Source organism: Amblyraja radiata, chromosome 2, assembly GCF_010909765.2.
Source record: "Amblyraja radiata isolate CabotCenter1 chromosome 2, sAmbRad1.1.pri, whole genome shotgun sequence".
NCBI lineage: Eukaryota > Metazoa > Chordata > Chondrichthyes > Rajiformes > Rajidae > Amblyraja > Amblyraja radiata.
Genome location: NC_045957.1, coordinates 11431610 through 11713637, shown reverse-complemented (window position 1 = coordinate 11713637; position 282028 = coordinate 11431610). Strand labels below are relative to the sequence as shown.

The 282028-nt window shown below is 42.6% G+C and overlaps 2 protein-coding genes and 1 non-coding gene across 10 annotated transcripts; 1 reads left to right on the top strand and 2 right to left on the bottom strand.

Annotated features, from left to right (window-relative positions):
- Nucleotides 1-90132: 90132 nt before the first annotated feature.
- Nucleotides 90133-159123, bottom strand: crem (cAMP responsive element modulator). 7 transcript variants are annotated; one of them, XM_033042119.1, is made up of 11 exons: nucleotides 158984-159108; nucleotides 134122-134262; nucleotides 132464-132538; nucleotides 132172-132298; nucleotides 127802-127892; nucleotides 126744-126890; nucleotides 119395-119495; nucleotides 115136-115278; nucleotides 114569-114757; nucleotides 95971-96127; nucleotides 90133-92565 (listed from the first exon to the last, which is right to left on the bottom strand). In XM_033042119.1, the coding sequence occupies exons 5-11, from the start codon at nucleotides 127841-127843 to the stop codon at nucleotides 92421-92423; spliced, it is 924 nt and encodes a 307-aa protein (XP_032898010.1). In that variant the 5' UTR covers nucleotides 127844-127892; nucleotides 132172-132298; nucleotides 132464-132538; nucleotides 134122-134262; nucleotides 158984-159108; the 3' UTR covers nucleotides 90133-92420. The 7 variants fall into 7 exon arrangements, with proteins under 7 accessions (XP_032898010.1, XP_032897980.1, XP_032898000.1 ...); XM_033042089.1 differs by lacking the exon at nucleotides 127802-127892 and having other exon boundaries at nucleotides 158984-159123; XM_033042072.1 differs by lacking the exon at nucleotides 127802-127892 and having other exon boundaries at nucleotides 92423-92973.
- Nucleotides 159124-171236: 12113 nt separating this feature from the next.
- Nucleotides 171237-171310, bottom strand: trnai-aau. The gene has a single exon. It is a non-coding gene; the product is annotated as a tRNA-Ile (tRNA).
- Nucleotides 171311-182931: 11621 nt separating this feature from the next.
- On the top strand, nucleotides 182932-271727 carry cul2 (cullin 2). 2 transcript variants are annotated; one of them, XM_033042049.1, is made up of 21 exons: nucleotides 182932-183062; nucleotides 186574-186702; nucleotides 188514-188616; nucleotides 190448-190542; nucleotides 194179-194284; nucleotides 217583-217665; nucleotides 222033-222129; nucleotides 224869-224979; nucleotides 225079-225241; nucleotides 228556-228680; nucleotides 237999-238106; nucleotides 247155-247214; nucleotides 249056-249184; nucleotides 249439-249525; nucleotides 252645-252800; nucleotides 253151-253228; nucleotides 258088-258154; nucleotides 260615-260817; nucleotides 262424-262525; nucleotides 265965-266081; nucleotides 270060-271727. In XM_033042049.1, exons 2-21 carry the CDS (start codon nucleotides 186584-186586, stop codon nucleotides 270189-270191), a joined length of 2241 nt encoding a protein of 746 aa, XP_032897940.1. In that variant the 5' UTR covers nucleotides 182932-183062; nucleotides 186574-186583; the 3' UTR covers nucleotides 270192-271727. The 2 variants fall into 2 exon arrangements, with proteins under 2 accessions (XP_032897940.1, XP_032897951.1); XM_033042060.1 differs by lacking the exon at nucleotides 262424-262525.
- The last annotated feature ends 10301 nt before the right edge of the window (nucleotides 271728-282028 follow it).

The following is a 282028-nucleotide window of genomic DNA, read 5'->3' as shown; positions in this document are numbered from 1 at the left end:
AGCATTTTGTGTCTGTGACCACCTATCTACCTGTTCCCAGTTCTTCTCAAATCTGATTCAGTTTGAATTCTGTTTGATTTAAGAGGATCAGCTAAAGTTTATTTGCCTCAGTAATAAATATGTATACAGTAATCCTTTAGAATTACAGAAGTAACATAATCTGTGCCTCGTTTTTGATTATTTTTAATTACATACCAAGTAGAATTGACAAATGTTTCACATAGAATGTTAACATTGTGAACTAGTTCTTCCTTCCACTAGTTCGTCTTTCCATTGCATAAAGTTTACCAGTTTAACATTGTTTAACATTGCATAAAGTTTAATTCCATGTGCAGCTCCTTTGAACACTAAGCAGTGACGACATTCAAGACTGCAATAGCAATTAACAAACAACATCCATGCAACATGGATCTCAAGGAATGAAGTTCTCCAACTAAAGATTTAACAACGAGCCATCACTGAAACCCTGAGACTATGAACCAAAGACTTTGTTGAGAAAAGAAAAGGCCCATATTTTAGAAATGGGTGCTTACGTGAATCTTTTATAATGAAATCAGAATTAATGCCAATTTTTGTCTACCATGTTTAGTTTAGTATTGTTTAGTTTAGACATACAACATGGAAACAACCACTTCGGCACGCCGAGTCCATGCCAAACATCAATCACCCGCACATTAACACTATCCTACACACTAGGGGCAATTTACAATTTTGAACAGAAGCCAAAACCTGCAAACCTGCACTTCTTTGGAGTGTGGAAGTAAATTGGAACACCCGGAGAAAACCCACGAGGTCATAGGGAGAACGTAGAAACTCCATACAGAGAGCATTCATAGTTGGGATCGGGGTGGGAGATTGCAACCTTCACGTGGTCCGCCCTGTTTCGACTAATGCAATCAACTCGACGTGCACAAACGGAAGATCAAATAGAACAAGTTGTCCAACAACTTTAGGCTGTGCACGCCACACGAAAGAAGAAGAAGATAGTCGGGATCGAGCCCGGTTCTCTGGCGATGTAAGGCAGCGATTCTAACACTGCGCCACTGTGCCTCCCCATACTGTTGCTCCAGAGGTAGCATCCATGTAGCAGTTGTCTTTTCAGTTGATTTTTAGATCTTTCGAACCTGATGCTTGACTTCCTCATTTTGTGATAACCAAGATTCTGTTTCCATCAGGCTATTTTGCCACTCCCTTCCAGTTCTGGTCTTCAGATTCCATCTGACTTATTTATTTTCAACAGCAGAGTTGTCTCTTGCGTAACATCTATTACATGGGTGATGAAACAACTTAAGTTGCCTCATAGAGAGTTAAACAAAACATAAATTCAATGTCACTGAAAGAAGACCAAAGAGCTTAAGTAATGGAAATAAGAACTGGCTAAAGTAAATGGTTCCCAATTTCTGCTCTGTTGACCTCAGCCTTGAATATATTCAGTGACTTTGGACAGGTACATGGATAGGATAGGTTTACAGGGTTATGGGCCATGCACGAGCAGGTGGGACTAGTGTGGGTGTGGCATGTTGGTCGGCGTGGGCAAGTTGGGTTGAAGGGCCTGTTTTCATGCTGTATGACTTTATAACGGTATGACTGAGTAATCATAGGTATCTAAGATTTTTAAAAATCTTGTAAAGGAGAACTTTCTACAGCAAGAAAACTCTCCTTATCTCATTCCTAAATGGCTGACTTCCTTTTGTGAGACTGTGCCACTTATTTCTAGATTCCAACATTGGAAGCATCAGAGGGAAAGATAGGATCCAAGGCAATTTGTCAAATTGGATCAAAAATGACTTTGAGATAGAAGGAAGAAACTGATGGTTGAGGGTTGTTTGCATAATTGGAAGTTTCTAACGAGTGATGTTCCACTAGGATCTGTACTGGAAGCTTTGCTGCATCTTATACACATTAATGGCCTGGATATGAATGTAGGAGGTGTGATTAAGAAGCTCACAGATGACATGAAGATTGGTGATGTTGATAGTGAGGAAGATACTCTTTGGCAACAAAATAAAATTGATGAGATGGTGAGATGGGCAGGAGAAAGGCAGGTTGGAAATGTGGGATGATACACATAGCGAGGACTGATAAAGGGGTGACGTTTCGAGTCGAGACCCTTAGGAGCTGGATCGCCAAACATGCGCAACCTTCATCAGAATACCCCATAGCTCAGTGGATGATGCTGGGTGACTTTTGTCTGGTGTGGAAGCAACAAAGGCTGAACAATTTCCCATCCGCCTTGTATGGTACAATTTTGTGGACAAGAAGGACTGAGAAGAGAACTGGCCCAATGACACTGCTTTTGCATAACCCCCATTTTCGCTGGCATTAGGTTTGCAATAGATCTGACTTCTATTAAGGCCATGATTTAACAGAGATAGAATACAGTCACAAAAAGCTGGAGTAAAGCCCCTGTCCCACTTTCACGACCTAATTGGCGACCTCAGCCGAGTTTGCCCTTGACTCATACTCGCAGCATGGTCACCACGAGGTCGTAGGAGGTCTTCGTAAATCTTCCTCATGCTCGTGAGTGGTATCCGCAAACTCGTGGACTCAAGTAGGTCGCGGCGTTTTTTCCAGCCTGATAAAAAATGTCCACGAGTAAAAAAAAGGTCGGCATGGAAAAAATTGATACTTTTTACTCACTAGGTAGGTCGTAGTAGGTTGTGATGGTAGTCGTAGATAGTCGTAGGTCGGTAACTGGCCCGAGAACAAAATTCCAAACATGACGTAATTTTATCATGTTATCATTTTCCACTCGTAGCTAGTCGCAGTTGGTCTTAGGTGTGGAAGACTGAGGTCGTAGACATAGTCGTAGGAGGTCGTAGACATAGTCGTAGGAGGTCGTAGACATAGTCGTAGGAGGTCGCAGGAGGTCTTTTACTTCGGCGAGTCAACACGACCTTGACATTTTTTTCAACTCCTCTAGGATCTTCTAAACTTGTGGATTAGGTCATCCGAGTGGGACAGGCCCTTAACTCAGCGGGACAGGCAGCATCCCTGGAGAGAAGGAATGGGAGACGTTTCGGGTCGAGACCCTTCTTCAGACCCGAAACGTCACCCATCCCTTCTCTCCAGAGATGCTGCCTGTCCCGCTGAGTTACTCCAGCTTTTTGTGTCTATCTTCGGTTTAAACCAGCATCTGCAGTTCCTTCTTACACATGGAATAGAGTCAAACTGTTGGGAGCAGCCAAGTTTACGAAGGGTTCTGCTCAGTCCCTCTGAGTTGGCAGAGTTGAAGGCTTTTGGAAAGTCAATAAAGACTGTGTATTAGATGATACAGCTCCCTGCATTTTTCTTGCAAATGAATATCATGTCTATTTATTGCAATAAAATTGCTGACAGGCGTAAATAAGCATTAGAGTTTTAAATAGAATTTAATCAATGATGACACAGATCTGCTTCAATATTCAGGTTGTCTGTGCCAGATTGTGAGCACTCCTTCACACAGTCTGTTTAGTAACCATGTCCAAATAATGGTAGAACTAGCTATCATAGAGATCTGCTTAATTACTATCAGCTTAATTTAAATGCATATTCGCCAATCCTTGAGTTTGACAGTTTTGGATACAGCTACAGAATGAACATGGAGACTCGGAGTGCAATATGGAATGGGTCCGAAGTACTATCTTTCAGAGATAATGACTAGGGAGTGAGTCAGGAGGACTATCGTTTAGACATAATGCTACACAGGGATCCTGTTTCCATTCTCAAGTGTGCATCAATGTTTGAAGAAGAGCAGGAGTTCAGCCAACAATTTCTTCACCACTGACAATGTCAAGCTTAGATTAGTCAATGGTTTACTCATTCATGCCATCTATTGACCTAGCCAAGTCAAGTCAAGTCAAGTCAAGTCAAGAGAGTTTATTGTCATATGTCCCAGATAGGACAATTAAATTCTTGCTTTGCTTCAGCACAACAGAATATTGTAGGCATGACTACAGAACATATCAGTGAGTCCATACACCATTATATAAATATATACACACATCAATAAATAAGCAGATAAAGTGCAAATAAACAGATAATGGTGTTCAGAGATTTGTTTCAGTTGAGTATAATAGCTTGATGGCTGTGGGGAAGTAGCTATTCCTGAACCTGGACGTTGCAGTCTTCAGGCTCCTGTGCCTTCTACCTGAAGGTAGCAGGGAGATGAGTGTGTGGCCAGGATGGTGTGGGGCCTTGATGATGCTGCCAGCCTTTTTGAGGCAGCGACTGCGATAGATCCCTCGATTCAGATTCAGATTCAACTTTAATTGTCATTGTCAGTGTACAGTACAGAGACAATGAAATGCAGGGATGGTAGGGAGGTCAGAGCCGATGATGGACTGGGCATTGTTTACTATTTTTTGTAGTCTTTTCCGCTCCAGGGCGCTCAAGTTGCCGAACCAAGCCACGATGCAACCGGTCAGCATGCTCTCTACTGAGCATCAGTAGAAGTGAGAGAGAGTCCTCCTTGACATACCGACTCTCCGTAATCTTCTCAGGAAGTAGTTTCATTTATTTATGTTTTCTTAGGTGGGTAATATGTGTTGGTTGAAGAAAATGTTTGAGAAATACGAAAACTTCAACAACAAAAAAAGAAATGCCAGCTCTTTTACCAGAATAGGCGATTGGAATCTTGAGAATATAACATGTAGCACATAATGTGTGTAAGCATCTGAGAAGAAAAAAATAAACACTGCACTCCTTGAAATGTTATTCCCAAACATTTTGGTCTGTTTGTTACATGGTTCTGATACATTCTGCAGAGCTATAATAAACATACAGCTTTACTCCTGCTTAAGAATAAAGCTGCATGTTTAAGCGGCCTTTTCACGGGGCGACTTGACGCAAGAGTTAACCGGAGTTTAACATCGTGGGAACCTCGTGCGATAACAGTACGGCATTCGTGGACCACCGTGGACCACCGTAGCGCTAACGGCAGGTCATCGTGTAACTTGGTCACTCGGGAGAAAATTCAAGAAAGTTTGAATTTCTCCAAGATTGACTTGTACACTTGTGGTTGAGTATTGCAACATTATATGAACGTAGTGGCCAGTGCGATATCCGTAATAACTCTTGCGGGTACCGTGGGAACTCCTGCGAACGGTGAACCCGGAAGCTGGACAGAGGGGACAGAAGGTGAGTAAAATTTATCTTCTGTGGGATTGAATTTAAAAAATAAATAAAAATAAAGATTTGCATCCGCATATGGACATCAACTTATTCATGAGTTATGTTAATGAGATTCAAGAAAATAACTATAATCTTTAAAAGGGACTTTAAAAGGGACTTTACTGAAAGGTTACGCATTTTTATGGTCCGTGAGAAATTTTTCACATGTACTTCTTTGAGAGATACAGGTCGGAGTCCTCGGGTCCAGGGGTCCGGAACGTTACCAATCAATGTTGTACAGAGACCCGTGTAAGGAATGAACTGCACATGCTGGTTTAAACCGAAGACAGACACAAAAAGCTGGAGTAACTCAGCGAGTCAAGCAGCATCTCTGGAGAAAAAAAGCTGATGTTTCGGGACGAGACACATCTTCAGACTCAATTCCGATTAGGCTGTCTGAAGAAGGGCTCCGATTCCAATCGTCACCTATTCTTTTTCTCCAGAGATGCTGCCTGACCCGCTGACTTACTCCAGCTTTTTATGTTTTTCTTCCCAGATCTGACTTACCTGCTGAGTTACACCAACATTTTGTGTCCTTCTGTGCGTATTAACCAGCATTAACCAGCGTCTGCAGTTCCTTTAGACATTACCTAACTTCAGATTTTAGAGATATAGCGCGTGGGAACTCCTGCGAACGGTAAACCCGGAAGCTGGACAGAGGGGACAGAAGGTGAGTAAAAATATCGACAAGGGAACATGTGTCCTTCGAGGACGTCCCACCTAATTGTCATTGTTGGATAATCTTTTTAACAGGAACACTTGCAGAGATGGCTCCCAGAAAATCTCAAAGAAAGGGGGTAAAGCGTGTCAGAGATGTTTTTGCCATGTTGCGCTATTCAGTTTCTATATTGTTTCAGTTTCTATATCTATATTGTTGCTCTATTCAGTTTCCCAGGGGGTCGGGACGGGACTGGAGTTGGGAGGGAAAGGTGGGGGAGTCGAGGGAGAGGAGGGGGAGACAGATGGGGGTGTCTTCATTTACTGGCGGCGGGTGTCTGTCACTGAAACAGGCAGGTGAGATTTCACATCCACCTTGTGTGTGCCTCTCTCTCTCTCTCCCTCCCTCTTACACAGGCTGAGAGACTCTGCCTCTGTGAGTGTACGTCTCTTTCTCCCCCTCTCCCACACACAGTAAGACCGAGGTACTGTGCTCAGTCCATCTGTGTCTCCCACATACACAGTAAAATATGTCTCCAAATGAGCCAATTCAACCAAGGGAGGATATATATAGTGTGTGAAAAAAAAAGTTACATCATTTGTGTCACGTGTAGTTCACGATGTTCTTTCAAGATTTAACGCGAAAGCTCGGGAAACGGACAAGTCACTCGCACAAATAACAGAAATGCCGAGTACCGTGGGAACTCTTTATCTACCCCCGTTATATCGTGCGAGACTCGTGCTGGACCACGACCTCTTCACTCTGGTGACATCTTGCGTCAACTCGCCCCGTGAAAAAGCCCCATTAGGAACTGTAACTGCTCAGACAGGAAGGCTCTGCAGAGGGTAGTGAGGGGAGCAGAGAGGATCATTGGCATCTCCCTACCCTCGGTACAAGAACTGTTCCAGAGCTGCTGTCTGAAAAAAGCTCTGAGAATAGCTAAGGACAAACTGCACCCCCTCCACACACATCTGGATCTCCTGCCATCAGGCAAGAGATACCGTAGCATCAAAGCCCGGACTACCAGACTGCTGAACAGCTTCCTGCCACAGGCTGTGAGGCTGCTAAACAGTCACTCCACCTGATTCTGCTGCTTTGCACTGACAATTTAATAACTCTGGCACTGGCCACTCAAATCAGCTGCCCTGGACATTTTAATGACTGTTTTTACTGTATTTTAATTGTTGCTGTTTTACCTGCTTTTAACTATTTATACTGTCTCATCAGGGACTGGATTGTTTTTACTGTTATTATGTGTGAAATGTATAAGTTATATGTGTGATGCTCCGGTATTCCCTGGGAAACGTCTTCTCATTTTGCACTGTACAACTGTTGCTTTGCAAGATGACAATAAAGGTTGATTGATTGATTGATCCAGCTCTATCGCTCCTTTTGAGTATTTAAAATTTGGGCACGAGGTAATTCACCACACTTCAACCTACCACGCGTGCACTGTAGAGTGCTGGCTTCATGATGCCAATCCCACTACATGGTTTTGAAGATAATTATATTTTCTGTTCCAACATCCACCAGCAGCTCAGCATTATGCTGAGTAAGTGTGTGAAACTTTCCCAGACTAAATGAAACTTGTGTGACAAGTCCTCATCAAAACTTTGCAAAAGTCTCTTTATTCTTTAACACAAATCAGATGTGAGTGAATGTGTGAGTATCTTGCATGATGGAAGCCACAAGAGGAGAGCAGATGGGTTTCTATTTCTGTGGTGCTGAGTGATAATTTGATCCATTTTTAGCACGCATGTTGCATGCCATTTGATCGGTAACAAATACATCACCTTTGCCTCACCTCAGCAACACCAAAGCCAGCTCACTGCCCAAAGTCACCCGCCCAGCATGTTACTTGTGAATCTTGTGTAGGAAGGAACTGTAGATGCTGGTTTACCCCGAAGAGAGGCACAAATTGCTGGAGGAACTCAGCGGGAGAGGCCGCATCTGTGGAGAGAAGGAATGGGTGACGTTTTGGGTCGAGATCCTTCTTGTCTGAAGACGGGTCTCGACCTGAAACGTTACCCATTCCTTCTCTCCAGAAATGCTGCCTGTCCCGCTGAGTACCACCAGCATTTTGAGTCTACCTACTGGTGAATCTTCATCTTTTAACAATCAATTGGACATTTTGTGTGCACTTTCATGGGTATCAACCCGTGATTTAAATAGGAAAGGAGAATCTTAAAATTTCCAAATCTATGGAGACCAATGCAATGGGCCAGGTATAGACTTGAAGAAAGGAGTAAGTGCAAACTCTCCCTTATACCCAAATCCGTCAACAGCTCAACACACCACCACAACTCTTGACCCTTATGCCCCTGTCCCACTTAGGAAACCTGAACGGAAACCTCTAGAGACTTTGCGCCCCACCCAAGATTTCCGTGCGGTTCCCGGAGGTTGCAGGTGGTTGCCGGAGGTTGCAGGTAGTGGAAGCAGGTAGGGAGACTGACAAAAACCTCCGGGAACTGCACGGAAACCTTGGGTGGGGCGCAAAGTCTCCAGAGGTTTCCATTCAGGTTTCCTAAGTGGGACGGGCATTAGACAAACATAAAATATGCACAGCAGATTTGAATTTCCAGGCCATTTTTCTGACACTGAGCGATATAAATAACTGTGCGGCAGAGCTGTACTTTAATGAATGATATCACCCACACCCACACTGGGAACACCCAGTCATTAAATCACATCTAAAATCTGCAGGAAAGATTAATATGAAATATCTAGGCAGATTCACTGAATAACAGTTTGACGACCTGGAAAAGATCATCCACACATTTATCTCCTCCTGCCTCGATTACTGCCACTCCCTTTACACTGGCATCAGCCAATCTTCCCTGTCCCGCCTGCAACTGGTCCAAAACGCAGCAGCAAGACTCCTGACGGGCACCCGAAAAAGGGACCACATCACCCCGATCCTGGCCTCTCTCCACTGGCTCCGTGCGGTTCCGAATAAATTTCAAGATCCTTCTTTATGTCTACAAAGCCCTTAACGGGCTTGCCCCCAACCAAAATCAAAAGTCTGCTTACCCACCACACCACCTCCAGGTCCCTCAGATCGGCCGACTTGGGGTTACTGAACATCCCGCGGTCTAGGCATAAGTTCAGGGGCGACCGCGCCTTTGCGGTTGCAGCCCCTAGACTGTGGAACAGCATCCCTCTTCCCATCAGAACTGCCCCCTCCATCGATTCCTTTAGTTCGACACATAAAACCCATCTTTACTCTCAAGCCTTTCTTGACGTCCTCTGAGGGAGGCCTATATATATGTATTTATGTATGTACTTAATCTATGAACCACTGTTGTATAACGTTAGTACCTCCACCAATGTAAAGCACTTTGGCCAACGAGAGTTATTTTTTAAATGTGCTATAGAAATAAAAGTGACTTGACTTGACTTGACACCATTGAAATATAATTAAAGTTCATTGACATCACTACTGTAAATTAAAAACCCATCAGTTACTATGGTCAAGGCATAATGTGTGCTTTTAAATGCTTCTGGCCATGATATTTCCAGCAAAGAGAAGATTCATTGTTTTAAACAATATAAATATCCTACCATGGACTATGTCTAGGAAGGAAATGCAGATGCTGCTTTAAACCAAATGTTAATCCTGGCTAAATTGGAGCAGCCAGAACATTAAAATTGAGTAAAGGCTTGTGTGCTGCTAGGCCATTTTGGTCAAGTTAAATGTGCCTTTTGCAGAACTGGGACAAGCTGCTGAATGGTGCCAGTTTGTCTGTGGCCTAGAGAAGAGCTGTAGGGAAAGAATGGGACATCTGCAGGTTCTTACAATAAGGTGTAAATTGCATGGAACTGATTGGGCCACTGCAAACCAGATATACATAGTGTAAATAATGTTGCGAGATGGTCATCCTGTTAATTGATGATTGGTCGACTGTTGAGCCTTGGAGGAACTGTCTGAATCTCAGGGCACATGTTGCTATGTTTGCTTCCTTCTGGCAGCTCCTTTTGAATACAATGTATTAGTTACTGTATTATTGGGTTAGGCAACTGTCTATCATGTACTGTGTTAATCGATATATGTTATTGGACTGTATAGAGACCACCCCCATGTGGTTCGGCCCCTCAAGGTTCAGGGACCTATAAAAGGTAGCTCCCACGAGGTCCGATGTTGATCTTCTGGAAGAACGCTTGGGACTACATGACCTTTTGGAGTGTCTCTGCTTGCACGGGGCTAGAAGGGCTTGGCCAAGCAGATATAAGGATCGAACCCGCGGTGGTTAGGTGTAGTAGGAGGGAACTGTTGTTGTGTTATTCAAAATAAACTTTAGTTGTGCAAGTGCTTGATTCAGTATTTTATTGACTGAAAATAGACTGGGGTTTAGAACGAGCTATTTTCACAAAGATAGACACAAAATGCTGGAGTAACTCAGTGGGACAGGTGGCATCTCTGAAGTGAAGGAATGGCCAATGTTTCGGGTCGAAAAGTTTCGGATCTGAGCTACTCCAGCATTTTGTGTCTGTCTTTTTACCATAGGCTATATTGCTCACTTTTTTTAATTAAAAGAGGCATACAGAATATCAAGGATGCAGAAGAGATTTACTGAAATGATTCTTGGAATGAGGGTTTTCAGATATATAGATAGTCTAGAGCTGGACCTATATTCCGTGAAACAAAGGAGATTTCAATGAGATCTAAATGACATATTTCAAATGGAGACTGAAGTCAATAGAACACTCAGTGAAAATAGGTCCCAATAGCAGATGGGTCAACACGAGAAGACATAGAATTGGGGCATTTGCAAAAACAGCAGAAAATAGGTTACATGTAGTGCATAGTTAATTCCGATTCATCTGGAATGCACTGCCATGGTAGTTGTGGAGGTAGATTGAGTATTTGAGAAGCCTAGTATCAAAACAAGATGAACTGCCACATAGTAAACATCAATTTGCACACATATTAATTAGCCATGCAGGCTCTCAAATCTTCTCTCTTTAAGCTGAATATTTTTTTCATTCATTCTTCTCCCTTTGTCCATTGGCTGGTCTTTTTTTAAGTTGACAGCTTACCTTTTGTTTTGGAAATCCCTCACCCTTTAGTCACCCCCTTAACCTGAAGCTGAGATTCTCATTCCCCTGTTGCAAAATCGCAAGAAATCTCACTCGTAACTTTCTACATTTCAGGAAATAATAGCTTAAGGTAAACTTTCATAATTTCACCTTTAGTGCCCAGTTAATATTTTGTTCGCCCTATTGTCTACCCCTTCTAGGCAAAGATATTATTTTTAAGTTCAAGTTTAAGTTTAGAGATAAAGCACGGAAACAGGCCCTTCGGCCCATCGGGTCTGCACCGACCAGTGATCCCTGCACGTTAATTCTATCCTACACACACTAGGGACAGTTTACACTTATACCAAGTCAATTAACCTACAAATCTGTACGTCTTTGGAATGTAGAAAGAAACCGAAGTTCTCAGAGAAAACGCACGCGGTCACTGGGGAAATGTACAAATTGTGTTCAGATAGCATCCGTAGTAAGGCAGCAATGGCCCCACCGTGCCGCCCAATGTTTGTTGCACAATATCCAGAAATTAACCAAAGTATTGCAGATGTGGTCAGTCCAGGCTTTTGTGTGGTTGAAATGAAGCATTCTACATTTCTTTATATGCTGACATTTCTATTTTCATTTCCGATTCAAAAGCAATGAAGAAGTGGGGAACCAAGCCAAATGTAGAAAATACAGAGATCAACAAATTGGAATAAAAGAGACAAATTATGAGAATAGATTGGTGGCTAATATAATAGAATATAATATAATCGAAGTTTGTAAATACAAAATACCACAGAGTTCTTCAAAAAAAGAATGTGGTAAACTAGAAGCCAAAATGAAGAATTTCACGGTGGCAGGGAACATAATTAAGATAAGAGATAAATATTTGACATCTGTCTTCTCATTAAGGATGTGGCCAAGTAACCAAAAGACAAACTGCTGGAGGAACTCAGCAGGTCAGGCAGCATCTGCGGAAGGAGAATTGTGACCAAAGATGTCCTCTGTCCATTTCTCTCCACAGACTGCTAAGTTCCTCCAGCATTTATTTTTTTGTTCAAGATTCCAGTATCTGCGGTCTCTTGTCTCTCTTGTAACACCAGGAGGATAAAACTAGAGAAAGAGGAGATACACAAAAATGGAAGTTAGATTTCACCCATTTTATTTGGTCTCCATTTGTCGACTTCTTAGAAGCATATGGTGCAACACAAACGTAGAAAAGATCCGTTTCAGGACTGGGTGGTCAAGAATAACAAATAGCTATCTCTCCTTTATTCTTCTGCTTTCTACCCTCTGCTTCTTTTCTCGTCATTTTCTTTCTTTTCTCATTTTCCTTTTCTCACTTTCTGATATCACACACTTCTCTATTTCTTTTCTATTCTTTTTCTGTCTCCTTTTTATTGCTAAAATAAAAATAAGAAGAAGCTGTACATGAATTGTAACATGCCAATATATACTAGGTGCCTATGGTACCATATTATTGTACTTACTTCTAATAAAAATTAAAAATTAAATAAAAAAAGGTTTCACCCATTTTTGGGTGACTAAATATGTGCCATTTTTTGTATGTAATAAAAATATTGATCAATTGAAGCAACTTCGGGATAAGATTTATTCACATTTGAAGAAGCACGGACTGAACTAGAAGATTATGGCACATGATATTTGTGGTGTGTTGGTAGATTCAAAACTAATTTGCCCATAGAAGACAAAGAGTCGTGGTGGAATGGTAGGAAGGAACTGCAGATGCTGGTTTACACCAAGGATTGACACAAAATGTTGGAGTAACTCAGCGGGACAGGCACCATCTCTGGTGAGAAGGAATGGGTGACATTTCAGGTCAAGATCCTTCTTCAGACTGACGAAATGTGAAGAAGGGTCTCAACCCAAAACGTCACCAATTTCTTCTCTCCATGGTGTCGTGGTGGAATGGTGTTATTCCGACTGGAGGTCTGTGACCAGTGGCGTTCCACAGTGTGTGATATAGAGAAATGATTTGGACAAATGCAGATGGGCTGATTAATAAATTGGCAGGCAAGGCAAAAATGAGAAGGATTGTGGATGATTATGAAGGTTGTCAAAGGACATAGCCAGATATAGATCAGTTGGAAATTTGAGTGGAGAAATCGCGGATGGCATTTAATCTGCACAAGTGTGAGGTGTTGCACTTTGGGAGATCAAAGGTGAGGGGCAAGAGTACAGTAAATGTTGGATCCTTCAGAGCATTGGTGTACAGGGGGTTTTGGGTGCAAGTCCTTGGCTCCATGAAAGTGGCAACACAAGTGGATGGAGTGATAAAGGAGGGGTTGCTTTCATTGAGTATGAAAGTAGGGAAGCCATGTTGAAGCTGTATACAATTTTGGTTAGGCCACGCTTGGAGTATTGGGTGCAGTTCAGACCATCCCATTACAGGTAGAATGCAGTGCCTTTGGAGGGGCTGTAGAAAATGTTCACCAGGATACTGTCTTGTGATTAAAGAGTTTTGGCTAATAGGAGACTATTTGGCTACACAAGAGATTAGTGATCAAAATTAGAGCACATGGTATTAGGGGTAGGGTATTGACATGGATAGAGAACTGGTTGGCAGACAGGAAGCAAAGAGTAGGAATTAACGGGTCCTTTTCAGAATGGCAGGCAGTGGCTGGTGAGGTGCCGCAAGGCTCGGTGCTGGGACCACAGTTATTTACAATATATATTAACGATGTAGACGAGGGAATTAAATGTAACATTTCCAAGTTTGCCAATTACACAAAGCTGGGTGGCAGAGTGAGCTGCGAGGAGGATGCTATGAGGCTGCAGGGTGACTTGGATAGGATGGGTGAGTGGGCAGATGCATGGCAGATGCAGTATAATGTGGATAAAAATGGAGGTTATCCACTTTGGTGGCAAGAACAGGAAGGCAGATTATTATCTGAATGGTGTCAGATTAGGAAAAGGGGAGGTGCAACGAGACCTGAATGTCCTTGCACATCAGTCGCTAAAAATAAGCATGCAGGTGCAACAGGCAGTGAAAAAGGCTAATGGCAAGGAGGTCCTATTGCAGTTGTTCAGGGCCCTGGTGAGACCGCACCTGGAGTATTGCGTGCAATTTTGGTCTCCTAATCTGAGGAAGGACATTATTGCTATTGAGGGAGCGCAGCGTAGTTTCACCAGGTTAATTCCCAGGATGGCGGGACTGATGAAAGAATGGGTCGACTGGGCTTGTATTCACTGGAATTTAGAAGGATGAGAGGGAAATCTTATAGAAACATATAAAATTATAAGGATTGGACAGGCTAGATGCAGGAAAAATGATCCCGGGATTGGGGGAGTCCCGAACCTGGGGTCACAGTTTAAGAATAAGGGGTAGGCCATTTAGGACTGCGATGAGGAGAAACTTTTTCACCCAGGGAGTTGTGAATCTGTGGAATTCTCTGCCACAGAAGGCAGTGGAGGCCAATTCACTGGATGTTTTCAAGAGAGCGTTAGATTTAGCTCAGGGCAAAAGGAATCAAGAGATATGTGGAAAAAGCAGGAACGGGGTACTGATTTTAGATGATTAGCCATGATCATATTGAGTGGCAGTGCTGGCTCAAAGGGCCGAATGGCCTACTCCTGCACCTATTTTTCTATGTTTCCTCGGAGAGATTGGGCAAACTTTGATTCTTTTCTGTGGAGCAGGGAGGCTGATGGGTGGACCAGATAAAGGTATATAAAATTACGAGAGGCATAGATAGGGTAGACAGTCAGAGTCATTTTCCCAGGTTGAAAATGTAAAATACCAGGTGGCATAACTTTCAGGTGAGAGGGGGAAGGTTTGCAGAAGATTTGCAAAGGAATTTTTTACAGAGAGAATGATATATGCCTGTAACATGCTGCCAGGGGGGATAGGGGGTAGTGGATATAATAGCAATTTTAAGAGGCACATGGAAAGGGAAGGAATGCAGGGATATAAACCATTGTGTAGGAAGGAACGGCAGATGCTGGTTTACACCGAAGATAGACACAAAATGCTGGAGTTATACAGCGGGACAGGTAGCATCTTTGGAGAGAAGGAATGGTGATGTCTCAGGTCAAGACCCTTCTTCAGACTGAGAGTCAGGGGAGAGGGAGTCTAGGGACAGTGGCGGACTGGGTCTAAAAATATTGGTTGCCAGGAGACAAAGGGGGCCCACTTCATCAGGGGCCCACTTGATATAGGGGGCCCACTTCATCAGGGCCCCACATGCCATCGGGCAAGCTGACACCCTGGCCAGTCCGCCACTGTCTAGGGATATGGAAGGGTTAGGTGTGAAAATGACAGATCAAAGCAGACAATGGTAAGGAAATGTAGAATGGTTCATTGTTAGCTGAAGGGAAGGTGACAAGGAGGCATGCAATCAGTAAAATTAATCGGAAGAACAATGAAACCGGTCGGAGAACGAGGGTGGGGGAGGGATGGAGAGAGGGGGGAAGCAAGGGTTACTTGAAATCAATATTCACACCGCTGGGTTGGAGGCTGCCAAAGTGAAACAGAACATTTACAGGCATCGTGGTCAGCACAAACATAATAGGCCTCAGAGCCTGTTCTTGAGTTGTACTTTTCTGTCCCCTTGCTTTTGTGGTTTTCTCCTATTGAGGTGCGTTAGAAGCCAATGTGCAAGTTCACAGAAGGCAGCTGCTTCCTGAGCTGGCAGCTGCTGTCTCATTTGCACATTGACTGCTGGGGAGTGACGTCAATGAGCTCCCACCCTGGGAACCACACGGGCTGCCATGTAGATGGAGTACACGGGAAAGTGAAGGGGGAGTGCGCGGATATGGATGGATGTAAGGAATCTGAGGCAACAGCTTAAATCAGGAGGAGGGGAAATGGAGGGGGGAGGGGCAGATTGGGGAAGATAAAAAGTTAACTGATGCAGTTTTGGATAAAGGGGTGGCTCAAACTATGGAACAAGCCCAGAGAGTCAAGAGTGTTTTATTGTCATATGTCCCAGATAAAACAATGACATTCTTACTTGCAGCATCACAACAGAATATGTAAACACAGTATACTGTAAACAATATAATAAATGCGAAAAACAGTTCAGCGTGTGTATATATACACATACCCACACGTACATACCTGGGACCAGACTGCTGTCCAGTGATTATTTGCAGCACGGAAAGTGCCATCTGGTTCACAGGTGCTGCATCCTTTGTCTGTGCAAATCTGAGGAAGGGCCTCGACCCAAAACGTCATCTATCCGTGTTCTCCGGGGATGCTGCTTGACCTGCTGAGTTACTCCAGCACTTTGTGTCCCTTTGGGACCATTTGGCTTGGTTTGGTTTATTATTATGATGTGTACTGAGAAACAGTGAAAAACTTTGCTTTGCGTACTGTCCCAGCAGATGAGATATCACCTTACATTCACACTTTGTACCCATCCATATCTCCAGTCTCCCTCTCCCCCGAGGAAGACTGAGGAAAGGTCTCAACTCGAAACGTCACCATTCCTTCTCTCCGGAGATGCTGCCTGTCCCGCTGAGTTACTCCAGCATTTTGTGTCTGCCTGAGATATTACAACACATGAATACAAGAGAAAATAAACTGAGTGCAGAAAAAAAGTGTTGTAGTTATGGAGAAAGTGCAGATTGAGAATAATGGCCCTACCCACCCCCTTCCCCTCCCGTTCCCCTCCCCCTCCCCTCCCCCTCCCCCTCCCCTCCAAGCACTTCACTATATGAGCTTTATATTTATATTTAGCCTTGCGGGCAATTTGTTCTCAATCAAACAGTGGAGGCATCAGTGAATGTTGTACCTGCAAACATGAAACTGGAGCATACTGTCCAGCATGCTGTGTCAGCTCTATCATCCAGGAAGATGGTGGCTGATCTTTTCCTTCAGGCCCACACACTTCTGCATCACCCCACATCTCTTTGCGATTAACTCACTATCTAACAATCAATCATATCGGCATCTTGAAACGACTTTGTTGACAGGGCCCCACGGGTGGGGAATTCCAAAAATGTACTCCTTCTGGGTAAAGACATTTCTGTCCCTGATTGCCGAACCAGTATTTAGAGTCTGTGACCACAGACGTTCCACAGCCCAGCCAAGGGGAATATCATCTAATTTGTCAAACCCCTTTAAAATATTGTGCAATTCAATGAGAATATGTCTTACTCTTCTTATAATCAAGAATTAAGGACTCTATGTGATTGAAACAAATCACCCCTATGCTTGTACTCAAACCATGTAAAATGTAAACCATTTTTCACCAGATATTTATTTTTTTCAGTTACATATATATCGAGACGTTATTAATAGTCTTGTTTCTGTTCGGGCTGTTACTAAGCAACTGCCAGGCACTGATGGTTCTACTGAAAATGCAGGGAATTGTATTTAGTACTTTAATGCATTTCACAGCATAATGTGCTTTAAGTCATTTTTAAAACTATTATCAGTCCTCGAAGGGCAAAAAGTTTGTATTTTTAGTCCAACCAGCATCTTACCAATCATTTTGAAATATTAGCTGTTTGTAAATTAGGTATTTCTTTGCACCATATTTATGATTTGTGATTTACACATACTGTACTTTCCATCATAAATTGGAAAATGAGCTGATGTTCTCCAGTGCCTGAATTTTTTTTAAATTGTGAATGAAAACATTACCTTTTGGCGAGCCGAGACAGTGAGTGAATTCAAAGGGTTTTATTTTGAACGGTAAAACAATGAATAAAGTCGAGTCGCTAAGACAGCCGACAAAACGATGTTGCATCCACTTGCGCTAGAATGAATTAACTCGGCAAAAGCGCGCGAATAACGCTCCCCGCGCCCACGTTACTGGAGCAGCCAATCTGAGGGTTTGACTACCCCAAGGCATCACCAGGTGCCGCTACAACCTCCATAATTTACATCTTACCCTCAGATCCCGTTTATGATTTGCTTGTACCTCAATAGTCTCCATGCCTATTCTCCATAATGCCCCTGTCCCACTTAGGAAACCTGAACGAAAACCTCTGGAGACTTTGCGCCTCACCCAAAGTTTCCGTGCGGTTCCTGGAGGATTTTGTCAGTCTCACTAATGGTCGAAAGTGGTTTCCGCTTCTTCTATGTTCCGGCAATTATTTCAAAAAATTCAAAACCGGTCGCGACTAAAAATAGGTTGCTGTTTTAAAAATCGGTAATGTTTTAGTTGAAGCCGGTTGCGATGCTAGTTGAAGGTGGTTGCCGGAGGTTGCAGGTAGTGGAAGGTAAGACCTCCCTGGTGGAATAAAACTGGGTGAAAAAAAGGTCTTATCTTCCACTACCTGCAACCTTCAGTGTACACCAGCATCTGCAGTTCCTTCCTACGCGCTTCCATTCTTTATATAACCATATATCCATATAACAATTACAGCACGGAAACAGGCCATCTCGACCCTTCTAGTCCGTGCTGAACACATAATCTCCCCTAGTCCCATATACCTGCGCTCAGACCATAACCCTCCATTCCTTTCCCATCCATATAACTATCCAATTTATTTTTAAATGATAAAAACGAACCTGCCTCCACCACCTTCACTGGAAGCTCATTCCACACAGCCACCACTCTCTGAGTAAAGAAGTTCCCCCTCATGTTACCCCTAAACTTCTGTCCCTTAATTCTCAAGTCATGTCCCCTTGTTTGAATCTTCCCTACTCTCAGTGGGAAAAGCTTATCCACGTCAACTCTCTCTATCCCTCTCATCATTTTAAAGACCTTTATCAAGTCCCCCCTTAACCTTCTGCGCTCCAAAGAATAAAGCCCTAACTTGTTCTACCTTTCTCTGTAACTTAGTTGCTGAAACCCAGGCAACATTCTAGTAAATCTCCTCTGTACTCTCTCTATTTTGTTGACATCCTTCCTATAATTAGGCGACCAAAATTGTACCCCATACTCCAGAATTGGCCTCACCAATGCCTTGTACAATTTTAACATTACATCCCAACTTCTATACTCAATGCTCTGATTTATAAAGGCCAGCACACCAAAAGCTTTCTTTACCACCCTATCTACATGAGATTCCACTTTCAGGGAACTGTGCACAGTTATTCCCAGATCCCTCTGTTCACCTGCATTCTTCAATTCCCTACCATTTACCATGTACGTCCTATTTTGATTTGTCCTGCCAAGATGTAGCACCTCACACTTATCAGCATTAAACTCCATCTGCCATCTTTCAGTCCACTCTTCCAACTGGCATAAATCTCTCTGTAGACTTTGAAAATCTACTTCATTATCCACAACCCCACCTATCTTAGTATCATCTGCATACTTACTAATCCAATTTACCACACCATCATCCAGATAATTGATGTACATGACAAACAACAGTGGACCCAACACATATCCGAGGTGATTCACGTGCATTTGTTATTCTGTCACTGAAAGCGTTGCACAATTGCAGAAACACCTACAGATAAACATTCTCTGTTGCATATGTCACAAATGGAAGCAAGATCCATTAGCCATCAGTAATAAAGACATTATAAAGAAAGCATGAAACACTCATCAGGTCACTTCTGTCAAAGGATGCCACAACGGAAGCCATTATTACAGGTGTCAGGGGCTATGGGGATAAGGCAGGACAATGAGGTTAGGAGGGACAGATAGATCAGCCATGATTTAATGGCGGAGTAGACTTGATGGGCCGAATGGCCTAATTCTTCTCCTATCACATGATAACACCTGCTTTTTCAACAGATGATGCTGAGTATTTCCATTTTTTTAATGTTTTTATTTCAGACTGTCAGCATCTGCAATTTTGTTTTAATTTATATTTTTCTTCAGTTCTTTGAACTTTGATGTTTGCCTGATGTCTTGATCGAGCAATTCTTTGGCGAGTAATTGCTTGTGAGGGTTTTTTAACTTGAAAAAGGCCAACAGTGGCTTGATTCTTCGACCCTTTGCCTTTCAATGATTCCTCTTGCTGCCCTGATCTGTCCTTTGCAGTTCTGAGTACAAGTTGGTATTATTATCGTAGCTGTGCCGCCAATGTTCCGTGGTAACCTTATTGCGAGTCAGATGAAAAGAAATGGATGCACAAGAGACCTGAGTCACTGGAATCTGGAGCAGACTGGTAGTGGAGAGGGGAGGTAGTCAGTATAAACATAAGTGGGGGAGAGGTGAGACAGGGGTCGGTAGGTGATAGTTGGACCGAGGAGGGGTGAAGATCGATGGCAAGAAGAAGCCATGTGCACAATGGCCAATCCCAATTTCCCCTTTGCAAGCCACTTCAACTCTCCTTCCCATTCCCATGCCGACCTGTCTGTTCTCGGTCCGCTCCATTGCCAGGATGAGGCCCAACACCAACGAGAAGAACAACATCTCATTTTCTGCATGGGTGAGCTCCAACTCAATGGAATGAACATTGAATGTTCCAATTTCCAGGTAACCTCTACACTCTCTCACCCTGTGTCTCCCTCTGCCTCTCTGTCTCTCTGTCTCTCTCTGTTTTTCCACCTCTCTCTGCCCCTCCCTGTGTCCCTCTCTGCCTCTCTGTCTCTCTCTCTGTTTCTCTGCCTCTCCCTGTGTCTCTCTCTGCCTCTCTGTCTCTCTCTCTCTGCCTCTCTCTGCCTCTCCCTGTCTCTCTGCCTCTCTCTGTCTCTCCCCCTCTTCCAACACCCCTCCAGTCTTTCCATTTTTGTTCCCTTCTCCATATGCCCGCTCCAGTCCCCTAAAAAAGAAATCAGCCCTCTCACTCTCCCACCCATATACATGACTTACTGTATCCTCTCCCCCATCCACCTTTAATGGTTTCCATTATCAACTTCACCGGTGATCAGATTCCAACATTTGTAGCCTTTGTGTCCCTGGGTATCACCTTTCTCCCCACCTTCACCCAACAGTCCCAACACAGTCTGACTCTATTTTTCCCTGGTCTACTTCCACCTATGATGCACCTGCCTCAGTCCCCCAACTCCATTCCCATCCCTACCTGCCCCTCATCCATTATCCTTCCTCAGTCCACCCGTCACGCATCAGCCCGTCTCACTGCTCTCCCTCGCTCTTCTTCATAACAGCACGTTGTGCGGCACGGTGGCGCAGTGGTAGAGTTGTTGCCTTATGCTGCTTACAGCGCCGGAGACCCGGGTTTGATCCTGACTACGGGTGCTGTCTGTACGGAGTTTGTACGTTCTCCCCGTGACCTGCGTAGGTTTACTCCGAGATCTTCGGTTTCCTCCCACACTCCAATATTGTAGTGAATTGTAAATTGTCCCCAGTGCCTGTAAGATAGTGTAAGTGTGCGAGGATCGCTGGTTGGTGCGGACACGGTGGGCTGAAGGGCCTGTTTCCGCGCTATATCTCTAAACTAAACTAAACTGGTCTGAAGACTGAACTAAACTGGTCTAAGCTAAACTAAACTGGTCTCGGCCCGAAACGTCACAGATTCCTTCTCTCAAGCGATGCCGCCTGTCTCGCTGAGTTACTCCAGCTTTTTGTGTCTATCTTCGGGTTAAATTAAACAGCTACCTTTTCACTCCAGTCTCAGTCCAGATGAAGAATCTCCAGCCTGAAATGTCAACAATTCTTCTCCCCCACAGAGACTGCGCCACCTACTGCCCACTGGTGTGTTTTGTTTTGCTGACCAGATTTCATTGCCCATCCCTAGTTACCTCTGGACTGAGGAGGCTGTTAAGTCAACTTTGATGGGCCACTCTTAGGATGACAGATTTTCTTCCATAAAAGGACAAGAGTGAACCCAATAGGTTAATTTCGTAATTTCATGGTTACTAATAATTTCCAGATTTACTTAATTAGTTGACCTTTAATTCTCTGGCTGCCATAGTAGGATTTGTACTTGTGTTTTGGGATCAATGGTCCAGAATGCTGGCCCTTAGCCTACAAGTAAGTTTATTTCTCTGGTGCTACTGTAAGTGGCACAATCTGCAACGACGAAGCATTCTTTTTGAGAAATGTAGCTGTTTCAGCACAGTTCTAATTGATGTGCCAGGAGCAGTTTTAACATTCCTCTCGCTACCTACAAACAGCTGGGCATATAGCTCGCAGGCTGTGGGATGAACACATGGGAACCCCTCTGCCTTTGCCGAGGGTCAGAGGAGAAGGAAACGTCACACGGGCCAGATGTGTAGCCTTGGGCCATAGTTTGTATACCACAGGTCGGTGTGATTTGTTTAATTATTTTTTAGTTTAGTTTAAAGATACAGCACGGAAACAGGCAATTCGGCCCACCGAGTTCGCGCCGACCAGCGATCCCCGCACATTAACACTATCCTACACACACTAAGGATAATTTTTACATTTACCAAGCCAATTAACCCACAAACCTGTTGGTCTTTGGAGTGTTGGAGGAAACCGAAGATCTCGGAGGAAACCCACGTGGTCACGGGGAGAACGTACAAACTCCGTACAGACAGCACCCGTGGTCGGGATCAAACCCGGGTCTCCGGTGCTGGTGTAAGGCAGTAACTCTACCGCTGCGCCAACGTGCCGCCCCAATTTGTGTGCTGTTAATCTTCAGAAGGCAATTGCAAACATTAGTTTTGAGTAACTGTTTTACTGGAACCATAAGAAACCATAAGAACAATGACTGAATCAAACCAAGGCTGAGCTGTTCCAGCCTAATATGCAGAACATCTGCCTGCTATTCCTCAGTACATTCACAAGGAAGCAATTACGTCACAAATCACATTTGTCGGCACTGGGCCTGTACTCGCTGGAGTTTAGAAGAATGAGGGGGGACCTCATTGAAACAGTGAAAGGCCTGGTTAGAGTGGATGTGGAGAGGATGTTTCCACTTGTGGGAGAGTCCAGGACTAGAGGTCATAGCCTCAGAATTAAAGGATGAGGAGGAATTTCTTTAGTCAGAGGATGGTGAATCAGTGGAATTCCTTGCCTAGAGGTCATAGCCTCGTCATGTAAAGGAAGAATTTCTTTAGTCAGAGGATGGTGAATCTGTGGAATTCTTTGCCACAGAAGGCAATGGATATTTTTAAGGCAGAGATAGATAGATTCTTGATTAGTACGGGTGTCAGGGGTTATGGGGAGAGGGCAGGAGAATGGGGTTAGGAGGGAGAGATAGATCAGCCATGATGGAATGGCAGAGTAGACCTGATGGGCTGAATGACCTAATTCTATTCATATCCCTTCTGACCTTATGAAAATGGAGATGATTGTGTATGCTGTTATGAGTGACTCCTCCTGGAGTGATAGAAACTGCAGTGTATTGGTATGTGTAGGAAGGAACTGCAGATGCTGTTTATACACCGAAGATTGACACAAAAAATGCTGGAGTAACTCAGTGGGACTGGCAGCATCTCTGGAGAGAGGGAATGCGTGACAGAGGTTTCGAGTCGAGCAAGTCTGAAGAAGGGTCTTGACCAAAAACGTCATGCATTCCCTCTCTCCAGGGATGCTGCCCGTCCCGCTGAGTTACTCCAGCATTTTGTGTGTCTCGGTGCAAAATTAGTTTTGCAGTTTTCTTGCAGAATTCCCTAGGAGAAGTGAAGTAGCAAACTCACTTCACCTCCACCCCTCCCCCCCTCCCCCCCCCAAAGCAGCACATTGCAATGCATTTGTAGCCAGGCAGGAGAGGTCAGAATGATTTGACTTAGTTGATAACCTCCCACGAAGCAGACTTTCTCCCTGGAAATATTCCAAGACCATTACCTTTTGCCATACTTGTCAAAACAGTATCGTATCTTGCAACATCAAAATATTAGAGTCATTGAGCCATACGGCATGGAAACAGGCCCCTCGGCCCAACTTTTCCATGCTGTCCCACGAAGTCCATCCACGCGAGTCATGTTTGCCTGGTTTTGACACATATCCCTCTAAACATTACCTATCCATTTACTTGTCTAAATGTCTTTTAAATGTTGTTATTGTGCCTTCCTCAATCACTTACTCCACATACGCACCACCCACTATGTAAAAACTTGTCCCTCAAGTTCTTATGGCCTCTAGTTCTTGACTCCCCTTCCCTGGGTAAAAAGACTATGCACATTCAGAGCAACCTGTTATCCCCTATGCCGAGGTGAATAATTGTTTTATTTTTACATCCAAAGAATAACATTTCATTTGCTCACTTATGGGAGGCTTGGGCATTATTGGCAAGGTTGTTATTCATTTCCCCATCTCTACATGCTTCTGGGGCGGATGTACCACTAGGCAAAATGACGATGAAGGAACAGCAATGTATTTCCGAGTCTTGAATGAAGGAGAATTTGCAGGTGGTGGCGTTTCAGTGAACCTGCCACATTTGTACTTGGTTGGAGAGTCACAATAAACTTAAAACCTTACCTGTTTGCTTTTCAACGTCTGATACCCAGTTTTTGCATCGTCTGAGATGTTCTACATACCAAACTCTCTGGACAAGCTTTCCATGCTGTTTTAAACTTTTGTACATTTATAAGAGGTGGCTCCATTGCAAGGTTTGATGCACATTCATTCTGAAATGTTGGTGAACAAATGATATTGATCTGCCTCATACTTGGTCCTCTCTGCAAACTCGGGACTCTGCAACCAGGTTGAAAGAAAGACCTGAAGTTCTAGACAGTGGTTAGGCATCTGCTAAGGGAAACGACGGATAACAAATTACTGCTTTGTTAGAGAGACAAAATGTGTTTTGCCATTTGCTGCTTTGTGGGAGAAATCAAATTGTGTTTCAATCTAACAAAATGGCAATGCAACAATGGTTGATGCTTTAAGTGGCTTTTGAGTGGCAGTAATAAAGTGTGCTCTACTGAAACATGAGCTGCACGTGAAGCCTGCTTTGAAGGGCTCCACATCAAACAAAAGCATCTCACATTCATGGACTGCCTTCAACACAGGAAAGCATCCCAAGGCTCTTCGCAGAAATATTACCAAACAAAATTTGACACTGACCTGCGTAAAAATAAATCCGGACAGCTGTCCAAATGTTGGGGCAGGGTAGGCCTTCTGCAGTATCCTTAAGCAAAAATGATTTGTTGTTGTTTCAAAGTATTTTAATAAGTTTTCCACCAATGTGGTGAAGAGCATTTTACGTGCAGATAGAGGATGAATATCATCTATCCCAAATTAATAAGCTTTGGATGAATCTACAATATAGGTAAAGGAGTCTTGTTTTATAACTACATTGATATGCTTTACAGCATCAGTACATGTGTGTACAAGCAATTATAACAGTTTGTGAAAGATAAATCTTCACAGTGGATTAAATTATGATAGATGACTTCGAGAAATTTATTGAAAAAGTACTATTTGGAGGACAGGAAATGACCAATCTTCATTTTTTTGAATGCCATTGATCCAATAGTGGGACCTACACAAGACGTTAAGGAAATAATAAAGAAAATGTAAGGCTACAAAGAGCGATAGATTGGAAATCATTGTGGAGATGAGCACACCAATGATAACTTCAGTCAGTTGTGATGATGTGTCAATAATAATTAACAGTTAAAATAAGATACAAATTAAATATCAAGAGACAACAAACACAGGAAAATAAGTACAAACTGGTTTTCATCACTGGACAATGGGCAAAGCTGAAGACAATCTGGATATGCAGCCATATCACAATGACAATTTAAAAAATCCTCATTTCTAGTTATAATTTCAACAGTTCATCATGGCTTTGAGCGTTAACATCCATGAAGGCACTGGAAAAGCAAGTGGACATCTTTGAAATGCTTCTGAAGATTGTTGACACATATCCTGCACTGTTTGCGTTACAAATGGATCCATGGAAGATCCGGCAGAGAAGAAAATGATAAGTACAAACCCTTGTTCAAAATACAAAGATGATGTGGGATACAATAGACATAAAATAAGTTGCCCACCTTGCTTGCTAACACCTTCCTGCAATGTGCAATGTACAGGCAAAGAAGACACAGTGGCGTAGCGGTAGAGCTACTGCCTTGCAGCGTCAGAGACCCAGGTTCAATCCTGACTACGGGTGCTGTCTGTACGGAGTTTGCACGTTCCCCCCGTGACCTGTGTGGGTTTTCTCCGAGAAAATAGCAGATGCTTAGTAGGAGGTGGTAGACAGAATAGATGTGAGGGTCACGACAAGTTTCTGGTGGGTGGGAGGCTTGTCTGCTGGCTGAGTACTGACTGTGTGCAAACAATGGTTGTATCCTGCAATTCCAAACACCAAGGGATAACCAGGGAAGAGTTAAACCACTGATTTAGCAGGCAGACTTATCCGGAGACATTAGTACGAATCCTATTATGGTGCTTGGGGAATTTATATTCAAGCGATTATTTAAATAAATAAATCTTGAATTAAAAATAAACTTGTCTTAATTGCAGTGACCGGATTGTCATTTTAAACTATAATGCCTACAAATGTCTTTCAAGATGGGATATTTGCCACCCCCACCAGGTCTGGCCAGGATGCGACTCTCACCACACGAATGTTGCTGACCCTTAACTAATTCATTAATCCAGGGTAATTTGGGGATGGGCAACATGTACCAGAAGTCTTCCCAGGTGAAATTATTTATTGGAAAATTCACGGTGAATTTCCTGTTCACACGACTTTTTGGATTGTCGCCCTGTCTTCAATTCTGGTCTTTGATGGCTACCAGTTCCCCACTGCTCTGCCATTGTTGGTTATGCCTTCATCACCTCAGCCTTAAACTCAGGAATTCCCTCCCTAAACTTCTCTGCCTCTCTATCTCTCTCCTCATTCATGCCAAATGAGAGTCGTGAAGCCACAGCAACAATGAACTGTTTTACAGAATCAATAGTGTGCATGAGAGTGTGCGTGTCTTTGTGTATTTGCATGTTCATGCATGCGTGTAGGAAACCACAATTCTCATTTCATCTGATTCTTTGCTATAATCACACATTCAGCTTTGATCCAGTCTCTTTTTGATCTGGATGTGCCGGCTTTTAATAGGCCTTTCTTTAGTTTAGTTTAGATATACAGCGCAGAAACAGGCCCTTCGGCCCACCGAGTCCACACTGACCAGCGATCCCCGCGCACTCTCCAGCGATGCTGCATGACCCACTGACTTACCCCAGCACTTTGTGTCTTTTTTTTCTGAAACCAACATCTGCAGTTGCTTGTGTCTACAATGATTGCCCTGCAGAGTCTGGCACGAGGATCAGAAAATATCCAATCAATGTAAGAAAGGATTAGAGGATTTACAGGATTATTTCCTGTAATGGCTCATCTGAAGCTACTTTCAGATTAATTTTAAGCTTATTTGTCAACCAAATGTTTTTTAATGCACAGTTGGACAGCTGCAGTTCTGGTCTTGGAAAATATAGGCTTGGAAAACAGGCAAGTTTGAAATTAGTTTTTCTACCAAGTGAAAATTTAAACAGCATGAAGGCACAACACATTGGCATTTAATTAACACATGGGACTATGATAATGTTGCTTCAGTGAGACGTGATTGAAATACGGGGAGGACTCAATATCCTGGGGTATGGAACATTATGTTTAGTTTATTTTAGCTGAGTTTAGTTTAGTTAATTATAGTCACATGTACCAAGGTACAGTGAAAAGCTTTAGTTTGCATGCTTGGCTGGACAAAGAAAAGGCTGCACATGATTAATACAATCAAGCTATCCATAGTGCACAGCTAAAGGATAATAGGTACAATATTTAATGCAAAGATATAATATTGAAGTCTGATAAAGTTTGATTAAAGCTGGTGCATAGGTCTCCAATGAGGTAGATAGATGTTCAGGACTGCAATCTAGCTGATGAGAGGACTGTTCAGGTACCTGATTACAGCAGGGAGGAAACTGTTCCTGAATCTGGAGGTGTGCGTTTTCAAACATCTGTACCTCTTGCCTGCTGGTTGAGGGGAGAAGAGGGAGTGACCGGGTGAGGCTGGTCCTCGATTATGCTGCAGGCCTTGCCGAGGCAGCTTGATGTAGACAGAGTCAATGGAAGGGAGGCCAGTATCTGTGATGGTCTGGGGTTTGTCCACAACTCTCTGAAATTTCTTACGGTCTTGGATGGAGCTGTTCCCAAACCCAGCTGTGATCCATCCCGATTAGATGTTATCTATGACTTCGGGAGCCGCGGACTCCGGTGGGAGGTGGCTGATTTGGAGGTCCGGGCCGCTGAAGATGTTCTCCGTCGGGGTTCGGCGTTGGGGTTCCATCGTTCCCGGCGAGAGGGCCTGAGCATCGGGCCGCACATTGGCGGCGACTGCGGGTGCTCGGGAGGCCCCGACCACGGGTGAACATCTGGGAAGATCAGCGGGGAGGCTGGCTGGACTATGGTACCTTCCTCAACTTTGGTGCCGCTGTGGGGTTATGTTGTGTCGTGGACTTCTGTGTTTGTGCTTTCAAAAAAAAAAATTTTTTAATTATTATTTATTTTTATCTTACTTGACTGTAAGGAAAATCCATTTCGTTGTCTCTTATGAGATAATGACAATAAATTGAATACAATACAATACAATACAATCTGCAGAAGCTGGTGAGGGTTGTTTGGGACATGTTGAACATCCTTCACCTTGTAAAGAAGTGAGGCATTGGTGTGGTTTCTTGGTCACAGCTTCGATGTGGCTGGTCCAGGACAAATTGCTGGTGATATTTATTCCAAGGAATGTGAATCTTTCGACCGTCTCTACTTTGGCACCATCAATGTAAACTGGGGTGTGTGTGTACTGCTTCGCTTCCTGAAGTCAATCAGTCTCCCTTGTCTTGCTTACATTCAGAGAGAGGTTATGGTGAGATAGGAGATCTAAAAGGAGAGAGGGCATTGCACTCTTAAGCAAAGAACGCATTACTTCAGTACTGAGAGATAATATCTTAGAAGCTTACTCAATTGAAGCTAGATAGGTAGAATTTAGGAACTGAAAGAGTGTTGTCACTTTGCCAGGGGTGTATAGCAGATCTCCCAATAGTCCAAAGGAGATATAATAACAGATAATGCAAATAGTGGAACGATGAGATATTAGCTGGGTTAAAGTAGATTTCTCTAAATTCTCAATCAATATTTTTCCTCTGATCTCACAGTGGCGAATGACATGAAGACTGGGGAACTTGGGCAAGTTAATGGAAATGCCTTAAGGACTGTCCAAACCACAGTAGGTGTGCTGGATATCTTAAGACATATTGCATAGTTAAAATCTTTCCCCTGCACGGGAGACCCGACCTATTCTTTGTCGGGTCTCCGTTGTCGTTGGGGCTGCAACGTGGAGCGGCCTCCAACAGGGACGACCTGGGGCTCCAGTTGTGGAGCTGCCGACTACTCACCGTCATGGGGCTGGCCGAGTCCGGAGCGGGTGGAGCGGTGGTGGAGCGCTGCTGCCACCCGACCCCCGGGGATTCGGAGGCTGCAACTGCGGGTCTGGCGGACGGCGGCACCGGGAGCCTGTGGGTCCCTGCTGGGAGACCGCTTTTCGGGGCTTCCGCAACGGCGACTTCTCCCGCCCGAGTTGCGGTTTTGAAGAGCACCTGGAGCGGGGCCTTATACCATCGCCCCGCGCGGCTTGGAATGGCCGCGGGACTTTGCGAGCGCCCGCCGGGGGCTCTAACAACTAGACCCGGTGCGCGACCTTGCATCACCCGGCGTGGCTTTAATGGCCGCGGGACAATCGCCATCGCCAGCCGGGGGCTTTGACTTTGACTCTGACTCTGACATCGGGGGGGGGGAGTGCAGTGGAGAGATAAGTTTTTTTTGCCTTCCATCACAACGATGTGATGGATGTTTGTGTAAACTGTGTTGTGTCTCGGGTCTTTTTTGTTTTGTAATGTATGGCTGCAGAAACGACATTTCGTTTGGACCTCAAGGGGTCCAAATGACAAATAAATTGAATTGAATTGAATTGAATTGAATTGAGGGTAGATAAATCTCTAGGGTCTTATCAAGTACTGTATGTCCAAGACCACAGTGATAAGCTAGAGGAGAAATTGCAGAAGCCCTGGCAAAGGTCGATGCATGGGCCTGGTGATGCAGCGGTAGAGTTGCTGCCTGACAGCACCAGATACCCGCGGTCGATCCTGACCACGGGTGCTGTCTGTTCGGAGTTTTATGTTCACCCCGTGACCTGCGTGCGTTTTCTCCGGGTGCTCCGGATTCTTTCCACACTCCAAAGACATACAGGTTAGTTGGTTCAGTGGCTTTGGTAAAATTGCAAATTGTCCCGAATGCGTGTAGAATAGTATTAATGTGTGGGGATCTCTGATCAGCGTGGGCTCGGTGGGCCAAAGGGCCTGTTTCCGTGCTGTATCTCTAAACAAAACTAAATTAGACTAAAATCATTGTTAGCCAGAGGTCAGGTGACTGGAGGACGGCTAATGTGATGTATTTATTTAAGAAGGGCTGCAAAGAGGAATCTGGGTACTACAGAGCAGTAAACCTCATATCTGTGGTAGATAACGTACTGGAGAAATAAGATATACATGTACTTAGAAAGACAGGCATTGATGAGGGGTAGTGTGCGCGGGCTCACATCTCACAAATTTGATTATATTTTGTGAAAAGTAACCAAAAATGTTGATGAGGGCAGGGCAGAGGACATTGTCAATGAGGACTACATCAAAGCCTTTGATAAGGTTCCGCAAGGTAGGGTGCTTTGGAAGGTTAGATCGCACTCGAATGCAGAGAGAGATCATCAGTTGGATACATATTTGGCTTGATGGTAGGAAGCAGAGGGTGAAAGTAGAAGATTGGGTTTTTTTTGGACTGGAGGCCTGTGACTAGTGGTGCACCTCACAGGCCAGTGCTGGGCCCATTGTTATTTGTCATCTATATCAATTACTTGGATGAGAAGGTACAAGACAGGGTTAGTAAGTTTGCAGATGACACTAAAATAGATTGGAGAGAGTGAATAAGGTTATCAAGAATTACAGCGGGATCTTGATAGCCTGGATAAGTTGCCCAAGTAATGGCAAATGGAGTTTAATTAAGGTAATGCATTTCGGAAAATCAAACTAGCGTAGGACTTTCACAGTAAGCAGTAAGCATTGGGAATGTGACAGAATAGTAAGATTAAACGAGAACTTACCAGTTCGAAGTTTGATCATTATTTTATGAGGAGTAACGTTGAGGGATTACGTGAAGAACCCGCCAGGGCGCATGCGTGTCATTCTTCAAAGCAGCGGTGTGAAATCACAGATAACAGTAATGACTGAACATAGTAAGATTAGAGAAGAGGATACCAGTTGAACTTTATGATCAAGGGTGGGAGCGGAGGGCACGTAATCCCTCAACGTTACTCCTCATAAAATAATGATCAAACTTCGAACTGGTAAGTTCTCGTTTAATCTTACTATTTTACTTCGGAGTCACGTGAGTGACTACGTGAAGATTTCAATGCTCTGTGATTTCATGCCGTGGAAACGAGTCCATGCATCACATCTGCCTTAATCGACTAAGGGAGGAATTGTGTTAACATGTTTAAACATGAATCCGACATTGAAATCCATGATAAAGTTATTAACAACAAATTATAGCCCCTATTTCATGGGATGAAATCATATTACAGAACTTAAAATTGATTCTGCAAAAGTTCCAGGTTTAACCACTGGTTTATGGTAGAATTGTTGGAACGTTTTTCCCTTGACCATCCTGCTGTACTCCAGGATTTGATCCATCGGTACGTCCAACTCCATAGCTGCCGATGTAGCTGCAGCCCTGGTGGAATGAGATTTGAATATGTTAGTATCCACTCCAGCTGTTGTTAAAACCTGTTTCAGCCATCTGGAAAAGTTTGAACCAACACTTTTTTGTGGGGTTGCTTGTGGCTGATTAGTAGTGCCATCTCATAGCCTCTGATGTTTTTGGTGTTCTCCATATATAATAATAAATGTCTTATTATACAGAGACGATCATCTATAGGGTAAGCACTAAATTCTATTTTGAGGCCTGATGGTCCCGGTCTGTTCTGTTTGACAAATTCGTGAATATGAAAAGGTGTATTTCTTGTTGAAGAAGTCATATTGTCCAGCCTTAACTTATGTAAAGACTGTACCCTTTGTATTGTGACCAAAGCCATCAGCATGACTGTTTTATGCATCAGTTTTTGCAGGGACAGAGCTGTTGCTGGAGACCAGTTCCTTAGCAACGTTAGGACAATACTCACATCCCATATTTGAGAGTACCTGGTTCTTGGGGGATTGATATTAAAATTTCCCTCATAAGTTTGGTTACCAGGGGGTGAGTCCCAACAGAATGACGCTCTGATCCTCGCCATAGATATGCTGAAAGGGCACTTCTGGCGCAGTTAATGGCACTGTAACTGAGCCCCTCATCATAATGGAGGCCTGCCAGGAATTCCAGAACAGACGTTATGTTCATTGAGCTGTAAGTGATGTTGTTTCTGTGACAATATATCTCCCATTTCCTGATGTATACCAGATATTGTTTTTTGGTGGACTGCCTGTGAGCCGCTGAGATAATGTTCAATGTTCGGTCCATCAGTCCCAGTTCCAGTAGAGGTTTCTTTAAACTCTACAAATTAATAAGTTTGTCGTATTATGACATGGATGGCTATCCCCAGTTACGGGATGAACCAACAAATCTGGTTGTTTCAGGATGGTGATACATGGTTCTAAGACCATGTCGAGTATCACAGGGAGCCATGCTTGATTAGGCCAATCGGGCACTACCAAAATACCAGACGCCGAGTCTTGTTGTATTTTGCGTAATACCCGACTGATGAGGCAGAAAGGAGGGAATGCATAGAAAAAACAATTTCCCCCAATGCAGCGAAAAAGCATCTATCGCTGATGCCCCAGGGTCTGGTTCCCAAGAAACATAGTTTGGTAACTGGTGATTGAGTCTAGATGCAAATAGATCGATATCTGGTGTTCCATACCGTGCTACAATATCAGCAAATACTTTTATATCCAACATCCATTCGATGTTTTCATTGAATTTACGTGACCTGGTGTCTGCCACTGAATTTAGGTTACCTGGTAGGTAAGTAGCTGATATCCAAATATTTCTCTGGATACACCATTGCCAAATTGCATTAGCCGGATTGTCACATGATGTCGATTTGATTCCACCCATATGGTTAATATATGCCACCACGGTGGTATTGTCAATCTGTAGTCTAACATGCTGGTGATATATTCCAGAACAGTATGACTTTAGGCCATAGAACGCACCCAACATTTCAAGGTAGTTTATGCCAAGTGTCTGTAGTAATGATGCCTCCTGTGCATTCCATCTACCTCCACAGCTGGAGATGGAATTGGTAGCACCCCAACCAAGTGCACTGGCATCAGTTTGTAGCACCACTGAGGGGTTGCTGATAATGATAGGGCTGGAACAATGCCGAATGTTATCCCTCCACCATTTTAATTCCATAATTGCTTTGATTGGTAGCTTCATTGGTCTGTCGAAATGACCAGCATTAATTTTGAGTGCTTGTATTTTTGCCCTTTGTAAATTTTGATAATACAAAGGTCCAAATTGTGTGGCTGGAAAAGCAGCCACTTTTTAGCCAATCACCCTTGCTACCAATCTGATAGATGGTTCACTGATACCAATGAGGTTGTTGCAGGCCTTAGTTAAGACTGTAGCCTTGTCCTTTGGTAAAGTCACCGACATGTGAACTGAGTCAATAGTGAACCCGAAATAATCCATTGTGGTGGAAGGCGTTAGTTTAGATTTAACTGGATGGATGATAAACCCCAGTTTCTCAAACAATTGTTTGGTGGCTGATACAGCTAGTTTGGCTAATTCCAAAGTTTAGACCACAATCAATATGTCATTTAGATAGGCCATGATCATATGTTTTTGTTTCCGAAGAAACGCTAGGGCTGGCTTCAAAATTTTTGTAAACAGCCTGGGTAGAGCTCTATACTGCCAGAGCTGCCCCATCCAGTTGAATTTTAAATAACGTCTGTGATCAGTCCGTATAGGCACTGAATAGTAAGCATCTTTTAGGTCGATGCTGGCCATGAAGTAGCCTGTGGAAATCAATTGTTTGGCAGTAACAAAGGTTTCCATTTTGAAATGAATATACTGCACAAATGTATTCAATTTGGTCAAATCTATGATGATGCGACAACCACCATCTTTTTTCAATAACCCCCTTAGCGTAGAGTCTCACCAGTTCAGCATGTGCTTCCAATTTTTATTTCCGTGAAAGTACGAACGTTCGGTTCGGTACATGCTGAACTGGGGCTATTTTTGTGCACAAATTCAATGGTATATCCCTGGATACTGTTTAGGATATAAGTGTCTGTTGTTAATGCACTCCATGCATCCCAAAAGAAGTGTAATCGCCACCGATATGTGTATTATCCACACTTCCTATAATTTGTAAGGGACCAGACCCACCTACCTCCATGGTTACCAGTGGAAAGTTTACACCTTCCTGTGTAGTCTTCGAGGAGGTTGAGGCGCCGGTGTCTGGGTTTGGGTTTGGGGTTTGCGCATTTTCCACGAAGACCGGTCTGGGCCATGGCCTAAAAAAGACCGCTGTCCTGTATGTCCGGCCTTTGAGCTTTCACCAGCTTCTGATTGTCTTGCTCTGCTGGTGGGTGCGCGAGGGTGCTGTTTTTGAGTGTAGGAGGTCCTCTCATCGAGCTCCTTCTTTCTCCTTCCTGCACCCCCAGCACACTTGTTGTTTGTTCAGCAAACCCCTCTTCAGGGTCAGCCCAGAATTGACCCCCAGTACTCCCCTCTGACGAGGGAGATGCACTGTGCAGCCCTATGTAAGGTGCTGCTGTGGGTGTTTTGTATAACCCATGGTGACTAGACTCCATCTCCCGGAGTCTGTCACATTGGAGCATCTGCTCCATATGGCCCCAGCAATGCTGGTCCCCGCGGCATTTCTTGCAGTCCGACTTGTCAGAGTCAACGGCTCTGTTCCGTATAGCCTTCCCGCCCGGCCGTGGTGTTGATCTGGCCGGCGCGGGTGCCAAGTCGGGCACAGCTGATCCCACTCACGGTGATCTGGTGCCGTCAGCCGCTGCTAACTGCCCGCAACTCCGCGGCTTTTCCCAGCCAGTGCAGCCCTTGTGGACTCTTGTCCATAGTTTCCCCCTGTAAGAAACAGACACGGGAAACAAAACACGACGGCAGTAATTCCCTTACCTGTCGGTCTTGTTTTTTTTTAAACTTGCCGCTGCAGGGGAATGCCCCCCCCCGCTTGCTGTTTTGACTTGTCAGAGTCGACGGCTCTGTTCTGTATAGGCTTCCCGCCCGGCCGTGGTGTTGATCTGGCCGGTGCGGGTGCCAAGTTGGGCACAGCTGATCCCACTCATGGTGATGCTGGTGCCTTCAGCTGCTGCTGGCTGCCTGCAACTCCACGGTCCTGCCCAGCCAGCTTTAGACGCAGCCCTTGTGGACTCTATTTTTGTCCAGTTTCCCCCTGTAAAAAACAGCGCGGGAAACAAAAAACGACCGCAGAGTAATTCACTTACCTGTCGGTCGCGGTTTCAAAATTACCGCTGCGGGGTAACGCTCCACCCCGCCTGTCGTTTCGCAATGCGTGAAGCAATATGTCACGCATGCGTCCTGGCGGGTTCTTCACGTAGTCACTCACGTGACTCCGAAGTAAAATAGAGGGATCTAGGAGTACAAATATATAGTTCCCTTAAAGTGGTATCATATGTAGACATGGTGGTGAAGGAGGCTTTTTAGAAACCTAGCCTTCGTCGGTCAGGGCATTGAGTGTGGAAGTTGGGAACTTATGTTGCAGGGTGGCACAGTGGCACAACAGTAGAGTTGCTGCCTTACAGCGCAAGAGACCTGGGTTCTATCCTGACCTTGGATGCTGTTTGTATGGACTTTGTACGTTCTCCCTGTGGGTTTTCACTAGGTGTTCCGGTTTCCTCCCACACTCCAATGACGTGCAGGTTTGTAGGTTTAATGGCCTCTGTAAATTGCCCGTGGTGTGTAGGAAGCAAAACTGGGAAAACAAAATAGTTGGTCGGCGTGGACTTGGTGGGTCACAGGGCCAGTTTCCATGCTGTATCTCTAAACTGAACTAAACTAAACTAAACTAAACTAAACATCAGGTGTATAAGAAGTTGGCGAGGCCACACTTTGAGTATTGTGTTCAGTTTTGGTCATCTTGCTATTGGAAAGATGCCATTAAGCTGAAAAGAATGCAGGAAAGATTTACAATGCTGTTGCCAGGACTTGAGGGAATGTGTTATGCTTTATTCCCTGGAGCATTAGAGACTCAAGAGTGACATTATAGAGGTGCGTGAAATCATGATAGGGATAGATAGGGTGAAGGCACATTGTCCTTTTCCCAGGGTAAGGATGCCTGGAACCAGAGGACATAAGTTCAAGGTGAGACGGGAAACATTTAATAGGAACTTGTTTCACACAGAGAGTAATAGATACAGCATATGGAGCAAGCTGAAGGAGGAAGGTAGTTTAGGCAGGCATGATAACAATATTTAAAAGACATTCGAATATTTACACGAATAGTGAAGATTTAGAGAGATATGGGTCAAATACCGGACAAACTTAGATGGGAATCTTGTACGGAATGGATAAGTTGGACCGAAGGGCCTGTTTCCGTGCTGTGTGATTCTATTTCACACCTTTTTAATGGAAATCTGCTGTTAAACATTGGTGAGAGGAAGATGATATCTGAGACCTGAGTGGACAAGGAAAGAAACTGTGCAGTTCCTTGATTCATCAGATTGAAGCAACAGGAAGACATTCTTGCAAAACTGGTAGTTCTTTGGACATGAATTCAACAGCACATCTGTCCTCACAATGGTGGCCATTTACCATCAATATAAATATACGACTGTTGTTTGACTGTCAAATCCAGGCAACTGTGAACCTGCCCAGGATACAAATCAAGTAATTGTACTATTTTGTAATATATGAAAAGAAGTGTAGGAAATACATCTCCGTGATTCCTCTCAATGATTATCGTTCTCCATAATGCAAAATAGTTTACCTGCAAAATATAAATGAGTTATTTTGTTATCAAACATAAAATACATTTTACAAAACACTGACAGAATCCTTTTGGAACAATTCAGTGTTTTAACCTTTAGCATTACTAAAAAAAAAATTCCAGGGTTATTAATTTTTTTTAATTTTAATGAGATACAATCTCATATCTTTAGACATCAGCAGTTGAGACATCTGGACACTTGTCCAGTAACTAGCATACCAGGCTACCAGACTCCGAGGAATGCATGCAGTTATGTTAAAAAGATGTACATGATTACAACAGTCTTGGGTAAAATAGTATAATCACGCTTCCGGTAAAATAATTTCCCGTTTAATTAATTGTAGATTTTTTATTCCAGCTGCTGGTTGTTTAACTAGGCAATGTCCTCTTAGAATGATCAGGTGGAGTAATTCTTCAGGGAGCATCTTCTTTCATTAAAACTGCAATCACCAGTGATTTCTCTTACATTGATTAATCATCCTAATTACAGATTTTTTTTTAAAGATGATGGGGCAAAGAGGAAACTTTTTTTTTTACAGTGGCAAGCTAGAGAAGAAATTGCGAAAGTCCTGGCTGAGATAAATGCATGGGCACGGTGGCGCAGCAGTAGAGTTGCTACCTTACTGTGCCAGAAACCCGGGTTCTATCCTGAGGTGAAGCTGTGCATTATCTCCTTCACCATTGTTCTCAGTTGAAAATTGAACACAGAAAATGGCTTGATTGTACAGCCAGAACTTTAGTGACACATATTTGGAGGTTTCATTTCAATGTTTCAGCAGAAAAAAAAACTTGTATCCTATGGCCCATCAGCCTAAAAAAATCATGATGTCATGCATTTCAGAGTGATGGCATTGACCTGGAATATTTGAAACTCCAGGTCAGACAGGATATAACGGATTAAATTTAAACTGACAATGCTTTTTGTAAAGCTCGCACTGAATTCATTTCAGCAAACTGATGCCTCAGCGTCTTGGGATATTCGGGATCAAAAGTTCAGCTAGTTATTATTCCGATAGCCGGGGGAAATTGCCAAATGCATGCGCAGTCATTTTTAATATTCAACTAATGTATACACATTTTTAAAGTCATTATTTCTACCTGCATGAATATGGATATCCACCATATGGAACATGTACAGGCAGATGAGATCATGTACAGGCAGATTAGGGCGTCCTGGTGGCGTAGTGGTAGAGCTACTGCCTTACAGCATCAGAGACCTGGGTTCAATCCCGATTACGAGTGCTGTTAGTACGTTCGCCCCATGACCTGCGTGGGTTTTCTCCGGGATCTCCGGTTTCCTCCCACATTCCAAAGACATACAGGTTTGTAGGTTAATTGGCTTAAATAGTACACTGTAAACAATATGATAAATGAGAGAAAAAAATGTTCAGTGTGTGTACATATATACCTACTCACAAACACACATATATATAGATCATGTGTATGTGTGTATGTGCGCCTGTAGTTCAGAGCTTATTTGAGGTTGTAGTGTTTAATGGCCGAATAGCTGTAGAGAAGAAGCTGTTCCTGAACCTGGACATTACAGTTTTCAGGCTCCTGTACCTTCTTCCCGATGGCAGGGGTGAAATGAATGTGTGGCCAGGGTGGTATGGGTCTCTGATTATGCTGGCAGCGACTCCGGTAAAATCCCTTTGATGGTGAGGAGGTCGGAATCGGTGATGGACTGGGCAGCGTTCGCAACTTTTTGCAGTCTTCTTCCCTCCTGGGCACTCAAGTTGCCGAACCAGGCCATGATGTAACCAGTCAATATGCTCTCCACTGTACACCTGTAGAAGTTCAAGAGAATCATCTCTGACATACCAAATCTCCGTAATCTTCTCAGGAAGTATAGGCATTGATGTGCTTTCTTTATAATTGCATCAGTGTGCTGAGTCCAGGAAAGATTTTTTTTCTACCTTTTCGTACCTCTAGTTATCCTCTGCCTGACCCGTTGAGTTAAGGGCCAGTCCCACTTGGGGCGTCATTTGCGCGTCATTTACGTGACATCATTTACGCGTCACGATGCACAACAAACACGTCGTGACACGCACGTGATGCAAGCATGGTGCGCATTACATGCACATGGTGCATGGTGACGTAGGCAGTGACGCGCAGTCGCGTGCGGCGCCCCAGTATTTTGGGATGTACAAAATCTTTGCGCGCCATCTGCGTAATGCGCAAATGATGCCCAAGTGGGACAAGCCATTTACTCAAGCATTTTGTGTCTATCTTAACTATAAGTGTTGCAAGAGGAAGATGTTTGAAGCAATTACGATTTCAATAAACTGGTCGTATCTTTACGCGAGTTTAACAACTTGGAAAATTAATCTGTGCAGGGAAATGGACAGTCAGTGTTTTGGGTCAAAACCCTCCCTCTGGACTGAAAGTGGAGAGGTGATAACCATTATAAAGTGGTGAAGTGAGTGGGACAAGAGATGGCAATGATAGGTCTATGCAGGTGAGAAAGGATGGACTGATGGAGGCAGTCAGGAGGGGTGGAAGTAACAACAGAGGCAGGGACATGATCGCTGATGCTGGAATCTGATCGGAATCGAAGGTGGAGTATGGGTCCAAATAAGTGAGGTGGAGTGGGTACACAGTGGGGGACGGGGACTAAATTGGGGAACGCATTGGCGATGGACAAATAGAGGGGAGGGGAAGAAGCAGGGTGAGTGGAGATGAGCTGTTTGGAAAAGAAGAATATGCAGTGGAGGATCTGGGTGGATAGATGGATGGGATGTGGGGGGAAGGTATAGCAGGTTACCTGCAGTTGGAGAATTCAATGCTCATGCCATCAGGTTGCAGACTACCGGGACAAAACAAGAGGTGGTGCAGCTCTATTTTACATGTCAAGGATCTTGCTTTGCCAACAATTATGGTGGAGCAGCGGTAGAGTTGCTGCCTTACAGCGCCAGAGACCCGGTTTCAATCCTGACTACGAATGCTGTCTATACGGAGTTTGTACGTTCTCCTCGTGATCTACAGTACGTGGGTTTTCTCCGAGATCTTCGGTTTCCTCCCACATTCCAGAGACGTACAGGTTTGTAGGTTAATTGGCTTGGTATAAATGTAAAAATTGTCCCTCGGGTGTGTTGGGTATTTTTAATGTGCGGGGATCGCTGGTCGTTGGGGACTCAGTAGGCTGCAGGACCTGTTTCAGCTCTGTATCTCTAAACTAAATTTAAAAAAATTATGTTGTGGGGGGGATAGAGTTCTTGATTAAGAATGGAGAACTAATTTTGGTCTTTATTTTCCTTGGCTTGAATGTTCTGAATAGGCAAGTCATGTTGGACCCGTACACTCGCATCGGAAGCCATTTCTGTACATGACATGTACCAGTTTTATTGCTAGAGTCGGCAAGGGCTTTATCTACAATCCACACACCTTGGAAAATACAACAATTTGATAAATCTTTATCACATTGCAGCTGGGCACTTATGTGTACTCAGTAAACTCTCCTAAGCACTCACAAGGACAAAGGATTAGAAGCAGGAGGAGGTCAACAAGGCTGCTCTAAGCTGCGCTGTTAATAAATATGATGAATGCTAACCTTCTGCCCTCAATCCACAGGTATAACACCACAATGCTTGATTCTCTAGGTAATATTACAAGGATCCCCTTTAGGTGTGTGCATGGGAGATCATTGTATCCATTTACTTTGACTGCCAAGAGCTGTTTGACTGGGTGCAGTGGTTCCACCAGACAGCTCACGACCATCCAGTACCACCACTGCCAAGAGCAATTAGGGGTGGCCAATTCAATGCTGGCTCAGCCGGCGAAGCGGACATTTCTTATTAATATTTTTTTTTTAAAATGATCTTTCAGAACACATCCTCCAGAAATCCTGCTTGCACCTCCCTCCCTCTACACTGCAGTCTTCCAATTGCTTTACTCATAGTATTACACACCATGTAACCCTTCGTGTATGACCTGCAAATACTTTCTCGGTGAAAGCCTTCAGGCCATCGGACGATCAGAAGCAAAGGCAGCACTTTCTAGGTGAAAAGCAAACAAAACCTGTTTGTCAGCTCTTTTACAATCAGCTATCGGTCCACAATCTGTTCAGGCTACAAGTTCCAAAGTTAAACATTTCCACCGCTGTGTAATACTGTGTCCTTTAACTCATTAATTACCCTTGGTGCACTGGATTTGGCCACTCTTAATTCCACTCACTCTTTGACCAATGTTCATGAGCGTAAACATAAACCCCAGTACCACTCCTATACATCAGTGAAATTATCAAGGCTAGAAATCCAGTGGCAACATAGATTGATCCAAAAGATACCTCAAAAAAATGTTCAACCTCACAAACAACATGCAAAATTAAAGCAGGAAAATATTTCAAAACATGAAATAAATGTATTCCCCAATTCATTTTTAATTACATCAAGCACTCTGTATGAAAAGATAAACTGAAAAAAAGCGGAGAAACTGGAAGAACGTACTGATATATTGTGAGGAACACCGTCAAAATTCTACACTATGTGAAAACAAGGGATTTAAATGGATTAAGTGAGTAGGCAAGTACTTGGCATGTGTAATATGACGCAGGAAAATGTTAGGTACGCATTTTGGAGAGAAAAATCGAACGACAGAACAAATTTTAAATAGTGCAAATTTATCAGAAGTTGGTGAACAAAGGGATCTGGGTCTGCTGGTGACAGAAACGTAAGAACATTAGGGATGGAAGCAGTTGATCATCCAACCTCTTGCATCTGCTCCATTATTCAATGAAATGACTCATAGAGGCATAGAATCATACAGCACGGAAACAGGCCCTTCGGCCCAACTCGTCCTTGCCGAACATGATGCCCCATCTAAGCTAGTCCCATTCATCCGCATTTGGCCCCTATCTCAAACCTTCCCTATTCGTGCAGCTGTCCAAATGTATTTTAATTGTTATTATTGTATCTGGCTCAACTACTCCAGTTTGCTCCATATAGTGAGTTTAGTTTATTGCCACGTGTACTGAAATACAGTGAAAAACGTCCTTTTATTAATTTTTATTAAATCCACTGTGTGAAAACATTGGCCTTAGAGTTCCAGTTAAATCTTCCCCTCTCACCTTAAACCCGCCTTAAATTCAGGTAAAAGGGCATCTGTTCTTTCCACACTATTTTCACATACTATTCTTTAATTCACATAACGTACAAAAATCCATTAGTCTTTTTGTCTTTCAGCAAATTAGCCTCCACAGCCTTTTGGCCTGAGAATTCTAAAGATTCACCGCCTACAAGCAAAAATGTTTTTTTCCTGATCTTAACATTGAATGGATACCGAAGGAATCAGAGGACGAGAGGATTAAGTAACCTTCAGGCACAGGATCAGCCATGTGTTCTTCTAAATGAGGATAAGGTTCAAGAGGACATCTATAGGTTTTTATTTTGTTCTTGTTTTATTTGATAGTAAGGCAATGGGATTTCAACAGGAATACCATCTATTTAGTTTAATCTATAGACGCAGCGCGGAAACAGGCCCTTCGGCCCACTGTGCCCGCACCAACCAGCGATCCCCGCACACATTAATACTATCCTACATACAGTACACGAGGGACAATCTTTACACATACACCAAGCCAATTAACCTACAAACCTGTACGTCTTTGGAATGTGGGAAGAAACCGAAGATCTCGGAGAAAACCCTCGCGGTCAAGGGGAGAATGTACAAATGCCGTAAAAGACAGCAGCCGTGGTCGGGATCGAACCCGGATCTCCGGCGCTGCAAACGTTGTAAGGCAGCAACTTTACCGCTGCTCCACCGTGCCGCATAATATTCCTGTCAGCTTTTTATTTTATAGTTGGGATATGACCTTATTAAATTAATGTTGAACAGGTGATCTTAGTTCTGGAGTGTCAAGTCTGGACCAAATGGGTTGCTGTTTGCTAGCTACCAGGGTGTTCACATCAAGGATAGAGTTGGAGTTAAACGATGGGAGAGGGGGTTCAATGCGTAGGGATAGGGGGTTCAGAAGAATGAGGAGGGGACTTCATTGATACTTACCAAATAGTGAAAGGCTCGGACAGAGTGGATGTAGAGAGAATTTTTCCACCAGTGAGAGTCTAGGACCAGAGGTCATAGCCTCAGAATAAAAGGATGTTCCTTTAGGAAGAAGTGAATGATTGAATAAGTTTATTGGCCAAGTATTCACATACAAGGAACTTGCCTTGGTGCTCTGCCCGCAAGTGACAACATGACATATAGTGACAGTTAGGAATGACAAATAAAACATTAAACATTAATAATAAAACATTATCGATTAAACATGCGAATTAAATAAAATACCAGAGCAAAAGGAGGCTACAGATTTTTGGTTATTGAGTAGAGCTACTACTTGTGGAAAAAAGTTGTTTTTATGTCTGGCTGTGGCAGCTTTGGCAGTCCGGAGTCGCCTTCCAGAGGGAAGTGATTCAAAGAGTTTGTGGCCAGGGTGAAAGGGGTCAGAGATGATCTTACCCACTCGCTTCCTGGCCCTTGCAGTGTACAGTTCATCAATGGAGGGAAGGTTGCAGCCAATTACCTTCTCAGCTGATCGGACGATTCGCTGCAGCCTCCGGATGTTGTGCTTGGTGGCTGAGCCAAACCAGACCATGATGGAGAAGGTGAGGACAGACTCTACGATGGCCGTATAGAATTGGACCATCATTGCCTGTGGCAGATTGTGCTTCCTCAGCTGCCGCAGGAAGTACATCCTCTGTTGTGCCTTTTTGACTGTGGAGTCGATGGTAGCCCCCATTTAAGGTCCTTGGAGATGATGGTTCCCAGGAACTTAAAAGACTCCACAGATGTGCGGGGATCGCTGGTCGTTGGGGACTCAGTGGGCCGCAGGGCCTGTTTCAGCGCTGTATCTCTATACTAAAATTTAAAAAATTATGTTGTGGGGGGATAGAGTTCTTGATTAAGAATGGAGAACTAATTTTGGTCTTTATTTTCCTTGGCTTGAATGTTCTGAATAGGCAAGTCATGTTAGACCCGTACACTCGCATCGGAGGCCATTTCTGTACATGACATGTACCAGTTTTATTGCTAGAGTCGGCAAGGGCTTTATCTACAATCCACACACCTTGGAAAATACAACAATTTGATAAATCTTTATCACATTGCAGCTGGGCACTTATGTGTACTCAGTAAACTCTCCTAAGCACTTACAAGGACAAAGAATTAGAAGCAGGAGGAGGTCAACAAGGCTGCTCTAAGCTGCGCTGTTAATAAATATGATGAATGCTGACCTTCTGCCCTCAATCCACAGGTATAACACCACAATGCTTGATTCTCTAGGTAATATTACAAGGATCCCCTTTAGGTGTGTGCATGGGAGATCATTGTATCCATTTACTTTGACTGCCAAGAGCTGTTTGACTGGGTGCAGTGGTTCCATCAGACAGCTCACGACCATCCTGTACCACCACTGCCAAGAGCAATTAGGGGTGGCCAATTCAATGCTGGCTCAGCCGGCAAAACGGACATTTCTTATTAATAATTTTTTTTTTAAATGATCTTTCAGAACACATCCTCCAGAAATCCTGCTTGCACCTCCCTCCCTCTACACTGCAGTCTTCCAATTGCTTTACTCATAGTATTACACACCATGTAACCCTTCGTGTATGACCTGCAAATACTTTCTCGGTGAAAGCCTTCGGGCCATCGGACGATCAGAAGCAAAGGCAGCACTTTCTAGGTGAAAAGCAAACAAAACCTGTTTGACAGCTCTTTTACAATCAGCTATCGGTCCACAATCTGTTCAGGCTACAAGTTCCAAAGTTAAACATTTCCACCGCTGTGTAATACTGTGTCCTTTAACTCATTAATTACCCTTGGTGCACTGGATTTGGCCACTCTTAATTCCACTCACTCTTTGACCAATGTTCATGAGCGTAAACATAAACCCCAGTACCACTCCTATACATCAGTGAAATTATCAAGGCTAGAAATCCAGTGGCAACATAGATCGATCCAAAAGATACCTCAAGAAAATGTTCAACCTCACAAACAACATGCAAAATTAAAGCAGGAAAATATTTCAAAACATGAAATAAATGTATGTGTACTTATGTGTACTCAGTAAACTCTCCTAAGCACTTACAAGGACAAAGAATTAGAAGCAGGAGGAGGTCAACAAGGCTGCTCTAAGCTGCGCTGTTAATAAATATGATGAATGCTGACCTTCTGCCCTCAATCCACAGTCCTATCATAACACCACAACGCTTGATTCTCTAGGTAATATTACAAGGATCCCCTTTAGGTGTGTGCATGGGAGATCATTGTATCCTTTTACTTTGACTGCCACTACCGAGAGCTGTTTGACTGGGTGCAGTGGTTCCACCAGACAGCTCACTACCATCCAGTGCTATCTAGTACCACCACGACCGAGAGCAAATTAGGGGTGGCCAATTCAATGCTGGCTCAGCCGGCGAAACTGACATTTCTATTTAATAATTTTTTTAATGTCTGGCTGTGGCAACTTTGACAGTCCGGAGTGGCCTTCCAGAGGGAAGTGATTCAAAGAGTTTGTGGCCAGGGTGAAAGGGGTCAGAGATGATTTTACCCGCTCACTTCCTGGCCCTTGCAGTGTACAGTTCATCAATGGAGGGAAGGTTGCAGCCAATTACCTTCTCAGCTGATCGGACGATTCGCTGCAGCCTCCAGGTGTCGTGCTTGGTGGCTGAGCCAAACCAGACCATGATGGAGAAGGTGAGGACAGACTCTACGATGGCCGTATAGAATTGGACCATCATTGCCTGTGGCAGATTGTGCTTCTTCAGCTGCCGTAGGAAGTACATCCTCTGTTGTGCCTTTTTGACTGTGGAGTCGATGGTAGCCCCCATTTAAGGTCCTTGGAGATGATGGTTCCCAGGAACTTAAAAGACTCCACAGATGTGACTGGGGTGTTGTTGATGGTGAGTGGGGTGAGGGGAGGGGCAGCTCTCCTAAAGTCTACAATCAATTCCACTGTCTTAAGAGCATTGAGCTCCAGGTTGTTGCGATGGCACCAGGCCGCCAGCTGTGTCACTTCCTGTCTGTAGGCAAATACCTCCCCATCCTGGAACAGTCCAATCAGGGTTGTGTCATCCGCAAACTTGAGATGCTTAACAGAGGAGTCTGTGGAGGTGCAGTCGTTGGTGTAGAGAGAGTAAAGGAGAGGGGGGAGTACGCAGCCTTGCGGTGCTCCTATGCTGAGGGTTTGCGGGTCTGAGATGTGTTTTCCCAGCCTCACATGCTGCTTCCTGTCTGTCAGGATGCTGGTGATCCACCGACAGAAGGGTTCAGGCACAGTCAACTCGGAAAGTTTGGAGTGTAGTAGCTCTGGCACAATGGTGTTGAATGCAGAGCTAAAATCAACAAACAAAATTCTTGCACAGGTCCCCTTGCAGTCTAGGTGCTGGAGGATGAAGTGCAGGCCCAGATTGACTGTGTCATCCACAGATCTATTGGCCCGGTATGCAAACTGCAGAGGGTCCAGCAGGGGGTTCGTGATATTTTTCAGCTTGGCCAGCACAAGCCTTTCAAGGGTCTTCATGACTACAGAGATCAGTGCGACAGGCTTGTAGTCATTGAGACCAGTTATCACTTAGGAAGAAGATGAGCTGGAATTGCTTCAGTCAGAAGTTGACGAATCTGTGGAATTCATTGCCATAGAAGGCTGTGTAGGTCAAGTCAATGGATATTTTTAAAGCAGAGATAGATAGATTCTTGATTAGTATGGGTATCAGGGTTTATGGGGAGAAGGCAGGAGAATGGGAGTGAGAGGGAGAGATAGATCGGCCATGATTGAATGGCGGAATAGACTTGAGGGGCCGAATTGCCTAATCCTGCTCCTATCACTTATGAACTTATGTTCCTTTCAGAAGGCATTGACTGACCTTATCATGTCGCTGATGAGTCCATCTTCATTCATACAGTAGCTCTCACTGGAGTGGAGTCTCAGGAGTTTGGCCTGAAAGTGTCTTTCATAGAGGTGAGCAAACCAGGCACATTACGGGCAGTCAGCAAGCAATTGTGTCTCCTGTACTAGCTCTATCATGACCTACTGTAACTCAGTAGGTCATGCAGCATTTCTGGATTTCTGCTGAACCTCAGCCTAGAGATGCCTGTAGAGCTATTTATTTTCCCTGGTGGAATGGTGGAGCTTTCAATGTGTGAATGCTGCATATTTGCAATTAATTACATCCTCAAACCACTGGTCATTTGAATCAAACCAATCCTGGTTCTTCTTGGTAATGAAGTCAAGAAGAACTAGGTGCCAATTATGTGTAGAAAATAACTGCAGATGCTGATTTAAATCGAAGGTAGACACAAATTGCTGGAGTAACTCAGCAGGACAGGCAGCATCACTGGAGAGAAGGAATGGGTGATGTTTTGGGTCGAGACCCTTCTTCAGACTTTAGCAGTCTGAAGCGTTGACAACGTAGGTTCACGAGGTTAATTCCTGGGATGTCATTTGTTGATAGAATGGAGCGACTCAGCTTGTATGGAATTTAGAAGGATGAGAGGAGATCTTATTTAAAGATATAAGATTATTTTTATTTTTTTTAAATTAGAAGTACAATAAGTTGCAGTAATACACACCACATATATCTCATTACATTTGTTGTACCCCTTCATTTTTTAAACTTTAAAAAAGATAGAAATAAAAGAAGTAAGGAAAGTGAGAAAGAGTCGTGAAGGTGCAGGAAAGTGTTGGGAAAAGAAAGCCCATTAGAAAAGGAGTTAGAGTAGTAAGTTAAGAAATAGACCCTAGAAAAGAAAGAAAGAATGAGTAACAATCGCTCTATAATATAAACTAAAAAAACTCTGCAAAAAGGGATATACCAACCGTATTTTTCACCCCCCATTACCAGATCCTGGGACCATTTATTTTTTAAATTACTATTGCACCTTATGCTTGTAATAAGTCCATAAATGCAGACCACGTCTTTTGGAAGTGGTCTGCTTTGCCTGCTAGGAGGAGTCTCATCTCTTCCAGATGTAATGTTTCGAACATGTTTTTTTTTTGTTTTTTTTTAATTTATTTATTAGAAGTAGACATATTATAAAATGTAGTTACATATTATAGTAAAAAAAAAAAAACTTTTCATATACATCAGTCATACATTATTAAAATTTTCCATTATCAATTACTTCTGCTTCTAGTATTTTTATTTTTTATAGAAAGCGAGAAAAAGAGAGGGTAGAAAGTTACAAATAAAAAAAAAAACAAAAAAAACACAACAGAAAAACAAGAGAGGTGGAATGGGTTACCTGTAATACATCAATGGAGATAGGTTCGTAGGTTATAAAGTATAGCTTTTCATCTGTTCCCGAGTTCAAGTTTCAGCTGGGTCCTCGTGCTGTGCCAATCTATCCCTTCAGGTAGTTAATGAATGGAGCCCAAATTTTATGGAAAAGATCTTGTTTGTCCATTAAGACAAGTCTAATTCTTTCTAAGTATAGGGTCTCCGACATTTCCGTAATCCACATTTTAATTGTGGGGGTTGTAGGGCCTTTCTAAAATTTTAATATTAATTTTTTTCCGGTTATTATACTGTAATTGAGGAAGTTTCTTTGGTTTGTTGTGAGTGTTAAGCTTTGTTCTGATATTCCAAGTATTATTAATTTTGTGTCTGGGTCCAGTTTTGTATTAATAACTTCTGAAGTTATTTCAAAAATATCTGTCCAGAAATGTTTAAGTTTTATACAGTTTGCAAACGTATGTGTTAAATTAGCCTCTAAATGTAGACATTTATCACAAATAGGAGAGATTTGTGGGAAGATTCTATTTAGTTTTATTTTAGAGAGGTGTAGTCTATGTAAGACCTTGAATTGTATTAAAGTATGTCTGGCATTTAATGAACATTGATGTATTTGTTGTAAACTTTCGTCCCACATATCTTTCGTGATAGGATGACCTATTTCATTTTCCCATTTGTATCTATATGGTTCGGTCGGTGGTACCTCGTTATTTAGTAGGGTGTTATAAATATAAGCTATTAGTTTTTCAGTATTAGGATGCTTGTTCAGACATTCATCAAGAATTTCTGATTCCCTATTCCTGTAAACTTGTGTATTAGATTTAACATAATCTCTAATTTGTAGATATCTGAAGAAATTATTTGAGTGCAGTCCATAATTCAGTTGTAACTCTTGAAATGAAAGAAAAGTACCTTTCCCATAAAGATGTCCTATATTTTTGATTCCGTGATTTTTCCATTGTGTGAAACCTTTGTCCATAAAGGATGATTTGAATAAAGGATTATTTACAATGGGAAGGCAGAGTGGTATATTATTCAATTTTAAATCTTTTTTTATTTGTTTCCAAATTCGTATTCCACTATGTATTATGGGGTTTTGTTTATAGGTTTTTTTGTGCAGTTTTGTGGGGGCAAATATGATCGGTCCAATTTCAAAAGGTAGACAGTCTTCCTTTTCCATCATTAGCCAATCTGGTTGTTGATCCATTTCTTCCAGCCAAAAATTCATGTTTTTAATATGGACTGCCCAAAAATAAAAATAAGAAATTTGGCAAAGCCAGACCTCCATTTATCTTTGATTTACATAAATGTTTTTTACTTATTCTATGATTCTTATAATCCCAGACAAAACTTGTAACAATGGAATCGACTTTTTTGAAAAATGTTTTTGGGATATATATCGGAATTAATTGAAGTAGGTACAGCAGTTGCGGTAAAAAAAACATTTTTATAGCATTAATTCTCCCAAGCATTGAAATGGGAAGTGTTTTCCAGTATTGAATATTCTTATGTAGTTTATTCAGTAAGGGTGGGAAATTTAGTTTAAATAAAGAGGTATATGTTTTAGTTACATAGATTCCTAAGTATTTAAATTTATCTTTAACTATTTTAAAAGGGGATTGTTGTATTGTATGTAAATTGAATTTTGTCATTGGCATGATTTCGCTTTTATTCCAATTGATTCTATATCCCGAAAACTGACCAAATTGAGTTATTAGATTTAATAGGTTTGGAATACTAGTTTCTAATTTTGTAATATATATTAGTATATCATCTGCATATAAGGAGATTTTATTCCTTGTGTCTCTAGTATTGTATCCAAATATTCCTGGATGGTTTCTAACGCTTTCTGCTAGGGTTTCGAACATGTTTGAAATCCACATTTGTATTGTTGGTATAGGAGCATTTTTCCAGAATTTGAGTATAAGCTTTTTTCCATTATTAGCCCGTAATTAAGTAAATTCTTTGGAAACACGTTTAGTTCAGGGCTACCTTCCGTTATTCCAAAAATAATCCATTCTGCTTTTGGTATGAGTTTTATTTTAAATAGTTTTGTGAAGATTTCAAATATTTCGTTCCAGAATTTTTGGATTTTTATACAAAATACAAAAGAGTGCGCTATGGTAGCTTCATGAGACTTACATTTATCACAAATGGGTGAGACGTTAGGGAAAAGTTTATTTATTTTTGTTTTTGAATAGTATAGTCTATGTAATGTTTTGAATTGAATTAGAGTATGTCGTACGTTGATCGAGCATTTATGCACATATAGTAAGTGTTTATCCCAGCTCTCTTTTGAAATTTTTATAGCTAGTTCTTGTTCCCAGTCTCTTCTAATACCATCAGTTGTAGGTATTTCTATATTTAAAATAGTATTGTATAAGTATGATATTAGGTTTGCTGATTCGGCCTTTGTCTTCATTGCTTCGTCCAGTAAGTCTGGAGGCATGTTATGATAGTCTTTTGTGTATTTTTTCAGATAGTCGCACAATTGAAGATATTTAAAATATTGATTATTTCTCAAATTATATTTCAGTTGTAATTGTTGAAATGATAATAATTTTCCGAATTCAAACAAGTCTCCGAGCGTTTTGATTCCTATTCTTTCCCATTGTGTAAATGATTTATCTATAGTAGAAGGTTTAAATAACGGATTATTGACTATTGGCATTAAAAGAGATAGATTTCTTAATTTTAGATTCTGTTTTATTTGTTTCCAAGTTCTAATTGCGCTATGTATAATTGGATTTCTATTGTAATTTTTGTTATTCAGATTCATTGGTGAAAGGAGAGTCGCTCCTATATTACACGGAGAGCAGTCCTCTCTCTCCATTACAATCCAGTCCACCTGCTGGGCAGAATTGTCCAGCAGGTGAATCATATTTTTAATATTTACTGCCCAATTATAGTACATAAAGTTAGGGAGCGCTAGACCACCCAGCTCTTTGGGTTTACTAAGGTGTGTTCTTTGTATTCTGTGGGATTTATAGTCCCATATAAAATTTGTAATGTCTGAGTCCAGTTTTTTGAAAAACTTTTTTGGAAGATATATAGGTATTGATTGAAATAGATATAGGATTTGTGGTAGAAAGATCATTTTTATAGCATTTATTCGACCTATAAAAGACATCGGGAGCGTTTTCCAGAATTTGATTAGACTATTTAGTTTCTTAAGTAAGGGACTATAATTGGCATTAAACATAGCATTATAGTTTCTAGTAATTTCAATTCCCAAATATTTAAATTTTTCTGTGGCTATTTTAAAGGGAATTTTAAGAGATGTGTTGAGTCTTTTGGTTTTATCGACATAATTTCACTTTTGTTCCGGTTTATTCTGTATCCTGAGAAAGATCCAAAGGCCTCAATTAGATTTAGTATATTTGGTATACTAATTTGGGGTTTTGTGATGTACAGTAGTACATCGTCTGCATATAAAGATATTATGTTATTTGAATATTTTGTATTATAACCATAAATACCCGGGTGTGTTCGGATTTTTTCAGCTAAAGGTTCAATTACCAGAGCAAATAACAGCGGTGATAATGAACATCCTTGTCTATTGCCCCTTGATAATTGGAATTTCGTAGATAGTATATTATTAGTTAATATTCTAGCCGTGGGTTTGTTATATAATAATTTTATCCATGCGATGAAGTTCTCTCGCATTTGAAATTTTTGCAATACTTTAATCATATAATCCCATTCTACTTGATCAAATGCTTTTTCTGCGTCCAATGAAATGATTGATAACTCTTGTTCTTGAGGTTTGTGTGAATGCATTATGTTAAACAGACGTCTCAGGTTATAAACATATAAGATTATTAAGGGATTGGACACGCTAGTGGCAGGAAACATGGTCCAAATGTTGGGGGAATCCAGAACCAGGGGCCACAGTTTAAGAAGAAGGGGTAGGCTATTTAGGTCGGAGATGAGGAAAAACTTTTTCACTCAGAGAGTTGTAATCTGTGGAATTCTCTGCCTCAGAAGGCAGTGGAGGCCAATTCTCTGGATGCTTTCATGAGAGAGTTAGATAGAGCTCTTAAAGATAGCAGAGTCAAGGGATATGGGGAGAAGGCAGGAACGGGGTACTGATTGTGGATGATCAGCCATGATCACAGTGAATGGCAGTGCTGGCTCGAAGGGCCGAATGGCCTCCTCCTGCACCTATTGTCTATTGTCTTTTGCATCTAGTTTATTATTGTCACAATGTGAGAGAAGGCAGAAATTACCTATCACAACTCCCACCATTAAGATTTCCTAAGGCCAACTTCAAGCCTAGCATTAACTTGATTCCTGAGCTGCATAAAATCTCAATGGAAGTGTATAACAAGCAAAGCTCAGTCTGAACATAGATTTACTCGTTGGCTCCCTCTGAAGGCTGTATCATTAAAATCAGCCTAACTGTCGCACGGAGAAACAAGGAACTGCAGATGCTGGTTTACAAAAAAAAAGACAGAAAGTGCTGGAGTAACTCAGTAGGTCATGCAGCATCTCTGGAGAACATGGATAGGTGATTCTTTGGGTTGGGACCTTTCTTCGGACTGATCCTTATCTCACAACTAAGATAGGCACAAAGTGCTGGAGTAACTCAGCGGGTCAAGCAGCATCTCTGGAGAAAAAAGGATGGGTGACATTTCGGATTGGGTCCCTTCTTCAGACTGTTATCACCTCTATCTCACACCTTTTGTCTTTTCATCTCAAGCCTTTGTCCAACCATCTGACAAACAAAAATTCTCCTCACCTGTATCCACCTATAACGTCGGGAGATAGACACAAAAACCTGGAGTAACTAGTGGGTCAGGCAGCATCTCTGGAGAGAAGGAATGGGTGACATCTCGGGTTGAGGCTTTGTCATGCCCTTCCAGTATTCTTCCTCAGAATTGTAGGTAATGCTGTGTCAATAGTATATCTCTGGAATGGGAGATAAAACACTTGCAATATCTTCCGTGTTTGCCTGCCCAGCAAAGCTAACTCCACCACCCTCTACCAATCTCCATGGTCTACCTCATCCCTGCGCCACCAACCTTTCCCCTCCATCACCAGCCATGTGCTCGATTCATGTCCGACTTCAGATTTGGTTGATGTCCCTAATGCGCAGCCAGAAGAGGTGATGGAATCAGAGACAAAACACTACATTTAAGAGACAGGCACTTGAGCAGGCAAGGCATCGAAGGGTCTCGACCCAAAACGTCACCTATTCCTTTTCTCCAGTGACCCGCTGAGTCCCTCCAGCATTTTGTGTCCATTCAAGCAAGAGCGGACACTCGCTATCAAAACATGGAGGGGACAGGGGACACCATTTTTTGGCGGCCACGCGCGCATGCGCACACTCACACACACGCGCGAGGCTTCGGAGGCCCAATCCAGCGCTAAAAGCGGAGATTTTAAAATCCGGATTACAAAAACGTGGGAGGGATGTCCCCCACCTCTCAAAACATGGGGGGGGCGTGTCCTCTCTGGCCCCCTCGAGTTTTCCGCTCCTGCATTCAAGGCATCGAAGCATATGGACAGTGCAGGATAATGGGATTAATATGGGATAAAAAGGTCTTCATGGGCATGGTGGGCTTAAGGGCCTGTTTCTGTGCCTGTACAACTCCATGTCTCTATAACTGTTGATATTTGGAAGGCCAGTATGTGCCTACAGGGAAAAGGATGTACTATTCTTCAGTACACGTCCTTTCCGACCTCACTAACGCTTTTGAATCAATCAATTGAGAAGAATCACACTACCCTATGAAATTCTCTCCAGTCTCCCATCCTGGTGACATGCAATAACTCTAAATTGAATGTCCAAAATATAGTAGAAAGCTGGAAAAATAAAATAAGGCAAAGGATTCTCAAGGCATTCAGCAGGTTAGGCAAAATCTGTAGAAACAGAAGCAGAGTCAGCTCCATTATAACAGTGCAGGAAGCCACGCACAGATAGAAGAATTAAAGCAGCAATGACCAGGAACCTCCAATATTCCACTGAGGCCTGAACACATGTTCCACAAAATGGTCATCCAATCTGTATTTGGCTGCTCCACTGGAGAAGGGTTCACATTGTAAACACTCAATACAGTACATTCGATGGGAAGAAGTGAAAGTGGATCAATGCTGTACCTGGAAGACCTGTTTGCCTTTCTGGAGGTGAGGGAGGTAGGGCTGAAAGGACAGATGTTGCATCTAGAGTATCTAAATGTTGCATCACTTCTATTGACTCCATCTACACTTCATGAGGCCTCGGCAAGGCCACCAGCATAACCAAGGACTCTCCTATCAGGCAAGAGGTACAGAAGTGTGAAAACACACACCTCCAGTTTCAAGGATAGTTTTTTCCCAGTTGTTATCAGGCAACTGAACCATTTCATCACCAACTAGAGAGCGGCCCTAACCTACCATCTACCTCATTGGAGACCCTTGGATTATCTTCAAACGGGCATTTTACTGAACTTTATCTTTCACCGAACGTTATTCCCTTTATCCTGTATCTGTACACTGTGGGCGGCTTGTTTGTAATCATGTCGTCTTTCTGCTGACAGGATAACAAGCAACAAACAAGATTTTCACTGTGCTCTGGTTTCCTCTCACACTCCAAAGACATACAGGTTTGTAGGTTACTTGGCTTTGGTAAAGTTGTATGTTTTCCCTAGTGTGCAGGATAGTGTTAGCGTATGGGGTGATCGCTGGTCGGATTGGACTTGGTGGGTCAAAGGGCCTGTTTCCATGCTGTATCTCTAAAGTCTAAAGTCCCTGACCTCAAGTGCTCTCTGCACATTCTGCCCTTAACCTCATAGGCTTCAGCTGGATACTGGGCATTCCTTCCACATCCAAAAGTTGTGCTGTTGGCTACTGTAGATTATCCCTCGTGTATGTAACTGGCAAAAAGAATTAAAGGGAAGCTGATGGGCATGTAAGGGGGTTATCTTACACCTACACCAGGGATAACTTGCGTAAGTTACAGAGGTACAGGGAAATATGGAGGGGAAATGGGATTACCTCACATGGAACCATCGTGGATCTTTTGAGTTGAATGGACTCTTTTTTGGGCCCAAATGAGTATGTTCCTTTTTACTGTGGAAAAATCTGCTCCAATCAACTGTACAACTCCACTCCCTAAACTGATGTTCACTTAGTTATAAAATAACAACAGCTCTCAACTAAATTCCATAGAAAAATGTTCCAATTCATTTCACAGAGTATTATCAAATTTGACACAGCCACTAAAGGATTCTCAAGAATAGCCAACTTCTTATGAGCCAAGGTGGCTCAGCGGTAGAGTTGCTGCCTTACAGCGATTACAGCACCAGAGACCCGGGTTAAATCCTGACTACGGGTGCTGTTTGTACGGGGTTTGTAAGTTCTCTCCATGACCGCGTGGGTTTTCTCCGAGATCTTCGGTTTCCTCCCACACTCCAAACACAGGTTTGTCGGTTAATTGGCTTGGTATAATTGTAAATTGCCCCTAGTGTGTGTAGAATGGTGTTAATGCGCGGGGATCGCTGTTGGGTGCGGACCAGGTGGGCCGAAGGGCCTGTTTCCACACTGAATCTCGAAACTAAACCAGCAGCTTAGACAGAAAGCGGGGTTTAAGCAACATCCAAGTGGAAGAACGAGAGGTGGGAAGCAAAATGCTTCATCCAGGAAACTCCAGAGACAGAGACCTGATGGGTGAAGGTATCACTACATGAGCACAGATATTTCAGAAGGTTAAGATTATAGAGGAAAAGAGTGGGGGGAACTTTAGGGACACAAAGTAACAATGGTTTCAATGGTGCTTTTTGTCACACATGTGAAGTGCAAACGCATAGTGAAACTATTTTCTTACAAACAGTCCAGCAGAGTATTGCCATACCATCCCAAATTAGCAATTGTACAGAAATAGTCTTCAGATCCCGCATGTAAGAGGCGCCATGGTTTGGTGCCATTTCCCAAGTCCAGTCCACACTCCAGTTGTTATGAGTGGTGTTCGATTCAGGCCTCCAGCCATCGTCTTCCGTGCAGCCGGGGATGGGGTGCGTGGGCGTGGTGGGAAGCTGGCTAGATGACAAGGGGAGGAGGGGAATCTGAAATTGGGGAATACCATGTTCACACCATTGGGTTGTGGAGGTGGCAGTGAAGTGAGGCCACACACAAAATGGAAGAACAATGCCTAATATTCTGTTTGGGTAGCTTTGGCCCAATGGCATCAACATTGAATCAACAACTGAAAGTAAAAATGCAGGTACAGCAGGCAGTGTAGAAAGCTAATGGCATGTTGGCCTCATAACAAAAGGATTTGAGTATAGAGGTCCTTCTGCAGTTGTACAGGGCCCTGGTTAGATCACATCTGGTGTATTGTGTGCAGTTTTGGTCTCCTAATTTGAGGAAGGATATCCTTGCTATTGAAGTAGTGCAGCGTAGGTTCACAAGGTTAATCTCCAGGATGGCGGGACTGTCATATGAGGATAATTGGAAAGAGTGGGCTTGTATTCACTGGAATTTAGAAGGATGAGAGGGTATCTTATAGAAACGTGTAAAATTATAAAAGGACTGGGCAAGCTAGATGCTGGAAAAATGTTCCCAATGATGGGGGAGTCCAGAACCGGGGACCACAGTCTAAGAATAAAGGGGAGGCCATTTAAAACTGACATGAGAAAAAACTTTTTTACCCAGAGAGTTGTGAATCTATGAAATTCTCTGCCACAGAACGCAGTAGAGGCCAATTCACTGCATGAATTTAAAAGAGAGTTAGATGGAGCTCTAGGGGCTAGCGGAATCAAGGGATATGGGGAGAGGGCAGGCACGGGTTACTGATTATGGATGATCATCCATGATCACAATGAATGACGGTGCAGGCTCGAAGGGTCAAATAGTCTCCTCGTGCATCTATTTTCTATGTTCTTTCCACTTCCCTCTCACCCTGGATAGGACCTCTTTTTTACCATTCCCCTGGCACTGTCACCCAGTTTCCTACCATTCCTCTGCTACTCCATTCACTTATCTCCTAGCCCTCCCCACCTTGTGCCCCCATCCCCCCCCCCTTTACTTACTACCCACCATCTCTCACTTTGGTTCTACATTTCACGTCCCGCCTTCCATCCTTATCATTTGCACTCTTTTATCTTCACCTCCAGGGTTAGCTTTAGTGTCATAGAGTCTTACATCATGGAAACAGGCCCTTCGGCCCAACTTGCCTACACCGGCCAACATATCCCATCTACACAAGTCCCACCTACCTGCTTTGGCCCATATCCCTCTAAACCTGTCCTATCCATGTCCCTGTCAAAATGTTTCTTAAACATGGCAATAGTACCTGCCTCAACTACCTCCCCTGGCAGCTTGTTCCATACACTGCCCTGGGAAAACGTTAGCCCTCAGATTCTATTTTAATCATTCCCCTCGCTGCTTAAACCTATGTCCTGGTTGGTTGCTGTCTGTGCCCACCACTCTCCCCTGCCTGATTTATCTGCCATTCAAACTCACCTATCATTTGCTAGCTCTTCCCCCACCTGTTCACCTCACCTCTCTCTACCAGCTATCTCCACTCGGCCCAATGAAGGGTCCTAACCCGAGAGGGAGTACAGAGAAGGTTCACCAGACTGATTCCTGGGATGGCAGGACTTTCATATGAAGAAAGACTGGATAGACTCGGATTGTACTCACTAGAATTTAGAAGATTGAGGGGGGATCTTATAGAAACTTGCAAAATTCTTAAGGGGCTAGATGCAGGAAGATTGTTCCCGATGTTGGGGAAGTCCAGGACAAGGGTCATAGCTTAAGGATAAGGGGGAAGTCTTTTAGGACCGAGATGAGAAGATCATTTTTCACACAGAGAGTGGTGAATCTGTGAATTCGCTGCCACAGAAGGTAGTTAAGGCCAGTTCATTGGCTATATTTAAGAGGGAGTTAGATGTGGCCCTTGTGGCTAAGGGGATCAGGCGGTATGGAGAGAAGGCAGGTACAGGATACTGAGTTGGATGATCAGCCATGATCGTATTGAATGGCGGTACAGGCTCGAAGGGCTGAATGGCCTACTCCTGCACCTATTTTCTATGTTTCTGTCCCTTTGCCTCCTCCGATGCTGCCTGACCTGCTGAGTTCCTCCATGATGTGAAATGTGCTCAAGATTCCAGCACCTGGAGTCTCTAAGTACTATAGAACCTGAACCAGTTAATGTAATTAAAAGATTATCATAGTTGGTAAAGTGAGATTATGTGACTTGTGAAGCAGTTGTCTGCCACCAGGTGTCAGTGTAATACCAATAGGTAGATAATTGTGTTTTCTGGAATCCTGCTGCAACAGGCTGCTAATTAAGCTTTCTTGAAGGCCCTGTTTATAAAATATAACAAATATTGAAGGCTGAGTGAATGGTGCAAGCAAATGGCAAATTCCATTCGACCTGAGAACTGTTCTGTCTCATATGGCAAATATGAGCAGCCAAGCAAAGCCCCACCAGAGGACACAATTCTTTAGTAAAAATGTGCTGCGGGGAGGGAGGGGGTTGGAGGGAGGAGACTGTTTGAATCAAAGATAGACACAAAATGCTGGAGTAACTCAGTGGGACAGGCAGCATCTCTGGAGAGAAGGAATGGGTGATGTTTCGGGCCGAGACCCTTCTTCAGTCTGAAGTCTGAAGAAGGGCCTCGACCCGAAACGTCACTCATTCCTTCTCTCCAGAGATGCTGCCTGTCCCCGCTGAGTTACTAAAGCATTTTATGTCTATCTTCGGTTTAAACCGGCATCTGGAGTTCCTTTCTGCACAGACTGTATGAATCAAATCTGCTCAGTGGTGAATTATACTGTGTGTCATTATTTTTATGTTGTTTTGCAATTTTGGGCTGCTATGTCACTGAAAAGCAGGAGAGGCAGTCTGCCAGCTCCTGCGTCATCTTATTCCACACCCTCATAACAGGATTCCTGACTAATGCCTTGGTCATCCTGAGTTATTGCGGTAAATGAGAAAAGGGACAAAGGGCTGCCAGATTGTGGTAGTTCTGTGAAGACTTTTCCACAAATTGTGAGTCAGTGGCTGAGCACCAGAGCTAAAGAACTGAGAACACTTTCTTCCACGATATGACGATCCAAGCCAGATTAATTTACTGTCTTATACACACCAGGGTGTAATGAAATTCCTTGTTCACATGAAGCCCACAGAGGAAGCGGGTATGTTTGATAATGAAACGTACAACATTGATGATTGCAAAACAGAAAAATAATGCAAAGATTGTAGTGCTATCTGAAGTAGGGCAAAAAAAAAAAAGTTTAAAAGGGAATAACCCAATGAATAAGGTACTTAGCAGCACCTCCTGGAAGGAGATGTGAAAATGTTGTCCGCGAGATCCATTTCATATCCTCTTTTTGCCCCCTGGGTTGCCATTTTAACTGCACTTTAAAGGGCCTGTTCCACGAGCATGCGACCTGCATGCGGCAAGCGCGACCTAAAGGGCCTGTCCCACGAGCATGCGACAAACACGACCAAACCAGAAGCGGGGGCCGCGCGGAGGTCGAGTGAGTGACATGAAGTTCGAGCGAAGTCCGCGGGAAGTTCGCGCGTGACGTATGGTGTCGAGGCGGTGCGTACAGCATCGACGCGGCTGCGGGCCATCAGGCCGTTGCCGCGCGGAATTTTTGAACACGGTCAGTTTTTCGGAGCCCCGCGCGATGTCGGGACCAGCTCCGCACAACTCCATACGGCTCCGGCGATCGAAGTGGGACCGGCCCTGTGAGGCCTTACGGCTCAAGCGACCACGTTAGGTCGCGCTTGCCGCATGGAGTCGCATGCTCGTGGGGCAGGCCCTTTAGGTCGCGCTTGCCGCATGGAGTCGCATGCTCGTGGGACAGGCCCGTTAGGCTTCTTAAACTGGCAGAGTGATTCACTTGATGCTGATTGCTGAAATCTGACATATGTCTCCTTCTATTTCCTGACCAGAACATCAACATCTCTCATCAACCTGTGTTCCTTAAGGGGCTGTCTCACTTGGGCGACCTAATTGGCGAGTGTAGAAGAGTTTAGGAGAGTTTGAAAAAATGTAATGTTGAAGACCTCCTTCGACTATGCAGAAGACCTCCTTCGACCTCCTTCAACTATGTTGAAGACTAGCTTCGACTCGCTACAACTAACTTCGGGAAAATTGGACACCGAATAGTGGAGTGAAGACGACCTCCTTCGATCTCCTTCGACCTCCCTTCGACTATGATGAAGACTATCTACGACTACCTTTGACTACCTTCGACTACCCTCGATTATCTACAACTAACATGCCGACCTTCTACGACCTACTTCGACTAAACCTACGAGTAAAAAAAGTATCGATTTTTTTCCATGGCGAACCTTTTTTTACTCGCGGGCATTTTTCCACATGTTGAAAAATACGCCGCGACCTAGCTGAGGCCTCGAGTACACGGGGACCACTCTCGAGCATGAAGGAGAGCTACAAAGACCATGCTGCGAGTATGAGTCGAAGGCAAACTCGCCAGAACTCGCAGATAGGTCAGCCAAGTGGGACAGCCCCTTAAAGCTTGCCAGCTTTGCCCTTCGCAGTGAGGACTCTTGTACTGTACTCTTGCTTTCTCACGTTTGGAAGCCTCCCGCATTTAAAAGCCTCCCACTTGACAACTCTCACCAACTTCTAGACACACCATAGAAAGCATTGTATCAGGAAGCATCACAGCTTGACTTGGGAACAGCTCCATCCTAGACCGTAAGAAATTGCAGTGAATTGTGGACGCAGCCCAGGCCATGATACAAACCAACCTCCATTTACACCATTTATACCTCACGCTGCCTCGGCAAGGCCAGCAGCATAATCAAAGACGAGTCTCACCCTGGCCACACCCTATTATCCCCTTTCCCATCAGGCAAAAGGTATAGAAGTGTGAAATTCACCTCTGGATTCAGGGACAGTTTCTTCTCAGCTGTTATCAGGCAACTGAATCATCTTACCACAACCAGAGAGCTGTGCTGAACTACTGTCTATCTCTTTGGTGACCCTCGTACTATCCTTGATCGGAATTTACCGGCTTTACCTTGCACTAAACATCATTTCTTTATCACGTATCTATACACTGTAAATGGCTCGCTCGTAATCATGTCTTGTCTTTCTGCTGACTGCATGCAACAAAAGCTTTTCACTGTACCTTGGTACATGTGACAATAAACTAAACTAAACTGAACTGAACTGACAGCTTTTCCCCTTACCTGTAAACAGACTCTCCCAATCAACCTCTGCAAGTCCCCACCTCAGGCCTCCAAAATTCGCCTTGCCCTAATTTAGGATTTTAACTTGTGGTCAAGTCCCATCCTTCTCCATAACTACTTTAGAACTAATAGAATTATGATCACTGGTCCCAAAGTGTTACCCTACTGACACTCCAGTCACTTGCCCTACCTCATTCCTTAAGAGGTGATCCAGTGTTGTGCCCTCTCTTGTGTACCTCAGTATATGTTGATTGCGGAAGCTTTTTTGAACATCTATATACTATTAAAAGTCTTGTCTTGTTTGTCTGTCTGTCTGTGAGATCAAGGAACGACACCAAAACGGTACAGAATAGCGTGAACCTTTTTGCAGAATCTTACTCAGCTTTTCCCAAGGTGGTTTGTATCAAGTTTCTTCACATTTGATGTTATATTTTACAAGTTATTGATTTTTAAAGTTAAAAAAAAAGCCAACTTTGAAAATAATAACTGCCTGTGAGTATGAGACTTTTTCCAGCAGCTTCCAGTGATGACATCACAATGGCATCTCATTTACACAAGCAGCCGTGAAGATTCCGAGAACGGAAAATGACATCACAATGTGATCTCTGCTGCCAATACACAAGCTATGAGAGTTGACGGAGTGGGGGAAGGGAGAAGAAATGTTATTTAAACATTGTCTTTGGTGGGGGAATGCGAAAGGGGAGAGGTGAGGGAGGGAGTGAGTGACTGAGGGTAGGGAAAAGGAGAGGGAGGGAGAGGTGACAGAGCGACAATGGGTTCAGCAACTTCAAGGGGAGTAAGGAGTGAGTGAGATTTTTGCCCCCCCCCCCCCACATGAGAAGGACTGATTGGCTCAAGGGAGCGCCAAAGCCGACCCAAAAGTCGAGTCCATTCATTGGCTCCGGGAAGTGCCGACCGCCCCGCCCCCCCCCCACCCCAACGTGGGAAGGATTGATTGCGTTGTGGGAACGGGTTGCGTTGGGGGAACGGGTGAGTGGTGGAAACGGGTGGTGTTGGGGAAACGGGTGAGTGGTGGAATATTGCGTTGAGGAAACGGGGCCCAACAGGTCAGGGGGGTAGGGAGAGGAGAGGGGTTATGGAGGGTGGGAGGGAGTGACTGGGGGTAGGGAGTGACTGGGGGTAGGGGAAAGGAGAGGGCGGGAGAGATGACGGAGGGAATGGATGAGGGGGGGAGGTGAGGGGAGAGAAGAGGGAGGGTGAAGAGGAGAGGGAGGGAGTGTTGGGGGAATGAGAGGAAATGAGCAGTGGGAGATGGGTGAGTGGTGGAATATTGCGTTGGGCAAAAGGGTTACGTTGGGGGAACGGGTGTGTGGGGGTGATTGGTTCCGGGGGGCACCTGTCTCCGGGGTGAGCACCGACGTCGCGTCCGGCGGCCAGCCCTCCCGCGTGACGCCGTGCCCCCCCCCTAGTTGGGGTATTGGGCTCAATGGGTCCCACTTGGTCTAGTAGTTAATAAAATTCTAGTCTGTCCAAGCCCTTTACTCTGTGGGAGACCCGGTCAATATTAAGAAAGTTGAAATCTCCAAATACTAGCCTAGTATTTTTATGGCTATCTGCAATCTCCCCATAGACCAGTTTCTCTTATTCCTGCTGACTATTGTGAGGCCTAAATACAGTCCTATCAAGGTAATCATTCCCTTCCTGATTAAAGTTCTATCCAGACAGCATTACTGGATAATCGCCAAAGAATATCCTCTCAAAGCACTGTAGTTATGTCCTTCCTAATCAAAAAGATAACCCCCACACCCTTCTTTGTTACATGCTTCTCGATCACATCTATGTCTATAACCTGGAACATTGAGATGCCACTCCTGCCCTTCTCTCAGCCATGGCTATATTATCCTTAGTTCCCTGAGTCAATTTGACACCCTGAGATCATATCTATCATATTGAAACAATGCAATTTAAACCATCGATCTTTCCTTTCGCTGTGCCGTGTACCTGCCTGTCCTATCTGCCGATCTTACCCTCATGGACCACAGTTTCGAAGGACGAAGAGGGATCTCATAGAAACTTACCGAATAAAGAAAGGCCTGAATAGAGCGGATGTGGAGAAGATTTCCACTAGTGGGAGAGTCTACAAGAGGGCACAGCCTCACAATGAAAGGACATGCCCTTAGTTAGAAAGGAGACGAGGAGAAGTTTATTTAGCCAGAAGGTGTTGAATCTGTGGAATTCTTTGGCACAGACAGCTTTGGAGGCCAAGTCTTTGGGTATGTTTTTAAATGGAGATTGATAGGTTCTTGATTAGTAAGGTGTCAAAAGTTACAGGGAGAAGGCAGGTGAATGGGATTGAGAGGGAAAGATAGATCAGCCATGATTAAATGGTGGAGTAGACTTGATGGGCCGAATACTTGATTCTGCTCCTATGACTTATGAAGTTATGAAGTATATTTTCCTTAACTTCTTATCTGCCTCTTTTTTGCCCTGTGACGCTCCTCCCTGCCAACCTGTCCTTGAGGGTTCTGACATTCCAGTTACCATGGGGTGGATGTGGCACACCAGCTATCACTCAGGCCTCATGGAGCAAGGTCTTGATCCGATGGCAAGGAGAATCCAAGAGGACTATTCAAGATAGAACATCTGGTTGAGCAGTGCTGCAACAGCAACCTCTCGCTCAACATCAACAAAACCAAGGAACTAATTGTTGACTTCAGGAAAGGGAGGTTGGGAGATCACGGTCCAGTTTTCATTAGTAGATTGGTGGTGGTGGGGGTTAGCAGTATCAAATTCCTGGCCATTAAAATCTTGGATGACCAATCCCCCGGGGCCAACACATGGATGTAATCATGAATACGGTGAGCCAGCACTGATATTTTCTTCAAAGTTTAAAGAGTTTCAATATGTCTTTAAATACTCCAACAAACATCAGCAGATGTGATGTGGGAAGTATCCTGACTAGTTGCATTATGGCCTGATATGGTCATTTCCAAAAGCACAGGAATGTGAGAGGCTGAAGAGAATGTTGGTCTCTGCTCAGTCCATCATGGGCACAGCCTGGACATCTCTGTGCCCATCTCTGATGAGAGGCGTGCACATCTCTGAAGGTCTCTCCTGGTCCGAGAACACTGATGCAATTATAAAGAAAGCACATCAGCGCCTCTACTTCCTGAGAAGATTACGGAGAGTCGGTATGTCAAGGAGGACTCTCTCTAACTTCTACAGGTGCGCAGTAGAGAGCATGCTGAATGGTTGCATCGTGGCTTGGTTCGGCAACTTGAGCACCCAGGAGGGGAAAAAACCACAAAAAGTAGTAAACACTGCCCAGTCCATCATCGGCTCTGACCTCCCTACCATCGAGGGGATCTATCGCAGTCGCTGCCTCAAAATGGCTGGAAGCATCATCAAGGACCCACACCATCCTGGCCACACACTCATCTCCCCGCAACCTTCAGGTAGAAGGTTCAGGAGCATGAAGACTGCAATGTCCAGGTTCAGGAATAGCTACTTCCCCACAGCCATCAGGCTATTAAACTCAACTCAAACAAAACTCTGAACATTAATAGCCTATTATCTGTTTATTTGCACTTTATCTGTTTTATTTATTCATGTGTGTATATATTTATATAATGGTATATGGACACACTGATCTGTTCTGTATTCATGCCTACTATACTCTGTTGTGCTGAAGCAAAGCAAGAATGTCATTGACCTATCTGGGACACATGACAATAAACTATCTTGAATCTTGAATCCCTCGCGTCCACCAAATGAATCCACGTGAGGCACTGCCTCAAGAAGGCAGCATCCGTCATCAGGGATCCCACAATCCAGGTAATGCCTTCCTCGTTTTTTGACATGCTGGCCTTCATCAGTCAGGGAGTTCAATGATTCAATGGTGCTTTATTGTCACTGTGAAATTCTTATTGCATAGATCACACTTGCACGAGCCGCCATATTTTGGCGTCATTTACAAAAAGTCCTAAGTCCGGTCCACACGTTGGATGTACTGGAACAGCTCCCAATCCAAGTAAGCCCCAGGCTGTTGCAGGGCATCCTCCATCACCTCTGAGTATAAAAGTTTGGACATTATGTTAAATTTGTACAAGATGTTGGTGAGACCATATTTGGAGTATTGTGTTCATTTTTGATCACCTTACTATCAGAAAGTTGCCATTAAGCTGGAAAGAGGGCAGAGAAGACTCAAGGACCTGAAGCAATATGTAGAGGTTGAACAGGCTAGAATTTTATTAATTGAAGCACAGGAGAATGAGGGGTGATTTTATAGAGGGTATAAAATCACGAGGGACATAGACAGGGTGAATGTACACAGTTTAGTTTAGTTTAGAGATCCAGCGCGGAAACAGGCTCTTTGGCCCACCGAATCAGCGCTGACCAGCGATCCCCGCACATTAACACTACCCTATACACTAGGGATAATTTACACTTATACCAAGCAAATTAACCTACAAACCGGTACGTCTTTGGAGTTTGTGAGGAAACCGAAGATCTCGGAGAAAACCCACGCGGTCATGGGGAGAACGTACAAACTCTGTACAGACAGCACCCGTAGTCGGGATCATACCCGGGTCCCCGGCGCCACACGCGCTGTTAGGCAGCAACTCTACCGCTGCGCCACCGTACAGCCATTCTTTTCCCAGCATTGGAGAATCAGGGACAAGAGGGTGCAGGTTTATGGTGAGAGGGGAAAGATTGGGACCTGAGGGACAAATTCTTCACACAGAGCGTGTTCATAAGTTAATAAATTCTAGGAGCAGAATAAGGCAATTTGGCCCTCTAAATCTACTCCACTATTCAATCATGGAAGATCTATCTTTCCCCCTCAACCCCATTCTCCTGCCTTAGCCCCATAACCCCTGTTTGGTATATGGAACAAGCTGCCAAAGAAAGTAATTGAGGCAAGTATTACAGGTGGTACAGTGGCACAGCTGGTAGAGCCACTGCCTCACAACACCAGAAATACAGATTTGATCCTGACCTGACCTCGGGTGCTGTCTGTCTGGAGTTTGCACGTTCTCCCTGTGACTGCATGGTTTCCTCCTGGTGCTCCGGTTTCCTCTCACATCCCAAAGACATGCAGGTTTGTTGGTGAATTGGTCTCTGTACATTGCCCGTGTGTAGGATGTGGATGAGAAAGTGTGACAACATAGAACTAGTGTGTAAAGGTGATCGATGGTTGGCATGGACTCAGTGGGCAAAAGGGCCGGTTTCCATGCTGTATCTCTAAACCAAACTAAACATTTAAAAGTCATTGGGGCTGGAACACGGATAACAAAAGCTATAAAAGGATGTGGGCGAAACACGAGCAAATGGGATTAACTTAGAAGGGACATCTTGGTCGGCATAGATGAGTTGGGCCAAAGAGCCGCGTTCAATGCAGTATATCACTATGACTGGAAAGAAGAAGACAGGTGCCACCTGTCAACAAATAAATTGCTGTTCAACCATATGCAAATAAAGCAGAATTTGTTCTTGGCTATTGGAACGGGGAAAAGTCATCAGATTTCTGCTCATATTCTTCCATTGTTATGCTGCCAAGATATGTGCTCATAGGCTTCTGAACGCACCATGGTTGCATATTTTCATATATTAAATTAGAAAATCATGACTTTGAACAATGTTTCTTAAGTCTTGGAATGCATTAATGTTTGTAGCCAAATCCCAAACAGTAATTGCAATCCCACATCAATGCACACTCATGTTGCTGTTTTTACTTCTTTGATGTTTGGTTATTTTGAGTTCTTTTTTGGCCAGAATCTATGGCGCTTCTTAGAAATAAGTTGAACCTTTCAAGAGAAGACATTAGAAATATATTAGGACAGCCAAATCCAAATCCATGAAATTCTAGACAGACACTAAATGCTGGAGTAACTCAATGGGATAGGCAGCATCTCCGGAGAGAAGGAGACATGAAATTCTACTCGGCAGGCTGATCGAGAAAATGTAAGTCCACACTATGCAAGGAAAAGTGGCAGAATGAATCCAAATATGATAGAAAAATGTAATTTTAAATGGAAGTTCAGTGTTTGGAAGGCTATTCGATATGAGATGTGTGTGCTCAGTGCGACATTTCCTATTTTTTGTAGTTTGAAGCCACAATTAGATTTTGCGGATGATATTAAATCTTGCAATGTGATAAAAAATGTTCTAGTCACTGAAAGGAACCAATGGGTGGGTCACCAGAAAAGTCACAGATGGAAATCAATCCAGAAAAAAAGTAAGGTATTGCATTGGGGGAAAGCCATCAATGAAATAGACAATAAATGGTACAATAGGAAACAGTCAAGGCAAGAGTCAAGAGTTTTTTATTGTCATATGTCCCGGATGGGACAATGAAATTCTTACTTGCTGCAGCACAACAGAATATGTGAATATGGAAACATAGTACATAACGGGGGAAGAGAAAAAAAAAGAAAAAGTTCAATAAATAACAAATGTAGTGCAATAATAATATTGAGTGGAAAAGCAGGGAGATGTTAGGTACTCTCGCTGATGGCTGAAGGCAGTAGGACAGACGTTGATTAAGAAGATATGGAGTATACAGTGGTTGTCCAAAATTGCCAACACCAAAAGAGCAATATAAGAGATGAGAGAACATTCTCCATCAGAGTTCTTTATACACTTCTGGGGATCACCACATGCACCACAGGATTCTTTTGATTTATTTTTCCATTTGTTCGAAATTGCATGCCTTTATTGACCATCACTGATTGTCCTTAAGAGGCTAGTGTGAACTATCTTTTGGAACCCCAGTTCCTCTTGCAAATGTGTTCCTGTGATAGTCAGATAAGGAATTCCAGGATTTAGATGAATTGACACAAAAGAACATAGATATATTCCCTAGTCAGAATAGTATCATGATGGAGAAAAACCTATAGCTGGTAATGCACTCATGCATTTTCCACCCTTGTTCTTTATTATAGAAGTTGTGGTTTTGTAAGGTTCTGTAGCATAGCCTTGGTGAGTAACTGCAGTTCATTTTGTATATGGTACACATAACAACCAATGATAGTCAAATGGGATTAGGTGAATATGCCAACTTGGTTGGCATGAACAAGGTGGGCCAAAGGGTCTGTTTCTGTGTTTATGATTCTATGTGTGGGTTGTAAAGGGAATTAATGTGGAGAGCTGTGAAGGGATGCCAGTCAATTGGGATGCTTTGCTCTGCTCAGTGATGAGCCTCTTCACTGTTGTTGGAACTGAATCCATCAGGCATGCCGTGACTCGTGTCTAGTTGAAGGTAGAAAAACATTGGGGTGTCAGGAAGGGAGATACTGGCTGAAGGATGATCAGCATTGGCAGCATTGGTTTTAAATGATGGTCGATTAGTTGTCTACGTTATTTTTTATTCTTCCCATTTTATCGTAGTGTGCAACTTTCCCAACAAGTGATGACCTTTTGGAGTGTAGAGTTCAGTAACAGTTCCTCTTGCTAAATTATAACTAATCTTTTTTTTAAACACACATACAGAAGTTGCTTTTTTTGCAGTAAATGCTTCCATTGATTAAAGATGCAATTTTTTCAAAATGTTCTTTGCACAAAAAGATATAAAAGCAGAGGGCTTTCATGTTTATTCTCTGTTATTCGGTGAAGCAGCATATGTTGTCTTTTTAAAGGAAATCCTGATAAATCCAATAAACACATTATCACTTTGAATGCGACTCACAGCTACGTAGGCAACTAATTATTTTTGACCTTTTATTGCATCGAAAAAATCTAGTCAGGAATCTGCTGCTGAAGAGCAGTGACGTACATCACTTTTAATGTCATTATTTCTTATTTTCATCCCATAAATGCAAGTTGATTAAGAACAGCCAAAGTATTCATATGGTTGGCCCTGTTGAGCTTTTGCACCTTTGCTGGGTAGCAGAGTAATTTAAATGCTTCTGTGCAGGTATGTATTGTTGATTTCAGGCCTAACAGCCCTTCACAAGTCACAGCAAGTAAAAGGGAGTCAGGCCTGAGCAGGGCAACTATTGTTATAGCGACTGCTTTTAGGTGGAAGTGCTGCTGATGGTATGGAATTTGGTGAATACCAGGGCTTCAGTGAAGTATGGGCTATGGTGAATTCCTGGGCTTCAGTGTGGGCTTCAAAGTATGGGTTTTGGAGAATACCCAGGCTTCAGTGAAGAGGGCTAGCAGCAAAAAAGGTAAGGATAAAATAAAATGCTTACAATTTACTTCTAAAATTTAAATCAGCTAGATTTATTTTTAAGTGTGTATTAAGGCAGTGGTCATCGGAGTGATATGTTCCGCCTATCAGATGTGGGAAATAAGGTAGTAGTCAAGTGTCATTGATGACCATGTCTGCAGGTGTGTCCAGCTGCAGCTTCTCTCAGACCACATGGATTAATTTGAGCATCAGTTTGACACACCAAGGAGCATACATGAGGCAGAGTGGGTTATAGACAGTAGTTTCGAGGAGGTGGCCACACCAAAGATCCTGATAGATGGGTAACCAGCAGAAAAGGCTGGTAGGCAGTGCAGTAGTTTCTGAAAGGGAAAATTGTCTATCTCCCTCTCAAACAAGTGTACCATTTTTGAAGATGGATACAAAATGCTGGAGTAACTCAGCAGGCCAGGCAGCATCTTTGGAAGGAAGGAATGGGTGGTGTTTCAGGTCGAGAACCCCATTCCATCTCTCCAGAGATGCTGCCTGTCCTGCTGAGTTACTCCAGCATTTTGTATCTATCTTCAATGTAAACCAGCATCTGCAGTTTCTTCCCACACATTTCATCTGTGCCATTTTTGATATTGTTAGGGAAGATGGCTTCTCAGGGGAAACAGCAGCAGCAGAAAAACAATGGCACTATGTCTGGCTCTGTTGAACAGCAGGGTAGGGGTGATTATAGGCAAGCAATGGTGAGGGGAGACTCCATAATCACAGAGAAAGACTGCCATGTCTGTGGCTGCAATTGGGACTCCAGGACAGAGTTGCCTCCCTGGTGCCAGGGTCAAGGATGCATTTGGACAGGCCCAGGACATTCTGTGAGGGGAGGATGAGCAGCCAGAAGTTGTGGTCAATTTTTATTATGAGAAAAGATTTAATAGGAATTTGAGGGGCAAATTTTCACACAGAGTGTAATGGGTATATGGAATGAGCTGCTGGAGGAGATAGTTGAGGCAGAAACTATAACATTTAAAAGACATTTGGACATGGGTAGGAAAGGTTTAGAAGGATATGGGCCAAACATGGGCAGCTGGGCCTAGTGTAGATGGGGCACCTTGGTTAGCATGGGTAAGCTAGACCAGTTTCCATACTGAATGACTCTATGACTGTATTTTAGTACCAACAACATAGGAAGATGGGGGCCTGCAAAGAGAATTCAGGGAGTTAGGCAGTCGGTCAAAAATATACTCCAAGGTTTTGCAATCTCAGAATTACTACCCATGTCATGAGCCAGTGAGACAAGCTGGTGTAGGAGGGAGGGCTTCAGATATATATGCATCATTGGGTTCTCTTCCAGGGCAGATGACATTTGTATGAAAGGTATGAGCTGCTGCTGAATTGAGGGGAACCAATATCCTCACAGGGAGGTTTACTATTGCTACTCAATAGAGTTTAAACCAGAGTGACAGAGTGACAGGTATGTGGACTCAGAGCAGCAGGTGAGCAAGTGGTGGGATTCATTTCAACAGAAGATAAACACCACAAGTTGGACTAACTCAGCGGGTCAGGCAACATCTCAGGAGAAATGGAATAGGTGATGTTTCGGGTCGCGACCCTTCTTCAGACTGAGAATCAGAGGGGAAGGAATCTAGAGATATGTAAAGGTTCATAGGAAAAAAAAATGAATAAATGGTATGCAATAGGACAAATCAAAACCAGCAAAGAAGGTCAAGGAAAGATGGAGCATACAATGGTCCATTGTTGGTTGTGGAGAAGGTGATAACGAATGATACAGTGAGACTAGTATAGTGACTCAGGTGGGGGAGGGATGGAGAGAGAAGGGATGCAAGGGTTACCTGAAGTGGGAGAAATAAATATTCATACCACTGGGTTGTAAGCTGCCCAAGTAAAATACGTGATGCTGTTCCTCCAATTTGCGTTTGGCATCAATCTGACAGTGGAGGAGGCCCAGGACAGAAAGGTCAGTATGGGAATGGGAAGGGGAATGAAAGTGTTTGGCAACCGGGAGAATGCGTCGGCTAAGGCAGACTGAGTAAAGGTGTTCAGTGAAACGATCGTTCAGTCTGTGCTTGATCTCATCGATGTATAGGAGTCAAAACCTCGAGCAGCAGATACAGTAGTTGAGGTTGAAAGAGGTGGAAGTGAATCTCTGCCTCACCTGAAAGGACTGTCGGGGTCCTTGGACATTGGAATGTAGAGGTTATGACCAATATGTCTGAAAGCAGGGACAGGCAGGGGAAGGTTAATGAACATAGTGAGACTGATGGTCTGAAGCATGTTCATTTCATTGCAAGGTATATCAAAGGTTCAAAGGTATTGCAGATAAAGCAAATGAATTTAGGTTCAGTGCGTGGAACAATGATGTTGCAGCCATTAAAGAGAAGTTGTTGCAAGAGGGACAGGACTGGACGCTCAACATTCCAGGGTTTCACTGTTTCAGATGTGATAGAGAGGGAGGTAATAGAGGTCGACGAGTTACATTACTGATCAGGGAGAATGTCACAGTTGCACTCCGAGAGGACATACTGGAGGGATTATTCACTGAAGCAACATAACTCAGCAAGTATCTCTGGAGGACATGGATAGGTCTCCAGACTGAAGAAGGGTCCTGACCCAAAATGTCACCTATGCATGTCCTTCAGCGATGCTGCCTGATCTGCTGAGTTAGATCCTGCTGAGCAAGATTCAAATCTAAAGTTCCTCGTGTCTACGTCCACTATATGGATAGAGCTCAAAAATAAGAAAGAAGGAATCAGTCCAATAGGATTATACTCTAGGCCTCCCAATAGCCAGTGGGGGGGTAGAGCTGCGATATGAAGAAAGATTATGGAAGGGTGTAAAAGCAGCAGATTGTCAGTGGGTGAATTTAACCTCAACAATTTTGACCAAGACAAGAGGATTAGGTGGGGTAGAATATGTTCGGTACATCCAAGAGGGTTTCTTGAAACAGTTTGTAGATAGTCCAACTAGATATACTTCACCTTATATTGAGAAACTAGCCTATCCATGTGAATGAATGAATAAGTTTATTGGCCAAGTATGTACACATACAAGGAATTTGCCTTGGTGCTCCGCTCGCAAGTAACAACACGACATAGAGAAAACCATTAAGAATAAAACATTATAGCTTGAACATGTGAATGAAATAAAATACCAGAGCAAAAGGAGGCTAGACTTTTGGTTATTGAGTAGAGCTACTGCTTGTGGAAAAAAAGCTGTTTTTATATCTGACCGTGGCGGCTTTGACGGTCCGGAGTTGCCTTCCAGAGGGAGGTGCTTCAAAGAGTTTGTGGCCAGGGTGAGAGAGTGTCAGAGATGATTTTACCCGCTTGCTTCCTGGCCCTTGCAGTGTACAGTTCGTCAATGGGGGGAAGGTTGCAGCCAACAATTTTCTCAGCTGATCGAACGATTCGCTGCAGCCTCCGGATGTCGTGCTTGGTGGCTGAGCCAAACCAGACCGTGATGGAGAAGGTGAGGACAGACTCTACGATGGCAGTATAGAATTGGACCATCATTGCCTGTGGCAGATTGTGTTTCCTTAGCTGCTGCAGGAAGTACATCCTCTGTTGTGCCTTTTTGACTGTGGAGTCGATGGTGGCCCCCCCATTTAAGGTCCTTGGAGATGATGGTTCCAGGGAACTTAAAAGACTCCACAGATGTGACTGTGGTGTTGTTGATGGTGAGTGGGGGGAGGGGAGGGGGAGCTCTCCTAAAGTCTACCATCAATTCCACCGTCTTAAGAGCAATGAGCTCCAGGTTGTTACGAAGGCACTAGGACGCCAGCTGTGTCACTTCCTGTCTGTAGGCAGATTCCTCCCCATCCTGGATTAGTCGTCCGCAAACTTGAGAAGCTTGACAGAGGTGTCTGTGGAGGTGCAGTCATTGGTGTAGAGCGAGTAAAGGAGAGGTGAGAGTACGCAGCCTTGCGGTGCTCCCATTCTGAGGGTCTGCGGGTCCGAGATGTGCTTTCCCAGCCTCACATGCTGCTTCCTGTCTGTCAGGAAGTTGGTGATCCACTGACAGAGGGGTTCAGGCACAGTCAACTGGGAGAGTTGAATGTAGTTGCTCTGGCACAATGGTGTTGAATGCAGAGCTAAATTCCACAAACAAAACCTTTGCATAGGTGCCCTGGCACTCTTGGTGCTGGAGGATGAAGTGCAGGCCCAGGTTGACTGCGTCGTCCACAGATTTATTGGCCTGGTATGCAAACTGCAGAGGGTCCAGCAGGGGGTTTGTGATATTTTTCTGCTTGGCCAGAACAACTCTTTCAAGGGTCTACAGAAGTAAATGGGACAGGCCTGTAGTCATTAAGACCAGTAATCCTTGTATTTTTGGGTACAGGGACAATAGTGGAGACTTTGAAGCAGGCAGGGACAGTACAGGTTAGCAGGGTCTGTGTAGACCGGTGCCAGTTGTTCAGCACAGAGCTTAAGGGTAGAGGGGGAAACATTGTCCGGTCCTGGAGATTTCCAGCTTTTCTGTGTCATGAATAGCCTCTCCACCTCCTTAATTTCTATTGTTGGTGATGGAGAAGTGGCCAGACTGATGTTGGGGGTGGGTAGTGGATGAGGGCCAGTTTTTGTAGACTGGAGTCAGGCAGTAAGTGGGTGTGAAGTGGTGATTGGGGAGGGGTGGGTGGGGAAGGGCCCAGTCTTTGCAGAATGGAGTCAGGCTGTGAGAAGGTGTGAAGTGGTGATTGGGTCGGGGGTGAGGGGGTACCAGGGTTAAGTTTCTGATTGTTGAACCTGCAGTTGAACTTGTTTAGGTCATTGATCAGCTGACGATTATCCAAGGGGGGGGGTTCCTCTTGTAGCTGGTGATTTCTTGCAAGCCCTTCCAAACTGAAGAAGAGTCATTAGCTGAGAACTTCTCAACTTCTCAGAGTACCTTTCCTTGGCATGTGACTGGTGTTTCAGTGGGAAAGCATTTTGAGAACAGAGATCACAATTCCTAAGTGTTAGCAGGGCCGGTGCTAGGAATTGCGGGGCCCAATTAGAAAACTGATGGCGGGGCCCCTACTCTAGAAAAGTAAAAATTTATGTATGTTTATATTTCGTGTAGTTTTGGGAATTTTAAGGCAAGCTGGTTGGTGATTGGATGCAACCCCCTTAGAGACAGCGTTTGATTGGCCGCCAAATAAATTTGTCAAATCTGTAACAAAAATCGCTGGTCGGTGCGAACTCAGTGGACTATCTGGTTGTATCTCCAAATTAATCTGGTTGTATCTCCAAACTAATCTGGTTGTATCTCCAAACTGATCTGGTTGTATCAACCAGACTATCTGGTGGTATCTCCAAACTAAACAGTATAACATGCAGGTACATACATTTAAAATTAAATTCAGTGATTATTTCACATGATTTCTCACTGTGTAAAGCTCAATATCTGACCAATTTCTGTTTAACCACATTTGGTCTGCCGTGAGCATTTTTCGTTGCATCTCGTTGCATCTCCCCTTTTCCTAATCGGCCACAATTCAGATAATAGTCTACGTTCCTGTTTTTGCCACCAAAGTGGATAACCTCACATTTATCCACATTATACTGCACTCCCATGCATTGCCCACTCACCCAGCCTATCCAAGTCACCTTGCAGCCTCCTAGTTTAGAGGGTTTAAAACGGTTTAGAGATGTTTAGAGGGCTTCAGATGGGTTCAGGTGTGTTTACAATTGTTTAGAGGGGAATAGAGGGAAATAGGGGGCTAGAGGGGGTTTTAGACGTGTTCAGAGGGTCCCAGAGGGGTTTAGAGACGTTATAATCCCCCCGTGAGAAATTGTAATTCTCTGAAATTGAAGATAGACATAAAGCTGGAGTAACTCAGCAGGACAGGCAGCGCAGCGACTCTGGAGAGAAGACCCTTCGTCAGACCGAACTGAACTCGCGTCGATGAGAGTACTTGTGATTGTCTGAAGAAGGGCCTCGACCAGAAACACAACCCTCTCCCCAGAGCCGCTGCCCGTCCCGCTGAGCCACCTTCAACTTCAGAGCCAAACAAAAAACACAGAGTGCTGGAGGAACTCAGCGGCCAGCGGCTGCCGCACCCGCAGTGGTTCTCCAGCATTTTTGTCTACTGTAAAACGTCAATGATTCCGGGAATGCTGAGGGACAGGGTGATAGAGAGGGAGTGGGAGAGCTAGAGGACAATATGGGGAGCGGGAGAGGAGGAGCGCGAGAGAAAGAGGGAGGGAGGGAGGAGTGATCAAAAGACAGAGAGACACAACCAAAGATCCGCTATAAGATCTTTGGACACAACGTGGGTCGGTAGGTGAATGACAAACCTGCACACCAGGAAGAAGCCCCTTCTCGCGGTCCGGGCCCCTCACTCATGATGGTGAGTTAAATGAAATTCTCAACGTGTCATCGATCTACATTCCTCAGTAAATGTAATTGTGTTTTAAACAAGTATTAATGACGCCGCGTGAATTTTATTCAAAGGAACACGGCGTCATTAATACTTGTTCAAAACACTATAACATTTACTGAGGAATACGGATAGATGCAGATTCATGACATTGCATAACAAGGTGTTAAGTACTTACCGTTAAGAAGTGCTAACAGCACTAGTTAACAAATCGTTTGTGTATGATGGCCGTGCAGCGGTTGTTATACATGTTCGTTTAAAAAAAATCCGGATGGCTAATTAAAAAAAATCTTTATTTAACAAAGAGAATTCGTATTTCCGTACGAAATACTGAACATTAGTGCGGGGCCCCGCTTAGGCGCGGGGCCCAATTGGGAGCAATCGGTCAAATCGGCTTAACGCCGGCCCTGAGTGTTAGGATAATTATGAATGAGGATACATCTGGGACTTTGGGAAAAAATACTAGTTTGTTGTCACGTGTACCGACATACAGTGAAATGCTTTTGTTCCATGCTAACCAGTCAGCGGAAAGACAATACATGATTACAATTCATAGTGTACAGCTACAGTACATGATACAGGGAATAATGTGAATAACTTTTAGTGCAAGATAAAGTCCAGTAGAGTCTAATCAAAGATAGCAGAAGGTATCCAATGAAATATATAGTAGCTCAGGATTACTTTCTGGTTCTTGGTATAATGGTTCAATTGCCATATAACAGCTGGGAAGAAACTGTCCCTGAATCTGGAGGTGAGCATTTTCACACTTGTATACCTCTTGCCTGATGGGAAAGGGGAGATCAGGGAATGGCCAGGTGTGATTCGTCCTTCATTTTGCTGGTTGTCTTGCCGAGGCAGTATGAGGTTTAAATGGAGTCAATGGAAGGGGGTCTGAAGAAGGGTCTCGACCTGAAACGCCACCCATTCTTTCTCTCCAGAGATGCTGCCTGTCCTGCTGACTTTCTCCAGCATTTTGTGTCCATCAATGGAATGGAGGTTGGTTTGTGTGGTGGACTGGGCAGCGTCGACAATTCTCTGCAATTTCTTGCGGCCTTGGATAGAGCTGTTCTCAAACCATGCTATGGTGCATCCCAATAAAATGCTTTCTCCACTGTTTCTAAACTGGAGTTGGGCGAATTACAATACTATTAGACATGATCTACGGATAGTAAATTGGCTGCAGCTGTTAATGGGTGTCCATGTCGAACATGTTCAAAGACCAACTGATCAGAGTTCAAGACTGACATGATCCACTAAGGAGGAGAGACAATGATGACAAGGTTAGGAAACCATGGAATTCGAAAGAGATTGAAAATTTGGTCAAAAAAAGGAAGCATATGTAAGATAAAGAAAGCTAAATCAAAGAAGGCCATTAGTGAATTTAAAGAAAGCAAGTTATAACTCAAGCAGGGAATTAGGAAGACCAAAAGGGAGCATAAAATGGACTTGGCAAGTTGTCTTAAAGGAGATCCCACGGCATTTTCCACATAATTAATTAAGGGTAATTTAGGATCGGGTGCGACCACTCAAGGTAGAGAGAATTTATGGTTGGAGTTAAAGGATGTAGGCAAGGTACTAAACATGTACTTTGCATCAGCATTCTCCAGGAAGAAAAATATGATAAATAGCGAGATCATTGTGATCATATACTGATATATGACATTGTATATATGGATTGCAAGACATTTGACAAGGTAGACTGCTCTGGAAAGTTAATGTGCATGGGATCTAAGGAGAGACCGTTGAATAGATAGAAAATTGGCTTTGTGGAAGGGAGCAGAGGGTGATGGTGGAAGGTTGCATCTCGGGGTTCGGTGCTGGGCCCATTGCCGTACAGTGCATTCAGAATGTATTCAGACCTCTTCACTTTTGCCACATTTTGGTACATTACAACCTTATTTTAAAATTGATTAAATTCTTTTTTTTTGGTCATCAATCTACACACAATACCCCAGAATGAAGAAGCAAAAACAGGTGTTAAGAGCTTTTTGCAAAGTAATTAAAAAGAAATAACTGAAATATCACATTTACATAAGTATTCAGACCCTTTATTATGACGCTCAAAATTGAGCTTAGGTTCATCCTGTTTCCATTGATTATCCTCGAGGTGTTTCTACAACTAGATTGGAAGAGTGGCCAGATGGAAGCAAAAGGCACATGACAGCCCGCTTGGAGTTTGCCAAAAGGCATGAGAAACAAGATTCTCTGGTCTGATGAAACCAAGATTGAACTCTTTGTCCTGAATGCCAAGCATCACGTCTGGAGGAAACCAGGCACCACTCATCATCTGGCCAATACCATACCTACGGTGAAGCATGGTAGTAGCAGCATGCTGTGGGGATGTCTTTCAGTGGCAGGAATTGGGAGACTAGTCAGGATCGAGGGAAAGATGAACAGAGCAAAGTGCAGAGAGATCCTTAATGAAAACCTGCTCCAGAGCATTCTGGACCTCAGACTGGGGCGGAGGTTCATCTTCCAACAGGACAGCGACCCTAAGCACACAGCCAAGACAACGCAGGAGTGGTTTTGTCACAAGTCTGTGAATGTCCTTGAGTGGCCCAGCCAGAGCCCGGACTTGAACCCGATCGAACATCTCTGGAGGTTCCTGAAAATAGTTGTGCATCGACGCGCCCCATCCAACCTGACAGAGCTTGAGAGGATTTGCAGAGAAGAATGGGATAAATTACCCAAATACAGGTGTGCCAAGCTTGTAGTGTCATACCCAAGAAGACTTGAGGCTGTAATCACTGCCAAAGGTGCCTCAACCAAGTACTGAGTAAAGGGTCTGAATAGTTATGTAAATGTGATATTTCAGTTATTTCTTTTTAATTATTTTGCAAAAATTTCTAAACACCTGTTTTCACTTTTTTTATGACGTGGTATTGTGTGTAGATTGATGATTTAAAAAAATGAATTTAATCCATTTTAGAATAAGGCTGTAACGTAACAAAATGTGGAAAAGTGAAGGGGTCTGAATACTTTCTGAATGCACTGTATATCAATGATTAGCAAGTTTGCAGATGACACAAAAGTGGATGGTATTGTAGATAGTAAAGATGATTGTCAAAAACTGCAGCAGGATCTTGATCAGTTGGGCAGGTGGGCTGAGGAATAGTTGATTGAATTTAATACAGAGAAATGTGAGGTGTGGCATTTTTAGAAGACTAACATGGACAGGACCTACACGTTGAATGGGAAGGTAGTAAAACAGAGGGATCTAGGAGAACAGTTGCATAATTCCTTGAAAGTGGCGTCAGAGGTAGATTGGGTGGTTAATACGTATTTTGGTACATTGGCCTTCATCAGTCAGAGTACTGAGTATAAAAGTTGGTAGGTCATTTTACAGTTATATAAGACATTGGTGCGGCCACATTTAGAGTATTGTGTTCAGTTCTATGCATCATGTTATAGTTAAGATGTCGTCAAGCTGGAAAGATGCAGAAAATAATAATAAACATAGAAACATAGGTTCAGGAGTAGGTCGTTCGGCCCTTCGAGCCAGCACCGCCATTCAATATGATCGTGGCTGATCATCTAAAATCAGTACCCCATTCCTGTTATTTCCCCATATCCCTTGATTCCTTTAGCCCTAAAGGGAGCTAAAGAGCTAAATCTAACCAAGGATGTTGTCAGGACTTGAGGACCTGAGCTATCGGGAGAGGTTGAGCAGGTTATGACTCTATTCCTTGGAGCGCAGGAGGATGAGAGGTGACAAAATCATGAGAGGAATAGATCAGGTAAATGCATAAACCTTCTTGCTGAGGGTAGGGCAATTGAGAACCAGAGGACATAGGTTTATCAGAAGGACCCATGACCGGACTGATGTACAAAGGGATTTTGGGATCAAGTTCACAGTTCAGTTGTAACCGAAGAACACGGAGTGGTAAAGAAGGCATATGGTATGCTTGCATTAATCGGGTGTACTTGTACAGAAGCATGTGGGACAATCAAGAGTCATAGCTCTCAGGTATGCAAGCAGGTCATTGACGGAAGTAGAAAGAAGGTACTCCCAGACAGAAAAGGAGGCTTTGGCATGGGCATGTGAACACTTTCATGGATACTTGTATGGCATCGAGTTTGAGTTGTGGACAGACCACAAACCACTGGAGACAATCTACTCCGCTCGATCCAAACCATGTGCCCAGATTGAAAGATGGATGCTTCGATTCCAACAGTACAAATCCAGAGTGATCCACATCGCTGGTAAGAACAATATAGCCGACTCGTTATCCAAGGGACTACACTGGAGACAGAAGCAGAATCATTTGTAAGATTTGTTGCAGTACACTCTACACCGAGCAATGAGAACGAGAGAAATAGAAGAGTCGAACAAGGATCCAGAACTACAAGATGTTAGAGAACAGGTCCAAAGAGAAGACTAGGAGGAATATCCAGACAGGACATATGCGGCTATCAGAGATGAACTATGCACAATTGGAAGGTGTGTGCTGGGAGGAAACAGGATCGTAGTGCCAACAAAGCTGAGGTCAAGGATGATTGCTTTTGCTCATAAGGGACATTTAGGAGTTGTTGGAACTAAACAAAATCTTCGTACAAAAGTATGGTGGCCAGGGATGGAAAAAGATCTAGAATGACATTCGAGATCATGCCATGGATGTCAGATGGTAAGCAGACCCAATCCACCTGAGCCAATATGAAGCACATTGTTACCGACGGGTCCATGGGAAGATGTTGCTGGAGATTTTCTAGGCCCACTTCCATCAGGAGGAGTCAATACTAGTTGTGATTGATTACTACAGCAGATATTATGATGAAGTCTACAACATCGGAAAAGACATCCAAGATTTCCGAGTCTTGGAAACTTTCGCAAGACATGGTCTACCAGTGACTTTATATTCAGACAATGTTCATTTCTCAGAAGTTTGCTGACTACTATAGAAGTTATATAGAAGTTATATAGAAGAAACAAGTTACTTCTTACTTTTACCAATATGTTTAAAACATTATTTTTATGTGATCAGACATCGGCACAAAAACAAGTTGCTTCTTATTTTTGATTTTGCTTTAGCTAGAACACCATGGTAGGCTCATAGATTAAAGTTAAAGGGCAAGGACATAGTGAGAGATTAAAGTTACAGAAGCATGCATGCCAAGTAGCCGAAGATAAGGCTGAAACTGTAATAAAAAGCTGTCTGGTTTTATGAATCAGAGAACAATTAGAGAGCGACCAGGCCGTGTTGTCTCTGAATGTTCCAAGCCAACATTTGTTTGCAAATAAAGGCTTTTCGTCTTCTTGAAGAATTCACCGTGTCTGTGTCATCTTATCCAAACTTATAGTCTTAAAACCACGACAAAATTGGCGCTGCGAGCAGGGTCGGTAAGAGACCATTAATTAAAAGACAAGTAGCCCAGGGCCTTCCCAGCCCCTTATGTGGCTCTTAAGGACAACAGGACAAAGGTGGCCACCTAAAAATTATGCGGTTTTTCCGCTTCATTTGGACTAATAACCTGTTGTTCATGATAAGCCATAGGGGACACAGAAGTGCCTAGGTAGCTAGAAGGTCTCTCCGACCCAAGAATCTGGCACTAAATTGTTCTAAAAAGGCGGCCAGGAGGGTTGTCCGAGAAGGCTGCGCTGTGTGTGGTGAGTAATAATATTTATGATAAGAAAGTAATGTGATAGTATGAAGTTTATTAAGACCTCGTGGATACCGCCCTGAGAGGTCAGGGGTTTGCACGGGCGAGGCAGGTATTAAGACCTCGTGGATACGGCCCTGAGAGGTCAGGGGTTTGCACGGGCGAGACAGGTATTAAGACCTCGTGGATACCGCCCTGAGGTCAGGGGTTTACACGGACGAGGCAAGTATTTTGTGGATAGAGTTTGTACGGGCAAAATACGAATTTAAGGTAAGTGCGTAACAGAAAGTGTACACAGTGATAAAATATTGTAGAATAGCAGAAAGTAGAGTAGCAATAATAATAGTGTAAGGTTATATTGAATTTAAGAATATATTAAGGTAATATAATAACTACAAGGACGGAGGAGGGGTAAGGACTGGGTTTCTTAACTGTTTGTGAAGATAAGCTTGCTGCATTCTTTCTGCTGCTTGTTCTTTCAGAATTCTTTCTGCTGAGAGATCATGACAAAATGTGTTCCTTGGTCTGGAATTAATGGGAGTGGCGTGTGGTCAGATGTTGAGTGACTAGGATTTTGGTTGGTTGTGATCTTAGTGGGGTGTGGTTAGAATTTGAGTGACGGTGAGTCTGACTAATCACGATCTGAATCAATGTCCAATCACATCACTCAGGAACCTGACTGATAGGGGATTAGAGCATCCTACTTTAACTTAAAAGGGAGATAAGAATTATATAAATGTTAATTTTGAAACTTTAATACGTGTAGAAAATTGCATAATTTCTTTGAAGTAAGAATGGAATGAATGTGATTTGTGTGTAAAAACCGGTTTTGAATGAATGAGGAAGTTCATATATGTGATAATTAGTTTGTTTGTTGTAGACCACATTGTAAGGGTAGGTGTATGTTCCTTTAATAAATTGTAAGCAATGGGGGAAGGTTATGAACAGCTTGTAAGGTAACGATTAACTCTTTGTATCCTCGGAAAGTGGAAATTTGGAAAATGTAGGTTGTTTAGTTTTTTATGATGTTTCTTTTAGATTTCCTTTCAGTAAAGATAATTTGGAAAATTGTTACAAGTACTAGGAATTCGAAATTTAAAATAGTGGTGAGAATGGATTGAAATAATTGGAAATAAGTTAATTGTTGAAACATGACCAGCTTTTATGGTTTGTTGTTTTATGGTAAACATTCTGGTTGGAGAAGGGTAATGATTGTTTGTTGAGATTTTCAGAATTTGCTGAGATTTGAGGAAGTGGCCCAAGGAAGGCACTTTCAAGGTAAATGTGTGACAAGATGGAAGTGTTAATTATGAATGATATGCCCACAGATAAGTTGGAAAAGTGGGAAAAGCGGAAAGGAAAGGAATTAGATACACTTAGGCAATTTAGAAAGAAAGGAGAGAGAGGCAGTTAGGAGATAACAGAAGTAGGAAACGACAGGTGTGAAGTAATAAAGCAGGAGGAGTCAGTGGAAGATTTTAAAAAGGAAAGGTAAATGAATTTGCAAGGAGGCTAGAATATTTGAGAAGCAAGAAATTGAGTTTAGAATAAGAAAGAAGGCATACCAGAAAGGATTAAAGTGGGAAGCAGAGGGATAAATTGATGAGACTGCTTTAATAAGAAAAGAGCAGGACAGACACAGTTATCCTTTGGGGCACCCATAAACTGAGAAGGCTAAAAAATACCTCACCCTATATCCCTGATGGGGCAGGAAATGGATTAGGGCTTTGGAGGAGGAGAACGTGGGACGATTATTGGCTATGGGAGATTTGAAGGCACTGTTGGTGAAAGTGATAGGAACCACTAAACTGACAGAACTACTGAAGATGGCTGGTATAAAAATGCCGTGAACAATGTAATAAACAATGGCATGATGTTTGACACAGTCAGGCAGAGGGTATGGCAGGCCCTCAGACAATGTTACCCATTTAAGGTGAACTTAAGGAATAAAGGGGAGATCCACTAAGAGAGGCAAATGATCCAGCAGCCTATCTGAGAACCAGCTGAAAAGGTGGAGACTTGAAAATGCACAAGAAATAGAAGGCAACCAGTTAATAAACACTATATTCTGAACCACTGTGGTGGATGTCATTCCTCCTAAAGTAAAGCCTAGATTGGAGGAGGTGGTGGGATTGTCATTTATTTTCCACCCCCGATTTAGCAATCAGTTGGTCTCTGCGGTCGAGAAATATCGCAAAGATAGGAACAAGACTTGCAGACCAGCAGGAAGAGGTGCAGAGAAAAATGATGCAAATGTAACTTGAAGAGCTTAAAAAGAAAGCGTGAAAAAAGAAAGACAATGTTGTAAATAACAACAGACCTGGTTGAAAAGACTGAAATAAGTGATGCACTGACACACAGTGAGTCCTATGACAGAGCCAAGCAGGGGCCAGTGAATTACATGCCAATAATAAATGTATTTGGGGGAGCGTTTCCTCAAAATGTCCTATCAGGAGTGAAATTAATCTGGATATAAGCCCAGACAGGACTGGGGTCCCCAAGGGAGGGAGGGATCTAAAGGAGGAGGTCAAGAAAGGCTAGGATGAGGTAGGGTTTTAAATACTAGCCCCATGTTTTAATCAGATGATAAAGGCAGAGTTGGAAGGTGTACCCTAAGAAAGTATTTGATACAGTATGTGGGTGATTTGTTGGTTTGTTCAACAAGCGAGAAGCGATGTGAGAGAGACATTGTAAGTCTAAAACCTCAGAAAGTAGGACAGATGACGATGACCTTGGGAAAGGCAGGATATAGTTCAAACTAGATTGGAAAATATGTTGAAATTGTGACGTCATTGAGAAAGATAATGAAGGAAGAAGGACAAACAAGCCTAAAGAATGTTTTACAGTCAGAGCTTTTGAATGAAGGGGACAAAAAGGTTTCGCTTGTGAATGTTTCTTGTTAAAGGGATCATAATAGCAAGTATGTAGGGTTTGAAATGGTGCATAAGGATGAATTAGACTTTAAGGTAATTAAATTGGAAGCCTGCAATCTTGCTTAGCTCAGTTGGCAGAAATTAAGGCTTTAAGAGCAGCATGTGACATGAGGGAAAGTGAGAAAGCTGAAGTTTATACCAACTAAGCATATGTTCATGGGGTCTGTCAGGTTTGGAGCAGTAGGGAAATAGAAAGGCTTTGAGAAAAGCAACGGAGCCCACATGACAAGTTAGCAGTAAAGTTAGACATGATAATGGCAATGTTGAGGTCAGGGGCACTAGCTGTCATTAAATGCCAAGCACATAAGAAGGGAAATTAAAGTGCAGACGAAGCAGCCAGAACAGCTGTTGTTACGTCTAGTTTGGATCGATTTAGGTGTAAAGGCTGTAGTGTAGTTTATGATGAATAAGGTAATTAAGAGGTTTGGTAGACCTACAGAAATCAGCTTTGACAACGAATTGTTTTCATTCAGGGAGTAGTAAAGTTGGCGGTACAGGCCCTTAGAGTAAAACACAGATTTGGGTGTGTAACACCTGCAGTCACAGGCTTGGTGGAAAGAATAAATGGAACATTGAAGGTTAATATAAATAAGATTTGTGTAATTACAAAGTTGAATTGGATCGATGCCCTGCCATTGGCATTCAAGAGATGTTGCATGCAAACTAACCGAATAACCCACATAACACCACATGAGATGCTTACTGGCCGACCTGTGCAGGTGGCACAATGGAGAGGTCCCTACAAGGGACCGAGTTTGGAACAGATAGAGGTAGAATTTAAGAAGTATATGCAACAGTTAATTATGATATACAAGTCTATTTATGCACAGGCTAAGTAAAAGCTGTTGGAGGTGGACCAGGAGGAAGGACCCTTTAAACCTGGAGACAAGGTGTATGTATGAACTTTCCGAACCACCCACCGATGTTCAGGTAGAAGGTTGATCTACCTGGTACCATTTCAATCCTTACATGAGGGCTGTCCCGCAGGTACGAATAGATAATAGCCCTGAGGTAAGTGAACAGGAGGACAAAGAAGTGAGAGAAGAGCAGAGTTCTAACAAGAACGTTGTTTGACGTCAGTGGTGCAAATAAAGGCTTTTCGTCTTCTTGAAGAATTATCCGTGTCTATGTCATCTCATCCAAACTTTGAGTCTTAAAACCACGACACTACATGAAGAACACAGGTGTGCACCATCATAAAGTTACACCAAAGTGGCCGCATGCTAATGGAGAAGTGGAAAGTCAGAACCAATCTCCAGAGAAGAGGATGAGAATTTCCCAAGCAGAAGAAAAAGATTGGAAGGAGACACTCTTATCATATGTAGCAGCTACACCACATAGCACATTTGGAAAGAGTCTAGCAGAACTGTTGGTTGGAATGAAAATCAGGACCAAGATACCATGGGCTAGTGACATGGTAAAAGATCAAGAAATGGGAGATGCAGAAAAGGGGCATCAAAGCTCTATGCAGACAGGAGATGAGGTGCCAGACCATCAGATGTGATGCCAGGAGATGTACGAGTGAGGAGAGAAAGTCCATGCAAAATAGACACACCATTCTTTCCATAACCATACACAGTGGTATCCAGACAAGGAAATAAGATGACGGTCCAATCGCAAGAAGGAGTCAAATATAATAGAAACACATCGTATGTGAAAAAGTATCACCGTTGTGATAGTCCAGGGCCACTGCAAACTGAAGTTGAGACTGTGGGAGATCAGACTGAAGACTACCAAATTGAGGAGCCAAGAATGCACGAGTCTGAGGAGGAGACTATGTAAAACCAGAATCGAAATGATGAACTGGTGGAAGAGAACATGACAGATCAGAATCCAGTACTAGTGCAGACATATGCAGAGGTCAGACCAAAACGTCAAAGACCACCCAAGAGATACGAAGAGTGTGGGATGTATTATCATGTGAAAATTATGCGTTATCAATGTAACGAATGCCATATCCTAAATTGTGTTGACATGTCAGTTTACAATGTGATGATGCGGATATCCTTTTTGCCTAAGGGAAGGATGTCATGGTAACTGACGTCATACACGTATTTACATTCACTCGAACATTCATCAACGGTGTTAATTTTGATAATATCCATTGCTCTGCCCTCTTCGTCCTCCAAATTTATTTGTTTTTCCATCATCTCTCATTGGTTTGCCTGCGGTTCAACATTTCTTGGCAAAATAGTCTTTTATTCCCCCACACCTTCTGCACATTTGAACCCTGGCAGGGCAGCATGAATCCTTGGCAAAATGTCCAAAATTCCCACATCTAAAACACTCAGTCATCTTCAGCTTTGTGATGACCCTTACCATATCCATGTCCCTTGCGAGTGTCAGGAGATGTCATCTTGGCTTCCTCCTTCCAATCTCATGGCCTGAAACTGGGTGGCCACGGGTTCAACTGAACAGGCAATTTTCAGTGTTTCTCCTAATGTTAGCGTGTCACCTTTCTCCACCAACATGCGTCTCAAGTTATTTGATTTGCAACTTTGTACAACCTGATCCCCGATTCGATTCTCCAATTCAGTTCCATAGTTGCAGCCCTCAGAAACTTGACGCAATCTTGTGACAAATTGAGCAATGCTTCCCCCCCCCCACTCTCTGTGTCATCTGGCGAAATACATGTCGTTGAAATGTAGCATTTGTTTGCACCACATAATGCTTCTTCAAAGCAGCAACAGCCATCGCATAATCTGCTTATCCTCCAGTCTCTGGAATTGTTTTGAAAGTCTCCCGAACTAAAGTCCCAACACTGTACAATAACAATACTCTCCATCGTGCGAGCGTTGCTCCTTCAACAAGCAGACCTAAGCAATCTGCATAGGAGTCAACTGCCCTAGCCACGCCTCAAACGTTACACTCGCTACACTCGCCTCCCCGTTTGGGTGGAATGAATTCAAACTTCTAATTACAGCTGCTTCATTAAAGGCCATTTCTTAATTAAAGGACGTTCTGTTAGGAAGAAGATGAGGAGAAATTTCTTTAGTCAGAGGGTGGTGAATCTGTGGAATTCTTTGCCACAGAAGGCTATGGAGGCCAAGTTCTTGGATATTTTTAAGGCAGATAGATAGATTCTTGATTAGTACATGTGTCAGAGGTTATGGGGAGAAGGCAGGAGAATTGGGGATAGGAGGGAGAGATAGATCATCCATGATTGAATGGCGGAGTAGACTTGATGGGCCGAATGGCCTAATTCTACTCCTGTCGCTTATGACCTTATGATATCTGCTTCAAAAGTTGAACTAAACAATTACTAAATCATCCTCGTCGCCAATATCAGATCCTCGCCTTGATCCGAATGTAATAAGCACACTTCAAGGTCAGTGAACATAAACGCCATGTTTTATTGAGTATAAGAGTTAGGAAGACTCTCTTTTTGGAATGCCTCTCCTTTCTCAGAAGGCAAAAGTTCAGCATGTCTCCAATTACTCCAACCAATTTCTACAGATACACCATAGAAAGCATCCTACCAGGGAGAAAGCATCCTACCAGGGAGAAAGCATCCTACCAGGGTGTATCACAGCTTGCTTTGGCAACCAGCCTCTTCCCATCGACTCTATCTACACCACAGTATCTCAGGAGACCAGCCCTTATAATCAAGGACCACTCGCACCCCGGTCATACCCTCTTTAATTACCCAATGGCAGAATATACAAAAGCTTGAAAGTATGTACTATCAAGGTTCAAGAACAGCTTCTTCCCATTGTTACCAGATTTTTGAATGGATCTCTCTTCATATAAGGATGTATTCCCTATCTACTTCATTGTGACTCGTCAATGTTTGGACTGCACTTTCTCTACAGCAGTAACACTATTCCTGCACTATAGATAGTTTTGTCTTTTCGCACTACCTGTTGTACTCATGTATGGCTTGATTTGATGGCATGATTTTCCTGGATAATACAGAAAAAAGTATTTTGCTATATCTTGGTACACATAATAATAAACCAACCAACCAATATATTGATCTCGGCCTCCTCCATAGCCAGAGTGAGGACCACCGTAAACTGGAGGGGCAGCACCACATATTTCGCTTGGGCATTTTGCACCCCAGCAGTATAAACATTGACTTCTCTAATTTCAGGTAGTCCTTATTTGCTCCTCCCCTTCTCAGCCTATCTCAGCCCACTGGCTCCTCTTCCTTTCTTCTTCTCGCCCCACCCTCACATCAGTCTGAAGAAGTGTTTCGGCCCGAAACGTCACCTATTTCCTTCGCTCCATAGATGCTGCCTCACCCGCAGTTTCTCCAGCATTTTTGTCTACCAACAAACATATTGAAGTCAACTACAGCTGTTGAAATTCAATTGTATTGAATCACTAGCTGTTACCTTTGCTCGCAATAAACAATGAACGTTTCAGTGAGATTCTACTTAGTCTGAAAGAGAATTTTTGCTTCTCCTGCTGAATAAAGAACTTAATATCTGCAACTTCAGTGTCCCCAAGTGACTCTGTTCATGTCACAACAGCCACAGCTGCATTGGTGCTTGGCCAAGCTGCTTTCTAGTTGCATTTCATCTCACCAATGTAGAGAGGGCTACATTGAAAACATCAAAAGCAATAGATAAGGTTGGAGGAGATGCAGATGAATCAGTCACACCCAAAAGAGTTGTTTGGATTCCTGGATGGTGTACTGTTTTCTGTTACAGCTCAAATGGTCACAGGGTAAATACCTGGGGAAGGGTAGGTATGGGTGGGGAGGGATGAGCAAATCAAGAAGCGAGTGGTCCCTGCAGAAATCAGATGTGATTGGTGGAGCAATCACATTGTAGCCGCCAGAAATGTCAAAGAATGAGGTGCTGGATGCAGAGGCTGGTGGGGCAAAAGCTAACTAAGAGAACTCCAACCCCTGTACTTTCCAGGAAGGAGATAAGGGTGAGATCAGGAGTGCCGAAAATATCAAGAAACATGGTCCTCTCACACTGGAGTTGACCTAGTCCTCATCCATAGAGGAAATCTACACTATTCATCAGAGGACATGAAATTGTGCTATTCCGCTATATGTTGCACATCGGTTTAAATGCAGGCTTAGCCATGAACACCAAGTGAACTGTGGGAGGCTGCAGGGTAGAAGATGGGAAAGGGAGAGCAAATTAAGGAGGCAACAAAATGGCCCCTTTCATGACAAGTTGCCTAGTCAACTGATCAGCCTGCAATACTGATGACAAAAATAAGATCACAAACCATCTCCATGTCAACTTCCGTCTTGCTTAGCTGATATCACCATACTGTCACAATACAACAAACACAATGACAGACATCCAAGTTGATTATTTGCATTAAATTGTGCCAGAAACCAAACATCAGCTATTCATGCGTGCTCTTGGACACTATTTTCTGTGGTTTTTTGCTTGTTACTATTTTGTGTAATCTAATGGGTACAGGTGGCTCATGGAAAACTGCTCACTTGCAAGAACAACTTTGAAAAGCTCAAATCTGGTCAGACCATCTCAAGGTAACTCCACAGCAATCTGTCAAAGCAGATTATTGGACCACTGGCTGTTGTGCAAATCCTGGCAAAGGCTTTTGGAAAGTTGACACTGGACTCTGTTATGCCCCTTGACATTGTAAGTATGTTTTCTGGCCTTTTGTATTCCCATCAGGATTCTTCCAGAGCCTCTCCCAAAGTGCTCATGTGAAGCTTCTGCAGTACAAGTTATTGGCCACAGTGAGCTGGCTTCTGGGCTACCCTCAAAACTATCCTAGTTGTAGATCATGCATGCAGATATGTACAGATCTCAAACAATGGTATGCTCTAAAGTATTCAAAGTATCACCATCACCTGGCGACTGGGAATGTTAACTTTAATAACCCCATATCCATCATTTTTTATTTAGTCAAGGAATGTGGATATCACAGGTGAACTAACATCTCTCATTGTTCATCTCTCATTGCCCTAGAAAAAGTGATGAGCTGCTTCCTTGAACGGCTTCAGTCCTTGAGTGGGTACACCCACTATACTGCTTAGAGAGGGTTCCAGGATTTTGACCAGCAAAAGTGAAGGATCGGCAATATATTTCCAAGTCATGATGGTCTTCAGTTTGGAGGCTAGATTTCAGGTGGAAATGTTCTCATACTTTAAGCTTTTTAGCTGGCAAGTCATGGTTTGAAAGGTGCTGCATTTTAAAACAAATAAATGTCCCACAAATAATGCTCATTACAGTGTAATATTTTCAATTTTTTAAAAAATTCAACAGATCAGTTTCACGTTTGTTGTTTGATAGAAAAATACAGCATTTTTTACAAATCTTAAATCCTAAGCAATTAGTCCCAATCTCCAGCCCTTCCCTCATAGCCCTGATTCGGCTTCATTTCAAAAACTTATCCATTTCTATTGCAGAGTCGCAAATTAATCTGCTCCACAACTCAGACAGTGCATTTTAGATCATAACTACTTTCGTGAAAATTAAGTTCCATATAGTACATAAAAATCAGAAATAGCAAGTAAAGCATCAATTGCAGAGATAAGCGGCTTAGATCAATGATCTAAGAATTATGCTTCTTATCTTCTCTGGTTTTGTTAATTCCCCTCAGGTGAGATGACCTTGGCTTTCAACAACCACAAACAATTTTCCTCAGTACTTGGCATGAAAGATCATAAGAGAAATTTACTAACTACAGCCAAGGCAATAATTTTATGTCAAAATAATTAAAGGATTGATGGTCAAAACTAATATTTTGAAAGGCCTTATAAGTGGAACTTTAGTTTTTTCACATGCACACAATCTTGGAACTCAAACGATGAAATTGTAATCATGACTACTTTGAGAGGCAAAACAAGAAAGTACCTTGCCTGAATTTGCTTGTCGAATACAGTGGTTCACCTGCCGCAATGAAGCATGCACCATAGTAAATCAGACAAATGCAAATGCACAGCTTTTATAATTTGATATCTTATTGTTAAGCTTTTGGCAACAGGATGAGGTTTTAATTTAGCTAAATAAGACAGTTAATTAAATTATTAGCACTTGCATATTCCCTCTGTTTTTCCTCAAACAGAAGAGTGAGCTGCTGAGCAGAAATGAGCTGATACTTGTTCAATACTGGAAAATCTCTATGCCCAAGGGACAGATAAAAAAGGCAATGGCTACTTCAAAATATAGCCAGAATCGTGAGGATTAAAAATACAACTAGATGGTAACAGTGCTGATCTACTTGCTTCAAGAATAACAGAATCCAATATAGTGAATAAAAGATACACCAATTTCAAAAAGTAAATACAAAGAATCATTTATCTTATGTGGTAGCTGAAAGTACGAACTGCCTATTGACAGGAAAAATAAAAATAAAGTTGCAATATTGTGAATATTTCAATTGAGAATTTCAAGAAACATGGTCCCTAAAAATAATTTTTAAGTGAATTAATGCGATTGTTATGAAGATGAATGAATTTACACGATAGTCCTTCATGCAGATACCTAAAATTTTAAATTATATTTTATGTTCGACCTAGAAAATTACATGCAGAAAAACCTTGAAAAATTATCTTTTGAGGCCTTTAAAAAATATATCTTACTGTTGAACACATTTCACAACCAAACAAAATAAATTCCATCTTATTGGCTATAAACTCAACCAGTAGATAAAAGAAAAAAATAGAGATAAAATCCAATGCATTCATTTCATTCTTGATAGGTTACTGTACGAACCAAAATGATTTCTTCCGATGGTAATTGACGAATCAAGGCAACTGAAGTTGTACATTTTTAAAATACTCAAGTAACAACCAGAAGTGTGTGTTTTTAACCAATGTGGTTCTATTAAAATCCATTTTTGATTCTTGAATACATAAGCATAGACTGACAGCAGTACAGTGCTACATTTCACAAAAAAAATGTATAAAAGTCAGAAATTAATTATAAATTCCATTTGTTTTGCGATGCTACTGAATATAACACTCTCTTTACATATAATTAATCAATAACATTTTTCTCTAATTTCCCTCTTTTACAGGTAGATGCTTTTTATATAGGTCAAATTTCTGAATTATTTAGTTCAATTACCTTGCATACTTTTCTATTTTGTTTTCATATTTAATAGGGCACTAAAAGCATGTAAAAATAATATTACAATGTGTCTTCAGGACAGCATATGAGCAACACATAAAAATCTTAAATGCAAATGCTTAACAAATAGAACTTAGCAAGTACTGCATTACATTGTAACAGGGTACAGTATATGTATATATACATTTAACTAATTGTTTTTACAAAAGATTTTTTTGTTCATTTTTTTCCCCCACAAAATTTTAGTTATACAACAAACACTTAACAAAATATATTACTGTGAATAACTTTTGAGAAATGTTACAGGTTAAAGGTTCCGATGTTTTCTACGTAGTTTTGCAAAGCAAAAAATTAAAAGCAGTCTGAAGCTGCAGAGGCTTTATCTTCAAAGAAAGTTGCTGTAGACATCAAACTGGTCAGGACTCATTACCAATACTACTCTGATTTATCACAATAAAGTTCTTTCAAAGTTTTGAGTTCCTCGATTAGCTGCTTGTTTTGGGTTTCCAGCACTGCAACACGGCTCTCCAGACACTTTACATATTCCTTTTTTCGACGTCGACATTCTTTGGCAGCCTCCCTGCAAACAGCAGAAGCAAAAAAGGAACGAGAAATACTTGATATGCTATGTAACATCAGGGCTTCTGGAACAATTCCAGCATTATAGGTCATGATTTCTCCCCACCCCCCCAAACTGATAGACTAGGTTAAAATTCAAAGCAAATTGGAGTAAGTCATACTCAAAAGTGTCCCTGTCCCAACTCCACCTGGTATTCCATGGAACTGCAACATCTCATGCCTGGGTCAAAGTTCAAAAAGTATGAAAGTGGCAGTTTGAAGCTGTTAATCTGTTTTATGGCAGTACAAGTCTTTTAGGGCCTTGAGCTCCTCGATAAGAGTCTTGTTTTGATTTTCAAGCACAGCGACTCGATTTTCAAGACACTTGACATATTCCTTCTTCTTTTTGCGACATTCACGAGCAGCCTCCCTGGAATTAACAGAAGGCACATCATAGCGACAGCCGTAAAAGGGCAGAAACCGACTATTCTGTATACTTTGTCTTTGTAATGCCATCCTTAGAGTGCCACTTGCGGATCCCCAGTCCTTGAGCTACGGCTTGCACCAACCAAATCAGAAGCTGCTGGCTTTGCTGAATCCCTTAAAACCCTCCAACACTAAATCATATTGATGGGATTATTTGCAGCCAACCAGTCTGAATCTCAGGAACGGAAAGCAGTTGATTCACCCCCATCGAACGACTTTTGATAGGTGGCACACCATATTAAACTGAAGTGTTGCATTCAGATGTAATTTTCTGTCTCGCTTGAAGTATTTAGTCACAGGAATGAAACATTTATTTGGACCACTGCTCCAGGAAGCATCATTTTGTTTTTTAAGTTTGTAATGCATAAATATGTGCATAAACATGCAAGAAAATGAAAACAAAAAAGTACAATTTGTAAAAAAAAAAGAAAAAAAAAAAAAAGAGATTTGTATCAGTCCAAACTTGTTAACCAAAGACTTAAAAAAAAAAAAGAAACAAATATTCAAACAGGCAGTTATTTAAGATACAAACAAAAAGTGAATGCCAAAAAACTCAACCAATTTTCCATATACCAAATCTAAAGGAATTATTTATATTTTCCTCTTGGTGCACCTTTCACAAAAATATGAAATGCACTCAAATGTATTCACAAACTTAAAGTAAAACATTTAAAATGCAAGGAAAATGTAGTATTTGTCTAGTCATCTAATTGCCAATTTTAGCAAAAAAAAAAGTTCCTTTCCCAACTCTCCTGTATAGTCTCAGGCATTACTACATTCAAGAGTTTGATGCTACTTTTCCAATCCTAGTGTATGTAAACTAGTCTCTCCCATTGTCTACCTGTGTATTTTTCTGTAAAATTAGCAAGAAGATAAGCAGAGTGGCTTATTAGGGACTGAACTTCTATATAAAATATTCTGAAAAAGTTTTTTTTTTAAATGACTTTACAACGTAAATACATGTCAGCCGCAATCATAACGCAAGCCTTGAAGTAAACATTTTACATGTTAAAATGTGCTCTAAGTAATCAACTTAATACAACTGTAACATACACAAAATCTAAAGATCATTTTAATAACCAATATTTATAATCAACATTATCAATTTTGTACACACGAGACTATAGATGCTGCAGCAAAAAACAAACTGCTGGAAATAGACAGAAGATGTTTCAAATGGAGACCATTGGTAAGAATGATCAGTCTGAAGATGGATCCCAATTCAAAATGTTGCCTGTCCATTTCCCACCTCAGAAGCTACCTGGCCCATTGAGTTCCACCAGCAGTTTGCTTTCATCAATTTTGGAAGTTGATTGCAACAATAAAAATTTTCAAAAAGTTAGAATTTTAAATGTTTTTTTATAAAATACTGTGTCTCTTACTGCTTGGAGCTGAAAAAAATATGCTAGATGATGAACAAATACATATTGATGCTGATTATCTTAACTGAACCCTAACCTCTCCAGGCTTGGGTATTTTGCCCACTTAATATGCATTGCCTTTTGAAGTATTTCATTCTGGAGGTTTCAAGTAGCTATTCACTGCCATACTTTCTAATCCTTTTGCTTTATCAAGTGATTTAAGTTAATCATTTTGTTTCTCTTTTAAACCAGCTTTTGTTCATATACAATAGTGCAAGCCTGGTGTGTATCTTCCCCTTGCATTTCTCAAGCTGTATGTTCAAGCTGTATTTCTTGCGTGATGGAGAATCTGAGATATATTCAAAGTAGCAAATGTAGATTCGTTTCTAAATGCTGCTCCATGTAATTTCCTTGGAAGGCAAGGTGAATATTTTTTTCTTGTATACTCATAATGACTCAAAAGGCTCAAGATACCTCTCTCAAAACAGATCAATACAACCATACATAGTCATTGAAGAAGTCATGCAGGAGAAAAGAAAACCTTCAGCAGCCAGTAATCTGCGCATGAGGATAAAGCAAAACCAGGGACATACCAGGGGGAGGGCATGCTACTGACCCCCACTATACTGCATGTAGCAGGCACATGGAAAGATTCAAACATCCAACACTGCTACATGAAGTGAGAACCCAATCTACACATATAAAACTCCTACTGATGCAAGTTTACCTCAAGTTATTTTTCTAAAATACACTGTATCAATGTCATATTAATATTTTATGAAATACAGACAAACTGTCAAAAAAGATTAACATTTTTATTTCACAAAATTAAGCAGATCTGAATTTTCATTTGTACATTAAAATAGTACAACAAAAAGAAAGCCTTGTTGGAATTTTCAGTGATCACTATCACTGCAAAGCAGGATTCATTACATAGCACAATTTTTTTATAAATTGCATTTGAAGGCTGTTGCAAATGGTGATCAACACATAACTTGAATTTTTCCCACAGTACAAAAACATTTCACTCAAAGATTATTGTCAGGAAATTAACTGCAGTTTCTTCTAAATAGTCTGGTTCCCTAAGTTGGAATGTCAAGCGGAGAAATCGATATTTTACCAAATGAAAAGGAGGATATTGGATGTCAATTGTATTCACCTTAACATCATTTGATTCCACAGAAGTCAACACAAGAACATTTGTGGAGAATAGAATAATCCTCAGCTAGCAATCGTATATGCATACAAGCATATCTCTGCAACCCTCAAAATAAGTGCCCCATATGCTACTGAAGGTGGTCCCAAATTAATCATAATTCTCTTGTTAGAGAGAAATATATGTCAGGATCAAGATGAAAGATTATTGTCATGGCAAGGTTTTAATTTGGTGGCAATAGACTTTTGAAGCAAAATTAAACTCTTCACTGACTTGGCATGAGAAGGTTTTGATACCAAATTAAAAAGTCTAAATATGAACCAATTAGAAATAGGATATTGAAAATAAATTTGGTTTTTAAATAAAGCACCCTCTTCGTTAGTTGCAGCACATGATCATTTTACAAAGATTTCTGAAATCTTACCTGTTTTTCATTAGCCTGAGTTCCCGTTTACGTGTTGCCTCTTCTGCAAGCTGTTGTGGACTATGCAATGTCCCTGGTGAAGTTGCCATCACGACTCCCTGAGGTAGGGTGGTAGTTGGAGTCCGGATTTGGTAAGTTGGCATATCTCCTGATGCAGCTACATTAGAATAAATATTGGATAATTAAAACTTTCAATTTTAATATATAACACTTTATTTAGCTTCCTATCATGCACATACGCAGTATCACATTCCGCATGCTCATTTTCCCCCCTTTATTATTTCCAACTAATCTGATCCAACAGTGTATAACAGCAACCGTCAACATTATTATGTTCTTATTGTCAAGTGTTTCGTGTATTTTCTCTTTCTTAAGTACTAGTGTCTGAAACCTTTTTTTTCAATTCCACAATGTAACTCTGGTTGCTGGCACACCAGTGAAATGTGCAAGAATTCAAAGTCCAAAGACTGAAAAGAACAGTGTGCATCTTAAGTGACTACTACAAATGCTGAGTAGGCAGAACCAAAATAAAAACAGCAACACCAATAGAAAACCTAGCAAATTCAATGAAGTGCCATGTTTGATGGTGGGAAAGTTACAAATCATTTGAAGCTAGTTGTAGTGGGGATATAATACTATTAAAAGTAGCTATGGTGAAGTAGGAGTTATTGCAGTCATTATGATAGATAGGACAGCAGAGAATAATATTTCCTGATACAGGCAGTCATTCAACTCAAGGGAAAAAGAATATGGGGGATAAAGTAAAAATATTTTCACGAGGTATGCAAGACAAAAATATTCCAATACCCCATCTCACGATGACACTTTATGACTGATACAACGTGCTCTCCAGGTCCAATTTTTATATGAATAGCAACATAAACTCACGCAAGTTTATGTTATCTGTACAAAATGAGGTATAGAATGGATGAATGCAGTGTCTATTACCCAGGGTAGGGAAATCAAGAACCAGACGACAGGTTTCGGTGAGAGGGGAAAGATTGAGGGTTGAGCATTTCCACAGAGGGAGGTGGGTGTATGGAATGAGCTACCAGAGTATATAGACCAGGCAGGTACTATAACAGCATATAAAAGACAAGTGGACAGGTACATGGAGTGGAAAGGTTTGAAGGGATACGAGCCCAACGTGGCCAAAAGGGACTAGCATAGATGGGGGAAACTTAGTTAGCCAGGACGAGTTGAGCCAAAGGGCCTGTTTCTGTGCTGTATGACTACATCAAATGTCTTGTTATTATTCCCCCCCCCCCCCCCCCCCTCCAAATACATACATTTAGGGGGGGAAGGGTGATGAGTGAGAATGGGGCTCCACAGAAACAAAGAGACAGGTTTTTCCTCTAGTTCATGAAGATTTAATAATAACAGTATTTAAATTGAACATGTCTTTTGATAGCAATTAACTTCTAAGGTTGAGCAGTTAAAGCAATTAACTTCAAAAATATTAACCTAACAAAAATAATAGATTATAGATTACATGCAGTTCAAGAAGCTGGTAATTATGAACAGGCATTATTCTCATTGACATCCTACTACAAATATGATACCTGCTTATTGCATTTCTAAATCTAATAGCTGATGCAACCTATTAAAAATTCTAATGCAGATCCCTGGAGCACACAACTTATATATCTTCAAAGTGTTTTTCATTTTCTCCTCTGCGGAGAACCTCTTGGGGAGGACATTGTGGGAAGCTGCTGGGGAAGAAATTGTAGGAGCCTTGGATATATGCATCATCGTTAGACATGGGTGAGGTGATGACAGACTGGAGGAATGCAAATACTCTGCCTTTATTTAAGAAGGGCTGCAAAGTAAATGCTGGGAACTATAGACCAGTAAGCCGAACATCTATGGTAGGAAAGCTATTGGAAAGATTTTTGAGTGCTACAATATACGTGCATTTGGATACAGGGGTTGTTAGGGATAGTTGGCATGGTTTTGTGAGTGGGAGATCCTGCCTCATGAATTTCATTGGTTACTTCTTTAAACATCACAAAGGTTAATGAAGTAATCTATATAGACTTCAGCAAGGTCTTTAATAAGATTCTGCACGAGAGGCTACTCTGGAAAGTTAGGGATCCAGGGAGAGCTAGCTAACTGGACATAGAATTAGTTTAATGGTAGGAAGCTGAGGGTGAAGTGAAAGGTCGCTTCTCAGACAGGAGGCTATGCTTAGTGGTGTGCTTCATGGATCGGGGGCTGGTCCACTGCGACAATATCAACAATTTGGATGAGAATGTACAAAGCTTGTTCAGTAAGTTTGCTGATGACACTAAAGAAGATGGTACCACAGTCAGTGAAGAAAAGGGTAACACGAAATACAGGGGAATCTTGATCAGCTGGGCAAGTGAGCAGAGAAATGGCAAATGGAGCTTAACATAGATAAGTGTGAGGTGCTGCATTTGGGAAATCTAACCAGGGCAGGACCTTCATAGTAAAATGGTAGGGCACTAGGGAATGTTACAGAACAGAAGGATCCAGGAATAGTTCATGTTCATAATTCATAGGAGCAGAATTAGTCCATTCGGCCTATCAACTCTACTCCACCATTCAATCATGGCTGATGTATTTTTCCCTCTCAACCCCTTCTCCCTAAAACATTTGACACCCTTTCTAATCAAGAACCTGCTAATCTCAGCTTTAAAAATACCCAAAGACTTGGCCTCCACAGTCGTCTGTGGCTATGAATTCAAGACTCTCCCATTACTGGAAATAACCTTTTCATGTCCTTTCATATATTTTCATCTCTATTTAGGCCTTTCATAATTTAGTAGGTTTCAATGAGATACCCCCTCATCCGTCTAAACTCCAGTGTGTACAGGCCTAAAACCGTCAAATACTCATTATATATGTTTACCCAATCAACCCTGGTTCATTATTGCAAACCTCCTCTGGACCCTCTCAAGCACATCCCACCTCATTGTGGGGCCCAAAATGCTACTGCCATCTGACAATCCCATTTTAAGATAGTCTCTCTAACCTCTACACCTAGGAAAACCTCAGCATGCAAATTGAGGCTGCCTTTTAGGTTGCTCTTATGGTGATCTCAGACATACATCCACCACCTTCCCAGTTTCATTTCCAAATGAAACTAGCAGAGGATGATCACTTTCATGAGACAGTATGAAAGGGTCCTCAAGTTGCCAGCGAAATATAGAGCAAATGTGTAGGGAAATCGCAGACAGTTGTAAGAATAATAGTATAATAGTAGTGGGAGATTTTAACTTCCCTCGTATTGAATGGGTCACCTATAGTAAGTGTACAAAATTGACCTTCTTGCTTACTTCTTCAAAATTTTCAAATTCCTAAGACATGATCTCCCAAGCACAAAGCCATTGGTGGCTATCCCTGATCAACCGGTCTTTACAAATGCATATGTATCTTATCCCTCAGAATCCCTTCCAAACGCTTACCTACCACACATAGCAGAAATTGCAGGTGCCTTGGCTGAGGTGTATGAATCAGAATTGGATTCGGGTGAGTTGCCAGAATGTTGTACCTTGATTGAGTTTTGAAGAAGTAATCAAAAAGATTGATGAAGGTAAAGTCGTAGATGTTGTCTATATAGACCTCAGCAAAGCATTTGATAAGGTTCCGAATGGTAGGCTGCTCTGGAAAGTTGGATCACATGGGATCTGGGCAGAGCTAGCTGACTGGATAGAGAATTGGCTTCATGAAAAGAAGCAGAGGGTGAAGATGGAAGGTTGTTTTTAATACTGGAGGCCTGTGACACGTTGTGTGCCTCGGGGATCGGTGTTGGGCCTTTTGCTCTCTTTGTGGTTTATATAAACGATTTGGATGAGTATGTACAATGCTTGATTAGTTAGTTTGCAGATAATACTAAAGTTGGTGGTATCGTAGCTGCGAAGATGGTTATCAAAAATGACAACATGATCTTGATCAGTTGATCAATTGGGCTGAGGAATGATTAATGGAGTTTAATATAGATACATGCAAGGTGTTGCATTTTGAGAAGTCACACCAGGACAGCATCCTCAATGAATGGCAGGGCTCTAGGGAGCATTATAATGCAAGGGGGTCTAGGAGTGCAGTTACATAGTTCCTTCAAAGTGGTATCACAGTTAGATACGGTGGTCAAGAAGGCTTTCGGCACATTGGCCTTCATCAGTCAGGATATTGAATACAGAAGATACACACAAAGTGCTGGAGTAACTCAGCCGGTCGGGCAGCATCTCTGGAGAAAATGTATGAGATGGGGATGTTACAGTTGTACAAGACATTGGCACGGCCACGTTTGGAGTATTGTGTTCAGTTTTGGTCACCCTGTTACAGGGAAGATGTTGTTAAACAGGGAAAGAGTGCAGAGAAGACTCACAAGGATATTGTCAGGACTAGAAGGCAACAGGGAGAGGTTGGGCAGGCTAGGACTTTATTCCTTGGAACACAGGAGGATGAGGGGGCAAGTTTATGTTATGTATATGAATCATGAGGGGAATAGATAGGTGAATGCAGTCTTTTATCCACAGTAGGGGAACCAAGAACCTGAGAACATATGGTTAAGGTGAGAAGGGACAGATTTACTCAGAACTTGAGGTGCAACATTTCATACACGGTGGTGGGGAAATGGAACAAGTGTTATGTGCAAATTCCCTTGTCTTCATGTCTTTCACCATGGCAAACACAGAAGATAAATATTCATTGAGGAGCTCACCAACCTCCTGTGGCTCCTCACATTGATGACCACTTTGGTCTTTGAGAGGCCCGATTCTCCCAATAGTTACTCTTTTTCTGTCAGTAAACTTAAAAATATCTTAATGAATCGGTGTATTCACCTTAATCTTCTCCACTAAGTCCATCTTCTGCTGCTTTATTGCCCTCTTGATTTCGTCTTCAGTATATTCTGGCATCCCTATATTCCTCCAGGGATTCACTTGCTTCCATTTGCCTGTAGCCATGCCTCTTTTTTTCCCAAGACCAGAGACTATATATATCCCATCATCCAATTTTCCCTACTTCTGTCAGCCCTACCCTTCACTCCAGCAGGAATATGCTATCCTTGAACACTCACTTCAAAAACTTCCCAAGTGCTAAATGCCCCTTTGTCCATTAACAACCTACTCGAATCAACCTTTGTCCGCTTCTGTCTAAAACCATAAAAAATCACCCTCACCTAATTTATAACTTTAGCCTATTCTGTCCTCTTAAAACTAATAGTCACTGGTTCCAAAGTACTCCCCACTAACACCTCAGTCATTTGTCCAGCCCTATTTTGCAAGAGTAGGTCAAACGTAAGTTTCTCCTCAAACCTTGTCTGCCAAAATTAATTTCTGCTTCTAAATATGTCTGCTTCTAAACGACATGCAAGGTGTGACCTTAACCAATGAGTCCACAAGGCAATGAAGGGATAGAGACTAGATGTGAAAGTAGACTTGAAGCCTGTTTTTTTTAGTTGAACAGCAGAGCACTTTGCCAATTCTTGGTTCTGTTTTATTTATGCTCAAATTTCCAGATGTATATTTTACAGTCATCTTCAGATTTACCATTGATTGAAAAATAAATAACATCTCCCTCCCTACCCCACATCCAAGTCCAAGGTGGATTTTATTTTCCCCTCCCATACCAACATCTCCATTCTTTAATTTTATGTAATTCGTTTTTAGTCCTTCTGAAGGATAAATACATATCTGGGCTATTTACTTTAAGGTCACCTCATGAATCCACTCAGCCTCCTCTATCCCACAGTAAACAATCTGCTTCATCCAATCTTTCCACCTAGCTATCATTTCCTAACCCGATCAATATTTTATTTTTTTCTAATTCTACGTAACCTCTCTGCTCTTGAATGCCTTTGTTAAGCATAGTATGTCACATGTTTTGTTTTCTTAACCCACTACACTGACCAGTCCTGCCCCCTTTACAGTCCTACACAAATGTACTCCAAGATCTTGCTGTTCATCCACTTCACTCAAAATTCTCTCAGTTATTAGACTTCATTGCATGTCCCCATATGGATGGTCTCACATTGTCTAGCTTGAATTCCATTCACTGATTTTTGGCTCATTTAACCAGACCATCTTAGTCATCTTGCAGGCCAGAGTATTCCTTACACAGCTAATTTTTGCATCATCTATAAACCTCTATCATGTCCCCTACATTTAAGACTACATTAATAAACATTTTAAAAAAACACCAAAATTAGTACCAAGGAACTCCATACTAACATACTCTGCATCATAAAAAATGACATAAAGCAGTACTCTGCCACTTTTCCTTTGATCCCCTCGCCTTTTACCTTCTGGAGCAGCCTGTCATGAGAACTTATTATGAAGCCTTCCCACTTCAAATGCACTCACCTTATTAATGTTACTTGTTACCTCCTCAATAAATTCAACTAGCTTGCTAGCTTATAATTAATAGTTTTATCCCCACCTCTCTAAATAATGGCACAATATTGGCTTACCTTCAAACTTTTGCCACCACTCCTGCAGCCTGAGAGAACAAGCACTACCTGCACTGAACAACAAGAGTCAGTCACTCTTCCTTCTTTTAACACCCGAGTATATCCCATCTAGCCCTGGTGAATTATCAATTTTCCGGTGAAAGCAAAACAAAATACAGGTGCTGAAAAGCTAACATAGAAATACAAAATGATAGAAATGTTTTGCACTATTCCACTAGCTGAGGCTCTGAGGTACTCCAATGGATGTTGTCTGACCTGTTCACCATTTGTAGTATTTCAAGCATTTTCGCCTGGTTTCAGCCTATTCAGTCTCAGCAGTTTTGGATTAACCATGAAGTGTTTTGGATTGCTACAAAACAGTCAGGCAGTCACATAATAATATCCCTACCTCGTCCAAAGATAAAGACATGTTTTCAAAAATCAAGTACGAACATCTGTAGTCAGAGATTAAATGCATTAGGCACCAGTGCAGCATCCCTTATGTTTGGCTATTTTCTTTCTTCCAGACCTACAGTTCCAGTAACTCCATTCACCGTTAACTGGGATCTAGAATGCTACTGAAAGCAAGGCTAATTCAAGAATAAGCACTGAGGTAACTTGCACCAAATGTTCTTTTTATTTGCCAAAAATTCAGTCGATTGTTTAGATGAAAGAAGCATGTTGTTAAAGCAACTAAAAACTGTAAACAAAAAATACAGATTTCAAAGAACTCCTCCAGCAGTGTAGTAATAGCTAAAATACTCTAGCGATGAAAAGAAAAGAACTGTACACAATTTGAAATCAGCAATCTTTAAATTTACATTACAGTCTTCAATTTGAAGTGAGGTCATAGTTATAGTTGAAGTTATACTGGCAAGCTTGAACCTTTGCACGCTCCTTCATTAAAGAGGAGACCAGCACAATTCAGGAGAGGTGAAAAATAGCAGTGGAAAAATAATTAAGGGCATTTAGAATTTTTGAAAGTTAATATTTCGGAAGCCCTGAATATAATAATTTCATGACTGTTGTGGGAAGCAAGGGTTAAAATAAAAGAGATTCTAACCATCATGTTCAAATCCTTTCTATTTTCAGGCAGGATTAATGAGGGAAGTGTGTTTTTTGTAGTCGATACTGATTTCAGGAAAATAAAAGCCCATTGTCAGCCGAACCAAAGGAAATTGGCAAAATGGATCTAAAACTTGATCAAGACCCAGGAAACAATGTATTCATCGACAGATATTTTAGTCTCTGAAATATCTATGGCAATGTGTTCTACAGAGTTTGTCTGCTTTTCATGATATATATCAGGGATTTAGAATTGATTTTATATCTGAAAATAATTGACCATGTGGATTATAGTGAACAAAAATGAAAATTGCAGAAGAATCTTATGTTGGAACTCTATGCTTTTTTGCCAACTGTGGTTTCTTTTTCTAAAGTATTGCAAGCCCATTTCACAATTTTTTAAAATTAATTTGCATGCAACTTCCAAAAACGTGTGCTCACAGGCTGAGAATTGCTGAGGTATATTGTTTTGAGAATTGTTCTTGCTCACTCATGGGAGCAGTTGTTACAAAACTGTTGTGTTATATTGACTCCCTCCGGTGTAATTTAAAAACAAAATCAACACTATCAATGTTCTAGAATTGGGCACTCTTGACAGCACTTATTTTCAAACTTCTTGCCATTTCAAACCTGAATGACTGAGTTTTATTGCTTCTGCATAACATTTCATTAGTTAATGAACATGAATAATAGTTTTCAGATGCATGCTTCAGGTCAAGAGTCTGAAAGTACTGTAACATTTACTGTCAGGATTTCTGTACAACTGTAAAAACATTTTCTACCAAGAAGCTGATCAGATCAAAAGGCCAGCAGGTTGCAAGGAGTGAACTCTATGCATAGAGGTAAATCTCCAACAATTGATCAAATTGTGGTAGGGGTGGAGGCAACGTTGGACTCCTACACTAAAGTTGGGGGACAGGAAAGGTTGTCATAGAGTACAGGAGTTCAAGTGGTCCTTTGCTTCAAGGAAACAGCCTCACCTATCCAGTCTCTCCTTACAACTCAAGTCATCCACTTCCTGCAACATACATGTGAATCATTTTTGCACCCTCGTCCACCTTAATCACATCCTTCCATATGGTGACCAGAACTGCCCACAATCTTCCAGGTGCAGTCTCACCAACATTCTCTACAGTTAAATGATTTCTCAACGCTTCGACTCAATGCCCCATCCAATATAGGCAAACATGCCATATGTTTTCTTTACCACCTTGTAGCCAGCATGGCGACTTTCAAGGAACTGTCTCACTGTTGCAGACCACTCTCCAGTGCCCTATCATTTACTGGGTAAATACAGCCCAGGATTAACTTCCCAAAATGCATCACATTGCACTTGTCTAAATAAAATTCCAATTGCTATTTGTAATCTTGGACAGCCTTCTTCATTGTCCACCACATCATTTCTGATGTCATCCTCTAATTTACTAATCATGCCACCTATATTCTCTGCCAAATCATTAATACAGATTACAAACAACAGTGGATCAAGCACATATTTCCCACAGCACACTACTGGTCACAGGCTTCCAATCTGAAAACAATTCTCCAGAACAACCATCTGAATACTTCCACCAAGCCCAACTTGCATCCAATCAGCTACTTCACTCTGGTTGCTACGTTACTCTGGGTCCTTCCTGACCTGTCTACCATGCAAGAGATGGAAACATTGTGAATGGGGAATTGGAATCATTGATAGACGAGTAATGGATAGATGAGTTGCTCACTGGCAGACACAGGTCAAATGAAGTAAAAGGCAGAGTTGAGAAAATTACCAAGTTGGAAAAAAGATGGTCTTAAGTCATAAGCACATGGGCATATTTTTATTGAACAAAGTTCATGGTGAGGCAAAAAAAAGAAACCAAAAATGTAAGCAGATTGGTTTACGACCCGAAACGTCACCCATTCCTTCAATCCAGAGATGCTGCCTGTCCCACTAAGTTACTCCAGCATTTTGTGTCTATCTTCGGTGTAAACCAGCATCTGCAGTTCCTTCCTACACATTGGTTCACTTTCAGACAGCTGCCATGCATGCATAAAAATATGGTATAGGTACAACTCTGTGCTACCATTCAGGAGGCAATAAAAATGCCAAATTATGTAGGTGCTGACATTTAGACAGCTATAGTTTATCTAATAGTATTCTCATCTTAAAGTCCATAAACTGCACATTCAAGTGCCAGGATGTATGACTTGCAGGTTCACAGATGATAAGAAATGTGTTCTTGTTGCTGGTGAAAAAGGGAGATTCAAGCCACAGGACAATAATAATGATTTATTTGGTAAGATGGGCAATGCATGTCAAATAGAATGTAATCCTGATGAATATCAGATGAAGCTTTATGAGTAGACTAATAAGGGTAGGACATGGCCAATTAATGGAAGGGCCCTATGCAGCAAGGATGAACAGAGGGACTTTGGTGTCCTTATCCCAGAATCCACGAACAACGCAGTACAAGTACAGACAGTGGTGGAGAAATGTAGGATACTTGCTTTTATTAAGCAAGATAGAATATAAGAGAAAGGAGGTTATGATGCAAGTTGACAAAATATTGATTAGGCTACAGTTGGGGCACTGCACATAGTCATAGTAGAAGTAGATATGATCTGAGAGGGTGCAGAGGGAAAATGATCTGAGAGGGTGCAGAGGAAATTCACTAGGATATGGCCTGAGATGGAAGGTTTCAGTTATGTATAGACTAGATAGGTTGGGTTTGTTGTCCTTGGGATAAAGCAGGCAGAGAGGATGGAAGGGTGAGGGAGAGTCTAACAGAGGTATAAAAAAATTACTAAGGACTTGGATAGAGTTGGTAAAAGGAACTCCCCCCCCCCCCCCCCCCCCACTCCCAAAGCAGAATGGTCTAAAACCAGTGAGCATAGGTTTAAGGTAACAGTTGGCACATTCAGTGAGGCTTAGGGATATAAATTTAAGAGTTTTACAGTTGCAGTGTGCCCACAGACGGATGAGTCTTCAACCAGGTTCTCAAGACAGCAGGAAGGTGGGAGAAGAAAGGATTTGTGCCAGACCCCCAACACAGAAACACTGTAAGTAATAAACGTCTCTACAATAACCACTTTTTGTACCATTTCCATTAGCACCATCTTTTCTGAAACCACATCCTGAGTACAAAATAAGGTATATTGACAAAAGGAAAATAACACAATATAGAATTCTATAAATACATTGTAAGGTAGAAAAATGAAGTTCCAATTTTGCTGCACCAGAACAAGTGCCACATACACTTCCCAAGGCAAGCTGAACAAAATAACCACACCAAAACTTGCACTTCAATTTAAGCAACATATATATTTGCAGTGCAAAATAAAACTCAATATGTAACTTAACCTAATTGCTAAAGCATATAAAATTATAGTCTGGTGTTTATGTAAATATAATATAAATATATATTATATGTAATGTAAATATGTAATATAAATATATAATATAGTCGCTGTGGATAGAATTGAAGAATTGTAAAGGTAAGAAGACTCTAATGGGAGTTACCTACAGGCCCCCAAACAGTAACCTGGATATAGGGTGCAAGTTGCAGCAGGAGTTAAAATTGGCATGTAACAAAGGCAATGCCACTGTGGTTATGGGAGATTTCAATATGCAGGTAGACTGGGAAAATCAGGTTGGTTCTGGACCGCAAGAAAGGGAGTTTGTAGAGTGCCTCTGAGATGGATTCTTAGAGCAGCTTGTATTGGAGCCTACCAGAGAGAAGGCAATTCTGGATTTAGTGTTGTCTAATGAACTTGATTTAATAAGGGAACTCAAGACAAAGGAACCGCTAGGAGGTAGTGATCATAATATGATATGTTTTAATCTGTTATTTGAGAGGGAGAAGGTTAAATCAGAAGTGTCAGTGTTGCAGTTGAACAAAGGGGACTATGAAGGCATGAGAAAGGAGCTGGCCAAGGTAGACTGGAAAAAGAGCCGAGTGGGAATGACGGTGGAACAGCAATTGCAAGAATTGCTGGGCATAATCCAGAAGATGCAGGATCACTTCATTCCAAAGAGGAAGAAAGATTCTAAGGGGAGTAAGAAGCAAGCGTGGCTGTCAAGGGAAGTTAGGGACGGGTATAAAACTAAAATAAAAGGTGTATAACATAGCAAAGAGCAGCGGGAAGCCAGAGGATTGGGAAACTTTCAAAGGACAACAGAAGGTAACAAAATAGGCAATACGGGGTGAAAAGATGAAGTATGAAGGTAAGCTCGCCAAGAATATAAAGAAGAATAGTAAAAACGTTTCTAGATATGTTAAGAGAAAAAGATTAGTAAAGACAAATGTGGGTCCCTTGAAGGCAGAAACAGGTGAAATTACTTTGGGGAACAAGTAAACGGCTGAAGAGTTGAACAGGTACTTTAGTTCTGTCTTCACTAAGGAAGACACAAAAAATCTCCCAGATGTCCTAGAGGACAGAGGATCTAGTGAGACAGAGGAATTGAAAGAAATTTGCATTAGGCGAGAAATGGTATTGGGTAGACTGATGGGACTGAAGGATGATAAATCCCCGGGGCCTGATGGACTGCATCCCAGGGTACTCAAGGAGGTGGCTCTAGAAATCGTGGACACATTGGTCATCATTTCCCAATGTTCTATAGATTCAGGATAATTTCCTGTAGATTGGAGGGTAGCTAATGTTACCCCACTTTTCAAGAAAGGAGCAAGAGGGAAATCGGGGAATTATAGACCAGTTAGCCTGACATCGGTGGTGGGGAAGATGCTGGAGTCAATTATTAAAGAGGTAATAAAGGGGCATTTGGATAGCAGTAAAAGGATTGGTCCAAGTCAGCATGGATTTATGAAAGGGAAATCCAGCTTGACTTTTATTTTCTGGAACTTTTTGAGGATGTGACAAGTAAAATGGATGAAGGAGAGCCAGTGGATATTGTGTATCTGGACTTTCAGAAAGCCTTTGATAAGGTCCCACACAGGCAATAGTGGGCAAAATTTAGAGCACATGGTATAGGGGGTAGGGTATTGACATGGATAGTGAATTGGTTGACAGACAGGAAACAGAGTAGGGTTCCTGTCAGAATGGCAGGCAGTGGCGAGTGGAGTGCCGTAGGGCTCGGTGCTGGGCAAGCAACTATTTACAATATATATTAATGATTTAAGATTCAAGAGATTTTATTGTCATGTGTCTCAGATAGGACAATGAAATTCTTGCTTTGCTTCAGCGCAAAAGAATATAGTAGGCATGAATACATCAGTGTGTCCATATACCATTATATAAATATATACACACATGAATAAATAAACTGATAGTGCAAATAAACAGATAATGGTCTATTAATGTTCAGAGTTTTATTTCAGTTGAGTTTAATAGCTTGATGGCTGTGGGGAAGTAGCTATTCCTGAACCTGGACGTTGCAGTCCTCAGGCTCATGTACCTTCTACCTAAAGGCTCTCTACTGTGCATCTGTAGAAGTTAGAGAGAGTCCTCCTTGACATACCGACTCTCCGTAATCTTCTCAGGAAGTAGAGAAGCTGATGTGCTTTCTTAATAATTGCATCAGTGTTCTCGGACCAGGAGAGATCTTCAGAAATATGCACGCCCAGGAATTTGAAGCTCTTGACCCACTCCACCATTTGATATAAACGGGACTGTGGGTCCCCATCCTAATTAAAAGTAACATGGGCAAATTTGCAGATGACACAAAGCTGGGTGGCAGTGTGAACTGCGAAGATGATGCTAGTTACTTGGACAGGTTGAGTGAGTGGGCAGATGCAGTATAATGTAGATAAATTTGAGGTTATCCTCTTTGGCGGCAAGAACAAGGAGGCAGATTATTATCTCAATGGTATCAGATTAGGAAAAAGGAAAGTGCAATGAGACCTGGGTGTCCTTGTACACCAGTCACTGAATGTAAACATGCAGGTACAGCAGGTAGCGAAGAAAGCTAATGGCATATGACCTTCATAACGAGAGGATTTGAATATAGGAGTAAGGAGGTCCTTCTGTAGTTTACAGGGCCCTGGTGAGACCACATTTGGAGTATTGTGTACAGTTTTGGTCTCCTAATTTGAGGAAGGATATCCTTGCTGTTGAGGGAGTGCAGCGTAGGTTCACGAGGTAAATACCCGGGATAGCGGGACTTTCATATGAGGAAAGATTGGAAAGACAGGGCTTGAATTCACTGGAATTTAGCAGGATGAGGGGGAATCGTATAGAAACATATAAAATTATAAAAGGACTGGACAAGCTAGATACAGGAAAAATGTTCCCAATGTTGGAGGAGTCCAGAACCAGGGGCAACAGTCTAAGAATAAGGGGAGGCCATTTAAAACTGAGAGGAGAAAAAACGTTTTCACCCAGAGAGTTGTGAATTTGTGGAATTCTCTGCCACATAAGGCAGTGGAGGCCAATTCCCTGGATGAATTTAAAAGCGGGGGGTGCGCTGTCTAAAAAATTCACACGGTGCAAAGCCAAGGTGATACCGACACACACTGCGATGAACAGGAAGGTTGGCGCTGTAAAAAGACGGCTAAAGCACAGTATACGGTAAGTCCTTTAAAGGAGGGGGGGGGGGAAGGAAGGGTGAGGAGAAGGAGCGGATACGACCTTTAAGAAGCCAGAGATACACGGCTGTGAAGCTCAGCGGAAATTAACATTACCGTTCGGTTATCCTTGGTTCTGAAAACGACTACTTACCTTATTTCCCCCAATGAGCCAATGAAATTCACCGGTCAGCACCGGCTACAACCTACGAGAATCTCCGACCTCCTGGCAACTCATTAGGACTTCCTGGCGACCCACCTATGGCTCGAGAATTCTTGCTACTCTCCATGGTGGCTTCATTCTAGTCGCCGCTAATATTTCAACATGTTGAAAAATTCACGGCAACCATAATGAGGCCGCGACTAGTTCCCAGAATGCGGGAACTCCTCACAACCATGAAGGCGACTCCCGGGCATAGTCTCCTACAGGCCCATTAGGAAACCATCTTCACGCACTGATACAGAACCTCAAATCTTCCTGAAATATTGAAAAAAATAACTGTGCCCTCCAAAATGGAAAAAATGTATTTCATTACTTGCAAGTTTTATGCTATCAAAATATAGACTGCAGTGCTGTAAATAAAAAAGGTTTATCTGTTAATTGAGTATTTGAAAATGTTAAGTGCCTCCATCATGCTAAAAATATTCAGATCTTGCTGTTATTTTACCTGTTTCTGTCTCATCTTGCATCACTACTTTGCAGTCTGCTTTTCATCTCTTTCTGCTCATTCTACATAAAAGGTTCTTAATCAACTTGCATTTATGGGATTAAAAAAAGACACAATGACATCAAAGTGACATCACTGCCCTTCAACAGCAGATTCCTGACTAGATCTTTTCGATGCAATAAAGGTCAAAAATAATAAGTTGCCTGCGTAGCTGTGAGTTACATTCAGTGGTAATGCGTTTATTGGATTTATCAGAATTTCCTTTAAAAAGACAAAATATGCTGCTTCACCGAATAGAGAATAAACATGAAAGTCTTCTCTGCTTTTATATCTTTCTGTGCAAAGGACATTTTGAAAAAAATGCATCTTTAATCAATGGAAGTATTTACTGCAAAAAAACAACTTCTATATGTTTAAAAAAAAAGATTAGTCATAATTTAGCAAGAGGAATGGTTACTGAACTCAACACTCCAAAAGGGCATCACTTGTTGGCAAAGTTTCACATTGCGATCATATAGTAAGAATAAAAAAATAGTTTAGGCAATGAATAGACCATAATTTAAAACCAATGCTGCCAATTTTGAAGCTCAACATTCCCAACAACACAGAAACAATTGTATGGCAACATACATCGAGCCAGAAAGTTTTCTTGAATTCCATCACTTCAGTCCTTTTTGAAGAGAGATTTGCTCTTCTTTTTCATTTGCAAGATGTGGATGTCACTGTTTTGGTCAGCATTTTTGTTTCCCATCACAAATAACCTCACGGGCAAAAGCAGTATAGAAAGTGTAGGGTAGGGGGAAGGAACTGAAAATAATTAGCTGGGTAAAGAGAGGGCATAACATATGAATGGCAGGCAAATTGAAAGAAAATCCTAAAGCATTTTAAGAATATGTTCAGGAGGAGAGGTTAATGGAAAAGAGCAAGGCACCAAAGTAGCAAATGTTCATGAAGTTGGGAACTTGTAGACGAGGTCTTAAATGAATATATCTCATCTGCGTTCACAAAACAGAAGAAATTCTGTTGGAGAATTCAAGGAGGGTGAAGGTAGAATTGTAGAACAAATTACCATTGAAATGAAAGTGCTTAGATTGTTTTAGCAGCCGTAATCAGGCAGGGGAGATAATTGCTGTATCTCAGAAATTTTTTAATTTCCCCTGATCAATCTTCTTTATCAATCAAATTTAAGGAAATTGGAGAACAGTAATTGTGGTATCTTCATTCAAGAAGACCAGCAGGAATACAGCAGGTTACAGATGTAACAACAGTTATACGTGAATTTATTGGGGGAAAAAATCATGAGGATTGGGACTTACACACTTGGAAAGGCAAGACCAATCCAGGATGAAATCCTGTATGATTTATTTTACTGCATTTTTCAGAGGTAATTAGGTTTATCCAAGATAGCAATGTAATTGATGACAATGTAATACACGACAAGATCCCACATTATGAAAGTAGGAGACAGAAATGTGTTAAATTAAATCCAAAATTGGATTGGTAATGAAAGACAAAGTGATTTTGCTGTTGGGATTTATTGTTGCCATTGGCAGTCCTTAATCAGTGGTGTATCACCGGAATAAGTATTGCAACCCTTGCTGTTTGTTATATATAATAATGATTTAAATGAGAATGTAGGATGTTTGGTTAGCAAGTTCTCAGATGAGAAGATACACGATAGTATTTCTCATAGTGAAGACAGTTATCTTTGGTTATAGGTAGTGTTGATAGAACATGGAAAAGTACAGCAGAGGAACAGGCCCACAATGTCTGTGCCAAACATGATCCCAAGATAAGCTAATATCATCTATCTTCTCAAGATACATATCCCTCCATTTACTACATTTCCATGTCCATCTAGAAGCCTCTTAAATGCCATCATCATATCTGCCTACATCACGACCCCTGGCAGCACATTCCGGGACCCGCCACTCTCTGCGTAAAAAACGTGCCCCGCACATCTCCTTTAAAAATTTGCACCTCTTAAATTAAGGCTATGCCCTCTAGTTTTAGATATTTTTCACACTGTCTACCCTATCCTTGTCTCTCATATTTTTATATACTTCTATCAGGTCTCCCCTCAGCCTCCAATGAAGTGAAATAATGGAGGTATATAAAATTATGAGAGGCATAGATAACGCAGATAGCCAGAGTTTGTTTGAACTGTGGGGTGTCTAAATATAGAGCGCATAGATTTAAGGAGGGAATAACCAGAGCTAGTGGTAGAGGTGGGTAGATTACAATATTTAAATGACATTTGGACAAGTTCATGAATAGGGAAGGTTTAGAGTGATATGGGCCAAACGCACACAAATTGGGAACACCTGAGGAATGCACCTTAATCAGCATGGATGAGGTGCCAAAGGACAAGCTTCCATGCGACATAACTACGCGACTAGCATTTTGATGGACGTTAGAGTGCGGTACATAGTTTTGATCAGCACATTACATGAAGGATTTGATTGTGCTGGAGATGACGCAGAGATTTACCAAGATGTTGCCTGGAAAGGAGCATTTCAGTTTTGATAAGAAATTAGATTGGTCGTCTCTTTTCTCAGTGAAGATCCAATTGAAGTATTTATGGGATGCAGGCAATGAGAAATTTTTCCTCCTGAGAAAACGGTGTCCATAATCAAACAGTGATTTAAGTTAAGGAGCATGAAATTTAGAGGGAATTTGTGGAAAAAAATTCCCACGGTGACGGAAATCTTGATTGCACTGAGGGGTCTTTGGAGGCAGATATTCTCAAAATTGGTAGACGTTTCAGGTCAAGACCCCTCTTCAGACTCTTTAGGGTCCCGACCTGAAACATCGCGTGTTCATGTTCTCCGGAGATCCTTCCAGACCTGCTGAGTTACTCCAGCACTTTGTGTTTTACACAAGATAACAGCATATACAGTTCCTTGTGTCTTCGTCTTCTCAAAATTAGTATTGAGATGAGCACGAGGAAGCATCACAGCATGGAAAGCTACAGGTTTCCACATTCTATGCTGTATAACTATGATTTAAAGACAATTAAAAGTCAGGCATGATGTGTCTGAGATTACACAGGTCAAAATATTAAGGGAATATATGCCCTTCCCCTTGTTAACAGCATTTGTTAACTGGGTATATATTTAAAACAATCCAATAGTTTTACAGTATTATTAGCTTTATAAAATATTTAAATGTCAAGAATTTCTGCTGTCCATTGCTGTCTGGCAACTACGACAACCCGGGCACTATCTAGACTTCAGATACTGTCTTGTGTTTAAGAAGGAACTGCAGATGCTGGAAAATCGAAGGTACACAAAAATGCTGGAGAAACTCAGCGGGTGCAGCAGCATCTATGGAGCGAAAATAAAAACGAAGGAAGTCTGAAGAAGGGTTTCAGCCCGAAACGTTGCCTATTTCCTTCGCTCCATAGATACTGCTGCACCCGCTGAGTTTCTCCAGCATTTTGTGTACCTTCCGATACTGTCTGTAGATTTTGCACGTTTTTCCTCTTAACATTTGGGTTTCTTTTGGGTATTACAGGTTCCTCTGACATTCAAAAATGTGTTGGTGTATAGACTAATTTGGTCAGAGTTTGTTGCCCTTGGTGTGAAGATGAGTGGTGGAATGTGTAAGGAGTTGTTTGGAATCTGAATTGAAACAATTGAGTGGCATTAATGTGCTTGATAATCGGCATGGACTCAATGTGCTGAAGGACCTGTTTCCTTGGTGCATATCTCTATGATTATAATCCACGTTCAAATATCCCTTTCCTAACTGGCTGCACTTATCTATTGAAGGCACATTCCATAATATTGTGAGTATATCACACCAAGCTAGACTTGGATGACTCAGATCTAAATTATGTCTTTTAAGACAGCAGATTCTCTGAACAAAATTCTGAATTTCTAAAATAGTTTTTCTTAAGAACACCACTTTATTATCATCTTGCCAAATAAATCAATTTCTCATACCTTGAACAACGACTTGGCTGCCTGGAACAAAAAACTGTTGTGTCCCATCACTTGACTGTGTAGCATATTGCACAATGGTTGTCCCAGGCTGAGGTGTTCCTGCATTTGTCATGGTAAGTGTCTGTAATCCTTGCACACCATCAGCTCCTGGATTTGCAATCTGAATAGTTCCACCTTGCGCGATTGCAACTAAAAAGAAACAGATCAAAACAAGTAGACATAAGTAGAAACATTTTCGGGCATGTCAAAGAAATTGTCAAGATAAATTTTCATGACAAACTGGAATTCTGATCATAACTAAGAAACTGAACAAATAATCACAATATGAGCCTACATTAAATGGTCTCTAGATTATGCTATCGAAAATACGAGAACCATGACCACATCTCAACTGGCATAAACCCTAGAAGAGGAGATGGAACAGCAATCTGATTTTGATCTCGATAGGATATTGATCAGACTGTGAATGAGATCAACAGGTCACCATCCACTTCCCCACTCGCCTCGCACCCCCCCCCCCCCCCCAAGATAATAAAAAAGATAGTGAGATGAAATAGCAGGACATACTGTATTGACCAGTACTCGTCTGGTAGATAGAAGTTGGTACTGCCATTGTAGTGATAGCAGCTGTTGCCCCTTCTTCCTCAGATTTTTCTTCATCAATCTTTGGAACACCAGGTGCATCAGAAGATAATTCATTTAGGATTTTTCTGAAATAACATTATCAGAACATTATGATATAAGAACTAACAATTTTATTCATTATTAAATCATAACTATGGTTCTTTATCATTAAACTGCAATTCCACAAAACAAGAAGCCAAAACTACAAATAAACAAATGTTCAATCTGAAATTAATACGGCTAACTCATTGATTCTCAGCATTTAACTTTATCATTGACCAGGATGCATAAATACACTGAACAAATTGTTTCAGACAGCGAAAGGCTTCCAAACACACATCATTGTTTCCAATAGCTGGAAAAGATCTGAAATTCACAAAGTGCATTGAATCAAACTGTTTTGACTCTTAGGAAAGGATAACACAAGAAAGTAAACCAGTAGTTGATATTTTAACCTTAATTACTGGCATTCATGTTGCATTCTACCATAATTAAAAATGGTCAGGAAGAATCTACACTTCTTACTTAATCGACTGATTGTCTGGTATTATTCTCAACTGAATGTGGTATGATTTTAGTTAAGATGAAGGACAACCATAAAAATATGGCCACTGAATTAGCCTAAAGGCACCTTTACAGCTATATAACACTGCTACCAATCTAATTTTGTGGATTCTACTGCAGCTGTGGTCTTGCAGCACTACAGGTTCACATTGTTGCATAAAAAAATGTAAATAACAATTTAAAATAACAATATTAACTGAGGAAAAGATATATGATCAATGTGAATATAAAGATTTTCCAAAACAGAAGCGTTCAATAAACTGTCCCAATTTCATTCACTTCTTGCTATTGAAGGGAGATTCAATGCAGTTGAATCTCCTTGCTCTTCAATAGAACAAAGTGATTGAATATAGTCCACATCATGATTTGAAATACCTTAATCATGACAGTAATCCACATTAACAGGAACTGAGAACTTTGTGGTACAACAAAAGCTTGCATTTATATAGGTAGTTACGTAAAATATCTCAATGCACTTCACATAAGCATGAACAAACAAAATAACACTGAACTAAACCAAAAGATATCATGGGAGATGTCTGCAGGTTTGTTTAGAATTATGAAATTAAGGAACACTTTAAGAAAAATTGAATGTAATGGAAAGCAATTTCAAAGTTAGATACTACATAGCTGAAAGCATTGCCTTCACTGGTTAAGGTTTGAAAATCAGAAATGCATAAGGTGGCAGAATTATAAAGTATAGAGACTGTAAATGGCCGACAAAGCACGAGTTTGGAAATGGGCAGCATAGATTTATATTTAAATCGGTAGATATAAAGCATGCCCTGCACAAAATCAGTCACGGTTCTCAAACATAGACACAAAGTGCTGGAGTAACTCAGTGGGTCAGGCAGCATCTCTGGACAAAAAAAGATGGACGGGCCCAACCAGAAACGCCACCCATCCTTTTTCTCCAGAAATGCTACCTGACCTGCTGAGTTACTCCAATGCTGTGTATCTATCTTTGGTATGGACCAGCATCTGCAGTTCCTTGTTTTTACATAAGGTTCTCAAACATGCAGCTGAACAAACAAGGTTAACTAGACCCTAGGATTACCAGTACCTGACAGTTTTACTCCCAATTCACCAGGACTCAAAGAAAATGCTTCTTCTGTTACAGTATCCCACATAACCATAAACTTCTTACATAACAGCAATGTGGAAGCAATTTCAGCAAATGATTCAAGGAGGTGATCTACAACTTCCTTCTCAAAGGCAACGAAGAACGGGTTACAAATATTGCACATTGCCCAGAATCTATTTTGTAATCAAGTTAGTACAGAACAAGTTGTACATCCAAAGGACGCGCCATATAAATTAAAAACTATGATGTATAATCCTCCAACTACTCATATAATCCAGCCTTCTCTTGAAGAATGATTATATGCAGCAGATAATCTAAAAGTAAGCATGCTTCATTTTTAATATCACTCATCCCAATTTTTGTATTCCCACAAAATAGATTTATCATCTTCCTGTTCTACAATTCATTCAGAAAACAATAGTTGTAGCTCCACACCTCATGTAACACAGATTAATTTTCTCTCGTCCCAGTACGGTCCTGAAGCACTGCAGATTGACTGTTAAGAATCTCTAACGTGGTTTAAATGATCAATTGTTACACGTCATCAATGTACACTGGAAGTTATTATGAGGTCACCAAAAGCATTCTTAAATCATGTACATTATCAGCAACATGCAGGAGCCAATTTACTTTTGCTAACACATCATGATTTTAATGAATTTGGAAAACTTGCTTAATGACAAAACTGAAATCAGGTCACATTTTAAACAAGATATTTTTGTTCCACATAATAATTTTGTGCAATATTAATTTCAATTAAATTACACATTTAGGAAGGTAACATATTCTCCTTTGATTGATACAATTATTAATTTTAAAGTGGAATCTGACATGCATAGCTCATAAATCTTTAGTCAATTTACACAAAATATTTCATAAATAATTGTGTAAATGCAGTATACATTGATTTAGTTATTGCCAAATTCCAGTAACAAATGGCTACTAAAAGACAATTAGATTTTTATCCATACGATCGATGTTAAATGTCATCATTTGACTGGTAATGTTCTTAAGTTCGAGGAGCAGAATTAGGCTATTCTGCCAATCAAGTCTTTTCTGCCATTCAATCAAGGCAGATCTATCTTTCCCCCTCAACCCCATTCTCCTGCCTTCTGGTATGTCTTAACAAACGCAATACTTTGTCCAGATTTATCCAGATTAAACTTCATCTGTCATTCCACGGCCCATTGCCTCAGTTAATCCAGATCCTATTGTAATCATAGAAACATAGAAAATAGGTGCAGTAGGCCATTCGGCCCTTCAAGCCTGCACCGCCATTCAATATGATCATGGCTGATCATCCAACTCAGTATCCCATACCTGCCTTCTCTCCATACCCCCTGATCCCTTTAGCCACAAGGGCCACATCTAACTCCCTCTTAAATATAGCCAATGAACTGGCCTCAACTACCTTCTGTGGCAGAGAGTTCCAGAGATTCACCACTCTCTGTGTGAAAAATGTTTTTCTCATCTCGGTCCTAAAGGAATTCCCCTCTATCCTTAAGCTTTGACCCCTTGGATTTCCCCAACGTCGGGAACAATCTTCCTGCATCTAACCTGTCCAACCCCTTAAGAATTTTGTAGGTTTCTATAAGAAACCTACAATTATTATCATTGATAATAATCTTCACTGGCCACTGAACCACCAATTTGATGTTATCCGCAAACTTACTAACCATTCCATCCACATTTGCATTTAAATAGTTTATATAAATAACAAATAACAATGGACCCAGCACTGACAACAGTGGACTACGGGATACCACCAATCCACTGTTACAGGCCTCCATAATCCTGGCCCTCTACCAATTCTGGCCTAGAATTTAGATCAATGTTTTAACGTAATTTAATTCTTAATAGCCTTGCCTTCAAACACTTGGGTTCCAAACTCTGGAAATTTCTTGCTGAACTTCATCTATTTTGACCAAGCTCCTCTTGACTCATTTGCAAATTGTGCTTGATAATTCACCAGTAAATTGCAGTGGGCGGGTTTCATTGTGTGAAAAGCTTCAAAGTAAATCAATGTATTATTGATATCTACTGAGCAATTCTTCATTGATTGAAAAAAATCTGTTAACATCTCTGAACACAAACAATTAACCACATCTTGAAAAGCTATTTTGATAAGTTCTTACAAAACTCTGAAAGCCATTCTTAGCTATAAACTGCAAAACATGTAAGCGGCCCAGAATAAGGCAGCTTTCATTCTTCAGAACTCAGAAAAATATTTTTCTCAAAAATAAATACAAAGTGATCGTACACGTTGATAGAAGAGTCTGAAGAAGGGTCTCGACCCGAAACGTCACCTATTCCTTCGCTCCATAGATGCTGCCTCAGCCGCTGAGTTTCTGCAGCATTTTTATCTACCTTTGATTTTTCCAGCATCTGCAGTTCCTTCTTAAACAATACACGTTGATCTAATATGCAATATTCCCATTTGGAAATTACAGTTCAAACACCACAAAACCAGCCTGGAGCCTTCATTTATTTTGTACACAACTAAAAGACTGAGATAACAAGGCAGATATCTATAAAAAATAATTAAATATCATACCTGTATGATGGTCGTCTGGATAGGATTTCTCTTCGTTTTTGAGAATCAGTCACAATCTCAGCAGAATCTCCCGATTCGTCCGTTTCTGCTATTGTAGCTACCTGTGAACATAGATGCAAATCAACAATAATAGTAACAAACATTCGGAATAAACTTTTTGCATATAAAAAAAGACTGCCAAAATTCAGAGGGATCTCCATTTAAAGTCCTTGTAACCCAAAGACTCTTTGTTCATCTAATTGCAAGCAAAGATTAAATTTTGTTCAAAGAAATCCCAGTCATTTTTCATTAAAATGGGTTTATAATGGCACCTTTAATTTTATATTAACCTTTCTTAACTATATGGAAGATTGGAGTACATAATATTGAAAAATATAACATTGATACATGTATTACTAGGCACTCAAAGTAATCTTCATGAGCATAAGGATATGTAGGCCAGGGACTAATCACACCTGCAATGCCATTCAGTAAGATTGCCACATTTCTGCATTATTCTCCTATTCCTTGATTTCCATAAATATTCAAAAAGTAGAAAAGTCAAAATGGCCATGGGAGCCAAAATGACTGTAATGTCTCCTTGCTGATTCAATAAAGGTGTATTCTGCCCAAATATTTTCCAATAGATCAAAACTGCCACTAACTTGGAAGTGTTGTCCATATTCCTGGTCTAGGTATTATAAATGAGGCACATGGAAGAATAACAAAAGATTCACAGCAATAAACCAGAACTTATTGTGAAAACCAAATAAACTCTCAGAAAACAGATTGAGGTGTAATCTAATAAAACACAATTTAATTTCCAGCCACACAGCAAAATGGTAAAGATAATAACACAGACAATTAGAGAAACCCCCAATGAGTACAAGAAACAGATGATATACTGAAAAAGTCAAATGAAGTGGAGTTCAAAGGCCTGCATGGGGCACGAATAGAGGAGCCAGAAAGTTCCATCAGTCAATTTAATTTAAAAGCAATAATATCCACTTAACATTGGCAATGAATGATCATCACTTGCTCTGTGAAGCAGGGCTGCCAACATTGGGTGAGAGTTGGGAGTGAGAAATTGCGAGACCAAGCCCGATGGAGCGAAGCCATCCACTTAACCTATTACGTTCAAGTCCACAGGTGCTTATCTAATGCGGTAATCTTTTATGGGACACTTCACGGACCAAATTTTGTCGAACAAAATTTGCTACATCCATTGGCTTCCTTGTTATCTAACATGCTAGTTATTTTGTCAAATAAGTCATCAATTGGTTGAACACAATTTCTCATCCACAAAATGATACTCACTCAGCTGTGTAAGTATTCTGTTACCATTTCCTTCATTTTCCTAACAAACTGTCCTGAAGTCATTTTCACCCCCAATATTTTCACTATTTTGATGTCTTCCTCTCAGCTGGGACTTTACCGAAATAAAGTCCAATAACTATATATTTAAGCAATATTATTCTATTAAATGTGATCTTGCGAGTACATAATATTTTCTGTGGTATTCATAACACAACAATGATAAAAAGAACTTTGTTTTGATTGCACCTACCAACATACATACATTATTGTATTACAGTTAATATATGTACCAAGGGCAATTTTTTGTTCCAATGCTCCCCATTCCCAATTACTTTTATATTGAAGTGATTGAAATCCAAGTGAAGTTTAAATGGCATCAGAAAAAATAAAATCTCCGGAATGGATGATATTCATTACGTGGGTGGTTGGTGTCAGTATCAGCACAATTACTATATTAAACTTTGAATCTTCAGATGTCTTTGGTTCAAACTAAAACTAAAGACAAATAATAACCTCCTCACACATTCCCCTGAGTAACTCTGTCACTCTTTTAAAATATGCCCCTTCTTTGAACAAGCTCTTAAACATCGCATCTGAATCAGTTTCCATCTGATTACACTCCTTGAGGATGTTCATCCACGTGTTCAATTAATAAAACAACGAGATTGGGGACATTTCTATTTAACCTGTCAAAGGAATTTGTGGAGGGGGCGTTAGAAATAGTCAGTGAGGTAAACAAACATAATAGTTGAGTGGTAAATGACAATAGTGCTACCTTCCCAATAATTAACTGAAGGAAATAATGGTTATCGGGGCAGTATGTTGTGACAGACAGCCTGACATCTGGCATGTCATTTTAATATTACACTTATCCCACCCCCCTGGTTATTCCGGATTAATAAATTAACGTTTTGTCAACTAATTACAAATCAGGCTAATTACAAATCAATAACATTAGCCAACTCTGAAACACGAAGTGCTGAGCATTGGGATCCAGACATCATGGACAACAGGCCTCAGGTCCCCGCTCACATCTGGACCAGGGGCCACGGAGCATTTTTGAAAGTGGGGAGGGGGGCTGAGCGATCACTGATCACTGGCCTTGGGGGTACCCGGCGAGGGAGTGGAGCAACCGAGTGGGGGGAGGGTGTGGGTGGGGGGGGGAGTTTCACCACTCCCACAGTAGGGACTTCTTGAAATTCGATGTATTAAAATCATGTATTGTAGAAGTATGATTTCAATGTTTTTTGTTTGAAGTATTTTTAAGAGGTAACTTTTTAAGGGGTAACCTTTTCCACACAAATGGTGGTGGGCGCATGGAATAAGCTGCCATAGGAGGTGGTTGAGGAGGGGACTATCCCAACATTTAAGAAACAGTTAAACTGATACATGGATAGGACAGGTTTGGAGGGATATGGAGGCAGGTAGTATAGCTGGAACATGTTGGTGGGTGTGAGCAAGTTGCGCCGCAGGGTCTGTTTTCACACTGTATCACTCCATGACTAAATTATACCTCCACCATGCATGAATGCTTCAAAATCAAGTGGTCGAGTTTTATTGCCATATACTCAAGCATAGAAACATAGAAAATAGGTGCAGGCATAGGCCATTCGGCCCTTCGAGCCAGCATTGCCATTCAATATGATCATGGCTGTTCATCTAAAATCAGTACCTCTTTCCTGTTTTTGCTCCATATCCCTTGATTTTGCTAACCCCAAGAGCTAAATGTAACTCCATCTTGAAAACATCCAGTGAATTTGCCTCCACTGCCTTCTATGGCAGAGAATTCCACAGATTCACAACTTTCTGGGTGAAGAAATGTTGTCCTCATCTCAGTCCTAACTGGCCTACCCTTTATTCTTAAACTGTGACCCCTGGTTCTGAACTCCCCCAACATCGGGACCATTTTTCCTGCAGTTACAGTAAGTGAAAATCTAGCAGGCAAGCAGGATGCTTTCTCCAATCACTCCCATTTGAAGGCCACTATCTCCCACCGCTTCTACACAGTGCTTGGTACCTACTTCCAGCAGCCACTGGTTGTCCTCCAGGATGCACCGAGCCGCAGCCTGATCCATGCCGGTCACCAGGGTGAATTTGGCACAGAGACTCTCACCGCAGCGGCGCAACGCTTCCGACCAAAGAGCTCCGCTCTAGTATCTTTGCTTCTGACGCCTCCAACGGCCCGGGACTCTTGCACATAGGCAGCTCCATGACCGGAGCTGCAGTGAGCGACTCGCCAGCCCGGCAAACACTCGCCAGCTCCGGCTCCCCGTCCACATCTGTCCCCGCCGCTGCTTCTGCTTCCTTCCCTCCCTCCGCCCCGGCTCTCCAACACCCGCGGCCCATGCAGTTGATATTAGTTTTGAAATTCTCGTTGATCACAGAATTTCTCACGACAGAGCGTGATAAATTTGTGATCAGCGTGAGAATTGGGCAAAATGCGTGAGTCTCACGCTCAATGCGTAAGAGTTGGCAGCCCTGTACAATGGTCAAAATTTGCCTGGGATAACCAGATATCCCACCATCAGTGACATGAACGGGGTCAAGTCAAGTTCACGTCGCAGCCCCGTTTCCACCAATCCTTCCACCACTACGCACAAGAAGCCATTGTATGCAGATGCCAAGAATTGTGTCCAGCTCTGGCTGAACAATTTCTAATCTTGTGATGTGGACTCGATAAGAGGAAATGACAAACTAAAAAAATTATTTTATGCAGCTCCAACATCAGTGCTGAAAACCAAAATGTTAAGTCCCAGTGTAATGAAATGCAGAAAATACATGGGAAAGAGGAAGTCTCACTCACAAAAGAGCTGCAAAAGCCCAACTCTGCCAGGTGTTAAGTTTTACATAATCTGAAGGAAGCAGAAAACGTAAGCAAATGTGCAGCAGAAATTGGAACCATGAACAAGCAGGAAAATAAATCAACTTGAGGACTCTTTATCCAATTGCATGCAGCGTTACCAACAAGAAATATGAGTTTAAGGCATAAATAGAAATAAATGATTTGATTTAATAGCTTTTACAGAGAAAGCATGACAAGATTGCAAAATCAATATTTCATTCGTCCAAAGGAATAGGCAAAAGGGAAATAATGCAGCTAAGTGTTACTAATCAAGGAAAGAAAAAGTGTGGTAGTGATTTTAATCTGATAATTGTTTGAAATAATCCGATTGGTAAGGTACCAAGGAAAAGGAATTTTGTGGAAGCTACAGAAATTTTGAGTGGGCGGAAAAACACTTTTTATTGTTGCAAAGTGGGTGGTTGCACTTCTGGAAGGTTTCCAATTTATTCAAATTCCTATTTTTATGATTGCATTATAATTTTAATATTTCTACTTCCAATCTTGAAGTTTCTTTGTATTTCTTGATTGTGTGTAAAGTTCCTTCAATTTAGTTAAGGGCCTGTCCCACTTACGCGACTTTTCAGCAACTGTCTTCGACCTTCAAGCTCGAGGGCACTCGCCTGAAAAACCGCGAGCTGGATCGACCGTCAGCGATGACACTGCGAGCTGGATCGACCGTCAGTGCGCACACACACACAAACAGATCGCAAAGGCGGGGGCCAGGGAAAGCGGGGGAGAGCTGTCTGAAATTTACACCGCGATGAGCAGTAAGGTAAGACGGCTGGCAGTGTGCATAAGTCCTGTATAAGAGGTGGGGGGGGGGGGGGGGGGGGGAGACACTTTTAAGAAGCCAGACAACTTTTAAATAAAGTTTAGCGGGCAATTAACATTACCGGTCGTTTTTTCTTGGTTCTGAAAACTCGTGCTTACGTTTTTTTCCCCCCATGAGCCAATTAAGATGCCCGGTCAGTAAAGGAGATTGCCTACGGCTACCTCGACTACCTATAACCACATGGCTGAAAATTTTTCCTCAACCAAACTGAGGCCGCGAGTATGCGGGAACTTCGCTCGAGCATGAAGGAGAGTTCCAGTGACCTCCTAGGACCACGTATCGACCATGCTGCGAGTTTGTGGCGAGCGCAAACTCTTCTAAACTCGCAAATTAGGTCGCCATAGTGGGACAGTCCCTTTACTTCAGCGATTTCTACCCACCTACTGTTTATATTGCAGTGACTGTCATCTTCCTAATCTTTTTCCAAGTACAATAATAGAAATTTGGTCTTCAATTAATCCTGTCTCTCTTTTTAACTGAGAAATCACAGGATTTTCAATCCAATGTTTCTGATGTTGCAAGTAAAGTACTTAATCAGGATTCTGTGAATTTTCCTTTTTGCTCAACAGGAACTGCCACTGTTTTCCTTAATTCACATCCAGATCTCTACCATTAATTCATTTTTTCCCACAATGTAATTTTGTTTGGTCACAATTCGATTATTTCTTTCTTACTTTCTTAACAGAAGTCGGCTGGTCTTAGGTTTAGGCTTATTGTCGTCACACAAACAAAGTGAAAAGCTTTGTTTTGCATGCTATCCAATCAAATTAGATAAAGCCATACATAAATACAATCAAGCCAGACTCAAGTATTAATGGGAAAGATATAGTGTTCAGAATATAGTTCTCACAATTGTAGTGCACCAGTTCCATTGGCAAGGTCCAACGTCTGCTACGGAGTAGAGGTGAATTAGACAACACCTTAACTTATGGAAGGACCATTCAGAAGCCTGACAACAGAGGGGAAGATGATGTTCCCAAATCTGCTGGTGCATGCTTTCAAGCTTTTGAATCTTCGGCCGAATGAAAGCGGGGAGAAGTAGATTGACCGGGGTGGTACAAGTTAGATGATTTTCTGAAGCAATGCGAAGTGAAAATGGAGTCAATGGTGAGAAGGCTGGTTTGTGCACTGGATTGGGCAACAACCCTCGGTAATTTTGTGCAGTCGGCAGAGATGTTCCTAAACCAAACTGTGATGCATCCCAACAGTTTATGCTTTCTACAATACATCTGTAGAAGCTTGGAAGAGTCATTGGAGACCTGCCGAATTTCCTCACTCCTGAGGAAAAAGAGGTGTTGGAGTGCAGTGTTGGCTGTTGCTTCAATGTGTTTTCTTACTTGTTTTTTTCAAGACTACCATGACATTATTTTCTGATAATATACTTTGTCTTAATATTCATATCTACTTCCTCAAATAGCAGAGGAAATTATTTCCATACAACCAACCAAAACAAGCCGTTTTCCTTTATTGAAGAATCTACAGGAAATTAGAATACATTTTAAATTTTCAGCCCCAGAGAGTCGTGGGTGCTCAGTATTGTATGTATTGAAGAATGAGATCAAACATTATTGAGTACGAAAGATATCAAGGGATAAGGAGATCTGAAACCAAAGGCCTGATAAGTTCTGATCTTATTCAATGGTGCAAACTGAGTGTTGATGAATTATTAAAATTTAAGTCACAAAAGACAATTGGTACATTAGCCTTTACTTCAGGAGTATTTAACTGCAACATGCTCCAATTGCAGAAAAATCCTCAGAAGAATGAAATGTATTTGCATTCAAATTCATAAGGGGCTTGAAGGGTAGATATGAAATTAATCTTTTCCGTGGCTAAGGTATCTGGAGCCAGATCTCAAAATAAAAGGGTCAGTTATATGGGAGATGAGAGGCTGAGATGTGCTGGAATATTTTGAATTCAACAAAGAGTTCATTGAATATAGTTAAAACAGGGATGATAGATATTAAAATATTATGGAAATGGAGAGAAAGGGGCCACTGCAGGGGAATATCGCAATATCAACCATGAAGTTATGGAATGGCAGAAGATGGCTAAGGCTATAAGCCAAGCTCCATCTTTTTCTCATGCTCCAATCCTCTACTGCTCATTTAAGCTATTTGTGGATATTTTACTTACTTTTACTTTAAATCTCCGAGGAAGGAATGGTTTAGAGCAAATTTTTATTTGCATTTTAATCTAACAGTTTAAATCACCAATATTTCGAGTGTGAAAATTTAGCCCAAAATTATACATTTTGAAAAAGTGGTTATTTCCTAAGAACCAACTTCCAAGTGATTATATTATATATTTTGAAAAAGTTGATATTTCCCGAGAACCAACTTCCAAGCGGAGACTCAGTGGTGTAAAACCATAGCTAACCTGAACAGTTTGTATCTGTGGTGACTGAATCACAGAAGGTTGTGCAGTCTGAATCACTCCTTGGACCTGCACTGTCTGACCAGAAGGCAACTGTACAACATGCACAGCTTGAGATCCTGAAGAAACTTGACCACCAGCAACAGATACCTGCAAAAACGGTAAGAAAAATATACTGTTAGTTAAGTATTTCCCATTAAAAATTGCATTAAAATGTAAACGTAGTTCTTCTACAAAAGCAATTTGGAGAAAACCAGATTGATAAATTAGGGAACATATTTTATTACATGGGCCAAATTGATCTCTCAATTTGACAAAATCTCTCAGAATTGACATTTTATTTTCATTTTCTACAACATAAGGTTTCTTAGGAACACAACTATTGCATTATAGCAGAACGACCAGTTCAAAGTTGACATTTTAACATCAAAATTATTTTTTATAAACATTTATCTTGAGTGTTCAACTAAAAAAGTTAATATAGCTTATTTTTAATTAAAAAATTAAAAAAATTATACTCTTTGTGCAAACCCTTCCTTTATTTTGGTGGCACAGTGGCACAGCTAGTAGACCCATTGCCTCATGGCACAAGAGACCCAGGTTCAATCCTGTCCTCAGGTACTGTGGGGCATTTGCATGTTCCCATTGTAACAGCATGAGTTTCCGCTGGGTGCTCCAGTTTACTCCGACACAAAGGTGTGCAGGTCAATCAGTTAATTGGCCACCGTAAATTGCCCCAAGTTTGTACGTAGAATCGGAATGGGAGTTGAATTAATTGAGGATTAATTAAGAATTAGTATAAATTGTTGATTCACACTCAGTGGGCCGAAGGACCAGTTTCCTTGTATCTCTCAGCAACCCTAACATTTCTCAAGAATGTTTTTTAAATATCATAGAAACACAGGAATAATCAGCATCATAAAAATTATTTCCTTCATTGAATGTGAAATACAACAGCAAAACCATAAATATCAGATCAAATACAAAAGTTCTAGATCAGAATTAAATTTGTATTCAAAGGCAAAATACTGCAGATAAGAGAAAATGCTGGAAATATTCACCAGGTTATGCAATTTCTGTGGACAGAGAAACAGAGTCTGCATTTCCAGTCAATGACCTTTCATCAGAAGTGGTTTCAATGGGTAATAAATGCTAAGAAACAGAGTACAAAGTAGGGACATGTCAAAACTCAGTTTCAGTTCACATCAAAAGTCAGTCATGAACTTCGTTTTAACAAATGAAACAAAGCAAATCTTCAACTCCTTTCAACTCGTTAATAACTTCCATTTTCCAGGCCCCCGTTCAATCATCTTTACCATGGACGTTCAGTCCCTCTGCACCTCCAACCCCCACCAGGACTGGAACAAAGGCCCAACCATTTTCCCGCTAATAACACTCTCCTCCGCCTTGCGGAACGTCCTCACCTTCAACAACTTCTCCTTTGACTCCTTCCACTTTCTCCAAATCAAAGGTGTAGCCATGGGCACTCGCATGGGCTCCAGCTATGCCTGCCTTTTTGTCAGGTACGTCAAACAGTCCTTATTCCAGGTGTACACTGCCCCAATCTCCCAACTCTTTCTTCCCTACATCAACGACCGTTTGGGGACTACCTCCTGCAGCCGTGCAGAACACATGGACTTTATTAACTTCACCACTAACTTCCACTCTGCCCTCAAATTCAGTGGACTATCTCGGATTACTCGCTTTCCTTTCTCGATCTCTCGGTCTCCATCACAGGAGACAGATTATCCACTGATGTCTATTACAAACCTTTCGACTCCCACGATGGGAGTTACCTGGACGATACGTCTTCCCACCATGTCAGATGTTATTGCCTACTCTCTCGTCCTGTCTCTGCTACATCTGCTCCCAAGATGCAGTGTTCCACACTGGGACATCATAGTTGGGGCCATCACACATATCTCCACTATGTCCTGTCATTCTGTTGTCACTCCTACTCCCCCAGATGAAACAAGGATAGAGGTCCCCTGGTTCTCACCTAACACCCCACCAGCCTCCGCATCCAACACATTATCCACCAACATTTCTGTCACCTCCTATGGGATCCCACTACTAATCAAATCTTCCCATCTCCACCCCATTCCGCCTTCCGCCAAGTCCACTCCCTTCACAACTCTTTGGTTCACAAATCCCTTCCCATCCAAACCACCGCCTTCTCAGGTACTTTCCCCTGCAACCGCAGGAGATGAATCACCTGTCCTTATACCTCCGCCCATGACTCCATCCAGGGACCCCGACAGTCCTTTCAGGTGAGACAGTGGTTCACATGCACCTCCTCTAACCTCATCTACTGCATCCGGTGTTCCCGATGTGAGTTCCTGTACATCTGCAAGACTAAACATAGACTTGACAAACGTTTTGCTGAACACTTATGCTCAATCCGCCGAGGCCTACGGGATCTCTAGGTCGCCAACCAATTCAACTATCCTTCCCATTCCCATACTGACCTTTCTGTCCTGGACCTCCTGCATTGCCAGAGCAAAGCCAAAGAAAATTGGAGGAACAGCACCTCATATTTCTCCTGGGTGGCTTACAACCCGGCGGTATAAACGTTGAATTCTCTAATTTTAAGTAACTTCTACCGACACTCCCCTCCCCCCATCGCCCCCCCTCAGCCCTCCATGGCCCCTTCCTCCGCCCGTCGTTTAAGTTTAATCAGTTCCACAGTTCACCACAGTGTATCCTTCTTGAGATCACATCTTCCCTAGCCAACAATGCGCACACCAGGGCACCACCCTGCCCGAGGTCAGCCTGTGGCCAGCCCCGATTGGTCCTGGTCTCTTCATCCCTTCACCCCACTCCCCACCTGCTACTATCAGTCTGAAGAAGCGTCCCGACTCGAAACGTCACCTATCCTTTTTCTCCACAGATGCTATCTGACCCGCTGAATTACTCCAGCACTTTGTGTCTATCAAAGCAAATCTTCTCCCTTCAGAAAACAAAAGCTATTAAAATTAAATAGCCAACATTGCTTTTAATACTTCTGATTTTACGACCAGCACAAACTTTGTGAAAGGTGCAATCTCTATACACAAACTACTTCCAGCTTTAATTTGAAAAACTTTCAGGGAAGACAATACTTTTAGTTTTAAAACAAAAGGAGCTGATATTTAGTCGAAAAAGGAAAACACGCGAGTAAAAATACTAGAAACAGTTAATTGGGTGAGCGCTTTATGGAGTACTTTCTTTCAGTCTGCCAGGCTGACTGAGTTTTCATTTGCCAATTCTATTTGAATTCTCCATTCCACCCCCACTCTGACCTCTGTCTGTTGTCTCCTGAACTGTTCCAGTGAGGCACAACACAAACTTGAGGATAAATAATCATTGTTCATCTGGACACATTGCAGTCTTCAAAATTCAACAATGAATTCAACAATTTCAGGTAATTCAACACCTTTGATTTCATCAAAATCTGCTGCAAGATTATTTATCTACAATATTAACTCAGTTCTCCTCCTCGTCACAAAGCATGTTTTATCTCCTAGGCATTTCTGACATTCACTTTTTCATTGCAATTCTTTGCAACAGGTCTCACTGTATTTCACTGTTCTTGCATATCTCTGTTGGTTTTCTCTAACCAAACTCATTAATAACCAGATTCATTATTTGGTACATGATATAATGTGTATAATAATACATACATTATGTATTGTATACTGTATGCCATGTATAATGTACATTATGTATCTATATATACACAATATATACATTATATCAACTAAATAATATACATAGTGTACATGATATACAATACATCAGAGCAACCTTGACCTCATCCTATCAGATACATTTCCTTTGTCCTGACCAACTAGCCCAGCAACTTAAAACTATATTGTTTTCTCCATTCAACTGAGAATATTTGACCTGAAACATAATCTCTAATCCTCTTTCCACAAATCCTTCCTGATTTATCGAGTGTTTTCAGTATTTAAGTTTTTATTTCAGATGTCCAGCATCTGCATCTTTCTGGATTATTGAAAATATACATAACCAAATGCCACAAATTCTAAAGGACGAATATAAATGTATTTTGATTTGAATCTTGGAATTGCTGGAATATATGAAGGAGATACAGAGTACAGGAAGAAGATAGAGAACTTAATAACATGGTATCAGGACAACAATCTCTCTCTCAATGTCAGCATGATGAAGGAGCTTGTTATCAACTTCAGGAAGCGTGGTGGAGTATATGCCCCAATCACCATCAATGGTGAGGAAATGGAAATGGTTGAGAGCTTCAATTTCCTTGGCATTAATATTGCCAACGATCTGTTGTGGACCAACCATATTGATGCAACAGCTAAGAGGGCACAACAACTTAGCAAGTTGAGTAACTGAGGAAATTTGGCAAGTCTCCAATAATGCTTGTAAACTTCAAAAGATTCACCATAGAATGGATACTATCAGGTTGCTTCACAGCCCGGTTTGGGAACAGCTTTACCCAACATCACAAGATATTGCAGATTTCAAGATGTAACCCAGCCCAACGCATAGACGAGACTCCCACCTTCAATTCCATCTACACTTAACGTTGGCTTGGACAACCAGCCAACATAATCAAGGACTTGTCCCACCCCGGTCATTCCTTCTCCCTGCTCCCATTTTTCCCGATATTATTACGCTTCTGAATAGTCCTTCCACAAGCTAAGGTACTGTCCGATTCATCGCATCCCCATTGTGGACATTGGACTTTGTCCATGGAACTGTTACTTTGCCGAGAACTAAATTTGACATCTTCTCCTTTGCTCTGCCTATTGTACCTATGTTTGACTAGATTGTATTTATCTATAGCATAATCTGATTGGATAGCCAACAAAACAAAGCTTTTCACTCTACCTCGGTAAATGTGCCAATAATAAGCCTAAAATTATCTGTAAGGGAGCAAACATTCAATTTCTTACCTCATGTGCTTCTTAATTAGAGTAAGTGAAATGGATGGCAATGTTCCCCAATAGCGGCCATTGAATCTTAGGCATCAAAACATTTTTTAATTTTCTAATTGCAATTGATTGTGACCCTTCTGGATCACATTGATGCCTTATAAATAGAAAATAAGAGGAAAAAAAGTAAACGGGTGGGGGGGGGGAGAAGAGGAGGGTAATCAAGGGACACCAGGGTGCCTCAAGGCACATGGATGGGGAGAGGGGGTGAATACATCAATGCACTAAAATATTTCTTGAATACCTCAGACTACAACTGTAACCTCAGTAAGCAAAATAAAATAGATTCCCTCAAATAATATTTAGCACATGACAGCACAATAATGCTTTTCTGGCATTAGATGTTTTTTTTATATAACCAGAAAGTGATGGGGGCAGGTTGGGGATTTTCCCTGTGGTCACACCCCAATCTCACGTCAACTCCGCAAATTCAATCTCCTTTATATGTTAAATGATTCCTGTTATGTTACCTGTGCAATAGTGGGGATCTGAATCTGGGAATTGTGAGCTTGTAATTGGATAGATTCACTGTCGGTCACTGAATCCGTCACACTACCATCTTGATGAGATTCAACAACTGATTCCATGGTAATTTGTCTGAAAATTGAAAGACATGAAAGTTGCTTAATTTAAAAATAAAACACTTGTTCATAAAATATAATGAATTGTTCAGTGACTACTGCAAAATCTGTCCTGCATATTCTTTACTGGGGTCAAAATAAAACATTCAGGGAAATCGATTATTGACAAACTCCAGTTTACCTGAGCCTTTGCACTGCATCTGCATTCTCTCAAAATCCCCAAAAAAAACCAATCATGCCTTTTGTACTCCATGAGCTGTAATGGAGAAAAAAAGAGCACTAGTGGAATCAGTAGGACATAGCATTTTATATGACTACATATTAATGACAGCTGCTGCGCTGAGGGATGCTGCTGTCCCAGCTACTGTTCGTATAATTTACTGGCACTCCCTCAACTATGAAACAAAAGTGATCTCATTATCCTCTGTGGAGTGAGCCTCTGACATAATGTGTAATGGCTGCCCGTGAAGACTGGTAATGGACAACCCAAGCCGAGTGATGGAGTTGCTGGTTGCTGAGATATGGGTCTGTATCAAAGCTGGCAGAGTATTGGTGGACATTGCTCGGCACAATGGAATTGTGAAAATACAGATATCTCCATGCTGTAGAGAGCCAAGTAGTGATAAAAAGAGAGGGGAGGCAATGCCTTTCATCACATCCAAAGACACCAGTGAATTGTCATCAAGCGAAGCAGCCACTGCCAGTCTCCACCAACAATCCCCAAGCACTCCCAAGCACTACATCCCAGCATTGAACAGCCACAGCACCCTCCCCAACCTGCCAATACCAGGAACCAAGACTGGGGAACTTCTCATCACTTCTCATCAACTGGTGATCACAGTTTCATTGCCACGAGATGCCTTTAACCTTTCTTTTCCGTCAGTGAGACAGTTTTCGATCTAATTACGATTTTCTCTTGGATCCAATAGACTTTTAATTAATAGATCATTTTTAGTGTTATAATAACTAATCTAGTTTAAATTATCAAATTGATTAAGTTATACCGATACAGTTTTTGCACATTTGAAAATATGTATTATGCTAGACTCGACCATTGACTACATTATGAATCAGCTGAACATAAAACATTGCCATTTTATAATTAATAGGAGTTTATAGTAGGAGTTTCCAGATCTCAGTGAGCAAATGTGGCATGATCGCAAAGCTTATCAATCAGTCAATTCCTTGTTTATACTTACTGCTGATCATATTTGCCAAGATGGAAACGGTAGACTGCTGAGTGGCAACCATGCATTTACTAATGGGACCATGTTTGAGGAATCTATGTTAAATTCCCAAGATTGTATAGATGAAAGGCTATTTAAACAATTTACTGAAAGACTGGAAGCAATGTACTATTGCTATTTGGCTTTAATGAAACTTCCTTCACATACATTTGGCCTCAAACCAATTTATGTGCTGATATCAACATAACCTTCTGTTATTGCAGCCATGATTCCAGAAGTGGCCGATTCGGAAACTGCTAGCCGCAGAATGTGTTCTGATCCGTTCCGACGTCGGAGTTTCCATCATCCTGGCGAGAGGGCTTGTACATCGGGCCGTCCATAGCGGCGACTGCGGAGGGCTCAAAGGCCCCGACCACAGGTGAACAAAGAGGAACATGACTGAACTTTATTGACTTCCATCACAGAATTGTTGATTCCACTGTGGTGGATGTTTATGTTAAACTCTATTGTGTATTGTGTTCTTTTTATTCATACGGCTATATGGTAACTCAAATTTCACTGCACCAATGGTGCATGTGACAATAAATGTGAACTTGAACTTGAAGTGTTCCATGTGTATATGTACTTTTCAAATCAAATTTCAAAAACTCACCATGTGCTTCCAAAATTGAGACGACTATAAGTGCTGTCCAATTAGTTAGGAAACAGTATTTGCTACAGATTTTGTTTTGAATCAGCTACGTAGACAGCAATCAGCTGTCATCTTCAGACATTAGGGACCTTCAGCAGTTTCCTTCAAGAAAATAAAAATACATGGTATTATTAATGGGTTGAATTCAGTAACATTCTTCAAAACAGAGGATGATAGATGTCTAACAGAGGTACTTGATATCATATGGTGTAGAGAAAAACTTCTCTTAATGGTTGCAAGGTCAAAAAATAGAAAACAAAGCACAAATTTAAACAATTAAAGAACCTAAAGTGTCAGGGGAAAAAGTGTTTTTTTAATCTAAGCCGGTTGCAAGAATCTGAACTGTACTGAAGTGCAAGAAATGGAAGCAGACAAGAATTGGAGAAGTACTGAAAGAGAGAAACTTTAAAAAAAAAACATATGACAAACTAAATTGTTCTTGCACAGAACCAGCCTGGACTCAACAGGACCAATATTGGGCTTCCTTATGTGCTATGACTTTTGTTATCCTTACAGACTGGGAGAAAATGAGACACTCAGTAACTTATTTTCTCCCAATGCATCACTCATCAAACAGTGATGTATTGGAGGTACACACTGTGTACAAACAGTGATGTATTGGATATTTGTTAGTTTAGTAAAATGTTGTGGTCCACTTGATTATAAAGCAACTCATCACACTTAAAAAAAAAATACAGGTCATCCACAGGTTGTGAAAACCCAATTTATGGACATGCCGACACAACTTCCCATAACATTATTAATTTCAAAAGTCTGACATACATAAACACATTTGCCTCTATGAACAGAATAATTAGTTTCTTCTTTCCATCTACTTCTCCTAATTGTTCTCTTATCAGTCTTGTGCGCTTTTAATGTAATTATAATACTGTGGAGGTATGGTTAGGGGGCTTTGTACATTTTGTGACTTACGAATTAAATCAATTTATAGAGGTTTGTGAAAATGGAATTGGTTCTTTACGTGAGATGACCTGTACATACATTTGTTTCAAGTTAAAATACTTAATGGTTCTCTAAAAATACATTATGACATCTTACACGAGTCAAAGGTGTCATTTTAAAGTCAAATAAGTAATTTTTTTCAAGATTCACACTTTTAAAATTCATGAGATCATACAACGGGTTAAATTCAGGAAGTTTTCACTGTAACAATTTCATTTTTTTCAACGATCATATTCAGAATTTCCCTACCAACGTGATTGCTGTTTTCAAAAGGTCAAATCCCACCCAAGGAAGGGAAATTCAATCCAGCATTTAAGGCTCAGGTTCTATTATATGCAGTTATTCTGTGTGGGGAACTTCACTGAGAAATTTGTTCTTCACAAGGGGAAAAATACAATAGATATAAATAGAATATTCATAGTAATTTATTATGTCAATGACATAGATAAGAGACAGTGTCTAATGAGTATGTTCACTGAAATAGGTAGAAAATAAGCTGTTATGAAGGCATAAATGATTCCAATGATAAGTTGTGAACCAGTGGGATGGAATACGTGAAGAAATAGGAAACAATATATTTTACAGTGCGAGAAATTTATAATCTATTAAATAATATTATTTATCAGATTATAGATGCCTTTAATCATATGAAGTAAATATTAATTAGCAAACAATTAGGAAATCAATGGGAATATCGCCTTTATTACAAGGGTAAGGAAGTTTTGTGTGCAATTGGCTTTGGCAAAGTCACACCTGAAGTACTGAATAGAAACATAGAAAAATAGTGCAGGAGTAGGCCATTCGGCCCTTCGAGCCGGAACCATCATTCAATATGATCATGACTGATCATCTAAAATCGGTACCCCGTTCCTGCTTATTACGAATACTCCTTGCATTAAGGCACACAGCTTTCAGGTTTGTTTTTCTTATCTGCCTTCTACCTTTTGCTTCTGTCCTCCTTTTATGGCCCACTGTCTCCTTACATTAGATCCCATCCCCCTGCCCTGTTAGTTTAAACGTGACCTTTCCTACACCCTCTTTCCCGTTAACTGCACGCATACGCTTCCACGTTGTTGACTCCCCCCCCCCACTGTTTAGTTTAAACCCATCCATGTAAATAAATCTTCCAAGAGTCAACAGTGTTTTATTGTCATATGTCCCAGATAGTTCTTACTAACAGCAGCTTAACAGAATATGTAAACATAGTACTCTGTAAACATTATAATAAAGGGGGGGAAAAAGAGTTCAGTATGTGTATATATGTAGTGCAGAGCTTATTTGGCGATCATCGCGTAGAGTCTGATATATAGGACTCCTATATAGCGGCGAGACCAAGCGCTGGCTCGGCGATCGTTTCGCCAACACCTCGGCTCAATCCGCCTAAACCTACATGATCTCCCGGTTGTTAAACACTTTAACTCCTCCTTCCATTCACATACTGACCTTTCTGTCCTGGGCCTCCACAACTGTCAGAGTGAGACCCAACACGAATTGGAGGAATAGCACCTCATATTTTGCTTGGGCAGCTTACAACCCAGTGGTACGAATATTGAATTCTAACTTCAAGCAACCCTTGCGTTCCCTCTCTCCATCCCTCCCCCAAACCAGTGCTGCGACCAGTTTGACTGTCCTTCTGATTAAATGTATTCTTTGCATGCTTCGTTGTCACATTCCCCTAGCTAACAATGATCTATTCTACATTTCCTTTGACCTTCGTCTCCTTTGTTGTCTCATTTTCACACCTTACCCTTCTATATCTCTGTGTCTCCCTCTCACCGACTCTCAGTCTGAAGAAGGGTCTCGACCCCGAAACGTCACCCATTCCTTCTATCCAGAGATGCTGCCTGTCCCGCTGAGTTACTCCAGTATTTTGTGACTATCTTCGGTGTAAACCAGCATCTGCTGTTCCTTCCTACACATGTTTAATAACCTAATGTCTGTTGGAAGGAAGCTTTTCCGGAACCTGGGCATTATAGTTTTCAGCCTCTTCTTCCCGATGGCAGAAATGAAATGAGTCTGTGGCCAGGGTGGTGTGGGTCTCTGATAATGCTGGGTTCCTTTGTGAGGCAGCGACTCCTGTAAATCCCTTTGATGGTGGAGAGGTCAGAACCCGTGATGGACTGGGCAGTATTTTCCACGTTTTGCAGTATTCTTTGCTCCTGGACGTTCAAGTTTCTGAACTAGGCCATGATGCAACAGTCAATATATTATTTACTGTACAAAGTGTAGAAGTTCAAGAGAACGTCTTGAATTTGGATTCTGTGCCCAAGCAAATTATTTGCCTCAAGAGGCAGTTCAACAAAGATTCACTATTTATTCCAAAGATGAGTAATTGTCCTATAATTATTCAATAAAAGAGAGATGAAGACTCAACTGCGTTTTACTGTGAATGTAACATTGAAACGTAAAACGTTCAGCAAGAAAACAATGGGCAAATGCTAAAGAGACTGGAAAGTTTACAAAAATGAAGCAAGAAATGTCTTCATTTAGAAAGCTGCAAACCCACAGAATTCTTGAACAAGGGAGCATAGTTGCTAAGACTGAGCAGTACTGATCAAGAGATCTGTAAATATGTGGGATGGGAAAAATCAACAAAGTACTGGAGTAGCCATAATTTGATTAAACAATGGAGTGCTGTATGGCCTACCCTTGATCCTTTAACATGGTCATGCGACAAATAAGTTTTAAAATGTCTTTTTATTCTAGTTCCTCCTTAGATCCTACCCGCTCAGCATTCCGATATTCTCCTCTAACTAAACAAATCTCCAAAATAAATTCACTCCAATTCTCACCCTTTGACCATCCACAGATTTAATGGATCCACTATGTGATAATGAGTCATACAGACAATGAAACTCAACAGGATGATAGTGAAACACATTCGATGACTATTGTGGGGGAGTGAGGGAATGGGATGCAAGGCTTACTTGAAGTAAGCAAAATCGATAATCAATACGCTGGTTTGCAAGCTGCCCAAGCTAAATATGAGGGGGTATTCCTCCAATTTACGTTTGGCCTCACTCTGACAATGGAGGAGGCCCAGGACAGAAAGGTCAGTATGAAAATGGGAAGGGGAGTTAAAGGTATTTGGCAACCTGGAGATCACATAGTTATTCCAGCTTTTTGGGTCTATCCATTAACCTCATGTTGTTTCAAGCTAAATAATTTTGATAACACTCTTTTTCACCACCTTGGGACATTTTGACTTTTATTAAAGTCAATTGAATCTTTATTGCCACTGCAAATACAGCAATAGATTTAGATTCAATTAACTGAATGGTCCTTCTGTGCAAACCAAAAATCCTATTACTCACCTCGTTAGCCCAGTTACCGTGTGATGATATTATGTCACAGGTTTTCCAATGACTCAAATATTTTTAAGAGACAATCAAAAATGTATTCAGTATTTTATTGAGGCCGAACAATTATGAAGAATACATGTTTAACCAGCTTGACATTCAACAATCTGTGCCATCAGTTGGTGAAAGGCTGGGTGTGGAGACCACTTTTAATCAAAAGTTTAACTCAACAAACCATTTAAATACTATGGCTAAGATCTGGTTGGAGGGTGGCTCACTCAACTTCCCAAATCACCATCGACATTGCATTCAGAAAGTATTCAGACCCCTTCACTTTTTCCACATTTTGTTACGTTACAGCCTTATTTTTAAATGAATTAAATTAATCTTTGTTATCATCAATCTACACACAATAAACCAGAATGAAGAAGTGAAATTTTTGCAGAGTAATTGAAAAGAAATAACTGAAATATCACATTTACATAAGTATTCAGACCATTTGCTATGACATAATTATGCTTAGGTTCATCCCGTTTCCCTTGTTTATAGACAATAGACAACATGTGCAGGAGCAGGCCATTTGGCCATTCGAGCCAGCACCACCATTCAATGTGATCATGGCTGATCATCCCCAATCAGTATCCCGTTCCTGCCTTCTCCCCATATCCCCTGACTCCGCTATTTTTAAGAGCCCTATCTAGCTCTCTCTTGAAAGCATCCAGAGAAACTGCCTCCACCCGAGGCAGAGAATTCCACAGACTCACCACTCTCTGTGAGAAAAAGTGTTTCCTCGTCTCCGTTCTAAATGGCTTACTCCTTATTCTTAAACTGTGGCCCCTGGTTCTGGACTCCCCCAACATCGGGAACATGTTTCCTGCCTCTAGTGTGTCCAAGCCCTTAACAATCTTATATGTTTCATTAACAATCTTATATGTTTATCCTTGAGATGTATCTACAACTTGATTGCAGTCCACCAGTGGTAAATTAAATTGATTAGACATGATTTGGAAAGGCACACACCTGTCTATATAAGGTCCCACAGTTGACAGTGCATGTCAGACCAAAAACTGAACCATGAAGACGAAGGAATTGTCCGTAGACCTCCGAGACCGGATTGCGTCCTGTTTGACAGAATTGAGACACAGATCTGGGGAAGAGTATAAAACAATTTCTGCAGCATTGCAGGTCCTGAAGAGCACATTGGCCTCCGTCATTCTTAACTGGAAGAACTTTGGAACCACCAGGACTCTTCATACAGTTGGCCGCCCGGCCAAACTGAGCAATCGAGGGAGAAAGGCCTTGGTCAGGGAGGTGACCAAGAACCTGATGGTCACTAACAGAGCTCCAGAGTTCCTCTGTGGAGATGGGAGAACCTTCCAAAAGAACATTTATATCTGCAGCTCGGGATCCAGTGGCATGGAGTCCAAGAGACCCTTTTCTGCTGCAAACTTCATCCGCCTTCTCAGCCAACATCCTCCGCCTGTTCCACCGTCGAGGTCTTGGTAGGATTGCTCTTTGTCAGAGTCCTCCCTCTCGACCTTACCACTATGGGTGGCCCAACCAGGAGCATAGCTCCAGATGGCATCGCTCTCAGGATCTCAGGACCACATAAGCTTCTCCACCACGACAAGGTAACAATCCACAGAGAAGTGTTGTGCTTACGAAAGGGTTGTGTTCAGTAAAGCTGCAGCTGACAAAAATGTCATTAGGCAGTTGAACATTCTTGACTCCATTGCTGTGGAATCCAGAACATCCCACCATACAATGAATGTTCAATACTTCCTGAGACTTACAGTAGCAAATGCTGGGTGAATTCACACCAACTCAATTCAGGTTCAACTTTAAGGATTATAAATTTATGTTTTATTAATAATTTGATAGGATGCTAGTGGTTCTGCAGCAACCTTCTTCAACTACTTCTCATAACATTGTGAGTAGGGAGTTCCAAACTTTAAATGTAACAATGACAAAGAAAGGATGACATATTTCCAAGAAAGAACCTTCAGGTGGTGATGCTCCCACATATCGTTGCCTTTGCAGATATGAAACCTCCAGCTGCGAGATCAGAGGTAAAGGGAAGTAATACTCAGGGTAATGAATTGAATGGCAGACAAAGAAGCTAGTTTGTCCTCGATGACATTGAACCATTCTATTACTGAAATTATGTTCACCTGGTACGTGAATAATATCCTATCATGCTCCATGATCTACACGGTTCAATTCAATAAAGGTTTTGTTATGCCAGAAGACAAGCCATTTGTAAAGTGACACCCAGCTTATGATCTGCTCTTATAGCCACAATTTATGTGGCTGTTCTAATTAAATTTCTAATAAGTGGCGAGTGACAGAACATTGATCATGGAGATCAGAGACAGGCATTTGATTGATTATCAAAAATTTTGCTGGAGATGGTTACTGTCTAGCAATTTTCTGCCATGAATTTTAAAGAGAATGGCTGATTTTCGTCTTGGTCTTAATGCACGTAGGAGAAGACTACTTAACTTGAATAATTACAAATGAAATTGGATATTGTGCAATGATCAACGAACATGATCTTATGATAAGAGGTCAATAATGAAGCAACTAAAAATGGTTTGGACCTCAGACATCCGAGACATTCTAGCACTTATGTCATAGGGCTAGGATGAAAGATTATGAAGATGCTCAACCATCTTCATTTCCACAAGATTGGACCAGCCATTGGAATGCTGAAGTCCCCTCATCTTCTAGAATCAATTATGTTTCCGAATGGGAATTGATTTATTTGGGCCATGTTTTGCCAATTGTGTAGAATCAAGTGGTTCTAGCAAACCCCAAATTGGACAGCATGTGGGTTATTGATATGCATTGTCCGACAGCACTGTTGGCACAACTGCTTGTCCATGGTTCCTTAACGAACCATCAGCAATCACACCTCAAGACTTCACCATTTAGCCTTCAGTTTTGGACATACCTGTAACCCCACTCAAATAATTAGGTTTACTGGCCCAGTGGAAATAGTTTCGCCGCAGATAGTTGCTTTGCTTATTTGACTTAATTTTAAGTGTTTTGAAATTTGTATTTTAATGTTATCATAATCTTGATTTTTATATTATTTGAATAATCTTTAAATGAAACAGATTGTTAAAATTCCTTTGACATTTGGCTTTCCGTGTTTACATTCAATCCTCCATATTGACACATTATACACAGGTAATCAGGGCGAAGTATCAGATGACATGCATGATGAATCCTCTAATTTATAACTTTTTAAGAGGGGCTGGCACACACCACACATACTGTCACTGATAGTAACTATGGCTCGGGTGCATTAAAATAATCTGGGAAAGGACCCCGACCCAAAACATCACATCCATTTTCTCCAAAGATGCGGCCTGACGCACTGAGTTACTCCAACATTTTTTGTCGATCTTTAGCATCAAAAGAATGTCAGACTGGCAACAGAGAGAATCTTGTGTCCGTCTGTATTTATTTTTTCAGCTTGTGTGTCTTGTTTAGTGTATGTTTATTGGCTGTTTTTCCAATACTGTGCATATATACTGTACGTCCCTTACTAGGTTATAGCTGACAATCGGCAATAACTGACACCATTCCCCTCACCTGTGGTCCATTATAACAAGGGTTTACTGTATATAAAGCTCAGTGGCAAAGCCAACAGTTATTGGCTATTTTTAACTGCATTTCAGGAGACACCGTACAAATGGGCTAGATAATTGAATTAAGCAGATTTTCTCTGCAAAATGGCAATGTCTTCATGAAATTCAGTGCATCAGATCACAGATTTAAATTCCCCAACTGTCACAGTGAGACTTGAATTCTGCTCTCTGGATTGCTGGTCTCGCCTCTGCATTACATGATCAGTAATTCAGTCACCTCTGTATCTGAAGTGTAGTTACCATAGCAAATTTATTTTTTTAATTGAATTGTGTAAAAAAAAACTGCTATGTACATAGTGTCAACAATGTTGGATGGTGGACAAAGAATTACAAATTAGCATTACTACAAGATACATTAGGTTAAATCAATTTATGTTATTAATATTACATCCATTATTTTAGTACCAGATACAGCGCTTTGCATTTTGACTGGGAACACTATGGCCTTCTTGCTCATATCCAGTACCAGTCCAGAAAAGTTCATCACCCTCACAAAAGCCAGATTCACATAGAGAACCAACAAGCCCTTTGGTACACCATGTCCATGCTCTTGTGGTAGATAGCAAGTTCAGGAAGACGCAAGATGATGGCCTGGACAATTTTAGTACTAAGAAGGTAAAGGTATTAGAGGTGTTAATATCTTGGAAAGTTTAGGTAATATGAGGTAGGGTAACATTGTTAATCAAGGGAAGTATCAGTTAAAAAAAGACAAATTGCTGGAGTAATGCAACAGGTCAAGCAGCATCTCTGGAGACCATGGTGTTGCAGATTGCGACACTGCTTCAGAACTGTAAGCGACATAGAGGCTGTGGATAATAATGTGGAATTGATTAGGGTTGACGTCATGAACAGCAAAGGAAGAACACGAGTGGGTTAGTTTATCGGTCCCAAAATGAGATTTCAATAGGGTGGAGAACAAATAAAGAACTGCAATTGCAATGGGAAATTAATTTTAGAAACAGTATGTTATGGAATCGCCCAGGGAACAGGTTATTTTAGATTAGGTTGTCAATTATAAGTAAGAACTAAGAGTTCTTATGATTGAAGATCCCCAGGAAGAGAGGAGGAACCACAATGATAAAATTTCAGATGTAATTTGAAGGTAAACCCAACAGAGATAACAGAGAAACTTTAAAACGGGCAAATGCAATAGCCATTGAGTCATTAAAATAAGAAACAAGCATCTGACCAACACGTCCATGCTAACCAAGATGCTCCACCCAAGCTCGTTCTATTTGCCCACTTTTGCGTCATATTCCTCTCAAGCTTTCCTCTCTATGTATGTACCTGTCTTTTAAATGTTAGACACAAAATGCTGGAGTAACTCAGCGAGTCAGACAGAATCTCCAGAGAAAATGGATAGGTGACTTTTCGGGATAGAATCCTTCTTCAGAATGATTGTAGTGGGGTGGAGGTAAATTGGAAGCAAGAAAAAAAAAAAAACAGGACAAATCGGGACCGGCAAGGAGTTTTGAGATTGTTGGCGAGAGATGGCGTGAGCCTTAGTGGGATGAATTGTTGCAAGCTATGCAACTAGTTAACCAACTTTTCGTAGAGGACGGATGGTGGGGGGAGGGGGAAGGCATGGCGTTCAACATTCATACCGTTGGGTTATAGGTTCCCCAAGCGAAATATGAGCTGCTGTTCCTCCAATTTGCATGTGGCCTTACTCTGGCAATGGCAGAAGTCAAGGACAGAAAGGTCTGTATGGGATTAGGAAGTGGTCTGCAACCGGGTGATCCAGTAGAGCGCAAGTGTTCAGTGAATCGGTCACCAAGTCTGCTTTGTCTCGCAATGTACAGTCGCCCACATAGTGAACACCTTATGGAGATGTCTTTTAAATGTTGTTATTACATCTGCCTCAACTACTTCCTCTGTCAGCTCACTGCATAAACCCATTACTCTACGTTGTCTCTCAGGTTCCTATGAGATCTTTCCTCTCACCTTAAACCTATGCCCTTTAGTTCTTGATACCAGTACCTTGACAAACACTGAGCATTCACCCCACTTAGTCCCCTCATGATTTCATACACCTCTGTAAGATCACTCCTCAGCCTCCCGCATTCCCATGAATGAAGTCCTGGCCTGCACAATCTACCCCTTATGGGCCTGTCCTACTTAGGTGACTGCAGGAGACTATGCAGTCGCCACATATTCGCGGGTGGTTGCCGGGTATTCGCCCTCATGGTCGTGAGGAGTTCCCGCATTCTGGGAACTAGTCGCGGCTTCATTATGGTCGCCGCAAATTTTTCAACGTGTTGAAAAATTATCAGTGACCAGAATGAAGCCGCCATGGAGAGTAGCGAGAATTCTCGTGCCCTAGGTGCAGTGGTAGTTGGTTGCCAGGAGGTCGAAGATTGTCATAGGTTGTACCCGGTGCTGACCGGTGAATTTCATTGGCTCACTGGCTAAAGCTGTGTTGCCTTTGGTTTGGAAATGCTAAAGCTGTGTTGCCTAATTAAAGTTGCCTTGCCTAATTAAAGTTGCCTTGCCTTCTATATAATTAAAAGTCTAATCTTGACCACTTCCTGTTTGCGTTTTATATTGATTTTGGAAAAAACGCTACCATGTACGGCTGCGATTTTTGGCCATCGTACTCAGTCCCCATGAGTCAACTGCCAGCCCACCAGCCGTGAGTGAGTGAGCTGCCAGCACAACAGTCTTGAGTGACTGAGCCGCCAGCCCAAGAATCCATTCTGCCCACAATGTCCATACTAGCCCTCTGGAAACCAGTCCCTTCAGCCCACAACACCCATACTAGTGCTCCAGAAAGCCCCCCACCCGGCCATCAATATTGGAATTGATGGAGAGGTGGAATAATGCGTTGGGGGACCAGCCCTCCCGTGTGATGCTGGGACCCAACGGGTCCCACTTAGTCTAGTATTTCCTATAGGAGGGTGGCCAAAACTGAACACAATACTCCAGGAGCATCCTCATCAATGTCTTGTACAACTGTAACAATGTCCCAACTTTTAGACTCAATACCCTGACTGATGAAGGTCAATGCACCAAGATTCTTCTTTACTACTCCATCAATCTGTGATGCCACTTTCAGGGAACGTATAATGGTATGTAGTTGGAATTGTCTAATGATTACTGACCTGTAAACCAATAAACGGATCCGTTGATTAGCAGGGCAGAAAGTCAAGTACCTCGCTATCGCACTCGGGAATTTATCCCAATTATAAAGAGGGATTCCATGAGAAAGTCACAATCAGTAGTTAATAAAGGATGTCAAGGATAATGTTAAATTGAAAAGCAAGGCATACTATGGATATATAAATGGGAAGGCAGTCGAAAAAGGTAGGTGTGGGACCGCCAGAGAACTAGGCTGATGAATTAATAACAAGCAAGGCAATGGCACATATGCCAAATCCAATTTTAACATCAGTCTTCACAGTGGAGGAAGCTGCAAATAACACAAAGATAACAGATAGGTTAATTTCAAATAACAAGAATGTATAAAAATCCCAATGACAAGGGCTAAATTATTACAGAAAGTCATAGGGTCTTGCTGCGATGCAGCTTTATTGGGCTTTGGTTAGGCTGCATTTTGAGTATTGTGTGCAGTTATGGTCGCCCGTGACAGGAAGGATGGGAAGAATTGGTGGTCTACCAGAATGATGCATGGATGAGGGAGCCGTACGGCCTCACGAGGCCGGTCCCATTTCGATCGCCGGAGCCGTATGGAGTTGTGCGGAGCTGGTCCCAACATCGCGCGGGGCTCCGAAAAACACCTACTATAAACCTATCGACTCCCAGTTATCTGGACTACACCTCCTCTCACCTTGCCTCTTGCAAATACACTATTCCCTACTCTCAATCCTCCACCTACTTCACGTCAACTCAGATGATGATGCTTTCCATTCTATGATATCCAAGATGTCCTCTTTCTTCTGCTGCCGAACCGCCACTGGACCGTCCCCATCCCACAGAGCAGAGCCGAGCCGGAGCCAGTGACCCACCCTACCCCCGCCCCGCACTGGCTGCAAGTCCGGGGCCGCCACCGCATCGGGCCAGCCCTGGACTGCTGGCCAACCCGATGCAACCCGACTGTGTGCTTTCTATGATGCATCTGTAGAAGTTTGTTAGTCACTGCGGACATACCGAATTTCCTGTCTCCTCAGGAAATAGAGGCGTTGTTGTCCATTTTTGGCTGTCTCATCAATGTGGTTGGGCTACAACAGATCATTAGGATATATTAAAATCAAGCAGCTTGAAACTCTCGACAATTTCCACATCTGTACCATTGACGTTGATTGGGACATATCTTCTACCGTGCTTCCTGAAGTCAATAACTAGCTCCTCCATCTCATTACCATCTCCTTCATCTTGCTAATATAAATAAACTTAAACTAAAGAATTCCTTGTTCTTCCTTCATAATTATTTTGAACTTCCCCTATTCGTGAACATGGATTATGTATTTCTGTTACGCTACCCATACCCACCTCTCTTTTTCAACTAAAACTTGAGATCAGATTTTGATCACATCAACTAACATTAATCCTGAATGGCAGTTAATCAGAAATAATAGAACATCAGTGGTTGCTGGAAGCTTGTAGCATGCACTCAGTATGCCATTCATGAAAGCAAGCAAATATAATATTTGAGAATCGCCAGTATCAAAATTGATGGGACAATCAAACCAAAACATTTACACCATGGTAAAACTGAGATTTGAGAAGTGCGGTGTTGTCACATGGATTTTAAGGTCATTTTCATATCCCTACGTCAATTTGTCCATCCTGCTCGATTACACAATTAGGCGCTCACAGCCTTCCATAAATTTATATTGCCAAATTCATCTGTTGTGATGCAAGCAAGATTTTCCTCGTAAACTACCTCATTGTAATTGTGCATAAAACAATAAACTAGTTTGACTCGAGTACTCATTCCAATTTCCCAATCCAGCAAAACCTCAGGCCACTAACCCCAGTAATTAAAAAACATTAACTACTACCAAAGACTGCACATAACCTTCTCCACCTATTGCATTCCAATGGTCACAAGCATTCCACGGTAAAACAAAATGGATGTTCCAGGATTTTCACTCAGTGATGAAAATATGATACATTTCCATGTCTCCTTGGGCTTTGTCGATAAAAAAAGTCAAAAAACTAGTGTTAAAGAAGCTTTAAGAAGTTCCTGCAGTACATGGTACATTTGTAAATGGAAGATGTCACAGCCAGAGGAAAGAAATTGAATGGGCTGGGAGCAGATATAGTCCCAATCAAGCTGGTGGATCATCCTCAATGCTGGCGAGCTTGCATTCATCCAGCCAAGTAGAAAATGTTGATTTATGCCTTGAAAATGCTTTTAAAAAAAAGCTTTGGGGAATCAGTGACTCTTCAAAAGAACATTACCTCCTCAGAGCACGGATATTTATGTAGCTGGTCAAGTAACCTTTCTGATTAGCCAATGCGCAGCCATTGACTTTGCCAATGGTAAGAGAATTAACTTGAAGACAAAGCTTGTTAGACTACTTTGTTAGAGACTATTACCCAATATCTGCGCAACAGGAATCTTATTTTTTCCATTGAGCAGCTCATGACTAAATATTTATCAGATCTTGTTACCTTAAGGAATGGATTGGTTAACTATCTGAAGTGTTTCAACTGGATCTAAACTCAATTCAAGGGCTAGTCTTGCCATTAATTGTAAAAGCTTAGGGTTGTACTCCAGTCCTTGAGATGCAAAGGATAATATTCCTTTAGTTCTTATAACTATTTTTATACCCATGATATTTTGATGGATAAACATATCATACAACTCACATCTCCTTGAATTTCCACATTGTCAATCATTTCCAGACCCATATTTATGTAATACCTGCATAATTTTAAAACAATTCAAAGCACCAGCCTTTCATGAGGATGCTACAAGAGGGTGCCCAGTTATGTATGCTCCTGATCTCTGCAGCTGTAAAGTGATAGAAGGGTTTCGGCCTGAAAAGTTGCCTATTTCCTTCGCTCCGTAGATGCTGCTGCACCCGCTGAGTTTCTCCAGCATTTTTGTGTACCAAGTGATATCCTTGAATGTGCACAACATTCACAGAACTTTGTCTACCCTAGAATTGCAGCTGCACCTCAACTAAGAAGTTTGAGGAATTAGAGGGAATTCTAATTATTTGTGCTCATCCATAATATATCAAACGAAGCATCACAAAACTGTCACTCGGCATTAGAATTAAAAGCTAGGGCCATAAGTTGCCCTGCCTTATTATCGCATCCATTCCAACATTAATGGTCCTCTAACATTTCAATTGAATGCAATTGGATAACCTTGAAAGTGGTCGTCTTTACTTCTTTTTCTTAAATTTCATGCATTAACTACTCAATTGCTTCTTCGTTGTAGGCACTTGTAACTGCATTTGTAACGGCCTCTGCACAAAATTCCCATCATTTAATTGGTAACAGGCATGAGACAGGGAAAAACTGAAAAAAGAGGAAGAGAGATGGGGGTCCAGTGGGGGGTCCTGGTAGGATTCCAAGGGTACAATGCAGATTTATTTTTTGTGGTAATTATACCTTGAAATGACACAATTTTCTTGCCCATTTACCCTTAATTTCTCGCAGGGTTTTCCCCACTCACATGGAACCCCCCCCCTTACATGGACCCCATTACTGCTCACACTCACAGGAAACCCCCCACCTTTGCTCACTCACATGGAACCCCCTCACTGCTCACAGCCCCCCCCCCTTACATTTGCTCACTCACATGGAACCTCCTCACTGCTCACTCACAGAAAGCCCCTCATATTTGCTCACTCACAGGCACCACCTCATTGCTCACACTCACAGGGAACCCCTCACCTTTACTCACCCCCCCCCCCCCCCCCGCTCACCAGGGTTCACACACACTCCCTCTACTTGCTTTAAAACGCCTATTGACACCGATAAGGCATCGGCCCTGCAGCCATGCCCCAGCCTTTCTCATCCCTGTGCCCACTCTCCACTGCCCTCCCCCGGGGCTGCCCTTATCTGTGCTCCCAGCCCCGGCGCTGTGCTCCACCAGGCCTTGCCTTATCCCACCCCCGGACACCTCCCTCCTCCAATCATCGTGCTGAATCAGTGTGTGTGTGTGTGCGTGTGTCCACTGCCTGCTGCCAGACGTCCCTCTCGTCCAATCGGCGCCATCCATTATCAGTCTCGCGGAAACTCATTTATAGATATTTAGATTTTAAAAAATAAATTTCAAAATCCACGGGTCCGCAGAGAAATCTCGTGCCTGGGCTAACCATGGCCTATTGCAAATTCATTCGGCTCTTGTGCTGGAATCAGAAAGGGATATTTATGGAGTGGGATGGTATTTGTATTTAGTGTTCATTAAAAAAAAAAATCAGCACCATCCTGCTGAAGGAATGTCACGTCTGACTGATTTAATGACGATATTTAATGAACCAAACGAAAGGGCTGATGGTGTTAGTACAATACATGCTGCATACATAAAACATCTGGATTAAATCTTAGAAAACTACCTAACACTTAGATGGTAAATGCAAGAACTTAGTGTTAATGAGACAGTGGTAGCTTGTAACATATTTGGTTACGGCTTAAGAGCCAATGGTAAAATGGCTATGTACCTGTCTGGAAAGGAGAAAGAACTATACTGCAGTATAGTTCCAAGAGTTTATTGAAACAAATAGGAATAATCTGAAATGAGTAAAATAAGTTATGAGGACGCAAAATAATTTGGCACCATCCAGCTTGTCATTGACAAAAATATGAGGAGCTACAATAGTATGAAAAACTGGGAAGTTGAGTACTTTGGAAATAAAATATAACCACAATTCTGTGGGCAACAAAAAGACTTGAAGGCCTGATTTATTAAAGATGTGCATCTCTTTGAAGACCAAGGCAAATGGATGAAATGAAATAGGCTGTGGGCCGAGGAGCTTTGGGCCGAGGAGCTTTTTCGTTTAGTTTTGTGACCCAACTCACAGAACTACCTGAATTTTTAACATATTGTGTAAACATATTTTATAAATCATACCTGAAACTCGTCAAGACCAAAACCTGCACATTTTTAAGAAATATGAGAAAAAATCTCAAATTTTCTGCGTAGTAATTGCCCAATCAATGCACGTTTGACATTGAGGTCAGACGCAAATTGGCCAATCCCGTGCTTTGTTTTATGGTCGCTAGGCAGCGAGGACGCTGGGATCATAGCTGCCTCATTACATCAATAGCAATAGCAAGGTTTCCAAGGGTAAAGGTAATGCTAACCTTGCTGATCATTTTGTTTTTCATTTAACTTTATAATGTTATAATGTGTACTGGTGAATAAAAAGGATAAATAACAAATGTAGAGCTAGGGTTAGGATTAGGGTCTGTTTGTCAGTCTGTCAATCTGTTGGTCGGGCCGTCGGTGGTGAGCGTTGGGCCGGGCCTCCGCCGGGAGGTGAGCGCTGGGCCGCCTGGAGGTGTGGGTTGGGCCGGGCCTCCGCCGGGAGGCGCGGGTTGGGCCGGGCGGTGAGAGTTGGGCGGGCCTCTGGTGAGTGCTGCGAGGAGTTGGTCGGGCTGTCAGCCAGCCGGTTGTTGCAGCAAGCGAGGGGGCGGTCTGATGGAGCCGGCGTTATCTGGGTGCTGAAGACGACCCGGGCGACATGCAAGGCAGTGCTTCCCCCCTCCATCGCCACCACCAGAAGGGAATGCTGGCCGAGATGGACGCGCTGCAGGGCCACAGTACGGAGCCCGCAGCCGATCCCAAAGCAGCTCCAGCATTGGGCAGCTCTGGGAGGGGGGGGGGGGGGGGGGGGGGGGGGGGAGTTAGGTGGCATTTTTCTGCCTTAGCCTTCCCCCAGCCTGGCACTGCCCCAGCCCCACTATGGCCGTGACCCCCAATCTGCACACTGGCATTCAGTGGGGTTTAGTAAACGGGGGAAGCCAGAAGAACTGCCCTGATCTATTAATTAGGCTGGTTCAAGAGGACCTCTGCGGCAGTCTCATTCAAAAAAACTCACAATTATATTCATTATATTATTTTATAGATTATACATAATTATATATTATAGTAATATTCACAAGTCATATATATATATATATATATATATGGTATAATACATAGTTTAAATAGACTGCAACACGGAAATAGGATCCCCATGGTGTAATATGGGCATTGGACACTAGATGGCGCTTACTTTTCCAATCTCATTTTCTAATTAGTTTAATTAATTAATGTGCAACTTTTGGCACTGACGAGTTATGACATTCTTCTCAATTATATTTCATCTAAATCTGTGCAAAATTTCATGTAGTTCCGAGACGTGGGTCACAAAAATGGATTTCTCGGCACATTTTTGACGCTTGACCCACAGCCTAAGAATAATTAGCTTTGTAAAACAAACTATCATGCTGAATCATTACATATCACTGGTTATGACTTAACAGAACTATTCTGAGCACCTTACTTAATTACAAATACCCTCAGGAAGGGTACGGGGAGATGTACCAGGAATTTGTCAAATACAAGAAATGAACTACTTCATTAATTTGCAAGTTTAGGGAAGCTGGAATTGTTCTCCACACAGTAGTTTGCAAGTGGAGATTTAAACAATGGTGCATAAAATCAAGGGGTTTGGTAGCATTGAAGCCACATTTATTCCTTTTGGCAAGTAGGTTAATAACATGGGACAGATAAAAAGATAATTATCTAAAAGGAGAAAAATCAAGACAAAACAGAAATTTATCAAGTAGTTTAATTTTATCAGTTTATGAATATTTAACAGTGCAATATTAAGCATTTTCTATTATGCAAGACTGATAGCATTATTTCAGATTTAACTAAACAATTCCAAACATTACATATATATTTTAATGGTTCTTCATATGCTCAAAGCCTGAAAGTACAACAGTCAAAAATATTATAAGACAAGTGTACCTTATGTTGACTAGGCTATTTAGGTAAAACAGTCAGCATGCTCAATGTATTTTGGAGTTGAATGAATCAATGCTTGTTACTAAGGCTCAAACAAACAAATCTTTTTCTTGAGATGCAAGAATAAATTTCAAAATGAAAAGCCAAGAGATGGCTCCTTCAAAGAGCATCTCATTCCTTGTCAGCATCAGCATGAAGTATTCTTTTCAGCAAAGACTGAATGAAAATAAACATTTATCTTGCGTGTTCAGTTAACGATGCCAGCAGAATTGACTGGAGTCTTAAAACCAAGATTTGGATTCAAAAATCACTTTACATAAACAAGAGTGAAAAACGCCTCTTTAAGCACTAATCTTCAGTGTTAGTTTCTTGTTAACTTTAAGTTCAGCTCTAATATGTTGTCATTTGACTAAGTAAATGTCAGAATGCTTTGCCTAAAGTTTACAGGTTATAGGACTCTACTGGCCAGCTATGATACCCAAGATTAATAACGTTATAAAGATGAATACAGATCTACATGTGGAGAGCACGAACAGATCATTGCCATTCCAAAGAACAAGTTCAACTGTACTACCTCATAACATTACACAAGATAATGTAAACACAATAAAATATATTGATATCGATATGGTTGATCAGGAGTGCTAGAAGAGTGGAAAACACTCCTGACCCGCTGAGTTACTCTAGCTTTTTGTGTCTTTCTTCAGTGTAAACCAAAATCCGCAGTTCCTTCCTATACCAGAATGGATGTCGGATTGAATATTTCTTTATTTATTACTCCCCCCCCGAAATAAATTTCATCCGTAAAATGTAACAATTTCTGGCGAGACCAACTTCAGCCAGGGGAAGATACAACCTTCATATTACCAATTTATATGCTCTAAAAGGGGATCTTATTGAAACATATAAGATTATTACGGGTTTGGACGTGCTAGAGGCAGGAAACATGTTCCCGATGTTGGGGGAAGTCCAGAACCAGGGGCCACAGTTTAAGAATAAGGGCTAAGCCATTTAGAAAGTAGTTGAGGAAACACTTTTTCCACAGAGTTGTGAGTCTGTGGAATAGGGAGGTTTCACGGCAGTCGGATCACGACCCATGACCTGTACTGTTGCTAGGCTACTCCAAATGGATTACACGCCATGAACTGCAGGTAGGCACTTACCATTGTTTCCAGCATAGCGGGCCCGTTAAAACCCGCTGAAATTGTCAATTTTTGCGCTGTAAATAATTATGGAAATCGGGATAAGCGTGAGACATTTTGCATACTTCAGAATTCCAAAAGTGAGGAGAAATGACGGTAGATAAAAACGAGAGCTGAAGGGACAACAACAGTCAGAGTGTTTAGCGAACATTGGCCGTTTGCTCACTGCATTTCATCAACTAAGGCATTATTTGTGTTTTTTCTTGATTACTTTGGCATCTATAAAGTTTCAGAAGTGATAAATCTGGCTGTAATTTTTTTTAAATCGCCCATGGTTCTCGTGGGTTTTTACATACAAAATGAAAACGCATCTGTAGAAAAAATTACAGCCAGATTTATCACTTCTGAGAATTTTTAGATACCAAAGGAATCAAGAAAAAACACAAATAATGCCTTACTTGATGAAATGCAGTGAGCAAACGCGATAATTCCCAATATTTTAAATGTTTACCAAGCACTTTAGCTGCTGTAGTCCCTTCAGTTCTCGCTTCTCTATACCTTCATTTCGCTTCACGTTTGGAATTCTAAAGTTGGGTACATGTCTCTCACACTTACCCCGACTCCCACAAATTTTTTCTGCCCAAAAAATTCAACATTTTGGCAGTTTTTAACAGGTAGGAAAGTGCGCGTTTCTAGCATTAATAACATATACCGGAAGTGACGGATGTCTTCCAGTTGGATTTAGCGGCTCCGTGCGTCGAGCCCTATGACCCAGTGGCCTTTCGTGCAACCCCCCTATTCTCTGCCTCAGAGAGCGGTGGAGGCTGGTTCTCTGGATGCTTTCAAGAGAGCCAGACAGAGCTCTTAAAGATAACGTTAATAATCTTGGGTATCATAGCTGGCCAGTAGAGCCCTATAACCCGTAAAGGGATATGGGGAAAAGGCAGGAACAGGGTATTGATTGTGGATAATCAGCCATGATCACATTGAATGGCGGTGCTGCCTCGAGGGGCCGAACGGCCTACTCCTGCATCTACTGTTTATAAAACCAATCTAAACTAAAATTCACTGCCTTATACTAGTGACACCATTATAACATTTTAACACCATCTGTGATTTTCTCATACTTCATTTAAATGCTACTCGGTTACTTAGAATTCTGCAAAGATTAATTCTTTTCACGAGATTAGGGGGCACAGAAGCACGGCTTTTGCCTCACAGCAACAGTCTTGGGTTAGATCTTATCCTCGGATACAGTCTGTGTGGAGTTCGCACGTTCTCCCTGTGACCGCATGGGATTCCTCTGGGCGCTTCGGTTTCCTCCCACATTGAAAGAAAATTGGTGTCTGTAAATTGCCACTCATGTGTAGGGAGTGAATGAGAAAGTGGGATAGCATAGAACTAGTGTGAACTGGTGATCGGTTGGAGTGGACTCTGTGGGCTGATGGGGCTTGATGCCATGCCATATCTCTAAACTGACTAAACTATTTGGGATGTGCAAGAAGGAACTGCTGATGCTGTTTTAATCGAAGTTTTAAAGCCGAAGACGCAGGTTTAAACTTGATGGATTATGCGCATCACAGTTGGTAACCATAAACCAATATTCTGTGCAAACTGAGCTAAAGTCAGTGAACATCTTGATGATATACCAATATTCTTGATCAACACTGATCTATTTGCACACGCATCCAATGTAGAGGAAATTTATCTGAATTTTTGATATGGTTGAGAGATCAAGTTTGCCAAAGAGCACAGAAACTATTGTCTTTCAACTCAAGTTGGGGGCTGACAAAAAAAGTGCTGGAGTAAATCAGCTGCTCTGAAGACCATGGATAGGTGATGTTTCCAGTCAGAACCCATCTTCAGACTGATTGACATTAAAAGGTGAAGCATTATTTAATCTTTACAGATTAATTTAATTGTTTTAAACCATACAATTAAAAGTTATCATTTGGCACTGACAAATTCTATGTGGTGATATACTCAATATTAAATGAATAATTTACGGACATGATCTTTATCAAGTTTTCATCCATATTCTTCCTCTCTCATTAAAAAACTATACAGTAAAGCCACGGGTATCCTAATTAGCTATTGTTAAATATATAAAGTGACAGTTTGTGATTGTTATTTGGCTAAAAGCAGCAAATGATTTGCATACTGGTCACCAGAACAGCTTTGAATAAATAGGAACGGTAAAGTTGCTGGAATCAGAAACCCAACAATTAAACACAGTATAGCATGAATATAGCCAGGTGTTCAAAATAGAATCACAGCTTTCAATTATTTAAGCATACACAATTCTCTATATCTTGCTTATATCTTAAAAAAAAAAAATTTAGGCAAGAAATCTGTGCCCATCTGCTACCATTATCTTAGAAAAGATCTCGGACCGAATTTGCACGTAAGAAAATGTTTCAATGCACTCAAATTTAACATCACCAAGAGGGGCTGTATAAACTAACTGCCAGCAAACATGATATATTAATATTTGCATGTTGATACAAGTGAAGCATTTTTAAATGTCACTAAATTTCTCCCACTGTCATTAGCAATTTGAACAGCAAATATAAAAAAGATTTGCTTGGTCAATTGCCATAAATTTAGAATTAATGTTCCCCGTTCCCTCCAAAAGCACCTAATCACAAGTCGGGTATAAATCACTTCCGCAATGAGCGCGTCCATATTTTACAATGAACACATATTTTAAATATTTTTTAATTTGGATTGGAATAAGCATCGAGAAGCATATTTGCTTATTAAGAGAGAGTAATGTTACAGTTCGGCCCTGAACATTAATTATAAGAAGTCCAACAGTGACACCCACTTGGAAACTAAATTAAATCGCCTGAGGGCCATACTCAATCGTATTCACGCCCAAAAATAATCGCACAAACGGTAACATCGGACCATAACCGATACCAGTTATTTCAAAATCAATTAGTTTCAAACCTATTGAATTTATAATTCCCCTTCCCTTTGCAATATCTATTTAGTGCCGTTTCAAAAAATAACAAATCTGCTCCATTCTGCTTTCAGACAATGCATTTGTAATAACTCAAGTCTTAGAAATGTAGGAGTGTTTTGCTCACTCTCTTAAATCTTAAGTATTCATTTCAGTGGAAACCGCTTGCTATTATTTAAACCCCACAACAGATTTCTGTGAAATCACCCCTCTATCTCCAATAATAAACAGCAAAATGACAACTTCAATTTGAAAGACCTCGTTGTTCATAGCCGGTTGCAACACGAACGTTTTTAAACGCTTTGAATGCGATCATTACACACACAAAAAGTATAATTGGAGGAGGCGTAGCTTGAGTGGTGCATGTCTATCAGTTACCGAAAGCTATCATTCTCTCGCCTCTAAACTGTCCCCAGATCCCCCTCACACGTTCAATTCAGAAGGGTTTTGGAGAGGAGGGAAGAAATGGACGCCTCTATAGCTGCTGCATTGCCACCGCATGATTACATCTGAACCGCTTCAGTACATTTCCACTGCAATTGCACAGGCTGACTAGTAGGAGGGTGCTGGCGAACCCCACATATAGGAGACAGAGGCACTGCGCCATTTCTAGAACCTTCCACTGCAGACCAAGCCGCCGCCATTTTAATCAGAGAGAACCTCCCGAAATAAATGCATTATTTTAACTTTTCCCTCTCATTTCCCCACCCATCACGGAGAAAAATAAACCCAAGACGTTGTGGGGTGTGGGGTGTCGACATGCCGTTGCTTTTATAAAAGCAACAACTCACTGCCCCGTTGCGGTTGCAGTTAAATTTTCGAAAATTTAAAAAATGCCCCCGGCCAAACTGCAGCCAGCCCCAGATTGTTGTATCAATAATCGGCGGGCAGTTTTTGCATCTAGGGCGAGCTGCTTCACGCATGAACGCACGCCCCCGATTGAGAAAACCCGATGAAGACTATTTGGATAAAGAGATCCAACGAGTTCAGTTGAACAGAATTGAAACTTGGAGAAACCGTTTCGAAAGCGCCATGCAAAATAGTCCAAGCTCCGAATTCCAACGCGTTTTAAAAAACAGCAATACAAAAAATAAAATCCTCCCCCCCCCCCCCCCGGGAAAGAAAGTTTTCAAAAAAGACCACACCGAAAAAAACCAACTAGATTCCTGGCACATAATTGCTGTTATATTCCATCAAGGCATTGATTGGCTCGAATTTACAACAAAAAAATCGGTTACAAATAAAGCGAGATGTTGTATAAGAGAGAGGAGAAGGAGGAAAAAAAACACACAAAAACACAATCCCGAGGAGAATAGTTTGCTGAAAGATTCTGTGTCCAGGCGCCGAGTAATTTCGTGTTGTCCCTTTTCCGACATGTTTTGTTTGGCCACGAAGTCAGTCCCAGACCCGAGTCTCCTCAAAGGCAAAAAGCGGGACAGACAGCGCAGAGACTCGCATGTCTCTCTCCCGCCTTCAAACTCCCTTTAAATAAATGTTCTACGTCTCTCTCCTCACTCACTCACTCACACACACATACGCACACACCGACAAGTCTCGGTCGTGTTTTCTGTGACAAAGTCTAACCAGGATAACGTCATGTTGTTACACTGTAGCAGATCATGTTGTCGCAAGTGGACAAACGTCAGGAGCTTACATACAAAAAATGGGCGGCTAAAGTAAAAGGAGACACGGCAAGCACCTCTTCTGTCATCTTTACAAGGTTGGGAGGTGGGAGAAATACTCACAGATATTCACATAATAACCACTCTGACAACAGCACAAATCGGGGGGAGAGGCAAATTCAAACCGCGGGAGTAAAGAGCGATTCGCCATTATATGCAATTTAAGAGGCCAAACAGCCCCCTTCTTTCAATGTTAAGTGTATTTCTGGATTTCGGGTGATTAGGGCAGCGTGAAGTTTAAACAAAAACAAAGCATATCGTGCTTTTTGGTCTTGCAAAAAAAAAAACACACACGGGTTGGCCTTGCCTTCGATCCGGAGCTGTCGTTATCTCCGGCTATTTAAGGAATTTAAAAAACGCCAGAAAGCAACTTGCAATGTCTTGCTTGCAAATTGCGGTGTCGAGCAGAGAAGTCAGAGATTATAGCTGACAATCTTTATATATATATTATAAAACATCGGAAACACAATTTCGCTCCCGCGATGGAGTCTTTGTTATTGATCTTCTGTAATAAGGCACTGGAGAGAACTTATGTTTCTGATTATAAACACAAATCAAACAATTTCACGATTTAAAACAGCACTAACTTGGAGGGTGGGGGAAAGAGAGACTGACTCTCAAAACACTTAGTTAATCTCAGCCTGTCACTGTGATCCTCACCCACCCTGCTCTCTGCATCGCTTAAAAGATCTGAAACTGGTTTTATTTATTTTAATTTCAGAGGGGTGTGTGTTGGAAGTACAGGTTCCCTCTGTCAGACTCTACAAACTCAAAGGCTGCAAACTCTGCTCCTGTCGCCAGCCGATGGACCCTCAACCCCCTCAAATAAAGGAAGAGGGTGCCGCAGCCACCTTCATGTCTTTTCCACTCTCTCTTGCACTGTTTCGCTCTCTATTCCCAGCTCGGGTCGGTTTCAATTCTTTGCATTAATGCAACGTGCATGCAGTGCGTGTGCTGTTATTACCACCGACTCTCACTTGACTTCTCCCTCCGTCTCCTCTCTCTATTCCCAGTTGTAGTCGGTTCATCGTCTTTGCATTGATGCTATGTGCATGCAGTGTGTGTGTGTGTGTGTGTGTGTCACCCTCTCCTCTCTCTCTCTATTCCCCAGCTCGGGTTTCTCCTCTTTGCATTAATGCTACGTGCATGCAGTCACAGTGCGTGTGCTGTTATTGCCACCGACTCTCGATTGACTTCTTTCTTCCCTCCGTCTCTCCCTCTCTCTTTCACTCCACTTACCACTTACGTAGTTTTACTCGTCACTGCTTACGGTGCGCTAGGAGTGGATGGCCGTGCTGATACGTAGCCGCCACGTCAAAGATATGCACTGAGAGCGTCACCTCCAGTCCCCTCAAACCAGGCGAGGCCGCAGCACCCGGCGCGCAGGCACCCGCGATCCTTCCGCCGCCGCCGCCGACGCAACTCGACGCCCCATTGGACGCCGCCTCCTAACGGCCCGGCCTTTCGAACCGCTCCCTGCCCGCCATTGGTCCGCGCCGCCCGCCCACCCCCCCCATCCGCGCTCTCGCTTCTACTCCGCCTCCGCCCCCTCCCCTTGCGCCCGTGCCCGGGTCTCATTTCTTGCCGCCTTTGGTTTGGCACCGTTTTCACTGCAGGGGCAACAACAACAATAACGGCAGAAGAAGGGGGGAAAAAACACGAGGCAAGGGTGTGGGGTGAAAATCGTGTGTGAACAACTCACTATATTATAACGGCGAATCGAACGTATGTATATATAGCCCCCGAGAATCTCGGAAGAATTTTTTTTTTTGCAAAGTTCCTGTATTGTACTTTTTTTTAACTTGAATAAAGTTTATATTTTGATTATTAAAAAAAGGGGGTGGTTGAGAATGAAGTGAGAGAGGGGGGGGGAAACGTTTTTGTGTTTTTAAAATACATATATATATATATATATCAATTGCCTTTCAAAGTCCATTTATTCAATGTATAGGAAGGGACTGCAGATGCTGGTTTAAACCGAAGATAGGACACAAAAAGTTTCCCTCTCACCATAGTTGCAACAGGGGGCAACAATCGCAGCTCCTATCCTATTCAAATGTCCGCCTGTGGTCAGTCAGTGGTGAGGTGTGAGCTTGGAATATCTGGGGGTTTTTAAAAATTTTGGTTGTAGCATTGGTGCAAACTTATTTTTTCCTCCCCACCCAGTGTAAGATGCTCAAGAAAGATAGGCGTTTGCAAAACCCTGGGGCAGATAATTGAAGGCCCTTCATTCCACTGCATGAGGGGACACGCGTTAACTGGGTTAGATTGTAGTTGGGTATGTTAAAAAGTTCTGGTTAATCTGCAACTGAATTGAGAGGCTGGAGTTCCCCTTTGTTGGGACCTGGATTTTTCTTTATGTGACATTGAACATCGCACAACATAGGCACGCCGCGAAATGTGGACGCCTCCACGTGGTAAACTGGTGTTACTGAAGATCTTGCAATTGCTGAATTAAACCAGCATGATTGGTTTTATCACAATTGCTGCTTCTCTGCTTTCGCCCCATGTTCTCTTGTTTTGCAAAAAATAAACTGATGTTTCTATATTTCTGTTTCTTCCTGCACTTCCATGTCCATTCAAACTGAGAGCGGCTACTCGTTTCACATATTTGAAAGCAGATCAAAAACGTTCAGCAGGTCAGCCATTAACCATGGGAAGAGAAGCACGGTGAACATATCGTGCCAAAAGCCCTTTGTCAGAAGTTATTACAGATTTCTAACAAAGCAATCATTTAAGTTGTAATGATACTGACAACCCAGAGGCCATGCATTTGAACATGAGGCCTGCCATAAGCAGCAATAGAAGCACATCACTTCACAAGCCATCTCCCTGTCAACAATGTAACCGACTGACAGACACAAAAGGTTGGAGTAATTCAGCGGGTCAGGCAACATCTCTGGAGAAAAGGAATAGATGATGTTTTGGGTCGATCCCTTAAGACTGTTCAAACCAACTGTTTGCCTCATCTATGAAACAGTCTGTCGTTCCTACATTGGCCTCATTAGCCATCTAACAACCCCAAAAACCAGAAGGATCTATGTCATCCTGGATCCCAAGATACTGCTCTGGGGGTCTGAGAGTGTAGATCATCTTAAGAACAAAACACTGCTGGAGCAACTCCATTAAGTAGCATCTGTGAAGGAAATGGAAGGACGGGGTTTCAGCTCTGAACCCTTCAGACTGATCAAGGGTCCTGATCTGAATTTGCCTCCGCAGATGCTGAATTCCTCCAGCAGTTTGCTTTTTGCTCATGATTCCTGCATCTGCAGTCTATTGTGTCTTCTTAAGATCTTTATATGTTTCAAGCCAACCACTTCGTATGTTTAATTTGTTGAATCTGTTGTACAATAAAACTCCCATCCCAGAACATGTTTTGCCTTTCTGAATGTTTGATGTACCTACATCTTAACTTTAAAGGATACCCAAGCCACTCTAGGTTGATGCTCATTTGACCTAATTACTTGTTTAAGTCATTACTCATTTGAACAGATGTGTGATACCTACTATATTACCTCTAAAGGCTAATGTGAAAATTCAATTTCACATAGAGAAATTTCTCATGGAGTACAGCACACGAGCAGTCCCTTTGGTTCACAATGTTTATATCAACCATAATGCCAATTTAAACTAATCCCATCTGCCTGCAAATGGTCTACTATCCCTCTATTCCCTCCCTGTTCACGTGCCTGCCTAAATTATTCTTTAAAATTGCTGTTGTACCTGCTGCCACCACCTCCCCATGTATCTTCTAGGCACCTACCACTCTGAAATAAAATTACCTTTGAATCTCCATTAAACTTCCTCTCATTACAAAGATCTGCCCTGAAGTATTTGATATTTCCACCCTGGGGAAAAAGACTGAATATCAAATCTATCCATGACTTACATAATTTTATGTACAGTGCTCTTCATAATGTTTGTGACAAAGAACCATCATTTAATTATTTGCCTCTGTGCGCCACAATTTGCGCTTTGTAATTGAAATAAATTACATGTGGTTAAAGTGCATATGTGGTTGTCAGATTTTAATAAATGCCATTTTTATACATTTTGGTTTCACCATGTAGAAATTACAGCAGTGTTTATACATCGTCCCCCCATTTCAGGGCACCATAATGTTTGGGACACAGAAATGTCATGTAAATGTAAGTAGTCATGTATGTTTAGTATTTTGTTGCATCTCCTTTGCATGCAATGACTGCTTGAAGTCTGCGATTCATGGACATCACCAGTTGCTGGGTGTCGTCTCTGATGATGCTCTGCCAGGCCTGTATTTCAGCCATCTTTAGCTTATTCTTGCTTTGGGAGCTAGTCCCCTTCAGTTTTCTCTTCAGCATATAAAATACCAGCTCAATTGGTTTCAGATCGGGTGATTGACTTGGCCACTCAAGAATTGACCATTTTTTAACTTTGTAAAACTCCTTTGTTGCTTTAGCAGTATGTTTGGGATCATTGTCTTGCTGTAGAATGAACTGCCGGCCAATGAGTTTTGAGGCAATTGAACTTGAGCAGATAACAGCAATAAAAGTTTCCAAAGGTGATGGAAAGACTAGGTGCTGAGAGCTCTCTTATACTTGCATTAAGGAGTCAATTAAACATGCCTGAGCAATTACAAATGCCTGTGAAGCCATGTGTCCCAAACATTATGGTGCCCTGAATTTACACAGCTGTAATTTCTACATGGTGAAACCAAAATGTATAAAAATGGCCTTTAATAAAAATCTGACAATGTGTACTTTAACCACATGTGAATTTTTTCTATTACAAATCTCAAATTGTGGAGTACAGAGGCAAATAAATAAATGATGAGTCTTTGTCCCAAACATTATGGAGGGCACTGTATTTTTGTCAGTTTGCCCCTCAGCCTCTCATGCTCCAAAGAAAACAATTAACTGGATATGCACTGAAACAGAACACACAATTCTAATTGCAGCAGCACTCAAGGTTTGTAGATCAATACATAGTACTCAATAGATGACATAATAACCAAAAAGCGAATTAAATTTTTTTTAAAACACAATATTGCGCAAAACAAAACAAAAGCCTAAAGTCGCTAGTGGAACCAAGGTAGTTTATTGTTCAAACTATTTAGTTGGTGTTTGTAGAAAGTTTGTCCAATCTCCTTGCACCTGGAGCAACAAACAATCTGCTTGAGGAACTTGGTTCGAGCAGCATCTAGAGGGAAATAGACTGGATGCTCAAGTCAGGACCCTTCATCTCAGTGCAGATGAATGGTCTCATCCCAAAACATCAACTGCCTATTTCCCTCCACAGATGCTGCTTGGGTGTTGAGTACTTCCAGCAGATTATTTGTTGCTCCAGATTCCAGCATTCCTCTCTCCTTATATATATCTCATACTCTGTAATTCAGGCATCATCTAAATGAAACTTCTGTATTCTCTCCAGATCCTCCACATCCTTTAATGTAGGAGGGGGCGCCGTCCAGTTGGGTATGGCTGCCCTGCCTACAGCTGTCCGTCTTTTCACTTTAAATTTTTTTTAGTATGTTATAATAATGTTTTGTTTTGGAGGTCTAGTCTTTTTATGTTGGGGGGGGGGGGGAGAAGGGGGAACGGCTTTTCCTAGTCCCTACCTGGTCGGAACGGTGGCTTTCCTCCGAGCAGCATCTTCGACTCGTCCTCGCGGCCGACCATCGGGTCTGTAGCGGCTTTTCCTGAGGGGACCGGCCAGAACCACGGCGTCGGCACAGCGCTGGAGCGCTATCGTGGAGCGGGCAATGCCTTGCCCGGGTCGCCGCTCTGGTGTGCTTGGTCCGCCGATTGAACATCGCGGAGCTGCAGGTCTGTGGAGCGGCCAGCTGCGGGCGGCGGCGCTGACTTTGACATTGCGGAGCCTGGGATCTTTCGCCGAGATCGCCAGTGGTGGAGCTCTGTCGTGGCTTCGGAAGCCGCGGCCTGAAACATCGGGCCGCCGTAACGGCGACTGCGGAGGCCTCAATAGGCCCGACTATGGGTGGACAAGGGGATGGGGACTGGACTTTATGCCTTCCCTCACAGTGGGAACCATTGTGGGGGGATGTTTTTATGTTTAATGTTAAATTCCTTTATAATGTTATGTTGTATTATTAATGTGCTGCAATGGCAACTCGAATTTCACTACACCAATTGGTGTATGTGACAATAAATGAACCTTTGATCAGAACTATTCGCAATACTCCAACTGCAGCCAAACCAAAGTTTTATACAATTACAATTACAAAACGACTTCACAACTTTTATACTCAATGCCCCAACTGATGAAAGCAAGTATGCTGTCTTTATCCGAAATGTCACCCATTCCTTCTCTCCAGAGATGCTGCCTGTCCCACTGAGTTACTTCAGGTTTCTGTGCCTATCTTCTGTCTTTACCATACTTTGTTTCACTTAGGGAACCGTGGAGTTGCACCCCAAGATTTCTCTACATGAAAGTATCTAAGGGCCCTGCCATTTATTCTGTATTTTCCTCTTTGAATTGACCTCCCAAAGTGCAGCACCTCACACTTGCCCAAATTAAACTCCATCTGCCATTTTATTGAGCATGTTTCCCTTTCAAGGCATTCACATATCCTTTTCGACCAGTGCACAATTAAAAAAATCGAATCACTTGTGGAAAATGCAGCCGTCAACATGAGTACGGGAAGCCCTCACAAGCAAAATAACCGTGACCAGAGATTAGATTTTGTTATGTTCATTGTAGAATCAGTGTTGGCTCTGATATCTGGGGAAGAACAACTTTTTGAAATAGTGCAATATAATTTTTAATGTATACCTTGCAGGGCTCTCACTCAACTTTTTTTCCCTGTTGCCAGCCGGGCAACCTAGGCAGCTTTTTAGGTTGCCAAATTACAGTTTAGGTGGTCATTTAAGACGGCTTGCATGACAAGTGCAATAATGTGCTCGGACGAAGTGCGTAGTTGCCAGTCGGAATTATTATTTCTGCTTCAAATAAAGTCACAAGCTAAATCAAGACATGATATACACCACAATGACGTGCAGCAAAATTATAATACAGTATCTCAACTCTTTTTACACATTGCAATTAATGCAATTTCTATTATTTCTTTCCACTTCCAAACAAAAATGTGGTTGGATTATTCAGCGTATGATCAACGTGTCAATAAATCCTGGACCATGGTAACATATATGCTTAACCATACACACTACAGATTGATGCAAGCATGTTTTCTGTGAAGGACTGAAAATTATCATTGCATGGGTCGTTATTGCTATTGGTACAGAAACACTCTCGCTTCCCACAAATACACAGGTTGCAAGGAAATTCCTAAAGGCATTTTATGATAATAGCTGTTAAAACCGACTATACCCATCTGACAGGTTGAACATTACACTAACTGACACGAGATGGCCAAAGGACATAACTGCAGCAAATGTTCTTTTGGTAATATGTTTAAAGGTGTCAAAACGCCACATTACCGGACATTCAGATTAGATGTATATGTTGTGAACAGCAATGAAGATACCCAGTTTGTACGCACCAGATTTAAAAAAATGTATTGATAAACGCTGTTTCCATCATTCCCACTTCAGAATTAACATTAAAATTTCAACTGAAATATCTCCTGACCAAATTTGTGATGTATATGACTGACTGTAGAAGTAAAACCTGGATAAATCCAACGTATAGTTGTGAATGTTGCTCATTAAATAACTACAGTACTGATACTCCATATTAAGAACATTGGATTTGCCGTTAAAATAAATTCTGTAATAATGTGTCAACGGTAGCAGTGACAATCGAACACTGCGGTTTTAATGTTTCACATGTTCACAATTTAATTAATCCATCTTTATGGATTAAAACAAACATTGGGAATTAAAACTTTGATTGCATTCCGTTATCAAACATAATCAATGTTCGCTCTGAAGACATTTCCAGCACAATAGGGTCGGGGGAGGGGGGGGGGGTGGGTTTGAGAAGGTAATCGGTGCAGAATGGATGAATTGAGGCAGGGGAATTAGTGTGTGTTGGTTGGAGTAGGTAAAAGTGAGGGGAGAGCGCGAGGGATGTCGGTGGTGTTGAATGGGGGGATCAGCGCAGGATGAATGGGGGGGGCAGTACAGTGTGGATCAGGGGGTCTGTGCAGGATAAATGGCGGGGGGGGACTACAGGGTGAATGGAATCAGGACAGTTAGTACAGTGTGGATCGGAGGGTCTGCAGGATTAATGGGGGTATCACTGCAGGATGGATGGGGGGGGGTCAGCGCAGGATGAATGAGGGGTACAGTACAGGATGAATGAGGGGTTCAGTACAGGATGAATGGGTGGTTCAGTGAAAGATGAATGGGGAGATCACTACAGGATGGATGGGATCACTACAGGATGGATGGGGGGTCAGTACGGGATGAATGGGGGGAGCAGTGCAGGATGGATGGGGGGAGCAGTGCAGGATGGATGGGAAGGGGGGGTCAGTACAGGATGAATTTGGGACCAGTGTAGGATGGATTGGGGGTGGCAGGAGAATCAATGCGAAGTGGATAGGGAGATCAGTGCAGGATGAATAGATGGGAGGGGGGGGGGGGTAGATGGGGAAGGGAGCACAGGGGATGTCAGTGAGGACTGAATAGAGGCGGGAATGGGGATCAGTGCGGGATTGAGAGGAGGGGTCCCAGGATAAGCGGGGGTGGAAGGTGGCGTGAGAGAGAGGGAGGAGGTGGGGAGGAAGGATGGTCAGCGCTCCTCGGACAACTCCGGCATCATCGCCCCGCTGCCTTGGCCGTCCCTGTCCACCGCCAATTGCCGTTACCAATGGGAGAGGCAATTGGGATCTCCTCGCCACCGCCTCCCCTCTTCCGCCAGCCAACGGGAAAGTGCGGGGCCGAGCGGTGCAGGTGATATAAGATCTTTGCTTCAGATGGCAGAAGGGGCCTCCTCCTTCCTCCCTCCCTTCCTTCTTCCCTCCCTCCCTCCCGGCCTCGGTGGGCGGGAGGGTTTGTTTTGAAAGCGTTTATCGCTGTTGGCGGAGTGGCACACAGCGGCCGCTATCAGGGGGGGGGGGGGGGGGAGGTGGAGCCGCTGTTGCAGTTTGGGGCACATTATTCGCTCCGACCCTCCATCACCTCGCACCTAGTATCTTTGTCCGCACTACAGTCGCCGCCGACACGAAACGTCCTGTTCCTTTTCTCAGAGATGCTGCCTGACCTGCTGAGTTACTCCAGTTTTTTGGATATATCTTTGGTATAAACCAGTATCTGCAGTGCCAAGCCCGGCAAAATGACTCGGCATTTAGGTTGCCCGGCGGCATTTTAGGTGGCCATTGGCACCCGGGCAACCGCTAATTTTGAGCCCTGCAGTTGGTTATTATCTCCTTTGAAAAACATTACCTGCAGCAGTACTACACCATTATACTACACTGGAGTATCAGTGTCGATTTTGTACTGCTGTTAAAGTGTGATCTGCCACAACCTCTGACTTGGAAGAGTGCTCCCAACTGACAGCCTATTTTGTGAAATGTATACAACTGTGGAAGATAAAATACTGTGTTCTTGGGTAGCCAGAGTTAATTCAGTTATATAACAGCCAATTTCTTATTAAAATTTACTTTGAGAGAAAACTTGTTACTCCTTGTGTTTGTTTCTCTTGCAGTTTCTCAGATTGATTCTCCATCAGTGTGCAATTTGTGCATTGAGCATTCAATATGAGCAGTTAACAAGTTCCTTTGTTGTTTTACGTTGGTTTTTAATCTATATCGGATTCACTGGAAGAATGTATAAATATGTCATATATTTGGGAAGAGAATAAAATTGCTGTTTATTCTGTATGTTGCTAATTTAAGTCAAAACTGAAATTAATTCCGCTTTAAACAAAATATAACCATATTTGGACTACCAGGGGACGCCGCACGATGGCAGCCTCGCCAACAGTCAGTCTGTATTTTCGTTTTTTTTTTGTTATTTATAGTGTGTTTTAAAAGTATGTGTTAATGTTCTCTAGTTTGTTTTATGTGAGGGGTAGGGGAGAGGGTCGGGGGAAACTATTTTTCAATCTGTTACCTTGCTGGAGATACGATTGTTTTCAATAGACAATGGGTGCAGGAGTAGGCCATTCGGCCCTTTGAGCCAGCAATGTGATCATGGCTGATCATCCCCAATCAGTACCCCGTTCCTGCCTTCTCCCCTTTTCCGGATCATATCTCTGGTCACTCTGTGGCCTAACATCCTGGAGCTGGAGGCCTTACTCGGGACTGACTTTGAGCCCCACCGCGGGGACGTGGACTGGCTGGGATCGCTTGCCTGGGATCCCTTGTGTGGGATTGACGCTCCAACCGCAACCTGCGGTTTTCACATCGAGGAGCTCGCAGTCTCAGGTAGAGATCGAAGTCGGGAGCTCCAAACAACGCAGAAGGTTTGGACTAGCCCCGACTCGGGATTAGAACGCCCGATGCGGGGGAGCTGAGATTCCCCCCCGATGCAGGAGTTTGATCGCCCTGACGCGGAGGGCCCGACCGCCGGCTACAGGAACCAAGATCACCCCGTCAACGGAAGGCTCGAGGCCCCCGACCGCGGGAGAACAAAGAAGGGAAGAGATTGAACTTTTTTTCGCTTCCATCACAGTGAGAGATGTGGAGGAATCATTGTGGTGGATGTTTATGTTAAAATGTATTTTGTGTGTTCTCGTGCTTTTTATTGGTATGACTGTGGCAAATAAAATTCCTCGTATGTTGCAAAACATACTTGGCTAATAAAGTATGATTATGGTTTATGTTGTGCTTTTCCATTTCACTGCGGGCCATACCTTTTACAGCCAAATAATTTTAACCGCAGTTGCTGTTTAATTATTACCGACTATTACACAGTTTATGTTCCCTGAGTGGTTTTTGGGTACTGTGAAATATTCAAATGGTGCTCAAATGTGCAATGCTTTTCACTCCAAAGCTATGGCAACTCTCCCGAACGTTTCATGAGCAGGAAAAATCACTTTGATATCACATTAATTCAGCAGGAAAGTAAGTTGTGTAAAAGCAGTCACAAAACTGGATGACTATATTTAAAGTAAAATAAACATTACACATTGCAGCAGCTTTTGCTTAAATTCTGAAATGGAAACTTTTTTCTCGCTTGGATTAACCTACACATTTTCAGAAAACTGCCTGGTTCTCATTTGAAACTGATTTGTTTTGTATTTCCTGCAATGGGCCAGAAACAAAACTATCTCCTGCCTTTCATTCAGAAATTAATGTGATGGGAGATGACATGAGTGGATGTTGTTGGGCGTAGACATGATGGACCAAAGGGCCTGTTTCAGTATTGTGTTACTTATGACTGTATACTCTATGGTTTTCAAAAATTGTAACAGGATTTTGATCAGTTGGGCAGATGGGCTGAAGAATGGTTGTTGGAATTTAATACAGAGAAATGTGAGGTGTTGCATTTTTGGAAGTCTATCATGGGCAGGATATAGTGCATGGGAAGGCTGGGGGGCGTGTAGAGCAGAGGGATGTAGGAGTGCAGGTACATAATTCCTTGAAATTGGTGTCACAGGTAGATAGGATGGTCAAAAAGACCTTCGTCAGTCAGAGTATTGAGTATAAAGGTTGGGGGGACATGTTGCAGTTATATAAGACGGAGGTGAGGCCGCATTTTGAATATTGTGTTCAGTTTTGGGCACCATGTTAGATGGAAGATGTCAAACTGGAAAGGGTGCAGGGAATGTTTATGAGAATATTGCGAGGACATGAGGGTCTGAGCTATAGGGAGCGGTTGAGCAGGCTAAGACTACTCGTTGGAGTGCAGGAGGATGAGGGATGATCTTATAGAAATGTACAAAACCATGAAAGGAATAGATCAAGAAACGAGCAGAGTCTCCTGCCCAAATTAGGGGAATTGAGAACTAGAGGACATAGGTTAAGGTGAAGGGGGGCCAAGATTTAATAGGAACCTGAGGAGTCGGTTTTATACACAATGGGTGGTGAGTATATGGAATGAGCTGTCAGAGCAGATAATTGCGGCAGGTACCATTGCAATGTTTATGAGACATTTCGACAGGTACATGGGTAGGATAGGTTTATAGAGCTTGGGGTGTAAGCTTGGGCAGCTTACAACCCAGCAGTATGAATATTGATTTCTCTAACTTCAAGTAACCCTTGCTTTCCATCTCCGTCCCTCCCACACCCGAGTTCTCTGAATTGCACTGTCCTCCTGATTAATTTCACTGTTTGTATGCCTCGTCAACTTCCCCTCAGCCATCAATGAACCATTCTACATTTCCTTAACCGTTGTCTGCTTTGATCTGTCGTTTTCACACCTTACCCTTCTATATCTCTAGTTTCCCTCTCTGAAGAAGTCCATTATTCACCCCCTTGCATTCTCGATATCACCATATGCATTCCTGGATCTCTCATATGGTGGGGATGAATTCCTGATCTTGCAACCTACCTTGTTATGACCTTTGCACTATTTTATATGCACGTTCTCTGCAGCACTAACTCCATATTCTACACTCTTTATTTTAAATGCACTATCTGATGTACTCACTATTGATATGATTTATCGTAATTAATTTATTAGCCAAGTATGTTTTGCAACATACAAAGAATTTTATTTTGCCATACAGTCATACCAAAAAAAGCAACAAGACACACAGGGGGGGGGGGGGGGGGAAGGTTACACTGGCTGTTACTCCCAGTTATTATTGCGGATTGATTAACTGAAGTTAAACGTGTGATTTAGAAGGGAGATTCCACCACAGGAGATTTCAGTGTAAAGCCAATTATGGTAATATTAGGCAATAGAGAAGTGTAACGGATGCAGCAAAAGTCAACTGTGCCTCTGAGTGATAGAATGAAAAATTACAGGCATTCAGCGCTGCAGAGGAAATAACTATCACAAGACATAGGGCCACAAAGCACTCAATTCTGTTTCAATATAACATAGGGAATGTGACGTCCCAAACCACCATTAATATCAACTTGTTGAAGAAAGAACTGCAGATGCTGGAAAAATCGAAGGTAGACAAAAATGCTGGAGAAACTCAGCGGGTGAGGCAGCATCTATGGAGCGAAGGAATAGGTGACGTTTCGGGTCGAGACCCTTCTTCAGACTGATGTTGTGGGGGGGGGGGGGGGGGAGAATATCAACTTGATGGGTTTAAACTTAAAGCAAAATACTGCAGAAGCTGAAAATCTGAGATAAGAACAGAAATTGCTAGGCAGGCACTATCTGTGCAAAGTGAAACAGACTTGACATTTCAGGCCAATAACATTTGATCAGAAGCTGTCAAAGTGTGAAAAGACTTTAAATTGCAGGGGCAAGGGGAGTGTCAAAGTGAAGATGGGGAGAGAGTGACACCAGTGGTAAACGACTGAGGTTTGAAAGAATGAAGGGTGTGAAATTACGAGAAGAGAAAAAAAAACTCATCTGAAATATAAGATTAAATATTTATCAGCAAAATAAAAACGACTAAATGAATATGCAGCTCTTATTTATTTTACCCTGGTTTATTACCTCGTATGATTCGTGGGAAAAAAGAAAGTTGGCCAGTACGGGGATCGAACCCGCGACCTTGGCGTTATTAGCACCACGCTCTAACCAACTGAGCTAACCGGCCAATGTATGCGAGCGTTTCAATCTGAACCAATTTATACAGATTATCAATTGTAACATGCAAGCTTATCTGAAAAGTTCTGGAAAATAATTAGAATAAAACATTTTTTTATTTTTGTTCCCAGACTTTCTCCATCTGCTGGTAACGATATATATGGTAAGTTAAGTGAACGTTTGTTCATTGCACTCTGTTTATATCTTGTGTATGGCCAGTTCATATTCCAGACAGTTTTATTAGTAATCTTGCAAACATTGGGCATTTAAAATGCTATTATTATTTTCTGTTTAATTAATTTCGTCTTCCAATATGCACGACTCTCCATTTGATTGCATATAATGTTGCTGCAGACGCTTTGTGTGCTGCTTTGTGAGTAGCAGATCCACATTTTGCCCTCTACTGTTCAACATCTGTTTTTGTGCACAGAAGTACAGAACGTGTCGAAAGTTAAGCACCAACTCTCTGCCTTTGGACTCGTCACTTGCACTAGGATCTTTGACCAATACTGACTTAAGAACTTTTTTTTTCCAATACCGAATTGCAGCCGTCTGAGTTTTATAAGAGAAACTTTTTTTTCTCAAAACTATATCCTATTCTTAACACCAACAGAAATACATTTGCAATGTGACATTATTTTCATTCATCGTGCTCGTACACAGTAGCGTGTAATTCAATACATATACTAGCAAAGTGTCAAAATTGCGAATGTTTCTTCTCCAAACTACCCAGCAATTAAACATTTGAGAAGCTAATCAAAGTACTTTGAGCTAAGAAGATGAATACACTTTCTAATGACCCATGTGCTTTATTCCAAGCGTGGGCTGCAGGTGCTGGTTCACCTCGAAAATAAACACAAATAGCTGGAGTAACACAGGAGGACAGGCAGCATCTCTGGAGAGAAGGAATAGGTAACGTTTCGGGCCGAACCCCTTCATCAGACTCCTCTGTAAAAAAACCCTCTGTGTGAATGAGTCACTGATGTTCAGGAAAAAGTTGTATTTAACTTATTTTTGTTACCTTTCTTTTTCAAGACGTTAGTTTTTAATAGCAGCATAATTACAAAATAACTTACTTTAAAACATTTGTAGTATAAAAATATTATAGTTGTGTGCAGGAAGTGAGTGAGATTGAACATGATCCAGCCATTATTTCCCAGGGACCCGTTAGGCTCTTAAATATCTGGAGAATGTGGTGAAATGGTTAGCGCTGAATACTGGAACAAGTGATCTTTGATCATCAGATATTTGGAGCTCATGAGATTGGTCACCATGCAGGTCAGAATAATTGTAGTATAATTTAGAAGGGGTGAAAACATCAAAAATCTCAATCCTCCTGAAAAACGTTGGTATTTCTGACAGTGGCTTAATAACCCTGGTCGAAGGAACACTCTATATAAGAGCTCGCCATTTCAGAGATGCACAATGTGGATTAAAATATAGTGATTTATTTGCAACAGCTTCATACAAAATGGGTAAAGTGGTGCACTGGATCTAAGGTACAATGATTACAAAACACCTTCTTCCGTTTATATATATTGTTTTAAATATATATTTTAAACAGATCTGACCCACACACTGAAAGATTAGGTCATGTCAGCAAATAGTTTGTTATTAAGCCGCTTCAAACACATAGCAAGATAGAGATGGTTAGAAATAGAATTCCAGACCTTCAAGTTTTAGCAGTTTTAGCAGTTTAAGGTGTTTGTGAAGTGGATCAAATAAATTTAAGGATTCTCAAGAGGCCTGCATGGAAAATGAATTCAGAAGGTAAGAGGGTTGGATAGTATTAGATTAGTTTATTGTCATATACACCAGAGTGCAATGAAATTCCTTGTTCACATATAGCTCATAGAACAAATATGGTAATGATAAAAATGACAATAAAATATAACGACGTGAAAAGATCAGAATGGTGCACAAATCTATCTTCACGGACTTCCCTGGGGCACTGCTTCCATTCATTCTTTGCATTAACTCTTGACAGTAGTCAGCCTTTACAGCCTAATCCAACCTGTTGAAATCTGCAGTCCTTATGTGGAATTCACATGTCAACTCACTCATTTATTTCTGCAAGCCTCCAGACATGTAAACAAATTATTCATTTAATTTGTCTCTGCTGGCTTGGCGACCATTCGGCTATTTTTTGTTAACAGTTGTTTTAGGTAACAAAAAGATCATTGATATAGCTCTGTGTCACACAATGGAAGGGAGTGCAGGAAAGGTTCACCAGAATGATTTGTGAAATTAGTTGAATGAGGGGTGTTGAGCAAACTCAGCCTACAAGCTCAGAAGAGCACTTATTGAAAATTAAAATTATTTAAGGATTAGTCGAGATAGATGCAGAGCTGATGTTTTCCCAAGATATGATATCCAGAGGAGGGATCATTTTCACTGGGAATATGGAAATTACAGAGATATTAAACACATAATATGGCTCTTTAGTAAAGAAGGCATGAAAAAACTCCCAGATATAATAGTGCCAAATGCAAACAGGAAATAAAAGATAACAGTATAAGCCTTAACAAATAATCAAAATAAGTTAATGATTCTAAAAACTGATATATACCAAGGTCCTGAAAATTAATTTCACAGAGCTTTGACAGAGGTAGTTGTGTATATAATGGATTCTCCAGTTAGTATCTTCCAAAATTCTAAACTTTCTGGAGTGATCACTGAATTCAAGGGTGGCAGATAAGACCCCATTATTTCAAGAAAAGGGAGAGATAGAAAAATGAACTATTCATCTTTGAACCAGACATTGGCAGTTATGAAAATACCAATATGAAACAATATGAAAATGATAGCATTGAGCAAAATAAACTTATTTATGAAAAATGAATTATATTCAAGAACATTCTGGACTTCTTTGACAGGATACTGTTGAGGATTCAGTGGGGAGTAGTGAAATTACAATATTTGTAGTATTTGGATTTTCTGAAAACTTTTGATAAAATCCCACAGTGCAGATTGGTAAACAAAACAGGACTAATGAAATTTGGGGACTATGTACCAGCGTGATTTGAGAGATGGTTAGCCACTAGCAAAATAAAGAGTAGGAATCAATGGTTCAACATCTGGCTCACCTGGTGATGTTTGCGATTACTGTTCAAACACACTAAGGCCCCATTCTTGCGCTCCATTCACATTCACTGGCAGAGTACAACGTGGGAAAAATAGAATGCGTATAATGTGGAGAAAGGTGCCTTTTCAATATCTGTAGAAACATAGAAGTGCAAAGTATTTTTAAATTGTGAAAGATTGGGATATGTTGACATTCAAAGAAACCTAAGTGTCCTGTATGCATATTACAGAAACCTGACATGCAGGTGCAGCAGGTAGCTAGGATGGCAAATAGTATGGTGGAGTTTATTGCAAGAAAATACCAGAACAAGGTTAAAGATTAAACAATTATGTTGAGTCTTAGTGAGATTGCAAGTAAAGTATTGGCTATAACTTTGATCTCCTAACCAAAAGACAGATATACTTGCAGTACCCTGAGATTCTCCAAGCCTTGCGTTGACACTGGCTCCCTATATTCAATTATGCAGGCCACCTGAGATTTAACAATGCAACTCACACCCTCTGCCTGAATAAAAGTAAAGTGGGAGTGAGGAATGAATTTTATTATTGATATCATTGCCTAAGATAATGGCCAAAAGGGTTAAAGCATTTTGTTCCAATAATTGAATATATTTCAAATTCTCATTTTTAACTGGCAATTATTCTCACACGTCACCTCTTTTGGAATTAGGATTAAGGTAACAATGCAACCCTATTGAAAAAGGGATATGAATGCGAAACGTCACCAAGAGTTTTCACATCAATCATCAATGAAGCAAAGAAGTTATGTTGGCAGCGTGCATGTGATTATTGGTAAGTGGTTTATAATCTTTTATATAGTCAGCCTTGCAAAATTGGTCGCGGGTTCTGCAGGTGTATCTAAGTGACACACAATGCTACAAGTGGCTACAAGTGGCAAGCAAAGTTCTGGTCGATATTCTAGCTCAAGTAAAGACATTTAGAGGGACTTTGAGCAATCGTGGCATCATTACCCGACTTCAATCAGTTTTCAGAGATTCAAACAAAAAAATGTAATAAAGATGGATACAAATTTGTATGTTCAAGGATTTGGGAGATGGAGAATTTGTTTACAGTGCTGAAATAATCAAAGGTCGTTTTTGATTTAAAAAATATGATTAACACATTTATCGTCCACTGCCGAAAGTGTGCAATTAATTATATTATGCAAGAATTACATCTTGTGTATCCAACAAGTGATAATCTATTTTTCAAATCAGCAGTCAACATTGCTGGAACATGTGGAAAGTTCCAGGCATGGTAGACACAATGAGAATAAGCTTTACCTATGGACGGGTGCAATACTAGATGGTGCTTCAAGCCGTGTAGCACTGCAGTGACTAAAAATAGCAATCATTGTGCTGTGTCAAATTTAGAAACTGGCAAGCGTCTGACAAAATTATCAAGGGCTTTAAATTGCAGTCTTCAAAGAAAGCGGGGGATCAGGGCTGCACACTGTGCTCTTTATATGGACATATAAGGTGCCCAGGACACATATCATCTGTGCTATTGGTGTCTATGACGAATCGTCGTCCTGTATGTTGTTATGGCCTGACTGCTTAAGAAATGTTAATTTTAAACTTTAGTAATCTTCGTGTAATTAAAAAAATATTTTAAAAATTTTAATATGAAGAAGGGTTTCGACCCGAAACATTGCCCATTTCCTTCGCTCCATAGATGCTGCCTCACCCGCTGAGTTTCTCCAGCATTTTTGTCTACCTTAAAAATGTTTTAATCTAGTTTTCAACTTTCCCTCAAACATTCAGGATAGAGAATTCCAAAGATTTACCACCCCAAGGTTTACGAGAATGATCCCAGGAATGATTGGGTTAACATAATAAGCTTTTGAGGGCACCGGGCCTGTACTCGCTGGAGTTTAGAAGGATAAGGTGGGGGGCCCTCATTGAAACTTACCGAATGGTGAAAGGTCTGATAAAGTGAATGTGGAGAAGGTGTTTCCACTAGTTGGAGAGTCGAGGACCAGAGGCCATAGCCTCAGAATAAAAGGTTGTGCCTTTCGAAAGGAGATGAGAAATAATTTATTTAGTCAGTGTTGTGAATCTGTGCAATGTATCGCCACAGACAGCTGTGGAGGAAAGGTCAATGGATATTTTTAAGGTGGAGATTGACAGATTCTTGATTAGTAAGGATGTTAGGGGGTTATGGGGTGAAGGCAGGAGAATGTGGTTGAGAGGGAAAGATAGATCAGCCATGATTGAATGGTGGAGTAGATATCCTAATTCTGCTCCAAGACCTTACAAACTTCAGCACTTTGTGTTTTGCTGCTGATTCTAAGAGGAAAAAGAAGCTAAGTTATATTCACTGCAATTTAAATATTCACTGCACAAACATTTATTGGTTGTAATTCAATAGAAGGATAATGGAGGTAGATGTCGAAAGCAATGCTATGAAAGGCCAGAATCCAAAGTGGAATGCAGCAAATCCACAGAAATTTTGTGCTTGAGTTTCAACCTCATTCTGGTCACCTCAACTGTTTAACCAAGTAACATGCTTTTTTCCCCCCACAAATCAGCCCCATCTCATAAAGCATTCATCCTTGAATACATCTGTTCCATGAAAAAGTCTTGCTAAAATATGTACTGTCATTACATTCTTTTAAATGTAACTGAGCAAACTGCCATTTGATTAATTTTTCAAATATGTTTTTGCTAATATACGCAAAAGCACTGTTGCCACTAGTTCCAACAGTAGCACTTCTGAGTGAGTTGTGGTGGATTTTTTCAAAAGGACACTAAGTGCTGGATTAACTCAGCAGGTCAGGCAGTACCTCTGGAGAACATGGATAGGGAACATTTGGGTCAGCACCCTTCTGCAATTCCTTGTTTGTATATTGTGATGGATTCAAGCTCCTTTAGAGAGATTTGATTATATAAATTTGGACCGATACTCCATTACAATTATGAGGTTTCATTAAACATTCAATTTATGTCCTGTTATCTCACAACTTGATAAAAAGGATGAGAGGAGAATAGTAATCAACTTCAAAGAGACAGGTGGGCAGGATTGTTGGAAGATGAAATTCAATGCTGAGAAAAGTTATGGGCATATTTTGGTTGGAAGATGGCAGACAATATAATCAAGGGAGCACCTAAAAAGAGCACAGCATATGGGCATATATGGGTATAAGTGCACAGTTAATTGAAAATGGAAGGGCAGATTGGCTTTTTAAATACAGACGTAAAACACAAGAGCGAATATCATCATATTAAATAAGGACTTTTGAGTAATAGAGGAAGAGAGAATTGGTTATTCAAATGAAAGCAAAGGCCCTAAGTTTCCAGTCAGACAAACTTACTTTAATCACTCTCCACAGATGCACAAAATCAACTAAATGCTCCCATGGTTACAAAAAACAATTAGGAAGTCAAATTGCAGCATAACATCAGAGCCTTTTCATTTAAAATCCGACCACTTGGGTGGAGTGGGAGGGGAGAGAGGGTGGTGTGTGAGGTGGTGTCAGAAAGCGATGCAGAAACAAAATTACTTGTTAGTTACTTGCTGGTTATAATTCACTAAATCATATGAGAAAACGGCTTACATATAAAATGCACAAAACAATGTCATCCAACCTCTTCTGCATAACCCTGTTTTCCAACAATAAAGGCCCGCAAAGAAACACTGGAGAACATGAACCATTTTTCAAATGTCCAAATGCAGATATCAATGAAAAAAATCATAATTGCTTTCACTGAACCAGCCACCTGGGGAAAATGAGAGATCAAGACTTCAAATCTGGCACAAAACCCATTGTATATCAGGTACCAGTGATCCTCACCTCCTGTCTGATTCTGAAACATAGACCTCAAAGCACTGAAGAGATGCCTCCAACACAGTCTCCTTAAAAACCTAGTCCACGGTCAGGATGAACAGTCCAAACTCCGAGCCATGAGGCCTGATTTGCAATCAGTTAGCTACAAAGGGTGAGACATATGTTTTGTGCATCTGACACCAGACTCTCAAAACAAACATACCCAGCACAAAGTGTTGGAGTAACTGGGCAGGTCAGGCAGTATGTCTGAAGAAAAGGATAGGTGATGTTTCGGGTTGGGACACTTCTTCAGACTGAAAGTAGATGGTAGGGGATTGTGAGGAAAAAGCTCAATGTGAGAAAAGATCATGACAAATCAGGGCAAGCAACAAATAACCTCAGGCAAGGTGGTGCCCTGGTCGGCCAATTGTTAGCTAGTGAAGGTGTGATCTCAAGAGGGATACAATGTGGTGAACTTTGGAACTGGTTAAAAGACTAGGGTGGAGGAAGGGGGCAAGGTGAGGTACGGGCCTAACAGGGCACCATCCTGCCCAAGGTCATTTGTTGCAGGTCCCGATTTATCCTGGTCTTTTCTTGCCTCCAACTTCCCACCCCTTACTTTCAGTCCGAAGAAGTGTCCCAACCTGAAACTTCGCCTGTCTTTTATCTCCGGAGATGTTGCCTGACCCGCTAAGTTACTCTAGTGCTTTGTGTCTATCTTTGGTATAAACCAGCATCTCAGTTCTTTGTTCCCGAAACAAACACTCTATTCCATGTTCTGTCTCAGAGTTCAGAGGGGGAATAAAAAGAGTTAGGAAAACCTTCAAAACATTCCACGTACTTGTGAAAATAATCAGCTTGTGACCACTCATACTGGAGAAGGAACTTTTGGATGGCATTGAGTTTCTTCATCAGGATTCCACAAAAGCCCAATGTAAATTGTAAAAGTAAGAAGGAAGCTACCACCTCCAACTTATCTGTCCTGTCAAGCACGATCTGCCCAACTTGAGTCTATGGCTTTCACATTAGTCTCATTGCTACTTCAGAACCCACAGAACTGGAGTGGAAACAAGGCATGTTAAGGATAGCTCACAAAGAAGGACTTGCCTATCAAAGCTTGACAAAAACTTCTTATATTAATAAACAGTGAAAGAATTGTTAAAAATCATAATAAAAAGTGTCAGAACGTTGGGAAACTATGGAACAAACTGCCAGAGAAAGTGGTCAAGTCAAGTCAAGTTTATTCATCACATACACATACGAGATGTGCAGTGAAATGAAAAGTGGCAATGCTCGCGGACTTTGTGCAAAAAGGCAAACAAACAAACAACCAAACAAACTATAAACACACACATATTCTTTTACTGAGTTGAGTCAAGGCAGGTACAACAGCAACATGGAAAAGACATTTGGATAGGTACAAAGACAGCAAGGATTTTGAGGGATATGGGTCAAACACAGGCAAATGGGACTAGCTTAGATAGGTATCTTGGTCAGCATGGACGAGTTGGGCTCGTATATATATTTCCTTTCTATATTACTCTATGACTCTAAGCTAGTGTTGACGACAGTCTTGCTCAGCATTTTCTGGGAAAACTGACACATTGAAACTTTGAAACATAAACCCATAATCTCTATCCTGCAGAACGACAGGATGGGAAATAAATGCCGGCCTCGTCAGTGATACTCAACTTTAGAACATTAAAAAAAATCAATCCTGTCCAGCATGAATCAAACTAATAACAATCATGAGTCTCCCGAGATTTTTTGTGCAACTACCTTAAATTAAAAACAAAACACAAGTACATTTTTTCAAACTAATTTGAGGGATAAGAGCATTTCTGACAAGGTCAACATCTATTGCCATCACCAATGGTTCTTGAGACTCTGGAACCTTGAAGGTTGCTGGACAGAGACTTTTAAGTTTTCACCCAGAAACATTGAGGATACCCATTAAGGATAGTGCTTGATTTGGTGAGAAACTTTCCAGTGTGGCATTCCAACATCGTGCTTGTAAGCAGTCAAATTCAAGGATATTTTAAATTGACCATGCCTTTGCAAATTGCTGCCCGAAAGGCAAGCAAAGTGTGAATGGATGATCTGGAGTCATTGTAGGGAATCAACGTTGATCCAAAATAATGGATCTGGAGTCAGTGCATGGGAACGGTCGAATGGGATGATGTGGTAGTGATCTGGAGTCACTTTCCGGAGTCGGATCGATTGAGTGTGTGATCTTGGATCAGTATGAATGAGAAGTCGATTTGGGTGTGAGTGATCCGAAGTGGGTGATCTGGAGTGACTGTGTGATCCAGAGTGAGTGAGTGAGTGAGTGAGTGATCCAGAATGAATTTGCTGGGAGTGAGTGAGCGAATAGAGTGAGTGATCCGGAGTGAGTGCGCTGGGAGTGAGTGTGTGATCTAGAGTGTGCTGGGGGTGAGTGTGTGATCTGGAGTGTGCTGGGAGTGAGTGTGTGATCTGGAGTGTGCTGGGAGTGAGTGTGTGATCTGGAGTGTGCTGGGGGTGAGTGTGTGATCTGGAGTGTGCTGGGAGTGAGTGTGTGATCTGGAGTGTGCTAGGAGTGAGTGTGTGATCTGGAGTGTGCTGGGAGTGAGTGTGTGATCTGGAATGTGCTGGGAGTGAGTGTGTGATCTGGAGTGTGCTGGGAGTGAGTGTGTGATCTGGAGTGTGCTGGGGGTGAGTGTGTGATCTGGAGTGTGCTGGGGGTGAGTGTGTGATCTAGAGTGTGCTGGGGGTGAGTCTGTGATCTGGAGTGTGTTGGGGGTGAGTGTGTGATCTGGAGTGTGCTGGGGGTGAGTGTGTGATCTGGAGTGTGCTGGGAGTGAGTGTGTGATCTGGAGTGTGCTGGGAGTGAGTGTGTGATCTGGAATGTGCTGGGAGTGAGTGTGTGATCTGGAGTGTGCTGGGAGTGAGTGTGTGATCTGGAGTGTGCTGGGAGTGAGTGTGTGATCTGGAGTGTGCTGGGAGTGAGTGTGTGATCTGGAGTGTGCTGGGAGTGAGTGTGTGATCTGGAGTGTGCTGGGAGTGAGTGTGTGATCTGGAGTGTGCTGGGAGTGAGTGTGTGATCTGGAGTGTGCTGGGAGTGAGTGTGTGATCTGGAGTGTGCTGGGAGTGAGTGTGTGATCTGGAGTGTGCTGGGAGTGAGTGTGTGATCTGGAGTGTGCTGGGAGTGAGTGCCAGGAGTGATTGAGCTGGGAGGGAGTGAGTGTGCTGGGGGTGAGTGTGTGATCTGGAGTGTGCTGGGAGTGAGTGTGTGATCTGGAGTGTGCTGGGGGTGAGTGTGTGATCTGGAGTGTGCTGGGGGTGAGTGTGTGATCTGGAGTGCTGGGAGTGAGTGTGTGATCTGGAGTGTGCTGGGGGTGAGTGTGTGATCTGGAGTGTGCTGAGGGTGAGTGTGTGATCTGGAGTGAGCGCTGGGAGTGAGTGTGTGATCTGGAGTGTGCTGGGGGTGAGTGTGTGATCTGGAGTGTGCTGGGGGTGAGTGTGTGATCTGGAGTGTGCTGGGAGTGAGTGTGTGATCTGGAGTGTGCTGGGAGTGAGTGTGTGATCTGGAGTGTGCTGGGGGTGAGTGTGTGATCTGGAGTGTGCTGGGAATTAGTGTGTGATCTGGAGTGTGTGATCTGGAGTGTGCTGGGGGTGAGTGTGTGATCTGGAGTGTGTGATCTGGAGTGTGCTGGGAATTAGTGTGTGATCTGGAGTGTGCTGGGAGTGAGTGTGTGATCTGGAGTGTGCTGGGGGTGAGTGTGTGATCTGGAGTGTGCTGGGAATTAGTGTGTGATCTGGAGTGTGCTGGGGGTGAGTGTGTGATCTGGAGTGTGCTGGGGGTGAGTGTGTGATCTGGAGTGTGCTGGGGGTGAGTGTGTGATCTGGAGTGTGCTGGGAGTGAGTGTGTGATCTGGAGTGTGCTGGGAATTAGTGTGTGATCTGGAGTGTGCTGGGGGTGAGTGTGTGATCTGGAGTGTGCTGGGGGTGAGTGTGTGATCTGGAGTGTGCTGGGGGTGAGTGCGCTGGGAGTGAGTGTGTGATCTGGAGTGTGCTGGGAGTGAGTGTGTGATCTGGAGTGTGCTGGGAGTGAGTGTGTGATCTGGAGTGTGCTGGGGTGAGTGTGTGATCTGGAGTGTGCTGGGAGTGAGTGTGTGATCTGGAGTGTGCTGGGAGTGAGTGTGATCTGGAGTGTGCTGGGGTGAGTGTGTGATCTGGAGTGTGCTGGGGGTGAGTGCGCTGGGAGTGAGTGTGTGATCTGGAGTGTGCTGGGAGTGAGTGCCAGGAGTGATTGAGCTGGGAGGGAGTGAGTGTGCTGGGGGTGAGTGTGTGATTTGGAGTGTGCTGGGGGTGAGTGTGTGATCTGGAGTGTGCTGGGAGTGAGTGTGTGATCTGGAGTGTGCTGGGGGTGAGTGTGTGATCCGGAGTGTGCTGGGGGTGAGTGTGTGATCCGGAGTGTGCTGGGAGTGAGTGCCAGGAGTGATTGAGCTGGGAGGGAGTGAGTGTGCTGGGGGTGAGTGTGTGATCTGGAGTGTGCTAAGAGTGAGCGGGAGTGAGTGCCAGGAGTGAGTGTGATCCGGATCGGCAGGCGGGCGGGCAGGGGTCGCTCTCTCTCTCTCACTGACTGAGCGCCGCAGCCGCCGTACACACGCCGCTCCGCTCCGCTCGGCGCTGCCCAGCCCAGGGAGAGAGAGAGAGAGAGAGAGAGTGTGGACAGGGAGCGGTGGGACAGGGAGAGACGGGACAGGGAGCGAGAGAGCGAGGGGACAGGGAGGGAGCGGTGGGACAGGCAGCGAGGGACAGGGAGGGAGGGAGAGAGGGGACAGGGAGGCAGCGAGACGGCCGCTGCGGCGCCGCCGGGGATCCGGATCTCCAGCTCCAGCGCGACAGGCCGGGCCGATCCGATCCGAGGGTAAGGCCGTGGCTGGGCCGGGCTGGGCTGGGGTTGCGCGGCCCGCTGTAACGGTGACTCTGGCTGGGGGCCCCGGGCCGGGCCGGGCCGGCCGTCCTCTCCCCCTCCCTCCCTCCCTCCTGTAGCAGGCTCCGGGCCTGTGTCGTGGGCCGCCGCCGCCGCTGCTGCTGCTGGAGGAAGGGAGGGAGGCAGGGCAAGGGCAGGGGCCCGGTGGCCTGAGGCGAAGTGAAGCGGGGCCCGGCGAAAGATGTGGGGAGGCCAGAGCTGTTGGGACATAGTTTACTCCCTTCACACTCAACCCCACGCCCGGTTATCACATTGCCCCTGATATCCCCCCCCCCCCCCTCGGCTTTATTCTCTTCCCAATTCATCACTATCCACGCCCCCTCCCCTCCCCACTCGCATTTTGCCCTTCATCTACCACCCAACCATTAGCAATTACCTGCTTTTTGCCCACCCCTTGCCCGCTTGCCCCTTTTGACAACCTGCCCTCCCCGACCTCTTGCCCACTCTCCCTATCTCCCGGCTCCTTGCCCATCTGCCTGCCCTCCCTCCTTCCTGGCTCCTTGACCGCCCTCCTCAGCCCCTTACCTGACCATTTTTCCTTCCGGCCCCTTGCCCACCCACCCACCCACCCTCCATCACTCCCAGCACCTTGCCTGCCCGTTCTCTCTCCTACCCGGCCTCTTGCCTGCCCGCTGTCCCTCCCTCCTGGCCCCTTGCCTTCCTTCACCCCCTCCCGGCCCCCTTGCCCACTCGCCCGCCCGTCCTCTCTCCCTTCCTCCCTCCTGGACCCTTGCCCACCCGTCCTCCCTCCTGGCCTCTTGCCCGCCTGCCTTTCCTCCCAGCCCCTTGCCCGCCTGCCTTTCCTCCCAGCCCCTTGCCCACCCTCCATCCCTCCTGGCTCCCTTGCCTTCCCTCACTCCCTCCCGGCCCCCTTGCCCATTCGCCCGCCCGTCCTCTCTCCCTTCCTCCCTCCTGGCCCCTTGCCCACGCGTCCTCCCTCCTGGCCCCTTGCCCGCCCTCCACCCCTCACGATCCCTTGCCTGCTCTCTATTCCTCCCGGTCCCTTGCCCTCCCTGCCCCTTGCCCGCCCTCCCACCCTGACCCTTGCCCGCCCAGCCCCTTGCCCGCCTGTCCTTGGAGGAGGTCTTCCTCCTTCCCTGGAGTCTGGGAAGTTGTGTCCACTTTCCATGACCTTTGTATCCTCCTTTCCACACCCATTATTTTATCGCTCACCTCCCCGATCCCCTCCTGTCCTTCCATCTATCCACAATTATATGCACTCTTTGTGGCTCCGATTGAATGACTGTTCAAACTTTCCCCATAACCAAATTTCTCCATCTTTGCCAAGAATTTTGTAAACCTCTTCTGACCCTTTGCCTATGGAAGCGTATTGTTTTTGTAATGAGTTGACAAAAATTCACCATGTTACTTTAATTGCACCACCACAACTTCTCTTCTATTCATTGGTTCTACATATACCTTCGTGCAACTTAAAACCTGTCGCATTCTACGGGCTACAGTGCTATCCCTGAGTCAATAGATTATCTGTGCACTTCAAAGGAGAATACTCGTGTTAGAATATGTTGTTAATCTAAATTGTCTTGCATAGCTTTGGAGATGTAAAGTAATGTTTTATGTTAAATCAAAATACTTGTTATCTTCCCTTGGAGCTTTTATTTAAAATTGTCATAGAATAATGAAAGGCAGCAAAACACAAAGTGCTGGATTAACTCAGCAGGTCAGGCAGCATCTGTAGAGGGAATGGAGAGATGACAATCTGGGTTTGGTCCCTTCTCCAGACTCAAACCAGTCTATAGCCTGTCCCCTGTGATAGAGACAGATATCATGAATGGGGGAGAGGTGTTGGAGATACAATGGGTGATGATAGGTAGAATAGGCCCATTTATAACATTACTTTCATGCTTTTGCATGTAAAGACTGTTTAGTTTAGAGATACAGCGTGGAAACCAGCCCTTTGGCCCACCGAGTCCACGCTGAACAGCGATCCCCATGCACTTACACTATCCTGCACACACTAGGTATAATTTACAATTAATCCAAGCCAATTAGCTGACAAATCTGTATGTCTTTGGAGTGTGGGAGCAAACCAGAGAAAATCTACGCAGGTCTCGGGGAGAACATACAAACTCCGTACAGGCAGCACCTGTTGTCAGAATCAAACTCTGGTTTCTGGCGCTGTAAGGCAGCAACTCTACCGCTGCGCCACCGTGCTGCCCCTTTGTTTCTTGCTGGTTCTCCAAAACCAGAACGCAGCTGCTCTGCCCCATCGACTCCGCCAACAGAAAAGAAATTAATTGTTATACGAAAGTTGCTATTTTTAGACTCCACACCGGTTACCCTTTTCATTTTTCTTCTATAACTTGCCGTTTTTTTGCTGAATAAATGAGATTTCACATAATAAGCTGAACCCACTTCTCACACTTACACGGATGAGACATTGGCCCGTCTTGGATGGAACAATGAATTCTGGGATATAACCATCGCCTGTTTTAGGTTGATGTACTTTCCACATGTTCCTAGTATTAAATTTGAAGGTTCATCCTTGGAATTGGTGTTTCCAAACCATAATCCTTGATTTTTCTTAATATGACTTTGCTTTGGGTTCTTGGTCAGTTTTTATCATTCCTGTCCAAATGGGATATCAGGGGATAGGATTTCGCCTGAAAAAGGGGATCACAGTTTGTCATAATGTTACCAAAGAAAAAATTCAATTCCTTTAATGAATGGCTGATGGGATATTCATGTATTATTGCAACGTTTTTCAAAATCTGTGTCAGTGTGCCATGTACTCACTGATATATCTTTAAAAAGAAAATGCTTTTTGTTCTGATTCAGTGAAATGATTGCGTTTGACAAACGGAACTAGAGACATGAAATTAATATTTAAAATATTATAGCTTTTGTACAATTTGTTGATAACACCCAGGAATTAATATCTTGGCTAAAATGCATCTCTGGTCTGTGGTTCGGCTAGTTTGGTTTATTTTAGTTTATTGTCACGTGTACCGAGGTACAGTGAAAAGCTTTTGTTGCGTGCTAAGTCAGCAGAAAGACAATACATGATTACATTAATGTATTGCATTCCATAATTATTGAGAACAAAAATAAACTGATTAAGATTAAGATTTAGTGAACAATTCAATTCATGGAGAATTAAGGAAATTAATAACACATTTAAAAGAAAACGTATCAATTAAATATCTGCAGTAAGAATTTCCTTTTTTGTTCATTGAAACCCTTGGCCCATTGGATTATGCGTGAAATAAATATTAATGGGAAAATTCCTTGAATATTTGGGTAGCACTCACATATTCTTTCTATAGTATTGTAAATATTGATTAAGAAAATGCTTTGGGATCCGCAGTGTTGTTTTGAAACAACATATTGTTGTCTATTTTGATTCCAAAACCAACATGCTAATAGACCCTCAAGAAAACAATATTATGATCACGAAAATTCATAGTAGTTTTGTCTCGTCTTTTAGGTGCCACACAATGTCCCTGAAACCACGTGTGGTGGACTTCGATGAAACATGGAACAAGCTCCTGACAACAATCAGAGCAGTTGTCATGCTGGATTACGTGGAAAGAGCTACTTGGAATGACCGCTTTTCGTATCCTTTATGGCTAAATTAAATAATTGTGGTTTTAGACCATGTTGTTGAAAAATGATGCAAACTCACTTGTATTTGGAAAGCTTAAAAAACAAACAAAGTAGCAACAAGGAGGGGTTCCTATTTAAGAGCTTTCTGAAATATTCTGTTAGGAAACATTTTTGGATTTGTTACTTTGGCAAGGCTGTGAATATGCGTCCCAGTCATGGGGAAAGGTTGTGAAGTGGAAGGTATCGTAGATAGGGAAGATGGTTATCAAAAAAATACAGCAGTCTCTTGATCAACTGGGCAAATGGACTGGGGAAAGGCTAATGGAATTTAATGTAGATAAGTGTTTTGGATTATGGGTAGTCAAACTGGGGCAGGACCTTCACAATGAACGGTGGGGCCCTGGGTAGTGCGATGTAACAAAGGGATCTAGTGCTCTGAAAGCGTTGTGTCACAGGTAGATAAGGTGGTCAAAAAGGCTTTTGGTACTTTAGCCTTGATCAGCCAGGGTATTGAGTAAAGAAGTTGAGACTTTAGGGTACCGTTGGTGAGGCCACACTTGGAGTACTGTGTTTAGTTTTTGGTCACCTGGTTACAGGAAGGATGTCATTAAGATGGAAAGAGTGCAGAGAGGATTTACGAGGATGTTGCCAGGAGTTGAGGGGCTGAGCGATAGGGAAATGTTGGGCAGACTAGGACTTTATTCCTTGGAATGTAGCCGGCTGAGTGTGATCTTATCGAGGTGTATGAAATCATAACGGGAATAAATAGGGTGAGTGCACAGAGTTTTTTACCCAGGGTAGAGGAATCAAAACCAAGAGAACATGTGTTTGTTAGAGGAACAAGATTTAATATGAACCTGAGGTGAAACTTTTCACTGTGTAGTGGGTGTTTGGAAAAAGTTGCTGGAGGAGGTAGTTGAGCCTGATACAATAATGTCATTTAAAAGGCACTTGGATAGATACATAGCTAGGAAAGATTTAGAGGCCAAGAAGCGGGTAAATGTAACTATCTTCGATGGGCAATTTTGGTTGACATTGACAATTTGGGTTGAATGGCCTGTTTCGATGCTGTATGACTATATGACTATAATCATTTGCATATTCTTTTGTTGATAGGCTATATTTTTACAATGATTGGTTTTGGTCAGAGAATGTAACTAATTGTTAATAAATACTGTTTTAATCTGTGTCAATCTAATTCATGTATGCATGATAATCTTTAAATAGCCTTAATTCTGCTGTTTTGACTGATTCCGATCTGTCTCCTGATGTTTTCAAACGATGACAATCGCATCATTATCAAAATTTAAAAAATAGATAATCTTCATAAGACTGCTTTTCAGAGTTGCTCATCGCTTAACATTGAACACTTGACAGAATTTATGACTTTAAAAATTTGTATTTTAATCCCATATTAAATGGGTGGCAGAGGCCAGAACTCTGAACAAACTGGGTTCAATAATGACCAACCCCACTCACCCACTCCACGCCCTGAAGGTGATCAAGAGCAGCACCTTCAGTCAGAGACTGATTGCACCAATGTGCAAAACTGAGAGATATAGGAAGTCTTGTATACCAGCTGCTATAAGGTTTTACAATGCACAAAAATAACTTTGCACTTTTTTAGTATTCATTCATTGTATTTTAACTTATTAAGTATGGAAGCTATTTGAGGAAATGTGTGGTGTTATGTCTGTCTTGAAGCTGTTGTGGCATTGTAATTTCCTGTAAAGGATTATTAAAGGATCTATCTATCTATCTATATTAATTTAATCCTCCCCCCACTGTTGATTTAATAATGGGCCTTAATATTATATACAGAGACATTTACGCTTTGTGTGTGGCCTACCCAGAACCTCTGGGAGAGCGACTCTACACAGAAACAAAAATCTTTCTGGAAAATCATGTCCAACTCCTGTACAAGGTATATCTTTTATTTCCATGACATTTACTCTGGACTTTTGCATGCTCTAGCCATGACCTTAAATGCAGAGCTGGAAGGGATGGGAATGCTCTGCAAATGTAATAGTTCCAGTTGATAAATAATCATGAATAGTCATAGAAGATAGTGAAAGTTGGTAAAAATGGCGGCCTAAATTATTCAACCTAGTTCATTGTGTTTCACAGATAATACATTTTAAGATTTTAATCAAGGTATTCAATTAGATGTCGATAATTAATCTGTTCAAAAACACAAAATCAACGAATTTCCTTTTCGAATTGGTTTTGAAATGAGGAATATTTTACAGTCATTATCGTTGCAAGATGATCTTATATTTTCTCAATTTATGTTGTTTATTCCCTGTTTCATCCATAACCATACTTTCAGTCGGTCTTTTTGCTATCACGTTCTATTGAAGTAGCCAGAATGTGGAAAATTGGTATGATTCCCTTAATCTTATCATCCTTGATGATGAAGAACAAATAATGATGACCATTATTGACACTGATTTACATCAGTAGAATGTTTTCGTGGTATATGTCTAATGAGGCACTTTTTTTGGGTCAATTTCCCTCCAGTATTATAGTGTAATATATTGAACCGTTCACAATGAGTTTTAGTAGCTCAGAACATAGGAAGGATTTAAAAATATATTTTTTTTCAATGTTTTTTGTTAATCCTCAAATGCTTGTAAGTAGATTTGTTTTGTTTTGGCCAACTGGAAGCTCTGCTATTTTTTTTGGTGAATGCATGTTGAAGATTTGCTGATGCTAAAACATAGCCACTCTGCACCTTAAATTTATGGAAAATCTTAACAATGGATAATTATTCCCAATATGAAGCTAATTTGCAAAATGCAAGTCCAATTTTTAAAAAAGAAGCAAAATACACTTATTTTTATTACTTTAAAATCATATATTTAAAAATAAGAGTTTATGTCTCAGCGTGACTTTCTTCATAATTTTCACATTGTCTTGGATTGGAATATTGATTTATGTATTGAAGGTCAGTAAAGATGTTTAGTTTCCATTACAGGTACTTCTGCTATAATGCGATAGTTATGTTCCTAAGAAAATCATGCTACAGAAAGTAGTGTTATGAAGACAGCGGGGTCAATGGGAGCAAGGGAGTTAGGGGATAAAGAGCTTCAGACTCGTAATAACCAAGTTATTTTTCCCGCTGGATTTTAAAAATAAAGGTCTTTTCACTAGAAATAAGTCTATATTTGCTACTGCAGGTATCTTACATAGTTCAATAGAGTATCTTTACACAAGTGTCCACAGAAGCAATTGCTTGTCAATGTCAATGCCTAGAATTGATTAGTACATGTGTCGGGGGTTATGGGGAGAAGGCAGAAGAATGGGGTTGAGAGGGAGAGATAGATCGGCCATGACTGGCCAAGTGTGTTCTCAAGAGAAAACGGTGTCTTGATTACTGTGGGAAAGTTACATGGAAACATGTTTTTTCCCCTGTCCTAAATAAATCAACGACTGCTTTTTATTTCCTGCTTGTCAATTTCCAATGGAACTTTTATTATGGATTATGTTTACATATTCTGTTGTGCTGCAGCAAGTAAGAATTTCATTGCCCTATCTGGGACACATGACAATAAAACTCTCTTGACTCTCTCTCTCTTGACGTGGTTCTCTAGTTCCTAATCAAAATCCAGTTATAACCAATTTGGCCAGTGTCAGACAAATGGTGTGTCCCTGATGCAATTTGTGTAAAGGAAATGAGTGTTATAGCAGAATTACGTGTACTTTCAAACTTTTTCTCTTTGAAAATTATATTTTTGATATACTGTTATTTGCAGAAAGTTCTGGATTCTGAAGAAAAGATTTTGACCATGTACCATAAATATTGGGAAGAATACAGTAAAGGCGCAGATTACATGGACTGCTTATATAGGTAAATAAACCTGTTATTTATTTAAAATAAAACACCTTGGGGCGTATTACATTTTGACAGGAATATGCAGTGGTTCATCAGTAAATAAGAAATCTGTGCACTCAGTAAGTAGTAAGCATGGGGAATAGTTTATCTCTTTGTTTGTAATGGTAGTTCTTAAAATACTATTTGCCAATTTAATAAATGTTGTTGGTTAAACATTAAACAAATAGGTTGAATTTATAAACGGGGAGTTTCCATAGATTATTGTGCTTCACTTTACATTTTAATATCTGTGTAAGTCAAAAATGAGAACATTGCACACAGAAACTTAAGATTGTAAGTTAAAATCCATTGATTGCATTTGGAAAGTTACATGGATGTATTTTCTGGTTTGGGTACTACTGGTGAAGTTTTGATTCTTGTCCATTTCAAGTTAATTTGAAATTCTGCTGGTAGATCTTGACTTGCTGAATCCCATTTGATGTAAATGCTTTTATAGTATAGTGTTTGCGAGGAAATTGAAGGATTTTGATCCAAATAAAATGACGGAACAGTTTTCTGAAGTATTCCAATGAGCACGGTGCAAAATTGGAAGCAATTATTGTTTATGAACTTTCTGTTTTTATCCTTCTGAACAGAGGTTGTAGAACTGGAACTAAAACATAAAATGCGATAGGCGAGCAATTATAATTAACTATTGCAGCTGCAATTGGCCAGTTGTAGGCACTGGATCTTGAGTTCAGTGGGCAGAAACTGCTCAAATGATCTGGCCCTTCACAAAGTTGAGCTTTGTGAATTTTATTTTTTCTGGATCGGCTGAACAAATTCCATTAGACATTTCCTACTTTGAGCAATGAGAATGCTGTCGAGGCTTTAGGGGTTCCTGAGGTGAGTTGCTCATTGGTACGTTCCAAATTCTATCCCGCTTTTGTTGCCACTTTGATGTGGTTGGTGATGTTAGAAGAGCAAGTCTGTTGCTCCAAAATCGCTCTGTCTCTTTGCCTGTGCTACCCTGTTTCCGTCAGTGTGGTCTCTGCCGCAGAAAAATCCACCGGGAGCCAGGGCCACAAAGTTTTGCCCTGGCCCTGGCCCAGTGCAGCACAGTACGCACCGGCAACTGCATTCACAGAGATCTTTGAGCTGGTGAAGTTACGACTGCCAGACTTCAATGATCTCAAAGGTGCCCTTGTGTTTATAATCATTGATTGTTTTGATCACTTTTGGCATTCACAAATATCTATGCCAAACATGATGCCAAGCCAACCCTTACCTGCCTGCACATAATCCATATCCCTCTATTCTATGCATATCCATATGCCGATCCAAAAGACTCTTAAATGCCACTATCGTATCTGCCTCAAAACACCACCAGGAGCACGACCCATGCAGACTCAACCCTCTGTACAAAAAAAAGCACATCTCCTTTAAACTTTGACCCTCTCACCTTAAAGCTATGCCCTCTAGTACTTGATTTTTCCATCCTGGGAAAAAAAAGGTTCTGACTGTCTCCCCTACCACTGCCTCTCATAATTTTATATCCTTTTATCAGGTAAACAGAGAAAACAACCCAAGTCTGTTCAACCTCTCCTTGTAACTAATACTCCCTAATCCCCCTAATCCAGGCATCATTCTGGTAAAAGAACTCGACGGAACTCCGGAACTCTATCTCTGCTACATTGACAACTGCATCCTGCACCCATGCAGAACTCACTGCACAACTTCACGACTAATCTCCATCCAGCACTCAAATTCACTTAGACTATCTCCGACATCTCCCTACCGTTTCTGAATCTCACCGTCTCTATCACAGGAGACAGACTATTGACCGACATCTGCTACAAACCTATTGACTCCCATAGCTATCTAGACTACTTCTTCCCACCCTGCTTCCTGTAAAGACTATCCCAATTCCTTCATCTACACTGCATCTGCACCCAGGATGAGGTTTTCCATACCAGATCATCTGAGATGTCCTCACTCTTTAGGAAACGGAGGTTCCCCTCTTCCATTATAGATGAGGCTCTCACTGGGGTCTCCGCGATATCCCGCAGCTCTGCTCTTGCTCCCCCTCCCTCTCTCCATTCGCAACAAGGACAGTCCCCCTTGTCCTCACCTTCCACCCCATCAGCCGTCGCAGACAGCATATAATCCTCCAACACTTTTGCCACCTCCAACGGGATCCCACTACTGGCCACATCTTCCCATCTCCACCCCTTTCTGCTTTCCGCAGAGACCGTTCCCTCCGCACCTCCCTGGTCAACTCGTCCCTTCCTACCCAAACCACCCCCTCCCCAGGTACTTTCCCCTGCAACCGCAGGAGATGAAACAGCTGTCCCTTTACCTCCCCCTCGACTCCTTCCAAGAATCTCAACAGTCTTTTCAGGTGAGGCAGAGATTCACTTGCATTTCCTCCAACCTCATCTACTGTATCCGCTGTTCCAGGTGTCAACTTCTGTACATCAGCGAGACCAAGCGCAGGCTCGGCGATCGTTTCACTGAGCACCTCCGCTCTCCTGGTTGCTCAGCACTTTAACTCCCCTCCCATTCCCATTCTGATTTTTCTGTCCTGGACCTCCTCCATTGTCAGAGTGAGGCCCAGCGTAAATTGGAGGAACAGCACCTCATATTTCACTTGGGTAGCTTACACCCCAGCAGTATGAACATTGACTTCTCTAACTTCAAATAGCCCTTGCTTTCCATCTCTCCCCATCTCCTACCCCTTCCGAGTTCTCCCACCAGTCTTACTGTTTCCGACTATAATCTATCTCTGTCCCGCCCACTTCCCTGACATCAGTGAAGAAGTGTCTCGATTTGAAACGTCACCCATTCCTCTTCAGAGATGCTGCCTGCCCCGCTGAGTTATTGTGTCTATCATTCTGGTAAACCTGGGCATTCTTTCCGAAGCCTCCACATCCTTCCTGTAATAGGGGCAAGCATAACTCCATGCAATACTCCAAATGCAGCACAACCAAAGTTCTCTGAAGCTGTACGGTATTCCCTTGGTATTTAATGCTCCAATGGGAATGGAGTTAGGTAAATAGTGTAGGAAGGAACTGCTGGTTTAAACCGAGATATACACAAAAAGCTGGAGTAACTCAGCAGCTGAGGCAGCATTTCTGGAGTGAAGGAATGTGTGATGTTTCGGGTCGAGACCATTCTTCCAGATTGGTATCCTCTAAACCTGGCATGCTGCTTATTAATGCTTTAGCATCCAACACTATTTGCAGCAATCAAAGTGCTGGAGGTACCCAGGAGGTCACGCAGCATATGTGGAGGCAAAAGGACGGGCAACATTTCATGTCGGGACCCTTCTGTAGTTTCTTGTGTCTCCATGCAGCAATACAACATAATTCTTATAACTGTGATTGCAGGAATAATTTGAAGGTCGAGAGCTAAATTTGTGCTCAAGGTGCACCTTTAAGATTATTGCTGATATGGAAATGCATTTGTATTTATAGTAACAATTGACCTCATTGACAGTGGTGTCAATCTATTTGTTCATGTGTCACCTTGCACCTTTTAACTAATTAACATGTGAATTGTCAAGTGAATATAAATAAAAGCTAAATCTCAAAGATTTCAAAGATTTGCATAATTGGAATTGGAATGCCAGCAGTGTGCTTAAGATTTTAAAAAACTCTTCTGCTATCACAGATATCTCAACACACAGTTCATCAAGAAAAACAAACTGACAGAAGCTGACCTTCAGTATGGATATGGTGGCGTGGACATTATTGAGCCATTGATGGAGATAGGCGAGGTAAGCTCTGCCAGAAAATAAAATCTGGGAATATATGTTCAACAAGAATGTTAAGTGCTGATTTGATTGAATATTGAGGTCAGAGTCATAGTGAGACAGTGCAGAAACAGGCACTGCAGTCACTGTCCTTAACGATCACCGAGCACCTATCTGTATTAATCCCATTTACCAGCACCTGGTTCATAGCCTTTAATGTCTTGACCATTCAGGTAATTGTCTTGGCTCTTCTTTAAAGTGTGCCAGTTTGCACTGTCCACACAGGTAGTAAATTTTAGAATCTAAATATCCTCTGGGTGGAAAAAGAAATCTTCCTCAGATCTCTTCTAACACTCTTAGCCCTTATCCTGAACCGATATCCTCTAATTTTGGACACCTTTGCGAATGGGGAAACGTTTCTTACTATCTACCTCATCTACATTCCTCAGCTGCTTCCACTCACGGAAAAGAAACCCAGCCTATCATGTCTAATGCTTCATCCTCAAAACCGTCCTGGCGAATCTTCACTGCTCCCTGTCCAGTGCAATCATACTTTTCCTGTAGAGTGGTATCCAGAACTACATACTGTATTCTAATTAAGTCCCATCCAATTTTTTTAAAGTTGTACCATAACCTCTCTGTTTTTAAATTCTGTGCTCTGGCTAAAAATATCCGGTGCATTTTTCAGCATCTTATATACCACCTACGCTGCAACCTTCAGGATTCCATGGAACTGTACCAGGTGTTTCAATATTGTTTTTGGCCTGACCATTCATTGGGTACCTGCTACCCTGATTAGCCCTTCCAATATACATCACCATACACTGTTCAGAATTAAATTCTCCCGTGCCTGACTTACTATCTGTCCAATATCATCTGTAGCCTGTGACTTTCCTTGCTTTCAGTTCACCAATTTTCATGTCATAGACAAACTTATAAATGGTACCACTTATATTTTTACCCATATCATCAGTGCACATTACAAATGGTTATGGCACATATGATGGAGGAAGACAAATTGTTTCTGCTTCATAAGGAGCCTATGGCACAGAAGCATGTTCTAACAATTCAGCCAGAAAATTGAGGAATGAATTCAGGAAACACTTAGTTGGAGACATTTTGGAAGAAATGTTTAATTCTGTGACACATGACAACTGATGCTGGGTCAGTTGTCACTTTTAAATCTGATATTAGACTTTTGCGAGGATGCACACAGTCACAGGGACAACGTGCAAACTCTGTACAGGCGGCACTCATAGTGAGCATCGAACCCGGGTCTCTGGCGCTGTAAGACAGTAATTCTACCGATGCTCCCACCATGCTGCCCCTATAATTCGAGGTTTAAGGTGTCATGGTTCCTTGAGGTATTGCATTTTGGGAAGTCATACGAGGGCAGGACATTCACAGTGAACGGCGTACATAGTTCCCTGAATGTGGCATTGCAGATAAATAGGACGTTGAAGAAGGGTTTTGGCATGTTGGCCTGTCAGGGAATTAAGTAGAGAAGTTAGAAACATAGAAACATAGAAAGTAGGTGCGAGAGTAGACCACCAGGTCCGTCGAGCCCGCACCGCCATTCGCTCATGGCTGAACACTAAACAGACACACTTACCCACAAACAGTAGACACAAGACACAGAACACAAGACACTACCCTCCCCTTTATACCGCTATCACCCCTCTCCACCCCAAGAACCTCGTGATCTCCTGGGGGAGGCAAAAAACCGGATAAAAACCCAGGTCCAATTCGGGGAAAAAATCCGGGAAATTCCTCTCCGACCCCAATCCAGGCGATCGACACTTGTCCAGGAGATCACTCAGGTCTTACTATACTAACCATACCTAGGTCCATATCCCTGCCCTCTCCCCGTAGCCCCTTATCCCCTTGGCAGCTAAAAAACCATCTATTTTAGTCTTAAATATATTTAAAGTTTCTGCTTCCACTGCTCCCTGGGGCAGTGAATTCCATAAATTAACCACCCTCTGGGTGAAGAAGTTCTTCCTCATCTCAGTTTTAAAAGAGCCCCCCCTTATTCTGCAACTATGTCCCCTAGGTCTAGTTTCCCCGATCATTGGGAACATCCTCGGTGCATCCACCCGATCAAGGCCCCTCACGATCTTATATGTTTCAATGAGATCGCCTCTCATTCTTCTAAACTCCAAAGAGTAGAGTTCCAGCCTACTTAACCTTTCGTCATATGTCAATCCCCTCATTGCAGGAATTAATCTTGTAAACCTTCGCTGCACTGCCTCCAGGGCTAGTACATCCTTTCTTAAGTATGGACCCCAGAACTGTACACAGTATTCCAAATGTGGTCTCACTAATACTGTGTACAGCTGCAGCAAGACCTCCGTGTTTTTATACTCAATCCCCCTAGCAATAAAGGCCAAAACTCCATTGGCCTTCCTGATTGCTTGCTGCACCTGCATACTAACTTTTAGTGATTCATGTACTAATACCCCTAGATCCCTTTGCGTTGCCTTACAACGCAGCTCCTCCTCATTTAGAAAATAACTTGCCCTATCATTTTTTTTCCCAAAGTGAATGACTTCACATTTATTAGTATTAAATTTCATCTGCCAAGTTGTTGCCCACTCACCTAGCTTATCTATATCCTTTTGCAGACTCTTCCTATCCTCCTCATCCCCTACTTTTCCTCCCATTTTTGTATCGTCCGCAAATTTTGATATATTACACTTGGTTCCCTCCTCCAAATCATTTATATAAATTGTGAACAACTGGGGTCCCAGCACCGACCCTTGCGGAACCCCGCTAGTTACCGGTTGCCATCCCGAGTATGAACCATTTATCCCCACTCTCTGCTTCCTATTTGTTAGCCAATCCTCTACCCATGCTAATATATTACCCCCAATCCCATAATTTTTTATTTTTAGCAATAGTCTCTTATGTGGCACCTTGTCAAAAGCCTTTTGGAAGTCCAAGTATACCACATCCACCGGTTCCCCTTTATCCACCCGGGTTGTTACTTCCTCAAAGAATTCGAGCAGATTCGTTAAACAGGACTTCCCCTTCACAAAACCATGCTGGTTCTGTCCGATGAAGTCATGTTTATCCAAGTGCCCCGTTAGTGTTTCTTTAATAATTGTCGCTAACATTTTACCCACCACCGATGTTAGACTAACCGGTCTATAGTTACCCGCCTTCTGTTTACTTCGTTTTTTAAATATAGGTGTTACATTGGCCATTTTCCAATCCACTGGGACCGTTCCTGCCTCCAGGGAGTTTTGGAAAATTATCACCAATGCATCCACAATCCCCACCGCTATCTCCCTCAAGACCCTTGGATGTAATCCATCAGGCCCAGGGGATTTATCCTCCTTCAGTCTCATTAATTTCCCTAATACCACCTCCTTGGTGATCTTAATAGTATTTAGCTCCTCCAAAAAGTTGGAACATTTTGTTGCATTAGTACAAGATGCTTGTGAGCCTGCACTTGGAGTTATAGAAACAAGGACTTGCAGATGCTGGTTTACCAAGGAAAGACACAAAATGTTGAATTAACTCATCAGGCCAGGCAGCATCCCTGGAGAACATGGATAGGTGACGTTTCAAGTCGGAACCCTACTTCAGACTGATGGAGTAAACAATAGGTGCAGGAGTAGGCCTTTCGGCCCTTCGAGCCAGCACTGCCATTCAATGTGAACATGGCTGATCATCCTCAATCAGTGCCCCGTTCCTGCCTTCTCCCCATATCATCCCCATATAATGTTCAGTTTTGAAACAATGGGCATTATTTCCCATGCTCTCTCTAAGCTTAAAGTGTCCATTAATGTGAGGGGGGAATCATTTAATGTAAACCTGCAGGGCATCTTTTTTACACGGTGTGTGATAGGTATATGGAACAAGCTGCCAGACACCATAGTGGAATTTTAGAGACTTTTGAAGAGGTACATGGATATGCAGGGAATGGATGGAAATGGATTACGTGCAGGCAGATAGGAATTGGTCTTGGCTTCATGTTGGGCACAGACATTGTGGGAGAAGGGCCTGTTTACTGCTTTTCTATTCGATGATGTTATACTCCATAATCTTTGCCAACAAAGACCCACCATTTATTTATTTGCCTCTGTACTCCACAATTTGAGATTTGTAATAGAAAAAAATCACATGTGGTTAAAGTGCACATTGTCAGATTTTAATAAAGGCCATTTTTATACATTTTGGTTTCACCATGTAGAAATTACAGCAGTATTTGTACATAGTCCCCCCCCCCCCCCCCATTTCAGGGCACCATAATGTTTGGGACACAGCAATGTCATGTAAATGAAAGTAGTCATGTTTAGTATTTTGTTGCATATCCTTTGCATGCAATGACTGCTTGAAGTCTGCGATTCATGGACATCACCAGTTGCTGGGTGTCTTCTCTGGTGATGCTCTGCCAGGCCTGTGTTGCAGCCATCTTTAGCTTATGCTTGTTTTGGGGGCTAGTCCCCTTCAGTTTTCTCTTCAGCATATAAAAGGCATGCTCAGTTGGGTTCAGATCGAGTGATTGACTTGGCCATTCAAGAATTTACCATTTTAAGCTTTGAAAAACTCCTTTGCTGCTTTAGCAGTATGTTTGGGATCATTGTCTTGCTGTAGAATGAACTGCTGACCAATGAGTTTTGAGGCATTCGTTTGAACTTGAGCAGATAGGATATGTCTATACACTTCAGAATTCATTATGCTACTACCATCAGCAGTTGTATCATCAATGAAGATAAGTGAGCCAGTACCTTCAGCAACCATACATGCCCAGGCCATAACACCACCACCACCATGTTTCACAGATGAGGTGGTATGCTTTGGATCTTGGGTAGTTCCTTCTCTCCTCCATACTTTGCTCGTGCCATCACTCTGATATAAGTTAAGCTTCATCTCATCTGTCCAGAACCGTGGTTGCTCTTTTAAGTACTTCTTGGCAAACTGTAACCTGGCCATCCTATTTTTGCGGCTAACCAGTGATTTTCATCTTGCAGTGTAGCCTCTATTTCTGATCATGAAGTCTTCTGCGGACAGTGGTCATTGACAAATCCACACCTAACTCCTGAAGAGTGTTTGGGGATTTTTCTTTATTCTTCTGTCATCAGCTGTGGAGGTCTTCCTTGGCCTGCCAGTCCCTTTGCGATTAGTGAACTCACCAGTGCTCTCTTTCTTTTCAATGATGTCCCAAACAATTGATCTTGGTAAGCCTAAGGTTTGGCTGATGTATCTCACATTTTTATTCTTGTTTCTCAGTCTCATAATGGCTACTTTGACTTTCATTGGCCCAACTTTGGTCCTCATGTCGATAAACAGCAATAAAAGTTTCCAAATGTGATAGAAAGACTGGAGGAAAGACTAGGTGTTGAGAGCTCTCTTGTACCTGCATGAAGGAGGCAATTAAACACACCTTAGCAATTACAAACACCTATGAAGCCATGTGTCCCAAACATTATGGTGCCCTGAAATGGGGGGACTATGTATAAACACAGCTGTAATTTCTACATGGTGAAACCAAAATGTATAAAAATGGTCTTCAATAAAATCTGACAATGTGCACTTTAACCACATGTGATTTTTTTCTATTACAAATCTCAAATTGTGGAGTACAGAGGCAAGTAAATAAATGATGGGTCTTTGTCCCAAACATTATGGACGGCACTGTGGTTCACTGGCCTGTCGTTGTCTGGCTTGTTCTTGCAGCACTTCTTAATGGCATAACATTGGCTGCCCTTCAGTCTTTGTTACCTGACCTGTGTCTAAAGATGATGCACAATCTCTGTCAGCGACACTGCAAAGTCTTCCCTAGCTTCTTATAATGTCCCAGGGTGCCCTTGATCAGGCACCGCGGATTCATTCTCCTTAATATGCTTCAAGATAAGCACTGGTCAGACTGCATTTGGAGTATTGTGAGCAGTTTTGGGAGGAATTTATTTACTCAAAGGGTAGTGAATCTGTGGAATTCATTGCCTCAGATGGCTGTGGAGGACACCATGGGGCATTTTTAAAGCAGAGATTCAGGGGTTCTTGATTAGTAAGTGTGTCAAAGGTTATGGGGCGAAGGCAGGAGAATGGGGTTGAGAGGGAAAGTTAGATCAGCCATGATTGAATGGCGGAGTAGACCCAATGGGCCAATTAGCCTAATTCTGCTCTTATGACATATCAGGTACATGATAGGAATGGTTTGGAGGGATTGGTGCCAAAGGAAGGCAAACAGTAACTCAGGGAGCACCTTGGCCAGCATGGACGAGTTGAGTTGAAGGACCTGTTTCTGTCCGATATAATTATATGACAATGAATGGTGACGGTCGGGATATTCAGCATGGAGGGTAGTGATGCCATAACATATCTGGTCGGTTGTTAGACTCTCTTGCTGATCAGTGCCTTGTAGTTTTGTGGAGTGAATGTTCCTTGCTACTTGTCAACATAACCCTGAATCTCGCCCTCTTCTTGCTGATTACAGGTATGAGCTGCATCATTTGTTGAGGAATTGTGCTTGAAATTGAACAATGTTGTTATCAGTATGCATCTCTACTTAAGTAGTGATGAACAAAGGGTGATTGATGAAACAGCTGACTGCCCCACTAATCTATTACAGTTATATCCTGAGGCTGAGCAGATTAATCACCAATAACCAGTCATCTTTTTATGGCTGCAATTTTGACTATTTGAGTATTCTCCCTTGATGCCTGTTGATTTCAACATCACCAAGTTTCATGATGCCACACTGTCACATGTACCCTTGACGTCAAAGGCACTTATCTCATCTCTGGAATTCAGCTCTTTGGGCTACGTTTGGACTAGGGCTGAGATGAGGTGATTTCAGTTGGAGTCATAGAATCGTACAGCGTGGACATAGGCCCAACGTGCCCACACCGAACAACATGTCCTCTCTACACTAGTCCCACCTGCTTGCATTTGGACCTTACCCCTCTAAACCTTTCCCATCCATGTACCTGTTTGCGATCATACTTGACTCAACTACCTCCTCTGGCTGCTCATTCCATACACCCACCACTCTTTGGGTGAAAAAGTTACCCCTCAGGTTCCCATTAAATCTTTCTCCCCTCACCTTAAACCTATGTCCTCTGGTTCTTGATTCCCCTACTCTTGGCAAGAGAGTCCGTGCATTTACCCGATCTATTCCTCTCATGGTTTTGTACACACAGTTAAACCCTAATGGACATGAGTGTGCAAATTATTGGCAAGGAAGTGTTGGTTAATTATTAGTGTACACTTTCCATACATTGCTGATAATTCAGAGTAGAATGATTAGCTATATTTGATTTGTCCAGCCTGTTCTGAACAGGACATAACTGGGCAATTTGCAAATTGTCAGGCAGTATTATAACTGTTGGCAACAGCTTAGCTAGACAAGAGCATTAATCATACTTATGCCATCTGGCATTTTGTCTGGTCGCATTGTATTGAATGTATCCGAAATCCTCTTTTGCTGATACACACAGAATGCTGGAGTAGATCAGCGAGACAAGCAGCATCTCTAGAGAGAAAGAATGGGTGACGTTTTGGGTCGAGGCCCTTCTTCCGACCTGAAGATGGGTGACGTTTCGGGTCGAGACCCTTCTTCAGACCTGAAGATGGGTCGAGACCCGAAACGTCACCCATTCCTTCTCTCCAGAGATGCTGCCTGTCCCACTGAGTTACTCCGGCATTTTGTGTCTAACTTTGGTTTAAACCAGCAGCTGCCGTTCCTTCCATTCCTACACTCAACCTCTACTGCAGCTTCATCGTGTTGGCATTCCACTTGTAGGTGTGCTTGTCTACATTCCTCATTGAACCAAGGTTGATCCCTGTTTTGATTATGATGATGGAATGAGGGAAATGGCAGGCCTTGGGGACATATTCTTCTGCTTATGGTTTACTGCCACTCTGGGATGTGCAGGTTTTGATCTGTCCTGAGTCCACCTGTTGTTGAAACCCTCGTCCCCATTGTTAGCTCTTGACTCTTGCGATGCGATTTGTGACTTGCATTCCCCTGCAAATTTGAGCTCGTCTTGCACCCAGATCCCTTAATTCGAATAAGGTCCTGTTCAGATGACACAGTTTTATTTTGTGGTGCTCTTTGGTTTAGAACCAAAAGTTAGTTCCTTTTTGAAATTCTCAGCCTTGTTTTCAAATCTCTCCATGATTGTTATATACTCCTATACTCTACAACCCTCTTTGAAAATCTGCACTGTTCTAATTCTGGCATTTGACCATCCCCAAATGTAATCATTTCAATTACCAACCTCTGGAATTGCCACCATGATCCTCTCAATCTTCGCTTTTTGTTGATTTTTGATGTGTGAATATTTCTGTGGAAAATCTTGGAATGTATTGTTGTGTTTAAGGGACTTTGTATCGTTGTGTTTAAGGGACATTGTATGTACGAGTTGGTATTTTCCTCCTCATGCTTTCAACAGCTATTCCTCTACTCACTGTAGTGCTACGTGCTAGTCTGCAGAGAGCTGATTTGTTGTGGCCCTCCATATTTAGAGTCCAAGCACTCACAGGACCATGGCTCGATGCTTGATAAAATGGTGGGGCTGCACACTGCTGTGTGAAGCCTGAATCTTGATGTGAGCCTCTGTGCTGTCCTGGGAACTTGGTGCAAATTCCTGCCTTTCTGCTGACATTCCTGCAGGGATGAATTGTTCATGGGTTGGTACGGTGAAGTGACCTGTACGTTTGGGCTTGGGTGGGCCAGTGCGGCTACTCGGCATTACGATGCAGAATGCATGCCTGTTCCCTGGCCAGCACAGTAAATGTGGCCCGTGGTAATGCACAGGCAGCATGAACTCCACACTATTCACAGACTGTTCAGATCCTGCAGACTCTAGCATTGCCACCTGCTGGATGTCATGGCTGCTGCTGTCTCTTTCCTGCTCTCCAGCCTAGATGAAGTCTTCAATAGAGTTTAAAACCTCACTGATACTTGCTAGCTATTGAGCTTGTTACCGCATGAATATCTGGGCTGGGAAGAATAACGTTGCTGAAAAAAGATAGCAGTGTGTCGGAGGGAACTGCACCAAAGATAAGCACATAATGCCTGCGTAACGCAAGGAATGGGTGACGTTTCAGGTCGAGACGATGCGTCTGAAGAACGTCTGAAGTCACCCACTCCCTCTCTCCAGATATGCTGCCTGTCCCGCTGAGTACCTCCAGCATTTTGTGTCTATTGAAAGACAGCAGTAAAAAGTAACGGAAATTGGCTGGGGTGCACAATGCGTTTCCAGCACCTAAATTCCTGCCATAGCATGAGGCTAGACATTTTCAGCCTCACAATAGCAGTTTTTTCCCCCCATAGGATTTTCAGTAATTAAGATCGTTTCAATACTAAAAGCCCTGTCCCACGGTTCATTCCAAGAGCTCTCCCGAGTTTGCCCTGATTCGAACTCGGAGATTTATGATAATGGCCACTCGTCGGTACTCAGGGCTCTCGTGGACATTTTTCAACATGTTGAAAAATCTTCACGAGTCTTCCCCGAGCTTACCTGCCATTAGCGAGTCTTCCCGAGTACCTGCCGTTAGCGTTACGAGCCGCTAAGAGACGTCCCTGAGCTCCGACGTACCCCCTACGTTAATTCTCCGTGCTTACCACGAGTTTGATTTTTTTTTTACTCGGGAGAGCTCTTGGAATGAACTCGTACCGTGGGACAGGGCTTTAAAGATTATTTTTATCACTACAAAATATTAAAGGCTGTACAGTAAGTAACATTGTTTAATAGAGCTTCATTACACAATTGCCAACAGAAGCAATTACTTGTCAATTTCCATGATCACCTTTGGTGAAAGTAGCAGCTGTGATTCATGAGACAATGATATCAGATTACAGCGTGATGGTTACATGGAAACAAGATTTTTTTCCCCTTATGCTTTTTTCCCCCCTGGTTTTTTCTGCTTGTAGATTTCCAAAGTAACTTTTAAATGTTTCTCTAGTTCGTGATTGAAATAGCATTATAACCAATTTGTCTACATAATGCAAATATTGTTCCCTAATTCATAATTTGTGTTATATCCAGTTTGTTTCAAGGAAACGTGTTATACCAGAATTACCTGTAGATTTTGTTGAGAATAATGACCAAAAATGCTTAACGTGCAGTCATACACCATCTGTAGAGAAATAAATGGAGTTCACATTTTAGGTCTATGACCTTTCATCACAATGATCACGTCCATAGCATGCCTGACTGCCAAATATTTCTAGCAATTTTTGTATTTTTATTTGATTCCCAGCATCTACATTTTTAAAATTTTTCAATCACAGTATTTTTTCTGGTCTACGTTGATTTTTTTTCAAATTTTCTACCAGTCAGAATAATGCAGCATGGAAACAGGCCCTTCAGACCAACGTCCCATATAATCCAAGGTGCCTTCCTGAACTAGTCCCATTTGCCTACATTTAGTCCATATCCCTCTAAATCTTTTTATACATGCACCTGCCTAAATGTCTTTTAAATATTGTAATTTTATCTGCCTCTTCCAATTCCTCTGGCAGTTTGTTCCATTCACCCACAACTCTCTGTGTGAAAATGTTCCCCCTCTGGTTCCTGTTGAATGTTTCCCCTCTCACCTTAAACTTGTGTCCCCTGGTTCTTGATTTCCTGATTCGGGGTAAAAAACTGTGCATTCACCCTATCTATTAAGCTCATGATTTGATACACCTCTATAAGATCAAGCCTTTTCTCTCTCACCACTCACCTTAAAACTAAGCCCTCTAGATTTAGACTCGCCTGCATTGGTTAAAAGACTGGGAGCAACCACTTTACTTATGCCCCTCATAATTTTATAAACCTCTATAAAGTCACCCCTCAGCCTCTTTCGGTTCAGTTTAGTTTATTGTCACGTGTACCGAGGTACAGTGAAAAGTTTTTGTTGCGTCAGCAGAAACACAATACATGATTACAATTGCTACAGGGAAAAGAGTCGCAGCCTATTTAGTTTATGCTTATATCTCAAGCCATCCAGTCCTGGGAGCATCCTTGTGAATCTATTCCTCGCTCTCTCTAGCTTAATCATATCTTTCCTTTAGCATGGCAACCAGACTATGCATGATATACCAGGTGCAGTCTCGCCAATGTCTTCAACAGCTATAACATGATCAGGAGAGGAGGTCCATGGGGAGGAGCGAATGCCACCTGAACACAAGTCGTGGTCTGATCAACCACGGCTGGGTCGCCTGGGTGAGGGTGTCTGATGTTGAAAGACCCGAAACACCCAATGACCCCAGGTTACATCACTGATGATGTGTTCAGGAGCATCTATCGATGTATTTGTATCAATCACTGTGCTGGTGAAACCAGTGGCGCCCAGGAATAGACTGGTTGACAACCAAGAATAGGGTGGTGACGACTGGAGAGACAGTGGACAGCTCGGAAAGACGGCAACCGGGGCGGGGCGGGTTGGCAGCCCAAACCGCATCCTCTCAGTTCTCCGGAGAAGGTTCGAGTCAGATGGCCTCAGGCCTGCAAGACGGCAGTCTGGCATCAGTTCGACGAGGACGTCGACAAGGTGCTAGAAGCAACTGCGAAGGGAGATGTGGACCGAAGGTTGAGGACGATGATGACAATCATCATCAGCCTAGCTGTGGAAAGGTTTGGAGAAGTGGAGAAGAAGCCGGCCAGAACACCTTTCAGCATGAACCAACGAGCAACGAAGATCCACAAGATCCGGCAGGAGCTGAAGTCCCTCAAGAAGCAGTATAAAGAGGCCAGGGAAGAGCAACGTCCCCCCTTGGCTGAGCTGCGAACCATCCTGAGGAAGAAGCTGATGACCCTCTGTAGAGCTGAGTGGCACCGAAGACGCCGGAAGGAAAGAGCCAGGAAGCGAGCATCCTTCATAGCCAACCCCTTCGGCTTCACCAAACAACTACTCGGGCAGAAGCGCAGTGGGAGTTTGGCTTGCTCTAAGGAGGAGATCGACCGACACATCCAGATGACCTACAGTGATCCCGTCAGGCAGCAGGAGCTGGGCCAGTGCAACATCCTGATAAAACCACCTCCACCCATCAAGGAGTTTGATAGTAGAGAGCCACTCCTGAAAGAGGTCCAGGACGTTGTGAAGAGAGCAAGAGCTGGCTCAGCCCCTGGCCCGAGCGGTCCCCTGCAGGGTCTACAAGAACTGCTCCTTGTTACTGAAACGGCTGTGGAAGATCCTGAAAGTCATCTGGAGGAGAGGAAAAGTGGCGCAGCAGTGGCGATTCGCTGAAGGAGTCTGGATCCCAAAGTAGGAAGATTCCAAGACGATCGATCAGTTCAGAATCATCTCCTTGCTAAGTGTTGAAGGCAAAATTTTCTTCAGCATAGTGGTGAGGCGGCTGACCTACTTCCTCTCCAGCAATGGTTACATCGACAGCTCAGTGCAAAAGGGAGGCTTATCTGGAGTGCCGGGGTGTCTAGAACACAAGGGAGTGGTGACCCAGCTCATCAGAGAAGCCAGGGAGAACAAGGGAGACATGACAGTGCTCTGGCTTCACCTGGCCAACGCCTACGGCTCCATCCCGCACAAGCTGATCCAGAAAGTCATGGCCAAGGAATACGCCAACCACCAATCAGAGCCTTCATGGACGACCTGACTGTCACCACTGAGTCAGTGCCAGGAAGCAGGTGGATCCTGCAGGGGTTGGAGAAACTGATTGGATGGGCAAAGATGAGGTTTAAGCCAGGAAAATCAAGGTCACTGGTGCTGACGAAGGGCAAAGTCATGGACAGGTTCCGCTTCAGCATCGAAGGGACACCAATCCCAACTGTCTCCGAAAAGCCAGTGAAGAATCTTGGCAAGGTGTTTAACAGCAGCCTGAAGGATACAGCATCTGTCCAGGCAACCTGTCAGGAGCTGGAGAGCTGGTTGAGAGCAGTGGACCGGTCGGGGCTTCCCGGCAAGTTCAAGGCATGGATTTACCAACATGGTATCCTGCCAAGGATACTCTGGCCACTGCTTGTCTACGAAGTCCCAATATCCATCGTAGAGAGATTGGAGAGGAAAGTCAGCAGCTTTCTCAGAAGGTGGCTGGGACTGCCCAGGAGCCTTAGTAGCATCGCCCTTTACGGAAATAACACCAAGCTCCAGCTGCCCCTGAAGTCCCTGGAGGAGGAGTTCAAGGTGACTCGGGCCAGAGAGGTGATGATGTACAGGGACTCCAGCGACGCCAAGGTGGCTCAAGCAGGGGTGGAGGTGAAAACTGGGAGGAAGTGGAGAGCCGGCGAAGCCGTGCTGCAAGCAGAGTCCTGGATACGCCACAGAGTCCTGGTGGGAGCAGTGACTCGGGGAAGAGCAGGCCTGGGAATCTTCCCATCTCCCCAGTTTGACAAGGCCAAGGGGAAGGAGGGGCGCAGGCTGGTCCAGGAGGAAGTGAGGGCAGTGGTGGAGGAGGAGAGGTGTACCAGAGCAGTTGGATTGAGGCAGCAGGTAGCCTGGACAAGGTGGGAGCAGGCCATGGACCGAAAAGTCACATGGACTGAGCTCTGGCAGGCTGAACCACAGCGCATCAAGTTCCTGGTCCAGGCAGTGTATGATGTCCTGCCCAGCCCATCGAACCTCTTCATCTGGGGCAAAGCGGAATCTCCAGATTGCCCGCAATGCTCAGGCAAGGGGACGTTGGAACACATCCTGAGCTGTTGCCCAAAGTCTCTTGGGCAGGGCCGGTACACATGGCGTCACGACCAGGTTCTCAAACCCATTGCAGAAGCCATCAGCATGGGAATCAGCAGCTGCAGGCGAGAACGCCCCACCACCCAGATGATCACCTTCATGAAGGCCGGAGTGCAGCTGCCAAGAACCACAGCAGCCAGGAATCAGTCAGGAATCCTGGCGACTGCGCAGGACTGGCAGCTTTCCGTAGACCTGGTGAAACAGCTGAAGTTTCCACAGCACATTGCCACGACCACCCTGAGGCCAGATATCCTCCTGGTCTCATAGGCGACCAAAAACATCGTCTTGTTGGAACTGACAGTGCGGTGGGAGGACTGTCTGGAGGAGGCCCACGAGAGGAAGATGGCCAAGTATGAAGAGCTGGTCATAGACTGCCGCAAGCAGGGCTGGAAGGCAAGGTGTATGCCCATCGAGGTTGGCTGCAGAGGTTTTGCAGGGCAATCGCTCTACAAAGCCTTGAATGCACTGGGCATCAACGGAGTGGCAAGGAGAAGGGCCATCAAGAACACCACAGAGGCAGCGGAGAAGGCATCAAGATGGCTCTGGATCAGGAGAGGAGGTCCATGGGGAGGAGCGAATGCCACCTGAACACAAGTCGTGGTCTGATCAACCACGGCTGGGTCGCCTGGGTGAGGGTGTCTGATGTTGAAAGACCCGAAACACCCAATGATGATGTGTTCAGGAGCATCTATCGATGTATTTTTGTATCAATGACATCCCAACACTTGTACGAGATGCCCCGACCCACGAACACAGTGTATCAGACATCTACATCTTCTCAAAACCCACATTCAGGACTGCCCTGGCAAACCCAGTTTTTCTGCCTGTTCCTGCCGCACCATTCTCATTTTAGACTTTAAAGATACAGCGTGGTAACAGGCCCTTCAGCCCACTGAGTCCGTGCCAACCAGTGATTACCACGTACACTAGCTCTATCCTATACACTGGGGACAATTTACAGAAACCAATTAACCTACAAAGCTGTATGTCTTTGGAATGTGGGGAGGAAACTGGCAATCCCGGAGAAAACCCACACAGGTCACGAGGCAAACGTACAAACTCCCTACAGACTGCACCACAAGGCATCTCCAAATATGTTGATTCTCTCTTTTCCCCCATGTCCAGTCCGTTCCAACCTACATCTGAGACATCTCACTGTTTAAACACTTAAATAGTCCAAGTCCTAGGCCCCATCGTCTTATCTTTACCATGGACGTCCAGTCCTTTACACCTGCATTCCCTGTCAGGAAGGACCCAGGGCCTTCCTATTCTTCCTTTAACAGAGACCCAATCTGTTCATGTCAACTAACACACTTCTCTGCGTGAAGGAACTTGTCCTCACCTGTAGCAACTTGTTCTCTGACTCGTCTCACTTTCTTCAAGTCAAAGGTGTTGCCATGGGCACCTGCATGGGTCCCAACTACGCTTTGCTTTTTTGCTGGTTACATTGAACACTCCTTGTCCCAAACGCTCCCTGCACTTCTTTCTCCGCTACATCGATGACTGCATCGGGGCTTCCTCCTGCACCTGTGCAGAACTCAACTTTACCACTAACATTTCCACTAACTCCAACTTACCAACTTTACCACCAACATTGAACTTCCACCCTGCCCTCAAATGCACTTGGACTATCTCTGACACCACTCTCCCCTTTCTTGCCACTGCAGAGCACAGACTATTGATTGACGTCTACTACAAAGCCACTGGCCCCCACTTCTACCTTGCAGCACTTCCTCACACCCTCACACCCTGCCTCTTGCAAGTACACCATCTTTTACTCTCAATTTCTCTGGCTCTGCTGCATCTGCACCCAAGATGACGCTTTTCAGTCCAGAACATTCAAGATGTTCTCTTCTTTCAGCAAAGTCATTTCCCCCCTGCGGTTGTGGATGGAGCCATCACCTTTCTCTCCTCTTTCTCTCACAGTTTGGCTCTCACTGCTCCCCCCCCATCCCCCCCATCTCTTATTTTCTTCCTTACATTTCACTCTTCTTTCCTCATCTGACACCGTTTTGTCTCCTTTTCACCTCCAGCCTTCCACCCATATGTAAACCAAGCCCCCCCCCTCGTAATCTATCACTTGCCAGGCTTTGCCCCACTCCCGCCTCTCTTGTCCAGATTTCTCTCCTGTACGTACCCCATCGGTCTGAAGAAGGCTCCTGACCCAAGACATTGTTTATCCATTACTTCCATGAATGATGTCTGCCCTAACCAATTCCTCCAGCACTATGTTTTATCCTCCAGATTCCAGCGTCTGCAGTTGTCTCCTATGTATCATATGCTTTCGTCACCACCTTGTCATGTGTTGCCAGTTTTTGGGAAATATGTGCTTGCACCCCGAGGCCTCCCTGTGTTCAACAACACCACCCAGGGCCCTGCCATTTACTGTGCATGTTCCAACTTCATTCATCATTCCTTTTCCCACTTTCCTAATTGGTCTACTTCCCATTTTAACCTGCGGCAATTTTTTTCACTGCCCACTGCGACACCAATTATGGTGTCATCTGCAAATGTGCTAATCATGCATTGTCAACCAAATTGTTAATATTTATGACTAACAACGCAGGTCCCACCCAGCAATTCTCAAAATCTCCTCCAAGTTGCTTTCCCACTGCTGTTTGGCTCACTTACATGTACGTCCTAGGCTTGTCCTTCTTAAATAAAGGCATAATATTAGCTTCATCATTATTTATCAACATTTATCTTGTTAATTTGTCACGTTCTGTTCTCGGTTACTCAATGTCGGTTTCATATTGCATTGTGTCCTAGATATGTCATCATTTTCTGTTCTCTGCAATGTTGTTTTATTGTCCCTCATGTTAAGATATGTCGCTTTTACTTTACCTATCTGTTTTGCTTCTTTCCATATTCAGTTATAAAATAGATTCTTTTGTGATCTCTCACCTAAATAGAAAGGAATTCAAAACATGTGGATAAGTACTTCATTCCCTTACTTCTCATGCATAATTCATGGGAATTTGCATCCTATTTATCCATATATTTTGGTGATTTCCTTTTTTAAAATATAAATAATACCTTCCTGTTTGCGCTTGGTGTTTTGCCAGCTGCGTCAAGGGCGTTTAATTATTATATGCACTGAGAACAGAGTAATTAAATTCTTGCTGCAGCTTTACAGGCACATTAACAAAACAACACAACAAATAAATATGCAGTAAACAATAATACAATAAATGATCTCTTATGCAAGGTGGACCCTAATAATGTAGGCCAAAGACGTAATGCAATCTATACAAAGTCCATCATTGTTTGGTGCTGAGGTAGGGTTGTGATGAGGGTTCGAGTCACAAAGGTTGTGCACTGTTGTTCAAGCGCCTGTCGGTTAATGGGAAGAAGCTATTCTTAATCCCGGTGGTAACGGTCCTCAGGCTCGTGCCTTCCTGATTGTAGCAGTGAGATGAGGAGTGGTCAGGGTGATGTAGGTGGGTCTTTAATGACATTAACTGCTTTCTTGAGGCAGCTCTTCCTGAAGATCTATTTGATGGGGTGGGAGTCGGAAGGGAAATCAGCACCCATGATTGATAATTGTCATTGTCCACCACGTTCTGCAGCCTCCTTCGTTCTTTGGCGTTTTAGTTACTGAACCAGGCCCTGATGCCATTGGCCTTGTGTCTGGCACTAAATTTCACTTTTGACTTTCTGATTGCTTTGATACTTTTTCTTACTGCCATTATACTATTTTTGTGACGAACACTACTCAACCTTTCATTTTACTAGTCAGCTAAATAAGTTGAGTTGTCACTGGGTCAAGTGAGAGTTTGAATTATAAGAGGCTGGATAGGCTGTTTTTTTTCCCCTGGAGAAGAGGAACTAAGGAGTAACCTTCTAGAAGCTTATAAAATCATGAGGGGCAGAGATACGGTGAATAGCCACTGTCTTTTCCTCACAGTAGGAGAATCTAAAATTAGAGGGCACAGCCTTAAATTGAGAGGGTAAAGATTAAAAATTTTGAACAGTAAACAATAATACAATAAATTTTGAACAGTAAACAATAATACAATAAATGCTCACTTCTGCAAGGTGGACCCTAATAATGCAGGCCAAAGACGTAATGCAATCTATACAAAGCTCAATTATGATATTTAAAAGATACATGGGCAGCTATATGGAAAGGAAAGGTTTGGAGAGATAAAGACCAGGTGCTGCAAGTGGGACTCGCACAGTTAGGCAATTTGGTTAACATGGACAAACTGGGCTGAAGAGTTTGTTTCCATGCTGTAGAGCTATGATTCTTTTATATTATTTTTAGTCTTCATTTTTTTGTTGCTGACACTAGTTAGCCAGCTCCACTGTACCTTGTTCATTATTACGTCTTGTCATCTTGAGTTCCCTATATTCTGGCCGCGGTGTGCACACAGTAATTTTTAATGACAATTTTAATTTATTTTTAACCATCCTTTAATAGTATGTAACTCCATTTATTCCTAGACGGTTTAGGTCCTCAGTTTATGTTCCTTCCTCTCCTTTTCAGCTTTATGCTTGAGTTTGTTTCATTTCTTAAAGCACCTTAACATTCCTGATCTTTTTATTTTTGCATGTTCAGTGCCATGAATAGCACTCTATTTATCATTTCCACTCATTCACTGATCCAATTCTAGTTCAGCTTGGGGCCCATCCCAGTAGTACAGCTTCAACAGCACATATCCCAGAAAAAAGAGCTCTTGTTCCAGTTTATTACTCTCCTGATCATTCCATCATAGCAACTGCTCAGACTGAGACTATGCAAAGAATCCAGAATTTATACTACTTCAGGTCCTACCTACTAAATTAACTACAAATTTCTGAACCAAATTGTCCCTCTTCTTATGAAGTTAGGTACAAAATACAAAAAACAGCATCTCTGGAGAAAAAGGTGATGTTTCGGGTCAGAACCCTTCTTCAGACTGAAAGATGGGGGTTTGGGGGGATGGGGGGGGGGGGGGGGGGGGGGGGGGGGGGGGGGGGATGGTGACTGGAGGCGAGAAAAGGTCAGACCAAAACAGGGCCCACAACAGATGGCCTCAGGTCGGGTGGAGACCATAATGGCCCATTGTTGGCTGGGGAAGATGTGCTAACGACACTGATACAAGGATGCAAACAGTGGAACTTGTAGGTCAATTAGGGTGGGGGAGGGGGGAGAGAACGGGGGAAGGAATGCAGGAAATTATTTGAAATCAGAGAAATCATACCGCTGAGTTGAGAGAACTCAACGATCACATCTTAAGTATTAATTCCACTATTAAACTTGATAACTCATTTGAGCATAAAACAACTCTCCCAAAATAATTTCCAGGTGCCGCTGCTGTTTTGTTCCTCACCAAGGAACATCACATAACCTCTTGGATGGGGCCTTGATATGTGTGACCTTTTCAGAGTAATTTAGCCTTTTGACTGTCATGCCCACTCTGCTTTTCTCTAATATCTCAGTGTGTTATGAATACAACTACATATTCATTCCCCCTCCCTTATGACTGGCAGCATCTCGAATTTGCACGATAATTCATTGACATAAGATGGAAAAGCTTCCCTTTGTTATAAAAATCAAGGACAGATTGCTGTCCACAAATGGCCATGTACTGCAGTAATTGAATCATGCTGCATGGAAACAAGTCCTTCTAGCCAACTTGCTCTTGCCCAAAGATCTTAGAGCAGAGCAAGATAGGCCACTCCTGCGAAATACAATGGGCTGACGTGTAGTACGCTACGGAGGGGATCCTGGGCATTTTTCCCCGCCCATTTTAGTAACCGGAGTCTACCTGACCCGACCCGACTCGCAGTGTAATCAATGTTGCGGGGTAACAGTTTGTGTGTGTGATATAGGGTTAGATTCATAATTCTGTCAGTTCATACTTCTTGTCAAGAATAAAATTTGACTCTGGTAATTGTCTTTTTTAATGTTTTTTAAATCATTTCTTTTTAAATGGCTCACAAGCAGTGTTTGAGTTGATTTTGTAGTAACCGGAACCTACCCGACCCGACCCGACTCGCAGGGTAATTGACATTGCGGGGAAAGTTTTTGTGCGTGATATAGGGTTAGATTCATAATTCTGTTAGTTCATAATTCTGTTAATTCTTGTTAAAGAATAAAATGTTTATAAACACACATACATGAATGTGATATAAATGTATATAATCATATAACACACACAATTATATTTCTTCTGATCCAATGATGAACTTTATTTCAGTCTAGACAAGGGACATTAAATAAGAAACATTGTAAACCTCCCCGCAACTTCACACACACTAGGCCTTATCCTCCCCCCCCCCCCCCCCCCCGGCACTCCCTCGCCTGCCCCCCCAGCACTCCCTCGCCTGCCCCCCCAGCACTCCCTCGCCTGCCCCCACACTTCAATGTCTCCCCCCCTCCCACACTTCAATGTCTCCCTATGCCCCTCTCCCCGCTGCCCCGATCCGCGCACCCCCTCTCCCCAGGCCCCACACTCCCTCTCCCCGGGCCCCACACTCCCTCTCCCCGGGCCCCACACTCCCTCTCCCCGGGCCCCACACTCCCTCTCCCCACTGCCCCGGGCCCCACACTCCCTCTCCCCGGGCCCCACACTCCCTCTCCCCACTGCCCCGGGCCCCACACCCCCTCTCCCCGGGCCCCACACTCCCTCTCCCCGGGCCCCACACTCCCTCTCCCCACTGCCCCGGGCCCCACACTCCCTCTCCCCGGGCCCCACACTCCCTCTCCCCGGGCCCCACACCCCCTCTCCCCACTGCCCCGGGCCCCACACTCCCTCTCCCCGGGCCCCACACTCCCTCTCCCCGGGCCCCACACCCCCTCTCCCCACTGCCCCGGGCCCCACACCCCCTCTCCCCGGGCCCCACACTCCCTCTCCCCGGGCCCCACACTCCCTCTCCCCACTGCCCCGGCCCCACACCCCTCTCCCCCTCCCCGGGCCCCACACTCCCTCCCCGGCCCCACACTCTCCCTCTCCCCCTGCCCGGGCCCCACACCCCCTCTCCCGGGCCCACACTCCCTCTCCCCTCCCCCGGGCCCCCACTCCCTCTCCCCGGCCCCACCCCCCTCTCCCCGGCCCACACCCTCCCCGCTCACCCCCTCTCCCCGGCCCCACACTCCCTCTCCCCGGGCCCCACACCCCCTCTCCCCGTCCCCACACCCCCTCTCCCCGGCCCCACACTCCCTCTCCCCGGGCCGCACACCCCCTCTCCCCGGGCCCCACACTCCCCTCCTCGCCCGGGCCCCACACTCCCTCTCCCCGCTGCCCCGGGCCCCACACTCCTTCTCCCCGCTGCCCCGGGCCCCGCACTCCCTCTCCCCGCTGCCCCGGGCCCCGCACTCCCTCGCCCCGGGCCCCACACTCCCTCTCCCCGCTGCCCCGGGCCCCACATTCCCTCCCCCCGCTGCCCCGGGCCGCACACTACCTCTCCCCGCTGCCCCGGGCCCCACACTCCCTCTCCCCGCTGCCCCGGGCCCCACACTCCCTCCCCCCGCTGCCCCGGGCCGCACACTACCTCTCCCCGCTGCGGAAACAAAGATCCGATCTTTGGCCGGAAGCAAGATGGCGGAACAAGATGGCGGAGCAAGATGGCGGAACAAGATGGCGGGGACTGGTTGCTAAAATGGGTCCTATAATCACCCATGAATCTGCCCATGAGCGTACTACACGTTTGCGTGCGAGTAACCCATCTTGCTCTGCTCTAAGATCTTTGCTCTTGCCTAACAAGATGCCGCATCAATGCTCCACTTCTACCCGCCCCCCCCCAAGTAGTCCATGTCCTTCGAAACTGTTCCGATCCATGTACCTGTCCAAATGCACGTTAATTGTTATTATAGTATCTGCCATCAACTACCTCCGCTGGCAGCTCGTTCCTTATATGCACCATCCTCGGTGTGAAAAAGTTCCCCCTCACGTTCCTATTAAATCCCCTCTCACCATAAATCAGTGAACTCTGGTTCTTGATTTCCTTATTCTGGGTAAATGACCTGTGCATTCATCCTATCTATTCTATTTGATCATCCCCCAGCCACATGCGCCCTAAGAAATAAAGTCCTAGCCTGCCCAAATCTTCCTGCAGCTCAGGTCCTCAAGCTTTGCCAACATCCTCGTAAATTTTGTCTGCTCTATTTACTGCTAATCTCCACATATTTGTAACACTACCATCTATATCTGTTAAATTTACTTTGGTGTTGATATCTAGGATGTTTGTGATTACTTTGGGTGAAAGATGGAAAATCTTTTGATGACAATGATAATTGGCTTTGAAGATTGCTTTAAAAATTAATAGTGGCTATGGCGATATCATTTGACATTTTTGTTGACATTGCTTGTTACAACAAACTTGCCAAGTTCCTCGGATCTAAATTTGACAAGAGAGTGCTCATTTATGGACTTATAACAATTGTATAATATAGACAGACGCTGTATGTACCGTTAAGTTTTTGCATGATCACTAAATTCATTCATGCCTTGAAATAGGAATCTTGTTGTTTATTGTTCCTTTTAAACACTTTGATAAATTTATTCGACCTATATTTGTGAGAAGCATACTGCAAGTAGTATTTTCTGGTCTTGAGCATCCTGACAAGTTATTCATATTATCGATAGCCACAAATTGCTGGACTAACTCAGCGGGACAAGCAGCATCTCTGGAGAGATGCAAAAGTAGACCTTTCGGGTCGAGACCCTTCTTCAGACTGAGAGTTGGTCTCCCTCTCCCCTGGCTCTCAGTCTGAAGAACGGTCTCGACCTGAAATTTCATTCATTTCTTCTCTCCAGGGATGCTGCCTGTCCCGCTGAGTTACTCCAGCATTTTGTGTCTATCTTCAGTGTAAACCAGCATCTGCAGTTCTTTTCTACACAAGTTGTTCATATTACGAGTTTTACCCATCCCCTCGGATAGCATACATAGGTCCCTCGCCTCCTCCCATCCATCCTCTTCTGCCCAACTCTTATCATTGGACTTAACATAGTAGGAGTAGGCCATTCGGCCCTTCGAGCCTGCACCGCCATTCAATATGATCATGGCTGATCATCCAACTCAGTATCCCATCCCTGCTTTCTCTCCATACCCCCTGATCCCTTTAGCCACAAGGGCCACAGCTAACTCCCTCTTAAATATAGCCAATGAACTGGCCTCAACTACCTTCTGTGGCAGAGAATTCCACAGATTCACCACTCTCTGTGTAAAAAATGATTTTCTCATCTCGGTCCTAAAAGACTTCCCTCTTATCCTTAACAGTAGGATTTTGGTTGGAAAATAAGTCTGATTCAGATTGGGAAATTGTAATGGTGTCCTTGATTGGCAGCTATACCACAGGTACTTATTTTCACAAAGCTGTTCATTGAATTCAGTGCTTGGTTCTTTATGGGTAGCTGGTACATGCTTTGTGGATCAAGTTAACTTCAGTGGGTTGTACAAAACAGATTTGGGTTTTTTTCTATTTCGTACGCCTCATGCTTCTCAGTAATTCTGTTTGATGCGTTATTTTCGAAGCAATCCTATTAGAACTTCCATGCACAAGGAAAATTAATCAGATAATGAAATTTAGAAAATAGAATTGAGTACTTTTTCTCGGATCAGTTTGCTGTTTGGCATGTTGAATTGGGCTTTGAGTATAATTGCTCCTGCCCCTCTATTTTCACTTTTTTCTGTCTGCTCGTTTACTGCAAATTTGGACGCAGGATATATTTCAGCTTTGTTCCAATGTTTATAAATTTCCAGCTAGCTCTTGATATGTGGAAGAAATTGATGATTGAGCCACTACAGACCATCCTCATCCGAATGCTTCTTCGTGAAATAAAAAGGTGAGTTTTTGGTTTGCTTGCAAATTTTGTCTTGAACTTGAGTGATCGAACGAAATGAATGTTGTTTGCAATCGAGGTTTAGTTTTATTTCCTTTTTAAAACCTAATTCTATGATTTTTGAGACATGATGAAGAGGTGGTACTTTGACACTTAAGTTGTAAATAAATTGGCACGGTGGCGCAGCGGTAGAGTTGCAGCCTTACAGCGCCAGAGACCCGGGTTCGATCCTGACTACAGGTGCTTGTCTGCACGGAGTTTGTACGTTCTCCCTGTGACCTGCATGGGTTTTCTCCGAGATCTTCAGTTTCCTCCCACACTCGGAAGACGCACAGGTTTGTAGGTTAATTGGCTTAGTATAAATGTATTTAAAAAATGTAAAAATTGTCCCTAATGTGTGTAGGGTACTGTTAATGTGCAGGACTCGCTGGTCGGTGTGGACTCAGGTGGGCCGAAGGGCCTGTTTCCGCGCTATATCTCTAAACTGAACTAAGCTAAACTAAATACAAAATTGAACAGGTTGATCAAACCAACATTTAATGACAAATGTATTTTAAAGTTTCAGTGGAAGAATGGAGAATTGCTGGACTGTAACGATTGGGTCATGGAGCATAGAAACAGATTTAAAGGCTAACCATATCTGTCCAAACCATTGAGTGCCCATTGTTAATCTAAATTTTCTGCAATTGGCCCATAGCTTCTGTTTTAGTGATTGAATGATCATCTGGGTATTACTTTAGTGTTGTGAAAGTCACTGCTTCTACCATTCCCTCAGGAAATGTGCTCCTGATTCCAGCCAACGTGAGTGGAAAAAAATCTTCCTTAGCTCCACTGTAAGCCGCTTATTACTTATCTTTAAGCTGTGCTCTCTGATTTTAAATCCCTTGTCTATCTCTTTATTGATGCCCCTAATCATTTTGCGCATCTCAATCAAGGTTTCTAATGGTATGTCCCTTTATTCTGAAGCTGTTCCCCCTGCTCCTAGACTCTCCCACTGGTGGAAAATTTCGCTCCACATCCACTCTATCCAGGCTTTCATTATTCGATAAGTTTCAACAAGGTCAAACGCTCATCATACGTTAACCCAGTCACCCCCGGGATCATTCTCGTAAATCTCCTCTGGACCCACTCCAGATCCAGCACATCCTTCCTCAGATATGGGGCCCAAAACTGCTCACAATATTCCAAATGTGGTCTGACCAGTGCCTTTTAAAGCCTCAGCATGACATTCCAGTTTTTATATTCTAGTCGACTTAAAATAAATGCTAACATTCCATGCCTTCCTTATTACTGATTCAACTTGCAACTTAACCTTTTGGGAATCCTGCACCAGCACTCCCAAGTCCCTTAGCACCCTCCGATTTCTAAATCCTCTCTCCATTTAGAAAATAACGTTTGCCTTTGTTCCTTGACCGCACATTTTACTATGCTATATTCCATCTGCCACTTCTTTGCCCACTCTCCCAACTTGTCCAAGTCCTTAGGCAGACTCCCTGCTTCCTATACACGACCTGCTGCTCCACCCATCTTCTAGAAGATTAATGTGAAGAGACAGTGGAGGAAGTCATTCCAAGTCAGGTTTATTGTCATATGCACAAGCATGGTGATGGAGAGGGGATGATGTGCAAATTGAATCAAGTGGAGGAGGGGTGTGGGGGAAGACGGAGCTGAACAAAGAGAAGATCATTAGGTGGACAGGTCTGTGTGTGTGTAGAACAGTATTGCTGTACAGAGGGAATTTGGGGTCCAAGACCAGAGTTTCTTGTAAGTGGCATTACACGTTGGCAAAGATGCTGTATGGTATGCTTGCCTTTTTCAGTTGGGGCATTGAGTACAAGAGTGAGGAAATCATGTTGCAGCTTTATAGGAATTTGGTTAGGATGCATTTGGAGTATTGTGTGCACTTCTGTTTGCCCCATGATAGGAATAATGTGGAGGCTTTGGAGAATGTGCCGAAGAGGTTTCTCAGAATCTGCCTGGATTAGAGGGAATTAGCTACAATAGGGGGTACACAAAATTGCTGGGGGAACTCAGCGGGTGCAGCAGCATCTATGGAGCGAAGGAAATAGGCGACGTTTCGGGCCGAAACCCTTCTTCAGACTGAAGAAGGGTTTCGGCCCGAAACGTCGCCTATTTCCTTCGCTCCATAGATGCTGCTGCACCCGCTGAGTTCCCCCAGCAATTTTGTGTACCTTCGATATTCCAGCATCTGCAGTTCCCTTTTGAACAGCTACAATAGGGGGTTGGACAGATGGACTGTTTTCTCTGGATGGACGGAAGGTGAAGGGAGACATGATACAAGTTTATAACATGATGAGCGCCGTAGACAGGGCAGACGTTCAGAACCTTTTTCTCCAGGGTGGAAATGTAAAAGGCGAGAGCGCATAGCTCTAAGGAGAGGGGGATGAAGTTCAAAGGAGATGTGTGAAGGCAAGTTTTTTTTACACAGAGAATGGTGGGTGCGTGGAATTTGCTGCCAGGGATGGTAGTGGAGGCAAAAATGATGGTGACATTTAAGAGGCTTTTAGATAGGCACATGGATGTGCAGGGAATGGGAACACGTGCAGGCAGATGAGATTAGTTTAATTTGCATCATGGACAGAGAGGCATTTTCCTGTCTCTTCTGTTCTATGTTCTATGAATGATCTGAGTCTTAGAACAAAGCTTGGAATTTATGTTGAAATTCGCGTTTGAATAATTTTGATCTTATTGAAACTGAAACAAAAGCATGCTTTGAGCGCAATTTTATCCATTTTGCCATCGGGGAAGTATTCTGGTTATACCTAGGTTCCAGAATATTCTGGAGTCATTGAAGGATCTGATTGGGAAGATGGGCCATTGAATTATTTAATAATTGATGGTTTGGTTGACTCTGTGCATCTCTGTACTCAGTTTATAAATTAGTGTTAGGAAGTTCTTTACTGAACCTGAAATGAAACCAAGCATGCTCTCAGTTCAGCTAGAAAGTGAAAGATAAACTTCATTACAGCATTGAGATAGAAAATAGTGGCTGGAGGGGGAGGGGTGGAAACACAAACTTAATTGAAGCCTGAAATGGAAGCAGCTCTGCAGAGAAATCCTCCTGTGAGGGGGAATGTTTCAGAAAAGACTTATTGAAATACTGTAACCTGTCAATGTTTGGGTCATTTTCAAAGTATCTTGGAGTATCTTGCATAAATTAAATTACACAGTCATGCAATTTATTTTAAATAAATTAACACAGCAAAACATTTTGAGTATCGAAAAGAAATTAATAACTTGAACATTTTATGAAAATGACAGAAAATTTGAGAATGCTGAACCATGAGGGGGACAACATTAGACTTGAAACAGGATGTTGAATTTCTGATATATTAAGGGGAGAATGAAAATCAGAACAACAACAAACCCTGGAAATATTAAATAAAAAGAAAATGCTGGAAACAGCCAACAAGTTCACCAGCACCAACGGAAAGAGAAACTGTTGTCATTTCAGATCACAGACCCTTTACCAGAACTGAAACTGAGAAAATCTAGTTAGACTGCTCACCAGTTCTGATACAGAGACAATGAGTTTACTGAAATCGTTATATTGAATATCACATCCCAAAGGCTCCAATTTGCCCAGATGGAATTTGAGATGCTGTTCCTCAAGCTTGCATTCGGCATCATTGGAACAATATTGAGAGAGGGATCTGAAAGAGGCATTTAAAATGATGAAAGGAATAAACAAATTAGATAAAGTGAAGCTCTCCCATTGGTAGAAGGATCAAGATTTAGGGCAGAGATGAAAGTGGTTGCTTAAGGCCAAGAATGACATGTTCGTACAGCAGATTGTTATGGTATGGAATACATGATTAAGTTAGTGCTGGAGGAAGATTTAATTCTACTGTTGAATAAGGGGCTAGATAAAACGATGAAAAGAACAAGTTTGTTGGCAAACGTATGGGATTAGCTGGATTGCTCTTAATTTGAGTCAAAATAGACTGGGTCAATCAGCCACCTTCTGTGCTGTAATGTTAATAGAGGAAGAAATGTCGGAAATCACATCTCTTAGACTTTGAAGGACTTTGAAGGACTTTTAATGCACATCTTAAAAAACAGATTTATCCCAAAAAAGGTGGTTCCCTTTTTAATCCCAGTGAACTGTCAGTTTAGGTTGTCTACCAAAGTATAACTATCAAAGTGAGAGAGGTGAGTTTGATGTTCTGTACAATGCAGAGGGTACTTCTTAGTAAGTGCACATCTGTGAGTTAACTCAGCATCTCTCTGACCCGCTGAGTTAGTCCAACACATTGTGTTTTACTCAAGATTCTAGCGTCTGCAGTTCCTTGTGTCTCTAAACGCGAAAAGATGTTTGATACATGTTATTTTTCAACCTTTTGTAATAGTGACCGTTGTGGAGAAAATCTAAATCAGAAAGTAATCCACGGGGTTATCAACTCTTTTGTTCATGTTGAACAGTACAAGAAAAAGTTTCCCCTTAAGGTAAGCAAATTCTCAAATTGTTGAAACTAATTCTCAAAACACCGATATGAATGTTAACTTTTGGGTTAGCAGAGTGGTAAAAAAAAGGTATGTGGTTTTACATAAAGAAACTGATTTTTGAGGACAGATAGAAATATTTTTTTAATTCTTTAATGTGATGTAGGTGCCACTGACATGGCCATCTTTTGTTATCCAAATCTAATAATTAAACTTTCAATTTAGAGAACAATTAAAAGTCAACCATGTTGCAGTGGCTTTGTAATCACATATGTGCTGGGTTAGGCTGGCAGATTCTTCCCCAGAAGGACATTTGGGAACTAGTGATTGGTTATTGCCAACCCAGGGATTTGAAGGTCACCATTGCTGATATTTTTATCCAGATTTATTTAATCAACTTAAAATGCTCCAACTGCTACAATGGGATTCATACAACCTGTACCATATGTTTGGCTTCATTGGTCAGGGCATTGAGTATAGAAGTAATGAAGTTATAAAACTTTGGATAGACTTTGTTTGGAGTTTTGTGTGCAGTTCTGGTCACCCCATTAGAGGAAGGATGTGGATACAGCTTTTAAGGTGAGAGGGGGGAAAAGTTTAAACAGAGATATGTGGGACAAATCTTTTACACAGAATGGTGGGTGCTTGGATCACACTGCCAAACATGGTGGATTAAACAGATATGTCATTGGTGTTTTAAGAGGCTTTGATATGATTATGTAGGGAATGGAGGGATATGGATCATATGCAGGCAGAAGAGATTAATTTAATTTGGTGTCATATTCGGCATAGACATCGTGGGCTGGAGGTCCTGTTCCTGCTGTTCTATGTTCTGTGTTTGTTTCTTGCTAAGTACTCTACACCTTCCTGCAATCTGAAGTCCATATGTAATTTTATCTGTCTGCACAAACTGAAGATAGGTAGTACTACTTTAATTCACAAAGCATTAATGTTGATGAGAAACCCATTGGAATAGATGCTAAGTGCATCTTCAGATCTCTCCTATTTTTCCAGGCCACCCTTTTAATTTTTCAATCATGGAACTGATATATCTATATATTATACTCATTGTCAGTTGTTGCTATGACATGTGATGTTAATTATGTGCTAAAAATGTGTGCAATATGCCATGTACAACAACTCGAAATACAGCAAATCTCTCTGCATTTTCCTACTCTTCAAACTTAACTTTTGTTATACTCTTTTTATGCTTATTCTTTAATTTAAACAATTAATCTATATTTCTTTTGTGTTTTCATTTTGTGCTTTTGTGCTTTTTTAGACTAATTGAAACAGGACTCTAAATAATGACCTTATATGATTATGTGTCATGTTAAGATCTGCCATTAGATCAATTGCTATGACTGTTCATCAGCATCCCTTGGGAGTATGCACTAATCTATTAAAATAGGGTCCCTTGCCGACATGCAGGAGAAAGTTCATTTCCTTCTGAAATAATTTCCTCCAGGTCCTCCAGTTTTCTCCCACATCCCAAAGACATGCACTTTTGTAGGTTATTTGGTCTCCATAAATTGTCCGTAGTGTGTGGGGAGTGGATGCGAATCTGGGTCGGCGTGGACCCAGTGCCATCTTCAACAGCAATTTTTCAAAAGTTCAGTTTCCCTCAATCATCCCTGTCGGAAATTAACTTCAATCACTGTCATATAAATATAATTGTCTACTTAACTGATATATATGTTGAGTAACAGCCCACTGCCTGCACTTGCCCCACACACTCAACCAGAACCAATCTAAATCTGCAAGACCTATCTTGTTCAAGAGCTGAATGGTAGGGCCTCCATCGCCATCGTTATAATTAGGCCAGAACATGCCCTACACAAGTGACAACGCCTGACGTGCACCCTTTCCACATGTCAAAGTTATAAGGGTTTCCCAATGCTTAGAACAGTTAAAATACAATGAATCAAAAAAACTTAAAAACACTTCTAAATAATCAAAAATATTGAACAAAATATATATAGTTCTTCCTTATCATGGAACAAACATATCTTGTTCTTTCCTATCATTCTTGCAGCCCAACAATCCCCATTCAAATGTTTGGGCTTGCAGACAGCCCGAGATCATTGTTTTTCAGTGGGATTGCAGGGAAATATTAAGAAAACTACTGCTATGCTATCAAGTTGCATTGAGAGTGCGGCGTAACCATGTAATTAGTAGTAAAACTGGCCAGTAAGTTAGTGACATGGGAGCTTCTGCAGATTCCTGAAACCATGAGGTTTTTACCATGTGGATCTGACAGCTGAAGACATAAACACAGGGTAAAATATAGGTTATTTGGTTTGTGATCATTCTTTTTTCTTTCTTTTTTTAAATTTTTTTAAAATTTATATAGCACATTTTTAGTCAACTTGCATTGACCCCAAAGTGCTTCACATAATTACATTCACACACACAGGCAAAGGTGGGTGAAGTGTCTTGCCCAAGGACACACACAGGCAAAGGTGGGTGAAGTGTCTTGCCCAAGGACACAACGACAGTATGCACTCCAAGCGGGATTCGAACCAGCTACCTTCCGGTTGCCAGCCGAACACTTAGCCCATTGTGCCATCTGTCAAGTTCAAGTGTATAGTTTCCTGTATTCCTGTGTGCCATTCAAAAATTGTGTAACAGTTGTCAAAATTAAACGTTCGTCTGGCTTATTTGTTTCACATTTTTATATGGCTGACCATAGTTCTGTTACTTAGTGATTTTCTAACTTGCCAATTGTCGTTCCAATGTCAGTTTTATCAGGATCTCTTTGAACATCCATTTCTACTGGAAACAGGAGAGTATTACAAACAAGAAGCATCAAATTTACTTCAAGAGTCAAATTGTTCACAGTATATGGAAAAGGTAATAAAGTTGCAATTGCTGTATAAACCACTTTTAATAATATCATTTGGACCCACGAGTCAAAGGCTAGAATGTTCAGTGCACTAAATGTTACTACAGGTTTTAGCCAGATTGAAAGATGAGGAAGTTCGGTGCCGGAAATACTTGCATCCCAGCTCATATGCCAAAGTGATTCATGAATGCCAGCAACGAATGGTAGCAGACCATCTGCAGTTTCTACATGGGGAATGCCAGAATATTATCAAGCAAGAAAGGCGAGAAGGTGAGTCACATTCTTGGTTCATAGTGACCTCACTGCCAAATTATCTTGTCATTGGTCTGTACAAAATGGAAAGGGACTGGGGATTTGTTCTTCCTGACCAAATAGCTCACTAGGTCCATACGTGCACTCTGAAACCCATTTCTTCCCTGTTCAACGTCATGAATCAATGTGCAAGTAATTGTACCAGTGACGCATTTCATTGATGCTCCTTTCATTTTCCACTTATTTTATTCCACCTTTAATTTTACATCTTCCACTGTATTACCAGGAATTGCTTCCATAATTTCTCTACACCATAATTTCAAGATTCTATCAGAATTCACACTTGCCCCTCATACGTGAACTTATTGTCTAAGACATCAAATACATGCATGGGGTTAGTTCAGCATACCTTTACAATCATTGACATTTGTAATTCTTTCCACCTGTCTGATGTCAAGCTGGTACTTTGTCCAGCAAAAACTTGAGCAGGATCCATTTTATTCATATACACGACATGATTTATCTGTGCCACTATGCCATTTAGGGCAGCATAGTGGCATAGCTGGTAGAGCTGCTGCCTCTCAGTGCCAGAGACCCACGTTTAATCCTGACTAGGATGCAGTCTGTGTGGAGTTTGCATATTCTCCGTGTGACCGCGTGGGTTTCCTCCAGGTGCTCCGATTTCTTCCCACATCCCATAGACATGCACGTTTGTAGCACGTTGACAGGGACAATCTAGAGATAGCCATCAAGGCTGTGCTCCCTGCCGATCACCAGCCCCTCACACTCACCCCCTACGACGTGTACGTGGCACTGAGTAGGACTAATGCACGTATCCCCGGCATCCCCGGGCGCGTCCTCAGGGCCTGTGCTGTGCAGCTGACAGACGCCTGGACTGACATCTTCAACCTGTCACTTGCCCAAGCAGTTGTGCCCACGTGCCTTAAAACCACCTCCATCGTGCCGGTGCCAAAACACTCCACTGCGACAAGCCTCAACGACTTCCGCCCAGTTGCACTGACGCCCATCATCACCAAGTGCTTCGAGAGGCTGGTCCTGGCACAACTCAAAGGCTGCCTACCCCCCACATTGGATCCCTATCAGTTTGTCTACCGCAAGAACAGGAGTACGGAGGATAGCATCTCAACGGCACTTCACTCCGTCCTCTCCCACCTCGACAACTGAGACACTTACGTGAGAATGCTGTTCATCGATTACAGCTCAGCATTCAACACCATTATATCCTCTAAACTGATGACCAAGCTCGGTAACCTGGGCATCGACCCCTCCCTCTGCAACTGGCTACTGGACTTTCTAACCAACAGACCCCAGTCTGTTAGGTTAAACAAGCACACCTCTTAAACCCTCACCCTGAACACCGGCGTTCCACAGGGCTGTGTGCTGAGCCCCCTCCTCTACTCCCTCTTCACCTACGACTGCACACCTGTACATGGTACTACAGGTATCTACAGGATCCAATGGGACGACAGATGGCACAATGGGCTAAGTGTTCGGCTGGCGACCGGAAGGTGGCCGGTTCGAATCCCGCTTGGAGTGCATACTGTCGTTGTGTCCTTGGGCAAGACACTTCACCCACCTTTGCCTGTGTGTGAATGTGTGTGAGTGATTGGTGGTGGTCGGAGGGGCCGTAGGCGCAGAATGGCAGCCACGCTTCCGTCAGTCTGCCCCAGGGCAGCTGTGGCTACAGAAGTAGCTTACCACCACTGAGTGTGACTGAGGAGTGAATGAATAATGCGATGTAAAGCGCCTTGAGTATTAGAAAGGCGCTATATAAATCCCATCCATTATTATTATTATTACTAACACCATCATCAAGTATGCAGATGATACAACGGTGATTGGCCTCATCAGCAACAACGATGAGTCGGCCTATAGGAAGGAGGTCCAGCTCCTAGCAGCATGGTGCGCTGACAACAACCTGGCCCTTAACTCCAAGAAGACCAAGGAGCTCATTGTAGACTTCAGGAAGTCTAGGGGCGGCACGCACACCCCCATCCACATTAACGGGACGGAGGTGGAACGTGTTACCAGCTTCAGGTTCCTGGGGGTCAACATCTCCGATTACCTCTCTTGGACCCACAATACCTCAACTCTGGTCAAGAAGGCTCACCAGCGTCTCTTCTTCCTAAGGAGACTGAAGAAGGTCCATCTGTCTCCTCAGATCCTGGTGAACTTCTACCGCTGCACCATCGCAAGCATCCTTACCAACTGTATCACAGTATGGTATGGCAACTGCTCTGTCTCCGACCGGAAAGCACTGCAGAAGGTGGTGAAAATTGCCCAACGCATCACCGGTTCCTCGCTCCCCTCCATTGAGTCTGTCCAAAGCAAGCGTTGCCTGCGAAGGGCGCTCAGCATCGCCAAGGACTGCTCTCACCCCAACCATAGATTGTCTACCATCCGGGAGGAGCTACAGGTCTCTCCGTTGCCGGACCAGCAAGTCCAGGAACAGCTTCTTCCCTGCGGCTGTTACACTACTCAACACTGTACCTCGGTGATTGCCAATCACCCCCCCCCCCCCCCCCGGACACTCCTCCCACCAGGAAAAACACTATGACTGTATGCACGTAAACAGATTTATTTATTACTCATATTCTATGTCGCTCTTCCAGGGAGAGGCTAACTGCATTTCGTTGTCTCTGTACTAACACTGCACAATGACAATTAAATTTGAATCTGAATCTGAATCTTATTTGGTGTCCGTAAATTGTTCCTAGTATGTAGGGAGTGGATGCGAAACTGGGTTGTCATGGACCCAGTGCCACTTTAAACACCAATTTTTCAAAGTTTCCCTCAATCACACCTATCGAAGTTAACAAATTCTCTGAATTCAGTGGTTTCCTGTCCTCTCGTGTGTATTTCTAGCATATTATTTTTTTCGGATTTTCTGCCTCTGTAGTTTATTGCATTTTGATTGGCAAGGCAGACATTTATTGTCCATTCATACTTGATGAAATACTGTACACATGGCTTTTGAGGACTTTTTAGTGGAGAGATAGCCAGACCTGACCATGTATTGTTGACAGACTTCCACCCTGTACAATGCCATTGATCCATTTGGGGCGATGCAGTTTTAAAATTCTGCAGTACTCAAATAGACTTGGTAAAATTTGAACTTGCATGCTTTGTGTTATTAATTATGGCTTCTCCATTACCAGTAAGTTAACTCTGTTGGTACTATTAGATATTCAGACTCAATTTACAGTAAACTGGTCCTCTTTGATACTCTTCTTCGAAGAATCTTTCTCTCATATTTGCTGGTAAAGATGTATTTATTCTCTTTCCCATCCCATTTCCACTTCTTCACCCAGATATGGCAAATATCTACACCTTACTTCGTGCAGTTTCAAATGGTTTACCTCACATGATCCAAGAGCTTCAGAATCATATTCATGATGAGGGCCTTAGATCCATCAGTAACCTCTCTCAGGAAAATGTGAGTATTTCTTGAAGATTCTTTATTTGTCGTGAAAGTACATTATGTTGTGCATTATCTGTTTACTGCTCAGAGAAAATAAAGGGCCTGTCCCACTTACGCGACCTTTACAGGCGACTGCTGGCACCCGTGATAGGTCTCCAACATTTTCAACATGTTGAAAATTCAGCGGCTACCAGAAAGACGCTACGACTCTTTGGAGATCTCTCACGACCATACAGGAGACCCCTGGCGATATGTCAGCCTGTCAGCGATATGTCACGACCATACAGCCTGTATGGTCGTGAGAGGTCTCCTATGCTCGTGAGAGGTCTCCAAAGAGTCGTAGCGTCTGTCAGGTCGCCGCTGAATTTTCAACATGTTGAAAATTTCAGCGACCTATCACGGGTGCCAGCAGTTGCTTGTAAAAGTCACGCAAGTGGGACAGACCCTTAAGCAATGTGCAATTTTCAGTCTCATTTGGAATGTTATGTAGCATGAACAGAGCTCGTGCATACGATTATTGTAGTTATGACTGAGTTTGGTTCTTTTTCCTTGGTTGGAATTGCTTCTTTTTTTAATTAAAAAGGTACTCTCACAGAACATAATCTTCAACTTGAAAAATAATAATGTGCAATGTATGTTAAATTGAGTTCTTTTGTCAGTCCAATTCAAGAAAACTTGATTCAAACCATTGCTGCTAAAATCAATTCTTTATTCTGACAGCGCTGGATAATTCTTTAAACCTTCCAACACAGAGTTAGAAACTCTGGAGCAGGTCGAAAGAACTACTGGTATAAATGTAACATATTATATAGTTAATAGACAAGGATGGTACAAAAGGAGTAGCAAACTATTAACCAATCATTATGGTTTACCATACATTTAACTTATTTGCATTAACCAATCAACTAAATCCTTTCCATTGATTGACAATATGTATAGTCACATGATTTTCCCTTTTCCAGCCCCATTAAAACCTTCTTCCCCTCTGTGGTTTCTTCAACCTCTGTTCAAAATCATTTTATTTCAATAAAGTAAAACCACAGATATAAAACTAATTCTCAAAGAACACTTCTCAGAATATACACATCATACGGCAATCACACAACACATACACACAAAACATATTTTTAACTTTTGGAAAAGAAAGTTATTTCTAAAACCTCAGATTTAAACAAAGTCTAATACTTACATTCGTAATTAAACACAATACACTTCACAATTAATTTCCTTACAACTACATAGTTAAAATACAGTTACTTATGGATTACAAAGATTAAATATGTTTTGTCCCATTCTTACAAAGTGGTAAAGACTTAAGTTATTTCTAATCACACAATTCCCAACTCCAAGCACATAAAGGCCATTAATTGTCACACTTGATTGCTTCTTCCCATGCTCGGGTCTAATTTCATTCTGCATTACAACCTCCCCCTTCTATCTCTGGAGGAAAGGAATGTAAGGCCTCTTCACTAATAGCATTCCACACAACAAATGAAAGATTATCAAAACAGAGTTACTTTCTTAGTTTTCTATAACCATAAGAAACCCTTTTGCAAAGGTCACACAACCATCACCCATCATCTCTTATCTCAACATAAATATATTTAAACAGTACAAACCATCTCACAGACCAGTATCTACCCTTGGTGCCTACAACCCAATATAAACTACCATAAATCCCCTTCATGACACAGCCGAGCTCAGAGATGTGTCACAAAGGAAGAAGAATGGTGCCCATGTCTAAACACCAACCTAAACCAAATACAACCTCTGACAGTTATAGCCGCTTCAAAGCAACCAAAGCTATGCGTATTTACATCAACATCTCTGTGTTATAACAAGCCATCTGTTCCTCTATGTGTGTGTGTGTGTGTGTTCTTTATTCCTTTGTGGAGACATGTACCCAAGTCCTTCTCTTGCAACTTAACTTAAGTTCCTTAAGAATTTATCATTTGAGCAATTTTATTGTATAATATTTTCTCATGTATAATACTCTCCTGCTTCCATGTTTACTCATTACAGGAGGAAGGGAGAAGAGATCCTGCAAAGAGAATTAAGGGAGTAAGATAGTAGGTTTGAAAAACAGGGCCTCGAGTGTTGGAATCTCAAGACTACTGTCTGTGCCGTGTGCCAGTCAGGCAAGAAATAGAAAGATGGTGCCGTTCAACTTGTGGCTAAGGAGCTGTGGTAGGAGGGAGAGTTTCGGATAGATGGATCATTGGTCTCTATTTCAGGATAGGTGGGGAATGTGCAAAAGGGACAGGTTGCATGTGAACTGGTGTGGAACCAATTTCCTAGCAGGATGGTTTGCGAGCATTACTAGAGGGTTTTAATTATAGTGGCAAGGGGCGGGAACCGAAGCAGCAGGTCAGCAATTGGAGGAATTGATGGGAAGGGAGAGTTACGGGCCTGTCCCACTTACCCGATTTTTTCGGCAACTTGCCGGCACCCGTTAGGTTGCCGAAAATTTTACAAAATTTTGAAAATCCAGCGACGACCAGAAAACGGTACGACTCTTTGGGCGACTACTCATGACCAAACAGGCGTCACCCCGCCACATGCCCAAAGAGTCGTGCTTTTTTCTGGTTGCCGCTGGATTTTCAACGTTTTTAAAATTTTCGACGACCTGCTGCGACTATGACGGGTGCCGGCAAGACGCCGAAGAAATCGCGCAAGTGGTACAGGCCCTTTATGACAAGCAAGTTGCCAGAAAGCATAGGCAGCGACAGGTTATTGAACAATGCTGTTTGTGATATTCATATAAATGACTTGGGCATGAATGGAATTGTGTTGGTTAGTAAGTTTGCAGACCACACCAAAATGTGTGCTGTTGTTGATAGTGAGAAGAACATAGATATAGATCAGTGACCTCAATGGCAAATGGAGTTTAACCTGAACAAGTGTGAGGTGTTGCACTTTCAGAGGTTGAATGTAAGGGGAAAGTATACAAGACCCCTTGACATTGATGCACAGAGGGATCTTGGGGTCTAAGTCCCTAGCTCCCGAAAAGTGGCCAGGTTACTGGATTGAGTGGAAATGAAGGCCAACAGTATGCTTTTCTTCATCAGTCGGGTCATTGAACATAAGAATCAGGATATCATGTTGCAGCTTTATAGAATTTTGGTCAGACCGCATTACGAGCATGAGTATGGCATGCAGTTCTGATCATCCCATTGCAGGAAGGACATAGAGGGTTCGGAGAGGGTGCAGAAGAGGTTTACCAGAATGCGACCTGGATTAGATACATATAGATTCATAGACAATAGGTGCAGGAGTAGGCCATTCAGCCCTTCGAGCTACCACTGCCATTCAATGTGATAATGACTGATCATTCACAATCAGTACCCCGTTCCTGCCTTCTCCCCATATCCCTTGATTCCACTAGCCCTAAGAGCTCTATCTAACTCTTTTGAATGCATCCAGTGAATCGGCCTCCACTGCCTTCTGAGGCAGAGAATTCCACAAATTCACAATTCTCTGGGTGAAAAAGTTTTTCCTCATCTCAGTTCTCAATGGCCTACCCCTTATTCTTAAGTGGTAGGCCATTTATGTTGTGTTAGCTTTCAGGAGAGATTGGACAAACTTGGATTGTTTTCTTGGAACATCGGAGATTGAGGGGGAGACCTGATAGAAGTGCATAAAATTATGAGAGGCATCGGCAGGGTAGACAGAACCGTTTCACCAGGGGTGGAGATGTCAAAGGCGAGAGCACATAGGTCTACGGTGAGCAGGGCAAAGTTTCTAGGAGATCTGCAGGGCGAGTTTATGTTAACATAGAGAGTGGTGAGTGCCTGGAACGCGCTGCCAGAGGTGTGGTGGCGGCAGTTACGATAGCACATGAATATGGAGTGATATAGAACATGCAGCCAGAAGGGATTAGTTTAATTTCTCTCAATGTCCCTCCCCCACCCTAGTTCTCCTACTAGCCTCATTGTCCTCCTGATTAATTTTACTGTCTCGTTGTCATCTTCCCCATATCCAACAATGAACTATGGTACATTTTCATGACCATCGTCTGCTTTGATCTGTTCTTTTCACACCTCACGTACTCTTTGTACCTTTCCATATCTTGTTTCCCTCTCCCCTGGCTCTCAGTCTGAAGAAGGGTCTTGACCCAAAACATCACCTATTCCTTCTCTCCAGAGATGCCATCTGTCCCGCTGAGTAACTTCAGCTTTTTGTGTCTATCTTCGGTGTAAACCAGCATCTGCAGTTCCTTCCTACACATTAGTTTAATTTGACATCTTGTTCGACACAAGCACCATGGGCCAAAAGGCCTGTGCCTGCACTGAACTGTTCTATTTTGTATGGATGGTTTTTTGTTAAAAAAATGAACCGGATGTAATCGGCCCAAATTTTGCTCTCTTTTTAATTTGAGGTATTCGGAAAGATTATATATGCCCAAAGATCTTAAATCAGAATAACAACGAATACAATAATTTTGTTCTCATGAAAGGTTTTATACTGAAACTCATTCAGGGAATGGAGCTTGAACTCTTACTGCTACTCGAGGGCAGTACATGTTGTTCAACTGGGATTCGTTGAAGCTAATTGTCTATACTGCAACTGATGAATTAGGGAACATTATTTGGATTTGACGGACAAATTAGTTATAACTCTTTTTTGATCGGGAACAAGACAACTACTTAAACGTTGCTTTGGAAATTAACGAACATAAATTGTCTTGTATTTAAACAGTGTAGGGATAAAAACCTGTTTCCATATAACCTCTCAGCTGAGTTACTCCAGCATTTTGTGTCTACCTTCGATTTAAACCAGCATCTGCAGTTCTTTCCTACACTATCGGTACTGACGTACATTTTAAGCCACATCCCATTCATGATGTAAAATTCCCTTATGAGCTTTATTTTTGAAGAAGAGCTTTGCCCGTACCAACATTTTCATCAACAAAAGCAGATCCTGATAGTTGCAACATTTTACGAAATGTAAAATGGGTGTCTCAATTGTCAAAAGTAAAATCAGCTTTCCTTCTGGAGCTAGACAAAAATGCTGGAGAAACTCAGCGGGTGCAGCAGCATCTATGGAGCGAAGGAAATAGGTAACGTTTCGGGCCGAAACCCTTCTTCAGACCCTTTCCTTCTGGAGCCATGTGTTGGCAGTGAAGCTATTGACGCGTCCTGGAGACCTAAAACTACCTGGGCAGAAGCAAGGTGAAAGCAAGATTTGCTTATGAAATCGTTTTGAAAGAGGTGGGGTAATGTTGAGATCTAAATTGTGCCTTTCTCAACATTGAAGTGCTTTCTCAATGCTTGCTGTAATTTTCTTTTAAGAAGTTACTAAGTTCATTAATGATGTAAACTCAATCAATAAACCTAGAAGAAATCTGACAAAAGTGATGCACAAAGTTATTGCATAAAAGTTTGTTAACATTCATGGTTTAACATGTGGGAGAATGCCATAGTGATATATTTTGGACCATTGTTCTTTGCTATCTTTATCAGCAATCAAGATAAATAGATTGAGTGAGTAATTCTAGTGTTTATTGGGAGTGCGCAGATATAAAAACATCTAAAAAATAGATTGCAGAGGAGTAGGTAATACAATTAGTACATGGTTGGTACTCATCCTTTAAATTTGACATGAGTAGAAGGTTTCAGATAAGAAACTATTCCAATCATTTGCAGAAAGAGTGGGACCTCCACACCATGTCATTGGAGCCTGATACTGATCAGGTTTCACCAGCTGATCAAAAGGTTCAGAGGACTAGCAAGATCAGCTCTCTGTATGTGATCCAATTGACTATAGTCTGGCAAGACTGGGTGTTGATTCGGGATGAATGGATAGATTCAACACAATCAAGCCTGAAATAATTTAACATGGAATTATTGTTGTACTTCAAAGAACCAAGGCCCTTTGGCTCACCTAGTTTGTGCTGATTATGATGTCCATCAATGCTAATCCCATTGTAGGTAAAGGTACCCGGACGTGGTGCCGACAGACAAGAAGCCGAAGCCAAAGAACGGAATGGAAACGAGGCCGAAACGCCAATAAACCGAAAGAGTCCGAAGACGAAACGCCTACTAACCGAAAGGATGGGATGCCTAAATGCAAAATAACCGAAAGGGCGGGATGCCTAAAATCCAAGGAACCGAAAAGCTGCGTCACCTAAAAGCAAACTTACCGAATGACCGCTCTGTCGAAACACCACCTACCCGAAAGGCGGTGTCGCCTACAGGCCAAAGGACCGACTGCCGCTCAACAGAAAAGTCCAATAATGGACTTGACGTTGCCGGGGGGCGGGACTTGTCAGCAATTGGTCCAGGCCCCCGCGTCCATCACATCACTGTGAAGGCACGAACATTGTCCCAAACCTGCGCACAACCCTATCCGCAGCCCGCGGAGGGTGGCCGTGGGAGAGTGGGGGCTGTCCCGAGGGATGCGCACCTTCGGCCGCTTTCAACTTGGTGCTTGGGTTCAGACTGCCCAGTCACCTATGGCTTGTGTGGGAAAATGAACCCCACGCTCCCGTCTCCCCCTTCTCTCTCCCCTCTTCTCTCTCTCCCCCTCTCTCTCTCCCTTCTCTCCCCATCTCTCTCTCCCCATCTCTCTCTCTCCCCCCCATCTCTCTCTCTCCCCATCTCTCTCTCTCCCTTCTCTCTCTCCCCCCTCTTCTCTCTCCCCTCTTCTCTCTCCCCTCTTCTCTCTCCCCTCTTCTCTCTCCCCTCTTCTCTCTCCCCTCTTCTATCTCTCCTCTTCTCTCTTCACTCTTCTCTCTCTTCCCCTCCTCTCTCTCTCCCTTCCTTCCTTCTCTCTCCTCTTCTCTCCCCCTCTCTCTCCCCCCCTCTCTCCCTTCTCTCTCTCCCTTCTCTCTCTCCCTTCTCTCTCTCCCTTCTCTCTCTCACTTCTCTCTCTCCCTTCTCTCTCCACTCTTCTCTCTTCTCTCTCTTTTCTCTCTCCCCCCCTCTCTCTCCCCCCCCCCTCCCTTCTCTCTCTCCTCTTCTCTCCCCCTTCTCTCTCTCCTCCGTCTCCACCAGCAGGAGCGTCCCACAGTCATTGACGGGGGGGGGGGGGGGGGGGGGGGAATCACCCTGGTGTGGAGGTTGGGGTCCGATGGCGGTGCATCGTGGTCAGTGACTGTGGGACGCTCCCGCGGGTGGAGACGGAGGAGAGAGAGAAGGGAGGGAGAGAGGGGGAGAGGAGGGGAAGAGAGAGGAGGAGATAGAGAAGGGAGAGAGAGGAGAGAGAGAGAAGGGGGAGAGAAAGAAGGGAGGGAGAGAAAGAAGGGAGGGAGAGAGAGAAGGGGGAGAGGAGGGGAAGAGAGAGGAGGAGATAGAGAAGGGAGAGAGAGAGAAGGGGAGAGAGGGGAAGAGAGAGAAGAGGGGAGAGAAGGGAGAGAGAGAAGAGGGGAGCGAGAAGGGAGAAAGAGAAGAGGGGGGAGAGAGAGGGGTGAGACAGGAGCTTGGGGTTCATTTTCCCACACAAGCCATAAGTGACTGGGCAATCTGAACCCAAGCACCAAGTTGAAAGCGGCCGAAGGTGCGCATCCCTCGGGACAGCCCCCACTCTCCCACAGCCACCCTCCGCGGGCTGCGGATAGGGTGGAGCGCAGGTTTGGGACAATGTTCGTGCCTTCACAATGATGTGATGGACGCGGGGGTCTGGACCAATTGCTGACAAGTCCCGCCCCCCGGCAACGTCAAGTCCATTATTGGACTTTTCTGTTGAGCGGCAGTCGGTCCTTTGGCTGTAGGCGACGCCGCCTTTCGGGTAGGTGGCGTTTCGATAGAGCGATCATTCGGTAAGTTTGCTTTTAGGTGACGCAGCTTTTCAGTTCCTTGGGGTTTAGGCGTCCTGCCCTTTCGGTTAGTTTGCATTTAGGCGTCCCATCCTTTCGGTTAGTAGGTGTTTCGTCTTCGGACTCTTTCGGGTTATTGGCGTTTCGGCCTCGTTTCCATTCCGTTCTTTGCTTCGACTTCTTTGCTTCGGCCTCTCGTCCGTCGGCGCCACGTCCGCACACGGTAGGTAAGGCACAGTGGGATACTACTATTGTTTCCCACAACGTCTATACTACGTCCTCAAAAAACTCAATCTCCCCTGCAGAAAATCATGATGACTCATCTTCCTCACTCCCTGCCTCTCTCTGTGAACATAAAACATGTTCCTCACAATTTTCTGCAGAAGCTCCATAACACTGACACGAGGCTCACAAGCCTGCAGTTCCCAAGCTTATACCTCCTGCCCGTTTTGAACAAGGAAACTACATTAATTGCCCTCCACTCTTCTGCTACCTTGCCTGTAGTTAACAATGCTGCAAATATCCCAGTCAGAGCCCCAACCATCTCCCTCTTTTGCTTCCATGAGCATTCTGTTATCGATCCTGTCGGGTCTTGGGGAGTTATCCACTCTAATCTGCTCTAATATAGGTTAATATTGAATATAGTTCAAATCTTTGATCATTGAATATCCAATGATAGCACCCATTCATTGACCCACCCCCACTTCTCCCCAACTCCCCCAGCAATTATTTTGTTATGGCACCACACAACATGATTTTTTAAATGGTGCGGGTGACTTGGATTGACAAACTGAGGAAGAAATGTAGTAGTGGGAGTTTTTATCATGGTCAGCTGGAATTATATGCTCCACATATTAAAAACATTAACTAAAGAAATTTTGACTCCAGAAAATAGACCTCAAGAGAAGAAGTGATAATAGTGTTCAGACTCTCGTGATCAACTGGAATATTTCTCAATATTTTTCCTTCAGAAAGGGAATAAAGACAGGCCTTGATTGGATAGCTGTAATTAGAATTTCTCAGATGGGTGGAGAAAAACATTGAAGAATGTTGCCTGGTGAAGTAACATGCCGAAAAAAGCTTTGTTGCGTCAGAGTTCAAACTTTTGCATTGCCCATTTTGGCAACCTCCATCTAAGACAATGGAAGGGTGAGGAGCACCTTGTGGTAGGTATTGGGGTTGGGCTCTATCTGTCTTGCTGTGTGGAAATGGAAGAAGAGAGAAAGAATGAGTAAGACTGAACCAAACGAACACAGAAGTAATATGCAAGAGAAAGGCAGTGTGGAAGAAGGAGAGTGAAAACAAACAGAGATGGAAGTAATGAGAGCAGAGAAGAAAAGCAGAAGCATGAAATCTTTGTGATTTATTGCATAGACAGAGCCATGGAAAGAGAAGCTGATCCCACTAAATATATCAGTACCACTTGGTGATAGGACTGTTGACTTCCTGGATATTAATATGCATGATTTTTCCTTACTTGGTCTGCAGTGCTGAAATACTATTTATTTATGATTCAAATGTTAGTCTTTTTATGTGCTTTTTGCCGATGGTAATATTTATCTTGTTTTTTTTTTCAGATGCCTACACAATTTGTGGAATCTGTTCTTGAAGTTCACAGTAAATTTCTGCAACTTATCAGTTCAGTCCTTAATGGAGATCAGCATTTTATGAGTGCACTTGATAAAGTAAGTTGCTTAAAGTTGCAAGAAGTTGTGGAATGTGTCTTGGAGCATTAAAGTAATTAACATGTCTGATTTAATATCCCTGGTGAAGAATGCACATCATTTTAACTCTTAAACATTTAAAAATAATGAACTTCGGTTTCAGCCATAAGCTCTTGGATCACAAAATATCTCACCCTGTCCATTTACATTTCTCATGTGTATGTATTTGCGACATTCAGAAGAACATCATGTTCCAATAGACACAAAAAGCTGGAGTAAGTCAGCGGGACAGGCAGCATCTCTGGAGAGAAGGGATGGGTGACATTTCGGGTCGAGACCCTTCTTCAGACCCGTCTCAATCCAAAACGTCACCCATCCCTTCTCTCCAGAGATGCTGCCTGTCCCGCTGAGTTAATCTGCAGTTCTTTCCTACACATTAGAATCCATTCACTTAATGCTGTTTTAGGCTGCAACAAGCTTCTATGATTCACTGCATTATGTTCTCCCCACTTTGGCTCAGAATGCTACTCCTGAGCCAGTAAAGTTAGAAAACGTGAAAGCATTTGTCTTCAAAATAGTTGTTTTGACTATGAATTTAGATGAAGTTACTACCAGTAATTTGACATTTTCTGTTTGCGTCGATGGTATAATCTTTTATTACTTGGGTACCAAAACTAAAATGTAGAATTCACAAATAGAAAATTCTATTCCTTGCTGGTGGTGTGGTTCAGTGACCCCTGGTGGTGAAATTCCAAACTGCTTTCCTTAGATCAATGGAGTGTTTTTAAATCCTGCTTGTTGGATTAAATTATGGTTGATCTTGGTTAAAGATGACAAACAGTATATAAACAGTTGATTCCATCTCTTTGGCAAAATCCATTGGTATACTGCATTATTTAAACTAAAGCTCATTGCAGCTATGGAATAGACAATAGGTGCAGGAGTAGGCCATTTGGCCCTTTGAGCCAGCACCACCATTCAATGTGATCATGGCTGATCATCCCCAATCAGTACCCCGTTCCTGCCTTATCTCCATATCCCCTGACTCCGCTATCTTTAAGAGCCCTCTCTCGCTCTCTCTTGAAAGTATCCAGAGAACAGGCCTCCACTGCCCTCTGAGGCAGAGAATTCCACAGACTCACAACTCTCTGTGAGAAAAAGTGTTTCCTCGTCTCCGTTCTAAATGGCTTACTCCTTATTCTTAAACTGTGGCTCCTGGTTCTGGACTCCCCCAACATCGGGAACATGTTTCCTGCCTCCAGCGTATACAAACCCTTAACAATCTTATATGTTTCAATAAGATTCCCTCTCGTCCTTCTAAACTCCAGAGTATACAAGCCCAGTCGCTCCATTCTCTCAGCATATGACAGTCCTGCCATCCCGGGAATTAACCTTGTAAACCTACGCTGCACACAATACTCCAGGTGTGGTCTCACTAGGGCTCTGTACAACTGCAGAAGGACCTCTTTGCTCCTATACTCGACTCCTCTTGTTATAAAGGCCAACATGCCATTCGCTTTCTTCACTGTCTGTTGTACCTGCATGCTTACTTTCATAGACTGATGAACAAGGACCCCCCAGATCCCGTTGTGCTTCCCGTTTTCCTAACGACGCCATTTAGATAATAATCTGCCTTCGTGTTTTTGATACCAAAGTGGATATCCTCACATTTATCCACATTAAACGTCATCTGCCATGCATCTGCCCACTCCCCCACCCAGTCCAAGTCACCCTGCATTCTCATAGCATCCTCCTCACAGTTCACACTGCCACCCAGCTTTGTGTCATCTTCAAATTTACTAATGTTACTTTGAATCCCTTCATCCAAATCAGTGATGTATATTGTAAATAGCTGCGGTCCCAGCACCGAGCCTTGCGGTACCCCACTAGTCACTGCCTGCCATTCTGAAAGGGACCCGTTAATCCCTACTCTTTGTTTCCTGTCTGCCAACCAATTTTCTATCCATGTCAGCACTCTACCCCCAATACCATGTGCCCTAATTTTGCCCACTAATCTCCTATGTGGGACCTTATCAAATGCTTTGTGAAAGTCCAGGTACTGACTACATCCACTGACTCTCCCTTGTCCATTTTCCTAGTTACATCCTCACAAAATTCCAGAAGATTAGTCAAGCATGATTTCCCCTTTGTAAATCCATGCTGACTCGGACCGACCCTGTTACTGCTATCCAAATGTGCGGCTATCTCACCTTTAATAATTGACTCCAGCATCTTCCCCACCACCGATGTCAGGCTAACCGGTCCATAATTCCCTGTTTTCTCTCTCCCGCCTTTCTAAAAAAGTGGGATAACATTAGCTATCCTCCAATCCACAGGAACTGATCCTGAGTCTATAGAACATTGGAAAATGATCACCAATGCATCCACGATTTCTAGAGCTACTTCCATAAGTACCCTGGGAGGCAGACCATCAGAACCCTGGGGATTTATCAGCCTTCAGTCCCATCAGTCAACCCAACACCATTTCCTGCCTAATGTGGATTTCCTTCAGTTCCTCCGTCACCTCAGATAGAAACATAGAAATTAGGTGCAGGAGTAGGCCATTCGGCCCTTCGAGCCTGCACCGCCATTCAATATGATCATGGCTGATCATCCAACTCAGTATCCCGTACCTGCCTTCTCTCCATGCCCTCTGATCCCTTTAGCCACAAGGGCCACATCTAACTCCCTCTTAAATATAGCCAATGAACTGGCCTCGACTACCCTCTGTGGCAAAGAGTTCCAGAGATTCACCACTCTCTGTGTGAAAAAAGTTTTTCTCATCTCGGTTTTAAAGGATTTCCCCCTTATCCTTAAGCTGTGACCCCTTGTCCTGGACTTCCCCAACATCGGGAACAATCTTCCTGCATCTAGCCTGTCCAACCCCTTAAGAATTTTGTACGTTTCTATAAGATCCCCTCTCAATCTCCTAAATTCTAGAGAGTATAAACCAAGTCTATCCAGTCTTACTTCATAAGACAGTCCTGACATCCCAGGAATCAGTCTGGTGAACCTTCTCTGCACTCCCTCTATGGCAATAATGTCCTTCCTCAGATTTGGAGACCAAAACTGTACGCAATACTCCAGGTGTGGTCTCACCAAGACCCTGTACAACTGCAGTAGAACCTCCCTGCTCCTATACTCAAATCCCTTTGCTATGAAAGCCAACATACCATTCGCTTTCTTCACTGCCTGCTGCACCTGCATGCCTACTTTCAATGACTGGTGTACCATGACACCCAGGTCTCGCTGCATCTCCCCTTTTCCTAATCGGCCACCATTTAGATACAAGTCTGCTTTCCTGTTTTTGCCACCAAAATGGATAGCCTCACATTTATCCACATTATACTGCAATCCTCTGGCCACTACTATATCCTCCTTAGTGAAAACGGATCCAAAGTATCTGTTCAACTCATCTGCCATTTCCAAGTTCCCCATAATAAATTCACCTTTTTCGGTCTTCAAGGGTCCAACTTTGGTCTTAACTAATTTTTTCCTCTTCACATACCTAAAGAAGCTTTTACTATCCTCCTTTATATTCTTGGCTAGCTTACCTTCGTACCTCATCTTTTCTCCCCGTATTGTCTTTTTAGTTATCTTCTGTTGCTCTTTAAACATTACCCAATCCTCTTGCTTCCCGCTCATCTTTGCTACGTTGTACTTCACTTTTATTTTTATACTGTCCCTGACTTCCCTTGTCAGCCACGGTTGCCCCTTTACTCCCCTTGGAATCTTTCTTCCTCCTAGGAATGAACTGATCCTGCACCTTCTGTATTATTCCTAGAAATACCTGCCATTGTTGTTCCACTGTCATCCCTGCTAGGGTATCTTTCCAGTTAACTTTGGCCAGCTCCTCCCTCATGACTCCATAGTCCCCTTTATTCAACTGTAACACTGACACCTTCGATCTACCCTTCTCCCTCTCCAATTGTGGATTAACCCTGACCATATTATGGTCACTACCTCCTAATGGCTCCAAGTTCCTTTATCAAATCCGGTTCATTACATAACACTAAATCCAGAATTGCCTTCTCCCTGGTAAGCTCCAATACAAGCTGCTCTAAGAATCCATCACGAAGGCACTCTACAAAGTCCCTTTCTTGGGGTCCAGTACCAACCTGATTTTCCCAGACTACCTGCATGTTGAAATCTCCCATAACCATCACAGCGTTACCGTTGCTACATGCTAATTTTAACTCCTGATTCAACTTGTGCCCAATGTCCAATCTACTGTTTGGGGGCCTGTAGATAAGTCCCATTAGGGTATTTTTACCCTTACAATTCCTTAGTTCTATCCATACTGACTCCACATCTCCTGTTTCAATGTCACCCCTTGCAAGGGACTGAATTTCATTCCTCACCAACAGGGCAACCTCAACCCCTCTGCCCACCTATCTGTCTTTTCGATAGGAGGTATACCCTTGAATATTCAGTTCCCAGCCCTGGTCCTCTTGCAGCCTTGTCTCTGTAATTCCCACAACATCACATTTGCCAATTTATAACTGAGCCTCAAGCTCGTCCACTTTATTCCTTACAATACAATACAATACAATTTATTTGTCATTTGAACCCCATTGAGGTTCAAACGAAATGTTGTTTCTGCAGTCATACACACAAGAAAGAACCAAGACACAACACAATCCACACAAACATCCATCACAGCGCATCTCCTCCTCACTGTGATGGAAGGCAAAGACTTATCCCTCCCCTGCACTTCCCATTCCCCTCCCGATGTCAGAGTCAAAGTCAAAGCCCCCGGCGGGCGATGGCAATTGTCCCGCGGCCATTAACGCCGCGCCGGGTGGTGCAAGGCCACGCTCTGGGTCTTGTTGTTGGAGCCCCCGGCGTGCGCTAGCAAAGTCCCGCAGCCATTCCAAGCCGTGCGGGGCGGTGATGTAAGGCCCCGCTCCAGGTACTCTTCAACCCCGCAACTCGGGCGGGAGAAGTTGCCGTTGTGGAAGCCCCGAAAAGCGGTCTCCCAGCAGGGACCCGTGGGCTCCCGGTGTTCCTGTCCATCAGACCTGCGGTAAGCCTCCGAATCCCCGGGGTCGGGTCGCAGCAGCGCGCCACCACCGCTCCTCCCGCTCCGAACCCGGCCAGCTCCGGGATGGTGGGTAAGTCCGCAGCTCCGTGACTGGAGACCCAGGTCGTTCCTGCTGGAGGACGCTCCACGGTGCTAGGCCCCAACGACAACGGAGACCCGACAGAAAAGGTCGGGTTCTCCGTGCAGGGGATAGATTTTTTAAAGTTTCCCCCACCCCCCGCCCCCCACACACATACCCACACACATACACACAAAAAATAATAAAAACTACATTCAAACGAGACAAAAATAATAATAAAAAGACAGACGGACTGCAGAGGCCGCTGCGACGTGAGTCGCGCCGCCTACCTTATACTTCGCGCATTCATATACAGCACTTTGACCTCCGTATTCACTTCCCCCCTCCCACCGCTCGCAATTGACCCTGACCTTACTCTTTTATCCCTTCTCGAACTTTCCTTCCCATTAATTCGAGAATCTTTTGTAATTTTTCCTGTAGTCACTTCCCCTTCAACTCCATCTTTATACTCCCAATATGTCAATCCCTCCACCCCACTATTTAGTTTAAACCCACACGTGTAGCCCTAACAAACCTGCCTGCCAGAGTGTCGGTCCCCCTCCAGTTAAGGTGTAACCCGTCCCTTTTGTACAGGCCACCCCTACCCCAGAAGGGATCCCAGTGGTCTATAAATCTAAATCCTTGCTCCCTGCACCAGTTCCTCAGCCACACATTCAGATCCCCTATCTCCCTGTTCCTGTCCTCACTAGCACGAGGTACTGGAAGCAATCCAGAGATAACCACCCTAGAAGTCCTGCCTTTTAGTCTTCTTCCCAACTTTCTGGACTCACGTTGGAGAACCTCCTTCCTCTTCATCCCGATGCCGTTTGTGCCTACATGCACAACTACTGCCGGCTGTTTACCTTCTCTCTGGAGGATGTTCTGAATTCGGCTTGTGACATCCTGAACCCTGGCACCAGGGAGGCAACAGACCATCCTTGCGTCTTGTCTGCCGCCACAGAATCTCCTGTCTGCTCCTCGGACAATGGAGTCACCCACCACTATGGCTCTGCCCGACGTTGGTCTCGCCGGTCGAGTCCCATCTCTAGGATTGGAGCCACCGACGTGTCCGCCGCTCGGACTGGAAGCGTCGTCTCCCCCGACAGTTCCCAAGAGGGCGACCTGTTTTCATTAGGCACTGGGTCTTCTGCACTCCACAGTTACCATCCTTTCTCTCAGTCACACACCTTCGTTCTTCCCGTATCCTCGGCGTGACAACCTCACTGTAGGTCCTGTCCAGGAAACTCTCGTTTTCCCGGATGGTCCTGAGGTCATCCAGCTGCTTCTCCGGTGCCCCAACACAGTCCTTCAGGAGCTGAAGCTGGACGCACTTGCCACAGTTGTAGCAGCCAGGGGCTCCATCCATGTCCCTGGGCTCCCACAATCTATTGGAAAACAAGAGCGAATCTGTGCGAGGATGCAAGGAACTGCAAATGCTGGTTTACAAAAAAAAGCATGAAATATGAAGCCAGAGGAAGGAACATAAATGGGGAGGGGAGAAAAAGGAAGAAATGGTCATGCATCCAGGCAGGGCACAGGGAGAGAAGGGGGCAAAGATGGTGGGGGAGGGTGCTTGTAGGTTACTACAATTTAATATATCTAAATTAAGGGGTTAATTCACAGCCATCTCACCAGTTTTGCAAATTATAGACACAAATGAATTAAATACCAAGCTATATACTTGGAAAGATGGCGGCGCTGGCTTAACAGCTGCGGCCCACCTGCAGTCTGTCTGGTTTTTTTTCTTTCTTTTTGTTCCTTTGTCGTGTTTTAGTTAATTTTGTTTTATTAAGTTGTGTATGTGTGTGGGTGGGGTGGGAGAAACATGTTTTGGTCTCTTCCTTCGGGGGATGCGACTTTTTTTCTGTCGTATTCCCCGTCCCCGTCTCCGTCTGCGCCGAGGCCTAATGGCGGAGCTGGCGGCCTCGGAGCTGTGACAGCGGCGGAGGCGGCGGCGGCAGTGGAGACCCGACTCGGCCTCGGAGCTGTGGCGGCGGTGGCAGCGGAGACCCGACTCGGCCTCGGAGCCGTGGCGGCGGCGGCAGCGGAGACCCGACTCGGCCCCGGAGCTGTAGCGGAGGCAGCGGCAGTGGAGACCCGACTCGGCCCCGGAGCTGTGGCGGCGGCGGCAGCGGAGACCCGACTCGGCCCCGGAGCTGTAGTGGAGGCAGCGGCAGCGGAGACCCGGCTCGGCCCTGAAGCTGTGGCGGCGGCGGCAGCAGCAGCGGCAGCGGAGGCCCGGCTCGGCTCCGGGGCTGTGGCGGAGGCAGCGGCGGCGGAGGCCCGACTCAGCCTCGGAGCTGTGGCGGCGGCTGCAGCGGGGGCCCGACTCGGCTCCGGAGCCGTGACGGCGGGGACCCGACTCGGCCTTGGAGCTGTGGCGGCAGCAGCGACAACCCGCGGAGTTTGAACCGGCCCGTTCATGGAGCACGGTTGAGCCGCGGGATTTACCATCACCCGGTGGGGTCACAACATCTGGAGCCTGGATCGCCTCGGCGCAGAGGGAGAACAAAGAGGATAGAGACAGAGACTTTAAGATTTTGCCTTCCACCACAGTGAGGAGGTGTTTGGTGCACTCACTGTGGTGGATGTTAAATTTGTGTTGATTGTTAAATTTCAAGTTCAAGTTCAAGTGAGTTTATTGTCATGTGTCCCTGTATAGGACAATGAAATTCTTGCTTTGCTTAAGCACACAGAAAATAGTAGGCATTTACTACAAAACAGATAAATGTGTCCATATACCATGATAACACTACATACCATTGATTAACACTACATCAACCCTAGTTTCATACTATCACACCCAGGAATCTAATCAATAAACGAATCTAATCTAATCTATATACGAGTGAAGTTTCAATCTGAACATTCATAATATATGTATCAATGAGAATTTGCCTCCTTGCATGATGGCATGTTTTGTTTTGATTAACACTACATCAACCCTAGTTTCATACTATCACACCCAGGAACTGTGTCAAGTCTGCCAACTTGAATTTCTTGTTGCATACTTCCACTGGCAACGTGGCAGGAATTAATGGCAGCTGCTGAAGTCTGAAATACCAGAATTCTCTCCCTAAATTGCTTTGCTTCGAAATATCTTCAAAGTATTCATTTAACCCTGCTCCTCTAATCACGCACCTGCCAAAAATGTTCAGGTAGCATGCTTCCACTTGCAGTGTTGTAGAGAATGCACTGGAGTAGTTTTTGATCCTTAATGTGAATGGAGCATGCTTTAGTGCAACATCTATCTGAGGATACACATAAAATGCTGGAGTAACTCAGCAGGACAGGCAGCATCGCTGAAGACATGGAATGGGTGACGTTGGGTGACGTTTCGGGTCGAGACCCTTCTTCAACCCGAAACGTCACCCATTCCTTCTAATTGAGATGCTGCCTGCATTTGTGTCTATATTCGTTATAAACCAGCATTTGCAATTCCTTCCTACACATTTTGTCCTGCAAAGTTTTTTTTTTTAATTGGGGCAGACAAATGTTTGTCTGCCCCAATTTAAAAAAAAAACTTTTATCACTATGTTTGGTTGTAGATTCACACACCTCCCATGTGTGCTGGTTCTGTTTTCATTGCAGTAATCTGATTTCATAAAATAACAATGAAGGCAAAGTGATGGTATGAGGGGTGGCACAGTGTCACAGCGGTAGAATTGCCGTCTTGCATCACCAGAGACCCGGTTTTGATCCTGTCTCCGGGTGCTAGTAAATGATTGTACCGCGTGGATTTTCTCCAGATGCTCTCACATTTCCTCGCACATTCAAAAGACATGCAGGTTTGCAGGTTAATTGGCTTCTGTGCATTGTCCCAAGTGTGCAGGATGGAACTAGTGTACGGATGATCGCTGGTCGATGTGGACATTGTGGGCCAAAGGGCCTGTTTCCATGATGTATCTCTAAACTAAACGTGCATTTGTGGAGATTTTCATTGAAGCATTTTTTAAATTTCTTGCAGGCTCTAACGTCAGTAGTAAACTATAGAGAGCCAAAGTCTTCGTGCAAGGCTCCAGAGCTGGTAAGTGTGGCAAACATAGGAAACTGCATATTCCTGTTCTCTCTTTGGCAGAACCTCTGAAGGACATTTAAAAATAAAAAGTCAAATCTTGCATTTATGTTTGGGACCAATATTGAACATAATCTAAAACAAAATCTTGCAGATGCTGGAAATCTCATCAGTAATTGCTGGAAATTCCCAGCAGGTCAACAGCAGCAATGGAAGACAACAACTTTGTGGTCACATTGATTCCTTCAAAGCTTCTTTTGCTTCCTTCCAAGCGTCACGTTTATTAGATGCCATAGGATGGATCAGGATCTATTTCATAGCGGAATGGAACCACGCCACATGGAAACAGACATTGCTGCCCAACCTGCCGTCAAGTTGCCTAATTGAACTTGTCTGTGCCTGGCCTGTATCCCCCCAAGCCTCCCCCATCCGTGTACCTGTCTTTCAAAAGTCATAAATGCTCCTGCCACTGCCCTGCCCTGCCACTAGCAGCTCATTCCACATAACTCCCCCCCCCCCCCCCACTTCCTCCTCTGAGGAAGAGGTTGCCCCACAAGTACCTTTTAAATCTTCCCCCTCTCACCTTAAACCTCTGCCCTCTAGTTTTCGAATCCCCCAATCTGGGGAGAATACTGTGGCTATTCACCTTACTTTAACCACGTGATGAAAAAAATATATATATACCTCTTTAAGGTTTGCCACAGCCTCCTAGCGTGGAGGGGAAAACATATCCAGCTTCTCCTAATAACTCAAACCCAGTAACATCCTAATTTCTGCTAACTTCCTCCATTTCAGTAATATTTTAATTTGGCTTCAGCTCCCTAATGGTTCCATGGTTTAAACATATAATTAATTGCATTTGGTGGGTGCAGTGCATCATATTTCTGGGCACCATGCTATAGGAAAGATGTTGTCAAGCCCGAAGGGGTACAGAGAAGATTTACAAGGATGTTGCCAGGACTAGAGCTATAGGGAGAGGTTGAGTAGGCTAGGACTCTTGCCCAGAGTAGGTGAATCACAGAGTCTCTTACCTAGTGTAGGTGAATCGTGGACCAGAGGACAGAGGTTTATGGTGAAGAGGAAAAGATTTAATAGGAAACCGAGGGGTAACCTTTTCACACAAAGAGTGGTGGCATGTTTGGAACAAGCTGCCAGAGGAGGTAGTTGAGGCTGGGACTATCCCAACACAGTTAGACAGGTACATGGATAGGACAGGTTTGGAGGGATATGGACCAAACATGGAACTAGTGTAGCTGGGACATGTTAGATAGTTGTGGGCAAGTTGGGTCTGTTTCCACACTATTATTCTATGACTCTATATTTGACCCTAGTTTAGCTTTTCTCTGTCTAAAGCTGCACAGGAGACAACCTGCTTCAACTGATTTCTTGTATATAAAACTTTCCAGGATTATCTGCTGCTAACTGAGATCAGGATGACATTACGAATAGCAGTTACCTTAGTTCCCTTGCTCGCCTTCACTATCAGTCATACAGCATGGAAACTGGCCCTACTGCTCAACTTGTCCTGAGCTAGTCCCACTTGCCTGTGTTTGACCCATACCTCTACCTATGTACCTGTCCAATGTATAAGTTTGGAATTCACTTTGAGCTTGCATATGAATACAAGAATGAACTATTAATGCAATGCATTGAAGTAGAAAATGAATCACAACTTTTAGAACAGATAATGAGATAATGGTTGTCTGAATCTGTTTTCTTGCCTTGTGATTTGGTTGAATTATAAAAGAGTGATGGATCAAGTTAATGTAAGGATAAATAAATAAATATTGAATGAGGTTTTATTATTTTCTGTTTGAAAACATAATAGATTTCTGAATATAATTTCTTTGCAGCTAGCTAAGTACTGTGACAACCTATTAAAGAAATCGGCAAAGGGAATGACGGAAAATGAAGTTGAGGACAAACTGACCAGCTTCATCACAGTTTTCAAATATATTGATGATAAAGATGTCTTTCAGAAAGTAAGTGGAGGTTATTTTTGATACTGGCAGAACAAAGTAGCATTTTAAGCAAGGCAGCGTTTTAAAACTTGAGTTCAAATTACATATTTTCATATTTCACAAGTTAAACTGTGTGCAATAATTTGCCGTAGGGCTGACCAACTTACAAGCAACGATCTTTGTTGGGAGCTTCTGTTCAATGTACTTAATAAAACCTTAGTTGTTCTCAGAAGCAATTAAATGTCATTTCTTTCTTGCCATTTTTCCAACCTCAGTTCTATGCCAGAATGTTGGCGAAACGGTTGATACATGGTCTTTCCATGTCGATGGATTCAGAGGAAGCTATGATTAATAAACTCAAGGTTTGTAACATCAGTCTTTGTGCATCGGTGTAAACATGAGAGTCACATTTGGAGACACAAGCGACTCCAGATGTTGTAGTCTGAAGCATGAAGCAAACTGCTGGAGGATCTCAGTGGAGCAAGTTGGAGGAGATGCATGGGAATCTTAACCTGACCCGGAAAGGTTCTTTATGACACTTGATGGTGGTGAGGAAGCAATGTTGGGTCCAGGTTTTGCACCTCCTTGAATTCCAGGGGAGATGGGTGAAGAGGGATGAGCAAACCATTGAGTCACAGAGCGTCCCTGCGAAAAGCAGAAAATGGGTGGGATGGGGAAGATGAGACTTGTGGAATCCCGTTGCAACTGACTGAAATGACGAAGGATGATGTGATGGATGTGAAGGCTGGTAGGGTGAAAGGTGAGGACCAAGGGAACTCTGTCCATGTTCCGTCTGGGGAGAGGTGGGTTGAGAGCATAAGGCCAGGAATTGGAAGAATTGTGAGTGACTCCATCCACCACAGTTGAGGGGAAGCCACATTTCCAAAAGTAGGACATTTCAGATGTACTGCAACACCAACCCTCATCTCTAGAACAGTTGAGGTGGAGCTCTGGAAACTGAGAGGAAAGGAATGGCGTCATGAGGGACAGGGTGGGAGGAGAACAGTCGGGTTTGTTGTAATCAGTGGGTTTACGGTAAATCACAGGAGATAATTTGTCTACTGAGATGGAGTCAGATGTAGAAAAATTGGAGAGGTGTCAGAAATGGTCTAAGTGAACTTGAGGGCAGTGTGGAAGTTAGCAGCAAACTGACTATGAGTTTCATAAGCAGGCAGCACCAATGGAGTCATTGATGTATCTGAGAAAGAGCTGGGCAGTAATGCCATAATAGGTTTGGAACGATTTCTGTTCCACATGGCTAACGAAAAGACGGCCTTCACGAGGCTCATGTGATTTGTGGAAAGTGATAGTAATCAAGATAGAAGTTGTTCAGGATAAGCATAGGTTCTGGCATGTGAATAAGAGTGTTAATGGAGGGGAGGTGATTAGATCTTTGTTCCAGAAAGAGGTAGCAGGCTTTAAGACCTTCTGGATGGGGGATGGAGGTACATAAAGACTGGTTATCTATAGTGAAGATGAGCTTATGAGGGGCCAGAGCATTGGAAGTTGCTAAAATGGTGGACGGCATGCAAGCTGTTCTGGATATAGGTGGGAAGAGGCAGGTCATGGTAAGACAGGATAGCATCAAGGTATGAAAAGATAGATGTGATGGGGAAACAGCAGACAGAAACAATGGGCCTACCAGGAACATGGGTAAGAGATGGGGTTGGAAGGAGTTGCCTGACCTGGAAGGGATTTTATGTCCCTGGATGGTGGTGAGGTAGGAAGGAGGTGCAAGGGGACATGTTGCACATCCTACAGTTGCAAGGGAAAGTGCCGAGGACAGGAAATGAATAAGTGAACCAAGGAGTCACAGACAGTGGTCCCTGCGGATAGCAGAAAAGTGAAGACGTGACCGGTGGTGGGGTCTCATCGCAGTTGGCAGAAATGACGAAGGATGTGCTGGAAGCAGCTGTGGACCAACAATCTGCTTCCGCAGATACTGCTTGACCTATGACTTCCTCGAGCAGTTTGATTTTTGCTCTTAAAATTTAGTTGCTTTTACACTTCTTCTTCATTGCTAACATCATTTTCAAACATGGCACTGTACGCATAAAGATTCACTAGTTACTAACTACCTAAATTGCACTACTTGTTTCCAAAATGTGTAAACTTTTGAATTCATATGAACTCATTAAAAATATATAAATTATTGCATACTTATAAAATATTTGTTAACCAGTTTAAACTATAAATGCAGTTGAAAAAAACAAAAATTAATCTCAAGAGAACCTAATCGTTCCCAATGGACATTCTGAAAATGCATGTACATTACTTCTGCAAAAAAAATTATACAATCTGTTATTGAATTTTCATTCGATTTGCAGCATTTCTTGTTCGTACTCGTGTAATTTAAAATTTGTTTAAAGAAGAATGCTTTATGAAGCTTGATATGTTTCCATAACAATACAATACAATACAATTTTATTTGTCATTTAAACCCCTTGAGGTTCAAACAAAATGTTGTTTCTGCAGTCATACACACAAAAAAGAACCAAGACACAACACAATTTACACAAACATCCATCACAGCGCATCTCCTCCTCGCTGTGATGGAAGGCAAAGACTTATCTCTCCCCTGCACTTCCCATTCCCCTCCCGATGTCAGAGTCAAAGTCAAAGCCCCCAGCGGGCGATGGTAATTATCCCGCGGCCATTTACGCCGCGCCGGGTGATGCAAGGCCACGCTCCAGGTCTTGTTGTTGGAGCCCCCGGCGGGCGCTAGCAAAGTCCCGCAGCCATTCCAAGCCGCGCGGGGCGGTGATGTAAGGTCCCGCTCCAGGTAATCTTCAACCCCGCAACTCGGGCGGGTGAATTCGCCGTTGCGGAAGCCCCGAAAAGCGGTCTCCCAGCAGGGACCGGCGAGCTCCCGGTGTTCCTGTCTGCCAGACCTGCGATAAGCCTCCGAATCCCCGGGGTCGGGCCGCAGCAGCGCGCCACCACAGCTCCTCCCGCTCCGAACTCGGCCAGCTCCGCGATGGTGAGTAGGTCCGCAGGCTCCGCGACTGGAGCCCCAGGTCGTTCCTGCCGGTGGCCGCTCCACGATGCTAGGCCCCAACGTCAACGGAGACCAGACAGAGAAAAGGTCGGGTTCTCCGTACAGGGGATAGATTTTTTTAAGTTTCCCCTGCCCTCCGCCCCCCACATACATACCCACACCCATACACAAAAAATAAAATAAAAACTACATACAAACGAGACAAAAAATAATAAAAAGACAGACGGACTGCAGAGGCCGCTGCGACGTGAAATGTCAATAACCATTATTTTACATTATTACCAGAGGAAAGTTAACTGTGCAGTGATATTTTGAATATTGGAAGCATTTCAAAATAATTGGGATGAATTTAAATATCTTCACAAACTTTTGGGAAAGTTGTTATTCCGGTCATAATGGCATGCTACTTTTGAGGTAACAATATTTGAAACAAAAACAATATTTGTCTCTGCTGTAACAAAGACATTTATTCTTTCTATGCAGCAAGCGTGTGGTTACGAGTTTACCAGCAAACTTCATAGGATGTACACGGACATGAATGTCAGTGCTGACCTCAACAACAAATTCACAACCACTTTTTTAAGACAACAGGATACTGTAATAGATCTTGGAATCAGCTTTCAGATCTATGTTCTTCAGGTAGGATAAACTGAATCTCATAAACTGGACTTTCAAAATCTCCTAAATTAAACGACAAACACTTGCAAAGCTTAAGCTGTCAGTGTTCTGTTCAAGGTATAAACTAATTAATACATTATAAAATGAATCCACATTTGTGATATAGCATCTAATGATGCGTTTTCAAGACATTTCGTGTGGATTATTAATTTGTTTTCTCGAGCATCAAAGACAGGCATTTAATTTGAAAATGAGAATTTTTGGCATTTTGCTAATTTGTTACAAACATGACTTTTTTGACTACATAATCAATGCATCTTTTGTACTATTACCTTTTTGATGTAAAAACATTCTGTTTTGAATTATTTTAGGCTGGTGCATGGCCTTTGACTCAAGCATCCTCATCTACATTTGCCATCCCACAAGAATTGGAAAAGAGTGTTCAGATGGTAAGTTAATAGGTAGCCCTTCACTTGAAATTTAAGAATGGGGTTAAATTGATGCATAGTTTATTTGTATGCATTTAGTCAATGTCGTGCATAATTGTTTGTGTAATTTTAAGCTTGTGTGCCCATCTTTTAAACTCTTATCCCTGTAAAGATGCTGTCGTAAACAGGCCTAGGGTGAGTTGTTGGAAAGGAAATTAACTTGAGAATCTTGTTCATTCTACTTGTGGAGGCTGTGGCTGGTGAGTTTAATGTCAGTGGCACAGATAGAGCAACATATTCTGTCCTGAAGTTAAAGAAAAAGAAACTGCCGGAAATACTCAACAAGTCGTCAGGCAGTGTTGCAGAGAGAACAATGAGATTAACATTTAAAATTGATAACATCATGCCAGAACAAGAAAAAAATTGAACACATGTTAGCGTTTGGATGCAGAGAAGAGGTAGAGGTGGAAAGATCATGTTGATGTATAGAAGACAGCAAAATGTAAAGCGTCGGAAGGAACTGCAGATGCTGGTTTACATCGAGGATAGACACAAAATGCTGGAGTAACTCAGCAGGACAGGCAGCATCTCTGGATTGAAGGAATGGGTGACGTTTCGGGTCGAGACCCTTCTTCAGACTGAGCGTCAAGGGAGAGGGAATTACAGAGACAAGGAAGTGTAAAAGATCGAAAGAGATGCAGATCAAGGAAAATCTAGAATTGACCAATGTTTGCTAGGAGAAGGTGACAACAAAGCAGACAGAGTCAGAGGGATAGGCATGCTGGTCAAAGAACTGGGAAGGGGTGAGAGAGGGAAAGCAAGGGTTACGAAGTTAGAAAAGTCATTAATCATACCTCTGGGGTGTAAGCTGCCCAAGCAAAATATGAGGTGCTGTTCCACCAATTTGCGCTGGGCCTCACTCTGACAATGGAGGAGGCCCAGGACAGAAAGGTCAGTGTGGGAATGGGAAGGGGAGTTAAAGTGTTCAGCAACCGGGAGATCAGATAGGTTTGGGCAGACTGAGCAGAGGACTTCAGCGAAACGATTGCTAAGCCTGCGCTTGGTCTCGCCATTTAAAGTGGAATTGCCTGCACCAAGGCAGCTTTGAGTGCATGATATTCGTATTATTGAAGATGTTGAAGAGCATGCAAATGTTAATGCACAGCATTAAACGTGAATCAGCCAAATGTCCTGATCATTCCTATCGTGGACAACACTCCATAGCTACATTTCATATTCCTAGCCAGAGACCAAGAAAAGAGATGTGCATGAAGGACTGTAGATCCTGGTTTAAACCAAAGAAAGACACAAAATGCTGGAGTAACTCAGCAGGACAGGCAGCACCTCTGGAGAGAAGGAATGGGTGACGTTTCGGGTCGAGACCCTTATACAGACAGTCTGAAGAAAGGTCTTGATTTGAAACGTCACTCATTCCGTCTCCAGAGATGCTGCCTGTCCTGCTGAGTTGATAAACAGATTGGCAGTTTGTGGTTCTGTATTAAGGATTAACATTGTCTGGCCCTTGGATCACGTCATCTTGACATTACCTTAGGTATTATTAGCAGCTGGCATAAGATGGTTTATTATTGAAGATGTTATGAATGGAGCTCCATGCAGGAAATAACAGCAAACAGATAGCCTCCTTGATTATGACATTGATAAGGTAGCTAAGGCTCGGTTTAAGGATGTTCTTGGACCGATGCCCTCTGACAACTAATATGACTCCAGTCACTTAAGACTTCATGTTGAACATTAATAAAACGGCACGGTGGCGCAGCGGTAGAGCTACTGCCTTACAGCGCCAGAGACCCGAGTTTGATCCTGACTACGGGTATCTGTATTGAATTTGTGCGTTCTCCCTGTGACCTGCGTGGGTTTTCACCAAGATCATCGGTTTCCTCCCACACGCCAAAGACATACAGGTATTAGGTAAATTAGCTTGGTGTAAATGTAAAATTGTCCTGAGTGTGTGTCGGATAGTGTCCGTGTGTGGGGATCGCTGGTCGGTGCGGTGAAGGGCCGGTTTCCGTGCTGTACCTCTAAACTAAACTGAACTAAAATGAACGCTGGGTTTCCTTGATATCACTTTAGCTAAATCCAATCTTGATTTTTAAGTATAGTTATTATACCTATCTCTTTGGTACATTACGACCACGTTTGATTTAACGAGCAGCAAATCAGGTAGGACCCTGATCAATAATGGCTTATTGCTGAATAGTAATATCTCATTCTTTTGCCACTTAAAAAAGACCTTAGTTTCTCCTTTGTTCCTTTACAGAATGTTAATCAAATAGGAACAATTTTAGCTTCTCTATTCGCAGATTGTAACTGATATCCATTACTTTTGAATCAGCTTCTGCACCTTTTTCGAACCTGTAATGCACTTCCCAGATATTTACCACTCCAGCTAAGGGCAGACCTCTGTTTAACACACACGTGTTCAACACAATTCCCTGCTTTTGTGGGTTGTGCCCATATGAAGCAAAAACCATGTATGCCTTTTTCACAACATCATAAATTTGTCCTGCTATTTTCACACACTTCTTTCAGTTCTTTTACTCCCTCCCACAACTGCTTGTCGACCATCTCTGAGAAATGTACCTTTCAGTTTCTATCGTGCCATTTATCTCATCTGCATCACACAAGGAGTTTTGATATTTTACCCCAGAAATGAACAATCAGTGGGTGATAATGATGAGAAATAAAGAGAGTTGATTGTAACAAATGGGAGGAACTGGGGCAGAAGATGAATACAACTCTCTAGGAATTTAATGGTGTTTCCTGTAATTGTAGCAGAAATGAGATTACAATGTAGACCTCTTATCCTGTGTGCTGTTTTGTACTTATAAATTCATAAGTCTTTAATAATAATAATAAAACATTTTATTTATGGGCGCCTTTCAAGAGTCTCAAGGACACCTTACAAAAATTTAGCAGGTAGAGGAAAAACATGTAAGGGGTATGAAATAAATAGTAGAGACATGACTAGTACACAAAGTAAAGACAGAATACAATTCAAAACACAATATGAGGCAATTAATGCACAGATGAAAAGGGAGGGGGACGTGGGGCTAAGGATAGGCAGAGGTGAAGAGATGGGTCTTGAGGCGGGACTGGAAGATGGTGAGGGACACAGAATTGCGGATCAGTTGGGGAAGGGAGTTCCAGAGCCTGGGAGCTGCCCTGGAGAAGGCTCTGTCCCCAAAACTGCGGAGGTTGGACTTGTGGATGGAGAGGAGACTGGCTGATGTGGATCTGAGGGACCGTGAGGGTTGGTAGGGGGAGAGGAGGTCAGTGAGATATGGGGGGGCCAGATGGTGGAGGGCTTTGTAGGTGAGGATCAGGATTTTGTAGGTGATCCGGTGGGAGATGGGAAACCAGTGAAGTTGTTTGAGGACTGGAGTGATGTGATGCCAGGATTTGGTGTGGGTGATGAGTCGGGCGGCTGCGTTCTGGACCAGTTGGAGTCGGTTGATGTAGGTGGAGCTGATGCCAAGGAGAAGTGAGTTGCAATAGTCCAGTCGGGAGGAGATGAAGGCATGGATGAGTCTTTCAGCAGCGGGAGGTGTGAGAGAGGGTCTGAGTTTGGCGAGTTTAGAGCAGTGGGGCTGTTGTTGGTGATTATTCCACAATTGTAATTAAATGTTTGAGGTATTTTATGTATTACTTAAAGCAGAGGTCGGCAACCTTGTTCTGCATAGGGGCGGGGACGCTCTGTGAGCGGATGGCGGGCCACATCCATCATGTGTACACATGGATCTCGCCCCGGATGGCAGGCATCAAATCATGTGTTCACAGATCCCGCCCCTTCTAGGACGCCACCTGGGGCACTGGCCCCTAGTTACAGGCGCTCACGAACATGACGCATCTACCTACCATTGCCTTGGCTCTGTCCTGAAGGTGGTGGCTCAAATACTCACACTCACTTGTTCCCGACAGTGTGTTTAAGAAAGATGCTGGAAAAATCGAAGGTAGACAAAAAAGCTGGAGACACTCAGCGGGTGAGGCAGCATCTATGGAGCAAAGGAATAGGCGACGTTTCGGGTCGAGACCCTTCTTCAGACTGGTCTCAGAGCAGCGTCAGCCACTTCTGAAGAAGGGTCTCGACCTGAAACGTCACCTATTCCTTCGCTCCATAGATGCTGCCTCACCTGCTGAGTTTCTCCAGCTTTGTCTACCTCCGATCCCGACAGTGAAGCCCAGACACAGAAGGTGCGCGGCCGTGCCGGCGGCTTTGCACACGATGCGGTACAGCCAGAGCTCGGCACTCCTCGGCAGCTCGGCGCTGCAGCTCCGCCATTGCGGCCGCAAGCACAGGTCTCCTTGCGTCACCGCGTCTGGGCGCCGCAGCCTCAGGCCCGGGAGGTACCGGAGATGAAGAAATTCGGCGGGCCGGATAAATACGGGGGAAAAAATACGCCTGCGGGCTGGATGATTTCGGGTTATGGGCCGCATTTGGCCCGGGAGCCGTAGGTTGCCGACCCCTGACTTAAAGGAATAGATTGCCCTACTATTTCCTTATTTCAGTAGTGGATATTCTGTAACAATGGACTCACCAGAATTACTGAAGCAAACTCTTACTATATACCCCATAATTTTGAAGAGTTTGTTTCTGGAGGAACTCAGTGGGTGGAGCATCTGGGGGGGAAGAGAGGTGGCATTGGAGGAATTGTTCTACACCAACACCCCTCTCCCCTCACAGATGCTGCTCCAGCCACTGAGTTCCTCCAACAGTTTGCTTTCTTTATCCTTCAAATGTCTGTTTCCCTTATGCTTCATTTCTGAAGATGTGAAGTCATCTCCAAGCTTCATGGGTGCTGGGAAAGTGTTATTGGAGGGAAGTTTTAAAAGTATTGACTGACATAATTCTTCCCTTACAGTTTGAATTGTTTTACAATCAGCACTTCAGTGGAAGGAAACTTACCTGGCTGCACTATCTTTGTACGGGTAAGAAATCTTTGAGTGATACCTCAGTCTCTCCAGTCAGTTCAGTTTAGTTTATTGTCACGTGTACCGAGGTACAGTGAAAAGCTTTTGTTGCGTGCTAACCAGTCAGCAGAAAAATATTATGATTGCAATCGATCCATTTACAGTGTATAGATACATGACATGGCAATAACGTTTAGTGAAGAAATGTTGCTGTCGGAATAGAGATTTAAGAGTCATCATCACACTCGAAATGAGTATGACTGTCCTCTCTGGAGGACGCCAGTGCGTGAGTTTGTTTAACGTGGGGAGACTGGTGCACAGACAGCCACCACATGGTCCTTGACAGATCTGGGTCAGGATCCAGTGGCATGGAATCCAAGAAAACCGGAGACCCTTTTCTGCTGCAGCCTTCATCCGCCTTCCCAGCCGTTGTGACGCTCCACTAAAGTCAGCCATCGTCCTTCACCTGTTCCACCGTTGAGGTCTTGGTTGGATTGCTCTTTGTCAGAGACCTCCCCCTCGACCTTACCGCCATGGGTGGCCCAACCAGAATCATAGCTCCAGACAGCATCGCTCTCAGGATCTCAGCTTCTCCACCACGACAAGGTGACAATCCACGGAGAAGAGTGTGGAGCGATTGTAGTATGAGTTTGCAGATCTGCTTCTGCAAATAGTCGCCTGGGCTGGGCGCCATCTTGGAAGCAAAAGCCTCCTTTTCTTGCTCCTCGTGAAGTAAAATAAATGTGAATATATGCATTCAAATCACATTTAGTCATTAATAATGTATTTGTATAATTCAGTGCTGAAATAAAATGATCAGTTTTATAAGGTGCAGGCACTTGTGTGTCCAAACTATTTCTGTACAATTATATAACACACGTCATTCAAATAAGACACCAGATTTCCACGAGTATTTTGTACAACATGTAACGTTGTGAACACCATTGCCTACAGAATGTTAACTTCTATGATTTAATAATTTGCTGGAAATTGAAACAAAACTAGGCCATTTGCAACTTTCTTGCCACTGAATAAGATTGTGGTTGATCTTTTACTACTGACAACATAACTTAATTCTCGATATCTGAAACCTTATTTGTGTTTTGACTGTATTCAATGACTGAGCCTCCATCACCCAATTGATGAGTGAATTCTGAAGATTCTTTCAAGAAATTTGCTCTCATTTTTCCAACATTTGCAGCGAAGATGCTGCATTCATTATTCGTGCAGCAAAACATGTTTCTGTGTTTATTTCTCAAATTTTAATTCCTGATGTGAACATTTGTCATGGTCTTTGGCAGTCAGATCTAACGAAGCTTGAGCTCTGCCTCAATAATAGTTCTGATCACCATGCAAAGACAATGGAGATTAGCAAGAGAATAATAAAACTTGGATTCAATACTGGGCCTCTACAATGAATTGTAAAAACCCTCAGGGATAACATCAGGAAGAGCTTCTTCCCCTCTGTTTTCAGGCTACTGAACTGTCCTTCCGACAGCGAGGGTATTTTCTGCTTCACTTTTACCCCATTGTGGATATTGGATTTTGTCTCTGGAACTAATGCACTACAATGCTGAGAATTATATTCTGCACTTTGTATCTTCCCTTTGCTCCACCTATTGTACTTGGGTTTGGCTTAATTGTATCTATAGTATTTTCTGATTTAATTGGAAAACAAAGCCTTTAACTGTACCTCGATACATGTAATAATAATACATTTAAAACAAAGCCTTTAACTGTACCTCGATACATGTAATAATAATAAACCTAAACCCACTCGGGACGCCAAAAAAAACCCTCAAAGCACATATATTATAACGTATACATATGGACAGCTACTGAGCTTCATTAACTAGGGGGCTATGTTGTGGGAACCTGAGGTTTCTCCCAATGCACCAAACAGTGATGGCAAACACAGGGAAATGCAGATACTAGGTTTAGAAAATAAGCACAAAGTGCAAGAATAACTGAGCGGGTCAGCCAGCATCTCTGAAAGATGTGGATAACTGATATTTCGAATCAGGAGCCTTCTTCAGACTAATCGGTTATGGCAAATGGCCTCGCTCATCTGTACCTAACATTGTGATCTTCCATTGGGATTAGTATGTGGAATTTGCTGTCCAGGAACACGGTGGGATGTTTGTTCAAAAAGAAACTGGTGAAATATTAAGCAAAGGGGGAAAAAATTGGAGTTTTGGTAAAAGAGTGTGAGTTATTTTTCAAATTTGGACGGACTTCATTGTTTTGTTCCATTCTAAAAATGCTTTATATCAAAAAAATGTACCTAATGTTACTACTTCAGTTACTTACTACTTGTGCCTTTTGGTGTTTCGTCGGTTTTGTATTTTTAATTTGCGTAATTGTATGAGATGGAATTCACTTTAATAGTTATTCTCAAAATATTAAGGCCTATGGAATATAATGTTTGCACATTTCATGTTTTCTCCCTTGTGTTTTTTTTTTCAATGTGTGGAAAAGGTGAAGTAAAAATGAACTATTTATCAAAGCCTTACGTAGCTATGGTTACTACATACCAAATGGCCGTGCTGCTAGCATTTAACAACAGTGAAATCGTCAGCTACAAGGAGCTCCAAGACAGCACACAGATGAATGAAAAAGAACTTAGCAAAACCATTAAATCCTTGCTTGATGTAAAAATGATCAACCATGACTCTTGCAAGGCAAGTATGCTGATGCAATGCTGGTGATATATTTAAGGAATTTGATGTAGTACGATCTCATTTCGGAGTTGTTTTGAAAGTTATTGTATAATATTTCCACCGTGTATTTAAATTGATGGGAATGTCTTGCAGTGCATGCTAAATGGAAAGCTTATGGCCAATGGCTAAATTAAGCAATAGAAAAAAACCGTGACATTTTAATTTAGAAGTGAAGTTAACACTAAAAGGAATAACTACAGTAGTTGTAAAACTAAAAGTGACATATTTTGGCTTTTCCCTGTTCATGGACGAATGCACAAATCAGGAAGATCTCGAGTTTAAGATCGGAGTTCTGCTGAGTTATAGAAAGAGCGCTTCAGTCGTTGAGTTATAGACACAGAAACAGCCCAATGGTCCAAGATTGATGCCCAAGATGCCCCATTGACATTCGTCCCACCTTCCTACATTTGGCCCATATCCCTCTGAACCTTTCTTATCCATCAACCTGTCCAAGTGTCTTTTAACTGTTGCTATAGTACCTGCCTGAGCTACTACTCTGGTAGCTCATTCCATATTCCCACCACCCTCTGTGAAAAAGATTCCCCTCGGGTTCCCGTTAAATCTTTCTCCTCTCACCTTAAACCACTGCCCTCTGGTTTTGTATTTCTCTACTCTAGTTGAATGTCTTTTATCCAATCTATTTGCCTCATGATTCTACACACCTCCATAAGATCACCCCTCACCCTCCTGCGCGGAATAAAGAACTAGCCTGACTAACCTCCTCCTATAGCTCAAGCCTTAGGGTCCTTGGCAACATCTTTGTCATTTTTTTCCTGCCTAATTACATCCTTCCTATGGCAGGTTGACCAAAACTGAATACAATCCTCCAGATTCAGCCTCACCATTGTGTTGTAGAACTGTAATATTCCAGGTTGCATCCAGACTGATGAAGACCAATATACCAAAAATCTTATTTAGCACCCTATCCACCTGTGACGCCACTTTCAGAAAACGATGTATCTGTACTCCTAGAGCCCCCTCTGCTCTACTATATTCCTCCAAGGCCCTACCATTCACTGTGAAGGTACTGTTCTGCTTTGATTTACACCTTACACTTCTCTGCATTAAACTCCATTGGCCATTCCTCAGCTCACTTGCCCAGCTGATCAAGAACCCGCTTGTGGTTTTTGATAACTATCCTCACTACCTACGATACTGCCCACTTTAGTGTCATCTGCAAATGGACTAGTCATGCCTTGTAAATTTTCATCCAAACAATCGATAGAAACGATTGATAAGTGTTCCCAGATACTTTGGATTTGGTGGGGAAGTTATCCAAGATGCAGATTCTTAATCATTCTGTTGGCAGTAACAAATTTGTGAATGTTAGTCCATGTTATCAAAGGCTTGAGTGTGATATCTTCATGGCAGATTAGCATACTAATATTGATACTGATTTAAAGAAAGAAATGTGAGTACCCAGATAGGATCATAAGGGAAAGGTAAATCTTTAGGCATCTCAGTCCGAACAAAATACCTTGACTAGATGCTACTCGGGAGAAAATTTACTTGTGCTCAGGCAGTCTCGTACTTTGGAAAGTCACCGTAGTGTATTTTCTTTCTGCAGGAAGATGTTGACTTGGATTCCATTTTCTCTTTGAATATGGTTTTCAGCAGTAAAAGGACAAAGTTTAAAATTACAACCTCCATGCAAAAAGATACACCCCAAGTAAGATATTTTATTGTCTTGAATTATCGCCTTTCATGGTGTTCATTGTTATTTGGTTGAAACTAATCAGAAAAGAGGAATCACAACTTTTCAACTTTAATTCTCATTGCGTCACCCAGCGAAACAGGCCCTTCCATCCACCATGTCCATGCAGACAATCAAGTACCGATCTGTACCGATTCCATTCACCAGTTCATGCTCCATAGCCTTCTCTACTTTGCTGATTCAATGAGTTTTCTGGATACTCAATGCAAGAGGATTTCTCTGCACCACTCCTCTGGCAAAACACAGGGATAGTGATCTTCACATTCTCTGGCTGAGAAGAAATTCGTCTTTAGATCACCTTTAAACTTATAACCCTTCAACTATATCAGATGCCTTCTATTTTTTGGCACTTCCTCTATAGGAATGTTTTCTGTTAGCTACCCTATCTGTGCCGCTTATGGTTTTATAAACCTTTACCAGTTCCCTTCTTGGTATCTTTTCCTCCAAGGAAAGCAACATTTACCAATTTAGTCTGCCTTCAAAGCTGGAATCGAAGATAGACACAAAAAGCTGGAGTAACTCAGCGGGACCGGCAGCATCTCTCTGGAGAGAAGGAATGGGTGATGTTTCGGGTCGAGACCCTTCTTCAGACTCCAAGCTGTAACACTCCATCCCAACCTATGTCCCGATGAATCTTCTCTGCCTGTTATCCAATACAATTGCACTCTATCAACAGTTTGGTGACCAGAATTGTACACATTATTCCAGCTGTAGCCAAACCAATGGACTATAAAGTTGTACCATGACCCCTGCTTTTATATACTGTGCCTTGGCAAATGAAGCTAAGCATCCCCTAGGCCGTTATCAGCTTCTCATCTATCTAAACCCGCAACCTTTAGATCCTTGAGTTCCTTGGATTTGTATGCCAAGGAGTCTGTTTGTCAATAATCCCTCCGTCACCACCATTCATTATGTATGTCCTACCCGTATTCATCCTCTCGAAATGAATCGTCTTGCATGTATCAGGATGCAATTCTACCATCTTTCCAACTGATCAGTGCCATCCTGTAGCCGAAGACTATGTTCATCACTATCAATAATACCACCAACTGTGTGTCATCTATAAACTTAATCATGCAACCTGCATTCACATCCAAATGTATACATACCGTAAAAGCCTCCGCTCCTATCCCTGTGGTATACATCGGGCATTGAAGGATTCCATCCAAAAAAATAACCCTCCACCATCACCCTATTTATTACCTACTCCTATTACCAATCCCATTTTGGATCCAATTTGCCAACTTGCCTTGGATCTGTATGATTTTTGAAAAATAGAATGTTAAAGCGCAGAAAGCCATTATGGTCGTGTCTGTCAGCTCTTCCTTCCTTTCAAGAATTTTGTTTTGAAAATTAATGTTGGATCGACTTCAGAGATTTAATTTCATGCAGAAAGAACTCATAATGTAAAACATCATTGTCTTTGATTTTTCTGGTCATCAACTTAAAACTATTTATCAATTCATTTGGCATTAAGGAACATGTATAAAATATTTGAATCTTCATGTAACTGAAGTTCCTCTGTTCTGATACCATTGGATTTTTTTAGTATCATCCCTAAGCCTTTAAGTATGAGGGCCTGAATTTAAAGACTACACCCTTTCAGATGAAATTAAGTCTGAAAAAAGTTTCACAAAATTTGTTTTTTGCATGCTATACTTTGATCAATATAGACAAAGAAACCTTGTGACTTTTTTTTAAACAGCCTTCTGTATCTACTCTTCTGTTTTGCGTATTTGTACCTGGGGTTGTTTTAGTTTTAGAAATACCGCGTGGAAACTGGCTCTTTGGCACACCGACCAACGATCACCCCTACACTAGTTCTATGTTATCCCAGTTTTGCATCCTACACACTAGAGCCAGCACCGCCATTCAATATGATCAGGAATCAGTACCCTGTTCCTGCTTTTTCCCCATATCCCTTGATTCAATTAGCCCTAAGAGCTAAATCAAACTCCCTCTTGAAGACATCCAGTGAATTGGCCTCCACTTCCTTCTGGCAGAGAATTCCACAGATTCACAGCTCTCTGGGTGAAGAATTTTTTCCTCATCTCAGTCCGAAATGGCCGACCCCTTATTCTTAAACTGTGACCCCTGGTTCTGGACTCCCCCAAAATCGGGAACATTTTTCTTGCATCTAGCCTGTCCAATCCCTTAAGAATTTGATATGTTTCTGTAAGATCCCCTCTCGCCCTTCTAAATTCCCGTGAATATAAGCCCAGTCGACCATTCTTTCATCATATGTCAGTCTTCTTATTTTTATTACTGACCAAAGTGTATACATCACCGAATGTTGCATTAAATCTGTCCACTCTGTGCCTCCTGAAGTCTGATAATATCCTCTTCATTGTATACTACAGTTTCACATTCTGTGTCAAACTTTAAAATATTGATACCTACTCTGACATTCTGTGAATTAATATCTCTCAGAAAAAAAATTCTGGAGAACAGCACTTTATATTTCCCTCTAGTTTGAAAATAATTGCTTGCCCACTATTCCACTGTTGTCTGCTTGGTCAGTTTCAGATAACTGCAGGGAGCGGGAGGTCTGTATGTTCAAATATGGTTTGTTTTCAGAGAGACAAAAATTACTCTTTACCTAATTAGTGTCATCAGTACTTACACGATTCAAGATTCAAGAGTTTATTGTCATGTGTCCCTGATAGGACAATGAAATTCTTGCTTTGCTTCAGCACAACAGACCATAGTAGGCATGACTACAGAACAGATCAGTGTGTCCAAGGTAGAGAAAAGATTCTCCCAGCATTGTGGACTGATCACAATACTCTGCCACATATTTTCCAACATTACAAGAATCTCCATCACAAATTTAAGGATTTCTGTGCCAATGCTTCAGGACAATTTGGTGTTCTGAATCCAAGAAATGCTATAAGATGAGAGCAGGTTACAGTTAAGAACAGCTGCAAACTGCAAAATCTCAAAGCACCCTTCATATATTTTTACTTAAAGAAAAGAAGAACTAAAACCTTTTGGAACTCACATAAAACTCACTTTGAAACATCACAGTAATTCCAACTGGTTCGTTCAACTCAAAACACAATCGTAAACACAGAAATCCTTAAATTTGTGATGGAGATTCTTGTAATGTTGTAAAATATGTGGCAGAGTATTGTGATCAGTCCACAATGCTGGGAGAACCTTTTCTCTACCTGCGACAATTGAAAGAATAGCTGATAAGTTTAGCATCTGCTTTGCAGATTTCTAATTTCTATTGTGGTAATGATTGCCAAGCTTTACGCTGGTTTCTTTCAGAACTGCAATCTGATTTGTTTCTTTAGGAATCATTATGGTTAACAAAGAAAATGTAAATCACACATCAGTGGTATGTTGAAACAGTCACATTGGGTTTCTCTCATTGTTTTATCGCTTTCAGGAGATGGAACAAACTCGGAGTGCGGTTGACGAGGACAGGAAAATGTATCTGCAGGCTGCTATAGTGCGCATCATGAAGGCGCGTAAAGTGCTCCGACACAATGCACTTATTCAAGAGGTAACGGTTAGCCTTATCTTTAGGACCCAAAGAGTTACCAAAATCCAACTGCTCTATAAATATATAAATTATTCAAAGATATTTGCACTTGGTGATCGGAAATACACTTTTCCTTTGCACCATTCTCAGTGGGCGAGAACACAGTACCTTTTCTTTAAAACCAGGGCTTGTAACCAGACCATGGTGATGGAGTAAACCTCTCCTCCTTTCTCTACGTGTCAGAGTTTATGAAAATCTGTTTAACCAGCCACATCTGGGTTCCTGCAGTCTCTGTATGCGACAAAATAATTGTTTGTGTGTGTGTGTGTGTGTGTTGTATATAAAATTGGTATAAAATCAGTTGCATTTAAGCAAAGGAATAATACTGGTTGAACACCGATTTTCCGGCACCCTCGGTTCCAGAGCGTTTCTAGATTATCCGTTTTCTGGACGAGCAGATATCATGTGATAATGCTGTGAAACATACCCCTGGCCCGCTAATGACACACCTCCCGTGTCTCAAAAGCACCAGGGACTGCCAGAAACTTAAATAAAACAAGTATAAATTGTGAACTGAATGTGAATGGAATGACCTGCCGACCCGTCCCCAGAGGGGGGAGCTCCGGCTTCCGACCTTCAGGGAAAGAAGCCGGACCTTGGGGAGCCCCATGGTGACCGAGGGGGCACACTGAAGCACAAACTGCTGGAGTAACTCAGCCGCTGAATCAGTCTGACAAAGAGTCGCGATGTCACCAGAGATCCTGACTCGCTGAATTATTCCGGCACTTTGTGTCCTTTCGCTGGGGCACCTTGCAAGGCGGGAGTGGCACCGGAAGCCGGGGCACTAAACGGGTGGGGAGACGGGTGTGAGCTGGGATGGGTCAGCAGGTCAATCCGCTATATCGCCATCTGTTATCAGGGGGTGGTTAAAATGATGGTTTACTGTATTGTCTTTGCGAGACAGCCAGGAGAGAAGATCGAGAACTTAGTTAATTATTTCACAACGAAGGGACACAAACCGAATGAGCGCTCGCCACTAGCACTGCCATCTGTGGCCGCTCAGGGAATTTCAACTGAGCTCTTGTCATTTTATCTGGATTATACTGAGCTCTTGTAATTTTGTCTGGACCATCAGGCGGCCGGAAAATCAGTGTTCAACCTGTAGGTTCATCCAACATTAAACAGGCCGAGCAATTGCTTCTGAGGTGACAAAATTAGAGAAATATTACCATTGCTTTGGCATCCTTCATCTTCAGCATATAAATGGACATTCTGAACTACAGAACTCTTGAGCAGAAATACTGTCCTCTAATGCTCCTGTTGAATCAGGTACACCAACAAAAAACAGGTGCAAGAGTATCTGAGCTCTCATCCTGCCCAACATTTCACTATGACCATGGCTTATCTGCCCCTCAGTCTTACCTCTTCTTCCACGGCAGCTGTAGATAGCACTCCAACCACTTATGACCATCTGACCACGGTGAATATAGAATCCTAAATACCTCAGATTTAAATTATTGCCCACACCTAATCTTAAAATTAAATCTTTACTTAATTGGCAGTGTCCTATTCTATTTTTTAAACTTGTTTGAGACTCTCCCACTTGTGGAAATATTTCATTATCTACCCTGCCATGCTCCTTTGGTGTCTTGTATTACCCCTTATTCTTCTAAGCTCCAAAGAATACTGAACCAACTTCTGAACCCCCTTATAATTTAACAATCTCTCATCCCAGGAATACGTCTGGGGTTTTGGACTGCCTCTGATGCCAATATATCTTTTCATAAATAATAAGGAGACAGAACTCTTAGAGTTCAGAATTCTCAACAACGCCCGGTACAACTCCCCTCCCCCATAAGATAAAGGTATAGAAGTGTGAAAACGCACACCACCAGATTCACGGACAGTTTCTTCCCAGCTGTTATCAAGGCAACTGAATCATCCAACCACAACCAGAAAGCAGTGCCGAACTACCATCTACTTATTTGATAACCCTTGGACTATCCTTGATTGGGCTTTGCTGGCTCTACCTTGCATTAAACGTTATTCCCTTATCATGCACCTATACACTGTAAATGGATCGATTGTAATTATGTATTATCTTTCTGCTGACTGGTTAGCACGTAACAAAAGCTTTTCACTGTACCTCTGGACATGTGAAAATAAACTAAATTCTAATAATACTTCCCTATTTCTAAAATCCCATCTCCTTACTATAAAAGCTAACGGGCAGATTGCCTGCTAACTTTTTGTGATTTAAGCACAAGAACATCTTTATCCCTCTGCACATCACTCATTTGTCTTCTCTCTTCATTAAGATAACAGTCTACCTTTTCATTCCACTTCACAAAGTTTCCCAAATTAAAGGCAATATCCTCATCACAACATGTTTTTGTGTCATTGGTCAACTTTGAAACGTTAAAGCTTATGTAGAGTATGATTTGATTGTTTAGCGTGCAGGACAGGCTTTTCACTTGTTTCAGCACACTTAACAATAGTGGACAAAACTAAACTAAACTATGTTCCTGCCCCCTCATGCAGATCATTCATATAAATAGTGAGGCATTCTTAATCAGATCGGCCTTGCCTGAAAAAGGGCCTGTTTCAAGTTTATTTATTTATTTATTTATTGTCATTCAATAAAACCATGCTTCCACATGAATCATGAACGAAATTCGTACTCAGGTCCGAGCAGTGCGGTAAGACATCAATAAAGTACAGTAAAGTGCAGTAAAGACATCAATAAATTCTAACATATAAAAACCTTCCACAATAAATCTAATAATATTGAGCCTATAAATAAATAGTAAAAAGTAAAAAGCAGCATGGTTAAAAGACAGCAGCATAATAATGTCCATAGCAGCAGCAGTAACGGCAGACAGTTTACTGAGGCAGTGAGGGTTCAGTCAGTGAGGTAGGGAGTTTAAAAGTCTCACGGCCTCGGGGAAGAAGCTCGCTTTTAGCCTTGTTGTCCTGGCCTTTATGCTGCGCAGTCTTCTCCCTGTATATTATGTTCTGTACCTTATGTTCATTGTGATAACTGCTCTTTAATCCAAATGATCATATTTCCCCCAATAGATATAACTTGTCTTGAATCCAATATGATCATAATTTCCCCTCACTGCCCAGTACCAGTCCTTCTCATTTCTCTTTTTTTTAATTTATTACAAGTCCGAACACTTGAACCCTCCCTCGTGCACATACCCTCTACTTGGTTAGCTTGGATCAACTTTGGATGCTGTAGATTAGAAATAAGTGAGTGGAATGCAAAAAATATGCAGCAGGTCAGGCAGCATCTGTGGTGAGAGAAACTAAGTTAATGTGTCATTGCTCTTTAGAGGTCAGAAACATTTAGAATAAACAAGATATAAGAAATTGGGAATGAGGGCAGCAGTAGAGAACAAAGTGGAAACTGATGCCACGGCAATCATTAATACGCACAGTGCTGTTCTAATTGCATTGAGATCATGGCTGATTTACTTGTGCGGAGGCTCTTCATTGAATGTAGTCTTTCTTTCGAACTGTGCGTAATGAAATTGCACTTGTCTGTTAAGATAAGTCATTGTATCCATGCGTAAAAGCAGGTGTGAAATGAAGATGTTGAAAGTATTCCCTGCCACAGATGGCAGTGGAGGCCAAATCTCTGGATGGAGTTAAGAGAGAGTTAGATAGAGCTCTAGGGGCTAGTGGAGTCAAGGGATATGGGGAGAAGGCAGGCACGGGTTATTGATAGGGGACGATCAGCCATGATCACAATGAATGGCGGTGCTGGCTCGAAGGTGCCGAATGGCCTCCTCCTGCACCTATTTTCTATGTTTCTATATTCAACGGGTGAATTAATATTTAAAGAGAAATGAAAATGAGCAATGCAAAAAAATCATTTTTGTTCCAGTATTGATAACATTCGGTTTGTGTTTGTTTACCTTTCGGCTACTCTGAGATTATATTTCTTGATTTTCTATCTCAAAGACCTGCTAACATTTGTTCACTTCTCAACAGGTAATAAGCCAATCAAGAGCAAGATTCAATCCTAGTATCAGCATGATCAAGAAGTGCATTGAAGTCCTCATTGACAAACAATATATAGAGCGTAGCCAGACCTCCGCAGATGAATACAGTTATGTGGCTTGATCCAAACTGTTGGCATTTGGCTTTGTCTGAGTATGGTGCAAAGACCTGCTGTGTCACTGTTTGATGTGTTCCTGTGAAATGAAGCAGAGCTCTGCCTCCACCAGGTTTTTCAAGCCCAACAACCTGGCAGCCCTTTCTCTGCTGTTTACAATCTAACCAGTGCCACATTGCAAGTGTCAATGCCGATAGATTTCCCAACTCACGTCATCACAACATTAGAGTAAGTGGGAGTATTTTGGGTGCCATGTTGATCTCGCTGGTGCAGTTGATATATTTTAAAAAAGATAATTTAAAATTAAACATTGTAATATGGCAAATAATTGTGTTTACACTGTAAATTTTGCATCCCAGATTGCAGATAACAAAACATGGCACAGTTGCTTCACAAAATATAAGCCTGTACACTACCTGGGGTTTATGTAGGTTTCAGTGAAGTAGACATTACATCAGTGTGCTCTGCATACCACCCAGATGAGCAAATCTGTGTACTTCATAAATACTGAGATTTTCCTGAACTGTCGCTACAGGACCATCATGAGGAATGTCTAAACTGGTTTGCACTTCCATTAAAGGGATTTTTGTCAGATTGATTTCTTTCAGTGTTTCTCGTCTGCATTGATGATTGTCATAAGTCCTCCAAGCCTTAATTCTTTAATCTGATGCTGAAAGTTTTTTTTTGGGGTGGGGGTGGGGGGGGGGGATTGTCTTGTGAACCCTGTTAAAAGCCCATGTCTTCAGTAATATTTATCACATTTTCCCCCTGAATCTTATCCACGTGCAACAAAGGAAAAGTCTACCACATTTAAAAATCTGACTTAAAATAACTTGATGATGGATTTTCAGAGAATAAATTCTACCATGGGGCAGTAATGGAAAACAACCGAAGATCTCTGCTGCTAGTAATCCAACGTGGCAGTCCCCCGTCACCCCAACATACACACATCCCCACATCCAAATGCCCACACTCACACTATCCCTATCTCTCCCTTCACCAGAAACTACTTCTGGTGATGCCATTGAGAGTAAGAAACAGTTAATATGGGAAGTCAGACTTTGTTGGCAATCCCTCCTTGGTAACAGTTTTTGAACCATTACTTAAGAGTCCATAAAAACAACCCTGTCATGGCATTTCTGATCCACGTTTAGCAACATCAGACTTATTTTTTTGAAAATAAAAATTGTGTCCGTAAATGTATCTAATAAAATTATAGATATCTATTATTAACATCCTGAGATTTTTAAATCGAGAACTTTGCGTAAAAATATTTTTAACATGTTAACTTAATTGATGGAATGAAGTCGGGTGGCTAGTTTGTTAATAGACTGGTAGATTTTAAGTTCTCCACACTTCCAGCTCTTCATGGTATTCACAAGTGTAGGTTTTTAAACAGGATTGGCTGTCTCCATTCTTACCAGTGGTATCCACAATATCTTTAAGAGATTAATTTATTTTTTAACTTTTTTTTTTGGTGTGACATTGTATTACCAGTAGCCAAGTGCAGCTGGAATAGCAGGGAATAAAACTGTTAAACTGCGGTTTGAGTTTGGTTGTTCTTGCCCTTTGTTTTATTGCAATCACAATTTTAAAATCTGAATGTAATTTAATATTTTGCCTTTCAAATCAAAATTGTGTGAGAAAAAAAAATCCATTTACTTCCAGGGTTAATTTTCAGTGACTGTCGCACGTATGGAATTAAATTACTGGGAGGTAGTGCGGTGCAGTATTCTCATTTCTGTCCATCCACCACCTCCACTGGCGTTGTCACAATGTAAGATGACTAGTGAATAAGTGAGGAGAATTGCCACATGGAAGCAGGAGGACACTTTGTTCTGAAGCAGCTTTTTATCATCTCTGTCCACTGTCGTGCATTTGCATTTACCAAACCATGTTGCTAATTGGTCAAAGATGGCTCACACTAAGTACCAAAATTTTGCGTCTCTGAACAATCACTAAGCCAGGCAGACACAAAATCCTGGAGTAACTCAGCGGGTGAGGCAGCATCTATGGAGAGAAGGAATGGGTGACATTTCAGGTCGAGACCCTTCTTCAGACTGAAGTCTTCTGCAGTCCAAAGAAGGTTCTCAAGCCGAAACGTCACCCATAGATGCTGCCTCACCCGCTGAGTTACTCCAGCATTTTGTGTCTACCTTTGATTTTATCCAGCATCTGCAGTTCTTTCTCACACAAGGTATCCTTGGCCCTCACCTTCTCTGGTTGTGCCTCTCAACAGCTTTTGAAACCAGCAACAGCACCTGCCACCACAGTCCCCAACATCATTGCGTTTCCCAAACCTACGTTTTGCTGCAGTTCAGATAAGAGTTCAGCCAGCTTGTCCACAAAGGAAGCACAAAGTTCCTAGTGCGTGTATTCCTTCCCCCTAACCACCACTGCCCCTGCTGGTCCCAATCAAGCCCACAATTAAATTTGATCCCATTGTTCTTGTTTCAGGGCATCAGTTTCTTTGGCGAATATCTAAGGAACTAAATTGCTGTGATTTTAGAACAGATGATGTGTGCACACTCAACGCTTTTTGTGAAAGAAAATATATTTTGTTGCTGTCATTTCACATGCATTGTAATAGTCCTAAATGTAGACCAATGTTTCACATTATCCTGTCATGTGGTACCGATTGGGCAAAATACATAACATAAACTTGTTTCGTACAAGGAATGTAATATTTCTTCAATTTTATGGGTTCAGTCAAATTTTGAACGATAGGAATTGCCACTTTATTGCTGTTTCTCGCTAAAAGAGGGCATTATCCGCACATTTTTCTCATGTCTACTGGAGTATTTTTAGGCAGTGAAAAATGGGGACACCCACCTTATTTTAAAGGCACCAAAACCACCTTTGTGATTTAAAAGTTGTTTTATAATATCCTGAAGTAATTTCTCATGACTGTAAATGAGAGTGTTTCTTAAATTTTTAATTGTATTATCCCTAAATATTTTAGTAGTCTGTTTCCATTTGCCTACCTGGAGATACTAATCTGCTGCTTCTCAAAGCACAGGATCCCTTTGCGTTGAGAAAATAAAGTTAAATTAGTTCAGCAAGTTGGGATTGTTATTCAGAGAACAAAGTACATTGACATAAAGTATTAACTGATGGTTATAATTAATACTGTATCATATATTTCAATTCCCTTTATTATTTGATGATTGGAATTAAAAAAAAAGATTTTTTACATTTTTTTAAATTTCTTTCCTGAACCACATTTTTTGTTGCATTTAAATCGCATCAGGTGTCTGCAACCAAGATGAAGGGCATCTGTTTCATAATACTGCCAGTTTTGTTCTGAGCATTTAGGGACTCATAATAGTTCCCATATTTGTGATAAACATTTTTCATCTCGCTAAAGGATGGGAACACGAATTCTAAAACTCATTATAGTTCAGTGGGGAATTCCCTCTTCCTGAGCCATGTTGAAAATTGATATCCAATTACAAATTATCCATTGGGTTATGAAGTTTCATAATCGAAGCAGGTAAAATTACTTTAGCTAAATAAACCCATTCTCAAAGTGAAAAGTTATTGGGGGGGAAATACACTTGAGTTACATCATTATCTTTGTGAATGAAAGCATTGATATACTGTACACTGGTTGAGTTTATGGTATCTCCACAGCTGGCTGAACTTGGAAACAACAGTTTAAGACAACAAAATGTTGGCTTGAATTTTCCTAGATCGACAGAAATAGAAAATAATTAATGGATATTCTTCACTTAGCACCAGTATTGTTAACTTGTGGAAGTGCACTTGTAAAAAAAAGATACAGAATCTGAACATGAAACAATTGGCTTTGATGACTGCAGTTGAATGCACACGTGCTAAATAGGCAAGTTGTGTGCTAAAGAAGGCTATGAACATCATTGAACTGCGCAAAGCCAACCAAATGAAGGAGTTAGACAAAATAAAATCAACTGACAGAATTACATTGAAAACTATCTTGGCAATCTGAATTCCCTGAGTATGGTGAGAAGCAGCCCAATTTCTAGTTTTAGCTGGTTTGGCGTGTTTGAGGCTGATGTGTATACTTAAGATCTGCCAAATGAAATGAATGAGATATCTGCTATTGTCTCAAACCTAAACTGATTTAATACTCTCAGAAGAGACTGCAGATGCTGGAATCTTGTGCAAAAAACAGACTGCTGGTGGAAAGTAGCGGCTCGGTGAATGGAAAGAAATAGAAGAGAACAAGTTCAAAGTGGGCAATTTTTTAAATTTTTTAAATTTATTTAATAGTCTTATTTTCTGATATGGGTGGTTCAAGAGCATACAAAAGTATATAATGATTGAATCCACAGGTACCTCTTCAAGCGGAGAGCAAGTTCAGACTTTAAGTTTATAACATTCTTGCCCATTAACCCGGTTCACTGCTAGATAAAAGATCTAGAGCTCGTGACTACATTTTAATTGATGGCTTTGAATTAATTTGAAACATCCAGCGATGTGAAAGGTGCAATATTCGAACATATACTTTTTCCTAAAGATTCTGTTTTTTTAACTGGTGAAAATAACTATCTTTTAACACAGGAATGATGAATGTGAAGACTTAGTGGAATCTCCACCACAGTTAAAACGATTAGACAATATGCCATTACATTCCAAAGTTATTTGAAGATGGTTGTTATTTGCAACCTTATTAACCCTTTGGCATATTTCCAGTTCCATCCACAATTCAACTGCACTTCCTCCCCCCCCCCCCCCCCCCCCCCCCCCCCCCCCACACACACACACACACTCCCCGTGTCTGTTTCCTTCCTGATAGGAGATGAAGATTGTGATCTGCTGATGCTTTCTGGTACCTCATCCAAGTAATTATTCCCCCATTTATAAAGGAAAATATCAAAGAAGAGTCAATTTTCTGGATCGTGGAGCCTTTTTACTGTCAACCCATTACAGTCACAAGTGTCGCTAATTGGTGGTTGTGAGTATGAGATGAGAATAGGAAGTGCAGCTGAGTTTTCTTGTTCACTGAATGCTAAAGCCAAGAACAAAACCAATTACGGTGTCCAAATGCAAACCAAAAAATATCTTGTATGCCAACATTTGCCTTAGTTAATTTAGTAAATCAGTTAATTTGGCACAGGGATAATGCCTGCAACATTCCTGGTTTGCTTTGGGTAATTATGCAGTGTCTTTTTGGGATCCCTTAAAACATGTTAAAAAATGACAAAGGCCTGGCTGCTTCATTTGACAGCGGTTTATTAGTTAATGAACCTGCCGAGCCGAGTATGCAGCTCTTAGTCAAGAGCAACACAGTAACATATATCATGATTACTGACCACTGTTTTATTTTGCAAGATACAGTTTTAAGGTCTTGGTGGCAAAATCTGATAGATCAAACCAAAACTGGTGAAATTGTATCATTTGTTAATGCATGTACATTGTAAAAAAAATCAAAGTAAAGTTTGTTTTATTTTGTCATGGCTATTCTAGTAAATTGAGTAATAAATGATATTCTTACCAAGTGGTGTTTGGTTTCTGTGCAGCAAATCATGCTGCGATATCAAGTGATGTTAATGTTTACAAAGGTTTGTAACTTGAGAGTGTGCTATGGATTTTCTTAAGTCTTAAAGTCATATAACATGGCCACACTTCTTACTATTCCCGATTGTGCAGATGACTCTAAAATAGTATTTGCATCGATAATAGGTAAAATGCTACAGACCACTTTGGGGGAAAAAAATTAATTAGAAGCCACCACAAAGTACAATCATCCAAATCTGTGAAATCTATTTAAATGTGTGTTGATTACAACCATCAATACCTCCAGGAGATAGACACAAAAAGCTGGAGTAACTCAGCGGGTCAGACAGCATCTCTGGGGAAAAGGAATAGGTGACGTTTCAGGTTGAGACCCTTAAGGGCCTGTCCCACCTGTTCCCGAGTTATTCACAAATTTTCCAGAGTTATTCACGAATTCTCCCGAATTTTCCCCTTGATTCAAACTCGCAGAATGTTCGTAACCGGTCCGTAGGAGTCTAGATATATTGTATCGGCTCGTTATGCCAGCTGTAGGTAATCGGGGCATCCTCACGACTTTTTTTACTCGTGGACATTTTTTATCAGGCTGGAAAAAACATCCCGACTTACCTGATGCCCCGAGTACCTACGGCTGGCATAACGAGCCGTTACGATATATCTACGGACCCGTTACGAACATTCTGCGAGTTTGAATCAAGGGGAAAACTCGGTAGAATTTGTGAATAACTCAGGAAAGTGGGACAGACTCTTAATTCATACTGAGAGTCAGGGGAAAACGAAATGAAAGATATAGATGGTGATGTAGAGATATAGAACAAATGAATGAAAGATATGCAAAAAAGTAACGATAAAGGAAACAGGCCATTGTTAGCTTTGTGCTCGGTAGGAACGAGTACAGACAAGACGACTGAAGCTGGTACAACTTGGGTGGCGGAGGGACGAGAGAGGGTTGCAAGGGTAACTTGTATTTGTAACATGGATGCAAGGTCGCATTAAGGTACAAAACCCAAATGCTTTTGTTGATGGAAGTGGAAACATAAAAAGAAATGCTCTCCCAACTTACACCATGAACATTTGTTCTCTCACCATGAATCCACGCACTTTCCTGAAAACGAACTCTAACATGGTTGGAACATACATATCTTAAAGTGAGAAACACAACTGAAAAGGCAAAACAGCACCAGAATATATATTTCTGACTAGATTAATGGCTGTAATTGCAACATTGGTAAAACACATTTCCCTTGTCAGCTCGACAAAGTCAGTTCTTATTGTGATCATAACGGCCGACAAGGGATTCAGTTTGCTTGTTTAAAAATTTAAGTCTGATTTCTGCATATCGATTGTTAAATACTGGTAATCCCCAAACACATATTCAGGATGCCAAATACATCAATGCTCTTGCATGTATATGAATAGCAGAGTCTAGTCACGCTGTGATGACTAAGCATATCATGCATTTGCACGCAGCAAGACATTCCTGAACCTATTTGTTTAAATGATGGGCTGGAGGGCTGCTGATATAAAGCACAATAATAAAATATGTTTTAAATTATTTTGATTTCCAAATCCATCCAGTACAGACAGATGTGAGATTTGGCCTTTTGTGTTACAATTATGAAACTTCTCAACTGTCGCACACTGCTATGAATTTGAGTCCTCAAAGATCCTCCACTGGAATTGACAATGGCTACAAGAGAAGAGTTCTCAAAGGAATTGCGATGTCAACTCAGTCATATCATAATCTAATTAATTCCTTTGTATTTCTAATGACGCAAGTGCTCTTACATTGTTCTAAATCAGTATGTCACAAGGGGATAAAATTGACAATTAAATTTGCCATCTGGATGAAGAACATTTATGATTCATAGACACAAAATGGTGGAGTAACTCAGCGGGACAGTCACCCATTCTTATCCTGAGATGCTGCCTATCCCACTGAGTTACTCCATCTCACCTCCATTACACAGCTACATCTCTTCACCAGATAAAAGCAGTCCAGGATCTGACCTCCCCAGAGGAGCATAGGTGAAGCATATTTATTTAACGAATGCAAAGTCCTTTAGCCAAGCAGTTGCCTCTTGATCTGCTGTATGAAGGGTGACAAGTCCTCCTTTGAGTCTTTGTTGAGGGCATGCTTCAATGATGTGTTGCATTGTTTGCTGCTCTCCACAAGCACACCGTGGGGTTGAACTGCTGCCCCATTTGTGAAGGCTGGCCAAGCAGGGGCCATGTCCAGTCCTGAATCGATTCAGCGTCGTCCACTGCTTCCTTGGGAGATTGGTGCCAGGGACTGGTAGGGTGGGGTCTGACACCAGATGTTTATTTGGGACGTCCTTGGACTCCCATTCCTTTTTCCAAGCTGATTGGATGGTGAAATCAGCTGGTGGTGGGTTCTTCCAAATTGGTCGTCTAGATGGAAGTCGAGCAGTGGGTGTGTTGAAGATGTCCATGTGAATTGGCAGGTGAGGGGAGTTTTTGGTCTTTTGGAGCATCCTTTGAGTGAGGACTACTCGCCGGATGTGTGGAGGGGCTATGTTGGATAGGACAGGGAGCCAGGGGAGTGGTGTTGAGCGGATTGTTCCTGTGATGATCCTCATTGTTCAGTTCAATTGGGTGTCCACATGGTGTGTGTGGGATGACCTGGACCAAACAGGGGCACAATTTCGGCTGAAGAAAATGCAAGGGCTAGTGCTGAACTGCGCAGTGTGGGGGCTGCTGCCCCCCACTTTGAGCCAGCAAGCTTACTGAGGAGATTGTTTCTGGACTTCACCTTAGCTGCTGTTCTTTTGAGATGTTCCTTGAAGGATAGGGTCCTGTCAAGGGTCACTCCGAGGTAGGTTGGAGCGGGGGCATACTTCAGTTTGGTCCTGCTCAGATAGATGTTTGGTTCTCTTGTGGCTTCTGCATTATGGAGGTGGAACACACTGGAGACCGTTTTTGCTGGGCTTGGTTTTAGGAGCCAGGTTAATAGAAACATAGAAAATAGGTGCAGGAGTAGGCCATTCGGCCCTTCGAGCCTGCATCGCCATTCAATATGATCATGGCTGATCATCCAACTCAGTATCCTGTACCTGCCTTCTCTCCATACCCCCTGATTTCTTTAGCCACAAGGGCCACATCTAACTCCCTCTTAAATACAGCCAATGAACTGGCCTCAACTACCTTCTGTGGCAGAGAATTCCAGAGATTCACCACTCTCTGTGTGAATAATGTTTTCCTAATCTCGGTCCTAAAAGATTTCCCCCTTATCCTTAAACTGTGACCCCTTGTTCTGGACTTCCCCAACATCGGGAACAATCTTCCTGCATCTTGCCTGTCCAACCCCTTAAGCATTTTGTAAGTTTCTATAAGATCCCCCCTCAATCTTCTAAACAGCTCAACCGACTTGGTACTGGAGTTGGGCGTTTCAATGCCACCATGTGGAGATGGGGGCTCTGCCAGAGCCCAGCCTGGGAATGCGGAGCAGCACAACAGACAGCCAACTATGTCATCTCTGAGTGGTTGCTCTACCCACCAAATGGAGCTCAGGGTCTGGCAGACATTGACGCAGAGGCAGCAACCAGCTGCTCAACACCCAGCTTGAGATCTAACTATTCCTTTGGTTTATTTATTTTTCAATCGCAAGAAGAAGACTCCAGCATTTTGTGTCTATCTTCGGTGTAATCCAGCATCTGCAGTTCCTTCCCACACATTTATGCGTCATAATTGTATAATGCACTAATGTACCAGCAAGATGCATGCAGCAGGGTATGAAAAATTAATATCCCTAAAAGATATAATAGTGGCATTTAAGATGCTTTCAGATAGACACATGAATACACAGGGAACTAAGGGATGCAGATCATGCCCTGGCAGAAGTCAAATTAGGTTATTGTACTGTGCACAGGTATGGTGACATTCCAGGTTAGTTTATTATTGTCACGTGTACCAAGATACAGTGAAAAGCTTTTGTGTGTGTGTGCAATCCAAAGAAAGGACGATACATGATTACAATCAAGCCGTCTACTGTGTAGGGATAAAGGGCACAACATGTAGTTCAAGTTCAATTAAGTTCAAAGATCTCCAATGTAGATGGGCGATCAGGATTGCACACCAGCTGAAAGAGACCGACTAGCTGATGAGATGTCAGACAGTTACAATAAAAATCATGCTAGGATTACTGTCCTTGCCTTTCCAATTGCAAATAAATCCTGTATCCGAGATTCCCTACCAACAACTTACCCACCACTGATCTCAGACTCACCAGACTGCAGTCTATGGCTTATCCTTGCTGCCCTTCCTAAATAATGGCACACTAGCCATCCTTCAAAAAAAAATGTACATGGCATGCAACAATGAGATCACTTGTGAATGATTATAAATAGTTAAACAGCTAACAACATTAGTTTAAGGTGAGAGGGGAAAAAAAATCAAAGATGGCTCTCGTGGACATTTTTCAACATGTTGAAAAAACTTCACGAGCTTACAGCGGTTTCCCGAGTACCTGCCGTTAACATTACGAGCCGCTAAGAGACGTCCCGAGCTCCGACGTACCCGCTACATACTTACCACAAGTTCGATTTAAAACTCGGGAGAGCTCTTGGGTAAACTCTGCCACTGCCGCCCTTGTTGTTCTTGAGCAGCCAGTTCTGAGTCATTTCTTGAAACACAGCAGTCCATGTGGTGAAGGTTTTCACGCTGTGCTATTTGGTAGAGGTTCGGTATTTTGCCTGAGCCATGAGGAGGGAATGATAACTGTGCTCTGGAACCTGATCTTTGCCACCCAAGAAACCTCAAGTAAATGTGACAGGAAATTGTTGAAATTCCACTCAATCATTCCGAAGCCCCATTAATGCAGGTTGTTACCCAAGGCTAGAGGAGAGTAAATATTATTCTACTATTCGGAAAAGGAGTGATGTGCATGCAACCTTGGGAATCTTAGACCTCTGAAATAACTCTTTTCGAATACTGCTCCAAGGGAGATGTCAAATCTAAGCAGTTGTCAGCAAGGATTCAGAATCATTGACACATCTGAAATGTCCTTTCAAGATGAAAAATAACAGCGGAATGTTGAAGTGCAGTTTATGTAATACTGAAGTCTATTTCTATGGCTTGTGATATACTGTAAGGGGATCGGTGTGTCTGAGCCTTTGAATGTGCAGGTGTGCGAATGATCAGCCACAATGTTGGGTGGTGGACCTTTGCCATGTGGTGTGCTTAACATTTTTTTCTCTTACTTCTGCAATAATAAGAGATTTAATCTTGAAACTTGTCGGAAGGAACTTGTAGGAAGGAAGGAACTGGTTTAAACCGAAGATAGACATAGAATGCTGGTGTAACTCAACGGGACAGGCAGCATCTCTGGAGAGAAGGAATGGGTGGGGTTTCGGGTCGAGACCCTTCTTCATACTGAAAGTCACGGGAAAGGGAAACAAGATTTATAGAGGATGATGTATAGACAATGAATGAACGATATGCAAAAATGTAACGATGATAAATGAAACTGGCCATTGTTAGCTGGCCTCTTGAAATCTTGAAGCTTTTTATTCACTTTGAGAAGAGATTTCTCTGTATCTTTTATTTTAGACATTTGAAATCAGGTAGTGTTTTAATTTATATTTGAGTTTTATACAAGATGACAGGGTACTTTGTTCTTCTTCATTCCACTTGGCGGGTGACATGTGCATTGCATTGTGCTGCAGAGAATTAATTGTGACATGAAAAACCATTTTACTCAGCATGCTGATGCGGTGGAGGCAAGTTCCATTGTGGCCGACAGGGAATTGCATCAGTAGATGCCACAGAGAAAATTACAAAGCTGCAGAGAAATAGCTAGAGAACGGAACAAGTGAGTTGTTCTGGTCAAAAGCCAACACAGAAAACACCGGGTAAATAGTCTTGTGTGCTGCAATCATTCTGTGATTCCATTCCACCAGTCTATTCAGTTCCATAATATTTTCTGACATTGTTGTAATTTGTACCTGTTCATTGTACTTGTTTCTTGGTTTTGTACATATTGTTTGCTCTCAGTAGCCTGACTTTCTCCCCATGATTTTTGCCATTGTTATTTTAGTTTAGAGCGGAAACAGGCCCTTCGGCCCATCGAGTCCATGCCGACCAGCGATCCCTGCACACGAGGAACATTTACCACATCAATGAACCTACACACCTGCACGTCTTTGGAGTGATGTTAATTGATGACCATGGTAAAACAGGTCTGAATCTCCTTGGGCAATTGTTTAAGTTGATGGATGTGATCAATAATATCTGGTGACAGAACATCAGCAACATGTGATTTCCCGCCTAACCGAGTTCCCGAGACAACAGACAATGCACTACAAGCAGCCAAGCAACGTGAAGGGCAACA

What these genes read in the sequence shown, in the direction of transcription:
- crem (XM_033042089.1), bottom strand. Translation starts at nt 132,288, where the DNA reads ATGGAATCAGTTGTTGAATCTCATCAAGATGGTAGTGTGACGGATTCA. An exon ending in GACGAGTACTGGTCAATACA is followed by an intron (nt 114,758 to 115,135) that starts GTATGTCCTGCT and finishes GTTTCTTTTTAG; the next exon opens with TTGCAATCGCGCAAGGTGGA. An exon ending in CAGCCAAGTCGTTGTTCAAG is followed by an intron (nt 96,128 to 114,568) that starts GTATGAGAAATT and finishes ATTCTAATGTAG; the next exon opens with CTGCATCAGGAGATATGCCA.
- cul2 (XM_033042049.1), top strand. Translation starts at nt 186,584, where the DNA reads ATGTCCCTGAAACCACGTGTGGTGGACTTCGATGAAACATGGAACAAG. An exon ending in ATAAAGATGTCTTTCAGAAA is followed by an intron (nt 249,185 to 249,438) that starts GTAAGTGGAGGT and finishes TTCCAACCTCAG; the next exon opens with TTCTATGCCAGAATGTTGGC. An exon ending in TCAACCATGACTCTTGCAAG is followed by an intron (nt 260,818 to 262,423) that starts GCAAGTATGCTG and finishes TTCTTTCTGCAG; the next exon opens with GAAGATGTTGACTTGGATTC.